At 43.3% G+C, this 288,358-nt stretch overlaps 7 protein-coding genes across 22 annotated transcripts in view; 2 read left to right on the top strand and 5 right to left on the bottom strand.

Annotated features, from left to right (window-relative positions):
- Positions 1–14,805: 14,805 nt before the first annotated feature.
- On the top strand, positions 14,806–37,818 carry LOC110491643. Of its 3 annotated transcripts, XM_021565241.2 has the most exons (7): positions 14,806–15,700; positions 35,445–35,471; positions 35,693–35,893; positions 36,055–36,254; positions 36,504–36,663; positions 36,841–36,909; positions 37,336–37,818. In XM_021565241.2, the coding sequence occupies exons 2-7, from the start codon at positions 35,450–35,452 to the stop codon at positions 37,428–37,430; spliced, it is 747 nt and encodes a 248-aa protein (XP_021420916.2). In that variant the 5' UTR covers positions 14,806–15,700; positions 35,445–35,449; the 3' UTR covers positions 37,431–37,818. The 3 variants fall into 3 exon arrangements, with proteins under 3 accessions (XP_021420916.2, XP_036802407.1, XP_036802408.1); XM_036946512.1 differs by lacking the exon at positions 35,445–35,471; XM_036946513.1 differs by lacking the exon at positions 36,504–36,663 and having other exon boundaries at positions 36,849–36,909.
- A 4,386-nt stretch (positions 37,819–42,204) lies between these two features.
- Positions 42,205–88,694, top strand: LOC110491642 (heparan sulfate glucosamine 3-O-sulfotransferase 2-like). 2 transcript variants are annotated; one of them, XM_036946511.1, is made up of 2 exons: positions 42,205–42,650; positions 86,493–88,694. In XM_036946511.1, the coding sequence occupies exon 2, from the start codon at positions 86,500–86,502 to the stop codon at positions 87,109–87,111; it is 612 nt and encodes a 203-aa protein (XP_036802406.1). In that variant the 5' UTR covers positions 42,205–42,650; positions 86,493–86,499; the 3' UTR covers positions 87,112–88,694. The 2 variants fall into 2 exon arrangements, with proteins under 2 accessions (XP_036802406.1, XP_021420915.2); XM_021565240.2 differs by lacking the exon at positions 42,205–42,650 and adding an exon at positions 81,298–82,291.
- On the bottom strand, positions 65,623–70,822 carry LOC110492853. 6 transcript variants are annotated; one of them, XM_036946505.1, is made up of 13 exons: positions 70,660–70,822; positions 70,414–70,440; positions 69,905–70,114; positions 69,616–69,815; positions 69,046–69,061; positions 68,748–68,957; positions 68,456–68,658; positions 67,886–67,901; positions 67,588–67,797; positions 67,299–67,498; positions 66,729–66,744; positions 66,431–66,640; positions 65,623–66,341 (listed from the first exon to the last, which is right to left on the bottom strand). In XM_036946505.1, the coding sequence occupies exons 2-13, from the start codon at positions 70,433–70,435 to the stop codon at positions 66,133–66,135; spliced, it is 1,722 nt and encodes a 573-aa protein (XP_036802400.1). In that variant the 5' UTR covers positions 70,436–70,440; positions 70,660–70,822; the 3' UTR covers positions 65,623–66,132. The 6 variants fall into 6 exon arrangements, 5 of the variants coding, with proteins under 5 accessions (XP_036802400.1, XP_036802402.1, XP_036802403.1 ...); XM_036946507.1 differs by having other exon boundaries at positions 66,729–66,741; XM_036946508.1 differs by having other exon boundaries at positions 67,886–67,898.
- Positions 88,695–123,812: 35,118 nt separating the features above from the next.
- On the bottom strand, positions 123,813–150,787 carry LOC110491640 (ubiquitin carboxyl-terminal hydrolase 31). Its single transcript, XM_021565236.2, has 16 exons — positions 149,305–150,787; positions 139,957–140,094; positions 139,399–139,487; positions 139,037–139,129; positions 138,652–138,787; positions 135,145–135,292; positions 134,518–134,701; positions 134,221–134,332; positions 134,040–134,134; positions 133,707–133,784; positions 133,281–133,410; positions 133,066–133,185; positions 132,534–132,759; positions 130,706–130,864; positions 127,534–127,686; positions 123,813–127,209 (listed from the first exon to the last, which is right to left on the bottom strand). Exons 1-16 carry the CDS (start codon positions 149,851–149,853, stop codon positions 125,627–125,629), a joined length of 3,993 nt encoding a protein of 1,330 aa, XP_021420911.1. The 5' UTR covers positions 149,854–150,787; the 3' UTR covers positions 123,813–125,626.
- A 689-nt stretch (positions 150,788–151,476) lies between these two features.
- Positions 151,477–168,685, bottom strand: LOC110491641 (conserved oligomeric Golgi complex subunit 7). The gene is made up of 19 exons (XM_021565237.2): positions 168,396–168,685; positions 168,084–168,306; positions 166,875–167,023; positions 164,801–164,917; positions 164,192–164,360; positions 163,985–164,067; positions 163,733–163,855; positions 162,479–162,677; positions 161,846–161,973; positions 161,347–161,501; positions 160,740–160,856; positions 158,428–158,493; positions 158,051–158,237; positions 157,603–157,743; positions 157,421–157,504; positions 157,061–157,175; positions 156,535–156,678; positions 152,122–152,309; positions 151,477–151,775 (listed from the first exon to the last, which is right to left on the bottom strand). The coding sequence occupies exons 2-18, from the start codon at positions 168,244–168,246 to the stop codon at positions 152,143–152,145; spliced, it is 2,307 nt and encodes a 768-aa protein (XP_021420912.1). The 5' UTR covers positions 168,247–168,306; positions 168,396–168,685; the 3' UTR covers positions 151,477–151,775; positions 152,122–152,142.
- Positions 168,686–171,540: 2,855 nt separating this feature from the next.
- Positions 171,541–277,964, bottom strand: si:ch73-103b11.2 (putative leucine-rich repeat-containing protein DDB_G0290503). 5 transcript variants are annotated; one of them, XM_021565233.2, is made up of 26 exons: positions 276,934–277,964; positions 268,462–268,539; positions 265,258–265,323; positions 217,389–217,540; positions 212,123–212,207; positions 208,242–208,458; positions 206,276–206,801; positions 204,824–204,971; positions 202,970–203,080; positions 198,977–199,033; positions 198,773–198,841; positions 198,570–198,659; positions 194,716–194,828; positions 194,520–194,558; positions 192,249–193,056; positions 192,034–192,150; positions 187,050–190,931; positions 185,918–186,065; positions 185,701–185,806; positions 180,020–180,179; positions 176,236–176,343; positions 176,059–176,145; positions 175,636–175,798; positions 175,391–175,476; positions 175,090–175,162; positions 171,541–172,974 (listed from the first exon to the last, which is right to left on the bottom strand). In XM_021565233.2, the coding sequence occupies exons 1-25, from the start codon at positions 277,051–277,053 to the stop codon at positions 175,130–175,132; spliced, it is 7,569 nt and encodes a 2,522-aa protein (XP_021420908.2). In that variant the 5' UTR covers positions 277,054–277,964; the 3' UTR covers positions 171,541–172,974; positions 175,090–175,129. The 5 variants fall into 5 exon arrangements, with proteins under 5 accessions (XP_021420908.2, XP_021420906.2, XP_021420909.2 ...); XM_021565231.2 differs by lacking the exon at positions 175,090–175,162; XM_021565234.2 differs by lacking the exon at positions 175,090–175,162 and having other exon boundaries at positions 206,657–206,801; positions 276,934–277,963.
- A 2,621-nt stretch (positions 277,965–280,585) lies between these two features.
- mfsd1l (major facilitator superfamily domain containing 1-like) overlaps positions 280,586–288,358 on the bottom strand; it is an 8,682-nt gene continuing 909 nt past the window's right edge. Inside the window, exons 1-13 of one of the 4 annotated variants that reach the window (XM_021565224.2) lie at positions 286,641–286,957; positions 286,025–286,125; positions 285,688–285,797; positions 285,550–285,605; positions 285,223–285,366; positions 284,840–284,998; positions 284,317–284,432; positions 283,986–284,086; positions 283,580–283,691; positions 283,113–283,250; positions 282,247–282,386; positions 282,013–282,124; positions 280,586–281,670 (exon numbers count right to left, since the gene is read on the bottom strand). In XM_021565224.2, the coding sequence (XP_021420899.1) occupies positions 281,533–281,670; positions 282,013–282,124; positions 282,247–282,386; positions 283,113–283,250; positions 283,580–283,691; positions 283,986–284,086; positions 284,317–284,432; positions 284,840–284,998; positions 285,223–285,366; positions 285,550–285,605; positions 285,688–285,797; positions 286,025–286,125; positions 286,641–286,662 (1,449 nt within the window). In that variant the 5' untranslated portion in view covers positions 286,663–286,957 and the 3' untranslated portion in view covers positions 280,586–281,532. Of the gene's footprint in view, positions 281,671–282,012; positions 282,174–282,246; positions 282,387–283,112; positions 283,251–283,579; positions 283,692–283,985; positions 284,087–284,316; positions 284,433–284,839; positions 284,999–285,222; positions 285,367–285,549; positions 285,606–285,687; positions 285,798–286,024; positions 286,126–286,640; positions 286,960–288,358 lie in introns of those variants that run through there. The other 3 variants (XM_021565225.2, XR_002468858.2, XM_036946504.1) reach the window with 3 other exon arrangements.

Below are 288,358 nucleotides of genomic sequence, written 5' to 3'. Positions count from 1 at the left end.
TGGATATATTGAAGCAACATCTCAAGACATCAGTCAGGAAGTTAAAGCTTGGTCGCAAATGGCAAAATGACTTAAGGACAACAAAGTCAAGCTATTGGAGTGGCCATCACAAAGCCCTGACCTCAATCCCATAGAAATTTGTGGGCAGAGCTGAAAAAGAGTGTGCGAGCAAGGAGGCCTACTAACCTGACTCAGTTACACCAGCTCTGTCAGGAAGAATGGGCCAAAATTCACCCAACTTATTGTGGGAAGCTTGTGGAAGGCTACCCAAAACTTTTGACCCAAGTTAAACAATTTAAAGGCAATGCTACCAAATACTAATTTATGTAGGTAAACTTCTGACCTACTGGGAATGTGATGAAAAAAAAGCTTAAATAAATTATTCTCTCTACTGTTATTCTGACATTTCACATTCTTAAAATAAAGTGGGGATCCTAAATGACCTAAGACAGGGAATTTTTACTAGGATGAAATGTCAGGAATTGTGAAAAAGTGAGTTTAAATGTATTTGGCTAAGGTGTATGTAAACTTCCTACTTCAATTGTAAATATGAGATGAGTAATGCAGGATATGTAGACATTAAAGTGGCGCTATTTAATGTGACTAGTGATATCTTTATTAAATCCATTTATTCAATCTATTACGGTGGCCAGAGATTTGAGTCTGTATGTTGGCAGCAGCCACTATGTTAGTGATAGCTGTTTAACAATCTGATGGCCTTGTGATTGAAAAACAGCTTCTGTCTCTCGGTCCCAGCTTTGATGCATCTGTACTGACCTCGTCTTCTGGATGGTAACGGGGTAAACAGGCAGTGGCTCGGGTGGTTGTTGTCCTTGATGATCTTCTTGGCCTTCCTGTGACATCGGGTGCTGTAAGTGTCCTGGAGGGCAGGTAGTTTGCCCCCGGTGATGCGTTGTGCAGACCGCACTACCCTCTGGAGAGCCTTGCAGTTGTGGGTGGAGCAGGTTCCGTACCAGGCGGTGATACAGCCCGACAAGATGTCCTTGATTGTGCATCTGTAAAAGTTTGTGAGTGTTTTAGGTGACAAGCCAAATTTCTTCAGCCTCCTGAGGTTGAAGATGCGCTGTTACGCTTACTTCACCATGCTGTCTATGTGAGCGGACCATTTCAGTTTGTCCGTGATGTGTATGTCAAGGAACTTAAAACTTTCCACCTTTTCCACTACCGTCCCATCAATGTGAATGGGGGGTGCTCCCTCTGCTGTTTCCTGAAGTCCACAATCATCTCCTTTGTTTTGTTGACGTTGAGTGAGAGGTTATTTTCCTGACACCACACTGCGAGGGCCCTCACCTCCTCCCTGTAGGCCGTCTCGTCGTTGTTGGTAATCAAGCCTACCACTGTATTGTCGTCTGCAAACTTGATGATTGAGTTGGAGGTGTGCATGGCCACGCAGTCATGGGTGAACAGGGAGTGCAGGAGATGGCTGAGAACGCAACCTTGTGGGGCCCCTGTGTTGAGGATCAGCGGGGTGAAGATGTTGTTTCCTACCCTCACCACCTGGGGGCGGCCCGTCAGAAAGTCCAGGACCCAGTTGCACATTGCGGGGTCGAGACCAAGGGTCTCGAGCTTAATGACGAGTTTGGAGGGTACTATGGTGTTAAATGCTGAGCTGTAATCAATGAACAGCATTCTTACATAGGTATTCCTCTTGTCCAGATGGGACAGGGCAGTGTGCAGCGTGATGGCGATTGCAACGTCTGTGGACCTATTGGGGAGGTAAGCAAATTGGAGTGGGTCTAGGGTATCATGTAGGGTGGAGGTGATATGATCCTTGACTAGTTTCTCAAAGCACTTCATGATGACGAAAGTGAGTGCTACGGAGCGATAGTCATTTAGTTCCGTTACCTTAGCTTTCTTGGGAACAGGAACAATGGTGGCCGTCTTGAAGCATGTGGGCACAGCAGACTGGGATAGGGATTGATTGAATATGTCCGTAAACACACCAGCCTGCTGGTTAGGGGAGGTTTTTATAGTCAGAGTGGGTACAACATCACCGATGCACTTGCAAATAAACTCACTCACAGAGTCAGTGTATACATCAGTGTTGTTGTCTGAGGCTACCTGGAACATATCCCAGTCCATGTGATCGAAGCAATCTTGAAGCGTGGAATCCCATTGGTCAGACCAGCGTTGGATAGACCTGAGCACGGGCGTTTCCTGTTTGAGTTTCTGTCTATAGGCTGGGAGCAACAAAATGGAGTCATGGTCAGATTTGCTGAAGGGAGGGCAGGGGAGGGCTTTGTATGCATTGCGGAAGTTAGAGTAGCAATGGTCCAGAATGCTACCAGCTCATGTCGCGCATTCGATATGCTGATAGAATTTAGGAAGCCTTGTTCTCAGATTAGCTGATGCACCCATCCCCTTAGCGGGATAATTTGTCAACCACCGCTGAATTGCAGAGCACCAAATTCTAATTAATCACTAAAAATATTTAATTTTCATGAAATCACAAGTGCAATATAGCAAAACACAGCTTAGGTTGTTGTTAATCCACCTTGCGTGTCAGATTTCAATAAAGCTTTTCAGTGAAAGCATGCCAAGCGTTTATGTAAGCACATCTCTCTCATTAGAAAAAATATTACAAACAGCTAGCAGCCAAGTAGATTGTCACGAAAGTCAGAAAAGCAATTAATTAAATCGCATACCTTTGATGATCTTCGGATGTTTGCACTCACGAGACTCCCAGTTATACAATAAATGTTCCTTTTGTTCCATAAAGATGATTTTTATATCCAAAATACCTCCATTTGGTTGGCGCGTTATGTTCAGAAATCAACCAGCTCGAGCGGTCACGACATCGCAGACGAAAATTCCAAATAGTATCCGTAATGTTCGTAGAAACATTTCAAACGTTTTTTATAATCAATCCTCAGGTTGTTTTTACAATTTATAATCAATAATATATCAACCGGGAATGTAGCTTCTTCAATAGGAGAGAGAGAAAATGGCTGCTCCAACCTGTTGCGCATACAAAATGCTGCTGGCACCCAGCCATACAATGACGCGATGTGATCTTTCTCGCTCATTTTTCAAAATAAAAGCCTGAAACTATGTCTAAAGACTGTTCACACCATGGGGAATTTGGTTGATATCCCTTTAAATGGAGTGAAGGCAGTCTATGGAACAGAGAGCTTTCAATATAGAGGCCACTTCCTGGTTTCATTTTCCTCAGGTTTTCGCCTGCAGTATCAGTTCTGCTATACTCACAGACAATATTTTGACCGTTTTGGAAACTTTAGAGTGTTTTCTATCCTGACAATTCTATGCATTTTCTAGATTCTGAGCCTGAGAAATAGGCAGTTTAATTTGGGTCCGTTTTTCATCCAAACATCAAAATACTGCCCCCTACACTCAAGAGGTTAAAATCCCCAGCTACAATAATTGCAGCCTCAGTGTATATGGTTTCCAGTTTACATATAGTCCAGTGAAGTTCTTTCAGGGCTGTTGAGGTATCTGCTTGGGGATAGTTCTCTTGGTAGATGATGCAGTTGGCATTTGATTGTAAGGAATTCTAGGTCAGGTGAACAAAAGGACTTGAGTTCCTGTATGTTGTTATGATTACACCATGCGTCGTTAATCATAAGGCAATACACCCCTGCCCTTCTTCTTACCAGTTAGATGTTTGTTTTTGTCCGCGCGATGCATGAAGAAACCAGGTGGCTGTACCGAATCTGACAACATATCCAAAGTGATTCATGTTCCCGTGAAACAGAGAATGTAACAATCTCTGATGTCTCTCTGGAAGGAAACTTGTGCCCTAATTTCGTCCACCTTGTTGTCTAGAGATTGGACATTGGCGAGTGATATGCTCGGAAGCGGTGGATGGTGTGCTCGCCTTCTAAGTCTGACCAGTAGGCCGCTCCGTAGGCCACTCCACTCCATAGGCCTCTCCTGCGGTGACCGTGTTGTTTTGGGTCGGCCTCTGGTATAAGATCCCATGTCCAGGGTGGATATCCTAACAAAGGATCCACTTCGGGAAAGTCGTATTCCTGGTCATAATGTTGCTAAGTTGACATCGTTTTTACTTCCAGTAGTTCTTCCCGGCTGTATGTAATAACGCTTGAGATTTTCTGGGCTAACAATGTAAGAAATAATACATAAAAACGCATTACTGCATAGATTCCTAAGGCCCTGAAGTGAGGTGACCATCTGTCGGCGCCATCTTGTATGGTAATTAGCTAACTTACCACAGGCTAAACTGCTTGCAATCTTTCCGCAGCAGTAGGCCACAGAGGTTTTATGTGCATGCCCACTGGCATGTGGACACGCCCAACCACTGCCCCAGCTATGGGTGAACAGTCAGTTAAAGAGATCCACGCATCAGGGTGAAGTAGGACCCTCAGATAAAATGGACAACAGCAAATGGCAGGAGGACCTGTGCCCTCTCATTTGCTCAGATGATCCAGGACTTGAGGGGATTGGTTACTGATGGTTACTGCTGCCCACTAGTTTTCCGATTGTAGAAAATATCAAATGTATTCTTTATTCCTATCCCTATATCCATTAATATGCCTGCTTTCTATCAGTTATTCATATAAATACACCTGCGTCATGTAGGTAATTAGTTCATTAGTAGGGTTATTGTGAGTGCACATTATACAGTGCCTTGCGAAAGTATTCGGCCCCCTTGAACTTTGCGACCTTTTGCCACATTTCAGGCTTCAAACATAAAGATATAAAACTGTATTTTTTTGTGAAGAATCAACAACAAGTGGGACACAATCATGAAGTGGAACGACATTTATTGGATATTTCAAACTTTTTTAACAAATCAAAAACTGAAAAATTGGGCATGCAAAATTATTCAGCCCCTTTACTTTCAGTGCAGCAAACTCTCTCCAGAAGTTCAGTGAGGATCTCTGAATGATCCAATGTTGACCTAAATGACTAATGATGATAAATACAATCCACCTGTGTGTAATCAAGTCTCCGTGTAAATGCACCTGCACTGTGATAGTCTCAGAGGTCCGTTAAAAGCGCAGAGAGCATCATGAAGAACAAGGAACACACCAGGCAGGTCCGAGATACTGTTGTGAAGAAGTTTAAAGCCGGATTTGGATACAAAAAGATTTCCCAAGCTTTAAACATCACAAGGAGCACTGTGCAAGCGATAATATTGACATGGAAGGAGTATCAGACCACTGCAAATCTACCAAGACCTGGCCGTCCCTCTAAACTTTCAGCTCATACAAGGAGAAGACTGATCAGAGATGCAGCCAAGAGGCCCATGATCACTCTGGATGAACTCCAGAGATCTACAGCTGAGGTGGGAGACTCTGTCCATAGGACAACAATCAGTCGTATATTGCACAAATCTGGCCTTTATGGAAGAGTGGCAAGAAGAAAGCCATTTCTTAAAGATATCCATAAAAAGTGTCGTTTAAAGTTTGCCACAAGCCACCTGGGAGACACACCTCGGACTCAGTGACTGCCTGCAGGGAGAAACTTTGTGGCGGGGCAGGGGAAAAAGAGGGAGAAGCATCAGGGATAGTCGCATTAGAAGGGGTGGGAGATGAGGAAATGTTGGATGGGCAAGGAGGCATGGCTTTGTCAAATAGGAGTCCTGACTTAATGAAGTGGTGATTAAAGAGCTCAGCCATGTGCCTCTTGTCAGTAACAACCACATCATCAACATTAAAGGACATGGGCAGCTGTGAGGAGGAGGGTTTATTCTCCAGGTCTTTAACCGTTTTCCAGAACTTCTTTGGGTTTGACCCACAGAGAGAGAACTGCTCCTTAAAAAGTAACTAACTTTGGCCTTCCGGATAGCCTGAGGGCACTTATTTTTTATTTGCCTGAACGATAGCCAGTCAGCCTGAGTATGCCGAGCCTTTCGCCAAATGCAATTCTTTATGTGAAGTAACTCGAACCAGGGGCTGAACCTGTTTTTAATTCTCATTTTCTTTTTTGGGGCGTGTTTGTTAACAATACCACTGAAAATATCAAAAAAGGTCCAAGCGTCTTCGATGGAGTAATGTCGTCTCAGTAATGACCAACGTCCTGGATTGGAGCTGTCAACCCACACCTTCAATTGATCCATTTTAGGTAATAAGCTTCTAGTGTTAACATGCAGAAACCCAGGCTTTTACGAGTGCAGAAATCAGTGAAGCAGATATCAGAGCACAAGTCAGAATTGGGGCCAGGGTGTACATGAACATTTCCAGATCAACATTATTACAATCAAGGCACGTCATAGGACATGGAGAACTCTGCAGTGCTGATTTATGACATCTGAATGTGCATCAGATGGCAACAAGATCATATTGTACAGCAATTTAATCAGGTAACATGAATACAAAGCCGGCTTTGTATTCCATCCTTTGGCAGCAGCCAGAACATTTTGGATACTGAAGTTGAAAATAGGCCTAAAAATATGACTGAGTTTCCAGACCAGAGGTACAAATAAGCGAGATTTACTACAAATAATACCAGATATACCACACTGGTACACATTGTAGAAATTAGGACAGGGATTTGTGTTTTTTACTGAACCGAAACCAACTGGAAAATTTGCTTTATGATTAAAGTTACCCTTTGAAAAGTCGAACTCCACAAATGTGTCAACGTTCAGTAAAAAAGCAGACTTGAAGCGAATATAAACATTTAATTAAACCAATTTAATCAAAGAGCAGTTGAACAAGAGGTAGCAAAAAGTTTAGGATGACGGGGGTAAATTCATTGATGTGGTCCGACAGCCTGGCAGCGTGGGATTGGTACCAACAGCAAACAACTTCCCCTAATGTATCCTGGAGAGAAGGAGAGAGCATGTGGCAGTGGCGGGGGTCATTACAAGTATTTGAAAGGGACACAACATTGCTCAGGCAGTAGGAAGCTCTCTCATCCATTTATATGCAGATGATACAGTCTTAGACTCAGCTGGCCCCTCCCCGGATTTTGTGTTAAACGATCAACAACAAAGCTTTCTAAGTGTCCAACAAGCTTTCTCTGCCCTGAACCTTGTTCGGAACATCTCCGAAACAAAAGTAATGTGGTTTGGTAAGAAGAATGCCCCTCTCCCCACAGGTGTGATTCCTACCTTTGAGGGTTTAGAGCTTGAGGCAGTCACCTCATACAAGTACTTGGGAGAATGGCTAGACGGTGCACTGCCCTTCTCTCAGCACATATCAAAGCTGCAGGCTATGGTTAAATCTAGACTTGGTTTTCTCTATCGTAATCGCTCCTCTTTCACCCCAGCTGCCAAACTAACCCTGAATCAGATGACCATCCTACCCTTGCAAGATTACAGAGACATAATTTATAGATCGGCAGATAAGGGTGCTCTCGAGCGGCTAGATGTTCTTTACCATTTTGCCATCAGATTTGCCACCAACTCTCCTTCACCAAACCCACTGGCTCCAGGTCATCTATAAGTCTTTGCTAGGTAAAGCCCCGCCTTATCACATCTCACTGGTCACCATAGCAACACCCACCCGTAGCACGCGCTTCAGCAGGTATATTTCACTGGTCATCCCCAAAGCCAACACCTCCTTTGGCCGCCTTTCCTTCCAGTTCTCTGCTGCCAATGACTGGAATGAATTGCAAAAACCACTGAAGCTGGAGTATTATATCTCCCTCTCTAACTTTAAGCATCAGCTGTCAGAGAAGCTCACTGTACCGGTACACAGCCAATCTGTAACTAGCACACCCAACTGCTTCATACCCATATTATTACTTACCCTCTTGCTCTTTTGCACCCCAGTATCTCTACTTGCACATCATCATCCGCACATCTATCACTCCAGTGTTAATGCTAAATTGTCATTATTTCGCCTATGGCCTATTTATTGCCTAACACCCTACTCTTCTACATTTGCAGAAACTGTACATTGCTTTTTAATTTATTGTTCTATTATGTTACTGACTGTACGTTTGTTTATGTGTAACTCTGTGTTGTTGTTTTTGTCACACTGCTTTGCTTTATCTTGGCCAGGTCGCAGTTGTAAATGAGAACTTGTTCTTAACTGGCCTACCTGGTTAAATAAAGGTTAAATAAAAAAATATAGGACACATCACTGCACTCTATACTCTAAACTGGTCATCTCTGTATACCCCTCTCTGTATACCCCTGATGCTTACTTATAAAACCCTCTTAGGCCTTACTCTCCCCTATCTGAGAAACCTACTGCAGCCTCATCCTCCACATACAACACCCGTTCTGCCAGTCACATTCTGTTAAAGGTCCCCATAGCACACACATCCCTGGGTCGCTCCTCCTTTCAGTTCGCTGCAGCTAGCAACTGGAACGAGCTGTAACAAACACTCAAACTTGAGTTTTATCTCCATCTCTTCATTCAGAGACTCAATCATGGACACTCTTACTGACAGTTGTGGCTGCTTTGCGTGAGGTGTTGTTGTCTCTACCTTCTTGCCCTTTGTGCTGTTGTCTGTGCCCAACAATGTTTGTACCATGTTTTGTGTTGCTACCATGTTGCGCTGCTGCCATGCTGTATTGTTGTATTCGGTCTCTCTTTATGTAGTGTTGTGGTGTCTCGTCGTGACATGTGTTTGGTCCTATATTTGTAGTTTAGTTTAAACGTTTAATCCCAGCCCGTCCCCGCTCGAGGCCTTTTGCCTTTTGGTAAGCCGTCATTGTATTTATTCTTAACTGACTTGCCTAGTTAAATAAAAGGTACAAAATAAAAAATACAGTATTCTAACACATAGGTAACAAGTAAAGAGTAATCTATAGGTAATACCACACAACATGAGAAAGTGACATCCATTGAAAGCATCATTCCAAACACAAAGTGTAAAGAAGGGGCTTTCCTTGAAAGATGGGGAAGGAGAGGTTTCAGCTGAAGTCCAAGCAGTCTGATATGTTCTGTCCAATTGTCCCTCAAACAGGCCTGTAGGTGCCATCAATCAGCCTGCCTACCATCTGAGTGTGAACTGTGAGGATGGCAGAGCGAGCGAGACCAATAATCACTGTTGAGCATTCCACTTAAATTGTGTAATACTGTTCTAGAGTCAGATTGTCATAGCACGGTAGGGTACAGCAGGGTTAGAGAGATATGCAAACTTGCAGTTATGGTGCCAGGCTTTTTGCTTCTCATCAGGGTGTTGCAGGAGGAAGTAATTAAGGACCTTGAGAGCTTCTAGATAGGGCTGAGTGACTGGACTGTGCGAATGGTCCTGTGAAGGAGAGAGAGGGAGAGAAGTGTGGGGGAATCAGTAATGAAGTAATATCAGACTTTCTCTGCATCATTGATCATCAGCGACCCTGAAAGGTATTGTCGTAGCAATTCATGTAGTATCCTCACCAGTATGCCTTTACTACATCTGCCTTTCATTTAGCAGAAAAGGAGGTTTATGAATTATACCCACACCAATAAAAAGGCTGATTTTAAACTTAATGTATTGGCTGATGTAACTGGATGAAGTTCATGATGATCATCTCAGATACAGTACTGTGGCCCTTCTCCTGTGCGCACACACCAACTTTGTTAATTTGTTGTGGAATTTGTTCTATTGGCATGATAAGTTAGGCATCTTAGCTAACATTACTATTTTTATCTTCCTGTCACAGAAATGTCTAAGAAATTCTATGTGCTGTTTACACTGCATCTCAACTCAGACTGTACACACACTCGCTATGCATCGTGAATGTTATTGTAAAGAAACAGCAGGGAGCAGGTCCCGAACCCTCGACCTTCTAGCCCGAAGTCCAGCTCACTATCGACTGTGCCGCAAAAGCATGCTCGTGCGGCAGTCGATTTCCGCGCTTATAAACCCAGCGTCGTTACACGACTCTCTCCTTTCATTGAGCGCGTCCTGGCGCTAGCTTGGGACTCTACGTTTTACAGGAACGCGCTCACCGGACAAGCACGCGCACTGTCGTGGATGCAAGGTCTGATCACTTCTGACACCAATGTAATGAAACAGGCAGGGAGCAGGTTCGAGCTCGACCTTCTTATAAACCCAGGGTCGTTACATAATGTTAGGGTGTGTGTACTTCCAGGTATGAACAAAAATTAATTAAAAACATTTAATCAATTTTATCTTTATTTGTTATCTGTTACTAGATTTGGAAACCATAAACGAGAAAACGAGTTGATACCAAACTTTTGTTTTGGTTTTCAAAGAGAAATTATAAAATCAGTCATTTCCTCTTGTTTGGCCTTGCCGAGATGAAATATGGGTTGTTGTTCAAACCCATAAAAGACACACCCTCGTCCACTTACCCTCGCCTTATGCCCTTCGGGGAAACCCCGTCACCATCTTGGCGGGCGGTTCAAATGATTAGCCAAGCAAGGGAAGTTTGCAACGTAAGCCCCTCATCCCTCGTTTTTAGTAGACTTTGCGAGTTTACAATTATGTTCACTTCGGGGCCTGAAACTCCCCATAATTCAATTTGCGACGATTGTACATCCACTAAGAAAAATCAGTCAAAAATTAAAAACCTCAACGTCAATATGGAGTCAACATATATAAAGTAAAAACGAATGTAAATAAGTTAGAAATTGTGCTACTAATGCACAAACACGTCTCGTAAAAGTAATGATGTTTTTGTTTGGTTATCTTTTGGAAATTGTAGAAATAAAACATTTTCCTTCTTCAGAAGTTCCAGCGTTATTTAGCTAATTAATTTACTAGCTATCATACAGTATGCGTATATTAATAATTATATATTTAATGTAAGTAGATATGCAATCATAATTGACTGTAGCGCATATAAAGCACCCACAAGATACCGGTAGTTGAAATCAAAATCATTCTCGCCCCTTGACCTGCAGTCATCAGAATTGTCCACTTAATTTGATGGCTGAGGGGATATGGTGGGTCTTTTAAGTGTTTGGACTGCACCTAATTGTTATGTTCTGTTAATTACTGATGTCCCCTTTAAGGATGGAACACACTTGGTCATGCGCAGTGTTGTTCTATGTTATTCTGGTACTAACTCGTTTGAGTAAATGTGAAGCTCCAGTTCAATTGCTTGTATTCAGAGTCTTTCTTATTACATAAATAAGTACTAAGTGTTAAGGCACTACAATGGCGACGAGGATGATTACCTGCAGTGTGCATCACGAATACAGATGGAGTTCGTAGGAAGAGAGGAAGATTTTGACCCTGTAGCACAACAGCTAGCAAGCAGTGACGATGAGGGGAGAACTGACGAGAACGAGGCGGCAGATCAAAGACCCGTGGAGCCGGAGGTAAAGAGAATGGCTAGCATCGGGAAAATAGATGTGTTTGATGACACGCAAGAAAACTGGGCAACTTACATTGAACGACTGGAACAGTACTGCATTGCAAACGACATTGCTGATAACAAAAGAGTACCAGCGTTGTTGAGTTTAATTGGCCCAAAAACATACAGTTTGCTAAGAGATCTGACTGCCCCTCTGAAGCCCTCAAGTAAAACATTCACAGAGATTGTGGAGATATTGCAAAATCACCTATCACCTAAACCACTCCTCATTGCGGAACGTTTTCGTTTCCACAAGAGAGATCAGAATGAGGGGGAGGGTGTTAGTACATATGTAGCAGTGTTGAAGAAACTGTCTGAACATTGCCAGTTTGGAGAGAACCTAAATGACACATTAAGGGATAGATTTGTTTGTGGACTGAAACATGAACACATTCAAAAACGTTTGCTCACAGAATCAGAGCTCACGTTTGCAAAGGCTGTTGAAATTGCTGTGGCTATGGAAATCGCAACTAAAGATGCATTTGAGTTGCAAAGTAAAAGAAGTACTGAGCTGTCACAAATTTCCCTGCACAAGTTCACGCAGTCGTCAGCGCCCCCGTGTGGCCGAAAAATGCAACAGGTGTGACAGAGATGGTCACAGAGCAGAGGACTGCCGTTTCAAAGACGACATTTGTCACAAATGCAGTAGAACGGGGCACATTCAAAGAGCATGCAAAGCAAAATTCAGTCACAACAGGAAAACTGAGAAAATTAAAGGGTCTGTGAATGCACTAGCAGAGAACAGTGGCAGTGATTCAGATGAACGATTAATTGGTACAATGGAGTTAAACACAGTGACTTCTCCCAGCAGTAGCATAATATGGGTGACACCAGATATCGAAGGCAAACCCCTCAAAATGGAGCTGGACACAGGATCTGCAGTGTCTATAATTTCCACTACCGTCTACAATAAGCACTTTAAGGCTATCAAGCTGAAGAACACAAATGTGTTGCTGAAGACATACTCAGGAGAGAGATTGAGCCCAATGGGGGCGTTGCAGATCAGAGTGCATTATGGGGGGCAAACACAGCAGTTACAGCTGCATGTGGTGCCTGGAACTGCCCCCCATTATTTGGCAGGGAATGGCTTTCAAAAATAAAGCTGAATTGGTGTGACTTGAAAATGCTCCACACGTTCCAGTCCAAAGAGAAAGGCACAGACCAAACACTGGAACACTTGCGAAATAAATACAACACAGTTTTCAGTGATCAGATGGGAACAGTAAAAGGCTTCACAGCAAAACTTGTACTAAGAGATGACGCAACCCCGAAATTCTGCAAAGCCAAATCTGTTCCATACTCCCTGAGACCAAAGGTGGAAGCGGAAATCGATCGCTTACAGGATACAGGGATCCTGACGAAAGTGGACAGGAGCGAATGGGCCACACCCATAGTTCCTATTGTGAAGAAAGATGGGTCTGTTAGAATGTGTGGGGACTTCAAGGTAACAGTGAATTCAATGTTGCATGTGGACCAATACCCCCTACCACGTCTGGATGACATCTTCGCTGCACTAGCTGGTGGCAAACACTTCAGTAAAATCGATCTGAAACAGGCTTACCTGCAGCTACCGGTTGAAGAGAGTTCCAAACAGTACCTGACAATAAACACACACAAAGGTCTATACAGGTATAACCGCCTGGTTTTTGGCATTGCATCAGCCCCAGCCATTTGGCAGCGAACTATTGACCAGATTTTGCAAGGAATCCCAGGAACCCAGTGTATCCTGGATGACATGATCATAACAGGACGCACCGACAAAGAGCACCTGGCTAACCTGGAAGAGGTCCTGAAAACACTGAAAGAGTATGGTCTACAGGCAAACTTAAAGAAGTGTGAGTTCTTCAAAGACAAGATTGTCTTCTGTGGACATGAGATTGACTGCAATGGATTGCACAAAACACAGGACAAAATCGAGGCAGTGGTACAGGCACCACGACCACAAAATATCACAGAAGTGAGATCTTTCACGGGACTGATCAATTACTACAGAAGATTCCTCCCAAACCTTTCAGCAGTACTCCAGCCTCTAAATCAGCTCCTGGAAAAGAATAGGACATGGCGGTGGACAAAGCAGTGTGAAAATGCATTCCTGGAGGCAAAACGGCTCATAACATCTGAACAAGTCCTGATGCATTACGACCCTGAAATGCCAGTGAAGTTGGCTTGTGATGCGTCCCCTTATGGATTAGGGGCAGTCCTTTCACACACACTGAAAGATGGGTCAGAGAGGCCAGTTGCATTTGCATCACAAACATTGAATGATGCAGAGAAAAACTACTCACTAATCGACAAAGAAGCACTGGCACTAGTGTGGGGCGTCAAGAAATTCCACGCATACCTATATGGCAAGCGTTTCACACTGGTTACAGATCACCAGCCGTTGCTTTCCATTTTCAGTCCAAAGAAAGGCATTCCGGCAATGACAGCAGCCAGGTTACAGCGATATGCCCTGTTCCTTGCCAGTCATATGTATGACATTGAGTTTAAGCCGTCATCCCTCCACACAAATGCAGATGGATTATCCAGACTGCCGTGTACAAGAGAAAGACAAAGGAGGGTGGATGCAGTGGACATGTTCCATACCGCTCAGCTCGAGGCCCTACCAGTCACAAGCACAGTTATCAAACAGGAGACAAGGAAAGATGTGACCTTGTCAAAAGTGTACACCTACGCCATGTCAGCATGGCCAGCTACTGGCAGAAAGGACTCCGTATTTCCAGCGGAGAAACAAAATTACAACGTACCAAGGATGTTTTATGTGGGGAATGAGAGTCATGATACCCCAGAAATGCCAACATCTAGTCTTGCAGCAACTACATGAAGGTCATGTTGGATTTGTCAAAATGAAGCTGCTCGCAAGGAGCCACTTCTGGTGGCCAGGTCTGGACCAACAGATAGAAAATATGGCAAAGAACTGTAGCGGATGTTTGGAAACCATCCACATGCCTGCTCCTGTCCCAGTCCACCCATGGGAATGGCCCGCAGAGCCATGGCAGAGAATTCATGTGGACTACGCTGGTCCCTTTGAAAAGCACATGTTTCTGGTTATAGTTGATGCCCATTCGAAATGGCCAGAGGTGTTTTGCACTGATTCCTCCACCTCAGCTCAGACGATAGAGTGTCTCAGAACAACGTTTGCACGCTTCGGTTTGCCACTGCAGCTGGTAAGTGACAACGCGCAAGTTTTTGTAAGTGACGAGTTTACAAGATTCATGTCAGTAAATGGAATCAAACACTCAACCTCAGCTCCGTACCACCCTGCCACCAATGGGTTGGCAGAACGCTTTGTGCAAACCCTAAAGCAAGGACTCCGGGCAGCAAAACGAGACCAAGGGACTTCGCAAACAAAACTGGCCAAGTTCCTGGCCTCCTACCGAAACACCCCACATGCCACGACAAATGAAAGCCCAGCCGCACTGATGTTTGGGAGGCCTCTCCGCACACAGCTGGACATCATGAAGCCAAACAGGCGTAATGAAGTGCTGAACAAACAAGCCAAGATGCTCTCCGGTGGCCGGGAGCGCCATCTCCAAACAGGACAGGAAGTGATGGTGCGAGACTACAGAAGAAGAGGGAAATGGACAAGAGGGACCGTACATACACAAACAGGACCCAGAACTTACCAGGTTCAAGTGAGCCCAGACATAATGTGGCGGCGTCACATTAACCAAATGCATTCCACGGAAAACAGCACAACAATCGAGAGAGAACAGGCACAGAGAGATCCTGAGAGTGACACACAGGGAACTGTAGAGGACGGTGGGGCAGTAAAGAGACCCCAGGCTGAAAGAAGGGAATGTGTTGATGAAGGTGCTGCTATAGCAGAAGCTATAATGGAACAAGCACACACTGAGGATGTTCAGGAGCCTCCAGACAATCCGAGGCGCTACCCAGAACGAAGGCACCGTCCACCAGACAGACTAGACTTATAAAACAAACAAAAACTAACTGTTCAAGTTCAAATTAAAAGATGCAAAATAACTACAACAAGTTCTGGGAAATGTTTCAGTTGTGGTTTGGTAAAAGTAACTCTGATTGTATAAGAGAAGGAATGTTATGTTCTGTTAATTACTGATGTCCCCTTTAAGGCGGGAGCACCCTTGGTCATGGTCAGTGTTGTTCTATGTTATTCTGGTACTAACTCGTTTGAGTAAATGTGAAGCTCCAGTTCAATTGCTTGTATTCAGAGTCTTTCTTATTACATAAATAAGTACTAAGTGTTAAGACACTACACCCATGAACATTCCATAAGCACAGGAACCAGTTTTGCCTGAGGAAAAGCGAAAGTAAAAGTGTTTCGGTCACACTTCTTGTCCTCGGATGATGGTGGTTATGATATTGTTTTATGAAGGGATAGTTATTTTTTATGACTTTCATACATTGATGCCGATATAAATCAGCTATTTTTTTATCAGCTACGGACTTTCCTCGGTAAATATAAATACAAATTAAAAATAAATACAAATCTGAAGTGGAAGACCATTAAAGGTAAGGGACTCTATTTTATCATTTTAAAGACCCTTGCGCCCTTCGGTCTCAAGGTAGACATTGATCTGAAGCCATTCTTGTGATTATCGTGACTTCGCCATTGTAATTGTTTGTAAGGTTGTGTAGTCAAATTAATCTATGATCGTATGCTATCCATTTGTATGCTGTTCTTTGTATGACATTTTAATATTTGATTATTAACCAATGATATTAGGCCACTCTTGGCCATGATTACAGACACCTGTGTCTTTTGACACTATATAAACGAGTCATCCCGCAGTGTTTGTGATTATACCCTGATGAAGACAGCTTGGCTGTCGAAACGTTGGTAATTAAATTTTTGCATCTGAGTTCCTAGAGTGTGCGGCTCTTTTATTTTCAAGTTTTCTACCCCGCTAGCCAGCACCTCGTCTTAATAGGTGTGCGTTTATTTTTCTTCTAGATCGCTCTATTTTATCAAACCTAACGCAATGGTAAATCTTAGCGCAGCTGCTCTTGTCATTGTCACGAAGCCTATCGTCCCACTCGCGTTAGTAGTTCTGAACGAGTAAGTGTAGGCTATATAGAAATAATGACGCTCAAATTGAAAATCATTAACCGAAATAATGAGGATTTCCGTCTAATTGGGGTGTACATTACATCTCACATACCTGAACCGAAACCGGTGTTGTGCCGAAAACCCCCTTCGCGTGAACGCTCACCACACTCAAATCTTCATTGCTGCGACTTGCTTGCTAGTTGAGATTTCTGCTCTTCACTCCGTTGTCAGTTTAGCCTACATTTCACTGATCTTAGTAGCAGAAACCATTTTTTATTTGTCCTTCAAGGCAGCTGTCAATGTTCATGTTAGGCAAAGTAATTTATTTATAGACTAATAAATGGTCAGACGGAAGCCACTCCTGGGTGATTGGCAGTGATTACAGTTTAGCTTGGCACACTTGTATTTGGGGAGTTTCTCCCATTCTTCTCTGCAGATCCTCTCCAGCTCTGTCAGGTTGGTTGGGGAGCATCGCTGCACAGCTATTTTCGGTCTCTCCAGAGATGTATGATCGGGTTCAAGTCCGTGCTCTGGCTGGGCCACTCGAGGACATTCAGATACTTGTCCCAAAGCCACTCTTGGCTGTGTGCTTAAAGTTGTTGTCCTGTTGGAAGGTGAACCTCCAACCCAGTCTGAGGTCCTCATCGCTCTGGAGCAAGTTTTCATCAAGGATCTCTCTGTACTTTGCTCCGTTCATCTTTCCCTCAATCCTGACTAGTCTCCCAGTCCCTGCCGCTAAAAAAACATCCCCTCAGCATGACGCTGCCACCACCATGCTTCACAGTAGGGATGATGCTAGGTTTCCTCCAGACTTGACTCTTGGCATTCAGGCTAAAGAGTTCAATCTTGGTTTCACCAGATCAGAGAATCTTCAAGGGGGCTGTCATGTGTATTTTACTGAGTAGTGGCTTTTGGTACCCTTCCCCAGATCTGTGCCTCGACAATCGTGTCTTGGAGATCTATGGACAATTTCTTTGACCTCATGGCTTGGTTTTTGCTCTGACGTGCACGCTCAACTGTGTGACCTTATATAAGATGGGTGTAGGCCTTTACATATCATGTCCAATCAATTCAATTTACCACATGTGGATTCCAATTAGGGCTGGGTGATATAGCCAAAATCTCACATCCTGATATAGGCCATTTCATATCCCGATAATGATACATATAGCACATTTTCTGTCAATTCAATTAATAGATAGTTTATATAAAATGACCAGATGTAAAGGCCTATTTATTACATTTTGAATTATACTCAACAAATAAAAGATACTTACTCATATTTTCTTTATAACCTTAGTGCAAATTTTCAATTAAGCATGTAACAAAATATTAATGTATAAAATCTAAAAAGGTAAATAGAAAACACTTCAACTGTAGTTGCAAACAAAATAAATATAGGCCTAATATACAGTGCCTTGCGAAAGTATTCGTCCCCCTTGAACTTTGCGACCTTTTGCCACATTTCAGGCTTCAAACATAAAGATATAAAACTGTATTTTTTTGTGAAGAATCAACAACAAGTGGGACACAATCATGAAGTGGAACGACATTTATTGGATATTTCAAACTTTAACAAATCAAAAACTAAAAAATTGGGCGTGCAAAATTATTCAGCCCCCTTAAGTTAATACTTTGTAGCGCCACCTTTTGCTGCGATTACAGCTGTAAGTCGCTTCGGGTATGTCTATCAGTTTTGCACATCGAGAAACTGACATTTTTTTCCCATTCCTCCTTGCAAAACAGCTCAAGCTCAGTGAGGTTGGATGGAGAGCATTTGTGAACAGCAGTTTTCAGTTCTTTCCACAGATTCTCGATTGGATTCAGGTCTGGACTTTGACTGGGCCATTCTAACACCTGAATATGTTTATTTTTGAACCATTCCATTGTAGATTTTGCTTTATGTTTTGGATCATTGTCTTGTTGGAAGACAAATCTCCGTCCCAGTCTCAGGTCTTTTGCAGACTCCATCAGGTTTTCTTCCAGAATAGTCCTGTATTTGGCTCCATCCATCTTCCCATCAATTTTAACCATCTTCCCTGTCCCTGCTGAAGAAAAGCTGCCACCACCATGTTGCTGCCACCACCATGTTTGACAGTGGGGATGGTGTGTTCAGCTGTGTTGCTTTTACCCCAAACATAACGTTTTGCATTGTTGCCAAAAAGTTCAATTTTGGTTTCATCTGACCAGAGCACCTTCTTCCACATGTTTGGTGTGTCTCCCAGGTGGCTTGTGGCAAACTTTAAACAACACTTTTTATGGATATCTTTAAGAAATGGCTTTCTTCTTGCCACTCTTCCATAAAGGCCAGATTTGTGCAATATACGACTGATTGTTGTCCTATGGACAGAGTCTCCCACCTCAGCTGTAGATCTCTGGAGTTCATCCAGAGTGATCATGGGCCTCTTGGCTGCATCTCTGATCAGTCTTCTCCTTGTATGAGCTGAAAGTTTAGAGGGACGGCCAGGTCTTGGTAGATTTGCAGTGGTCTGATACTGCTTCCATTTCAATATTATCGCTTGCACAGTGCTCCTTGGGATGTTTAAAGCTTGGGAAATCTTTTTGTATCCAAATCCGGCTTTAAACTTCTTCACAACAGTATCTCGGACCTGCCTGGTGTGTTCCTTGTTCTTCATGATGCTCTCTGCGTTTTTGAACGGACCTCTGAGACTATCACAGTGCAGGTGCATTTATACGGAGACTTGATTACACACAGGTGGATTGTATTTATCATCATTAGTCATTTAGGTCAACATTGGATCATTCAGAGATCCTCACTGAACTTCTGGAGAGAGTTTGCTGCACTGATTGTAAAGGGGCTGAATAATTTTGCACGCCCAATTTTTCCATTTTTGATTTGTTAAAAAAGTTTGAAATATCCAATAAATGTCGTTCCACTTCATGATTGTGTCCCACTTGTTGTTGATTCTTCGCAAAAAAATACAGTTTTATATCTTTATGTTTGAAGCCTGAAATGTGGCAAAAGGTCGCAAAGTTCAAGGGGGCCGAATACTTTCGCAAGGCACTGTATATATTCCAAATGCAAATTGTTATGTGACGCATATTAAAGCCAAAATAACATGCAAAACAGGCATTTCTCGACCGTGTAAATTGGGGCCATGTTTTGTAAGTTGTAACGGCAGCTGTTATCTCCTTCCATCTTCATGATTCTTTACCATATGGTGTGCCGCAGGCAAAAGCCTCAACGTCTGAGTCGGGGGTTTGTTTCAAGCACTCGACTGTACTTTTTGGGATCTCATCCGTAGACTGTTTCACATGATTCTTGCGTAAGTGGTAAAATAGGTTAGTGGTGTTTGAGCATGTTGTCGGGACGGGCCTGCGGCTTATTTTGCGGAGGACGGTTTTCTGTTTCGTTTCAGACTTTTCATACCCAAACCACGTCCATGCCACCGAAGTAGTTCATTTTTTACGAGCCGTGTCTCCGTGCTTTGTGTCACATTCACTCTCCATGTTTGCTTGTGTTGCAAATTTCTTTCCACACGAAGCGTCTCAAGGATGATAAATGGAAACAGGATGCATCTGAGCTCAATTTCAATCTTATAGCAAAGGGTCTGAATTGTTATGTAAATAAGGTATTTCTGTTTGACATTTTTTTAATAAATTAGCAAACATTTAAAAACAATTTTTTCGCTTTGTCATTATGGGTTATTGTGTGTAGATTTGAGTGATTTTTTTTTTTTCATATGGAAAAGGGAAAGGGGTCTGAATACTTTCTGAACGCACTGTACATATGAATTGGGTAAAGCAGTCTGTTAACATTATTAAAGTGACTATGTACAGCACCAGTCAAAGGTTTGGACACCTACTCATTCATGGGTTTTTCTATTTTATTACTCTTCTCTACATTGTAGAATACTGGTGAAGACATCAACACTATGAAATAACACATATGGAATAATGTAGTAACCAAAAAAGTGTTAAACAAATCAAGATATATTTTATATGAGATTCTTCAAAGTAGAGCCACCCTTTGCCTTGATGACAGCTTTGCACACTCTTGGCATGATTGCTTATGGCCTTATACAGCTGGTTGAGTGCTGTCTTAGTGCCAGCATCGGTTTGTGGTGGTAAATAGAGGGCTACGAATAATATAGATGAGAACTCTCTTGGTAGATATTCTGGTCTACAACTTATCATAAGGTAATACCTCAGGGGAGCAATACCTCGAGACTTCTTTAATATCAGACATTGTGCGCCAGCTGTTGTTGTAACGGTTTTCCTCCTCTTCTGAGGAGTAGGAAGGATCGGAACAATATGCAGTGTGGTAAGTGTTCGTCATTTTATTAAACTGAACTGAACACTACAATACAAAGTAAACAAAAAGAACAACCGAAACAGTTCCGTCTGGTAACTAATGCAAAGACAGAAAACAACTACCCACAAATCATAGTGGGAAAACAGGCTGCCTAAGTAAGGTTCTCAATCAGAGACAACGATAAACAGCTGCCTCTGATTGGGAACCATACCAGGCCAAACACAGAAATACAAAAACATAGAATAACAAGATAGAATGCCCACCCCAACTCACGCCCTGACCAAACTAAAATAGAGACATACAAAAGGAACTAAGGTCAGGACGTGACAGTTGTTGACAAATAGACACACACTCCCGCCCCTTGTCTTACAAGACGTAACTTCTCTGTCTGCCGATGCATGGAAAATCCAGCCAGCTCTATATTTTCTGTGTTGTTGTTCAGCATTGACTCGGTGAAACATAAGATATTACAGTTTTTAATGTCCCGTTGGTATGATAATCTTGATCGTAGATCATCCATTTTATTTTCCAATGATTGCACGTTGGCCAATAGAACGGATGGCAGTGGGGGTTTACTCACTCACCTATGAATTCTCAGAAGGTAGCCCAAACTCCGCCCCTTTTTTCTCTATTTTCTTCATGCAAATGACGGGCCCGTTCCCGAAAAAGCAGAATATTCTTCATGTCGGACTCGTTAAAGAAATAATCTTCGTCCAGTTTGAGGTGAGTAATAGCTGTTCTGATGTCCAGAAGTTATTTTTGGTCATAAGAGACGGTAGCAGCAACATTATATACAAAAATAAGTTAAAAAAAAAAAATTACAGATAAAACGAAAAAGAAAATAGTAGTTGGTTAGGAGCACGTTATATTTAGATTTTATGTGTGAGGCATGTTCTCAATTAGCAAGACATAGCCTTGCCCAATAATGGATTAAAGGAGCCTAATGTTTCTCCTTATAGTCCAAGGATCTTACAGCCAAAACAATCCAATACTCCATCTAGACATGAATCGATTCTCAATTGCGGTAAGGGTCTAGAAACAAAGCCCTCTGTTTTCATATCACATCAAAAATAATTTCACAAATGCTAAATTTACACTTATTGTACACTGTTTTAACTCGTTTTAATGCAGTTGCAGCCGACCAGCATTTTTCAGTGACAACACATTTGTGATGTCAGTCTTCCGTTTACACACAGGTGTTCGGAGACGCAGATAGCTAGTTAGCACAGGTAATCCGTCTTTCGTTTGTTTTCCGTAAACAAGTGCTGTAACATGAAAATATGGCCGCGTGGGAACCCTGAACCTAACCTTATAAAGGTGGATAGTAATTTAACATTTTTATTTTTTGTCGCTGATATGACAGATACATTCCTTATGTTTCCAAAACTGTACTGAAAACAATGCACATTAACATTTAGAGCAAGTGTTGGGGATCTTAAAGGGAAGATTGCAGAATAATGTTGCTGCTAACATTCCGATTTGTTTCATCCTTCCAACTAAAACTCCCAATATGACATATCACTTTACATTGGTATTTTGGGAGAATTAGGGACAATTTGGGAAAAGTGAAGTAAAGAGGAGCACTACACAAACAGGAGTGAAGCCACTGTCCACATAAGATTGAAGACCCACATCATACGGAGGGAGTACCTATAGCTAGCCTGAAGAATAATTCTGGCAGCAGTAAATCCAGGTATAATGGCTAACTAACATCCTGCAAGCTATATCGGCCAATAAAGATCAGGCAGTTCGGGGAGCACGTGATTCCGCGGAGCTGAGCAGAGGCTGACAAACCGAGCTCTTCAAAGTTATTTCATTATTACCTAAATAACAAGGTTGAAACAATATTCTAAGATCGGCTGATAAATTGTCAAGTACTTACCTTCTCAAAGAGCCAAACCTCCGACCGAGAGGCAAGAAGGACAACCAAAACGTTGTTGATTCCCAAGATAACGCTACAGCTAGCAAGATTAGCATTAGCCTCTTGCGAGCCTGCCGACATGCTGGCTACTCTCCTCCAGGGAATTCAGGATGGTAACAAAGCGCGGATCTCACCAGACGTCGCAAGCAGTTCAGACCTGCCGCCAAAGCACTGAAGGAGAAGAACATCACCGGCTACCTCATCCACCCTGCGCGGATGAAAGTTCAGACAAAGGCCAAAGCCATCTCTTCAACACACCGGAAGAAGTGTTCACTTTTCTCAAAGAACTGAACCGCGTCTGAACCAGGATAGTCTCACTGGGGGATAAGATGCAGTTTTGTTTGTTTTCTCATATTCGGGCTGTCCTGGGACTGAACTGCTGATGTCTTCTTGGAATTTGGATCCGTTTACCCCGCTATCCGGTCGCTATACGTTTTCAACTAACTGTTTTTTCCCCCAGGGTGAGTTCTATTTCATTTACAGGAGAGTATATATATTGGTTTAGTCAATATCCACTGAGCGAAGCAAATTAGTGGGCTTAGGCCCACTGCTTTCCCCCCCATTTATGTTTCTCCTCTCCTGAAAAGAGACTCAAGCATCCCTTACTGTGGGCAGTAAATATTCAGCCATAAATGTCTATTCACAACGTTTGTTTTCAACTTAGAGAGCTCGCAGGTTTTAGTTTACGGCAAGGTTTAGCTAGTAAGAGCAAGATGGAAAGCGAGCAACAACGTATCTCTACAAGTGTATTCATGTTTGATTGTTGGGATTGTTGTTTTAGTCTGACAATCGAGGTGGGTGGGGTTTCTTTTTTTTTCTATGTTTATTGTTGTTTTCTTCCTAAAGAGACACAAGTCACTTCTGTGTTATCATCTAAAGTTGAAACCTTTCCTGACTATTTACATATGAGAGATTTCCATTCAGTTACATATTTGAAACCCAACCTATGCTTAATCCACTAAAATATATGTCACATTCAACGTAAAAGGTCTTAACAGCCTGATTAAAAGGAAAATAGTCTGGGCCTCCCGGGTGGTGCAGTGGTCTAAGGCACTGCATCGCAGTGCTAGCTGTGCCACCAGAAACTCTGGGTTTGAGCTCAGGCTCTGTCGCAGCCGGCCGCGACCGGGAGGTCCATGGGGCGACGCACAATTGGCCTAGCGTCGTCCGGGTTAGGGAGGGTTTGGCTGGTAGGGATATCCTTGTCTCATCGCGCACTAGCGACTCCTGTGGCGGGCTGGGCGCAGTGCCCGCTGACCAGGTCGCTAGGTGTACTGTGTTTCCTCCGACACATTGGTGCGGCTGGCTTCCGGGTTGGATGCGCGCTGTGTTAAGAAGCAGTGCGGCTTGGTTGGGTTGTGTTTCGGAGGACATATGGCTCTTCACCTTCGTCTCTCCCGAGCCCGTACGGGAGTTGTAGCAATGAGACAAGATAGTAACTACTAACAATTGGATACCACGAAATTGGGGAGAGAAAGGGGGAGAAAAAAAGGGGGGGAAAGGAAAATAGTCTATACATACCTTAAGAAATTAAAGGCTGACATTGTGTTTTTACAAGAAACACATCTTACAGCCAGTGAACACAATAAATTGAAGAGGGAATGGGTAGGACAAGTTTTTGCGTCCTCTTTTAACTCCAAAGCAAGAGGAACTGCAATTTTGATAAGTAGACACATCCCCTTCTGCGTTAACAACACCATCTCTGATCCCTCGGGCAGGTTTGTTTTTGGTGCAGGGGCATATGTTTTCAGAGTCTTGGACCCTATTGAATATTTATGCTCCTAACTTTGATGAACATACAGTGCCTTGCGAAAGTATTGGGCCCCCTTGAACTTTGCGACTTTTTGCCACATTTCAGGCTTCAAACAAAGATATAAAACTGTATTTTTTTGTGAAGAATCAACAACAAGTGGGACACAATCATGAAGTGGAACGACATTTATTGAATATTTCAAACTTTTTTAACAAATCAAAAACTGAAAAATAGGGCGTGCAAAATTATTCAGCCCCTTTACTTTCAGTGCAACTCTCTCCAGAAGTTCAGTGAGGATCTCTGAATGATCCAATGTTGACCTAAATGACTAATGATGATAAATACAATCCACCTGTGTGTAATCAAGTCTCCGTATAAATGCACCTGCACTGTGATAGTCTCAGAGGTCCGTCAAAAGCGCAGAGAGCATCATGAAGAACAAGGAACACACCAGGCAGGTCCGAGATACTGTTGTGAAGAAGTTTAAAGCCGGATTTGGATACAAAAAGATTTCCCAAGCTTTAAACATCCCAAGGAGCACTGTGCAAGCAATAATATTGAAATGGAAGGAGTATCAGACCACTGCAAATCTACCAAGACCTGGCCGTCCCTTTAAACTTTCAGCTCATACAAGGAGAAGACTGATCAGAGATGCAGCCAAGAGGCCCATGATCACTCTGGATGAACTGCAGAGATCTACAGCTGGGGTGGGAGACTCTGTCCATAGGACAACAATCAGTCGTATATTGCACAAATCTGGCCTTCATGGAAGAGTGGCAAGAAGAAAGCCATTTCTTAAAGATATCCATAAAAAGTGTTGTTTAAAGTTTGCCACAAGCCACCTGGGAGACACACCAAACATGTGGAAGAAGGTGCTCTGGTCAGATGAAACCAAAATTGAACTTTTTGGCAACAATGCAAAACGTTATGTTTGGCGTAAAAGCAACACAGCTGAACACACCATCCCCACTGTCAAACATGGTGGTGGCAGCATCATGGTTTGGGCCTACTTTTCTTCAGCAGGGAGAGGGAAGATGGTTAAAATTGATGGGAAGATGGATGGAGCCAAATACAGGACCATTCTGGAAGAAAACCTGATGGAGTCTGCAAAAGACCTGAGACTGGGACGGAGATTTGTCTTCCAACAAGACAATGATCCAAAACATAAAGCAAAATCTACAATGGAATGGTTCAAAAATAAACATATCCAGGTGTTAGAATGGCCAAGTCAAAGTCCAGACCTGAATCCAATCGAGAATCTGTGGAAAGAACTGAAAACTGCTGTTCACAAATGCTCTCCATCCAACCTCACTGAGCTCGAGCTGTTTTGCAAGGAGGAATGGGAAAAAATGTCAGTCTCTCGATGTGCAAAACTGATAGAGACATACCCCAAGCGACTTACAGCTGTAATCGCAGCAAAAGGTGGCGCTACAAAGTATTAACTTAAGGGGGCTGAATAATTTTGCACGCCCAATTTTTCAGTTTTTGATTTGTTAAAAAAGTTTGAAATATCCAATAAATGTCGTTCCACTTCATGATTGTGTCCCACTTGTTGTTGATTCTTCACAAAAAAAATACAGTTTTATATCTTTATGTTTGAAGCCTGAAATGTGGCAAAAGGTCGCAAAGTTCAAGGGGGCCGAATACTTTCGCAAGGCACTGTATGTTTATTCAGAATGTCTTCCTTCAGGTTGCTCAAACACCACCAGGATGGCTACTGGTTGTAGGAGATTATTTTTTTTGTTTAGATACAGTTCTTGATAGGTCCTCTGATAAACCCTCACTTCTTACCAAAGCCGGCAAGCTCACCATGTAATTCGTGAAATATCTGAATTTACTAGACATCTGGAGACAGTTGCACCCACAGGATAGGGACTACTCTTTTTATTCACACAACACACACGCATAGATAACTTTTTACTTTCGACACAACTGTTTCATAGAGTGTTAGATATCGAGTATCTCCCCAGATTGCTTATTGACCATTCTCCTCTGGTATTATCAATCTCCATTCCTACCAAGGTAAATGGAGCATATAGATGGAGACTAAATTCTACACTCCTAAAGCAACCTGAATTTTGTGCATTCATCAAAGAGCAGATCAATATTTTTACTTTGACAAACAAACCCTCCGCTCCCGACAGTTTCATTCTTTGGGACACATTGAAAGCCTATCTGAGGGGACAGATCATTTTCTATACTAAAGGGTTGAAGAGAAAACACGGTGCGGAACTGAATGCCCTTGAATCTGAAATCTCTGAGCTAGAGAGAACCTACCAAAGAGGCCCGACTAAAGATCTATACAGGTTTTTGGTAAATAAAAAACTGAAATATAATATTCTGAACACATATCAAGCTGAGAGGGCCATCACTAAATCAAACCAGCGTTATTACGAGCTTGGAGAGAAAGCTCACAAAGTATTGGCATGGCAACTGAAAGCGGACAATTAATGCTATAGAAACTCTTACTAATGAGATATCTTTCGACCTTACTGAAATGAATGATACTTTTAAGAAATACTACGAAGACCTCTACACTTCCCAATCAAGTGATGATCTATCAGAGATCAACTCCTTTCTCTCCTCTCTCAACCTCCCATGCCTGTCAGAGGAAGACAGAGAGCACCCGAGTGAACACTTCTCATTTCCTGAATTGCTGGAGGCCATTAAATCCTTACCTTCTAATAAATCTCCTGGGGAAGATGGCTTCCCTCCAGAGTTAGCTACCTACAACTACAACACTTTATTAGGGTGACTCTCAAGGGACAATGGAACCTACCTAAGATGTCACCTATTGAACAACTCTGCCACGCAGACCAATCACTGTTCAAGACCGTTTCCCATGTTTATGATGCTCTTATATCAGGACTAACACTGCCTGAGCTAGATAAACACCGACTTAGATGGGAAAAAGATCTGGGTATTGATCTTGATGAGGGTCTATGGAGTGACCTATGCAGGGATGGTGTTACATCCACATTGAACTCCAGATACAGACTGATCCAGTTTAATTCCCTCCATCAGCTCTATATCACCCCATCTAGACTGCACAAGTTCAACCCTGATATCTCCTCCCTATGTTTTAGATGTGGCTCAGATGAAGGAACATTCCTCCATTCCACTTGGCAGTGGTCAAACTACACGGTTTCTGGCAGGGGGTATGCGATACCATATCCTCAATTCACGGGGTTGCATTCCCTTTAGACCTGGAGCTCTGTCTACTGGGTACATTTACTAACTCCAATCTTAGGCAAAGCCATACTTTTAAGCTAACAGAAATATTGCTAGCGGTTGCCAAGAAATGTATTGCCTTGAAATGGAAATCCGATTCCTCCCTGCCAATTGCAATGTGGCTAAGTTAATAGTTGTATCCCACTGGAGAAAATCACTTACTGCTTGAGGAATAAGTTAGAGACATTTTACAGAATTTGGCAACCTTTTATTGACTATTTGGAGAATCTTCCCTCACATCACATTGATTGAATCTCTATAAATCCTTATAATGTTTCACACATAATGTATGGTATGTAGCTTATGGCAGGTGACTGACTATATGATCCAATGTCTCGTTATGATTATTTTTTATTTTACTCTTTATTATGACTTATTTATTGTATGTTTGTATATATAATTATACTTTATTTTTTATTTTCCCATGATGTCAAGCAAAGAGGCACTGAGTTTGAAGGTAGGCCTTGAAATACATCCACAGGTACACCTCCAATTGACTCAAATGATGTCAATTAGCCTATCAGAAGCTTCTAAAGCCATGACATCATTTTCTGGAATTTTCCAAGCTTTTTATTAAAGGCACAGTCAACTTAGTGTATATAAACTTCTGACTCACTGGAATTGTGATACAGTGAATTGTAAGTGAAATAATCTGTAAACAATTGTTGGAAAAATGTATTGTGTCATGCACAAAGTAGATGTCCTAACCAACTTGCCAAGAAATTTGTGGAGTGGTCGAAAAACGAGTTTTGATGACTCCAACCTAAGTGTATGTTAACTTCCGACTTCAACTGTATGTATGGCAGGACCAAATTGGAGAGCTAGGTAAGAGTAAGCCCATGTAATGCTTTGTAGGTTAGCAGTAAAACATTGAAATCAGCCCTAGCCTTAACAGGAAGCCAGTGTAGGGAGTCATGCACTGGAGTAATATGATCACATTTTGGGGTTCTAGTCAAGAATCTAGCAGCCGTGTTTAGCACTAACTGAAGTGTTTTTAGTGCTTTATCCAGTTAGCCAGATAGTAGAGCATTGCAGTAGTCTAATCTAAAAGTGACAAAGCATGAAATAGCTTTTCTGCATAATTTTTGGACAAAACGTTTCTGATCTTTGCAATGTTACGGAAATGGAAAAAAGCTGTCCTTGAAATATTTTATTTTGATATGCTCATCAAAAGAGGTCCTTCACATTTTTATTTGAGATGACCGATCAATCATCAAGATTAATTGTAAGAACCAACAGTAGATCTCTCTCTCTCTGTTTTGTCTGAGTTTAAAAGTAAAACATTTGCCACCATCCACTTCCTTATGTATGAAACACAGGCTTCCAGGCAAGGCAATTTTGGGGCTTCTCCATGTTTTATTGAAATGTACAGCTGTGTGTCGTCCAACATTTCAGTGAAAATTGACATTGTGTTTCTGAATGACATCACCAAGAGGTACTATATATAGTGAAAACAATAGTGGTCCTAAAATGGAACCTTGAGGAACGCCGAAACTTACAATTGATTTGTCAGATGATTAAGCATCCATGATATGTTTCTGACAGATAAGATCAAACCAGGCTAGAACTTGTCTGTGTAATCTCTCCAAAAGAATGTGGTGATCGATGGTGTCAAAGGCAGCACTAAGGTCTAGGAGCACGAGGACAGATGCAGAGTCTTGGTCTGACGCCATTAAAAGGTAATTTATCGTCTTCACAAGTGCAGTCCCAGTGCTATAATGGTGTCTAAAACCAGACTGAAGCATTTCGTATACATTATTTGTCTTCAGGAATGCAGTGAGTTGCTGCGCAACAGCTTTTTCAAACATTTGAGAGGAATGGGAGATTTGATATAGGCCAATAGTTTAAAAAAAACATTTTCCAGGTCAAGGTTTGTCTTTTTCAAGAGAGGCTTTATGACTGCCACTTTTAGTGACTTTGGTACATCCATGTGACTGGGCCAGTTCGTTTTGCATGGACTGGTCCACTTAGATTGCTTTCCATCTTAATTTTTTATAATCTTCTAGCAGTATAACATGACTGAAGTGCCAGGTGTTCCCCTGACCTAGTCTGCTTTGGGCAGACTCTCTTCCCAATATTCTTGCATTTTGACCAAACATGCCTGCTGGTAAACAGTGCACTGCCACCATCAGGCAAAGATTGTTGGTACAAAACATTAGGAACACCTTTGTAATATTGAGTTCCAACCCCTTTTCCCTCAGAACAGCCTCAATCTGTCAGGGCATGGACTACAATGTGTCAAAAGCGTTCCACAGGGATGCTGGCCCTTGTTGACTCCAATGCTTCCCACAGTGTCAAGTTGGCTGGATGTCCTTTGGGTGGTGGACCATTGTTGATACACACGGGAAACTGTTGAGCGTGACAAACCCAGCAGCTTTGCAGTTCTTAACACACTCAAACCGGTGCACCTGGCAACAACTACCATACCCTGTTCAAAGGGATATAGATATTTTGTCTTGGCCATTCAATCTCTGAATGATTCTTCTTCTTCGGTGGATCTTATACAACTTAAAGGTGCCTACACTGCCACCTACTGTACTAAAGTGTTAGGCCAGTCACAGCCTACCTACATAAAATTCTCTTCATTATTCCTGTTCCTAAAAGGAATTTTTTTTGCCATCAACTAACCCTACACCTATGTACCACAAATCTCATACTCCCAGGTACAGCTCTGCCGCTGCCACCTACACTCATTAAAACCCCACTACCCCATTCCACTACTTTGACCTTATCTACTCCTGTACCATGCCAATGGCCTGGAAAGACAGGACACCACCCCTCAACACACCCTATAACTCTTCTGAAGTCAAATCTCGTATATCCAAATACTTTGATTTGGATATACGATGTGATTTTGCTTGATTTACGTTCCATTTCTGCAGTACAGTTAATAGCGATTGCTATGAATGCTAAGAAGCCATTCTTACTGAAGCATTTCTCACTCATCACCCTATCCCTCTGTGCTGGCACAAATCTACTGCTCACTGGGATCCTCTCAGGATCCATCATCCTTGACCCATCCTCCTCCACTTTCTTCACTGCATCAGCATACGACACGCTCTGCACTATTCTGACTCTGACCACTTCAACCTGCCCATCTCACACTGGACACTTCCGATCCCCAGCAACATGAGCACCCCTATAGTTGACACACACAACTTTATCCACCGAAACTATACAATCCTCTGTCCCATGCCATTCTACACACTTCCCACATCTTGGAATCTCCCTCCCACACTGCTGCAACAAGACCATAAAGGTTGCACCTGAAACAGTGCAGTGTATTCTGCACAAAAGCAGGATGACTTCTTATGGATAGGGGGCAGTATTCGGAAGTTTGGATGAATGAGGTTCCCAATGTAAACTACCTGTTACTCAGGCCCAGAAGCTAGGATATGCATATAATTGGTAGTATTGGATAGACAAAGAATGTATGTGAGTATAACAGAACTGATATGGCAGGTGAAAACCCGAGGACAATCCATCCAGAATTGTTTTTTTCAGCTCACCACTGATTACTATTGCTGTCAATGGGAATATAAAAGGAATACCTCCCAGAATGCAGTTCCTAGGGCTTCCACTAGATGTCAACAGTCTTTAGAAAGATTTTCAGGCTTGTTTTTTGATAAATGAGCTAGAATTTGTAGTTTTTGTAGGTGGCTCCTATTTTGGCTGTAGTGTTTGTAACGTGTTCCTGTGAGTGCGCGCACTTCGTTATTTATCCCTGGTAATGACAATACTATTCTCCGTCTTAAATTGTATTGTTTATTTACATATTAGGGTACCTGAGGTTTGATTAGAAATGTTGTTTAACTTGTTTGGACGAAGTATATTGGTAACGTTTGGGATTCTTTTTGTATGCATATTGAACGAGGGAAACCGGTGGATTATTGAATGAAGAGCGGCAACTAAACTAACTTTTTTGGGATATAAAGAAGGACTTTATCGGACAAAACGACAATTTGTGATGCAGCTGGGACCTTTTGAATTGCTAACAGAGGAAGATCTTCAAAGGTAAGTTATTTATTTTATCGCTATTTCTGACTTTAGTTATGCCTCTGCTTGGTTGGAAAATGTTTGTGGCGTGCTCCGGTGAGGGTGCGCACTTGGTTATTTATCTGCAGGAATGAACATACTATTTTCCGTCTTAAATTGAACCATTTATTTACATATTAGGGTACCTGAGGATTGATTAGAAACGTTGTTTGACTTGTTTGGACAAAGTATATTGGTAACATTTGCGATTAATTTTGTATGCATTTTGAACAAGGGGAAACCGGGGGATTATTGAATGAAGCGCGCCAACTAAACTGACTTTTGGGATATAAAGAAGGACTTTATCGAAATAAACAAACATTTGTGATGTAGCTGGTACCTTTTTGAGATTTCCGTACCCAACTACAACATTTTCCATCAAGATAGAACTGCCAAAGGGGGAGGAGTTGCAATCTACTGCAGAGATAGTCAGCAAAGTTCTGTCATACTTTCCAGGTCTATACCCAAACAGTTCGAACTTCTAATTTTAAAAATTATAATCTCTCGAGAAATAAGTCTCTCACTGTTGCCGCCTGCTATCGATGTCCCTCCGGTCCAAGCTGTGCCATGGACACCATTTGTGAATTGATCGCCCCCCATCTAGCTTCAGAGTTCGTTCTGTTAGTTGACCTAAACTGGGATATGCTTAACAGCACGGCAGTCCTACATTCTAAGCTAGATGCCCTCAATCTCACACAAATCATCAAGGAACCCACCAGGTACAACCCTAAATCCGTAAACATGACCAACTTGCACTCCAAATGCACCTCTGTTTTCAATCAGGATCTCAGCGATCACTGCCTCATTGCCTGTATCCGCTATGGGTCCGCGGTCAAACGACCACCCCTCATCACTGTCAAACGCTCCCTAAAAGACTTCTGCGAGCCTTTCTAATTAACCTGGCCCCGGTATCCGGGAAGGATATTGACCTCATCCCGTCAAGAGAGGATGCCTGGTCGTTCTTTAAAAGTAATTTCCTCACCATCTTAAATAAGCATGCCCCTTTCAAAGAATGTAGAACTAAGAACAGATATAGCCCTTGGTTCACTCCAGACCTGACTGCCCTTGACCAGCACAAAAACATCCTGTGGTGGACTGCAATAGCATCAAATAGTCCCCGCGATATGCAACTGTTCAGGGAAGTCAGGAACCAATACACCCAGTCAGTCAGGAAAGCAAAGGCTAGCTTTTTCAAGCAGAAATTTGCATCCTGTAGTTCTAACTCCAAAAAGTTTTGGGGCACTGTAAAGTCCATGGAGAACAAGAGCACCTCCTCCCAGGTGCCCACTGCACTGAGGCTAGGTAACACGGTCACCACCGATAAATTCATGATAATCAAAAATTTCAATAAGCATTACTCAACGGCTGGCCATGCCTTCCTCCTGGCTACTCCAATCCCGGCCAACAGCTCCGCCCCCCCGCAGCTACATGCCCAAGCCTCCCCAGCTTCTCCTTCACCCAAATTCAGATAGCTGATGTTCTGAAAGAGCTGCAAAACCTGGACCCGTACAAATCAGTTGGGCTAGACAATCTGGACCCTCTCTTTCCGCCACCATTGTTGCAACCCCTATTACTAGCCTGTTCAACCTCTCTTTCGTATTGTCCGAGATCCCTAAAGATTGAAAAGCTGCCGCGGTAATCCTCTTCTTCAAAGGGGGTGACACCCTGGACCCAAACTGTTACAGATCTATATCCATCCTGCCCTGCCTTTCTAAAGTATTCGAAAGCCAAGTTAATAAACAGATCACTGACCATTTCAAATCCCACCGTACCTTCTCTGCTGTCTTATCCGGTTTCCGAGCCTGTCACGGGTGCACCTCAGCCACGTTCGAGGTGCTAAACGATATCATAACCACCATCGATAAAAGACAGTACTGTGCAGCCGTCTTCATCGACCTGGCCAAGACTCAATAGCCTTTGTTTTTCTAATGACTGCCTCGCCTGGTTCACCAACTACTCTGCAGACAGAGTTCAGTGTGTCAAATTGGAGGGCCTGTTGTCCGGACCTCTGGCAGTCTCTATTCTCGGGCCGACTCTTTTCTCTGTATATATCAATGATGCCACTCTTGCTACGGGCGATTCCCTGATCCACCTCTACGCAGACGACACCATTCTGTATACTTATGGCCCTTCCTTGGACACTGTGCTAACTAACCTCCAAACGAGCTTCAATGACATAAAACACTCCTTCCGTGGCCTTCAACTGCTCTTAAACGCTAGTAAAACTAAATGCATGCTTTTCAACCGTTCGCTGCCCGTACCCGCCCGCCCGAATAGCATCACCACCCTGGACGATTCCGACCTAGAGTATGTGTACAACTATAAATACCTAGGTGTCTGGTTAGACTGTAAACTCTCCTTCCAGACTCATATTAAACATTTATAATCCAAAATCAAATCTAGAATGATGGCGTTTCTCCAAAACCCAACCTTCTGTTCCTTAGTTCAATTTACAAGTCTGGCTATCTCTGACCTCTCATTGTTTCCTTCACGACCATACCTGCTCAACTGTACACTTACGACCTTGCTCCAGCCACCGCAATCATGTTAGTAAAACCCTAGTTCACGATCCATGTCTCAAGGCTTAACAATCCTGATTTTAACCTGTCTCCACCGCTTAATCTACACTGACTAAAGTGGATATAACAGGTGGGATCAGTAAGGGATCACAGCTTTCTCCTGGATTCACTTGATCAGTCTGTTTTGTACACTCCTTTAAATGGAATATCAGCAATCTACATTAGATTTGCATATCATGCAACCAGTCCTTTAACAAAATTCACCTGACCCAGAAGATTCGATCATCAATAGGCGCTAAAGGTAGTTAGCATCTGAATGGGCTAGATATAGCCTAGGCCTACCAATGATATGGTGTTATAGGACAGAATAAATTGAATATATTTGGAGGAGTGTGTCTTTTGTAGCCGGACTAGAGGCGCTCCTTGGAAATGGGGATGGATACAAGGCAAATAGAGTGTCCTGCACTGAAGGACGAACTACAGTGTGTGAATTGTGAATAATACAAAGGCCTCATGAGTAGACCATTTTAGAAACCTTTTATGGATCGGCTTCTTGACAAACGAAACAGAATACAAGCAATTCTTACAGGAAAATACCATAATTGCTTCTAAATATGAGTGTCACCGGATCATCTCTTCTTCCATGATGAGCAAATAGCCTACATGGAGGGGTTTTCACACACATCCAAAATAATAACAGGAGCTGGCTAAAATAATGTACAATAACCTCCTAGATAGATAAAAGGGGATGCTCCCAAACTTGATCTTCTAATAAAACGTTGGTGATTTAAGATTTATTTTGAAGCCGTCTGATGAGCCAAACCCTTTGTGATAGTCGCGACTACTTGGCTAATGCATTGGGCAGGACAAAATAAATAGCTTTCATTGAGAGGAGGGGAGGCTATGCTTGGTTTTTAATAAATATTTTATTAAAAATAATATTTTTTTAATGTTTCTAAATACGAGGTTTACTGGTACAAAATGCACATCCCTCTTGTCCCATGGGCAAATGGTCACTGTACGTCACAGCTGGATAGGCTGCGTTTCCACTGTCAAAATCCATGCTATAATAGCAAACACGTTACTTCTAAAAGACCAGGTTTTGGTTGGTCTTAAATATCCCATCAGCGCTGCCTGAAATTGGCACTTTAGCAGACATTTTCAACACTACACCTCACACATTGCCACCACTCACACCTCAGCGCAAGCGAATTCGTATAAGACAGGTAAATTACCAATCCTGGCGCTAAGGTTTGAAAACAGAAGAGTGACAGCTTTAACAGGTCGAAATTGCAAATGAGTGTGGGTAGCATAGAGCCCAAGAAATCTTACTTTCAATTTCCAAAAATAAACTCAACATTCCAATTTCAATAGACGTGTTTTACTGGGAAGGGGAAAATATAACAAAAACAATACAACTAAGTAACCTAATGATGTCTGTAGTAATGGTTTCAAACCTTTTTTTATGCAGGCAAAATGGCAGAGTCCAGTGTTCATAGTAAGTCAACATGTTACTTTCTCAGATGGCATTGGTTGTTTTTCTTGCTTAGATGTACTGGTCTGATATTTCATCTAAATATGTCAGTTATAAAGTTGTAAGCTGTTACAAAAAGTAGCTGAGCTGATAGACCACCTTTTTTTTTTACATAAGGCAGCTGCAATAATGATTAAGGTCACGGAATTAACAATAAAGGTTCCCTCTTTAATATCCTCTTGCAGATAATCCAAGGATGAGAAAATTCTTCACTGTTGTCAGTGGCAATACCTTGGGGTCTCATAAGGACTTTTTGAAACAACTCACCATGCAACAAGACTTTACTGAAGTGATGACCCTGGAGAAGAGTGATGTCATCATAACTTTCTGTCCTATCGTCAGTCGTGCTGGGACTGATATTGAAGCAGCACTGCAGGAGATCCCAAGTAACGAAGCAAAGTTATTGACATATACTGTATATCTGAAATGTTTTATATGAAATCCATGTCCGTGTTGACCTATGTATCTAGCAAGGCGCTAATTATCTGAGTGTTTTATTTGTTAGCTTTTTGTTATGCTAAACATTTTTTTGTCACTCTCTATACAGCTGGTAAATGTGTTGTTTTGGTGGTGCTGCATCATACCTTCAACCCAGACTGCACAGTACCTGACAGTAGCAGACTGGTGACCAGAGGTGATATGCTAACAGTGGACTGTCTGTTCCATGAGAACCAGGGACTACTGGACTGTCCTCGCAATACAGAAGCAGTCCGGACGATTTGGAGCCATCTGAACATACAGCCAATGGTAATTCACCCCACCAACAACCTACATGTACCAGTAGTACATTTCTCTCATACTCCCCATGCATACTTTTGTCATGTTTTTTTATTGACCCATTCAAATGTGTCATGTCACCTATACAGTATACAAATATGGAGAAACACAGATTTCACAAATGTTTCATTAATCATTCTGATAGTCTTAGAATAATGATTGCTAGTTTAATGTTCGTTTTTGACTGTGTTTGATGCCACAAAACAACATAATAATAAGAACACCCGAAAAGGTTTGTTCAAAAACAAAAAGCCGAGTGAGCAGAAGAGTAAGAAGCAAGTGGATGCACCGAAAAAAGAACTACGGGAAGAAAAATGTCAGCAATGTGTACACAAGGACAATCTACTAAAGCAAATAGATGAACTGAACCAAATACTTGGTGAGACAGACTTTCAATAATCACAAAGTTATTATTTAATCATAACCACTATTACAGACTCATTTTGATAGTTACATCTCCTCATACTGTTCTATCATACATGTAGTATCACCACAGCTGCCTTGCATTTTTGCCTAATGTCCCAACACAGAATTTGCATGTCCTTTGTCATCTCAGATCAACAGGTACATGATCTGAAGAACGAGGTAGAGAGACTGAGAAGCCAGGTCACAGCCCAGATGACTGGTGAGTCTGATCTATAAATCTCAGTGATTTGTTTCCAAACAAGTGCAGAGACTTGATGTTTGTCAAGCTCGCGAATGCAAACTAATCATAAACAGATGTAGCCTACACACAACAGCTAGCCGGACGTCCCAGTTTCCCCTCTGGTAGATTTTTATTCCTTCATTACTACTGATATGTAATTGATGTAGAAATGTTACATGTCTGATTTGCAGGTAGAAATGTTACATGTATAAGCTTTAAACGCTTCGAGGGCTTCAACTTTTCAACCGCAGACTATTTTCACTCATGACTTTGTCTGGCACCACCTTTACTGGGCCTTTTGACAGTTGTAACTCTTTCATTTCAACGTAATAGGATTGTTCAGCGAAATTAGGACCTCAGATACCCTAAGCAGTCTATGGACTGATCTTAATCTCTCCTGGACAGATTCTGCGCCTCAACCTGAACAATCGGTTGTGACGGGATGGAATGCACAGGATAAGGAGCAGCAGTCGGCCCATTGTTTGGGTTTTCATCACTGATTATTTGGATGGGGGTGGAGGGGGGTTAACAAGTGACATCAATAAGGGATCATAGCTTTCATCTGGATTCACCTGGTCAGTCTATTCATGTTTAGTACACTGACCATTTTATTCCAAAACAGTCACATCGTTGTGATGTGAAACTTCAGACACTTTTTGCTGATCAAAATGCTAACATAAGCCCTTCTTGGTAGTGACTTTTGTACCAAAACCAAAGTGTGGATTGTAGTCACTCCTTAGAGCAGTCTGATCTCAGTTAACCCAGAACCTAAATATTTCTAATTTGATGAGCTGTGTGATTAAGGTCTGGGTCCTGTTAGAAATTGGGAGTTTCGGTTTGCGAAGTCTCCACCCTCGCAAAAGGAAACTCTCAGCCCCCCCCCCCCCCCCCCCCCCAAAAAAAATTATCTGCATAATTAATACACCCCTGGGCTCCATATCCAGCTCTCTGAAAGCCTTTTGCTTGGTGTCACACATTTTGTGGTGCATGTTTGTCTCTTAAGTATGAACAATTCAGTAGGCCTATACTCTATAACAAAACAATTGCACTGATATACAATATCAAATCAAACTTTATTTGTCACGTGCCGAATACAAGTGTAGACCTTACTGTGAAATGCTTACTTACAAGCCTTTAACCAACAGCGCAGTTCAAGAAGTGTTAAGAAAATATTTCCCAAATAAACTAAAGTAAAAAGTAACACAATAAAATAACAATAACGAGGCATGGACTCACAAGTTGTCGAAAGCGGTCTACAGGAATGCTGGCCCATGTTGACTCCAATGCTTCCCACAGTTGTGTCAAGTTGGCTGGATGTCCTTTGGGTGGTGGACCGTTCTTGATACTAACACGGGAAACTGTTGAGCATGAAAAACCCAGCAGCATAGCAGTTCTTGACACACTCAAACCGGCGTGCCTGACACCTAATACCATACCCCTTTCAAAGGCACTTCAATCTTTTGTCTTGCCCATTCACCATCTGAATGGCACACATACACAATCCATGTCTCAAGGCTTAAAAATCCTTCTTTAACCTGTCTCCTCCCCTTCATCAACACTGAATGAAGTGGATTTATCAAGTGACATCAATAAGGGATCATAGCTGTCACCTGGTCAGTCTATGTCATGGAAAGAGCAGGTGCTCCTAATGTTTTGTACACTCAGTGTATCTCAAACAGTATTTTGGTGAATGGTCTGTATAGTCATCGTTTCTTTATAACTTTTACAGAAACATATCATTAGCCTAAGACGAACACGAGATAATCAGCAAAAAGTTAGGAGAAGAATCCTGAGTGCAGGTGTAAATTCAACACTCATGTAGGGGCAGCAGGTAGCCTAGTAGTTAGAGCGTTGGGCCAGTAACTGAAAGGTTGCTAGATCGAATCCCCGAGCTGACAAGGTACAAATCTGTCGTTCTGCCCCTGAACAAATGAGGTTCCTAGGCCGTCATTGTAATTAAGCATTTGTTCTTAACTGACTTGCCTAGTTAAATAAAGGTTAAATAATGTCATACATGTATACCCATTTAATCATGTGTTACCCATAAAGAATACATTCTACAGGTACATATATCACATTGTGAATATGGTCATGGCCTTGTACCATTTTAAGAAGTAAAAAATAATCTGTACATTTTGTTTTGATAAGAGTTTTGATCAGAGTTGCACTAATGTGTCATACTCTCTTGATGTCTATGAGGAACAAACTTAAATCTAAAAAATGATGTTATCACGTGAGCCTCATCAGCCTTGTCTTTGGATAATAAAATGTATTATGAAATTAAATTGTCTGAGGTCTCATTTTGTTTCTGACGCATACAGGTCCAGCTGTGCAAAGATGATTTAGCTAGTACTGTCACTGATGTGGACATGATGCATACTTTTCTTAAGAAGAACTTGTACTCAATTTAGTAATAGACGCTGTAAGTGAATGGGCTTTAGCCCATAACAGCTTTCATGTACCTTAGCGCTAGTTCCAACATGCAGAGAAAAGGGAGGAGATAATTGATATCACCTGACTAAAGGTGAAAGTGTAAGGGCTCTATTCAATCCACATTGCGGAAGTTCAGCTTTACGGTGACCTTTTCATTTCTATCACGGAATCTGTAACTCTTCAACACATAAGTAGTCAACACCCAAGAAGATGCATTACAGTGTGCAAAATGCTGTTTAAATGTATTACAAGCAGTGTGATTTTCAAGGACACTTCCATATTGTAGAAATGTGAGGTAAGAGGGCATCTCTGTAAATGTAATTTCCCAAATAAGTGAGTTCCGAAAGTATTCGGGCAGTGGCGTTTGTTTGTTTTGGCTCTGTATTCCAGCAATTTATATTTGAAATTATACAATGACTATGAGGTTAAAGTGCAGACTGTCAACTTTCATTTGAGTGTATTTCCATCCATTTTAGGGGAGCAACAGTATTGGGACAAATTCACTTACTGTATATGTGTATTAAAGTACTAAAAAGTTAAGTATTTGATCCGCTTACGGTTTGTTGAATCAGTATCTGTACTCACAGAGACGGTGTGGACGTAGAGGGGCTGCAACAGGATACGGTCGCATGTGCTCCCTCTCCAGCCTCTAGGTCACCAGGCTGATTGTTATGGCGCACACCTGTCACCAGCGTTACGTGCATAATGACACTACATCACCTTGGGATGCATAGAAATAGTGCACATAGAACAGATTCACCACTTCTTAGATTTGATTCAGATTCAGAGTGATTCATAGTCACGTGTACAGGGTTGCAGGTGTGATTTCAGGGTACAGGCTTCGAGCACCGACATGCAGGACTAAGTGAAATAAAATAATGAAAATGGTCATTTAAAAAAACGATTTAAATATAAATAGCACTATGTACATAATAGCAACTGTGGCAATGATAAATAAATAAATGTCCATATGGGCGGAGGCAGAGTAAAGACTGTTGAGGGGGTGGGATGACCATAAGGGGAGCAGCAGCATGACCATTTGGGGGGAGGGGGGAGCAGTAGGAGAAAGAATGTCCATAGGGGGAGTAACAGGGGGAGGGGGAGCAGATAGCTGACTAGTGGTGGTTATTCAGGAGCCTGATGGTCTGAGGATAGACACTATTGGTCAGTTTTGTTGGTCAGGCAGTGTGCACCCAATGGTGCGTTCGGCTGCATGCATCACCCTCTGAAGAGCCTTGCGGTCCGCAGCGATGGAGTTGCCGTACCAGGCTGTGATGCAGCCCAGGAGTATGCTCTCGATGGTACTCCTGTAGAACACTGTGAGGGCCCTCGGTGACAGGGCAACATTTTTCAGCATCCTGAGGCTGAAGAGTCGCTGTCGTGCCTTCTTCACTATGGTGTCTGTGTGGTTAGACTATTTCAGCTTCTCTGAGATGTGTACACTAAGGAATTTGAAGTTATTGACCATCTCCACGGCGGCCCACGTTGATGAGGATGGGGGCATGTCCAGCCAGGTTCCTCCTGAAGTCCACAATCAGCTCCTTTGTTTGGCTAACTTTGAGGGAGAGGTTGTTTACCTGGCACCACACCGTCGGAGTGCCTACCTCCTCCCTGTAGGCAGTCTTGTCATTGTTGGTGATCAGGTCGTGTCGTCAGCAAACTTGGTGATGGAGGCCACGCAGTCGTGGGTATACAGTGGGGAGAACAAGTATTTGATACACTGCCGATTTTGCAGGTTTCCCTACTCACAAAGCATGTAGAGGTCTGTAATTTGTATCATATGTACACTTACACAAAAAATCCAGAAAATCACATTGTATGATTTTCAAGTAATTAATTAGCATTTTATTGCATGACATAAGTATTTGATCACCTACCAACCAGTAAGAATTCCGTCTCTCACAGACCTGTTAGTTTTTCTTTAAGAAGACCTCCTGTTCTCCACGCATTTCCTGTGTTAAATAAAGGAGGAATTCTGTGACGAGTTGCCCTGTTGGAGCAGGGTAGGGTTCTCTGTTGAAGCAGAGAAGCGGCCATGGGATGACATGACATGTTTACTAGTTATGTAGTCCCATGGCACAATCCTGAGATTGAAGTAAAAAAATACTCCTGCAGGTTAGAAAAATGTTGTAAAAGAAAATGAATTAATCAGTGGGCTGGTAAAACAGTTGATTATGATTGAGAAACCAGCTATACATATCAAACCTACATTTAAACAGAACATTTGCTTAGGAGGAACTACCATGTGGGAACAAAATATTTTGATTGAGAAGAACTGACTCCTTTTGAATTTGACGAAAGGAAGACGTTCCTAACTAAATACAGTTTGTTTTGTGTGTTTGTATTTGTTTCCTAAGTGTGTGTGTGTGTGTGTGTGTGGACGGGGTTTCACAATGGGAGCCAAGAGCAGTAAGGGAGAGCCTTGTCTGCCCGACCTGCTGACAGGACCGGTCAAGGTAATGGTGGATAAGTGGGGCAGGGACATTCTGGACCAGGTACCCCTAGCAGGTACCTCTCTGGCACAAGGTAGAAGATTTTCCCTTAAAAAGGCACATTGAGTGAAGCTTTATTGGCAGAATGTAGAAAGAAGTTAGAGGACTTGGAAGAAACCAAGAAAGCTAAGGCAAGTAGACTGGGATGATTTATGATAATGACTTTACGCCTCCCTACTATACCCCTGTACCCACCAGCACCCGCCCTGGTTGTCCAACAGCAGCCCGCTCAGGCACCTCCCCCGCCGCAGCTCCCCTAACAATACCTGATACAACTGCAGGACCAACAGACCCCTCAGAGCCAGCCCCAGTGCAGTAGGAACCCATTCTACACACGCCTACAATGACTACCGTTTCGATGGACGGAGGACAGACTTTATCAGACCCAGCTGGCCAGACTGTGTGATTGCATAAAATAACATTACCCACCCATAACTGATTGGACAGCCATCCATAGTTGCACGCATAAAGCTAAAGGGTCACTGGAAGACTACAGGCATAGATTGGATAACTTTTTCTGCAAGCACAGTGGCATCAGACCATCAACAGACGGTCATTGAACACTGTAAACACGCTGAGAGGCAGCAACTGTCTCAAGAAGATAAGACGAAACAGAGAATGAAAAAGGGAGGTTGTGAAACTACAAGCTGCACAGCTGGCCTTCTATCAAGGACAGGGCCAGCAGGCTCAGGGAGGACCTCAAAATGATGGACAGCGAGGAAAAGGAAGAGGTAGAGGGAGACAAGAAAAGGGGAGACAGTGCTGAAGGACGGGCTGGACAACAGACAGCACAAGGTAATAGCTTGACCTGCTATATCTGTGGACCGGAGGGACATTTCACTAGAACATGTCGAAGCAAACCTACCAAACGTGGTGGGTTTGAAAACTGGACCACCGCTGAGAACGACCCTTTACATCCCACCCCACTGACGCGAGGTAGTGACAGTTGACACTCTTGGAAAGCATTTAAAGATGTTTTCAAGCCCCTGTGAGGAGCCAATGGTGTGTCTCTTCGTCAGTGATGAGTCAATCAATTTTCTAGTAGATACTGGCGCTGCAATGTCTGTCATAAATTCTAAATCTATGTCCAAACCTCCCATGTGAAACGATTCAGTCAGCACTGTGGGAGCCTCGGGACTATGACTATGAAAGAGTTGTTCACGATGCCTCTACCTGTTAAAGTTGATGACATGCATAAAACATCAATTCATTTGTTCTGCATGTTGCCCTGTAAATTTAGTGGGAAGAGATCTCTGTACATTGGGAATTAACATTATTTTTTAAAGAAAAGGGCCTCACTGTTATACAGCCTCAGGGGACATGCCATCTCATGACGCTGCCTAACTGACCCAACGTGGGATTGGTACTATGCATGGGACATACAGCACAATGACGGATCACATTGTGACCCAATTGAAGAGATTTTCTCAACAGCCCGCAGCTGTTGGAAACAAACTGGTAGTTTTATGCCACAGACAGACTTACATTGTACCAGTGACGAGAGATTTATATTATGAACAGAACTGGCTGACAGGAACCACACCACAAGAGAGCTTACTATGCAGTGACATATAGTGGGCCCCAATTTTGCATGTCTAAAGAACAAGCTTTATTTTATATTTTTAGTGACAGGGTACCACATGTTTCAGCAGCTAAGGCTACTGTATATAGCCTCGCTACTGTACATAGCCTCAGTACTGTTGTTTTTATTTCTTTACTTACCTATTGTTCACCTAATACCTTTTTTGCACTGTTAGTTAGAGCCTGTAAGTAAGCTTTTCATTGTAAAGTCTACACCGGTTGTATTCGGCGCACGTGACAAATAAACTTTGATTTGATTTGACAGATGATGTTGCCTGGGAGGATACTGGTGTCTGGTTGAAATCTGTCTTGCAGGTTACTGACTGGGAAGGTAGAGCGGATGGGTCTAAAATTCTCCACGAGCACACATTATGTGTGCCTTGCTGTTGGGTTGCTGCTGTACAGCGAGGCGTGCATGGTTTAGATCATGCAAAGCCAAATAAACAGATGGTTTCCATGGAGACTGAGCCACCCTTGTTGGCTGTTCTCCCAGACTCTCTGTGGGATAAAGATAAGTATGACATTGGGCAAATGAGGGGGGTGAAACCGTTTACGTCACACCTGAGAGCACACAGACCCGGCCGAGCCCAGTATCCTCCGAGTCAGGAGGCAGTGTGGGATATTGACGCTGTTCATGCTTCATTGGTAGAAAGAGGAGCAATGGTGCCTTGTCCAGACTCTCCCTGCAACACCCCCATTCTTCCTGCCTGAAAAGCTTCAGGTGATTGGCGTTTTGTTCAAGATCTCAGACCTGTTAACGATGCAGTTCATGCAAGCGCTCGTTGTGCCAAACCCCGTTACAGTACTATCTGCAGTGCCAGCACCGGCTAAATGGTTTTCAGTTGTTGATTTGGCTAATGCTTTCTTTAGCATTCCCGTCGCTCCAGAATCACAGTTCTGGTTCGCCCTTACATTTTTAAACAAACGTTGGACTTGGACCGTTTGCCCCTAAGGTTATACGGGATCGCCTGCAGTGTTTTTTTCTGCTGCTTTGGCGAACAATTTAGAGGGTTTCATACCCCCTGCTGGGTGTACGTTAATACAGTATGTCGACAACATGTTACTGTGTCTTGAAAACCAACAAGCATGCAAAGTCGACACCAGAGCTCTGTTAGTGTTCCTTGCTGAAAATGGCCACCAAGTTTCTAAGAAAAAAACTGCAGCTTGTGTCTCAATCCATTAAGTATCTAGGACATGATATTATATTCAATGGGAGGAAACGGTAGAGTGTGAGGCTGCCATTCTCTGTACCACAGTCAGTTACAAAACAACATACAGTACCAGTCAATAGTTTGGAAACACTTACTCATTCAAAGTTTACTATTTTCTACATTGTAGAATATAGTGAAGATATCACAACTATGAAATAACACATATGGAATCATGTAGTCACCAAAAATATTTTAAACAAATCAAAATATATTTTATATTTGAGATTCTTCAAAGTATATACCCTTTGCCTTGATGACAGCTTTGCACACACTTGGCATGCTCTCAACCAGCTTACCCTGGAATGCTTTCCCCAACAGACTTGAAGGAGTTCCCACATATGCTGAGCACTTGTTGGCTGCTTTTCCTTCACTCTGCTGTCCAACTCATCCCAAACCATCTCAATTGGGTTGAGGTCGGGTGATTGTAGAGGCCAGGTCATCTGATACAGCACTCCATCACTCTCCTTCTTGGTCAAATAGCACTTACACAGCCTGGAGGTGTGTTGGGCCATTGTCCTGTTGAAAAACAAATGATAATCCCACTAAGCTCAAACCAGATGGGATGGCGTATCGCTGCAGAATGCTGTGGTTGCTATGCTGGTTAAGTGTGCCTTGAATTCTAAATAAATCACTGACAGTGTCACCAGCAAAGCACCCCCACACCATTACACCCCCTCCTCCTCCATGCTTCACGGTGGGAACCACACATGCGGAGATCATCCGTTCACCTACTCTGCATCTTACATACACACGGCAGTTGGAACCAGAAATCTCCAATTTGGACTCCAGACCAAAGGCCAGATTCCCACTGGTCTAATGACCATTGTTCGCGTTTCTTGGCCCAAGCAAGTCTCTTCTTCTTATTGGTGTCCTTTAGCAGTGGTTTATTCACAGCAATTCGACCAAGAAGGCCTAATTCACGCAGTCTCATCTCAACAGTTGATGTTGAGATGTGTCTGTTACTTGAACTCCGTGAAACATTTATTTGGGCTGCAGTTTCTGAGGCTGGTAAATCTAATGAACTTATCCTCTGCAGCAGAGGTAACTCTGGAGCTTCCTTTCCTCATGAGAGCCAGTTTCATCATAGCACTTGATGGTTTTTGTGACTGCACTTGAAGAAACTTTCAAATTTCTTGAAATGTTCCTAAGGATCTTCATGTCTTAAAGTACTGATGGACTTTCTTATTTTGCTTATTTTAGCTGTTCTTTACCAAATAGGGCTGTCTTCTGTATACCACCCCTATCTGTCACAACACAACTGATCGGCTCAAACACATTAAGAAGGAAAGAAATTCCACAAATAAACTTTTAACAAGGCACACTTGTTAATTGAAATGCATTCCAGGTGACTTCCTCTTGAAGCTGGTTGAGAAAACAGCCAAGAGTGTGCAAAGCTGTCAAGGCAAAGGGTGGCTATTTTGAAGAATCTCAAATATATAATATATTTACATTTGTTTAACACTTTTGTGGTTACTACATGATTCCATATGTGTTATTTCATAGTTTTGATGTCTTCACTATTATTCTACAATGTAGAAAATAGTAAAAATAAAGGAAAACTCTGGAATGAGTAGGTGTCCAAACTTTTGACTGGTACTATGTGTTGACACGCAGGAATGGCAGGCTATTGTAGAGCCTGGCTGCATGACTATGCTGAGGTTACAGACACTTGTACAGACACTCTCTGACCACAAGATGGTGATGAATGACAAGATACAGTGGACTCCAGGGGTACTGAAGGAGAACCACTAGTGTCTTATACATTAACTATGGCTGCCTTCCCTAGAGAGTGCTAAATATACCACCACATCTGTCATCCCAAGCTGCAGAATTGTTTGCTCTCACCTGTGCATGCATTTTGTTTAAGGATACTGTTACGATGTATACTGGCAGCAGGTATGCATTTCGGGTAGTGCATGACTTTGGCAACATGGGTTCTTCACATCATCTGGGAAGATAATTTCACATTCTAAATTGGTTGAAAACTTGTTGGGAGGCTATTTTATTGAACATCATGTCTCTGTTAAAAAACATGTTGTTTTCTCTACAGGATGTTTCTGATCTGCAATAAGGTGCAGGGCCTGGGGAAGTGAGCCAATGTGTCAAAAGGGAGAAGTAATGGTTGAAAGAGTACCTGTACTCTCGGGCGCTGAATTTAAGTAAGCAGAATTGAGTTGACTGATCTTTGGATTTGAATTTAAGTGAACCAAATTGAATTTAAAATAGGCCTGGAATTAGTTAACTGATTGAGCTAAGAGTTGACTGCTGTTAAGAAATGTAGATACTGTTAAAGAACTAAGCAAATGAGGGGGTACCCCATGAATTAATGTGTGGACGCACACAATGCCAGAATGATTGTGAATGAATGATTGCATAATGATGAACTGTTGATCACATTTTTCTTAAGGACAGGTCGAATACCTGTCAAGTACACTGCTGGAATCGCAAGTTACTATGCTCTGAACTGCACTTAACAATGCTCTGAAGTTGTCAGACTTCCACAGAAGTCGGTCCCTCTCCTTGTTCGGGCTGCGTTCGGTGGTAAACGTCACCGGTCTTCTAACCATCGCCGCTCCACCTTTCATTTTCCATTTGTTCTGTCTTGTTTTCCTGCACACCTGGTTCACATTCCCTCATCAGACTAAATGTATATTACCCTCTGTTTCCTAGGTTTGTTACCTAGGTTTGTTTGTTTTGTTGAATCCGGTTCATGTTACTGTGGTTGTGCTTTGTGCTGCCTCACCTGTGCCTTTGGGCCAGGGTGTATATTAAAGTTATCCTGTTATCACCCATCTCTGCTCTCCTGTGCCTGACTTCCCGGCAACCAGTCACTCACCCCGTCACAGAAGCAGCTTTGCCTGAACAAAAGAGGAGGACAGCTCCACAAATTGCAGCCAGAAGATTGGGTGGTCATCAAGGACCCTGCAGATAGACTTGGCACCAACAGCGCTGGACTGGTCCATTCCAGGGGCTCCTGACAACCCAGACAGCGGTCAAGGTTGCAGAGAGGTCTACGTGGGTTCACGCCAGCCATTGCCACGTGTTTTGGGGTCCTGGGAGGAACAGGACAGAGCGAGAAGTGACCACAATGCAACTGAAGTATGCAACACCAGGATAGTCCCACGGCGGGACTTAAATAACAGCAAGCTCCAGCTCAAGCCAACGGCAGGCTCAGGACGGGAGTCCAGTAGAGCTAGATTATGAATCAGAATGTCATTAGAATTTTCTACCACAATTAATTTGGCCAGGAAAACAGAGGACCTACTGCCTGATGCCTCTGGATCTGCAGATATATACAGAGAAGATATTGGCTCAACACTCACCTTCAAATCAAATTATAATTGTCACATGCGCTGAATACAACAGGTGTAGACCTTACAGTGAAATGCTTACTTACAAGCCCTTAACCAACAATGCAGTTAAGAAAAATAAGTGTTAAGAAAGTATTTACTAAAATAAACTGAAGTAAAAAGGTTTTATTAAAGAGCAACAATAAAATAACAGTGGCGAAGCTATATACAAGGGGTAGCAGTACAGAGTCAATGTGTGGGGGCACCGGTTAGTCTAGGTAATCGAGGTAATATGTACATGTAGGTAGAGGTAAAGTTATTATGCATCGATAATAAACAGAGTAGAGCAGTGTAAAAATGGGGGGGATATGCAAATAGTCCGGGTAGCCATTTGATTAGCTGTTCAGGAGACTTATGGCTTGGTCTAGAAGCTGTTAAGCCTTTTGGACCTAGACGTGGCGCTCCGGTACCGCTTGATGTGTGGTAGCAGAGAGAACTGTTTATGACTAGGGTGACTGGAGTCTTTGGCAATTTTTAGGGCCTTCCTGACACCGCCTGGTATAGAGGTCCTGGATGACAGGAAGCTTGGCCCCAGTGATTTACTGGGCCATACCCACTACCCTCTGTAGTGCCTTGAAGTCGGAGTCCGAGCAGATGCCTCCAGCCCCGTCAAAGAAAATGGGGTAGTGCTTGGTCCTCTTTTTCCTGTAGTCCACAATCATCTCCTTTGTCTTGATCATGTTGATGGAGAGGTTATTATCCTGGCACCACACTGCCAGCTCTCTAGCATTGGAAATGACAGAGCTATCTCTAAACCTACGTTGGAAACACTTATGACATACGGTACATTCGGAAAGTATTCGGACCCCTTGACTTTTTCCACATTGTTACGTTTCAGCCTTATTCTAAATATAAAAAATAAAAAGAATCCCCAATCTACACAAAATACCCCACAATGACAAAGCAAAAACAGGTTTTTAGAAATGTTAACAATTTAATAAATAAATAAAAAAAATGCAAATATCACATTTACATAAGTATTCAGACCCTTTACTCAGTACTTGGTTGAAGCACCTTTGGCAGCGATTATAGCCTCGAGTCTTCTTGGGTACAACTGTGTTTGGGGAGTTTCTCCCACTCTTCTCTGCAGATCCTCTCAAGCTCTGTCAGGTTGGATGGGGAGCGTCACTGCAGAGCTATTTTCAGGTCTCTCCAAAGATGTTTGATTGGGTTCAAGTCCGGGCTCTTTTTTTTTATTTATTTTTTATTTCACCTTTATTTAACCAGGTAGGCTAGTTGAGAACAAGTTCTCATTTGCAACTGCGACCTGGCCAAGATAAAGCATAGCAGTGTGAACAGACAACACAGAGTTACACATGGAGTAAACAATTAACAAGTCAGTAACACAGTAGAAAAAAAAGGGGAGTCTATATACATTGTGTGCAAAAGGCATGAGGAGGTAGGCGAATAATTACAATTTTGCAGATTAACAACACTGGAGTGATACATGATCAGATGGTCATGTACAGGTAGAGATATTGGTGTGCAAAAGAGCAGAAAAGTAAATAAATAAAAACAGTATGGGGATGAGGTAGGTAAAAATGGGTGGGCTGTTTACCGATAGACTATGTACAGCTGCAGCGTTCGGTTAGCTCCTCAGATAGCAGATGTTTGAAGTTGGTGAGGGAGATATAAGTCTCCAACTTCAGCGATTTTTGCAATTCGTTCCAGTCACAGGCAGCAGAGAACTGGAACGAAAGGCGGCCAAATGAGGTGTTGGCTTTAGGGATGATCAGTGAGATACACCTGCTGGAGAGTGTTGCCATCGTGACCAGTGAACTGAGATAAGGCGGAGCTTTACCTAGCATGGACTTGTAGATGACCTGGAGCCAGTGGGTCTGGCGACGAATATGTAGCGAGGGCCAGCCGACTAGAGCATACAAGTCACAGTGGTGGGTGGTATAAGGTGCTTTAGTGACAAAACGGATGGCACTGTGATAAACTGCATCCAGTTTGCTGAGTAGAGTGTTGGAAGCAATTTTGTAGATGACATCGCCGAAGTCGAGGATCGGTAGGATAGTCAGTTTTACTAGGGTAAGTTTGGCGGCGTGAGTGAAGGAGGCTTTGTTGCGGAATAGAAAGCAGACTCTTGATTTGATTTTCGATTGGAGATGTTTGATATGAGTCTGGAAGGAGAGTTTGCAGTCTAGCCAGACACCTAGGTACTTATAGATGTCCACATATTCAAGGTCGGAACCATCCAGGGTGGTGATGCTGGTCAGGCGTGCGGGTGCAGGCAGCGAACGGTTGAAAAGCATGCATTTGGTTTTACTAGCGTTTAAGAGCAGTTGGAGGCCACGAAAGGAGTGTTGTATGGCATTGAAGCTCGTTTGGAGGTTTGATAGCACAGTGTCCAAGGACGGGCCGGAAGTATATGGTGTCGTCTGCGTAGAGGTGGATCAGGGAATCGCCCGCAGCAAGAGCAACATCATTGATATATACAGAGAAAAGAGTCGGCCCGAGGATTGAACCCTGTGGCACCCCCATAGAGACTGCCAGAGGACCGGACAGCATGCCCTCCGATTTGACACACTGAACTCTGTCTGCAAAGTAATTGGTGAACCAGGCAAGGCAGTCATCCGAAAAACCGAGGCTACTGAGTCTGCCGATAAGAATATGGTGATTGACAGAGTCGAAAGCCTTGGCAAGGTCGATGAAGACGGCTGCACAGTACTGTCTTTTATCGATGGCGGTTATGATATCGTTTACTACCTTGAGCGTGGCTGAGGTGCACCCGTGACCGGCTCGGAAACCAGATTGCACAGCGGAAAAGGTACGGTGGGATTCGAGATGGTCAGTGACCTGTTTGTTGATTTGGCTTTCGAAGACCTTAGATAGGCAGGGCAGGATGGATATAGGTCTGTAACAGTTTGGGTCCAGGGTGTCTCCCCCTTTGAAGAGGGGGATGACTGCGGCAGCTTTCCAATCCTTGGGGATCTCGGACAATATGAAAGAGAGGTTGAACAGGCTGGTAATAGGGGTTGCAACAATGGCGGCGGATAGTTTCAGAAATAGAGGGTCCAGATTGTCAAGCCCAGCTGATTTGTACGGGTCCAGGTTTTGCAGCTCTTTCAGAACATCTGCTATCTGGATTTGGGTAAAGGAGAACCTGGAGAGGCTTGAGCGAGTAGCTGCGGGAGGGGCGGAGCTGTTGGCCGAGGTTGGAGTAGCCAGGCGGAAGGCATGGCCAGCCGTTGAGAAATGCTTGTTGAAGTTTTCGATAATCATGGATTTATCGGTGGTGACCGTGTTACCTAGCCTCAGTGCAGTGGGCAGCTGGGAGGAGGTGCTCTTGTTCTCCATGGACTTCACAGTGTCCCAGAACATTTTGGAGTTGGAGCTACAGGATGCAAACTTCTGCCTGAAGTAGCTGGCCTTAGCTTTCCTGACTGACTGCGTGTATTGGTTCCTGACTTCCCTGAACAGTTGCATATTGCGGGGACTATTCGATGCTATTGCAGTCCGCCACAGGATGTTTTTGTGCTGGTCGAGGGCAGTCAGGTCTGGAGTGAACCAAGGGCTATATCTGTTCTTAGTTCTGCATTTTTTGAACGGAGCATGCTTATCTAAAATGGTGAGGAAGTTACTTTTAAAGAATGACCAGGCATCCTCAACTGACGGGATGAGGTCAATGTCCTTCCAGGATACCCGGGCCAGGTCGATTAGAAAGGCTTGCTCACAGAAGTGTTTTAGGGAGCGTTTGACAGTGATGAGGGGTGGTCGTTTGACTGCGGCTCCGTAGCGGATACAGGCAATGAGGCAGTGATCGCTGAGATCCTGGTTGAAGACAGCGGAGGTGTATTTGGAGGGCCAGTTGGTCAGGATGACGTCTATGAGGGTGCCCTTGTTTACAGATTTAGGGTTGTACCTGGTGGGTTCCTTGATGATTTGTGTGAGATTGAGGGCATCTAGCTTGGATTGTAGGACTGCCGAGGTGTTAAGCATATCCCAGTTTAGGTCACCTAACAGAACAAACTCTGAAGCTAGATGGGGGGCGATCAATTCACAAATGGTGTCCAGGGCACAGCTGGGAGCTGAGGGGGGTCGGTAACAGGCGGCAACAGTGAGAGACTTATTTCTGGAGAGTGATTTTCAAAATTAGTAGTTCGAACTGTTTGGGTATGGACCTGGAAAGTATGACATTACTTTGCAGGCTATCTCTGCAGTAGACTGCAACTCCTCCCCCTTTGGCAGTTCTATCTTGACGGAAAATGTTATAGTTGGGTATGGAAATCTCAGAATTTTTGGTGGCCTTCCTGAGCCAGGATTCAGACATGGCTGAGTAAAACAAACTTAGGGAGGAGGCTTCTGATGTTGACATGCATGAAACCAAGGCTTTTTCGATCACAGAAGTCAACAAATGAGGGTGCCTGGGGACATGCAGGGCCTGGGTTTACCTCCACATCACCCGCGGAACAGAGGAGGAGTAGAATGAGGGTGCGGCTAAAGGCTATCAAAACTGGTCACCTAGAGCGTTGGGGACAGAGAATAAAAGGAGCAGATTTCTGGGCATGGTAGAATATATTCAGGGCATAATGCGCAGACAGGGGTATGGTGGGGTGCAGGTACATCGGAGGTAAGCCCAGGCACTGGGTGATGATGAGAGAGGTTGTATCACTGGACATGCTGGTTGTAATGGGTGAGGTCACTGCATGTGTGGGAGGTGGGACAAAGGAGGTATCAGGGGTATGAAGAGTGGAACTAGGGGCTCCATTGTAAACTAAAACAATGATAACTAACCTGAACAACAGTATACAAGGCATATTGACATTTGAGAGAGACATACAGCGAGGCATACAGTAATCACAGGTGTTGAATTGGGGGAGCTAGCTAAAACAGTAGCTAAAACAGTAGGTGAGACAACAACAGCTAATCAGCTAGCACAACAACAGCAGGTAAAATGGCGTTGACTAGGCAGGGAGGGTCGGATTAACTACACACAGAGCCTGAGTGCGGCTGGGGTCGACAGATAAAACATAAACAAGCAGAATGGAGTACCGTGATTAATGGACAGTCCAGCATGCATCAGCTATGTAGCCAAGTGATCAGTGTCCAGGGGGCAGCGGTGGATGGGGCAGGAAAGCTGGACTGGCAAGTATTATCCAGGTTAAAAAACTGGCTGGCTGTGCAGAAGGTAAACGGTAAAAGCCATTAGCAGTGGCTAACAATGACTGAATAGCTTGTAGCTAGTTAGCTGGTTAGCTTCTGGAGGTTCTTGAGTGTGTTCTAAAAATTCAAAATAATAGCGATTCCGTATCACATTGGGTGAGGCAGGTGAACGGAAGGTATAAACAAAATAAAAATTGAAAAGTAAATATGGGTCCAGTGAGTGTTTGGGACGCGGCGATTCAGACGGTTAGCAGGCCTGTGCTAACAAACTAACAGTTAGTAGGCCGGGGCTAAACAAGGTAGCAGTTAGCGGACCGGGGCTAAACAAGCTAGCAGTTAGCAGGCCGAATTAGCAAGCAAGGAGATAGCAAGGGCTAGAAAGTTAGCCTTTGGGGGGCGTCGCGATGGGGTGAGTCTGTTTATGCCTCTTCATGCGGTGACATCGATAGACCGGTCGTGGGTCAGGATATTGTAGCCCAGGAGTATGCTTCGGTGGTAGCACAGGAGCTCTGGCCGGGCTAGCTTCAAGCTAAGTGGGTGGAAACGCTAGCCAGGAGTAATCATCCGGGGTTGCGGTTAGCTAGTTAGTTAGTTGTGAAGATCCAGCTGAAAATGTTCCGTTAGCGGTGGGAATCCGGGGATAAAAAAATAAAAATAATAATAGGTCCGTTATGCTCTGGTTAGAGTCGCGTTGTTCGAACTGGCGAGAGCTTTCCAAGCTAAAGGTTAGCTGATGACCGGTTAGCTGAAGACCGCTAGCAATGGTTTGCTGACTGATAGCTGGTAGTTAGCTGGCTAGCTTCAGTTGAGGGGTTCCGGATCCGAAGTAAATATAAATACTTTAGGAAAAAAATAAAGTTGGGCCACTGGCTGGGCCACTCAAGGACATTCAGAGACTTGTCCCAGAGCTACTCCTGCATTGTTTTGGTTGCGTGCTTAGGGTTGTTGTCCTTTTGGAAGGTGAACCTTTGCCCCAGTCTAAGGTCCTGATCGCTCTGGAGCAGGTTTTTCATTAAGGATCTCTCTGTACTTTGCTCTGTTCATCCTTGCCTCAATCCTGACTAGTCTCCCAGTCCCTGCCCCTGAAAAACATCCCCACAGCATGATGCTGCCACCACCATGCTTCACCGTAGAGATGGTGCCAGGTTTCATCCAGATGTGACACTTGGCATTCAGGCCAAATAGTTCAATGTTGGCTTCATCAGAACAGAAAATCTTGTTTCTGATGGTCTGAGAGTCCTTTAGGTGCCTTTTGGCAAACTTCAAGTGGGTTGTCATGTGCCTTTTACTGACAGAGGAGTGGCTTCCATCTGGTCACTCTACCATAAAGGCCTGATTGGTGGAGTGCTGCAGAGATGGTTGTCCTTCTGGAAGGTTCTCCCATTTCCACAGAGGAATTCTGGAGCTCTGTCAGAGTGACCATTGGGTTGGCTTGGTCTTTGCTCTGACATGGCGTTCGCAACAGTTATGTGCGTACCACCACCTACTGTATAGGTGGATAATTACAAACTATTGTACAAACTATTAGTAACTAAATGTTAATTAAATCAGCCTGCTTTTCTGTTTTAATCAGTTCCTTACACAGGCTCAGAAGATCCTGTGATGGCGGGACATTTCCTGGAGACAGTAGTCCCTGCAGTGCTTCTGCCGTTAAGTCGGACTACCGGGCATGATGACTCCTTGCTGTCCCCAGTCCACCTGGCCGTGCTGCTGCTCCAGTTTTAACTGTTCTGCCTGTGATTATTATTATTTGACCATGCTGGTCATTTCTGAATATTTGAACATCTTGGCCATGTTCTGTTATAATCTCCACCCGGCACAGCCAGAAGAGGACTGGCCACCCCACATAGCCTGGTTCCTCTCTAGGTTTCTTCCTAGGTTTTGGCTTTTCTAGGGAGTTTGTCCTAGCCACCGTGCTTCTACACCTGCATTGCTTGCTGTTTGGGGTTTTAGGCTGGGTTTCTGTACAGCACTTTGAGATATCAGCTGATGTACGAAGGGCTATATAAATACATTTGATTTGATTTGAGGTCTTGGAGGCCCAAAAACATCTCGGCTGCAGATATAATGATGTCCAGCTTCTTGGACATTTGGGACTCTTCAAATCAAATGTATTTATTAAGCCCTTCTTACATCATCTGATATCTCAAAATGTTCATAGCTGCAGGCAGAACAGTTGAAACTGGAGCAGCAGCACGGCCAGGTAGTCCTGAGGCAAGGTCCTAGGGCTCAGGTCCTCAGAGAGAGAGAAAAAAAGAATTAGAGGGACCATACTTAAATTCACACAGGACACCGGATAAGACAGGAGAAATACTCCAGATATAACAGACTGACCCTAGCCCCCCGACACAAACTACTGCAGCATAAATACTGGAGGCTGAGACAGGAGGCGTCGGGAGACACTGTGGCCCCGTCTGACGATACCCCCGGACAGGGCCAAACAGGCAGGATATAACCCCACCCACTTTGCCAAAGCACAGCCCCCACACCACTAGGGGGATATCTTCAACCACCAACTTACCATCCTGAGACAAGGCTGAGTATAGGCCATAAAGATCTCCGCCACGGCACAACCCAAGGGGGGGCGCCAACCCAGACAGGAAGATCACGTCAGTGACTCAACCCACTCAAGTGATGCACCCCTCCTAGGGACGGCATGGAAGAGCACCAGTAAGCCAGTGACTCAGCCCCTGTAATAGGGTTAGAGGAAGAGAATCCCAGTGGAGAGAGGGGATCCGGCCAGGTAGAGACAGCAAGGGCGGTTCGTTGCTCCAGTGCCTTTCCGTTCACCTTCACACTCCTGGGCCAGACTACACGCAATCATAGGACCTACTGAAGAGATGAGTCTTCAATAAAGACTTAAAAGTTGAGACCGAGTCTGCGTCTCTCACACTTGTGCTGTACAATTAATAACTGTGGCTATAAATGCTACCAAATCCATCTTCTTCACAATAAGTGTATCCAGATCACTTGATTGACGTACAACATTTGCAACTGGTTGTGGTGCATCCACCACCATATCTTCTTCAGAACTGTGGCCTTTTGCCCCTTCAACACTCTTCACCACCTCCACATAGGATATTTGCTGTACAGCCTTGATCCTTGACACCTCAACCTCTTTCACCCTAATAGGGCACTCATGGAATTCAGAAATATGATCCCCACCACAGTTGCAATATTTTACATTCACAGACTATTCAATTAACATGTTCCTTCCGTCTGCAAACAGTTGACACATGGCCAAACTTTTTACACTTCTTGCATTGCAGCGGGTTTTGCACAAACGGTCTTACGTTTGTGATCTTATACATCCCAACTTTACATAGGGTAGTAAATACTCATGAAACATCAATAATACAGAAACTTTGCTCCTTTTCCCCATTCTCCATACGGGTCAAGCGACATGCATTAACTACTCCTGGAATTTTTCGCCTAAGATATTGCTTATCTATGTCCAATGGACGCCAGAGATAACACCTTTAACCGGTGCCCTGCTCCTAAAATCAAAGCTATTCACTTCATGCTTCGATCATTTCACGAGCCACAATGCACGCTCCTTTTCCTCTTTAGATACACATGATATCAACACCATACAACGTTTTCCAAGATGGCAGTCATTGTTTGTCATTCTCCCATGTAAATTTTGTATTTTTTGTCCTTTTTGTATGTATTTTCAATCTCTTTTTCCATTTTTAAATTAAATATACCTTCTGGCAACACGCCTCACCCAATGTGATACGGATCTGCTATTTTTTCGAACATATAGCCAGAACCTCCATCAGCAACTAGCCACCAGAAGCTAACCAGCTAATTAACTACTAGCTATTTAGTAACTGTTAGCCACTGCTAGAGGCCTTTACCTTTAGCACAGACACCAGCCATTTTTAGCCTGGATAATTCTTGCCAGCCTGCCAGTCTGAATAGCGCGTTATCAACCCTGAGCATATCAGACTGTTTTTCTCCACTACAACACCGGATTCCTGCCCTAAGCCCTGGACCATTACTCCTGATCATCGCAGCTAGCCTTGAGCCAGGCCCATCTCCCGGCCTGCTCAGTGTACTATGTACTACTATGATCACTCGGCTACACAGCTGATGCCTCCCGAACTCTTCACTAACACGACTAGAATCCACTACACCACCGGATTCTTGCTGTAAGCCCTGGACCTTTGCATTGGATCATCGCTGCTACCGAGTGGCTATAGTGGCTAACACCCTTGTCCAGAAGCTAGCAGCAGTTATCCGCGAGCCATGTGCATCTCCCCGGTAGCAAACAAAATTATTCTAGCTACAATACCTATTTTATCAACTGGCCTGGACCATTTGTCGACATGGAGCCCCGTCGTTCCATCACGACTGGTCTGCATCCTTTGTGCCCTCAACCGGCCTTTGCCGGACGTCAGAGCCGAAGCTTCTACTAGGCTGCTAACTTTTGTTTGAAAGCCGTGTCTCCCGCTTGCTAGCATAATAACGACTACCTAGCGGCTTCCCTGTTTCATCTATTGCCGTTCATTGGACCTCATGATCACTTGGCTACATAGCTGATGCCTGCTGGACTGTTCATTAATCACGGTACTCCATTTTGTTTATCTGTCGGCCCCAGCCTCGAACTCACACTCTGTGTGTAGTTAACGGACCCTCTCTGCCCATTCATCGACATTTTACCTGTTGTTGTTGTCTTAGCTGATTAGCTGTTGTTGTCTTACCCATTGTTGTCAATCAACACCTGTGATTGCTTTATGCCTCTCTCTAATGTCAATATGCCTTGTATACTGTTGTTTAGGATAGTTATCATTGTTTTAGTTCACTACGGAGCCCTTAGTCCCACTCAACATGCCTCAGATACCTCTTTTGTCCCAACTCCCACACATGCGGTGAACTCACCCAGCATAACTAGTGCTTCCAGAGATGCAATCTCTCTTATTGTCACTCAATGCCTAGGTTTACCGCCACTGTACCCGCACCCTACCATACCTTACCCATCTGTACATTATTCACTGAATCTATCCTACCACGCCCAGAAATCTGCTCCTTTTATTCTCTGTCCCCAACGCACTAGACAACCAGTTTTGATAGCCTTTAGCCATACCCTCATCCTACTCCTCCTCTGTTCCTCGGGTGATGTGGAGGTTAACCCAGGCCCTGCATGTCCCCAGGCACTCTCATTTGTTGACTTTTGTAACCGTAAAAGCCTTGGTTTCATGCATGTTAACATTCCTCCCTAGTTTGTTTTACTCACTGCTTTAGCACACTCTGCCAACCCTGATGGCCTTGCCGTGTCTGAATCCTGGCTTAGGAAGGCCTCCAAAAATTCTGAAGTTTCCATCCCCAACTACAACATTTTCCGTCAAGATAGAACTGCCAAAGGGTTGGAGTTGCAATCTACTGCAGAGATAGCCTGCAAAGTTCTGTCATACCTTCCAGGTCTATGCCCAAACAGCTTCTAATTTTAAAAATGAATCTCTCCAGAAATAAGTCTCTCACTGTTTCCACCTGTTATAGGTCTATCACTGTTTCTGCCTGTTAAAGACACCCCTCAGCTCCCAGCTGTGCCCTGGACACCATATGTGAATTGATAGCCCCCCCATCTATCTTTAGAGTTCCTTCTGTTAGGTGACCTAAACTGGGATATGCTTAACACCCCGGCAGTCCTACAATCGAAGATAGATGCCCTCAATCTCACACAAATTATCAAGGAACCCACCAGGGTAAACCCTAACCCTAAACCCTGACCAACTTGCCCTCCAAATACACCTTTGCTGTTTTCAATCAGGATCTCATCTATCACTGCCTCATTGCCTGCATCCGCTATGGGTCCGCGGTCAAATTACCACCCCTCATCACTGTCAAACGCTCCGTAAAACCCTTCTGCGAGCAGGCCTTTCTAATCGACCTAGCCCGGGTATCCTGGAAGGATATTGACCTCATCCCGTCAGTAGAGGATGCCTGGTCGTTCTTTGAAAGTAATTTCCTGAGCATCTTAAATAAGCATGCCCCTTTCAAAGAATGTAGAACTAAGAACAGATATAGCCCTTGGTTCACTCCAGACCTGACTGCCCTCGACCAGCACAAAAACATCCTGTGGTGGACTGCACTAGAATTGAATAGTCCCCGCGATATGCAACTTTCCAGGGAAGTCAGGAACCAATACACGCAGTCAGTTAGGAAAATGAAGGCTAGCCTTTTCAAACAGAAATTTGCATCCTGTAGCTCTAATTCCAAAATGTTTTGGGACATTGTAAAGTCCATGGAGAATAAGAGCACCTCCTCCCAGCTGCCCACTGCACTGAAGCTAGGGAACACTGTCACCACTGATAAATCCACGATAATTAAGAATTTTAATAAGCATTTCTCTACGGCTGGCCATGCTTTCCTCCTGGCTAACCCAAACCCGGCCAACAGCTCCACACCCCCCGCAGCAACTTTCCCAAGCATCCTCAGCTTCTCCTTCACCCAAATCCAGATACCAGATGTTCTGAAAGAGCTGCAAAACCTGGACATGTACAAATCAGCCGGGCTAGACAATCTTGACTCTCTCTTTCTAAACTTATCCGCCACCATTGTTGCAACACCTATTACCAGTCTGTACAACCTCTCTTTCGTATCATCCGAGATCCCTAAAGATTGGAAAGCTGCCGTGGTCATCCCCCTCTTCAAAGGGGGTGACACTCTAGACCCAAACTGTTACAGACCTATATCCATCCTGCCCTGCCTTTCTAAAGTATTTGAAAGCCAAGTTAACAGATCACTGACCATTTCGAATCCCACCGTACCTTTTCCAGTTTGGAAGCTGGATTGCACTGCGGTCACGGGTGCACCTCAGCCACGGTCAAGGTAGTAAACGATATCATAACCCATAAAATACAGTACTGTGCAGCCATCTTCATCGACCTGGCCAAGGCTTTCGACTCTGTCAATCACCGTATTCTTATCGGCAGACTCAACAGCCTTGGTGTCTGAAATGACTGCCTGGCATGGTTCACCAACTACTTCTCAGATAGAGTTCAGTGTGTCAGATCGGAGGGCCTGTTGTCCGGACCTCTGGCAGTCTCTATGGGGGTACCACAGGGTTCAATTCTCGGGCCAGCTCTTTTTTCTGTATATATCAACAATGTCGCTCTTGCTGCAGGTGATTCCCTGATCCACCTCTAAGCAGACGACACCATTCTGTATACTTATGGCCCTTCCTTGGACACTGTGCTAACTAACCTCCAAACGAGCTTCAATGCCATAAAACACTCCTTCCGTGGCCTTCAACTGCTCTTAAACGCTAGTAAAACTAAATGCATGCTTTTCAACCGTTCGCTGCCCGTACCCGCCCGCCCGAATAGCATCACCACCCTGGACGATTCCGACCTAGAGTATGTGTACAACTATAAATACCTAGGTGTCTGGTTAGACTGTAAACTCTCCTTCCAGACTCATATTAAACATTTATAATCCAAAATCAAATCTAGAATGATGGCGTTTCTCCAAAACCCAACCTTCTGTTCCTTAGTTCAATTTACAAGTCTGGCTATCTCTGACCTCTCATTGTTTCCTTCACGACCATACCTGCTCAACTGTACACTTACGACCTTGCTCCAGCCACCGCAATCATGTTAGTAAAACCCTAGTTCACGATCCATGTATCAAGGCTTAACAATCCTGATTTTAACCTGTCTCCACCGCTTAATCTACACTGACTAAAGTGGATATAACAGGTGGGATCAGTAAGGGATCACAGCTTTCTCCTGGATTCACTTGATCAGTCTGTTTTGTACACTCCTTTAAATGGAATATCAGCCATCTACATTAGATTTGCATATCATGCAACCAGTCCTTTAACAAAATTCACCTGACCCAGAAGATTCGATCATCAATAGGCGCTAAAGGTAGTTAGCATCTGAATGGGCTAGATATAGCCTAGGCCTACCAATGATATGGTGCTATAGGACAGAATAACTTGAATATATTTGGAGGAGTGTGTCTTTTGTAGTCGGACAAGAGGCGCTCCTTCTTTGGACACTGTGTTAACAAATCTCCAACGAGCTTCATTGCCATACAACACTCCTTCCGTGGCCTCCAACTGCTCTTAAACGCTAGTAAAACTAAATGCATGCTTTTCAACCGATCGCTGCCCTCACCTGCCCGCCTAGCATAATTACTCTGGATGGTTCTGATTTAGAATATGTGGACAACTACAAATACCTAGGTGTCTGGTTAGACTGTAAACTCTCCTTACAGACTCATATTAAACATCTCCAATCCAAAATTAAATCTAGAATAGGCTTCCTATTTTGCAACAAAGCCTCCTTCACTCACGCTGCCAAACTTAACCTAGTAAACCTGACTATCCTACCGATCCTCGACGATGTCATTTACAAAATAGCCTCCAACACTCTACTCAGCAAAATGGATGAAGTCTATCACAGTGCCATTCGTTTTGTCACCAAAGTCCCGTATACCATCCACCACTGCGACCTGTATGCTCTTGTCGCCTGGCCCTCGCTACATATTCATCGCCAGACCCACTGGCTCCAGGTCATCTGTAAGTATTTGCTAAGTAAAGCTCCGCCTTATCTCAGCTCACTGGTCACCATAACAACACCCACCCGTAGCACGCGCTCCAGCAGGTATATCTCACTGGTCATCCCCAAAGCCAACACCTGCTTTGGCTGCCTTTCCTTCCACTTCTCTGCTGCCAAAGACTGGAACGAATTGAAAAATCGCTGAAGCTGGAGACATATCTCCCTCACTAACTTTAAGCATCCGCTATCTGAGCAGCTTACCAATCGCTGCAGCTGTACACAGCCCATCTGTAAATAGCCCATCCAATCTACCTACCTCATCCCTAGATTTTTAATTACTTTTTTTGCACACTAGTATCTCTACTTGCACATCATAATCTGCATATCTATCACTCCAGTGTTAATTTGCTAAATTGTAATTACTTTGCTACTATGGCCTATTTATTGCCTTACCTCCTCACGCCATTTGCACACACTGTATATAGACTTTTTCTATTGTGCTATTGACTGTACGCCTGTTTACTCTATGTGTAACTGTGCTGTTGTTTGTGTCACACTGCTTTGCTTTATCTTGGCCAGGTCGCAGTTGTAAATGAGAACTTGTTCTCAACTGGCCTACCTGGTAAAATAAATTCTTAAAAAAAATAAAAAATACTACTCCTGGTTACTTTGACTGCATGGACTTTTCCCCCGGTGCCTTCTTCCCCATCATTTTGACTTCAAAAGGGTTTCCTAAAAATAACATCCTTATCCAAAAAACATACTCCAACAAGCAATAATTCATCAGACACATTTTCCACAGCAATTTTGACCCTTTTTGTTCCATTCTTGAACTTCACTGTTGTCCAATCACCTTTCTCGTTAACTGTACTCGACATGCTTTCAGCTTCAAACACAACACTTCTACTTCCGCCATCTCACGGTCCTCCCTCACGCTAGCATATGCCACGCCTGTGACATGCACAGTCAACTGTGGGACCTTATATAGACAGGTCTGTGCCTTTCCAAATCATGTCCAATCAGTTGGTTGGATGACCATGCAGCCATTCAATCAAGTTTGAGAAACATATCAAGGATGATCAATGGAAACAAGATGCGCCTGAGCTCAATTTCGAGTCTCATAGCGAAGGGTCTGAATACTTATGTAAATAAGGTATTTAAAAAATGCATAACAATAACAATAATTTCATTCACCTGTTTTTGCTTTGTTATTATGTGGTATTGTGCATAGATTGAGGAAAATAATCAATTTAATCAATTTTAGAATAAGGCTGTAATGTAACAAAATGTGGAAATAGTCAAGGGGTCCGAATACTTTCCGAATGCACTGTATTTATTAATAATAACAAATAATGGCAATGCACCATTCTACACTTATCTACAAGTGATATCAATGCTATGACAATACATCTTGATATGGCCTATAGTGGTGACAGAGTGAAATGTCAAACAAAGCTGAGAGTGAAAGACTAGCCAGTCAATTAGTCTAGGTTAGGTTTTGCTGCTATTTTTTCAAAGCTTTAATACTCTCTATTATCCTGAGTCCACTGTGATATGTAATATTATTAGACACATACATGTACATGAGCAAGTCTTTATCAGAGCTAACAAGCCACAACTGAATGACATGTCATTTTGTTTCTAAAAAAATAAGCAGGACACTGGTTGATCTACACACATCTGCGACAATGCATCTCGTTATGGCCTATAATGGTACATGTTGACTACTGTCAAACACATTTTGAATTCTACTGTAGCTGTAGAACTGTAGCATATTGTGTTGTAGCATAACTTTCAGAAACCTTAAACACTGGAAAAACAGTTTTTCGAAAAATGTCAAGGTAGGAGGTCCTTCATCACTGCCAGGTCTTCCCCCAGACCGACCACCGCAGGGCTTCTGGTGGACCCTCTGCTGGGCACTTTAGGCACTGATGAGTTCTGTATCCAAGTCATTGGACCAGGCTTTTTGCTTCTCATCAGGGTGTTGTAGGAGGAAATAGGATCTTGAGAGTTTGTGGATATGGCTGAGTGAGTGGACCCTGAATGGTCCTGTGAATGACAGAGAGGGTGAGAGTGTGAGGGAAATCAGTAATCAAGTAATATCAGAGTTTCTCTGTATCGTTCATATTTTTTTTATTGAACCAGGCAAGTCAGTTAAAAACTAATTCTTAATTGCAATGAGAGCCTACCCAGGCCAAACACGGACGACGCTGGGCCAATTGTGCGCCGCCCTATGGGCCTACCGATCACGGCCGGTTGTGATACAGTCTGGGATCGAACCAGGGTCTAGTAGAGACGCCTCTAGCACTGAGATGCAGTGCCTTAGACCGCTCTGCCACTCGGGAGCTTAAATTGACGACCTGCTCAGATGTCATACTGTGTCCTACTCAATCATTAAGGACCAACCAGACAAAAGATCTAGCTAGCTAAGTTAGAGTTGATATCCAATTTTAGTTTTGGTTTCCAGTTAGAAAAATTATCAAAGCGATTCATTTCCTCTTGTTATGCATTCCCGAGATTAGACGAAATAGGAACTACCCATAAACACACGGACCTGAACTCCTCTTCTTTCTCGTTGTATGTTGGAAGCAGAAGTTAACATGTAGACTAGAATGAACTTGCTTTTTTTTCATGATCAGTCCTCATATTTTATCCCTATCTGAAGTTGTTTTGTACTGTATGTATACTTTATGTTTTAAGCGATTACACTTAATGCAGTAAAAGCATGTATCCACCTGATGGCACTAAAACTCTTACTGTGTAGCAAAGAAAGGGCAACGTTCCATTGGTGATTTTGTCATTGACCGTCAGTAAACATTGTGACTAGTTGGTGCTGCAATCTTGGATTTCTTGAGTTTTCTCAAAAATTCCTCACGATAACCCAATCATTACTAGCCACAGTAGTGCATTTGACTATCCCTGGACTTTAAGAGAGGTACATAGAATGTGAGTGTAGCAAAGCTAAGAGCGGGTCACTTTAGCCTTACCTCTGTCAGATCAGCTCACCCAGAAACCGAACCCAAAGAGGAATCTGATCAACCCTCATCTTATTTCATAATAACCACCGTGTGTGTGGTGGTTTCCCTGTGATCAAACTCAAAGTGAAAATCCTGCTTGATATTTGGATGTTGGATATTATTCCAATATAGATTTGAATGAGTCATTGGCATATGTGTTAATAGCACATGTAGATAGACATGGTGCCTGCCCACCTAGCAAAAACACATTGAATGGACACTGTGTCAAAGTCATATTTCAACGTACCTCATGTTGAACATCAATTACATTTGTCTTGGTATCAGCAAACAGTGTTCAACGTACCCTGCTTCTAAGGGGTTTAAGGTTTTGGGCGAGATATAAAAAGCGGAGGGAAATGCGTCGATTTTGTACATTAGAAACCGATGCTCTCTTCAAGTGCCAATCATAAGAAAAAGTTAGACTGGGAAGTTGAGCAATCTACAGTGACCTTGTTGAAGATTTCTCATTGAAGATGCTAACCATAATTGACCCTGCTTACCATGAATCATTTTTGTTGTTGTTTTTACCAGGGTCCTACCATGGGGTTGGTGAAGGAATCTAAAAATAGATAGGTTATTAATACCTTTTCAGGAAATAATCTACATTAGTGCTCTTACTACTGTGTAAATACAGTGTAACAAGTAGCCTATTGTAATCAATCATTGTTACACTGAACTGACCCTGTACTTAGGGTAAAGGTCAGTGTTAGGGCTAGGTTTAGGGTTACTCCTGTAAGCGCTGTGTAAGTACAGTGTGACAATGAGTCATTACAATACTTGCTACACTGTACTTATAGCAGTAATTACACAGTATTGAGGGCACTGTAATGTGACATTTTGCCTTATCTTACAAAATGTCTAACACTGCAAATAGAGATAATTGACCATATGGCTGACCCAAGAGTTTAGTGTTTTGAAGCTCCTAGATTGTTTAACAAAATATTTGAGCTTTTCTGACCCATAGTAGATAATAATAATAATAATTCACATTTCATCAAAGCTGTTTGTTTTTATTGCATTTGCAAGGCGTCATCAGCATTTGAAGATTTTATTTCAGATGACTTCAGGTTTCAATCAATGCACATTCAATAGGGAAAACTGTTTAATTACTTTTACAATTGTTTTTAGTTGTTGTTAAATGTACAATATATTCAACTCGTGTCAGTTGAAAACTCAATTCAACATCAATATACAATTCATTGCATCCCTCCAATAGTCATTTAGGTGGTTTCCATAAGTTGATAGAAAGAAGTGCTTATACAATTCAATCATACATTGAGCTGAACATAATTTTCCTAGGACTGTCTGGGAGTGGTCTGAGTGGGGAAGGGAAAACTGAAAACTAGCTGTTATTGGCAGAGAAGTTTGGAACTCCCTTTCGTAATTGTCTTTTAACTAATTTATGTCGCCAGGCTGGCCAAAACTCAACCCACCTAAACAAGCGGTGTGCGGTGTGCAAGTGCTGTGCTAAATAACTTAAAGTGGGCTATAAGTTGTAACTATATCTTTGGTTGTACGTTTAGCCTCTTCAAAATCATATCGACTGCTTCTTTATTGCGAGGACAGTCCAGCAGTCCTCTGTGATTAAATAGACAGTCCACTGTGAGTATTACCTCACCCCTGGTCACTAGTCTGCTACTGTCAGGTATAGTGGAGTCTGGGCCGAAAGTGTCATGGTGCAGCACCACCAGAACAACAGGTCTACCAGCTGTCAAGAGAGTGAGGGATGAACAAGGTTAGTTTAAGAACTCTAACAAATAAAGCATGTATTCAGGTAATTAGCCTCTTGATACCTACCTAGGTATTCTGAGACCACCTCCAGTTGTATATCAAGGTCCAGAGTTCCAAAGTCACTGACCATAGGACAGATCATTATGATGACATCACTCTCCGCTAGTGACACTTCAGTACAGTCTCCTCGGCCAGTGAGTTGTCTTACCAAGTCCTTATCAGAATTGAACGTGTGACCTACGACACAGGTGCATACTTTTCCCATCCTTGGCTTACCTGCAAGAGGATACCTCAGTTTTGTTAAAAATGAAACCTTTGTTATTGTGAAATTCATAATATACATTTTATTTAGAGCAGTGTTTACCTTCTGTGAGTTCCTGCTACAACAGAGAGAAGTTAAGACATGAATCATTAGTATAGTATTCAATTCTACATTGTGCTGAACATAGATTTCTAAACCGATATTTAACTAGGCAAGTCAATTAAAAGGTCCAATGCAGCAGTTTAAAAAATAAATCTCAATATCAAATCATTTCTGGGTAACAATTAAGTACCTTACTGTGATTGTTTTCAATTCAAATGGTCAAACAGAAACAAAAATAGCTTCTTAGCGAAGAGCAATTTCTCAAGCAAGAATTTTGCTTGAACTGACTGGGAGTGGTCTGAGTGGGGAGGGAAAACTGAAAACTACCTGTTATAGGCAGAGAGGTCTGGTACTCTCATTCTTATTGATCAATTAACTATTTTACCACCTAGTGATGTCACCTGCCAAAGCAAAACGTCATCCCACCAAAACAGGCTGACATTTCAGGCGGTCTTTTCAAACAGCTCTTACACTAAAAGGGAATTATCATTAATTTCTGCATATTCTTAAGTGGCGAGGGGCAAGTGCGGTGCTAAATAACTTAAAGTGGGCTATAAGTTGTAACTATACCTTTGGTTGTACGTTTAGCCTCTTCAGAATCATATCGACTGCTTCTTTATTGCGAGGACAGTCCAGCAGTCCTCTGTGATTAAATAGACAGTCCACTGTGAGTATTACCTCACCCCTGGTCACTAGTCTGCTACTGTCAGGTATAGTGGAGTCTGGGTCGAAAGTGTCATGCAGCACCACCAGAACAACAGGTCTACCAGCTGTCAAGAGAGTGAGGGATGAACAAGGTTAGTTTAAGAACTCTAACAAATAAAGCATGTATTTAGGTAATTAGCCTCTTGATACCTACCTAGGTATTCTGAGACCACCTCCAGTTGTATATCAAGGTCCAGAGTTCCAAAGTCACTGACCATAGGACAGATCATTATGATGACATCACTCTCCGCTAGTGACACTTCAGTACAGTCTCCTCGGCCAGTGAGTTGTCTTACCAAGTCCTTATCAGAATTGAACGTGTGACCTACGACACAGGTGCATACTTTTCCCATCCTTGGCTTACCTGCAAGAGGATACCTCAGTTTTGTTAAAAATGAAACCTTTGTTATTGTGAAATTCATAATATACATTTTATTTAGAGCAGTGTTTACCTTCTGTGAGTTCCTGCTACAACAGAGAGAAGTTAAGACATGAATCATTAGTATAGTATTCAATTCTACATTGTGCTGAACATAGATTTCTAAACCGATATTTAACTAGGCAAGTCAATTAAAAGGTCCAATGCAGCAGTTTAAAAAATAAATCTCAATATCAAATCATTTCTGGGTAACAATTAAGTACCTTACTGTGATTGTTTTCAATTCAAATGGTCAAACAGAAACAAAAATAGCTTCTTAGCGAAGAGCAATTTCTCAAGCAAGAATTTTGCTTGAACTGACTGGGAGTGGTCTGAGTGGGGAGGGAAAACTGAAAACTACCTGTTATAGGCAGAGAGGTCTGGTACTCTCATTCTTATTGATCAATTAACTATTTTACCACCTAGTGATGTCACCTGCCAAAGCAAAACGTCATCCCACCAAAACAGGCTGACATTTCAGGCGGTCTTTTCAAACAGCTCTTACACTAAAAGGGAATTATCATTAATTTCTGCATATTCTTAAGTGGCGAGGGGCAAGTGCGGTGCTAAATAACTTAAAGTGGGCTATAAGTTGTAACTATACCTTTGGTTGTACGTTTAGCCTCTTCAGAATCATATCGACTGCTTCTTTATTGCGAGGACAGTCCAGCAGTCCTCTGTGATTAAATAGACAGTCCACTGTGAGTATTACCTCACCCCTGGTCACTAGTCTGCTACTGTCAGGTATAGTGGAGTCTGGGTCAAAAGTGTCATGGTGCAGCACCACCAGAACAACAGGTCTACCAGCTGTCAAGAGAGTGAGGGATGAACAAGGTTAGTTTAAGAACTCTAACAAATAAAGCATGTATTTAGGTAATTAGCCTCTTGATACCTACCTAGGTATTCTGAGACCACCTCCAGTTGTATATCAAGGTCCAGAGTTCCAAAGTCACCGACCATAGGACAGATCATTATGATGACATCACTCTCCGCTAGTGACACTTCAGTACAGTCTCCTCGGCCAGTGAGTTGTCTTACCAAGTCCTTATCAGAATTGAACGTGTGACCTACGACACAGGTGCATACTTTTCCCATCCTTGGCTTACCTGCAAGAGGATACCTCAGTTTTGTTAAAAATGAAACCTTTGTTATTGTGAAATTCATAATATACATTTTATTTAGAGCAGTGTTTACCTTCTGTGAGTTCCTGCTACAACAGAGAGAAGTTAAGACATGAATCATTAGTATAGTATTCAATTCTACATTGTGCTGAACATAGATTTCTAAACCGATATTTAACTAGGCAAGTCAATTAAAAGGTCCAATGCAGCAGTTTAAAAAATAAATCTCAATATCAAATCATTTCTGGGTAACAATTAAGTACCTTACTGTGATTGTTTTCAATTCAAATGGTCAAACAGAAACAAAAATAGCTTCTTAGCGAAGAGCAATTTCTCAAGCAAGAATTTTGCTTGAACTGACTGGGAGTGGTCTGAGTGGGGAGGGAAAACTGAAAACTACCTGTTATAGGCAGAGAGGTCTGGTACTCTCATTCTTATTGATCAATTAACTATTTTACCACCTAGTGATGTCACCTGCCAAAGCAAAACGTCATCCCACCAAAACAGGCTGACATTTTAGGCGGTCTTTTCAAACAGCTCTTACACTAAAAGGGAATTATCATTAATTTCTGCATATTCTTAAGTGGCGAGGGGCAAGTGCGGTGCTAAATAACTTAAAGTGGGCTATAAGTTGTAACTATACCTTTGGTTGTACGTTTAGCCTCTTCAGAATCATATCGACTGCTTCTTTATTGCGAGGACAGTCCAGCAGTCCTCTGTGATTAAATAGACAGTCCACTGTGAGTATTACCTCACCCCTGGTCACTAGTCTGCTGCTGTCAGGTATAGTGGAGTCTGGGTCGAAAGTGTCATGCAGCACCACCAGAACAACAGGTCTACCAGCTGTCAAGAGAGTGAGGGATGAACAAGGTTAGTTTATGAACTCTAACAAATAAAGCATGTATTCAGGTAATTAGCCTCTTGATACCTACCTAGGTATTCTGAGACCACCTCCAGTTGTATATCAAGGTCCAGAGTTCCAAAGTCACTGACCATAGGACAGATCATTATGATGACATCACTCTCCGCTAGTGACACTTCAGTACAGTCTCCTCGGCCAGTGAGTTGTCTTACCAAGTCCTTATCAGAATTGAAAGTATGACCTACGACACAGGTGCATACTTTTCCCATCCTTGGCTTACCTGCAAGAGGATATCTGTTTTATTAAAGATTAAACAGTCCTTTTTTACTTCATGGCCATGCTTTTTGGCGCTGACAGAGTTGACTTTATGTGAAGGTGTGTCCTGTTGAGCTCCATTATTGTGACAATGCTTACAGGAAACAATTTTTTTTAACAGTTAAAGACTCAACAACAATCCCATGTCTGCTCCAAATCTATAATCTATGACATAGAACTACTGACTAAACTGTGGTTTGTATATAGTACATTAATACGAGATAAGCAACCAATAACTCCTGAGAAAGTGACGTGTTGACTTACTAGGAAAACCAGCCTCTGCCATTTTGCCTGCACAAAAAAAAGTTTGAAACCATAACTATACACATCGTTAAGCTACTTTTCTATTCGTCCTGTTCTCTATTTCTCTCAAGCACAATAACACATACTGTGTATACTGTGTAACACATACTGTATATCCTGTGTCTCTCTCTCTTCAGCATGTTTTGTTTTATAATAGAAATGTTTGTTTATTTTTGGGAAGTTAAAATATCAGATATACCCCCTTACCTTACCGGTCACAACTACCACTTCTGATTTTAAAAAACAATATCAGATTATTATCAATAGCAATGCGAAATAGTCATTAAAAACAAACAAACAAACTTCTCTCTAGATGTGCCATATGACTAGACAGAAAATCTACTGTTGACTTTCATTTCACAAGAACTCAGGGCTTAACTCCTCCCCTTCTTTCTCTCTTAGAAGGGGACTGAACATGACGTGTGTGTACTCCCCAAAAATTAGCATGTCTTGTCTTCTCATATTTTGACCCTATATCTGAGTTTGTATTTTTTATGTCAATTGTGATTTTGTTCAATGCAGTACTAATGTTAATTTATTTGATGACACTAAAGGTTTTATAGAGTAATAGAGAAAGCACATTATTTAGTCTCAGTACTGTTGGTGCTTCTCGTTTTGACAGTAAACATGGTGACTTACTGTAAATACCAAGGGCCACACTCCTCTGAGATAGTGTTAGAGACCATGTGTTATAACTTCTAGTGTGTAGGCAAGGACAAGGGAGCAGCAACTTTAAAGAGATTCTCTGGTTCTTTTGTTTACTTTTTAGCCAGTAGAACTGAAAGTAGCACTCGCGAGCCATGTGAGGCCCCCGAAAATTGCGTACTACGTTACATGTGTGCAGATTTGTACAGCATGTCATTGCTCTCTCTCTCTACTGTGGGTGAATCATGTGCATCTTACTAGCTAACACTCAAATGGCAAGGGGCTGAAGCTCATTGGTTGAAACTCGAATTGCTTGGGGGCTGGCCCACGTGTGGTGAAATGTAGGGAAAATTGCACAGCACAGCTTCAAGAAATAGTCCCTTTCAATCTAGGAATTTTGTGGCTAATTGAGGTACAACAGTAGTTCTTCTCATAGATGATGTACAGTGGGGCAAAAAAGTATTTAGTCAGCCACCAATTGTGCAAGTTCCCCCACTTAAAAACATGAGAGAGGCCTGTAATTTACATCATAGGTACACTTCAACTATGACAGACAAAATGAGAAAAAAAATACCAGAAAATCACATTGTAGGATTTTTAATTAATTAATTTGCAAATGATGGTGGAAAATAAGTATTTGGTCACCTACAAACAAGCAAGATTTCTGGCTCTCACAGACCTGTAACTTCTTCTTTAAGAGGCTCCTCTATCTTCCACTCGTTACCTGTATTAATGGCACCTGTTTGAACTTGTTATCTGTATAAAAGACACCTGTCCACAACCTTAAACAGTCACACTCCAAACTCCACTATGGCCAAGACCGAAGAGCTGTCAAAGGACACCAGAAACAAAATTGTAGACCTGCACCAGGCTGGGAAGACTGAATCTGCAATAGGTAAGCAGCTTGGTTTGAAGAAATAAACTGTGGGAGCAATTATTAGGAAATGGAAGACATACAAGACCACTGATAATCTCCCTTGATCTGGGGCTCCACGCAAGATCTCACCCCGTGGGGTCAAAATGATCACAAGAACGGTGAGCAAAAATCCTAGAACCACACGGGGAGACCCAGTGAATGACCTGCAGAGAGCTGGGACCAAAGTAACAAAGCATACCATCAATAACACACTACGCCGCCAGGGACTCAAATCCTGCAGTGCCAGACGTGTCCCCCTGCTTAAGCCAGTACATGTCCAGGCCCGTCTGAAGTTTGCTAGAGAGCATTTGGATGATCCAAAAGAAGATTGGGAGAATGTCATATGGTCAGATGAAACCAAAATATAACTTTTTGGTAAAAACTCAACTCGTTGTGTTTGCAGGACAAAGAATGCTGAGTTGCATCCAAAGAACACCATACCTACTGTGAAGCATGGGGGTAGAAACATCATGCTTTGGGGCTGTTTTTCTGCAAAGGGACCAGGACGACTGATCCGTGTAAAGGAAAGAATGAATGGGACCATGTATCGTGAGATTTTGAGTGAAAACCTCCTTCCATCAGCAAGGGCATTGAAGATTAAACGTGGCTGGGTCTTTCAGCATGACAATGATCCCAAACACACCGCCCGGGCAACGAAGGAGTGGCTTCGTAAGAAGCATTTCAAGGTCCTGGAGTGGCCTAGCCAGTCTCCATATCTTAACCCCATAGAAAATCTTTGGAGGGAGTTGAAAGTCTGTGTTGCCCAGCAACAGCCCCAAAACATCACTGCTCTAGAGGAGATCTGCATGGAGGAATGGGCCAAAATACCAGCAACAGTGTGTGAAAACCTTGTGAAGACTTACAGAACATTTTGACCTCTATCATTGCCAACAAAGGGTATATAACAAAGTATTGAGATAAACTTTTGTTATTGACCAAATACTTATTTTCCACCATAATTTGCAAATAAATTCATAAAAATTCCTACAATGTGATTTTCTGGATTTTTTTTTCTCATTTTGTCTGTCATAGTTGAAGTGTACCTATGATGAAAATTACAGGCCTCTCTCATCTTTTTAAGTGGGAGAACTTGCACAATTGGTGGCTGACTAAATACTTTTTTGCCCCATGTATTAACTACACGTTGACACATCCAGTCCAAAACGGGAGGTTGAAAAAATACTCAAGTTACGTAGCATGTCTTTAACCAACTATGAGGAGGAATCTTTCACTACCCAAGTTTCATCTTTAGGGAACAGAATCCCACCTTGTGATTAGAGACTTTGTAAACATAATAGTTTAAAATTCATTCACAATCACAGGTTCTAGGCCCATTTATAGGAAACAATAGGGAAGCAGATATTTTAAAAAATAACAATGAAAGCTACATTTTAAAGGAATAAAGGTTTAGATTTGCTTGCTTGAAACAGGCTACAGTATAACAACGACACAACATACTTTTACTGGATGCTAAATGAAAGGAAGAGAAAACGGTTAGCCATTGCATTTACAAAAAAACAGTGATTATTAATAGAAATACAAATTAATTTACTTCAAGACAGTCTTCTTAAGGGAGGGCTTTCAAAGTCTAATCCCAAACACAAACCAACTGGAAACAATTGAAAACAAAAATGGCATTCCTGTAGTCGCATAATTTTACAAAAACATTTGAAATATTGTCAAACTTAAGCAAACAAGCACTGATACAAATCTACAAACATATCTTCAAGACATTATTGATCATGCCCCAAATATTTATTCTCAAATAAATTGCATGGTCCCCAAAAGGTTTCTCCTTACACAAACAATAAAATTGCACAGTAACAACTCATCACAGACTACACTGGACCTTCAGGAGATCATGGCTAGAAGGCATCCAGCTTTTGTCAAATCATAGTCAGATTTGATTTCTCGAGGCAGGTTAGGAGAACTTACAGTGCATTCGGAAAGTAGCCAGACCCTTTGACTTTCCAATTTTTTTTACGCTACAGCCTTATTCTAAAATGTTTTTGTTTTTTTAATTCCCCTCATCAATTTACACAATATACCCCATAATGACAAGGCAGAAACATATTTGGGTAAATTTTAGCACATTTATTTAAAAAAAAAAATAACACTGAAATCTTACATTTACATAAGCCTTCAGACCCTTTACTCAGTACTTTGTTGAAGCACATTTTCGCAGCGATTACAGCCTTGAGTCTTCTTAGGTATGATGCTACCAACTTGGCACACCTGTATTTAGGAAGATTCTCCCATTCTTCTCTGCAGATCCTCTCAAGCACAGCTATTTTCAGGTCTCTCCAGAGATGCTTGATCAGGTGCAAGTCCGGACTCTGGTTGGGCCACTCAAGGACACCCAGAGACTTGTCCTGAAGCCACTCCTACGTTGTCTTGGCTGTGTGCTTAGAGTCGTTGTCCTGTTGGAAGGTAAGCCTTCACCCGATACTGAGGTCCTGAGCACTCTGGAGCAAGTTTTCATCAAGGATCTCTCTGCACTTTGCTCCGTTCATCTTTCTCTCGTTCCTGATTAGTCTCCCAGTCCCTGCTGCTTAAAAACGTCCCAACAGCATGATGCTGCCAATACCATGCTTCACCATAGGCATTCAAGCCAAAGAGTTCAATCTTGGTTTAATCAGACCAGAGAATCTTGTTTCTCATGGTCAGAGCATCCTTTAGGTGCCTTTTGGCAAACTCCAAGCAGGCTGTCATGTGCCTTTTACTGAGGAATGGTTTCTGTCTGACCACTCTACCATAAAGGCCTTATTAGTTGAGTGCTATGGAGAAGGGAGAACATTCCAGAAGAACAACCATCTCCCCAGAGGAACTCTAGAGCCCTGTCAGAGTGACCATCGGGTTCTTGATCTCTTCCCTGACCAAGGCCTGCTCCCCTGATTGCTCAGTTTGGCCGGGCAGCCAGCTCTAGGAATAGTCTGTTTCCAAACTTTTTCCATTTAAGAATGATGGAGGCCACTGTGTTCTTCTGGGACTTCAGTGGTGCAGACATTTTTTAGTACTCTTCCCCAGATCTGTGCCTCGACACAATCCTGACTCAGAGCTCTACGGACAATACCTTCGATCTCATGACTTGGTTTTTGCTCTGACATACACTGTCAACTGTGGGACCTTCTATAGACAGGTGTGTGCCTTTCCAAATCATATGCAATCAATTTAATTTGCCACAGGTGGACTCCAATCAAGTTGTAGAAACATCTCAAGGATGATCAATGGAAACAGGATGCACCTGAGCTCAATTTCGAGTCTCACAGCAAAGGGTCTGAATACTTATGTAAATAAGGTATCTGTTACAATACATCAATAAATTTGCAAATATTTCTAAAAACCTGTTTTCACTTTGTCATTATGGGGTATTTTGTGTAGATTGATGAGGAAAACATTTTATTTAATATATTTTAGAATAAGGCTGTAACATTCTTTATTTTTTTTTTTAAAGTCAAGGGGTCTGAATACTTCCGAATGCACTGTTCGTAGCAGGTTAGGATAACTTACATAGCAGGTTAGGAGAATTAGGTTAATGTTATGAAAAGGGTAAGGGTTAACTAAAATGTCAAAACTTTCAACTTTTGACATTTATTTGACAAAAGCTGGATCCCTTCCAGCCATAACCACTTCAGGACAAAGCTCTCACAAAGGCCTAAAGGGTTATTTTTAATTCCTTTTACATATTCACCGCTAATTAGGGTCCCCTGGGAAACTAAGGATCTTACCCTGTCACACAAGACCTTATGAGTAGGCCTCATTCCACTTGCAAAGAGTGCATAACACTCCGAGGACTGGAGTAGCTCTGTGGCAGCTGTCGACTCTTCTACAATGACAAATAAAGCAGCAGCTTATAGGGACAATTATCAACAGATACCGTTCAGTCTGAACTAGGATCAGCCAGACACAACTAGACAAACTGCTCTACACCCCTGAGATTGCAATATTTGTAAAGTCAAATTGTGTGTTTTCTACTGAACTTAATTTAGTTATTCATCTTCAAAGACTTACTTCAATAGTTCATTTGATTGACTCATTATACGAAACCCCTTTAGATACAAATTCAAAGAATCAACATTTTTATAATACAATCATACTTTGTCAGGGTATTCAAGGGCTAAGTGTCTGATCAGATTTGGTGGAGTGATCAGATACTGCCTCCAGGCTGACGTTAGTATGACCCTAGTATGATAAATGTGCTAGATGATGTGAAATGAATCCTCAGACTATAAATATAAATAGATTGATAAAGTCTTAGTTCAGCATATCTATAATGTAAACATTGCGTCAGTGTATTTATAAGTGCTGAGTGTCTGATCAGATTTAGGAGTGGGTAATCAGACAGACGCTGCACCCCCAGGCTAACTGTTAGTCTGATAAATGGGCAGTTGTGACACAACACAGTGCACGCTCAACAGCGGTGATTATAACATTTAATCACCAGCCCGTATCGCCATGCTGACACTGTCCAGCCAGGCATCTCGCGCCAAGGGTATGATTTACCCGCCTTTGCCTGGGAGAAAAACTCATTCAGGAGACGGATTGCTGAGCGAGCCTCTCCGACCGGGCCTATAAATCATTCTTTAATCAAAGAGCACTGAGATTGGGCCGGCGTGGACACCTACGGGAGCACAGTCGACACCTCAACTCCTCCCGGCACTGGGGCAGCTCTCCCCTGATTGTTTCCTTTTCTCCTATGGTTTCTTATCCGGCTGTATGTATCAGTCATCTGGGGGTAAGACAGACCAGGATGTGGATGATGTGGATCTGGTGCCCCCCACTCACTAACCTCCAGAGGGATGTCTGGGAACAATGTGTGGGTGAGGTCACTTCACAGACTGACACACTGATCCATACCCATCACAAGGACAAACACACTTGTAACACATATACACACACACACACACACACACACACACTCAACTGCGTTTATTTTCAGCAAACTTTAGCAAACTTGTAAATATTTGTATGAACATAACAATATTCAACAACTGAGACATAAACTGAACACGTTACACAGACATGTGACTAACAGAAATGTAATAATGTGTTCCTGAACAAAGGGGGGGTCAAAATCAAAAGTAACAGTCAGTATCTGGTGTGGCCACCAGCTGCATTACGTACTGCAGTGCATCTCCTCCTCATGGACTGCACCAGATTTGCCAGTTCTTGCTGTGAGATGTTACCCCACTCTTCCACCAAGGCACCTGTAAGTTCCCGGACATTTCTGGGGGGGAATGTCCCTAGCCCTCACCCTCCGATCCAACAGGTCCCAGATGTGCTCAATGGGATTGAGATCCTGGCTCTTCGCTGGCCATGGCAGAACACTGACATTCCTGTCTTGCAGGAAATCACACATAGAATGAGCAGTATGGCCGGTGGCATTGTCATGCTGGAGGGTCATGTCAGGATGAGCCTGCAGGAAGGGTACCACATGAGGGAGGAGGATGTCTTCCCTGTAACGTACAGCGTTGAGATTGCCTGCAATGACAACAAGCTCAGTCCGATGATGCTGTGACACACCGCCCCAGACCCTCCACCTCCAAATCGATACCGCTCCAGAGTACAGGCCTCGGTGTAACGCTCATTCCTTCGACGATAAACGTGAATCCGACCACCACCCCTGGTGAGACAAAACCGCGACTCGTCAGTGAAGAGCTTTTTGCCAGTCCTGTATGTTCCAGCGACGGTGGGTTTGTGCCCATAGGCGACATTGTTGCCGGTGATGTCTAGTGAGGACCTGCCTTACAACAGGCCTACAAGACCTCAATCCAGCCTCTCTCAGCCTATGGTGGACAGTCTGAGCACTGATGGAGTGATTGTGCGCTCCTGGTGTAACTCGGGTAGTTGTTGTTGCTCTCCTGTACCTGTCCCGCAGGTGTGATGTTCGGAGGTACCGATCCTGTGCAGGTGTTGTTACACGTGGTCTGCCACTGCGAGGACGATCAGCTGTCTGCCCTGTCTCCCTGTAGCACCGTCTTAGGCGTCTCACAGTACGGACATTGCAATTTATTGCCCTGGCCACATCTGCAGTCCTCATGCTTTCTGGCAGCATGCCTAAGGCACGTTCACGCAGATGAGCAGGGACCCTGGGCATCTTTCTTTTGGTGTTTTTCTGAGTCAGTAGAAAGGCCTCTTTAGTGTCCTAAGTTTTCATAACTGTGACCTTAATTGCCTAAGCTGTTAGTGTCTTAACGACCGTTCCACAGGAGCATGTTCATGAATTGTTTATGGTTCATTGAACAAGCATGAGAAAAGTGTTTAAACACTTTACAATGAAGATCTGTGAAGTGATTTGCATTTTTACAAATTATCTTTGAAAGACAGGGTCCTGAAAAAGGGAAAGTTTCTTTTTTTGCTGAGTTTATGTATACACTAAACAACAATATAAAAGGCAACATACAACAATTGCAAAGATGTTACTGAGTTACAGTTCATGTAAGAAAATCAGTCAAAGGAAGTAAATTCATTAGGCCCTACTCTATGGATTTCACATGACTGGGAATACATCTGTTGGTCACAGATGCCTTTAAAAAATAAAGGTAGGGGCGTGGATCAGAAACCATTCAGTGACTGGTGTGACCACCCTTTGCGTCATGCAGTGCGACACATCTCTTTCACATAGAGTTGATCAGGCTGTTGATTGTGGCTTGTGGAATGTCCCAATCATCTTTACTGGCTGTGTGAAGTTGCTTGATATTGGCTGTTGTACACATCGATCCAGAGCATCCCAAACATGCTCAATCGGTGACATGTCTTGTGAGTATGCAGGCCATGGAAGAACTGGGACATTTTCAGCTTCCAGGAATTGCGTACATGATGTTGTGCATTATCATACTGAAACATGAGGTGATGGTGGTGGATGAAAGGCACGTCAATGGGCCTCAGGATCTCGTCAAGCTCTCTCTTTGCATTCAAATTGCCATCGAAAAAAATGTAATTGTGTTTGTTGTCCGTAACGTATGCCTGCCTATACCATAACCCCACCGCCACCGTGGGGCACTCTGTTCACAATGTTGACGTTGGGAAACCGCTCGCTTGCACGACACTATACATGTGGTCTGTGAGGCCTGTTGGACGTACTGTGACATTGTTTTCTGTGACATTGTGTTGTATGACAAAACTGCACATTTTAGAGTGGATGGATTACCTTGGCAAATAAGAAGTGCTCACTAACAGGGATGTAAACAAATTTGTGAACAAAATCTGAGAGACCAACAATTTACACTTTGCATGAACCAACAATTTACACGTTGTGTTTGTATTTTTGTTCATTGAATATATACACTACATGACCAAAAGTATGTGGACACCAGCTCGTCGAACATCTCATTCCAAAATCATGGTCATTAATATGGAGTCAGTCCCCCATTTGCTGTTACAACAGCCTTCACTCTTCTGGGAAGTCTTTCCACTAGATGTTGGAACATTGCTGCGGGGACTTGCTTCTATTCAGCCACAAGAGCATTAGTGAGGTCAGGCACTGATCTTTGGCGATGACGCCTAGCTTGCATTCGCCGTTCCAATTCATCCCGAAGGTGTTCGATGGGGTTGAGGTCAGTGTAGCTCTGTGCAGGCTAGTCAAGTGCTTCCACACCAATCTCGAGAAACCATTTCTGTATGGACCTCGCTTTGTGCACGGGAGTGTTGTCATGCTGAAACAGGAAAGGGCCTGCCTCGCTCCTATCACTATGAGGCAGGGACATGAAAAGGCGACAGGAAGAACACCTGTGTGTATGAGACGGAGATACACGTGCGGCCGCACGAGCATGCAGTTGAAACTTTACAGTTGACACTATGCATTGGGACAGGTTGGCCTTGCGCATGGTAATCTTAGGCTCGGGCCATGGAAACCCATTTCATGAAACTCCCGATGAGCAGTTATTGTGCTGACATTGCTTCCAGAGGCAGTTTGGATCTCGGTAGTGAGTGGACAGATGATTTCTACGTGCTACGCGCTTCAGTACTCGGTGGTCCCATTCTGTGAGCTTGTGTGGCCTACCACTTTACGGCTGAGCCGTTGTCACTCCTAGATGTTTCCACTTCACAATAACAGCACTTATAGATGTTTCCACTTCACAATAACAGCACTTACAGTTGACCAGGGCAGCTCTAGCAGGGTAGAAATTTTATGAACTGACATGTTGGAATGATAGTGCCACGTTGAAAGTCACTGAGCTCTTCAGTATGGGCCATTCTACTGCCAATGTTTGTCTATTGATATTGCATGGCTGAAATATCCACACCCAAATTTGAAGGGGTGTCCACATACTTTTAAGCCTTGAGACAATTGAGACATGGATTGTGAATGTGTGCCATTTAAGGGGTGAAAGGGCAAGACAAAATATTTAAGTGCCTTTGAAAGGGGTATGGTAGTAGGTGCCAGGCATGCCGGTTTGAGTGTGTCAAGAACTGCAATTCTGCTGGATTTTTCACTCTCAACAGTTTGCTGTGTGTATCAACAATGGTCCACCACCCAAAGCACATCCAGCCAACTTCAAACAACTGTGGGAAGCATTGGACTCAACATTTCGTTCTTTAATTACGCAAGTCAGTTAAGAACAAATTCTTATTTACAATGACAGTCTACCCCGGCCAAACCCTAACCCGGACAACGCTTGGCCAATTGTGCGCCGCCGTATGGGACTGCCAATCACGGCCGGTTGTGATACAGCCTGGAATCGAACCAGGGTCTGTAGTGATGCCTTTGGCACTGAGATGCAGTGCCTTAGACCGTCCCTGTGGAACGCTTTCGACACCTTGCAGTCCACAGCCCAACAAATTGAGGATGTTCTGAGGGCAAAAGGGGGTCAAACTCAACATTAGGAAGCTGTTCCTAATGTTTTATACTCTCAGTATTTATATACAGTATATAATATATGAATGACATGTAGGCTCGTAATTGTTTTCATAACATTTATATAATGATAGGCATGCTATAGTCAAAGATGAACCCTTCTAGACACTGATATACATGGCTGGCATAAGCATTGGTTCAGCAGGTCTGAAGACCAAATACAATACATATTCTAATACATTACAGTGGACAAGCAGCAATAAATCAATGAAAGCCTATGGCACAATTCAAATATTATGACAAACCAAGGTGTCGTGAAGAAAATGAAGGATGCACTTGCGTCAGTTTAAGATTTGGGTAGGCTAGAGGAATCTACAGATTTTTTTCTTCAAAAAAAGAAACGTTGATAACTGACGTCAGGCGCACCTTCAATAATGTATATTTTTCTCTTGTATTGGCAGTCTTGTGAAGTAGACGGAACGGAGAGAACTGCGCCGCACGCTCCCAGCTTTTCGGGCTAGTGCGCTAATAAGAAATACAAGGATTTTACAATAGGATGTGTTCAAGATTTCATAACGGAAAGGAGGAGTTTTTTTTAACTAAGTGAAGAAGTAAAACATACTACAGTAGGCTACTATTTCCTGACGCAAGCACACACCTGAGTGATTTTGGTGGTTCGATCCAGGATGAAGTGAAGTAATGTGCCGCAATATTGAAATAATTCGGATATCTGAAACAAGCTTGAATGTAATACCCTGATTGCTATTTGTGATGTGCGCTTTTAGCCACCACTTAAACTGTTCCCAGGGCAGTTCTGGGGGAATGAAGATATTAGTCAGAGCTGGGTTTATATACCCGTGGATATAGGCTACGTTTTGTCTTCACTCTTTTAACGACAACGCAGATAACAAGTAAATAATCAATAAATAAAAACCATGCACCATCTAAATCCGTGGAGATATGGCATGCATTCTCCTCTATAGCCGAGTTGCGCCGTCTTCATATAGGCATACCAGGACATGCGTCTGCATATTTTCCATATCTCTATCACTATCATATATATGCTACTGTCTCTTATTTTCTTCTGATGCTATCATGCAAAAACCAAGTGATCCAACGCAGAACTGCCTGCGCCTCAGGAGTGATGGAGGCAAAAAACTTCAGCAAAAATCTCCTTACTGCACTTTGCCATTGGACGCGAGAGCGACAAGGGAAATATCTCTCCATGAAGCGAACCAAAGCAACGCCTCGGTTAATCACAACACAGTTCGGAATTTCACATCAGACCGTCCAACCACTAACAACTTGGGCAGTGGGAAGTTCGGGAATAAGAAGTTGCCAAATGCCATCATTGTCGGTGTTAAAAAGGGCGGCACAAGAGCTGTCTTGGAGTTTATAAGAATCCACCCGGACGTACGGGCGGTCGGCACAGAAACGCATTTTTTCGACAGGAACTATGACCGTGGACTAGACTGGTACAGGTAAGACAATAAATAATTTTACACTTGTACAGGTGTCGACCTCGGGGGCTCATTAACGGAAGTCAACCGTCATGCCAACGGCTGTGTTGTGCGCGAATTCATCATGCATTGGATTTTGCTGTTTAGTCCTGATTTTTGTAAAGAGGCATTTTGTAAAAAAGGTACATTTAGTGAAAAGGAGCCTTGTGGAAGGCTCAATACCAAAACCTGTATTCATCTCGCTGTCATTTATTGTCATTCCCCTGAAACCCATTAACCTAATTATTTTCCCTCACGTCTCCCTCCTCTATCTTATCGTTCACATCCCTTTTCTCGCTTAGTTTCTTGCCATAATAATTTATTGTAGCCTACTAGTTTGTTTGTTGAACGAGACAATGCAATCGTCAGTGGAGAGGAGCGTGTCATGTAGCCTGGAGAATATAGCCTCCTCTGACCTGTCCATCTGTTCAAAGGCAATGTCAGAGAAACAAGTTCAAACAACAGTTCCATGTCATGTTGACAGTCATGTTGACAGTGGTCAGTGGAGGATGACAGTAATTGGAAGATATTTTGTGCCACATCAACTCAGGTGTTTTTGTCATCCATCAAAAAACCGACCTTGAGCATCAGTGGCTATTACTTTCCAAATAAAGATGCTTTCTTCTTCAGAATGTGTCTTCAGAAGATTGATCCATGATGTGTCTATTTGTCAACAGTAGGCTAGAAGCTGCTGATTCATTGCAACTGTATTTTTAGCCATTGTCTGCAACTGTTTTCTTCTTATCAATGAATAGGATACCATTTCATTAAATTCAATCAGACAGAGCTATGCATGCGTTTTGGGGGAGTTTTAGAACTTGAAGTGACCAAAAATAAATTGGTGTACCTGACAGAAAACAACCAAAAGTTTCGGTGGCCTACTTGTTTGACCCAGTTATGACCCAGAGTGTCATTTTCCTCTGTCCAATCTACATTACATCTCACAGGTGATTTATTACTGCTGAACATGGGACTGAGCTAGTTACAGTATATGAGAAAGACAGAGAGAGAGATCTTTCCCACACAAGTCTCTTGTGGAAACTACCTTCTGTGACATTGGTAAAGAGTGCTTATTGTTTTTATGTTTCACTGGAAACAGGCCCATAGCCAGACTGGACCTCCCTTGATGTCTATGGCCATAATGTACTGATACTCTTTGCATACTAAATTAGTATACAATTACTAAATATACTATAGGTATACTGTAGGTATAGAATCAACAATACATTTCACTGCACCTATCCAATGGATGTGACAATAATATATATATATATATATATATATATATATATATATATAAAAACTCAAACACAATCCCTCCATCAGTGCTCAGACTGTCCGCAATAGGCTGAGAGAAGCTGGACTGAGGGCTTGTAGGCCTGTTGTAAGGCAGGTCCTCACCAGACATCACCGGCAACAACGTTGCCTGTGGGCACAAACTCACCGTTGCTAAACCACTCAGGACTGGCAAAAAGTGCTCTTCACTGACAAGCCACGGTTTTATCTCACCAGGGGTGGTGGTCGGATTCACGTTTATCGTCGAAGGAATGAGCGTTACACCGAGGCCTGTACTCTGGAGTGAGATCGATTTGGAGGTGGAGGGTCCGTCATGGTCTGGGGCGGTGTGTTACAGCATCATCGGACTGAGCTTGTTGTCATTGCAGGCAATCGCAACGCTGTGCATTACAGGGAAGACATCCTCCTCCCTCATGTGGTACCCTTCCTGCAGGCTCATCCTGACATGACCCTCCAGCATGACAATGCCACCAGCCATACTGCTCGTTCTGTGCGTGATTTCCTGCAAGACAGGAATGCCAGTGCTCTGCCATGGCCAGCGAAGAGCCCGGATGTTTCTTTTTTGCTGAGTTTACACACACACACACACACACACACACACACACACACACACACACACACACACACACACACACACTACCGTTCAAAGGTTTGGGGTCACTTAGAAATGTCTTTGTTTTTAATTAAAAGCACATTTTTTGTCTAAAATAACATCAAATTGATCATAAATACAGTGTAGACATTGTTAATATTGTAAATTGCTATTGGAGCTGGATTGATGATTTTTAATGGAATATCTACATAGGCATACAGAGGCCCATTATCAGCAAGCATTACTCCTGTGTTCCAATGGCACGTTGTGTTAGCTAATCTAAGTTTATAATTTTAAGGCTAATTGATCATTAGAAAATCCTTTTGAAATTATGTTAGCACAGCTGAAAACTGTTGTTCTGCTTAAAGAAGCAATAAAACTGGCCTTCTTTAGACTAGTTGAGTATCTGGAGCATCAGCATTTCTGGGTTCGATTACAGGCTCAAAATGGCCAGAAACAAATAACTTTCTTCTGAAACTCATCAGTATATTCTTGTTCTGAGAAATTAAGGCTATTCCATGCAATGAATTGCCAAGAAACCGAAGGCCTCGTGAAACGCTGTGTACTACTCCCTTCACAGAACAGCGCAAACTGGCTCTAACCAGAATAGAAATAGGAGTGAGAGGCCCCGGTGCACAACTGAGGAAGAGGACTAATACTAGTTTGAGAAACAGACACCTTACAAGTGCTCAACTGGCAGCTTCATTAAATAGTAACTGCAAAACATCAGTCTCAACGTCAACAGTGAAGGGGCGACTCCAGGATGCTGGCCTTCTAGGCAAATTTATGAAAACAAAAACAGAAATACCTTATTTACATAAGTATTAAGACCATTTGTTATGAGACTCGAAATTGAGCTCAGGTGCATCCTTTTCTTATTGATCATCCTTGAGGTGTTTCTACAACTTGATTGGAGTCCACCTGTAGTAAATTCAATTGATTGAACATGATTTGGAAAGGCACACACCTGTCTATATAAGCACCAACAGTTGACAGTAACATGTCAGAGCAAAAACCAAGCCTTGAGGTCTAAGGAATTATCCGTAGAGCCTTGAGACATGATTGTGTCGAGGCACAGATCTGGGGAAGGGTACCAAAACATTTCTGCAGCATTGATGGTCCCCAAGAACACAGTGGCCTCCATAATTCTTAAATGGAAGAAGTTTGGAACCACCAAGACTCTTCCTAGAGCTGGCCTCCCAGGAAACTTAGGAATCTGGGGAGAAGGGCCTTGGTTAGGGAAATGACCAAGAACCTGATGGTCACTGACAGAGCTCCAGAGTTTCTCTGTGGAGATGTGAGAACCTTCCAGAAGGACAACCATTTCTGCAGCACTCCACCAATCAGGCCAGGCAGAAGCCACTCCACAGTAAAATACACATGACAGCTTGCTTGGAGTTTGCCAAAAGGCACCTAAAGAACTCTCAGACCATGAGAAACAAGATTCTCTGGTCTGATAAAACCAGGATGAACTCTTTGACCTGAATGCCAAGTGTCACGTCTGGAGGAAACCTGGCACCATCCCTACGGTGAAGCATGGTGGTAGCAGCATCATGTTGTGGGGATGTTTTTCAGCAGCGAAGACTAGTCAGGATTGAGGGGGGAAGATGAACGGAGCAAAGTACAGAGAGATCCTTGATGAAAACATGCTCGGAGCACTCAGGACCTCAGACTGGGGCGAAGGTTCAACTTCCAACAGGATAACGACCCTAAGCACACAGCCAAGACAATGCAGGAGTGGCTTCGGGACAAGTCTCTGAATGTCGTAGAGTTGCCTAGCTATAGCCCGAATGTGAACCCAAACGAACATCTCTGGAGAGACCTGAAAGTAGCTGTGCAGTGACACTCCCCATTCAACCAGACAGAGCTTGAGAGGATCTGCAGAGAAGAATGTGAGAAACTACCCAAAAACAGGTGTGCCAAGCTTGTAGCGTGATACCGAAGACGACTCATGGCTGTAATTGCTGCCAAATGTGCTTCAACAAAGCGCTGAGTAAAGGTTCTGAATACTTATGTAAATATGATATTTCAGTTTGTTTATTATTTTGTATAAATTAGCAACAATTTCCGAAAAATTGATTTTGCTTTGTCATTACGGGGTATTGTGTGTAGATTGATGAGAAAAAAAACTATTTACAATTTTAGTATAAGGCTGTAACGTAATAATATGTGGAAAAAGTCAAGGGGTCTGACTACTTTCCGAATGCACTGTGTATATACATATATTTTTAATGACATTGCTGAACCATTCTTCTTAATCATGTATTAATTGTCTGTCTCTTCCTCTTTATTCAGATGCCTTATGCCACGGACTATGGAGAGCCAGATCACCATGGAGAAGACGCCCAGCTACTTTGTAACGAGGGAGACACCTCGCCGGATCTCCGCCATGTCCCGGGACACCAAGCTGATCGTGGTGGTGCGCGACCCTGTCACCCGGGTCATCTCTGACTACACGCAGACCCTGTCCAAGACACCTGACATTCCCAGCTTCCAGGATCTGGCCTTCCAGAACCAGAGTTTAGGATTGGTTGACACGTCTTGGAATGCCATCCGCATCGGCATGTACGCTCTGCACCTGGAAAACTGGCTCCGCTACTTCCCCCTGTCCCAGATCCACTTCGTCAACGGGGAGCGGCTCATCACGGACCCGGCTGGAGAACTGGCGCGGGTTCAGGACTTCCTGGGTCTGAAACGCATCGTCACGGACAAACATTTCTACTTCAACAGGACCAAAGGATTCCCCTGCCTGAAGAAACCAGAGAGCAGCAGCTCACCCCGCTGCCTGGGCAAGTCTAAAGGTAGAACCCACATTCAGATAGATCACGACACTATCGAGCAGCTACGGGACTTCTACAGGCCATACAATGTCAAGTTTTACGAAATGGTGGGTCAAGATTTTAGATGGGAATAGAGATTTGTGGGGAGGTCCGCAGTTTACAAGTGGCACAAGGAGAGACAAGATGTCATCCATGAATGTACGCACAGTTTAAATGTTTTTTTGGTGTGGTTCTATGGACCTCCTGTTTGGCTGTTGGTAATAGTGTGGCTCTAGCTAAAGTCGTGGGTCCAAGTCTCGAAGGGATCACATACACATATTTAAAAAATATGTACAGTGCATTCGGAAAGTATTCAGACCCCTTCCAACAGGACAACGACCCTAAGTACTGAGTAAAGGATCTGAATACTAATGTAAATGTGATATTTCAATTTAAATGTTTTTACAAATTGGCAAAATTGGCAAAAATTCGGTTTTTGCTTTGTCATTATGGGATACAGTGTGTAGATTGATGAGGGGGAAAAGACATTTCATCCATTTTAGAATAAGGCTGTAACGTAACAAAATGTGGATAAAGTGAAGGGGGTCCAAATACTTTGAATGTACTGTACTTACTGTCCTGTTAGTCGCTTTAGATAAGTGTCCGCTAAAGTTTTGAAAATCTCTTGGCCTTTTCCTGCTGACTAGCTTTCCTCTGTTGCCGACTAATATATAAAATAAGCCAATGTAATGGGATAGATGCAACTCCCCTCACTAATCTCAACTGAGATTAGGGGCAAGACCATGGAAAATGTGAGCATCATCTTCAGAGAGGGATATTATTGTAAAAGATAAATGGCACTCTGGGCTTGAACTAAAACGTAAGTGGGAGCTGGGAAGCCTCTGTCGATTAATGTACTGTATTACACTGAAAAACATTCTTGCTGTTTTGACAGTATTATACAACAGTAAATTGCCATGAATGGCAGTGCACGCTGGGTGATTTTAGGCGTAAACAGTAAATGATACTGTAAATTAAAAATAAACTTTGCTTTAACAGTACGTTACTGTTATTTTGAAGCGTGCCTTGTAAGAAGCTGCATTTGGCCACCCATTAGTGAGATAGTAGTGCCCCAACAATTAAATGTGTATAGGGGACCTATTGGAATGGCAACTAGTCTCAAACCTTTAATGGTTGAGTATTTACCATGTCCTATGATCTGTTTTGCCCTGTAGTCACTGACAGTTTGGAAGCCTTTGTTAAGGGCTCTAAAAGTGCAGGTGATATAAAATACAAAAATTGTGAATTTTATATCACTTACACTTCTAGAGGCCTTAACAAACATTTCAGAACTGCCATTCATTGATATGCTGTAATATGCAAACACATTACCTAGCAGCCAACCTGCTTGCACCAAGCACATGCAATTATGGTAAAATACTGTAAAATACAAACCCCATCTCCCCTCAATTAATTTAAATAATTCAACTATTCATTAATTGATTCATTGTGATTACCGTAAAACATATTACAGTAATGCACTGTACTGTTGTTTTACAGTAACTTACAGGCAGCCAGTTGTCTGTAAGTTACCATAAAACAATGGTAAAAGATTACAGTAACAGTATTGGATACCGTGACATACAGCATAGTTACATACTGTAAGTAAGTAACCTGTAAGTTACCGTAAAAACAACAGGAAAGATTTTACAGTGTACAGCAAAAGCTCACAATGGGACTGCAATAGCACAAAACCATCATATTTCCAAATCGTTTGTTTCTGATTTTAGCTGTGGACTAAATGAGCAATTAACCAGTATCATTTCATGGATACGAATGATGTAACATGTAACACTTTACTTCTGCTTTTGATGCTGCAAGGTCCCTTTTCATGTTTCAATAAAAAAAAAATAACTTAAGAAATATAATATATATAATCCCCCAATCCCCGCAAGATCAAATCAGATCAATACTTTATGAGCCCTTCTCTGTCAGTGAAGGTCACCTCTAATACAGTGGCCTCACTTCTGTTTGAATTTAGACATTTCGCCCTTTTCCCCAAGGTAACCCCTACACACTTTCTTCCTCTTGCCTTTTACAATCTTACTCACATCAATCTCCGCTAAATCAAAAGGTTGGTGTCACAATTGAAAACTGAAGTGTGTGGCCGTACCATCACAGCTACACGGTCTATTTGGACAAATCATTTCAGCTCATCAGACTATAGAAATTCGATTTTTGATTGTCCTTTTTTCGTGAATTCCGTGAATAAATAGCTTTCTTATTATTTACGACTCTTTGCCATCATAGAATTTGCACAAATTGTTGAGTTGTGTTTAGTAGTGATGGAATATCCTTGTTGGGTGCGGAATTCCAATAGCTTTTCAAAGACAAAGGAGGGAGCGCCTAGTTGTGGCAGGTTGTCAAATTGATTTGGGGACCACTTGGATCCCACTTGTCACATGATTGTATTGAAGAAGTTTGGTTTTGGATGCATGCTGGGAATGTTGAAACTAGGCTGCCTAGGCGTGTGCCTCAGGCTTACAAAACGAGTGTCAAAATTCTGCAGTGAAGAAATGAGTTGCCTGTATTTTTAATAGGAAACATTAACAGCACTTATCTAAATGGGGCAATACGTGTTTTACAATTATGATAGCTTATTCTAAATACAGCATGTACAGTACATATACTTTTGCTGTATCTGTTGGTCGTGAGTCGTGACTCATGAAACAGCATCAAGTGTGTTACGGATTGATGTTATGTTCAGATATTATACAACATCTGTATGCAATGAAAGCCTTTACCTACCGACGTTCTGTGCGTTTAAAAGTGAAACGTTGACCCTGCAAATGGAATCGAGAGGAAGCCTGAGCTCTAACCCAATGAAGCGGTTCTCATGTCTTTGTGTGGCAGAGCCACGGTAGCTCATCATTACTCAAAGAACTGTCGGAGTGGAATTTAGAGCTCATGTTCATTGTCCAGAGGGAAAGTAGGATACCGGAACCCTCGTGCCATTGAGTTACCTCAAAGCTCTGCTGTTATTTAAGTTAGCGGGCTTCAAACCAAGGATCCTATTGATTTACATGAATTCATTAACCATGACTCTCTCTCTCTCTCTCTTCCAGACATACTAGTGTGCCATGGGGAATTTCAAGAGTTGTAAATAACCACTCAGTAAAAACAGAGAAGGACCATCATAAATGTGTTAATGCTAGACTAGAGAGCACAGAGGAGAATGGTTGAAGAAAGACGACTTGTTCTTTTACATATCCCCTGTTCTCTCTCTCTCTATTTCTCTTTCTCGCTCTCCCAAACCCGAACAAGCTGTACTGTCTTGACAGAAGTGATTAAATGTTGCCAAAGCCACATTCTGTCTTTCTCGCTCTCTTTCCAACTGTCTCCCTTTCTCGCTCCCTCTCCAATTGTTCTCTCCGTCTGGCTTGCTCTGCTGGCATTCATTAAACTGAAAGGACCTCCTGGTTTGAGGGGACTTCCTCTACCTCCGCTGCCCCTGCTTGTCATCATGTTCTCCAGCAGCTCATTTCTGTGGCCTATTGAGCGCACACAGGTGAGCTGTTTCCAACAGGCAGTGTGAAAGGCAGCTCTATGTACAGTACACATGGGTCCTAATTAGGCCTGGGGACTGGAGAGGAGCGATCCGCAGGACACACGTCAGCTACACTCTGATTAGACTCTCACAGTAAAAAAAAGCCCCTCTGGAGACTGCCTGGAGGTCAAGGATCTCAATCTCTCGCTCTCTCTCTCTGGCTTTATGGGAGAGTATGTGTGGATATGGATCCTCTTAGATAAGAAACCGTGCAAATTATGCAAACTCATGACTGTAGGAACTGTGGGTGTAGGATGTTGGAATGTACTGTTCTTGTTTTTTATATGAAGGCAACGGTATGTGCAAGGCTCCCGACGTATAAAACACATTGCAATACTGTCTGGACGAATGAAAAGTGTTATGAGGCATGAAACTACAATTCACTGTTACCGTTTTAAACTAACTTTTTCTAAGGTCCTGATATCCTGATGATATCCGCACTATGAAATATGACTTTGAGCTCCATCTCTAGTGGATATATTTGATTTTGAACCTTTTAAAAACGTTCATTACTAAGCTATTTGAAGGCTTAACCATAATTATCTGGGCTTATTTGCAATAATGAAACCCAGAGCGATAACGTTAAACCTCGAAAGGACGTTTCAGTGCACTGTTCTCTTTGTGCATTCATGCCCCCCAATGGTATTTCATTCTTATCTCACGGTCTAGCCAGTTAATACTGCAGAAACAGCCCTGTGTACAAACTCGGATAAGACTTCCAAGGACAACCCTGAGAAGCATTGTTGTCTTTTCCCTGGGCAAAACAAAACGGTTTGAGTTTAAGTGAGTCTAGGAGACATGTACTGTGCTTTTGTTACATACAAGGACTTTAGACCAATTTACAAGTTATCTTGATTCAGGATGTTCAGACAATATTGAATAAGGTACTTTGGTATCAAGATGAGACATATACCAGCTGACATTGCGACTCTATGGAACCCTGTCTACCTCCATCCAAACACTTACTTTAGTTTAACTGCCACAGAGGACAGGAAATCCCTGTGGTCAAAGCCGCTAGTGGCTTTGGAGCCAAATTAAAATGAAGTGCTGACAACTGTAGCACACCCCCCAGCAGCTAATGATACAAGAGACATGTCCTGTACTTCTGCCTTCCAACATCAGCCAAACCTGAAAAACTCCCAGAGAGATCTGTTCACTGACTGTGTGAGCACACCGCAGTCAGATAAGTGGATAAAGGATCAGGATCAGCATTCGTACAAACTGATCCGGAAACAGCCCAAGAAGGTACTGTATACAGTGAACGAGAACAGCAGCTTTCAGATAGGATCACCTCAATGCATGTCACTCGATATATAAAGAAACTTACTGAAATCCTTATAGGCCCCTAGCCTCCAATATAATCCTTTATTGTCCATGTGTGAATTCCTGAGATGGAATGTTGAAAATAGAATAGAATCTTAAAATGCGTATGCTGTGTTGCACTTCTTTTTCTGATGGTCATCTGAAGGACGGTGAAACGCACACCCATTCACTTTCACCTCGTCCATTCCAATCATCACATCTAGTCCACAAATCAACCAGCGGTCAACATCCCCCTATTTCAACTCCAACAGAGGGAGAAACGAAGATGAAGCGAGATAGAATGCAAGTCCCCCATTGTCACACAGCTCTCTGAAATTCAGAAGAACCCCCCCCCCCTCCCATTTAGAAGCAGTTGTTCAATCCCATTGCCTTGTTGTTGTATCAATTTGTCAGATTGCTGAGAGTCTGTTCTATCCGCGTTTCTGTGGGGTAGATAAAGTGAGTTGAAGGACTGATTAAAACTGTGAATCTGACAGACCTCGACGGTCCTCACACCAGGAGATGAGTTCTAATTACACAGGATACACAGGATGGTTGATGGCTTACTGAGGAGAATAACAAAACGAGGCCCCATCCCGAGACCTCCTCCCCATGAACTTAGCTGTTATGTCTGACGCAAACCAAAACGTCAGCCGGATGTATAAACAGAACCCAGGCTGGATACGTGCACCTGTAGTGGTTAGCTAATAATAGATAGCAACACAGTATACTATACGTGAGTCCTGTGTTTATCTTCAGCGCACAACGAGTGTTGCTGTAAATTACATGCCATTTGACATAATTTGATTCAAGTAAATAATTATATCAAATGTGTTATCCTTAGCTATAACGTTAGTGTAATGATGTAAGCAACGTGAAAGCGACACAAATGTCTTTTGTGATATTTTTGCAGTTCCAAGGCATACGACACGTCAACTTACGTGGGTGCCAACAACAGAACCGAATGATCTACTGCAGGTTTCACCAAATGCAAGGAATCCTATCCTAGCTACAATCAATTAGGAAGCACAATTTAAGCCACGCCGGAGGGTTAAAACATGCATTCCCATGGTGATTATTCTTTGACAGTAGGGAAATTACTGCAAATCCTGTGTGCGCCAACTTCTTAGGAATGCTCTAGCACTTTTAAAGATATTGAGATAGAGCTCACTGTAAGCAGAAAACAAACAACTCTCATACACATGTGCACGCGCGCCCACACACACACACACAAACACACACACACTATAGAGAGTGCGCCACCTCCCGTGCGGCTTGTTTTCAGATTGGATGTCAGGTGCTTGTTGACAGCTGCGCTCATCATAGCTCTTATGAATACATTAGCTTTTATGTTCATCCAAACACTAATTTATCTTCCTCAAAAAACTGAACAGGACAGAGATGCATCCACCTTCAGTTCTGGAGCTTTCACTCGGAAACGGTGGTGTGCATATAGCACAACACCAATATATGTTTCACTTGATGAGACAAATGAGACAAATTCTCATCTGTGGGCATGCGTGTGGGTGTGCACGCATTCATGTGTGTGCGCGCATGTGTGTAGATAGCTTATGAAATATATGCTTGCATGATACACTGCAAGATCAAAGAGTTAGGCCACACTTCCCCAACAACGGAAGGTTTTTAATCCATCTCATTTCTTGCATCCCAGTGTTACTGCATCGTACCTAAAAGCAAAATCAAAAGCATCCCCTACCTTGAGAGAAAAAAATAACCTCTGAAGACACATGATACAATACACACTGAGAGTACAAAACATTAGGAACACCTGCTCTTTCCATGACACAGACTGAACCGGTGAATCCCTTATCAATGCCACCTGTTAACTCCACTTCAATCAGAGTAGATGAAGGGGAGGAGACAGGCTAAAGAAGGAGTTTTAAGCCTTGAGATAATTGAGACATGGATTGTGCACGGGGTTGGGTAAGTTACTTTCTAAATGTAATCCGTTAGTTATTAGTTACCTGTCCAAAATTGTTATAGGTAACGTAACTTTTGGATCACCCAAACTCAGTAACGTAATCTGATTCCATTCAGTTACTTTTAAATTACTTGCCCCTTAAAAGGCATTAGAACAAGACAACAATGTATGTTAGCAATTGAACGATGTCTATTCCAGGATAAATCCATGTTAAAGTTTACATAGCTGGCCATATATGGATGTTACATTTTACTTTATGGGTTGGTTACATAGGATTCTTCTTCTAATCCATCGCTTTCTCCTACAAAAAATGATATGATAAAATTATATTTTTACGTTAAAACCAAAGTCTATCAGAATTAGTCATTCCAATATACATTATACCCCTTGATCTTCAAGAATAGGACTTGGAAATATGGATGTATAGATTAGCCAAATAGTTTTACCTGAGCATAACCCCAAAACTAAGGACTTATTAGCCATCCCTACTCTGTTGTTTATGATTTTGTTGTCATGGAGGAATGATTGGGCTCATTTATTCAAGTTGAAAAATAAATGCTGTGCTCATGGAATGGCATGCTTTGAGTACTCCTGAAAAGTGCTATTTACATGGGAAAAATGTGCTGAATTTGCTATAGGCCTATTGTTGACCTTTTTGTTGGTGACACTTTGATATCTTGATAAAGCAGCTGTTTAAAGGGAAAATTCACAGATGAAACAATAACAAAATGGTCGCCCCGCCTCTGTTTTGGTAAAAAGCTGGGGGATGGGGCTGGAGAAATGTAACCACTCTCAGATTAATAGACTGAGCTATAGATGCAAGGACTGACCATCCATGATATCAAAATTATTGTTTTAACCATGTTATGGGGCTATACAGTGTTTGTTTACATTTACAATTTTGAATGAGTAGGTGTATCCAAACTAATGACTGGTACTGTATGTGGTATGTATGTATGTCTGTATGTATGTAGGTATGTATGTATTTATATATGCATGTATATGTATTTATATATATATATATATATATATATATATATATATATATATATATATATACATATACATGCATATATAAATACATACATACCTACATACATACAGACATACATACATACCACATACAGTACCAGTCATTAGTTTGGATACACCTACTCATTCAAGGGTTTTTATTTATTTGTACTATTTTGTACATTATAGAATAATAGGGAAGACATCAAAACTATGAAATAACACATATGGAATCACAGGTTAAAAAGTGTTAAACAAATCAAAATGTATTTTATATTTGAGATTCTTCAAAGTAGCCACCCTTTGCTTTGACGACAGCTTTGCACACTCGTGGCATTCTCTCAACCAGCTTCATGAGGTAGAATGCACCTGGAATGCATTTCAATTAACAGGTGTGCCTTGTTAAAAGTACATTTGTGGAATTTCTTTCCTTCTTAATGCGTTTGGACCAATCAGTTGTGTTGTGACAAAGTAGGGGTGGTATACAGAAGATAGCCCTATTTGGTAAAATACCAAGTCCATATTATGGCAAGAACAGCTCAAATAACCAAAGAGAAACAACAGTCCATCATTACTCTAAGACATGAAGATACTTCAATGCGGAAAATTTAAAGAACTTGAAAGTCTCTTCAAGTGCAGTTGCAAAAAACATCAAGCTCTATGATGAAACTGGCTCTCATGAGGACCGCCACAGGAACAGAAGACCCAGAGTTACCTCTGGTGCAGAGGATAAGCTCATTAGAGTTAACTGCACCTCAGATTGCAGCCCAAATAAATGATTCACGGAGTTCAAGAAACAGACACATCTCAACATCAACTGTTCAGAGGAGACTGTGTGAATCAGCCCTTCATGGTCGAATTGCTGCAAAGAAACCACTACTAAAGGACACCAATAAGAAGAAGAGACTTGGACATTAGACCGGTGGAAATCTGTCCTTTGGTCCAAATTAGAGATTTTTGGTTCCAACCTCTGTGTCTTTGTGAGACGCAGAGTAGGTGAACAGATGATCTCTGCATGTGTAGTTCCCACTGTGAACCATGGAAGAGGAAGTTTGATGGTGTGGGGGTGCTTTGTTGGTGACACAGTCTGTGATTTATTTAGAATTCAAGGCACACAACATAACACAGCATAACAACCACAGCATTCTGCAACGATACACCAACCAATCTGGTTTGTGCTTAGTGGGACTATCATTTGTTTTCAACAGAACAATGACCCAACACACCTCCAGGCTGTGCAAGGGCTATTTGACCAAGAAGAAGAGTGATGGAGTGCTGCATCAGATGACCTGGCCTCCACAATCACTCAACCTCAACCCAATTGAGATGGTTGGGAATGAGTTGGACAGTAGAGTGAAGGAAAAGCAGCCAACAAGTGTTCAGCATACGTGGGAACTCCTTCAAAGCATTTCAGGTGAAACTGGTTGAGAGAATGCCAAGAGTGCGCAAAGCTGTCATCAAGGTAAAGAGTGGCTACTTTGAAGAATCTAAAATATATTTTGATTTGTTTAACACTTTATTGGTGACTAAATTAATCCATATGTTATTTCATAGTTTTGATGTCTTCACTATTATTCTACAATGTAGAAAATAGTAGCAATAAAGAAAAACCCTTGAATGAGTAGTGTGTGTCCATACTTTTGACTAGTACTGTATAGTATATCAGTCCAAAAATGGATGTAGCAACTACAGATTGCCCCTTTAAGTCTATCAAAAGTGTGCGAGTCTGAGCATATGTCCATTAGGCCTATGGATTTTTTTTTTAGCAGCATAAATTAGATTCAGCAATAAAAGCCACATTTTATTTCATAGACTGGGATCCGCACTATGCAGCTGTTGCAAGAGCATATTTTTCACTGGCTGTCCACTGGTTTCAAAAACAATGATTGATAGGCAGCTTAAACTTATTGAACTCAACCGTTATTGGGTTCAAATACGCATTTAGATTTGTGAACAACAAACACAATTCGCAAGGCGCAAATAGCTAAATGAGAGATGTTATATAAATATTCATACACATAGCTCATATAAACAAAGACATTCCATCGCAAGAACACATAAACCCAGCCATAAGACTGACCCCCTCTGTTCTCTTCTTTCACGACCCCCTCTGCTCTCCTGTATCAGATTTCCAGACACACAAATATCTCCTTGTATAAACACACATCTCATCCCCCTCTACTGGTCAGGTGCCAAGAGCAAAGGATGGGGCCCGCTCTGGTTAGAGCAAGGCCCGCCTCCAACCCTTTGTGACCAGTCAGAAGAATAAAACGACAAGACTCCACCTACTTTATTCTATGTATAAAAATGAATGTAACCGTTGTATAAGGTCTCTTTTTCACCTGACTCCTTGCCGAGTTATATGAACTAGATCCGTGCACGTAAAACTGCGGGACAAGATATCTTTGACTCATTAAAACTGTCTTTTGTTGCAACTGAAATCCACTCTGTCCAGCGTCCGTGATTTGGTCTCAACTCTCCAGTATTTAAACACTAACAGAGAGCAGCTGTGCGATTCACATCAATTTGCTATGTAGATATCAATAATAAGTGATATCCGTATCTCCGTAGACTACACCACTGCTGTCATCCTTACCTCCAAGCGTTTATTCAAATTGGATAATCTTTGGATGCTGACAGCAGTCGCACCATTGGAAGACATAGCTTGGACTGTAGCTTACAAAAACCTATTCCTGCTCTTTTCCCGCGATCGATCAAACCCATTTGGTGTGTCACTATAGTGGTCTCTGACTTGTGGTCAGACTCGCTCAGGTGGAACAAACTTAACTTTAACCTTTTTTCAATGCTGATTTGAATGTCATTGAGAAAACAGAGAAGTGTGAAAGATTTTTTTTTTGCCAAACATCCTTTCTGAATTTAAAAGTAATCCTTGAAGTAATCATCTAGTTTTTCAAAAGTATCTGTAATCTGATTAGAATATTTTTGTTGGTAACATAACGGATTACAGTTACCGTTTTTTGTAATCCCTTACATAGGGGATGTAATCCCTTACATACCCTGATTGTGTACAGTATGTGTGCTATTCAGAGGGTGAAGACAAAAGATTTAAGTGCGTTTGTATGGGGTATGGTAGTAGGGGCCAGGCACACCGGTTTGAGTGTCAAGAACTACAACGCCGCTGGGTTTTTAATACTCAACAGTTTCCCGTGTGTATCAAGAACGGTCCACCACCCAAAGGACATCCAGCCAAATTGACACAACTGTGGGAAGTATTGGAGTCAACATGGGCCAGCATCCCTGTGGAACACTTTCTCGACACCTTGTAGTCCATGCCCGAGAAATTGAGGCTGTTCTGAGGGCAAAAGGCAGTGCAACTCAATATTAGGAAGGTGTTCCTAATGTTTTGTACACTCAGTGTAGAAAGGGGTGAGACAAAAATAATGAGAAAATACTGGAACAAAAAATACACATTTTTGGAAAGCAGTGGAGGATTAACAAGCAACAACAATTCACTTTGATTGACAGCTCCAGATCTCTTTAATATTCCTGTGATGTTTGTCAAGACACGCCAGTGCCAGAATCTGACGGCCTTACACTTTGGCTGATGCTGCAATCTGGTGCGCTGCGCTTCTTTGCTTGCCAGCCACCTGGCTCGAAGACGCATAATCAACATCTCTGTCAATCACTTCTCAAACAGCCTATAGACTAGAAGTGTCAGTGGGAGTAGGATAGACACGTGTTGGCTGTATCTTGGACTGAAACGCTTCACTGCCTTCTCACATCACACAGACTTGGTTATTGACAAGGGAATGTCAGACATTCAGTGAGTGGGTTGGGATTCGTTGGACACTGTACAACGTAGCCGAGATCTTATGCAGTATGTAGGTTAAGTTTGCCTACTCGTCTTGTGTATTTAGTAGTTGTCCATGGCTTTCCACATGCTCCACCTTTTGTGGTGGATTCTGGGGGTACTGTTGTAGTAGAAGAAGAAAAAAGACATAATTAGAGTAATCCATATGATAGTGTTCGAACAAGCTGATGACACAGTACACAACATCAATGAACTCAAGCTCTCGAAAGATGAGCACGTGGTGTACAGTAAATGGCCAATGAAGACTGACCTGGCTAGTTCTCTAAAGACCTAAATGACATGGCAAAGTTAACAATCCAAGATGGCTCCAGATATGTATAAGCAAACATAAGGAACATTTCGAAATGTACTGGGGTTGGGGGGGCTGGTCCAAAATAGGGTAGGGTTGTCTAATTTTTTGGGGCATTTTGAGGAGGGTTGAGTGCTTTTTCATTGAGAACAGGGGAGGATAGTGTATTTTTTCCGATTTACATTCACCATTTTGTAGGTTTTACTATATAATGCCCTCATCTGCTTGCTTGTACCTCCCCTATCAAGGTGTTCTTCACTTAAGGCGTCCCCATGCTTCCCCAACAGTTTTGAACAGCTATTGCATATATTATGAGGACATTTTGTGACGATTTTGTTTGTTTTGATCTTCTGCTGTTCGTGCACGCAACATTATTTCCTGATGTTTCAAGTTTTTAATGTCACGTGCACAAGTACAGTGAAATGCCTTTCTTGCATGTTCCAAACCCAACAATGCAGAAATCAATATCAATGTAGCACTAAAAATAACATAAGGTAGAATAAAAACACACAATAAATAAAAAATAAGAAGAACACACGAAAGTAAGAAGCCATATACACGGTCAGTTCCAACTCCATATTTACAATGTGAGGGGATACTGAAGCGATAGAGGTAAATATGTATAGGGGTAAGGTGACTAGGTGTAACCGATGTGAAATGGCTAGCTAGTTAGCGGTGGTGCGCGCTAATAGCATTTCAATCGGTGATGTCACTCGCTTTGAGACCTTGAAGTAGTGGTTCCCCTTGCTTTGCAAGGGCTGTGGCTTGGGTGGAGCGATGGTTAACGATGCTTCGAGGGTGACTGTTGATGTGTGCAGAGGGTCCCTGGTTTGGAGCCCAGGTAGGGGCGAGGAGAGGGACGGAAGCTATACTGTTACATTGATGCTGTTGACCCGGATCACTGGTTGGAGGTCAAAAGGGGGGTGTCTTGTTTTGCACACTTTGTACAAAATAATAAAATGCAGTACTACAAGATATTTCTTAACGTAGCTCTTTATTAGCTAGCTATAACTGGCATGTTCACGTATCGCCAACCAGGATCAAACTGACCATGACCTAACCATTTGGGTGGTCTTAACCAGTCAAAGCACAGTATGATATGGCGGTAAAATGCATCCAATTACAATTCAGTATGTTTACACATATGAATATTACACCCCCCCTTCTTTTAAAACAAAAGAAAAATGTTTACATATTCTAAGCATTTCTTTTGAATACATGCTCTGTAGTTTGAACTCAAGGTAGGTAACCATTTATATTGCATACTACACCAACTGAATCAACATAGACTCGAAACAATAATCCAACATACTGTTACTTTTCAAACAAGGGATTCTCAGCAACTCAGCTTTCACTGTAGCAATAGCATCTTAACATTTCAAACAAATACAATACCAAAGCATTTCAAGTGAACTTTCAATAACAAGTTTACAGTCTGGAACTCTTTTAGGGCAGTGATCCGCCTACATCCTTTGACATTTCACAGGTCTAGGACAGCTCTGGGCTTGACCTCTCTTCCTGACCTTGTGCGATATGATGCTGAGCATGCTTCTGTGTCAGTCAGCTCTTGTGGTGTTGCAGGTAAGTATGGTGTATGTTGTGCTGTGTGTGTGTTTAGTCCATCACGTTCTCTTTCAGGGGAACAGTTCATCTCATCAGTGTGTTGTTCTTTTGTGTTCAGTAGGTGACGACGATTGCGGCGGTACACCGCTCCTTCTGCGGTGCGGACATGATAACAACGTTCAGAGTCAGCTGGCTGGATGACGACTGCTGGCTTCCAGAGGCCATGCTCCTGGATTCTGACTGACTCTCCGTCGATCAGTGGTGGCAGTGGTCTAGCTGATCTGTCGTAGTATTGCTGTTGTTGTGTCCATGCACGTTTTTCTTGCATTTCCTTGTAGCTGACGACCTCAGGTTGCAGCTGCTGGTTGGTGCTGGGAAGGATTGAGCGAAGTCTGCGGCTCATCAACAGCTGGGCTGGGGGATTTGAAGTTGTCAACTGGAGTGTTGCGGTATTCAAGGAGACTGAGGTAGGGGTCTCTCTTGTCTGCTTTTGCTTTGTCCATGAGTGATTTAGCAATCTGCACAGATTTTCAGCAAGGCCATTACTTTGAGGGTAATGTGGGCTTGTGGTGACATGTGTGAACTCCCATGCTTTTGTGAAGGATTCAAACTCATTTGATTTGTAACAGCGCCCATTGTCAGATATTAAAGTCTCCACAATGCCATGCCTGGCAAAGGCTGCTTTCAGCTTGTGTATCACAGCTGCAGATGTGGTGCTGTGAAGCTTGTCGAGTTTGAAGTATTTGCTGTAGTAGTCCACTGTTACGACGTAGTCCTCGTTGTTCCAGGTGAACAGATCGGTTGCCACAACCTGCCAGGGTCGGTCTGGGATACAGTGAGGTAACTTTGGCTCTTTGGTGTTTGAGGGGCGTAGTTCAAGACATATGGCGCATTTACCAACAATGTCCTCTATTAGTTTGCACATTCCGGGCCAAAACAAAATGTCCCATGCTCTCTGTTTGCACTTTTCCATGCCCATGTGTCCAGCATGGATCTTTGTCAAAATCTCTTCTCTGAGACTGGTAGGAATAATGCTTTTCTCTCCTTTGAAAATTATTCCGTTGATCTGTGATAGTTCATCACGATGGTTCCAGAATTCTGAGACGCTGTGAGGGCATTTTCTCCTCTCCTCAGGCCATCCATCCTGTATGACTTTCCTCAGCTGAGTCCTTTTCTGTTTCTGCTTGGATCTCCTTCAGTTTTGTGTCACTAACTGGTAAGTTACTGTACACAGTGTGCACTTGCATGTCCATGCTTTCACTGAGGCTGCTGTCCCTATAGGTAAGAAACTTCCTGGAGAGTGTGTCTGCGACAGGGATGTCTTTGCCTGGACGGTAAGTGATTGTGAAGTCGTATTTTTGTAGTTGAAGGATCATTCTCTGTAGCCTTGGCAGGGCTGCGGCTAGTGGTTTCCTCATAATTGACTCAAGGGGCTTGTGGTCAGATTCCACAATGACTTGTCGTCCATATATGTACTGATGGAAACGTTTACATCCGAACAGAATGGCGTAGAGCTCCTTTTCGATTTGAGCGTAATTGATTTCACAGTCTGTGAGAGATTTGGAAACGTAGCCGGTGGGCTTTCCTTCTTGCAGTAGCACTGCACCTAGTCCATACTTTGACACGTACACTTGGAGCCTGAGCTCTTTGTCAGGGTCGTAGTAGGCAAGGATTGGTCCTGGTTCTCTCGTGATCAAGTCTTTCACATTCTGGAAAGCAATGTCGCGTTGCTTGTCCCAGAAAAACTCACTGGACTGCTTTAGCAGTTGACGCAGAGGTGCATTAGCGTTGGAGAGGCTGGGTGCGAACTTGGCTAAGTAGTTGACCATGCCAAGCACTGTTTCCAGCTCTGCACGGTTCTTTGGTGGCTGCATTTCTTTTATGGCTAAGATCTTCTGTGGATCTGGCTTGATTCCAGTCGCTGTGAGAAGATGTCCGAAGTAGCTGACCTCTGTAGCATCGACTGTGCTCTTCTCGGGGTTGAGCCGGACTCCTCTCTCGCAGGACCTTTGCAGCATCGCGAGGAGGTGTCGGTCGTGCTCCTCTTTGGTTCGACCATAGACAAGGATGCTTCCGAGCCGGCCTGTCAGAGTAGAGACTGGGCGTGGTTTAGACTCACCCAGCCTATCGTTGATTGTTGGCGCAGAGGCTGGCCCCAGCCCCCTAAGCGCTTCAGCGGTCAGTCGCTGTAGCTGTGTAGAATATACAGTTATCAGGCACCTGGCTCCTGTTATCTAACAAAAGACCGTTTGTTCTCACAACACTACGTTCTGAATGTGCCCCCCCAACTCATTGCACAGTTCCTGTCTTCATGTTATTCTGTATTTTTCCATCCTGAGAAAGGCCCATGGCCCTGAAACTGTTAACAATGTCTCAAGTAAGCTATGTTGCATAACACATACATCCACACAAGCCAACAGCAGATAATATTCAATCACATATATGAATCCTACAGACAAAGAACCATATATGTGACATTTACAAAAAAAATGAGATATACATGAACAATCATTATTGGACACCCTTTTTCTATAGGGAACCGGTTTCCAAGCTTTCCACGCGCTAATTAACAATAATTTTAAATTTAAAGATATGCTCTCGTGGAATAACCGTTTATGTGCACCACTCAGAATGGACGGACAAGCGCACAACCTTTCTGTTGCTGATGAAAATCGCAGAAATGTGGGAAAGAAACGTAAAACAAAACTAAAAGAATGGAAAGACAGGCAAAGGAAGATCTTACGGGATGCGGGAAAACCCTATACAAATCGTAAGGGTCAAGAAAAAACTGGGTAAAGCTGTCCAAAAGAGGTTTGTGGAAGAACCGTATATCAAACAATCAAGCTAGCTAGCTATAGAGTACAGTAACTAACATGTATGTTGTGGGTTGTCTAATTTGTAACTATAGAGAAAACATATTAGCTAAAGTTCGTTGGCTAATAACTCATACATTATCGTTACAAATGGTATTGCTAGATTATAGAAGAAACATAGGTAGCTACTTTTTCTCCATCCACCGGATGATTCGACATGGCTACAGTAGCTAGCTAGTTACCCTGTATCCTGCAGGGAAGAGCGTGTTCCACGACGTGCAGAAAGGATTGTGGAAAGTTGACTGATGAACGCAAGCTGCATCTGTTCAACAGTTTCTACACTGTCCCATACGAGAAACAACAAGTGTTGATTCTCTCCGGCTTAGAACAGGTTAGAAATAAGACAAAACGCCTATTATTATAATAGCTATATTGAACACTTGCATAGTTGAACTTTGACAGTAATGATACGTACATTAACGTTAACTCTAAAAGTGCTGTGTTACACAATGGTGCAATACAAACTCATTCTGTGTATAGATTGGGAGTGTTTTGTAGTTCTATGGTATGTTCACATTGAGGGCTTCATTTTAAATGAGACTAAGATTTCATGACTCAACTTTTAAGAAAAGTAATCAGTGCTAAAGTTGATAGACCACCTTTAAATGAACCTCCATTGCATTTAAGTTATTTACATGAAGGGCATCTGTACTTGAAAGTACTTAAAACATCATATCAGATGTTAAAAAAGGACATCTTACAAGAGTCATGCAAAATGTCACATATACTGTTCTTCCACAAACTGAAATCATCACTGGAGATATACTGTTCTTCCACATTCTTAAAATTAAAACGGCAATAAAAAAAGTATTTTTTGAAATAACCAAAAAATATAAATTGTTGTTGGAAGATGTGGGTATGGTAAATTATTTGTCAACCATAAAACACCTAATGTGGTACACACAATTAATAATATAAAAATAACTGATTATCTTAAAATGGAAAAATTGTCACATATATGGTTCTTCGTCTGTAGGATTCATATGGTAACGGGCTATATTGCATAACACAGAATCCTCATATTATTCAGAGGAATAATGTTTACTTGTGCACCAGTGTCTAGTTTGAACTTTAGCTTTGTGCCTTGTGTTCCTATCTCAATGTCAGTAAAGGCTTGCTCTGTCTCTGATATATGACTTTCTGTGTCACTGAATCAATAAACAGTTCATCAGCGTTTGACTCTTTGATTGACAGTTCATCTTCACTCACTGTGTGTACTGTTTTTCAACGGTAAGCTCTGCACACTTTTGCAAAGTGATTCCATTTTCCACATTTAGTACACTGTTTGCCTTTAGCTGGGCAATTTCCTTGTTCGCCATGCACTTTGTATCCACAATATCCACATGTTTTGAGGCGTTTTGAGTCTGTGTCGCTCTGTTTTGGAGTTATGTCTCTCTCCGTTCTAAATCGCGCTCTCTGTGCACCTGAGGTGTGCTTTGATGTCTGCCTGACTGAGTGCACTGCTTGTTCACGTGATGCGCTCGTGCTGCCGCGCGAAATGGTTTTCATCTGAGCCTGTGCTAGCTCGTGAGATCTGGCTATGTCGATAGCTTTGTCCAGCGTTACCTCAGACCCAACATTCAAAAGTTTCTCTCTCACTCGCGGTGAGTGTATTCCAAATACAATACGGTCCCTGCCCACTGCTCTGAGGCTAGGAAACACTGTCACCACTGATAAATCCACTATAATTGAGAATTTCAATAAGCATTTCTCTACGGCTGGCTATGCTTTCCACATGGCTACCTCTACCCCTGTCAACTGCCCGGCACCCTCCACAGCAACCCGCCAAAGCTCCCACCATTTCTCCTTTACCCAAATCCAGATAGCTGATGTTCTGAAAGAGCTGCAAAATCTGGACCCCTACAAATCAGCCGGGCTAGACAATCTGGACCCTCTCTAAAATTCAACCTCTCTTTCGTATCGTCTGAGATTCCAAAAGATTGGAAAGCCGCCGCGGTCATCCCCCTCTTCAAAGGGGATGACACTCTAGACCCAAACTGCTACAGACCTATATCTATCCTACCCTGTCTTTCTAAGGTCTTCGAAAGCCAAGTTAACAAACAGATTACTGACCATTTTGAATCCCACCATACCTTCTCCGCTATGCAATCTGGTTTCAGAGCTGGTCATGGGTGCACTTCAGCCACGCTCAAGGTTCTAAACGACATCATAACCGCCATCGATAAGAGACATTACTGTGCAGCCGTATTCATCGACCTGGCCAAGGCTTTCGACTCTGTCAATCACAACATTGTTATTGGCAGACTCGACAGCCTTGGTTTCTCAAATGATTGCCTCGCATGGTTTACCAACTACTTCTCTGATAGAGTTCAGTGTGTCAAATTGGAGGGCCTGTTGTCCAGACCTCTGACAGTCTCTATGGGTATGCCACAGGGTTCAATTCTCGGGCCGACTCTCTTTTCTGTATACATCAATGATGTTGCTCTTGCTGCTGGTGATTCTCTGATCCACCTCTACGCAGACGACACCATTCTGTATACTTCTGGCCCCTCCTTGGACACTGTGTTAACTAACCTCCAGACGAGCTTCAATGCCATACAACTCTCATTCCGTGGCCTCCAACTGCTCTTAAACGCAAGTAAAACTAAATGCATGCTATTCAATCGATCACTGCCCGCACCTGCTCGCCCGTGCAGCATCACTACTCTGGACGGCTCTGACTTAGAATACGTGGACAACTACAAATACCTGGGTGTCTGTTTAGACTGTAAACTCTCCTTCCAGACTCACATTAAGCATCTCCAATCCAAAATTAAATCTAGAATCGGCTTCCTATATCGCAACAAAGCATCCTTCACTCACGCTGCCAAACACATTCCCTCGTAAAACTGACCATCCTACCAATCCTTGACTTCAGTGATGTCATCTATAAAATAGCCTCTAACACTCTACTCAACAAACTGGATGCAGTCTATCACAGTGCCATCCATTTTGTCACCAAATCCCCATACACTACCCACCATTGCGACCTGTACGCTCTCGTTGGTTGGCCCTCGCTTCATACTCATCGCCAAACCCACTGGCTACAGGTTATCTACAAGTCTCTGCTAGGTAAAGCCCCGCCTTATCTCAGCTCACTGGTCACCATAGCAGCACCCACTCGTAGCACGCGCTCCAGCAGGTATATCTCACTGGTCAACCCCGAAGCCAATTCCTCCTTTGGTTGTCTTTCCTTCCAGTTCTCTGCTGCCCATGACTGGAACGAATTGCAAAAATCTCTGACATTGAAGACTCACATCTCCCTCACTAGCTTTAAGCACCAGCTGTCAGGCAGCTTACAGATCACTGCACCTGTGCATAGCCCATCTGTAAACAGCCCATCTATCTACCTACCTCATCCCCATACTGGTATTTATTTATGTATTTATTTTGCTCCTTTGCACCCCAGTATCTCTACCTGCACATTCATCTTCTGCCGATCTACCATTCCAGTGTTTAATTGCAATATTGTAATTACTTCGCCACCATGGCCTATTTATTTCCTTAACTTACCTAATTTGCACTCACTGTATATATACTTTTTGTTTTCTTTTGTTCTACTGTATTATTGACTGTATGTTTTGTTTATTCCATGTGTAACTCTGTGTTGTTGTATGTGTCGAATTGCTACGCTTTATCTTGGCCAGGTCGCAGTTGCAAATGAGAACTTGTTCTCAACTAGCCTACCTGGTTAAATAAAGGTGAAAATAAAATTGTAAAAAATAAAAATAGCGTTTCAATCGGTGACGTCACTCGCTCTGAGACCTGAAGTAGTGGTTCCCCTTGCTCTGCAAGGGCCGCGGCTTTTGTGGCGCGATGGGTAAGAGGGTCCCTGGTTCGAGCCCAGGTTGGTGCGAGGAGAGGAACGGAAGCTATACTGTTACATAGGCATCAGATAGTCTGCATAGCCATTCTGTTAGCTATTTAGCAGGCTTGGAGATAGAAGCTTTCCAAGAGCTTGTTGGTGTCAGACCTGATGCACCAGGACCTCTTGCAACTGGTGTGAAATGGCTACTGTAGCTATTTAGCGGTGTGCGCAAGTTGCTTTTCAATCGGTGATGTGACTCGCTGTCTACGCACTCAAAGTCTACGCAACTTCGTCGGTGATTGGTCAACCGTAGGAATTCTTCAATGAAGTGTTTGTTGTCATTCAACGAGAGATATATTTTCATGCAAATTTTTTCACTTGAGAAATACTGCACCAAACATCTTAGTTAGATGTAAAATTGCGTGACTAAGACCTCCTTGGCAAAAACGTCAAAATGAATTACACATTTCTTGAGTTATCTTAGATTCATTCTGACTATTTTGAGGAAGTGTATACTGGCTACGACGTCTCAAGAGGGACAATCAGTAATATTGATGCTTTTTTTCAGTTTTTTTGGAGAGTATGCGAGGCACAGACGTTCACTTTCGCCTAGCCGACTTTGCTAGGAGCAAACCGAACCTAGTATGCAGACGCCTTTATTCACTACTCTTTTCCGAATGCTTACTATACCACATGTCAATATAATCTACCAGTCAAATGTCTATCCTGCCCCTAGAGGTTAAAACTCAAGACATTTCAGCTTTACATTTTTTTAATTCATTTGTGACGAATTCTAAAAATAAATAAAAATCAACTTTGACATTATGGGGTATTGTGTGTAGGCCAGTGACACAAAATCAAAATTTGATCCATTTTAAATTCAGGCTTTATCATAACAAAATGGTGTGTGAATACTTTCTGAAGGCACTGTAGGTACATAGGTCTATGCTCCCCACAGGCCCAGTTATTCAGGAACACTTAACTTGGTTCTGCTTCCTTTCCGATCTGAGGGGTTATTACTCGACCTATAACCAAGGTGCAAATTATGGGGGAGCCAGAGGGGCTCAGCTCCCCTGAATGAGACTTTAGCTCCCCTAAATGCAACAAAAGTTCAACTTCGGGTGGGGTCTCTAAATAATGCTTATTGAACCATTCTTCTATTTGTTTAAAATGTAGTGGTTAATATGTTTTTTAAAAAGCTTCCAAATGAAATGAACCTCTCTGTCATGGTTTAAACCATGTATTTCTATGCGGAGGCGCTGTCCACTCAGTAGTGCTGAATTTCAGCCTCAGCTAAACTCCTTTATGCATAGTATTTCCTTTGTACTTCCTCATTTTCGCCATTTGTTTGACATGCGTCCTTGATAAAAAAATAGCCTATACCTTTATTCCAATGCATTAGATTCATCAGTTGATTTATCATTGTTTGCTTTTGTCAGTCAGCTGTATAGAACTCTCATTGTTCTCTGTGCCATCTGTGGGCAGAAGTAGTAGACTGTTTATTTAGCTTCACTGTTTTCTATCAATATACCCTGCTCAAAAAAATAAAGGGAACACTAAAATAACACATTCTAGATCTGAATGAATGAAATATTCTTATTAAATACTTTTTTCTTTACATAGTTGAATGTGCTGACAACAAAATCACACAAATTATCAATGGAAATCAAATGTATCAACCCATGGAGGTCTGGATTTGGAGTCACACTCAAAATTAAAGTGGAAAACCATACTACAGGCTGATCCAACTTTGATGTAATGTCCTTAAAACAAGCCAAAATGAGGCTCAGTAGTGTGTGGCCTCCACGTGCCTGTATGACCTCCCTACAACGCCTGGGCATGCTCCTGATGAGGTGGCAGATGGTCTCCTGAGGGATCTCCTCCCAGACCTGGACTAAAGCATCCGCCAACTCCTGGACAGTCTGTGGTGCAGCGTGGCGTTGGTGGATGGAGCGAGACATGATGTCCCAGATGTGCTCAATTGGATTCAGGTCTGGGGAATGGGTGGGCCAGTCCATAGCATCAATGCCTTCCTCTTGCAGGAACTGCTGACACACTCCAGCCACATGAGGTCTAGCATTGTCTTGCATTAGGAGGAACCCAGGGCCAACCGCACCAGCATATGGTCTCACAAGGGGTCTGAGGATCTTATCTCGGTACCTAATGGCAGTCAGGCTACCTCTGGCGAGCACATGGAGGGCTGTGCGGCTCCCCAAAGAAATGCCACCCCACACCATGACTGACCCACCGCCAAACCGGTCATGCTGGAGGATGTTGCAGGCAGCAGAACGTTCTCCACGGCGTCTCCAGACTGTAACGTCTGTCACATGTACTCAGTGTGAACCTGCTTTCATCTGGGAAGAGCACAGGGCGCCAGTGGCGAATTTGCCAATCTTGGTGTTCTCTGGCAAATGAAAAATGTCCTGCACGGTGTTGGGCTGTAAGCACAACCCCCACCTGTGGACGTCGGGCCCTCATACCACCCTCATGGAGTCTGTTTCTGACCGTTTGAGCAGACACATGCACATTTGTGGCCTGCTGGAGGTAATTTTGCAGGGCTCTGGCAGTGCTCCTCCTGCTCCTCCTTGCACAAAGGCGGAGGTAGCGGTCCTGCTGCTGGGTTGTTGCACTCCTACGGCCTCCTCCACGTCTCCTGATGTACTGGCCTATCTCCTGGTAGCGCCTCCATGCTCTGGACACTACGCTGACAGACACAGCAAACCTTCTTGCCACTGCTCGCATTGATGTGCCATCCTGGATGAGCTGCACTACCTGAGCCACTTGTGTGGGTTGTAGACTCCGTCTCATGCTACCACTAGAGTGAAAGCACCGCCAGCATTCAAAGTGACCAAAACGTCAGCCAGGAAGCATAGGAACTGAGAAGTGGTCTGTGGTCCCCACCTGCAGAACCACTCCTTTATTGTGGGTGTCTTGCTAATTGCCTATAATTCCCACCTGTTGTCTATTCCATTTGCACAACAGCATGTGAAATGTATTGTCAATCAGTGTTGCTTCCTAAGTGGACAGTTTGATTTCACAGAAGTGTGATTGACTTGGAGTTACATTGTGTAAAGTGTTCCCTTTATTTTTTTGAGCAGTGTATGTTTTCTTTCCTGGATCAGCTGATGATGGTCGACAATATCACTAGACAACTAGCCTACAGCTAGACACCAATGAGCATCCAATCCATCCAACAAGTACGCTATACGTTATTGATAGCAGGCCTATAAGGTGACTCTTTCAGTTAGAAGATGATCAAATATTAATGTTCGGTTGGAAGCATTCGATTTTGCAATGGCATAGACCAACATTATTTTGGATTTGTGCGGCCATGAGAACTGTTTTCACGGCGAAACATAATGACATGTTAAGTCGGGATAGTTACACTTACAGTGCATTTTCCCGAGATTTCCAAGATCCATGATTCGTACAGGGTTTAAGTTCAATGTTCTAATTCAATTGTTAAATGCTTAATAATTATAATAATATATTATAATAATTACAAATAACACTGTCATAAATGTCATTAATGTAAGGAACTAAAGGTAGTGTTTTATTTCACACAATCTGTGAAGACTCCAAGCATTAATGCATAAATTAGGATACCTGTTCTGCGTGTGTTCATGTGTGCAAAATTGCATCGGCTGAGAGGGTAGGCTACCGGCAATGGTGTAGGCCTAGTCGAGGGTAAACGCAAGTAAACGCCGTTTATCCACCCTTTTCAGAAAAATGCATTGAAAGTATAAGGAGCGTGACTTTTTGTTGTTATTGTTTACCGCAATGGCTATCAGAGTTTACCCACCTATTTTTTTTTTACCACTACATTACTGGCTACCGGTAAGGCTTATTTGAAGTTCATGGCAATACACATTGTAGCCTATTCTAGTAAATTGACCATGTGTGTTAGGGTGACCATCCCACTTTTCGTTTTAGCCCCATTTCAGGTGTCCCAACTTTTCAGCCTACAAAAAAAGGTTGATTTGTCAGCAAGTCACATCAATTAATGTAGACCTAATCAATGGCAATCGCTGAATGTCATTAGGTACACTTTTTGGTGTTTTGTAACAGACGTCTATTTCCATTCATCAAATGGCGTGAGTATACGTGCAGTTTGGATGCTGGAATTATTTTGGAGTGGACGAACATGCACAGGTATCCTACTTTTGACAATCAGATCAAAATATCATGCCTGGTTGTGTTCATGCCACGTTAAAAGGTTATATATATTTGTATGATGTCTTTACTATTAGGCCAATAAAAAAACATATATATAGATAGACTGCCTATAACCTAACACTTCAATATAGCCTAAATATTTTTTATTTAACTTTAAAATGCATTACCTTTTATGTGTGGCATAAACACAACTAGTCACCATGTTTGAATCTGATTTCTATTAACTATTGTCTATTGTCCTTTGAGAACTATGATAAAATCATTGTGTTGGGCGATTTTAATACTCATGTTGACATTGAATTTCTTAATCTTTTGAGCTCTATAGGCTTTATCCAACATATTACTGATGCCCACCCATTATCGTGGCCAGACTCTGGACCTGATTTTACCAAAGGGCTCTCTATTGTTGATGTTGCTTTATCTGATAACCACTGTATTTTGTACTACCTTGTTACCCATAGCACAGGGTATTACTGGATGCATTATTAAGAAATGCTATCTTACCTCTGAAACTGCTACAGATTTTATTGAGTGTATGAACAATACTCCATCACCCTTTCTGCCTTCCTCCTGTGATGATTTACTTGATCACTTTAACAGCAAATTAAGGGCAACCATTGATGCCATAGCTCCAGTAAAGTTGAAAAAGGACACATCCAAACAGAGAGCCCCTTGGATGAGTGAGGAAACAAATAAATGAAAGAGAAATTGCAGAAAGGCAGAGCAGAAGTGGAGGAAGTCAAAGTTGCAGGTCCATTATGATATTCTGAAAGAGCAACTTGGCAATTAGAAATGCCAAACTGGCTCATTTTTCTAACTTGATCACTATTAATCAGAATAATTCAAGAGTGCTCTTCCTGACCACTGATGGCCTGATAAATCCTATCCCTAGAAACCTATGTGAACATTCCTCCACATCTAAATGTGATGAGTTTGCGGCATATTTCAGATATAAGATAACAAACATTAGGCTGGGTATCAGTCAAGCAAGACCTGATGAGAAGTTTGACAATATGTGCCTTAGCCTACCACGCAAATGCACTATGGATTTATTTTCTCTGGTTGACACAGACATGCTCAGGAAAGTGATATAACAATTTAAGCCTTCTACCTGCGTTCTCGATCCTATCTCCACCACCTTTTCAAATCAGTTTTGAATTGCATATCTGAAGAATTGCAAGCTATTGTTAATCTCTCCCTGTTCACAGGCACTTTCCCCACTGCACTAAAAACTGCTATGGTGAAACCCCTTCTGAAGAAAAGTAATCTAGATTCTTCAGCTCTTAGCAATTTTCAGCCAATCTCCAACCTTCCATTCTTAAGCAAAATTCTGGAGAAATTGGTTTTCAAACAGCTAAATTATTTTTTAAGTGCCAACTGTATTTTTGAAAAATTCCAATCTGGTTTTCCGGCCCACCACAGCACAGAGACAGCCTTAGTTGAAGTGGTAAATGATCTTAGAGCTAACACAGATGCCAAACATCTCCCTGTCCTTGTACTCTTGGATTTAAGTGCTGTATTTGACACTTTTGACCATGATGTCCTTCTGGACAGACTGGAAAGGTGGGTTGGCCTCTCTGGTCCAGTTCTAAATTGGTTTAGGACCTATTTAACGAGTTGAGAGTTTTTTGTCACGCGTGGTGAACATAACTCAGAGAAAACACATATCACAAGGTTCAATTTTGGTCCAGTACTGTTCAGTTTATATGTTACATATGTTACTTAGCAGAGTTATCAGAAAGCACATTCATTTTCACTGCTACACAGACGATACACTGCTTTACATTTCTGTGTCACCAGAGGATTTTAGCTCCACGGATAAACAATTAGACTGTAATAGTGGTTTAAATACTTGGATGGCTCAAAACTTCCTCCAGCTAAATCAAGACAAGACTGAGGTACTTATTGTTGGAGCTGCACATTTTAATTCACGGGAAATAAAGATAAAACAATAGGTAAAAAACCTAGGTGTTATTTTAGATTCTGAAATCAATTTCAAATCACATTAGAAATTTAACCAAAATACTGTAGCTTTTTACCACCTGAAGAACATTGACAAGGTTTGTCCGTTTCTCACTTAGGCTGATACAGAGAGACTCATCCATTGACTACTGTAATGCTCTCCTGTCTGGTCTACCCAAGAAAGCCATTGGTCCACTGCAAAACATACTGAATGCTGCAGCATGGATACTGACCAAGCCAGACAGAGGGCTCACATTACACCGGTTTTAAGGTCTCTGCACTGGTTGCGTGTGAATTTTACAGGTTCTACAGGTCCTCTGTAGGTCTTTCAGGTCCTCTGGCACTGGCCTTTTAACTATCCCTAAGGCTAGGAGCAAGAGGCATGGAGATGCATCCTTTATTGACTATGCCCTCAGCCTCTGGAATAGCTTGTCAGAGAACCTATTATTTTGTTTTTGTAGTAAACATTTCCGTTTTATCTTCCTTGCTTTAAGTTTTTTTTCTTCCAGTGAAGCACATTGTGTTGCATTCAATGTCTGAAATGCGCTGTATAAATAAAGCTTGGTTTGATTTGATATGTTCATCCACTCCACTCTAATACAATTCCAGCATTCAAACTGCGCAAAGGCCATTCGATTAATGGAAAGAGACATCTGTTACAAAACACCGAAACGTTTAATGACATTTGGAGATTGTCAAACCAAGCCTTTGATGCTGAGTAGGGATGGATGTATTTTCTTTTTATTGACATTAACATACTCTACTTGACTGTGGTGTTGAAAATGCAAACCGTGATGATAAGCCCACAAAGTCAGGTAATCAGTATGAAGTTATGTGTTGCATTGAGGATGTGCAAATCTTTTTACAATACATGTGAAAACTATTATTAAAAGAGATATATATATATATGACACAAGTTGGACCAGCCCACCCCCCAGTAAATGTTGATTTGTCCCTAATAAGATGCCTCTAAGAAACTGTAATAACTTCCACATGCCACTGGTCAGTCAGAAATGTGAATAGATGGGCAATGCCAGGCCAGTTGTCACTTAGGCCTAAATGGTTAAAAGAACACAGAGATGCTGCGGTGGAGCTATCCATGGTCCTGATCCTGATACACCACTGCTGCGTCTTCAAGTGCTGAAGTTGTTTTCTGAGCAATGCTCACGGCCTCAGGTTATATAATTCAGCCGTGGTTATCCCATTTGGCATCACATCATTCATATTGCATTAGCTAAAAAGCCACTCTAGCAGGGCTACACTCAGACCTGCTAAAAAAAATGTTTTTATCTCCAATTAAAAAGGAATTAAAGTAGCGCATCTTTGGACTCAAGAGAAGGGGAATAATTGACGTACTCTCTCTTCATCTAAGTGAATTATTGACTGTGTTTTTTCATTCGCTGCAAAAAGGCACTCATAACGGAATTCATCTGATCTCTGGAGAAGCTGCAGATGAGTATGTTGGTAAAATCATGAGCACCAACAAAGGAGGGAAGAGGATGAAAGGAAGAGGGATAAAGAAAAGAGAAAGATATAATTTTCCGATAGCATTCCAACCATATATCCAAAAGCACCATATTTCTGACCGCAGATTTCAGCTTGCACAAACCATGTGATAAGTGTTAGCCAATTTAAAATGAACCACCTTATTGACACAATTCTGCAATATGGGGCTCTGGTATCTGATGCCCAGGCCCAATGACAAAAATGAATTCACAAACGGTTCACATAAAAAACAAATACTTTAAATTATTAAATCAATTAACGGTGCATTTGACAATGGGTCAATTACTTTAACCATCAATTCTTTTTTTTAGGCACATTTATAAACAGTTATGGTTAAAATAACCTTTGATATGTTTCCCTATATTGGATCACTCCGATATATTGGTATACCCGTACCAGATTTAGTCGGTGCTAGAGGGACCTGGCCGGCCAGCGACGAAGTCCCAGCGTGAGTCCGAGACGCAGGGGCCGTTAATATGGAAGGGGGGGTCCAGGTACAGTCCCCAGAAGAGGAGGCGACGCCCAGGACCGTTAAGCCAGCCGCAGAGGGAGGTGCCACATTTACCCGTTAGTACCTAGCAAAGGTGCAAGAGGAAGCCCAGCTGGCCGCAGCACAGATATCAGCGAGGGGCACTCCTCTCAGTAGAGCCCAGGATGCAGCCACACCTCGTGTTGAATGTGCCACCACAGATCCCATCACTGGCCTGCCAGCCAGGCGGTATGCTGTCGTAATTGTCTCCACGAGCCAGTGAGAGATCCTCTGCTTTGATAGCCCAGCTCCCAGGACTCTCTCACCATAGCAGACAAAGAGCTTGTCTGTTGTTCTCACTGACGTGTCCGCTCCACATAGGCAGGTAGTGCCCTCACAGGGCAGGCCCAGACTCCTTTGCCACTGCCGGGGGGTCGTAAGCAGACAGGATAAAAGGGATGTTCACATGCTTTTCTGACAGAACCTTTGGGAGGAATGAAGGGTTGGGGCGGAGAGATATACACCTCCCCTTGGGGTCCATCCGGTAGCACTCAGAACTTACTGAAAGAGTATAGAGGTCACCCACCCTCTTCATGGATGTAATCGCTACCAAGAAAGCAACCTTCATAGAGAGTTTTTTCCAAAGCTGCAAGACCACATCCAGATCCCAGCTCGCCATTGAGTGGGTCCTAGAAGGGCGCAGGCAACGAACACCCTTCATAAACCTGGAGACCAAGGGATGGCGCCCCACTGGCCTGTCCATCCACCCTACATGGCAGGCAGATATAGCAGCCAAATACCCTCTCAGTGTAGAGGCTGCTAAGCCCTCATCCAAGCGAGACTGCAGGTATTGGAGGACATATTGCACCCCGCATGACTCAGGCACATCCTCAACGCCAGTGCACCAAGAGCAGGACAACCGCCAGCGCAACTGGTATGCTGCGATTGTAGCCGGTCACCTTGCGCTCTGCATGGTGTTCCTTACGCCCTCCTGTAGTCCTAACATGGACCATTGATGCCGTTCAGCGGCCAAGCCCACAGACTGAGGCGGTGCGACAGTGTTCCCCCGGCCTGAAACAGCAGGTCGGGTCTCAGGGGCAGTTGCCAAGGTGTCCCAGACAACAGGGACAGGAGAAGGCTGAACCAGGGTCATCTGGGCTAGTATGGGGCCACCAGCAGCAGAAGATGCTTCGCCATCCTGGTCCTGTCCATCACAGCCTGGATCAGGGGAAAAGGGGGGGGGGGGGGGGGGGGGGGGGGTGCGTAAGCTCCAGCCCTGGCCAATCGTGAGCCAGAACATCCAAGCCCAGAGGCCCTGGTGGCTCCGACATGGAGAACCACACGGGGCAGTGTGCATTGCCCAGGGAGGCAAACAGGTTCATCTGCGCCCTCCCGAACTTGTCCCACAGGTGCTGCACCACCTAGGGATGTATGCTCCAGTCCCAAGATGGTGGGCCCTCCCTTGAGAGCATATCTGCTGCCACATTCAGGATGTCAGGTATGTGCGCTGCGCATAGTGACGCTAGACGTCCCTGAGCCCAGAGTGACACCAATATATTGGAGTGATCCAATATAGTGAAACATAACAAAATGTTGTAGACAAGACAAAAACGTCAACACAACACAAGTTTTCCATGCAATATGTTTTGTTTTTTTGTATACATGATTTCTGCTGGATGATTTAGCGTAGGTTATTTAGTTAGTTAGCTAGTTAACTGTAGCTAGCTAATGTTAGCTTCTCTTGCGGTTTTGTTAGCCTACCAACTAGTTAGTTTCCATCTGCAGAATAGACTTTCCATGCAATCTGTAGATTTTTTGGGAATTAGCTAGCATGCTGGCTAGCTAGTTTTTGACCTTGATTAGCTAGCTACCTAAAGCTGGCAAATAGCTATGCAATGGTTGCTACATGCTAGTTAACTAGCTAGCTAACATTAGGTGGGCTCAATGGTCTTATCTTTCCAGAACCTTGTTCTCAGGGTATCCGTATCCCAAGGATATTACGTAAGACATGCCCAGCATGCTAGCTACTTGTGTCAACACGCTGTGAGTAACGTTAGTTCCTTTTCAATGTAGCTAAACACTGGTAAATGTATCAGTGTTAGCAAGCACTATTATTGCTAGCTGGATAACACAACAACTAACTAGGTAGCAGGCCAAGACTATAGAAATCATCATGATGATGTAATGATGGGTAATGTAAATTGTCATAGGTACATTATTTTTCTCTACCCCAGATTCCAACAAGGTCTCAGACTCCAGGATGGGAAATTGCTTACAACAAAGAAACCGATGAAGACAGAAACAGAGGTGTCAATTTCCATTTTTACTTGTAATGTTAAAAAGGAAGAAAAAGACAATCCCATTTTTCTAAATTAGTTATCTACACTACTACTCACCACCACTAGAATAGCTATTTTTATGTGATTGAGTTGGCCTATATATTTGTTTAATCTAATTAATCAAATTATTAATCTAACAATACAAATTATTTTTACATGCTTTTTGCTTTTTAAAGTTTTGTTTGCAGGTATTTTCACTAGGTAATGAGTAGTAAGTAGTTATATAGAAATTGCTCATATGTAACTTTAAAGTTACACTTAAACTTACACTCCGAGACAGGATTGTGTCGAGGCACAGATCTGGGAAAGGTCCCCAAGAACACAGTGGTATCCATCATTCATAAATGGAAAAAGTTTAGAACCACTAAGACTCTTCCCAGAGCTGGCTGCCCGGGCTAAACTGACCAATCAGGGGAGAAGGTCCTTGATCAGGGAGTTGACCAAGAACCCAATGGTCACTCTAACAGAGCTCCAGAGTTCCTCTGTGGAGAAGGGAGAACCTTCCAGAAAGACAACCATCTCTGCAGCACTCCACCAGTCCTCGGTAAAGGGCACATGACAGCCCGCTTGGAGTTTGCCAAAAGGCACCTAAAGGACTGTTAGACAATTGAGAAACAACATTTTCTGGTTTGACGAAATCAAGATTGAACTCTTTGGCCTTTTTGGCCAAGCATCACGTCTGGAGGAAACCTGGCACCATCCCTATGGTGAATCATGGTGGTGGCAGCATCATGCTGTGGGTATGTTTTTCAGGGGCAGGGACTGGGAGACGAGTCAGGATTGAGGAAAAGATGAACGGAGCAAAGTACAGAGAGATCCTTGATGAAAACCTGTTCCAGAGCGCTCAGGAACTCAGACTGGAGCAAAGGTTCACCTTCCAACAGGACAACGACCCTAAGCACACAGTCAAGACAACACAGTAGTGGCTTTGGGTAAAGTCTCTGAATGTCCTTGAGTGGCCCAGCCAGAGCCCGGACATGAACCCGATCAAACATCTCTGAAGAGACCTGAAAATAGCTGTGCAGCGACGCTCCCCATCCAACCTGACAGAGCTTGAGAGGATCTGCAGAGAAGAATTGGAGAAACTCCCCAAATACAGGTGTTCCAAGCTTGTAGCGTCAAACCCAAGCAGACGCAAGGCTGTAATTGCTGCCAAAAGCCCTTCAACAAAGTACTGAGTAACTGGTCTGAATACTTATGCAAATGTCATATTTCAGTTGGTTTAAAAAATAAATAAATCTAAAAGTATTACAATTAACTACAATGCTTGTTACAGTATAATTACACTGTAATAAGGACCCAAAACCCTTCAATTTTTTCAGAACACATGTAGTTATGATGTCACAAAGTACATTGATCTTGGAGTTTCCGTCTCTCAAATCAAATTGTAGTTGTCACCTGCGCAGTATACAACAGGTGAAATGCTTACTTTACAAGCCCTTAACCAACAATGCAGTTAAAAAAATACCTAAAGAACTAAACAAATAAAAGTAACGAAGAATTAAAGAGCAGCAGTAAAATAACAATAGCGGGGCAATATACAGGGGGTACCGGTACAGAGTCAATGTGCAGAGGGCACCGGTTAGTCTAGGTAATTGAGGTAATATGTACATGTAGGTAAAGTTATTAAAGTGACTATACATAGATAATAACAGAGAGTAGCAGCAGCGTAGAAGACGGGGGTGGCAATGCAAATAGTCTGGGTAGCCATTTGATTAGAAGTTCAGGAGTCTTATGGCTTGGGGGTAGAAGCTGTTTAGAAGCCTCTTGGACCTAGACTTGGCGCTCCGGTACTGCTTGCCGTGCGGTAGCAGAGAGAACAGTCAGTGACTAGGGTGGCTGGAGTTTTTGACAATCTTTAGGGGCTTCCTCTGACACCGCCTGGTATAGAGGTCCTGGATGGTAGGATGCTTGGCCCCGGTGATGTACTGGGCCTTACGCACCACCCTCTGTAGTGCCTCGCGGTCGGAGGCCGAGCAGTTGCCATACCATGGCAGTGATGCAACCGGTATCGATTGTGCATCTGTGGAACCTTGTGAGGATACATGCCAAATCTTTTCAGTCTCTTGAGGGGGAATAGGTATTGTTGTGCACAACTGAATTGGTGTGTTTGGACCATGTTAGTTTGTTGGTGATGTGGAACTTGAAGCTCTCAACCTGCTCCACTGCAGCCCCGTCGATGAGAATGGGGGTGTGATCGGTTCTCCTTTTCCTGTAGTCCACAGTCATCTCCTTTGTCTTGATCACGTTGAGGGAGAGGTTGTTGTTCTTGACACCACACAGTCAGGTCTCTGATCTCCTCCCTATAGGCTGTCTTGTCATTGTCGGTGATCAGGTCTACCGCTGTTGTGTCACAGTTGATAATATAGTATGTGTGTGTGCTGTATTATATAGGTTAGGGATGGGCAACTTTGATGGGGGTGGGGGCCACAAAAAAATGGAACTCATCATGAGGGGCCACCGTAAAAAAAAAAGAAAAAAAAAGGGCCTCACAATGGGCCTTAGGATCTCGTCACGATATTTTTGTGCATTCAAATTGCCATCGATAAATGCAATTGTGTTCGTTGTCCGTAGCTTATGCCCGCCCATACCATAACCCCACCGCCACCATGGGGAACTCTGTTCACAACATTGACGTCAGAAAACCACTTGCCCCCATGACGACATTACACGTGGTCTGCGGAATTGAGGCCAGTTGGACATACTACCAAATTCTCTAAAATTATGTTAAGAGGCAGCTTATGGTAGAGAAATGAACATTACATCTTATGGCAAGAGCTCTAGTGGACATTCCTGCAGTCAGAAGGCCAAATGCATGTTCCCTCAACTTGAGACATCAGTGGTATTGTGTTGTGTGACAAAACTGCACATTTTAGAGTGGCCTTTTATTGTCCCCAGCACAGCGATCATGCTGTTTAATCAGCTTCTTGATATGCCACACCTGTCACGTGGATGGATTATCTCGGCAAAGGAGAAATGCTCACTAGTGATGTAAACAAATGTGTGCACAAAATGACAGAGAAATAAGCTTTTTGTGCGTCTGGAAAATGTCTGTGGTCTTTTATTTCTGCTCATGAAACATGGGTCCAACACTTTACATGTGTTATATTTTTGTTCCATGTACAAGTTTAGATAGCTGGCTCCTAGACTAATTGACCAATCTAAAACAAATTACCTGACATGGACTAATTGAGTGACTGCTGATGCACAATCACATTTTGAAATTGCACCTTGTGTATTCTATTATTCTAACTCTCAACAGTAAGTTGAGAACCCGAGTTGAACATCCCTGATATAGGCCTACTGTTACAACGGTATGCACAATATCCTGTTACCAGTAGATGTACGCTTGATCAATGACCTAGAGAGAGAGGCATAGGGATAAATGTAAAGAGAGATGGGTTCCTACATACATGCATACCTACCTACCTACATACCTACCTACCTACCTACATACATACATACATACATACAGGACCAAATAAACCTTATTTTACAAATTCACCAGCATCCAAGCAGCCTCCTTACAAACTCATGCCTTTCTCACAAGAGAGCGAAATGCATCTTGGTAGTGCGTAGGCGCTAATCAAGAGCCTGTTCCACCTCCAGCCGTCTTTATTCCCCACCCTAATAACGTTCCAGGAGTTATATCCATCGAGAGTGTCTTAAAATGGAGTCTCTCAACAGCAGTATCAAGGATTAAAGTCGGCCCCAGGAGACACCCGGAGAAGACTGATCAATAAAATGAGATTGCCTGTCAAGAATTTGCGGGCCAATAACCCAGGAAAAGCATTCCTAGACCTTAATCAACACACTAAACGCATTGTGTTCAGAAGACAAGCGAGATATTGTCATTGTTCAGGTGTTACATCAAGATAAAAAGTCGACAACTCTTCATCTTAGGTATCGCTAATAGGGTTCCCTTAGATCTCACACAATTGGCAACAGATGACTGATTCGGCATTAGAAGAACTTGGCTGCTGTGGCTCATATTTCTGATTTCAGAGAAAACATCTGGTTTGCTTCTTAAGCTGGCTGGTTTTACTGTCACCGCCCCACGAAATAATATTATCTGTGTACAGAGATAACAGAGATGTGGTTATATGTATACTACTCATTCATTATTTATTTATTAATCTTATTTATTTGCATATTTTTTCCATATATAGTATATATATATATTTTTTTCTTATTTAGTTATTTGTTTTGCTATTCCAATTTGGTAGATCAGCAATGATATTGATAGGGTATAATGGTATTTTGATATTTCCTAGGCAGCGAGATTGTGGGGGAAAAAATAGACCTAGTTGTAGCCCCAATAAGCAATTTCATCTGAAGGTTGGATTTCATCACTTTTCTCCCTCGGAGAGAGGAATAAGTGGAGACAGAGAGCACAAAAAGATTCCTGAAATAGATGAAAATTACAGGGGAAAAGAGACAAAGAGGGTGTATTAACTCTTAATAACCCCCCCAGCCTTGGGCAAAACTAATATATCCATAATTCAATCAGCTATAAATAAATGATGCCTCTGTAGTTTAATACACCAACTGTCATCCCCCTCAGTGACAACATTAGATTGGACAGAATGATATGTCTTGATAAAGGGAGATTCACTCAAAGTTAGATTTTAAGGGCAAATTCGGTTTTGCGGTTACTTTATTTCCAAGTCATCAACTGGCATGCAGTAGAATTTGGAGTAATGGAAAATGTTTGCTCCACCAAGTGGATGAAACCAGAACTGTAATGATAAACAAACAAACAAAACTAAAAACTCAATCCATTCAAAGCAATATAAAATGAACAATTATTTTTTATTATATGACATCTTCTTGTTGTTGCATTGCTAAACCAATGGCATATACAAACATTGCTTTCTCCCTTTGAAGTAATGAATCCTTAAAAAACATGAAGAAAACAAATATTTCAGAATTGAGTCATTAAAAGTGCATACTAATAAACTTTTTTTTTTTTTTTATTGACACTCATGCACTTGCCCAAAATAAATAATGACTTGCATTTTTACCTTTTACTCTATTGAAGTCCCATTCCACTTGAACATAATCATGATATGATTTGAAGCTTTTCTGTTGTTTTCTGTTGTACTGTATGTAGAGCACCAAGGCTAGTGCTCCAGAGCAAAACAGCCTCCCTACTTAAAATCACCATTACCATTCTACTCTTCATTTGAAATTGGTGCAAGGGTGGGAAGGGGAAGATATCAGAATTGCAAACAGCTAATTGCAGCTAATTGCGAGGTTAAAAAAAAAGATACGTCTTACAATAGTTGAAATCTGCAGATATTCAATTTAATATAATCTATCAAATACATAAAAACATTAGGAACACTTGCTCTTTCAGTGATATAGACTGATCAGGTGAATGCTATGTTCCCTTATTGATGTCACCTGTTAAATCCACTTCAATCAGTGTAGATGAAGGGGAGGCGACAGGTTAAAGAGGGATTTTTAAGTGTTGAGACAATTGAGACATGGATTGTGTATGTGTGCCATTCAGAGGGTGAGGGGGCAAGACAAAAGATTGAAGTGCCTTTGAACGGAGTATGGTAGTAGGTGCCAGGCACAACAGTTTGAGTGTGTCAAGAACTGCAACTCTGCTAGGGTTTTCACTTTCCTGTGTGTATCAAGAATGGTCCACCCCCCAATGGACATTCCACCAACTTGACACAACTGTTGGAAGCATTGGAGTCAACATGGGCCGGCATCTCTGTGGAACACTTTCGAAACCTTGTAGAGTCCATCCCCCGACGAATTGAGGCTGTTCTGAGGGCAAAGGGAGGTGCAACTCAATATTAGGAAGGTGTTCCTAATGTTTTGTACACTCGGTGTATATGTGATATTTTTAAGGGTACTCCTTGGAAAGGGCGATTTTGAACAAGGCAACAGAAGGCAGTGTGGTTGCAAAGGGAATGCTGATAAAGGTCACCCCTGTATCACCCTTTACTGTATCATCTCACTTTGAAAAACATCTGGGAGATTATAGCTACAGCCAGTATTTAGATAACAGGTTCATAAAGTATTCCACTGAAAATAATCTCGTATATTGTCTTTGGCTATTTGAATGAATGAATTATATAAACTAGTTGGGGATTCAGTCACTAAAACCATCTGAAAAGTACCTACTCTCAAACCATGACAAAGTGACATTTCACAATCATACCAGTTGTTTCCAAATGTATTTCTTATATTTAGTTATTCGATGTTTGGTTGCAGAGGTCTATGGGGTAGCGTGTCCCTTAAATGGTTTGGAATCAAACACGAGTCAAATTAATACAATACAGAAATCATTCATTCGCAAGTGAGTTGATTTACTTTAAGGAGCAATACCTACAATTCATTTAAAAAAAAGAAGTATTATACTCTGAAGAAAATGTGCAAATAAAGCATTGAATGATGCCTAAACATGCTCTCTGATGCAGGCATTTGGAAAAATATACAGTTAGAAATATATACACATCCAAAAGTAGCAGTATTACTTGTGTGGACATTAGCAAGTGTTGCTTGCATAGTTTAATGCATGCATAAGCAATTTCATGCAAAGATTGCTGTCATACATTTCATCACGGCGATCACTTTTCTGAATCTAAGTCAGTGCATTCTACGCGGGAAATCTGCTTGGTAGCGCATAAGCCAAAAAATGTGCACAGGCACAAGCTGTGATGACACAGAGAAAAACAGAAAAGGATAGGGCGGATCCAAACGCACCATATATGGTGATCTAATAAAGACGCCCCCATGTATTGTCTTTAGCAATGTCTTTGATGGCCTTGAGTGTATCTTTTTTTCCACGTCGACCCTGTGTTCGTCTTAAGGAATGTTTCGAGATGTCTGGCAGTCTGAATGTGGTCCCCTGTCAGGCCTTGACCACCCGCAAGTGACAGTGGTCACCAGTCGGGGGGAGAGGTGAGTGGAGTTGTTAGGGCACTCTGGGGGGGCTATTATGTCACACTATGATGTCACTACTATTCCAAAATCAGTACAACCAGAGGGAGAGTGAAGAACCACAGTCCCAACCTTCCAAAATCATTGATCGATGTCACCTTCCTTGTATATTTCTAATGGGTCCCTTTAATGCTATTGGCAGGTATACACACACCTCTAGTCCTGGATACTTATAATGTCCTACATAGGCTAGCAAAATGTTGTTGCACAATCACTATTGTTAAATTGGGATTATGTTAAATGAAAACCAAGAGTTGTTAAACTGGGATTATTCATTATGTAAATCTGGAATTGGAGTTGGTCAAACTGGGATTATCAGTACTGGACAACTAATACCAGTGAATTTGGGATTACAAATGTACCTGCATTGATAGCTCATAATATGAGATTTGACATAAATTACCACTGACCTATACTGTATCAAATTAGCTATTAACTGGGATTATGATAGGTATTCGTGTTTGTTTCATGGCTGCATATATTTAGATGCTCTGCCTGGTGTGGAATGTTTTGAACTATTTGAAAGTGGACCCAGAAGTTTTCAAAGTACAAAGAAGTCAGAGATGTAAAACACTGCTCGTTAACTGCATCTGGTGACTGAGTAGTATTCCATGTGTGATCTATTGTGTGATTTACAGGGATTCTCATCCTGACACTGCTTAACAAACGCACTTGCTCGCTACACAAGTTCCTTTCGACGTCGGCCCAAGACGAACCTTCTCAAAGTACGCTAAAGAACCAGGTAAAAATGTCATTACATGTGCAGTTCATATAATAATCCATTTGATTAAAATCATTTTTCAAAAAAAGAATTAACAATGCAATCCATACAAAGTGCTTTGTTTCAATCCATTACTATATAATAAAGTGGACAGGGACAGACTGTCATGTATGGCAGCTTGCAATCACCCGGGGCCAATGAAAAGCCAGAGGTGCTTTTCAAAAGTCGCTCCCAAAGAGGAGATGTAGTTCAATCTTTGAGACACCTTAGAGCTTCACTTCAGCGATTGTTTTGGTTCCCCAAAGATATCTCACTTTGACTTCTGGGTGGTTCGTGAAGAATTGATGGGGATCTTTCGGGATGGCGGCAACCTCTTTTCAGGAGGTTTTTTCCCGTTGGCAGAGGCTTTCTCCACTCCACCCGTCTCTGCTCCGGAAGACTTGGACTTGGCGGAGGACAGTATAGAGTGCTTGGCTGGGTTGGACGTCTTGGAGGATTCCTTGTCTTTGGCCGAGGGTGTGTTCATCTGGGCCTCTGGGTTCCCCTGCTGGGCCCTCTTGGCTGCTCCATTCCCCGCCCCTTCTCCAGTCTCCTCCCCAGCCCCCTCTTCTGAGTTGCCTTTAGCCTCGCCTGTCCCTGCTTTGGCCGTCGTGGTTGGCTTTCCCCCGTCCGTGGACCTGCGTGTCTCTTTCTGCCTCAGGGCACTCTTGAAGAAGTTGAGTCCCTTTTCCTCCGTCTTGCTGTTCCTACCAGGTCCCCTGGGTGGAGCTGCTGAGGCCGCTGCCCCGCTCACACTGGACGATCGCAGGCTGGTCATGGAGGAGCTGCTGCTGGTGCTCCTCCCCCCAGCCCTGCTCTCCGCCCCTCGCCCCGCCCTACCTTCGCCCCGGCCAGCGGCACACATTTCTCCTCCCCGGGACACACCACTGGCCCTGGAGGAGGGACCACCGTGGTTCACCCCCCTCTCTGACACTGAGGTGGTCCGCGACGTCTCCCGACTGGCGCTTCTCTCGGCTGCTCTAGTTCTCGCTGATGCGGAGCTCCTCTCCACCGTCCCTCTGGGCGACGTCTTCCTCGGCGGGTGTGCCGAGGAACTCTGGGACCTGGGGGAGCTTCCCTTCCTTTGCTTTGCTGTTTCAGGGTGAAGTGTTTCTGGGGTCTGCAACGGCTCCTTTTTCGTGGGGGTGGCTGTTTTGGCTGAGGAGGTCTTGCTGTTTTTTTTGACTGCACCCTCGCTTTTTTCTTTGGGGTTGGACACTGTGGCCGCCACGCTCTTGGCTTGGGTTCGAGAAGGTGACGATGCGTGGGTCGCAGAGGAGGTGTGGGAGGGGGAAGGGGAGGGGGTGGTCGGGTGCTTCTTGGGGCTCTTCTCGGTCTCAACAGTCTTTGCAGAGTTTCTCCTGGCCCCGGCATCCTCCTCTCCCCCTGCTCCTCGTTGTTTAGGCTCCTTAGCGATTGCTCCTTGACCCGGGCTGCCTGGCTCCATGACCGTGGCCCCGTTACTGTTACCCCCTGCCGGGCTGGAGCTCCTCAGCTCAGCCTGGGGAATGGCCTTGGAGTGCACCTGCTCCAAGAGCCTTTTAGCCCCTGCATTACCATCCAGGACCAGGGGTGTCTTACCTCCAGCCCTTACCTCGGGTTTCGCCAAGCCGCTAAAGCAGGAGGTGGAGACCTTGTCATCAACCGCCTCGCCTATCCTCTCAAGGGTGGGCGAGGAGGAGTGGGACTCCAGGGAGAAGCGCGAGGGAGAGTTGGAGCGCAGATGGAGCTTGGTGGAGAGGGACCAGGAGGGCTTCGAGCCGTTCTCGCTGAGGGCCAGAGGGCTGGCCATGTTGGATCGTGAGGAGAAGGTCTGTCTCTGGATACTCCGCACCGCCGGGCGGGTAGAGAAGCCTTCTCAACAGAAGGGGACAGAGATGTACAACTAAATCGTTGGTGTGGAGTGGAATAGACTGAGTGCATGTTCATCACCTCTTTTATCAGTGGGTTTCAAGCTAGTAAAGTCTGATATTATATAATTATATTACAGAATGATACAGATTGTTCAGCTTTGCAAAAACAACTGAAAGTAGGCTAATGTATAAATAAGGCCTGCAGTGTCATCGTAACAATATATTTTGTATACATTTTAGTTCCAAGTACTATCATTGTGCAAACATATTTGATATAGCAGAAAAACAACATCTTGACAAATATGCATGAGAGGCTGTTTCTCACCATCGTCTTCGCTGCGTTCCCCAGTGAACTCGGCCGACTCCGAGAGGGAGGCCAGCGAAGTGCGTCTGGAGGAGCCAGATGAGGCCTGGCTAGGAGGACGACTCCCTATCAACCTGCTGATCCAGTGTTCACACAGAGACGAGCTGGTCGAACCTGGGACGAGTAAACAAAGGACATATACTGTATGTATACAGTTGACGTCGCAAGTTTACATACACCTTAGTCAAATACATTTAAACTCAGTTTCACAATTCCTGACATTTAATCCTAATAACAATTCCCTGTCTTAGGTCATTTAGGATCACCACTTTATTTTAAGAATGTTAAATGTCAGAATAATAGTAGAGACAATGATTTATTTCAGCTTTTATTTCTTTCATTGCATTCCCAGTGGGTCAGAAATGTACATACCAAATACTAATTGAGTGTAACATTGCCTTTAAATTGTTAAACTTGGGTCGAACGTTTCGGGTAGCCTTCCACAAGCTTCCCACAATAAGTTGGGTGAATTTTGGCCCATTCCTCCTGACAGAGGTGGTGTAACTGAGTCAGGTTTGTAGGCCTCCTTGCTCGCACATGATTTTTCAGTTCTGCCCACAAATTTTCTATAGGTTTGAGGTCAGGGATTTGTGCTAGTGTTGATAATGGGATATGTAGGAGGGTGAGCCGGTCAAGGATCGATTCAGACATGGTGGTAAATTGTATGACAAGTGACAGTTTAATTATGAGTAAAGATATCTGGTACAACGTATACGGGCCCATTTCATTCGGTTCTTAAGGAACCAGCAGAAAAGAAGCCCCGATAACAGAGTGCATGTATGTTATATACAGTACAGAAAGTAGGTTGAGTCTAGAAGTTCTGGTCTTCTGGTTGGTCCTGTTGGGCCGTCCGTCATCCCTCTGAGTCTTGTCGTGCCGTTCCTTGTCACACAATGTTCAGCTAAGAAGGAGATTAGGTGTGTGCGCTGTCCTCAGTCACACAATGTTCGGCTAGAAAGGAGATTAGGTGTGTGCGCTGGTTTCTGCAAGTCAAGGCTGTCTCTTCCTCCCAATGTGTGGGTGTATGTCTTATCTGTGTGTCCTCGGCAGTTAGTGTGTGTAATGTGTGTGTGCTGTGTGTGTGGGTGTGGGAGCTATCCTGTATGGGACCTAACATGTTTTACTGTGAAAATACGTTGTCTCAGTTATAGCAATGTAATAGCAGTAGGCTGGTCACCTGCATAAGAAATAGCACTTCCTTACACTAGCCACTCCAATAGCTTAACTTTGTTGTCCTTAAGCCATTTTGCCACAACTTTGGAAGTATGCTTGGGGTCATTATCCATTTGGAAGACCCATTTGTGACCAAGCTTTAACTTCCTAACTGATGTCTTGAGATGTTGCTTCAATATATCCACATAATTCTCCTGCCTCATGATGCCATCTATTTTGTGAAGTGCACCAGTCCCTCCTGAAGCAAAGCACTCCCACAACATGATGCTGCCACCCCCGTGCTTCACGAATGGGATGGTGTTCTTCGGGTTGCAAGCCTCCCCCCTTTTTCCTCCGAACATAACGATGGTCATTATGGCCAAACAGTTCTACTTTTGTTTAATCAGACCAGAGGACATTTCTCCAAAAAGTACGATCTTTGTCCCCATGTGCAGTTGTAAACCGTAGTCTGGCTTTTTTTATGTCAGTTTTGGAGCAGTGGCTTCTTCCTTGCTGAGCGGCCTTTCAGGTTATGTCGATATAGGACTCATTTTACTGTGGATATAGATACTTTTGTGCCGGTTTCCTCCAGCATCTTTACAAGGTCCTTTGCTGTTGTTCTGGGATTGATTTCCACTTTTTGCAACAAAGTATGTTCATCTCTAGGAGACAGAACGCGTCTCTTTCCTGAGTGGTATGATGGCTGCGTGGTCCCATGGTGTTTATACTTGTGTACTATTGTTCGTACAGATAAACGTGGTACCTTCAGGCATTTGGAAATTGATCCCAAGGATGAACCAGACTTGTGGAGGTCTACAATTTTTTTTCTGAGGTCTTGGCTGATTTCTTTTGATTTTCCCATGATGTCAGCAAAGAGGCACTGAGTTTGAAGGTATGCATTGAAATACATCCATAGATACACCTCCAATTGACTCAAATAATGTCAATTAGCCTTTCAGAAGCTTCTAAAGCCATGACATAATTTTAAAGGCACAGTCAACTTAGTGTATGTAAACTTCTGACCCACTGGAATTGTGACACAGTGAATTATAAGTGAAATAATCTGTCTGTAAACAATTGTTGGAAAAATTACTTGTGTCATGCACAAAGTAGATGTCCTAACCGACTTGCCAAAACTATAGTGTGTCAACAAGAAATTTGTGGAGTGTTTGAAAAACAGGTTTTAATGACTCCAACCTAAGTGTATGTAAACTTCCGACTTCAACTGTATATATACATCATAAATGTATATATTAGACATACAGTATAAAAACATTTATATGTGTATATGATTCTAAATCACATGTCTCAGTCGGGGAGGACATGACATCTACAGGGAGATTGGATGTGAGGCATAAACCAAATGAGACCCAGGTTTTCTACTTCATGGCTCCAGACTACGGCCGTTTAGTCGCATTCAGCGTCCCTTTGACTTGGCTGTGGGAGTTAAATTTTTTTCAGTAGTTTAATACACTTCTTAATAATAAAGCACTATCAATGAACATGATGATTACTCATTTTTCTATTGCGTGACGCCATTCATTGTTTTTGATGCGACCAAATCAAGGGTGGTTGCCAACAAGTGAAAAAGTTAGTGGCACCAGTGACACCAGGGGAAACAGTTAGTACAGGGCTCCAGACTATCTATGACATTGTTGCATCTTGTTGTTTGAAAAACATTGCATCCCATAGAATTATGGAATGGTGCCCCCACACATTGACTCTGTACCGGTACCCCCTGTATATAGCCTCGCTATTGGTTATTTTACTGTTGCTCTTTAATTATTTGTTACTTTTATTTATTTTTTATTCTGTGATTCTTTGGTAATTTATTATGAAACTGCATTGTTGGTTAGGGCTTGTAAGTAAGCATTTCACTGTAAGGTCTACACTGGTTGTATTCGTGACAAATACAATTTAATTTTTATTTGAATCATGAATTAAATCGTTTTTTTTTAATAACAAATGCATATATTCTTACCTGCAACGGAGCTGTTAGCAGACCATGATGGGATGGTGGCCCGTCTTTGGTAAAACAGTATGTAGGCGTTCTGCTTGCAGACGTCATCGTCAGATATGGCTTGGACATCGCTGTCATCAAAGCAGTACCACATGCCATCGATGGAGTTTTTACAGTGAGCTGCAGAAAAGGACATAATAAGGATGGGATAAAGAGTCAATTATCATGTTACCTGGATAATTCAGTGGATTTGAATTATTTGAGTTTCTAAAAAAAGAGCAGGGATATCGATGCCAATCACATTTCGATAGACATACAGTGCCAGTCAAAAGTTTGGACACATCTACTCATTAAAGGGCTTTTCTTTATTTTTTACTATTTTATACATTGTAGATTAAAAATGATAAAATAACACATATGGAATCATGTAGTAATCAAAAAAGTGTTAAACAAATCAAGATACACAGCTTTGCACACTCTTGGCATTCTCTCAACCAGCTTCATGAGGTAGTCACCTGGAATGCATTTCAATTAACAGGTGTGCCTTGTTAAAAGTTAATTTGAGGATTTTTTCCCCTTCTTAATGATTTTTAGCCAATCAGATGTGTTGTGACAAGGTAGCTGTGGTATACAGAAGATAGCCCTATTTGGTAAAAGACCAAGTCCATATTTTGGCAAGAATAGCTCAAATAAGCAAAGAGAAACAACAGTCCATCAAGTCTTTAAGACCTGAAGATTAATCAATGCGTAAAATTTCAAGAACTTTGAAAGTCTCTTCAAGTGCAGTCGCAAAAACCATCAAGCACTATGATGAAACTGGCTCCCATGAGGACCACCACAGGAAAGGAAGACCCAGAGTTACCTCTGCTGCAGAGGATAAATTCATTAGAGTTAACTGGACCTCAGATTGCAGCCCAAATAAATGCTTCACGGAGTTCAAGTAACAGACATATCTCAACATCAACTGTTCAGAAGAGACTGCGTGAATCAGGCATTCGTGGTTGAATTGCTGCAAAGAAAACCACTTCTAAAGGACACCAATAATAAGAAGAGTCTTGCTTGGGCCAAGAAACACAAGCATTGGACATTAGACTGGTGGAAATCTGTCCTTTTGGTCTGATGAGTCCAAATTTGAGATTTTTGATTCCAACCGCAGTGTCTTTGTGAGACGCAGAGTAGGTGAACCGGTGATCTCCGCATATGTGGTTCCCACCGTGAATCATGGAGGAGGAGGTGTGATGGTATGGAGGTGCTTTGCTGGTGACACTGTGATTTATTTAGAATTCAAGGCACACTTAACCAGCATGGCTGCTGCGATATGCCATCCCATCTGGTTTGCGCTTAGTGGGACTATCTTCTTTGGCTATTTGACCAAGAAGGAGAGTGATCAACCCAATTGAGATGGTTTGGGATGAGTTGGACAGCAGAATGAAGGAAAAGCATCCAAACAAGTGCTCAGCAAATGTGGGAACTCCTTCAAGACTTTTGGAAAATCATTCCAGGTGAAGCTGGTTGAGAGAATGCCAAGTGTGTGCAAAGCTGTCATCAATGCAAAAGGTGGCTACTTTGAATAATCTAAAATCTAAAATGTATATTGATTTGTTTAACACTTTTTTGGTTACCACATGATTCCATATGTGTTATTTCATAGTTTTGATGTCTTCAATATTATTCTACAATGTAGAAACATAGAAAAACCCCTGAATGAGTAGGTGTGTCCAAACTTTTGACTGGTACTGTACATGGAGTAAGTGGCTTTCTCAAGGGCAGAACAGCAACCCTGTCAATTTATAGCCCTACTGTTGCAGGAACATATTAGTGTGTGTCCATACGTGTGTTGTTTGCTAACCTGTGTAATGACCTCCCGCCATTGTCCCGTGGTGGTTACACACAGCGTACAGGTCATACAGGTAATCCTCTGGGTCGCGGCCCATCCCGTAAGGTCGTCTCCATGGTGACCAGTGCGAGGGCAGGCTCCAGCTGCTCTGGCTCCGCTTGACCATATGGGGCGCCATGTCCATCCCGATCAGAGGAAACTTCACCATGTTCTGCATCTTCATCCTCCGGTCTCCGTCCTAAGAAGACACCATACACACACACGCACAACAGCAACAAATTTGATGATGTTGGTTGAGGGTGGAATGCTTACTATGCTAATGCAGATTGGTTGAGCTTACAATGCCGACTGAGCTTGTAAGAATTAACATAATATTAGTGTTGACATACACTAGTAATACGATCTATACGCGTGTACTTTGAATTAAATACTATTTTGAGTTTATTCCTGGGGTAATATAAGGCTAACTGAGCTTATCCACTTTGATTATGTAGTTGTATGAATGATGTTGATGTATAGTATGGTGGTCTGTAGTGTACTGTACCTGTCTGAAGCGTTTGAGGTGCAGTATGAGGATGTCAGGCAGGGTCCAGAGGCTCAACTTGATGCTGCCCTGCTGTAGCTGCTTGCAGTGTGGGCAGCGCCAGGCATCATCTGGAGCAAGCTGAAACATACAGAGCGGAGCTCTCAAACACACACACACACACACACACACACACACACACACACACACACACACAGGCACGGGTACACACGTACCTGTTCCTCTTTGGTGTAGAGCTGAAAGCACTGGGCGAGGGAGCACGTCTGAGGCTGCAGATGTCCGTCTTTCTGTTGACGTACACTCTCAGCATCTGGGATGTACTCGTCCTCGGTGCGTTTGAACAGACTGCAGTCAGACACAAAAAAATGCACAGTTCACACAGAGGTCGCACAACAAGCTTCAAAGGAAACCATGAAAGGTCTATCGAAGTGTGTTGACAAACAGAAACTAGGGAAACGTCTGACACCTCAGTCACAACTATTGCTTTGAATTCACATTCGCATTCTCTTCAAAGAGCAAAACTATTTTTCTCACCGTATGAGTGACTGCCAGTCAACGCTAAATGTGTGCACTGGGTCATGATGAAAGAGGTGAGTGTCTTTCCCTCTCAGCATAGTGTTTTTTTGTCTCATTACACTTACTAGTCTTTTGTCTCTTTGTCCCATTCCACCACAATCTTGACATGTGGGGGGCCTCCTGGCCCACAAGATTTGTACGCTCTGCAGACAAACATTGGATAAATAGGAAACCAATGCAACGTTATCATTGAGCCCTATGACAGCTCAATGTGGAAAACAGGGTACGCTACATGTGGAACAACAACCCAGACGGTTTAGCACGTGTGAAAAACCACGGAAGGGTTAAACAAAAGGCTAAACCCACTGAAAGGTTGAACACTTGCTAAACTTAACTCTTGCTACCTGTCCTCTATCAGTGAGAGACAAGCGCCCTCTGGTGGCGCTGGGTGACATTACCTCTCCACAGAGGGGTGGCACAGTGGTTGCTCCTCTTGAGGTAAGAGATACGTGATTCCAACCACCCCCACTACACGCAAACTGAAGGGCCCAACCTGAGGGACAGCAATACGTTTAGTTACACCGTGTACGTGTGTGCCTGTGTTGAATGAGTCTCTGTGTGTGGACAACCTGCACCTACCTGGACAAAGACCCCAGGACGCAAAAGGTGACGCATCTTCTCCAGGATCTCCTTCTGCAGAACGTCCCAGGTGACATTCCGCTCCAGATACAGCACAAACGGATGGCCAAACCTAGAATCGTCATAGACAAGGGTGAAGAACACGATTTTCCCACATCCACCATAACTATATCAAATTAGTTTGCCTCCACTGTATGGACATGTTCCTTGAGTTCCTTATTTTCCTGGTGCTACGTTGCTTCGCCACATTCAACTGGAATGTTTCCTGTTGAAATCTTGAGGGGTTGCTTTGTGTACCTGCGTCCCTGCTGTCCGGCGCAGGCTCTGTTACACACCAGCAGAATGATCTTGTCAGCCACGCTGGTCTTATTGGGGCTCGGAGGGGGAGTCACTGACTCTTCCATTTTTGTCGACACCTGTAGCCTGTTGTTGTCTGTCCCATACTTCAAGTTGTTCTGATTCAGATTAGCATGGGGACTTCCTGCAACACATTGCCGTATATACTGTAAATGTATACACAGCACGATATGAACAAACTTTTGAGTTCTAAATCGAAACTACCCAAGCTGCGGTTGCGGTCACATTATCCTAAGGGGTTAATGAAACAAAGATCACAGCCTGCTGCAGGTCAGTGAGATGCAAATTTGTTGAATAAGGCTGTTAACCTGTGCAATATGTTGGATTCTGGCATAGGAACGCACATCTGTATACCCAATTCTTATTGGGCTATCAATTTTTTGGGTCCAAAAGATACTGTACACGCATATGCAGTGAGGGTGAACATAGGTAATCACATCCAGATTTAACATGATTTCCTATTAAATCCAATTGCTAAATCCATTTGTAATCTAATCTAGACTCTTACCTCCCTAATCCGGCCCTGAGCTAAACTGATTTCCGGGGAATCATAACATGAAGTCAAACCTCGCTGAGACCGGATCTGCTCTGGTCTAAACAACTCCGGTGTTTCAAAGGCAAATATGGAGTCGCTCTCTTGAATGATCTCAAGGTCGTCATCGTCGTCACAGAAGGAGCGGTGAAAGCCATCGGAGTACATTTCAGTAAGGACAATCTGCCAACACACATGGATCATTAACAGAGATGGGGTTAATCTCATTCAATTAAGTTATATTAAGATTTGAGCCTCCAGTAACATTTTGTCCTCCATCGAGGAAGGTCCCACAAAGGTTTAAACCTTTACACTTGTGGGAACTGGCCTATATGGATAGGGCTAAATTGAAATGTTTCTTACAGAAGAAATATGAAAAGCATGTGCATCACCATGGTAGCAATTGAAAGGGAAGATGTAGGTGATCATGGGACAATTATTAGACCAAAAGGTGAGGACACAACAGTTCACCTGACACAAGACGGAATCCAAACATTACACTGTTGATTTTATGTGCATTTTACATTTACTGTACTTTTTGCCGCATTTGCTCATAATGAAATCTGAAAATATTCTGGATATATTCAGTAACATGCTAAACATTTTGGGTCGGTGGAACATAAGAAAAAAAACGAAAAGGGTTTGAGTGAGAGGACTAACTGGTGTCTCCAATTACTACAGCGAACAAAAATATAAAACGCAACATGCAACAATTTCAAAGATTTTACTGAGTTCCAGTTCATAGAAGGAAATCAGTCAATTGAAATACATTCATTAGGCCCTAATCTGTGGATTTCACATGACTGGGAATACAGATGTGCATGCATCTGTTGGTCACAGATACCTTAAAAAAGGTAGGGGTGTGGACCACCATTTGCCTCATGCAGTGAGACGTCTCCTTCGCATAGTTGATCAGGCTGTTGACTGTGGCCTGTGGAATGTTGTCCCACTCCTCTTCAATGGCTGTACGAAGTTGCTGGATATTGGCAGGAACTGTTGATGTACACGTCGATCCAGAGCATTCCAAACATGCTCAACAGGTGAAATGTCTGGAGAGTATGCAGGCCATAAAAAAACTGGGACATTTTTAGCTTCCAGGAATTGTGTACAGATCCTTGCGACATGGGGCCGTGCATTATCATGCGGCAACATGAGGTGATGGCGGCGGATGAATGGCACGACAACGAGCCTCAGGACCTTGTCACTGTATCTCTGTGCATTCAATTTGCCATCGATAAAATGCAATTATGTTTGTTGTCCGTAGCTTATGCCTGCCCATACCATAACCCCACTGCCATCATGGGGCACTTTGTTCACAACGTTGACATCAGCAAATCGCTCACCCACACAATGCCATAAACGCTGTCTACCATCTGCCGGTACTGTTGAAACCGGGATTCATCCATGAAGATCACACTTCTCCAGCATGCCGGTGGCCATCGAAGGTGAGCATTTGCCCACTGACGTTGATTACGACACTGAACTAACTGCATTCAGGTCAAGACCATGGTGAGAACGATAAGCACGCAGATGAGCTTCCCTGAGACGGTTTCTGACAGTTTGTGGAGAAATTATTTGGTTGTGCAAACCCCCAGTTTCATCAGCTGTCCGGGTCTCTGGTCTCAGCCGATCCCGCAGGTGAAGAAGCCGGATGTGGAGGTCCTGGACTGGCGTGTTTACATGTCGTCTGCGGTTGTGAGGCCGCTCTGACGTATTGCCACATTTTCTAAAATGACGTTGGAGGCAGCTTATGGTAGAGAAATGAACATTACATTCTCTGGCATCAGCTCTGGTGCATATTCCTGCAGTCAGCATGCCAATTCCACACTCCCTCAGAACTTGAGATATCTGTGGCATTGTGCTGTGTGACAAAACTGCACATTTTTATTGTCCCCAGCACAAGCCTTTATATCAGCTTCTTGATATGCCGCACCTGTCAGGTGGATGGATTATCCTGGATAAGGAGAAATGCTCACTAACAGGGATGTAAAAATATATATTTTTGTGCATATGGAACATTTCTGGGATCTTCTATTTCAGCTCAAGAAACATGGGACCAACACTTTACATGTTGCGTTTATATTTTTGTTCAGTACATAAGGTGCTGTTTTGAGCTATCCTAGCTGTTCCGTTGAGGAACTAGAGCAAGCCCACTTGTAGCTGTTAAGTTTGGAACACAACCCTGCAATTACACAATTAACGATCCATTATAAATCGCTATCTGGGTCAGATGGGCATCATTTGAAAGCTTGTTCTATTGCGAACATGACTAGCTAAGTTTTGGTGAGCCTAGAAAGGCGTCGAGTGCATTCAGTTGCGTGTGCCGCGTCAAATTTTCTTCACAATAGACAAACAGACTCATTCTGTTCAGAACAACCCAGGGTATGACGCAATTTCATCTTGTAACTGTACATCAAACATAGTGATCATAAACGCTGACACTGTATATTGTGTATTTTATTCCTCTTGTGTTCATATTTTTTTTAATTACTCTGCATTGTTGGGAAGGGCTTGTAAGCAAGCATTTCATGGTTATGTCTACACCCGTTGTATTCGGAGCATGTGACAAAATAAAATTGGATTTGATCCGATTCTGACATGACTCTTATGATTTGAAAATGCGAAGTGCACATTTAGACTCACAGGTATTTTGCTTGCTTGTATGACATCAAAGCGGTATTTATTATAATCCTCAAGGTCTCATCTTTCAAAAAACACAGAGTCCTTTTCATTTACAGCATTTCCCTCACTTTGCCCAGACAACAAAACATTTACAAAAGTTGCCCAATTAGTGGGAGGGATGGGGGAAACGTTTTGACGTGAGAGGTGCTCAAGTTCAGAACGTCTGTCAGTCAAAACCCATGCGGCATTGTGAATCGCAGAGCCAGAGCTCTGATGTCATGCATAGTATGTTACTGCGTTTATCAGTGCCCAAATCTGCAATTTTTCAACTCGTATACGAGTGTAAAGGGCTACAAAATCTCAAAAGGGAAGCAATTTCATACTGAAAAGCCAACATAGCATGAGGTGTGTGGTTTATTCATATGAAAATCATATAAGATTCATAAGATTGATTAACACACCTTAATTATTACACAGTAACCCGGGATTTATACAGAGTAGTAGACCATACTAAATAGGATGAGCAAACAATATCACATGATCTGAGCCTCCCATCATGACTCTAGGGGACACATCAAACACAAACAGTGGATTGTTGAAGGCTGAGACAATAGATTTCTCTGTAATGAAGATGCTCACAAGGGCCTTGAGTCCCTATCATTGGCTGAACCTTAAAAAACAAACATCTACTTTGATAATGAATGAGCATGACTACCACTTAAGTACCTACTCAGTGCCTTGAGTTTTGAATTTAATAGTGTTGACATTTTATGTTTCAGTTTGAATAGTGCTGAAGATTGCTTTTTAGTAGGGTGGGCATTTTCAATCATTGCTGACAGTTTCACTTGTCTCTTATCCGTTCATCTGTATACATGTTTACACATTGACGCTCGATTTCAAAGGCACCAAAGACTCGGTACCTGTTCTGGGGGTATTTTGGTCTCCTGGGCCACAGCGCTTCTCAGTCTGGACACAGTGCTGGAGAGAGGCACAGCCACACCCACTCTCATACAGTGGGAACACTTTCCCTGGTACACCACCGTCACATACAGGGGCCTGGGAGGGACACACAGGACAATTGAGTTATCTTACCCACGCGTCAAGGAACACCATCATCTCATCATGCTTCTACACTGTTTGTGGTTTGTCTCTGGCATCCTTCCGTGTATCACTGCCAAGTTAGGCACTCAGTTGTAAGTGGAGATCAAATACAGCAGAACAAGACCCGGGTCTTTGTGTAATTTGTAGTGGGGTATACTTTGTGTGTCAGATATTGCCTTATTAAGATATTCGATATCGCCTTACCGAGTGTGCGGTACCGGGATGGGCAGTGAGATGCAGAGGAAAGGGTCAAAGGTGTTGCTCTGTTTCTGGCAGTGAGGGCAAGTCAGGGAGGACCTATTTGTGTGGAGACAAAAAAAAAAGAAGAACATATTCACTTCAAACCGCTGTAACGTTTGACGGTGCACACTGCCTGTGTCAATGTGAAAGCTACAATCACAGCGAGCCAAACGTTAGTCGTCAAATTAGCATTCGAAAACTGGCTAGCTCCCTTGTGTTAGGATCTGCCCTATCAACAGTGCCCTATCAACGTGTCGAATCTATCGTAACTATATTCTGCGTGCAGTGGGGTGTCAATCAGGGGATTACTTTGAGGAGTGACTCACCTGTATTGAGCCTGAAATAGCTCTTGTACGAAAGAGCCAGCTGCTGGTAATGAGGATCCTTCGGGGACATTTTCTTCCTCCAACGGAGGCTACAGAGACAGCGAGCAGACAGACGACAGTCAGGAGAGACGACATATAGTAACACAGCAGTTAGTCAGCCCACATTAACGTCCGAATTGAGTAACACGAGATAAAAAATAAAAAAATAAAATAAAGTAAACACAATCAGGTAATTGACAGTTAATTAAGGGAGATACAACAATGGAAATGCAGTAAAGGGGATACAGCCTAGACGATACAGTTGGAGGAGATACAACAATGGAAATGCAGTAAAGGGGATACAGCCTAGACGATACAGTTGGAGGAGATACAATGCTGTCTGTTCAGTACAGAAAGGTACCAATCCACAGTCTCGAAGCTTCAGAACCAGTACAGTTGGCAGCGATGCTACCAGACATGGCTTTAGGCTATATCTAATATCATTCAACGGTCTGAGGTATAATCCCCAACTTGCAACTGATGTAACGGACGTACGCATGCCCAAGTAAAGTTGGTTACCTTCCTGGGGGGTCTGCTGCTGGGCAGGACGATGTTGTTGAGGTCCTCGTGAACTCTGTCCAAGAGCCACAGGAGGAACTCCTGAGCATCGTGCTGGGCGTTGCCCCTGAACTGCAGGGCACTCTTCGACACAACGTTCTGGGGAGAAAAAAAAACACAAGTTCAAAGATGAATGGTAAAAATAAGGTCACAAGTTAATGTGAGGCATTAAACAGATCATTGTTGTTTGTGTTTGTGTTTTGATTGGTCCGTCTTCAAATTGAGACATGGCTGTGGAGCAGGAGTCGAAGCAAACCGACGTGTTGGTTGGAAAAGGCATTGACAGGGTAGCCGAGTGGTTAGAGTGTTGTGCTAGTAGCTGCAAGTTCAAATCCCCGAGCTGACAAGGTACAACTCTGTCGTTCTGCCCCTGAACAAGGCAGTTAACCCACTGTTCCTAGGCTGTCATTGAAAAATAAGTAGTTGTTCTTAACTGACTTGCCTAGTTAAATAAATGTTTTTTTTTTTTTTTTTTTAAATGTAACAACATGCTCCTTTCTCTATGTTGGACAGTACAGTTTCTATTGTAACATCGTGACGAGAAAAACTGGAGAAATAACACTATAATAACCTGGTGAGTGACAGACTTAGTTAAATGAGGACACCTCCGTGCGTGGCGACAGAGCCATCCCTCCAGGCCAAGGTGTAGTCACCTCTGGTCACTGGCTATCAAATGTCACACGAGGGCAACGATGCAACCAGAACGCCGAGCGCTGTTCCTCCCAGTAAACCCCAAAGGGAAACCCTCCGTTTGAAACCATTAGCACTGCAGCCCCAGCACTTTATGCAAAGCATGATGCCATGAAAGACCAAGCACTCAACCCAAAGCCTCTGTGTGCATACTAAAAGAGAACCGTAGAGTAGGTGTAGGATGTTTACTGTACGCATACTGTAGCATTGTGTGCCACAGTAAAATATCTAACCAGAAAAACGGCAAGGTAAAATGGAGGTTGAGTGCTGTTGAGTCCTGGAAAGGCATCTGCATAATCTGCCTATGGGACTTGCAGTATAATGCAGCCAGGTAAACTACTGATGATATGTAATTAAACAATTACATTTGTATAATGGCCTAATTAGTCAATGACAGTGGAGATAGACAATTTATCGCTCGATCGGGCAGTCGATGTACAGGAAAAGGGGATAGGGCTATCCCCTTGTGTATCTATCGTTCATGTCTCGTTAATGAGTTGTAAGTGCTCTCAAGTTTTGTTCTCAATGTGGCCTCAGACAGGAGCTATTCTGTCTGCTCAGCCTCATATTCTATTCAACATGGTCGTGATTTGAAAAGGGTCTATACCTTCTACTGTCAATGGTGGAAACTCAAGTTAGCTCCAGTAAAATACGGCTATTTGGTTACCAAGAAACTTGATGACGCAAACTGGGAAAATCATGAAGAAATTAGGTGTAAGAGGAGCTCGGTATACTGTACTTTTTAGCGCTTTACTCAACAACCCAGCTCAGAGATATTGTGACAATGCCGGCCATCGCCTTGTCCACTTAATGGCTTGAAAAAGTACACGGATTATAAAACTGTGTAAAATACTTAATTTATTGTGCAAAATAAGCAAAACAAAACAGCTTGGCAGTTCAAAGGTGCTAAAACCAACCTTTCAGACATTCTGAACACAACTGTTTTATACTGAGGCTTACGCAATGAACTAACCAGGTAGACCTGTGAAGTGACCTGCTGTGAAAAACTGAGCCGATACCATTTAAAGCACAATTACCCAAACATTTAACTGATGAAGGTTGGGACTGATAGTAAGTGCTGAGTTATGGAGATCAAATGTAGTTGAATCAATCAATACAAAACATATAAACACACTTTCTCTCCATAAATAACGGGCATATTTTAAAAGAGTCCAATGTATCTAGTGAAGGAGCCTCTGAAAAAATCTAATCTGATGTGAAAAGATCTGATCTGAATGGCTGCATTTGTAGACGCAGCCATTCAGATCAGATCTTTTCACATCAGATCTTTTTCAGAGCTGATCTGATGAGTCAAAAGACAAATTAGTGGAAAATATATCAGAATTGGGCTGCCTGTGTAAACACAGCCAACTTCATAAATATGACCGTGGCTCTACACTCCAGAGTGAATAATCTATATAGAATAAGACAGTTTGTTCTCTGGCTGACAACCAAGGGAGAAAAATGGACCGAAATAGAAACATTGTCAGGAATAAGCAGTGTGTTGCTGGATGGACCTGTTCAATTCAATTCCCCTCCAATATTTACTTTGAACCGGTAAAGCAGGACATGTAGTTATAAGACCCGAAATAGACAAAAAGAAAATCCCTGGTGCAAAGAAATGGAGGTTCACAGAGAAATCTTTAGTGAGTGACTTTGAAAGGAATTCTGGTGCTGATGATGGGAGGGTAACCTGAGCTTCCTAAGGGGAAACAACATTAAGACAGCTGACCAGGCTAATCTGCTGGGACACAAGCTGGTAGATTCAGATGCTGCTACACATTTCAATGTCCATCGAAAACTCTACAGGAACACAACATCTCTGCTCTTCAGAAAGTCTGGAATCTGTGGAACCCTGACTTGATTTCACCGGGTGTGTTGCCTTGGCGTGCTCCTTTGTTTCCGAATTTGCTGTTCTCACAGACGCTGGTTCCTCTCTAGGTTTCTTCCTAGACTCCTGCCTTTCTAGGGAGTTTTTCCTAGCTACTGTGCTTCTGCATCTGCATTGCTTGCTGTTTGGGGTTTTAGACTGGCTTTCTGTCCAGCACTTTGTGACAACAGCTGATGTGAAAAGGGCTTTATAAAAGAAATGTGATTGATTTGAGTGGCAAAAGCGTTTTTGCCATCCTCAACTAAACCCCGTAAATCTGTCTGATTAGGGAGCTCCGACGGATGGGTGAGATTCACTGCTCCTGAGTCCATCCATTCATAATATCTGCCACTGCTAGTCTACTTGGAGGTTGTTGCTAATTGATTTGATGAATCAAGAGAATGGTACAGTAGGCTCTAATTGAAATTGACACGTTAATACACGAGTGATCAATAGTTAAATGTAAGCCTATATCAAAATAATGAATCTGTTCGCAGATATCTATGTAACAAATCAATTTGTGAAAAGCCAATCATACAAAAAAAGTGGACGCTTTGGTTCCTGGTGATATAATATAAAACGTGTTGTGTGTCAATTTGAACTATAGCCTACTGTACCATTCATCACCAGGAAACATAAGAGTACACTTTTTGTTATGATTGGCTTATCCTTCATGGATTTATATAGATATCTGCAAACATATTCATACTTTTGATATAGGTTTACATGTAAGGGCGGCAGGTAGCCTAATGTTTAGAGTGTTGGACTAGTAACCGAAAGGTTTCAGGATCGAATCCCCGAGCTGACGAGGTAAAAATCTGTCATTCTGCCCCTGAACAAGGCAGTTAACCCACTGTTCCTAGACCAGTTAACCCACTGTTCCTAGACCAGTTAACCCACTGTTCCTAGGCCAGTTAACCCACTGTTCCTAGGCCAGTTAACCCACTGTTCCTAGGCCAGTTAACCCACTGTTCCTAGGCCAGTTAACTCACTGTTCCTAGACCAGTTAACCCACTGTTCCTAGACCAGTTAACCCACTGTTCCTAGACCAGTTAACCCACTGTTCCTAGACCAGTTAACCCACTGTTCCTAGACCAGTTAACCCACTGTTCCTAGGCCAGTTAACCCACTGTTCCTAGGCCAGTTAACCCACTGTTCCTAGGCCAGTTAACCCACTGTTCCTAGGCCAGTTAACTCACTGTTCCTAGACCAGTTAACCCACTGTTCCTAGACCAGTTAACCCACTGTTCCTAGACCAGTTAACCCACTGTTCCTAGGCCAGTTAACCCACTGTTCCTAGGCCAGTTAACCCACTGTTCCTAGACCAGTTAACCCACTGTCTCTAGGCCGTCGTTGAAAATAAGAATTTCTTCTTAACTGACTTGCCTAGTTAAATAAATAAAGCATGTAACTATTGATCATTCATGTATTAACAATGCATGTTTAGGGGTGGTTCTTCCTCTTTCATCCGTCTTGTTTGTTAGACCCTGTGGCTCTGACGGACGTGTACAGGGCCTTCAGAAGGTATTCATACCCCTTATTCCACATTTTGTTCTGTTACAGCCTGAATTCATATATATTCCCCCCCCCCTCACACATCTACACACAATACCCCATAATGACACAGTTTTAGCAAATGTGTTGAAAATGAAATACAGAAATACCTCATTTACATACAATGCCTTGCGAAAGTATTCGGCCCCCTTGAACTTTGCGACCTTTTGCCACATTTCAGGCTTCAAACATAAAGATATAAAACTGTATTTTTTTGTGAAGAATCAACAACAAGTGGGACACAATCATGAAGTGGAACGACATTTATTGGATATTTCAAACTTTTTTAACAAATCAAAAACTGAAAAATTGGGCGTGCAAAATTATTCAGCCCCTTTACTTTCAGTGCAGCAAACTCTCTCCAGAAGTTCAGTGAGGATCTCTGAATGATCCAATGTTGACCTAAATGACTAATGATGATAAATACAATCCACCTGTGTGTAATCAAGTCTCCGTATAAATGCACCTGCACTGTGATAGTCTCAGAGGTCCGTTAAAAGCGCAGAGAGCATCATGAAGAACAAGGAACACACCAGGCAGGTCCGAGATACTGTTGTGAAGAAGTTTAAAGCCGGATTTGGATACAAAAAGATTTCCCAAGCTTTAAACATCCCAAGGAGCACTGTGCAAGCGATAATATTGAAATGGAAGGAGTATCAGACCACTGCAAATCTACCAAGACCTGGCCGTCCCTCTAAACTTTCAGCTCATACAAGGAGAAGACTGATCAGAGATGCAGCCAAGAGGCCCATGATCACTCTGGATGAACTGCAGAGATCTACAGCTGAGGTGTGAGACTCTGTCCATAGGACAACAATCAGTCGTATATTGCACAAATCTGGCCTTTATGGAAGAGTGGCAAGAAGAAAGCCATTTCTTAAAGATATCCATAAAAAGTGCCGTTTAAAGTTTGCCACAAGCCACCTGGGAGACACACCAAACATGTGGAAGAAGGTGCTCTGGTCAGATGAAACCAAAATTGAACTTTTTGGCAACAATGTAAAACGTTATGTTTGGCGTAAAAGCAACACAGCTGAACACACCATCCCCACTGTCAAACATGGTGGTGGCAGCATCATGGTTTGGGCCTGCTTTTCTTCAGCAGGGACAGGGAAGATGGTTAAAATTGATGGGAAGATGGATGGAGCCAAATACAGGACCATTCTGGAAGAAAACCTGATGGAGTCTGCAAAAGACCTGAGACTGGGACGGAGATTTGTCTTCCAACAAGACAATGATCCAAAACATAAAGCAAAATCTACAATGGAATGGTTCAAAAATAAACATATCCAGGTGTTAGAATGGCCAAGTCAAAGTCCAGACCTGAATCCAATCGAGAATCTGTGGAAAGAACTGAAAACTGCTGTTCACAAATGCTCTCCATCCAACCTCACTGAGCTCGAGCTGTTTTGCAAGGAGGAATGGGAAAAAAAATTCAGTCTCTCGATGTGCAAAACTGATAGAGACATACCCCAAGCGACTTACAGCTGTAATCGCAGCAAAAGGTGGCGCTACAAAGTATTAACTTAAGAGGGCTGAATAATTTTGCACGCCCAATTTTTCAGTTTTTGATTTGTTAAAAAAGTTTGAAATATCCAATAAATGTCGTTCCACTTCATGATTGTGTCCCACTTGTTGTTGATTCTTCACAAAAAAATACAGTTTTATATCTTTATGTTTGAAGCCTGAAATGTGGCAAAAGGTCGCAAAGTTCAAGGGGGCCGAATACTTTCGCAAGGCACTGTAATTATTCACACCTCTTTGCTTTGAGTAAATACTTTGTAGAAGCACCTTTGAGTCGTCTTGGGTATGCCTGTATTATTAGCTTTGCACATCTGGATTTGGGGATTTTGTCCCATTCTTCCTTGCAGATTTTCCCAAGCTCTATTACAAGTATTTCCACAGATTTTCAATGGGATTTGAGCCTGCGTTTTGACTGGGCCATTCAAAGGCTTTTACGTTCTTGTTCTGAAGCCATTCCAGCGTTGCTTTGGCTGTATGCTTGGGGTCATTGTCCTGTTGGAATGTAAATCTTCTCCTCGGTCTGAGGTCACTTGCACTCCAAAGCAGGTTCTCATCAAGGATCTGCCTGTGTTTGGCTCCATTCATTGTTCCTTCTATCCTTACCAGTCTCCCAGTCCCTGCCGCTGTAAAGCAGCCCCATAGCATGAGGCTATCACCACCACGTGTCATGGTAGGTAGGGATGGTGTTAGGTGGGTGATGAGCTGTGCCTGGTTTTCTCCAGACATAGCACTTTGCATTTGAGCCAAAGAGTTCCATTCTTGTCTCATCAGACCAGAGAATCTTTTGCCTTATGATCTCAGAGTCGTTCACCTGTAATTTTGCCAACCCCAGGAGTGCACCTTTTTCTCAGGAAGTGGCTTCCGTCTGGCCACTCTCCCATAAAGCCCAGATTGGTGAAGTTCTGTAGAGACTGTCGTCCTTCTAGCAGGTTCTCCCATCTCATCCAAGGAACTCTACAGTTCTGTCAGAGTGGTCATTGGGTTCTTGGTCAACCAAGGTTCTTCTTGCCCGGTTGCTCAGTTTGGTCAGACGGCCAGGTCTAGGCAGAGTCTGGGTAGTTCCATATTTTTCCATTTACCAATGATGGAGATCATTGTGCCCTTGAAAACTTTCAACACTCTAGAAATTGTTTTATACCCTACCCCAGATATATGCCTCATCACAATTCTATCTTGTGGATCTATGGACAGTTCCTTGGACTTCATGGTATAGTTTCTGCTCTGACATACACTGTCAACTGTGTGACCTTACAGTGCTTTCGGAAAGTGTTCCCTTGACTTTTTCCACATTTGGTTACATTACAGCCTTATTCTAAAATGGATTAAATAAAAAACATGTCCTCATCAATCTACACACAACACCCCATAATGACTAAGCGAAAACATGTTTTTAGAAATGTTTGCAAATGTATTAAAAATAAAAAGCAGATAGCTTACTTCCATAACTATTCACACCCTTTGCTATGACACTCAAAATTGAAATTCCTGTTTCCATTGGTCATCCTGGAGATTGGAGTCCACCTGTGGTAAATTCAATTGATTGGACATGATTTGTAAAGGCACACACCTGCTTATATAAGGTTCCACAGTTGACAGTGCATGTCTGAGAAAAACCAAGCCATGAGGTCGAAAGAATTGTCCGTAGAGCTCCGAGACAGGATTGTGTTGAGGCACAGATCTGGGGAAGGGTACCAAAAACGTTCTGCACATTGAAGGTCCCCAGGAACACAGTGGCCTCTATCATTCTTAAATGGAAGGACTTTGGAACCACCATGACTCTTTCTAGAGCTGGCCGCCCGGCCAAACTGATGGTCACTCTGACAGAGATCCAGAGTTCCCCTGTGGAGGTGGGAGAAACTTCCAGAAGAACAACCATCTCTGCAGCCCTCCACCAATCTGGCCTTTATGGTAGTGGCCAGACGGAATCCACTCATGAGTAAAAGGCACATGACAGCAGGAGTTTACCAATGCAGGAGTTTGTCAAATGGCACCTAAAGGACTCTTAGACCATAAGAAACAAGATTTTCTGGTCTGATGAAATCAAGTTTTAACTCTTTGGCCTGAATGCCAAGCGTCACATCTGGAGGAAACCTGGCACCATCCCTATAGTGAAGCATGGTGGTGGCAGAGTCATGCTGTGGGGATGTTTTACAGCGGCAGGGACTGGGCGACTAGTCAGGATTGAAGGAAAGATTAACCGAGCAAAGTACAGAGAGATCCTCGATGAAAACCTGTTCCAGAGTGCTCAGGACCTCAGACTGGGAAGAAGGTTCACTTTCCAACAGAACAACGACCCTAAACACACAGCCAAAACAATGCAAGAGTGGCTTTGGGATAGGTCTCTGAATGTACTTGAGTGTCCCAGCCAGAGCCCGGACTTGGAACCCAATCAAACATCTCTAGATAGACCTGAAAATAGCTGTACAGCGAAGCCTCCCATCCAACCTGGTAGAGCTTGAGAGGATCTACAGAGAAGGATGGGAGAAATTCCCCAAATACAGGTGTGCCAAGCTTGTAGTGTCATACCCAAGAAGATTTGAGGCTGTAATCGCTGCCAAAGGTGCTTCAACAAAGTACTGAGTAAAGGGTCTGAATACTTATGTAAATGTGATATTTCCGTATATACAGTACCAGTCAAAAGTTTGGACACACCTACTCATTCAGGGGTTTTTCTTTATTTTTACTATTTTCTGCATTGTAGAATAATAGTGAAGACATCAAAACGATGAAATGACACATGGAATCATGTAGTAACCAAAAGTGTTAAACAAATCAAAATATATTTTAGATTTTTCAAAGTAGCAACCCTTTGCCTTGATGACAGCTTTGCACACTCTTGGCATTCTCTTTGCAACGCAAAGGGGCGTAAATACTTATGTAAATGTCATATTTCTGTATCTCATTTTCAATAAATGTTGTTTTTTTTTAAATAAAAAAACATATTTTGACTGTCATTATAGGGTCCTGTGTGTCGATGGGTGAGACATTAGGCTGTAACACAACAAAATGTGGAATAAGTCAAGAGGTACGAATACTTTCTGAGTGTGCTCTCAACATTAGGATATCCATCAGAATTAAATCTGAACTGCAAAGCACCCGAGGCCTATGCACTAATACAGGATTGGCCAACCATTCTACTAGTCTGGTTGACACCAGCTCTGGATGTATTCCTCACTGAGTAGTCACGTGGGTCACAGGCTGCCATTCTGCTGGACTGAGTGTGCAGCTTTTCTTATCAAACACACCTAGCCTACCTGCTCTAACACACGCATACTCATCAACTGCACATTATATGTTTCTGCTAATGACAGTCACTTTGAATGAATAAATAGTAGGCATACAGTAGTTTGGCTTGACACGTTCAATCCCCACAGACAACCAGTAGATTGGGTTTACTGTATTTATGAAACTGGCTCGAGATTTTGCAACAAAGTAACACCATGACAGAACGAACTAATGAAACAATCAGTTGCATTTGTGCGGTTACATTGTAACGGTTGGCAGGTGCCTGTTAGTCACGTACTGCATTGCAACAACCCCATGCCAACTATTCGAATGGCTTTCAAGTGTGCGCCCGTCGCAGTTTATAATCCATAGGATTAATCCCATTTCCATCAAACAATAGACAGCGATCAAAAACAATTCAGTTGCCAGGGCGTGCATCGACATACCTTGAATTCGCGGCTGTGTTGTGGGGTGTACTCAAACGTCCACAGAGCGCGGACGAGACCAGAAAGTTGCTCGGTGACTTCACCTGACTCCTGCTGGTGTCCCTTTCTTTGGATACAGACACCGTTGGTTGACTTCGGTTTATTCGATTCAGTCGATTTGTCATTAGTACCGTGACTGTTGTCCTCTCCACGGTATTGTTCCAATGCTAGATATTCAGCAAATAGCTCCGTGTTGCTCAGACATTGCAAGATAGCGTTCATGAAACAGGTGTTGCCATGGTTCTTGAGTCCGGCAACTCCGGGGACCTTGTCCCCAAACAGGAACCCGCCACAGTCACTGTCGTCGGAGGGGACAGAGCCGCCAGTGGTGGCCGGGATGGAACTTGCATCGTCCTTGTCTTCATCTTGATGCTCCTCGTTGCCGAAATGGGACAAAGTCGACAGAGTCCTGAGAACTCTGTTCATAAAGCTCCCCACGGAGCGCACTGAGCCCCTTCGGAAGAGCTTCTTGCTGAATGATTTTTTCTCTTTAGTGGCAGCTTTCGACATGGTCACAGTCGGGCTGGGGTTTCTCAATATTTAAATCTTACTAGAGAGAGAGAGCACCTCTGGACAATAACTGGATCAGTCTGTCCAATGACAAAAGCTAACCACAGTGATAATAATTATTGATGTTATTTATGTTCCTCACTGATGATGACAGTAGTAGGCTATAAAACACTATTTTGGAGGAAAGGTGGAGCATTTGAGGGTCTTATCACCAGCAGCCTATAGCCTGAACAAAAGACCCATGACATGTCTCTTATCTCATTTAAAACACTGCGTCGGGTTGCATAAATATTCTCCATGGGGAGATGCTATCATGCCACTCTAAATTAGGTAGCCTAGAGGGTCTCCATGCACGAGCAAATGTTAATAGTCTCGTAGTCTATCAATTTAGGGTCATGCCATGCAGGTGTAACATTTAGGATGCCCAAAATGATCCGCGTTCATTAGAAAATCAGCGACTCACAATACTCGAACATCAACAGCAATAAATCAACCCATATATTGGGACCACAGTGTACCGAGCGGGGCTCATGTTTTATTAAATAAACCGCAGCTCCACCTATATAATCCTATTCTAGAATCTTTAAGAACATAAATATTCCACAAAACGATTGTATTGCTGATGTTTATAGACTCGTGGATGTCTTCACTAAATCGCCCATACCGTGGAAGCGCTTGCAGAAGCGCTCTTAAACTGAAAAGCCCCTAGAAAGAAGCCCGGAGGGAAGCATAGTCCACCGCTCCCTCCATTCGGTATAATACTATCCATCGTATAAACGCCGTAAAATGAACATCGTTCGATACCTCCGTCGCCAAGTTTAAAGCAGTATCTCATCCTGTGATGGCTTATTTCCCTGTTAATTCTGATTCATCGCAAGGCCGCGTCTCCTGTCTTCATCATCTGGAGTCACCGATACTGCAGGCAGGCAGGGCGGTGACGGCTGACGTCACGGCCAAACACTGATCCATGTTGGAGGAGAGCAGGTAGCGGCATGTGATGCTGACTGGGGTCTGTCTCATTCTACTTTCCTGTTGTAGGCCAGAATGCTCCACTAGAAATCAGACAGTGACACATACACAGCTAGGCCTAAAATATATATAAAAATAACTTCTTTTTTTTTACATTGGGAAAGATACTCCGATAATTTGGTGCCCAGAAAATTCAGATCCTCACTACAGTTAGTCTATCCTGCAACGGTTTTACGGCAGGCCAGGGGTAGGCAACTAGATTCAGGACGATTTTTGTCCGACGGATGGTCAGGGCGGAAACATAATTCTAATCATTTGTACACTGCAAATTGACCACAACTAAGCTCCAAAACAGATTGTATTTCAAAATAACAATTTCAGACATGATCACATCTTTTTTTTGCCTGTGGGAATACTTGGGAACATATTTCCTAAATTAAACAAATCAGTTGAATTCCTGGAGATTTTAGTCTAGATTTTAGCTTTGGCCTGTTGCCAACCTTAGCATTACAGTATGTTCATGAATTATTTTCTGAGATGAACCTTCATACTGTTAAACATAGCCTATGTGAACAATACTACCCTTGCTGTGGCAACAGCATCCTCAGTTAATCAGACATTGAACTTGAATCTTCAATTAATTTCATTATCAAAGACTTGAAGACAACAAGGCCACATGTTTATTAAATTAGTGGATAGATTCCAGTACATTACAAATAAGCAAAACCAATTCTACCTGGATTTACCCCAATATAAGTGTAAATGAACAAACATGTAACATAATAGAAAACCATTTTTTTTTTTTTTACACTAACAGAATTGCCAATAGTATGATGCCAAAGCAGTTACAATGTTTGATTTGAAGATGTTGCATGATGGGAATATCCCCAAATGGATACTTCTCAGTTCTCCGTCATACCAGGGGCCCAGACTCCAGATTGTAGTGATCAAATCTATAGAGAAGAAAAACAGTGAGGAACAAGCGATTTGAGTAGGATCATCATTTTTTACATGACATACTTCCATATTTACAACGCGTATAAAAAAATGTGTAATTTGATATTTATTTCTCTACATTTTAAGACTGGATTTGTTTTTGGGTCAAGTGTAAACACATTTGAAATCAGGCTGATCAACACAGGAGGTGAAAGACAATGTATTTGTGTTGGGACGAGAAAAAAAAAAACTGGGCCCTATACTTTTAACGTTGTGACAGAGACAGTGTACATTCATCAACATTTAAGTGGCAATGTGCCAGAGTTAGCAAAAGAGCTTCTTTTTTTGTCCATAGTCCGTTACCGGTTTAGAGTGTGACCGTGGTCAGTGGTCCAGCCCTCTCAGGGCAGCGATGGTGGACACCAGTCTGCGGGGCAGCAGTTTGGCCGTCTGTCTGTACTCCTCTGGCTTGGCCCTCAGCAGGGTCACTATCTGCTGAAGTGTCCTGGAGGGCTGCAGGCCCAAAGCGTCCATAACGTTGCTCAGATAGTCTGTGGGGAGTTAGGAGACAGATGTTGAAGATCAACAAACACTGTGTGGCACTAACTGAAAACATAGTAACTGAAAACATAGTATGGACATAATATAGTATGTGGCAGGGTCTACAGACAAACACGGATTACAAAAGGGAAAAACCAGCCACATCGCAGACACAGATGTTTTGCTCCCGGACAAGCTAAAAACACCTTCTTCGCCCGCTTTGAGGATAACACAGTGCCACCGACACGGCCCGCTCCCAAGGACTGTATTGTTGTCCCTGGCCGGCGTGTTAACCCTCGCAAGGCTGCAGGTGGCATCCCTAGCCATGTCCTCAGAGCATCCGCAGACCAGCTGGCTGGAGTGTTTACGGACATATTCAATATCCCCCTATCCCAGTCTGCTGTCCCCACTTGCTTCAAGATGTCCACCATTGTTCCTGTACCCACTGCTTCTTGACACAATGCCCACTTAACCCGGAAGCCAGCCACACCAATGTGTCGGAGGAAACACCGTACACCTGGCGACCGTGTCAGCGTGCACTGCGCCCAGACCGCCTCAGAAGTTGCTAGTGCCCGATGGGACAAGGACATTCCTGCCGGCCAAACCCTCCCCTAACCCAGACGATGCTGGCCCAATTGTGCGCCGCCCGATGGGTCTCCCGGTCGCGGCCGTCTGCGACAGAGCCTGGACTCGAACCCAGGATCTCTAGTGGCACAGCTAGCACTGCCTTAGGCCACTGCGCCACTAGGGAGGCCACCGTAGCACTCACTTCTGTCATCATGAAGTGATTTGAGAGGCTACAGTCGTTAAGGATCATATCACATCCACCTTACCTAACACCCTAGACCCACTTCAATTTGCATACCACCGCAATAGATCCACAGATGATGAAATCGCCATCACACTGCTCTATCCCATCTGGACAAGAGGAATATCTATGTAAGACTGCTGTTCATTGACTATAGCTCAGTATTCAACAGCATAGTACCCTCCAAGCTCATCATTAAAGTTGGGGCCCTGGGTCTGAACTCTGCATTGTGCAAATGGTTCCTGAACTTCCTGACAGGCAGCCCCCAGGTGGTGAAGGTAGGAAACAACACTTCCACTTCACTGATCTTCAACACGGGCCCCACAAGTGTGGGTACTCAGCCCCCCTCCTGTACTCCCTGGTCACCCATGACTGCGTGGCAACGCAGGCCTCCAACTCAATCATGAAGTTTGCAGACAACACAACAGTAGTAGGCCTGATTACCAACAATGACGAGACAGCCTAGAGGGAGGAGGTGAGGGCCCTGGAGGAGTGGTGCCAGGAAAATAACCTCTCTCTCAACGTCAACAAAACGAAGGAGCTGATCGTGGACTCCAGGAAACAGCAGAGGGAGCACACCCCTATCCACATTGACGGGACCGCAGTGGAGAAGGTGAAAAGCTTCAAGTTCCTCGGCGTACACATCACTGTCGATCTGAAATGGTCCACCCACAGACAGTGTGCGGAGGAAGGCGCAACAGCACCTCTTCAACCTCAGGATGCAGTTTTTCAGTTTTTGATTTGTTAAAAAAGTTTGAAATATCCAATAAATGTCGTTCCACTTCATGATTGTGTCCCACTTGTTGTTGATTCTTCACAAAAAAATACAGTTTTATATCTTCATGTTTGAAGCCTGAAATGTGGCAAAAGGTCGCAAAGTTCAAGGGGGCCGAATACTTTCGCAAGGCACTGTACATAGAATCACTTATCACTTTAATAATGTTTACATACTGCTTTACTAATTTCATATATATATATATATATATATATATATATATACTGTATTTTAGTCATTGTCAGTCCGACATTGCGTGTCCTAATATTTATATATTTCTTAATTCCATTATTTTACTTTAGATTCATGTGAATTGTTAGATACTACTGCACTGTTGGAGCTAGGAACACAAGCGTTTCGCTACACCCCCAATAACATCTGCTAAATATGTGTATGTGACCGATACAATTAGATTATTACTATATTATTACCAATTCATCTCTTGTGGATAGACGCACTTAACATAAATTGTATCGTTGCGTCTGTCAACAGTCTTTGGGATGCAACGACTAACGAGGAACTCTGTTCGGATACGCTGATTTTTCACCACTGAACATTTGGACAAATTACAATTTTGCAGGTGCTCACAGATTTCAAATTTCAGAAATGGACATTTGGCCAATAGACTTGCCTGAAACTTGTAGAGTTTCCAATTAAGGGAGGGAGGGGGGATACTTTGCAAGTCAAGTTCACATCAACCCCTGAAGTTAATCGAGCGTCAACATTTTAGTTCTGGGTTTCCGATATTAATTACAAATAGATGTAGAGTACCTGCCAAGCTTAATGATACACTATTGATGCTTTGGCAAGTAGGCATTTGACAACACATACTTGATGATGCTCTATTACTATCAACATCAATGCAGTTACATATAACTTTTTAATTACAACGTGTGTGTAAGTACGCATTGCTTCTTGGTTTTTTTAATTTTTTTATCTGAAAATGTAAAACGAGTCTGTAGTTTGATTTTTATTTTTTTTACTAAACAACCAACTCCAGACGATCATACAGCATCCAGGAAGCAATGACATTCAGTACTCATAACCACGTTGGCTCTATGTACAAAATTCATCTAGAGCTATCTAACAAATATTTCATGAACGATTCAATATGACTCTAAATACATGGGCCCCAATACCATACACAATGCAGATAGTCAGAGTAGCCATTTGATTACCTGTTCAGGAGTCTTATGGCCTGGAGGTAAAAACTGTTGAGAATCCTTTTTGTCCTAGACTTGGCACTCCGGTACCACTTGCCATGTGGTAGTAGAGAGAACAGTCTATGACTGGGGTGGTTGGGGTCTTTGACAGCTTTTAGGGCCTTCCTCTGACACCGCCTGGTGTAGAGGTCCTGGATGGCAGGCAGCTTTGCCCCAGTGATGTACTGGGCCGTGCGCACTACCCTCTGTAGTGCCTTGCGGTCGGAAGCCGAGCAATTGCCGTATCGGGTAGTGATGCAACATGTCAGGATGCTCTCGATGTTGCAGCTGTAGAATCTTTTGAGGATCTCAGGACCCATGCCAAATCTTTTTTGTTTCCTGAGGGGGAATAGGCTTTGTCGTGACCTCTTCACGACTGTCTTGGTGTGTTTGGACCATTCTAGTTTGTTGTTGCTGTGGACGCCAAGGAACTTAAAGCTCTCAACCTGCTCCACTACAGCCCCGTCAATGAGAATGGGGGCGTGCTCGGTCCTCCTTTTTCTGCTGTCCAAAATCATCTCCTTAGTCTTGATTACGTTGAGCGATAGGTTGTTATTCTGGCATCACCCGGCCAGGTCTCTGACCTCCTCCCTATAGGCTGTCTCGTCATTGTCGGTGATCAGGCCTACCACTGTTGTGTCGTCTGCAAACTTAATGATGGTGTTGGAGTCGTGCCTGGCCATGCAGTCGTGGGTGAACAGGGAGTACAGGAGGGGACCATTGAATGCAACCTTGCATTCTCGCAAAAATGATTGCTGCCCTTACAAAATAACCCTGTTTATGTAAAAAATTACCAAAAACATTGACTGTTTAAAGCAAAACTACCAAAACTATTTCTTATGGTGAACCTGAACAATCTAAATAAAATCTGAATGATTGAAAACCTTAAATCAGCAGTTGGATGTGAGTTGCATCCACTCTGGTAGGCTACACAACTCCGGTAAAACACCATTTTCTACAGCACATTTGGTAACAATGAGCCAGCAAATTACATTGGTTGTCACTCAACTAATAAAGCCTATAATTTGACATTGCGAGAGCCATTTTACAGGCCTCTGAATGCTGAAAGTGCCGCACAGATGTACAAATATCCTATTAGAACAGGGATAGGCCGACCTCTCGTTGGCACCAGCAGCTGTATCTCCCAGCTGGGCGCACAGTTGTTATTTGACAGTCATATGCAGTTAGTCACAAAAGTTCGACAGGCTACTGAACTGAAGGAGAGGACACATCAAGTCAGTCACAACAGATGAGGTATTTTCGGAAATAAAACAATACGATTAAAAAAAAACATTAGTGAACCGGCAATTTGTAACATTTGAACGTCGGAGCGGTTTGGGCTCGCGCAGAGCGACGCACTCGTATCTTCAACATTTGAACCGGGGACCGATGCTTATCGCTGAATCGTTACATCCCTAATATTTTGGGGGTCATTGACAGAGGTACAGTACCGATGTCGGTGGCCAGCTGTTTGGTGGAGTGGGCCGTGAGCTCTGGGATGAGCAGGATGGCGTCACAGTACGTTTGCATGGTCGCCCTGGCGATGGAGCCCAGCCAGTAGTCTGCTGTGTTGTCCAGCTCCGGAAGGTCATCACCTGAGGTTGAAACAACATCAGACAAACATGAGGCATGGTCAGTCACACACAGAAAATGGCAAGGGCAGCTATTGAAATTACGACGAACGAGAGGGAGACTGGAGGAGAGATGGAGTGTGCAAGGAGAAAAAGAAAGAAAGAAGAGACCGGAAGTTTAGGGCAATAGGTAAAGTGGGGGGGAAGACTGAGAAGAGAGGGGAGAGGTATGGGGAGATAGAAGAGGACTGGGGAAGAGAGGAAAAAGGTGGAAAACCTGAAGAGAGATGAGGAGCAAAAGAACAAGGGAGACGGGTACCAGACAAGAGAGGCAAACATCTAAAAGGAGGGAAGAGAAGAGAGACAGATGGAGGGATAGACCGAATGAAAGAGAGGGGGGGGTCACCTTGCTCAGGAGGGAAAGGCAGTTTTCCTGCGTGCAGGGCCAACTCCAGCGCCGGGTCTTCTTGCGTCACAAAGGGCTCCAAGTGGAGCGGCAGAGACATGATGTACTGTCCTATCTTTCAAGGAGAAACCACAGGCAGTAAGCCACCTCAACACAACCTGACGGAACCGGAACATTCATAGTACTATAGTAACACTAACGGTGAACATTTACAGCAGAAAAACCAGCACTAAAACATTTTTCCAAAAGACAGCTTGCAAGGACAGGTTATATTACATAATACACATACAATAACACTAGAATCTACGACTTGAATTATATAACCTGTAGATGTTGTGCCCATAGTTAGGCCAGACATACATTGGTGATGTACTCCTGTGGGGACAAGCTGAAGGTAGGCAGGTCTTCAGCATAGCTCTCTCCAAAACCTCCTGCGTCTCGGCTCTGATAACAGCCGTGGTACAAGACGGAACATATGTAAGCATTACATTTACATACAGAAACTAGAGTCACTGACTGCACACACACACACACACACAGACCTCCATTTTGGAGACCAAGCAGAGTTGATGTTTGATCTGCAGGAAGACCGAGTCGAAGGCCAGCTGGTTGGCCTGCTGGTTGAGACGGGTCAGAGCCACTCGGGGCTCAGCCAGAAGACTGGAGTTACCTGTCCCCTTCTCCTACAAAACAACGGCAACTTGAACATGTCAGACCTCACAACATACCTAACTCCCTGAAAACATAGTGACACTTACTTAATTGCTTTTACAAGCCTTTATTGAAGCAAAAATGACATAGGTCGTAGATCACAAGACTCTCTGTATTTTCACTCTGAAAATAGTTCAAAATGGGACATTTGACCATTTATAGGCTACATTACCATCCTAGCCAACAACTACTGTAACATCACACCCAAGCTAAAAACCTTAAACCCAAATGAAAGTTAACAGTGCCAAGTCACCCCCCCCCCCGTATGAACATCCATACCTTGAGGGAGTAGAGCAGCCCCATCAGGCTGTTGTACTCTGACATGTTGCCCCTCTGCAGGTAGTTATACTCCTGCCAGGGGTTCCTGCCGCTTGCCTTCCTCTCTGTGGAGCTGGCTTCCTGGATGCCCGCCAGGCTCCTAGGGCTGTACGACTCAGACAGGTACTTCCCCGCCGTGGCAAGGATCCTATAGGATCATAAAGTGTGTTGAGGCCCATGCACTTTGAAATAAAACATACTTAAATAAAATGTATCTATAGGTCATGGCAAGAGAACGGGGGAAGTATGAAGGGATATAAGTAGGGGAGTCAGGTAGCTAGGGAGTAGGGTCTGGGGGTTGATTTGGAACTCGGCTAGAGCGATGACATTGGTCTTACTTGTTTGACAGCTGCAGCTCATAGGCTCCACACTGTCTCAGCAACTCCCCACAGGTGGCAATGATCCTGCAATGCAGAGGATACACGGGGTAGCAAAAATAACAGACAGTTCATGCACAATTACTCTTTTCATACTACCGGGCCATGACTGGCCGAGCTGTGCTGCATTGGCCTGGTTAAACGTTATGGGGGAAATAAAAAAAATGAAGATTTCTGCCTAAATAGACCCAAAAGTTATTATTTTTCATGATATTACCATAAACAATATCTAGTAATGCTGCATAGTTCTCGAAAGGTCTGGAACTGACCTTTCTGGTAAAAAAAAAAAATGTATACAATTGCTGAGGTGTACTGACTTTTGAGGACACAGGCTCAAGTATATAGTACAAATATTACAATAAAAACAATATCAGACTTTTGTCCTATTCAATAAAAGTGGGGGAAATAGGGCTTGTAATTACTGAAACGCTTTCTAAATATAGTAACAATCAAATCATAAACAATTTACTAAAATATTCAACCTTATAACGAACTGTAAAATAAATATGATCATATTTAGTGACAGTACAAGTTTGGATCCATTTCATATAACTGACGGCACAGCATGTTCTACCAAGCGTCCTCTTAGCGAAGCAGAAACACCATTCGAATGTGTACAGACTCGTTACAACTTCAGCTTTGCGCATTAAGTCATTTCGTCCCTCTGTGACCAAGAGAAAGTGGTCGTGTTTCAATTCTACAAAATTATTTCGCATTTATTCATTTTGAGAGCTCCCAATCTGGCTCAGAATATCACAGCGAGACGAAACCACAATTGATGGAGTCCCTAGATTGTCCCCTTTAATATGGCATTTATTGTCATGAACCTTGCCCTGGAGGCAGCTCTGCAGAGTGGTCACTAGCTGGCACAGCCAAAAAGTCATAAAATCTGATTTTAGACCTAAACCTTAACCACACTGCTAACCCTAATGCCTCACCCTCACCTTAAATGAAGACCAAAAATGGTGACTTTGCATCTGGCCCATATAGCAGAAATAGCTCAATTCTGCCTCCAGAGCAAGATTCACGACAATAAACGTCAATCTGCCTTTAACATGCCATCTGGCAGGCTGGGCACCGTTGCTCAGAGGCAAATTCAATCGATTCTTTGTCTAGATAGGGCACAAAATGTGATACGTCACTCCCTACGCAAATCGGGGTGTAAAACCTGACACTTAAAGTCAGCTCTGCTGACAGAGTGGTAGCAGAAATATGGGGCTTTCTAACACACTATATATACAAAAGCATGTAGACACTCCTAATTAGTGGATTTGGCCATTTCAGTCACAGCCGTTGTTGACAAATGTATAAAATCGAGCACACAGCCATGCAATCTCCATAGACAAACATTGGCAGTAGAATGGCCACACAAGCTCACAGAAAACAGAAAGGGACCGCCAAGTGCTGAAGCACGCAGCTCGCAAAAATAGTCTGTTCTTGGTTGCAACACTCCCTACAGAGTTCCCAACTGCCTCTAGAAGCAACGTCAGCACCAGAACTGTTCGTCGGGAGCTTCATGAAATGGGTTTCCATGGACGAGCAGCCGTACACAAGCCTAAGATCACCATGTGCAATGCCAAGTCGACGGATGAAGTGGTGTAAAGCTCGCCGCCATTGGACTCTGGAGCAGTGGAAACGCGTTCTCTGGAGTGATGAATCTGGGTTTGGAGGATGCCAGGAGAACCATGTTTGCCCGAATGCATAGTGCCAACTGTTAAGTTTGGTGGAGGAGGAATAATGGTATGGGCCTGTTTTTCATGGTTTGGGCTAGGCCCTTTAGCTCCAGTGAAGTTAAATCTTAACACTACAACATACAATGACAATCTAGACTTTGTGGCAACAGTTTGGGGAAGGCCCTTTCCTGTTTCAGCATGACAATGCCCCCCGTGCACAAAGCGAAGTCCATACAGAAATGGTTTGTCGAGATAGGGGAGGAAGAACTTGACTAGCCTGCACAGAGCACTGACCTCAACCCCATCGAACACTTTTGGGATGAATTAAATGGAATGGGAACGCCAACTGCGAGCCAGGCATCAGTGCCCAACCTCACTAATGCTCTTGTGGCTGAATGGAAAGTACCCGCAGCAATGTTCCAACATCTAGTGGAAAGCCTTCCCAGAAGAATGGAGGCTGTTATAGCAGCAAAGAGGGCACCAAATCCATATTAATTCCCATGATTTTGGAATGAGATGTTGGACGAGCAGGTGTTCACTTACTTTTGGTAATGTAGTGTACAATAAGACACTGGGCCCTGTGACATTAACAAAACCCACCTGACCGAGTTCTGGAAGGCAGTCCAATCCTCTTGGAACACCGCAGCACTGGGCATGTCCTCCAACCTGCACTTCTTCCTGACTGACTGCAGAGTAGTGGAGAAGTCTGACACATACCTGTAGAAAAATTGGCCAAGACACATATATGTGAGAGCAATGGACAAAAGTCAACCAGAATATTCAAACAAATATTGAAATGTGCATGTACTGTGTAGTATGTGTATGAACTGTCAGGATTTTTTTTCAGCAGTGGTGTCATAATTAGGGTTGGGGGAGTAGTGGGTGTCCTCTTGGCCGCAGAGACAAAACTGTTGTGTTTTAAAGCTAATTTAATACAATTCTACACATTTTACCATGGCTTATGCCATGTTCTTATGCAATCTGAGTGACTCAAACATAACAAAATCAATTGAGGCCCCATGCAATGACATTTTTGGAATGCTGATTGTTAGTTCTCAAAGATGATCTTATTTAAAAGAAAATATACTGTATAGCTCTATTATCTTTTCTACATGCTGTTTAAGTTTACACTGAAAAGCTTTAACATTCCACCTCCCAAAAAATGATAAAAAAATTAAATAAAAAGTGTATAGTCGTGTATAATTACTTAGCGAAGAGGGCTTTGAGGGCCTTGAGGAGGCCACACAAGGCCAGGCCGTCAGTCAGTTTGACACAGCGGTCAACAGCAGCACCGGCCAGGCCAAACAGCTTCCCCACTGAGTGACTCAGCTCCTCTACACAGTCTATCACCTCACCACGCTCCTGACAGAAGGAGGGGAATAAGGAGAGAGAGAAAGAGGGAGGGACAGAGAAAGAGGAGCGGGAGAGAGAAGAAAACGTACAATGAAGAGAGAAGGCAAGAGGTACACGGTCAATGGTCACAAGGTCCTTTCCACTCGCCTCCCCCCCAAAAAAATAAATTACTATTGAATAAGGTTTGGTTTGTGTGTTTGTGTGTGTGCGGTGGTATCCTAGCAGATAGGAGCATTGGGCCAGTAATCAAAAGGTCGCCGATTCGAATCCCCGAGCCGACTAGTTGAGCAAGGCACTTTACCCTAATTGCTCCTGTAAGTCTCTTAGATGACTAAAATGTAAATGTGCCTCACCAGGGGCACGGCGCTGATCTGAATGAGGAGGTGGGACTCCTCCAGGTCTCCATACTGCAGCTGGTAGGGTTTGTAGGGGTCGTACAGGGCACTGACCAGCTCATTCACCTTCAGCAGGTTGTTCTCGCCTGAGAGGTACAACCATAACATAAGTCTACCTTGTGAGCGCTGAACTCTCCACCCCACAAAAAAAACACTCAGATGTCAACCCTAAGGAAAAGTTTGAATTACCTGAGTGGAGCTCAAGTTAGGATTCAGCGTTATATATATATATCAAAACAATTAATTAGCATCACTATCAAGATTACCATAAACATGTCATGAGCAGATCTTTCAAATACTTCAGTTTACCTACTATAATTATGTTCCTATGGAATAGTCCCAAAAGTGCAAACTCCAAGCAAAATCAAGGCCACCTTTCAAGTATTTTGACGCAGGGCTGATATCATTACAATCTTATAATCTATATTATCAATCTCACTGCTGACTAACAAGGGACTGCGGATGAAAATAAACTGTTTAGCAAAATCAACAACTATTTTACACCTCAGCACTGACAGACTTGTCGAATAACGTGCAAATGATAGGCCTATAAATAAATAAATACATAGACGCAGTAGCAGGCGAACAGACCCAGGTGAGGCAACATGGCCTGCGCCAGGCTCCTGCCGAAGGTGGCAGCGGTGTGGTGGAGCTCCAGCAGGGTGTCCAGCCGCTGCTCCTGGGGGGCGCGCTCCATGGCCGTGCTCAGACACACAGGGATGGAGGGCACCATGGCCCCCAGGGTCTGGATCAGCAGCACTGTCACCACCTCGTATGGGTTCTTAAACACCTGGTGGTGGAAGGTAGATCGATTCATATACAGTCATATGGGGACATGGGGTTAGGTTGGAGATGACAAGTTGTAGATGGAAGATTGTGGACCCTCTGCGGACATGTTTTTTTTACAGCAAGAATATATATATTTTTTTATTGTACAGTCTATTAGTGTAAGTCATGGTGTGTAAATGTATGGTAGTGTGAGTAAGGATGCCTAGAGCAGGGCTGCATGATATGGGTGAAAAAAATATAATAGCTTTTTTTTTTTATCAAACATTGTGATATAAATCAAAACACTTGGGTGAACGGTTGGAATCATATAGATACTTATATTAAGAAGCAAAGTGGAAAGCAGCATCGTTTGTGTTTGGAACAATCTGTGGACTGCATGACGGGAACTGCATGCAAACTTATAGTGGATCGAACAGTGAGGAGGCGGAGCCGCGCTGCTTTGAGTGACATGGGGCAAGGCTTGTGGAAAGCAGACGCAAGAGAAGAGAGATGACAAACAAAGTACATTTTAAAAACTGACGCGGCCGAGTGGCGTTTTAAAATATTGCATACGGTATGGATCTCTTGAGATATGGACACTGCAAATGTCAATATTGCAATTTCGATGTGAATTGAATTACTTGGGCAGCCCAAACCGAGAGTATGCGTTGCTGTCTGATACAGTGTGGGAAGGATACTTAGTTGTGTGTGTTATGTTACGATGGAGCGTGTGTTTTATGGTATGATACAGAGCAGTGGTACTCAAAGTCGGGGTCGAGTGGGAATTGCAGTGTTTAGACAGTTTTTCACATAATGAAATACATAATTGGGGTGAATTACAGATCATTGTACGGGACAATATACAAACTTCTTTGAAAGATAATGAGAAAGATACACATTTTATTGAGTAAAACTAAGTATTTATTGGTTATTTTAATTGTGATGAGAAAAGTATAAATCTAAATTTATTTGAAGAATTTTGCCAGAAATTCTGCTGAAAGAAATGGGATCCCACTGAAAAAGTTTAAAAAGCACTAGACTGTGTGTGTGTGTGTGTGTGTGTGTGTGTATATATACCTGGCTGCTCCACTGTAGCTGGGAGTGCCAGGTGGAGAGCAAGGTGTCGTAGAACTCAGCCAGCTGCTGATTTAGACTCAGCTCACTCTGAGACAGGTCCTGCCACACACTCACCAGCTGACCCTGGAAACACACACACAGACACACACAGGAGAATTCAAGTCAACAATTGGAAAACACCTACCTACAAAACCACGTAAGCAATTACTCTAAATTACGCTAAATTAAAATCAGTGAAAATGTAACACATACCTTATGACACTTGTAGTAGTAGGCAAGAAGCTGTGGCATTCGGTCGATCTCTGTGAAGACTTTCACAAAGAGCTTGGCTTGGTCTGCAGAAGAAAAGAAAACCATAAGCCTAGTCAGAATCAGGTTTCAGAAAGACCGGACTAAACTAATACGGATTGAGCATTCCATCTCAACCCAATCAGAAGTTATTTGCAGACCATCTCTTACCTACAGACATGGAGTTGAAGGTGGCTACTATCTGGGGGCTGGCCAAGGCCTCCAGCCTGTTCTTCAGAGCCTCCAGGTGCACACATTTCTCAGAGTAGTCTGGTGTGTCCACCAGCATAGCCAGGCTGTTCTGCATGGCGGTCAGTTTAGAAGAGATTACAGCCATGTCCTGGGGGAACGAGGTAGTGGCAGAAAGTTCCGGTTAAATGGAAATCGATGTTTGGTCAAGTCAAAAATGAAAATGACTAGAGCTTGTGTGTTCCCGTTAACGTGGGATGTCTTCTGCCTTTGAGGGGTTGGTCACTTGTTACAAGTCGACTCAGCAGAATGACACTGTCGCGATGCAGCATCGCAGATATTGAGATGAGCGAGATGCAAGACTCTCTCTCTCACAGTATCTGCGCATGTGCACAGGTTCACTTCACACTATTCACAGCGTGGTAGCCAGGGCACCAAAACAGCAGAGAAGTTGAGCCTCATGCTTCAACGCTCTTATACTTGGTCACCCGTGCCACCTAAAATATCAAGTCACTGAATCCTTAAATCAGTGCAGAGAGATATTACATATCTCTGGAGTGGAGCAGGGTTTTAGAGGTAGTTTGACGCCACCTGTGTCTTGAAGGTCTCCTCGATGTCTGCACTGAGCGTGCTCCATTTGTCTGCCTCCTGTAGTGCATCGGAGGCTAGGTGCATCCGAGACTTGACCTGATCGAGCTCCACCAAGACCTGCAACACAGAATCCACACGCCAAAGACTTAGTGCTGTATAACTGACAACACATACAGTTGGAAGTCGGAAGTTTACACACACTTAGGTTAGAGTCATTGAAACTCGTTTTTCAACCACTCCACAAATCTATTGTTAACAAACTATAGTTTTGGCAAGTCGGTTAGGACATCTACTTTGTGCGTGACAAGTAATTCTTCCAACAATTGTTTACAGACAGGTTATTTCACTGTATCACAATTTCAGTGTCAGAAGTTTACATACACTAAGCTGATTGTGCCTTTAAACAGCTTGGAAAATTCCAGAAAATTATGTAATGGCTTTAGAAGCTTCTGATCGGCTAATTGACATAATTTGAGTCAATTGGAGGTGTACCTGTAGATGTATTTCAAGGCCTACCTTCAAACTCAGTGCCTCTTTGCTTGACATCATGGGAAAATCTAAAGAAATCAGCCAAGACCTCAGAAAATGAAAAGTCTGGTTCATCCTTGGGAGCAATTTCCAAACGCCTGAAGGTTTTATTTTTTTATTTTTTTTTATTTTACCTTTATTTAACCAGGCAAGTCAGTTAAGAACAAATTCTTATTTTCAATGACGGCCTGGGAACAGTGGGTTAACTGCCTGTTCAGGGGCAGAACGACAGATTTGTACCTTGTCAGCTCGGGGGTTTGAACTCGCAACCTTCCGGTTACTAGTCCAACGCTCTAACCACTAGGCTACCCTGCCGCCACGTTCATCTGTACAAACAATAGTACGCAAGTATAATCACCATGGGACCACGCAGCCATCATACCGCTTAGGAAGGAGATGCGTTCTGTGTCCTAGAGATGAATGTACTTTGGTGCGTAAAGTGCAAATCAATCCCAGAACAACAGCAAAGGACCTTGTGAGGATGCTGGAGGAAACAGGTACAAAATTATCTATATCCACAGTAAAACAAGTCCTATATCGACATAGAAATGTCCTCTGGTCTGATGATACAAAAATAGAACTGTTTGGCATTAATGACCATCGTTATGTTTGGAGGAAAAAGGGGGAGGCTTGCAAGCCAAAGAACACCATCCCAACTGTGAAGCAGGGGGGTGGCAGCATCATGTTGTTGGGGTGCTTTTCTGCAGGGGGGACTGTTGCACTTCACAAAATAGATGGCATCACGAAGCAGGAAAATGATGTGGATATATTGAAGCAACATCTCAAGACATCAGTCAGGAAGTTAAAGCTTCGTCGCAAATGGGTCTTCCAAACGGACAATGACCCCAAGCATACTTCCAAAGTTGTGGCAAAAAGGACAACAAAGTCAAGGTATTGGAGTGGCCATCAAAAAACCCTGACCTCAATCCTATAAAAAAAGTGTGGGCAGAACTGAAAAAGTGTGTGCGAGCAAGGAGGCCTACAAACCTGACTCAGTTACACCAGCTCTGTCAGGAGAAATGGGCCAAAATTCACCCAACTTATTGTGGGAAGCTTGTGGAAGGCTACCCGAAATGTTTGACTCAATTTAAACAATTTAAAAGGCAATGCTACCAAATGCTAATTGAGTGTATGTAAACTTCTGACCCACTGAAAATGTGATGAAAGAAATAAAAGATGAAATAAATCATTTGTCTCTACTATTATTCTGACATTTCACATTCTTCAAATAAAGTGTTGATCCAAACTGACCTAAGACAGTAATTGTGAAAAACTGAGTTTAAATGTATTTGGCTAAGGTGTATGTAAACTTCCGACTTCAACTGCATTTGCCACACTGGGAGCTTGTTATCCTATTTGAATAGGACAATATCCTGACCATAGTACTATATTGTATTATGTGACTGTGTGTATGTCGACGTATCTACATGTACTGACTGTGCTGCATATTTGAATGGTGTGTGTGTGTGTGTTTTTGCTTAGTCGCAAGTCAATTTCGATGAGGTATCCGTCTGATGTGCGTTTATAACGCAAATGGCTCCCATACCTGCATGGACTGAACAGTGTCCTGCTCAAATTTCCTGATGTCCTCTTTGACAAGGACCATCTGCTCCTTCAGGAATGACGCTTCCTGCTTCAGGGCCTCCACGTCCCGCAGCACTCGGGGCATGTTCTGCAGGGCCTGGTTACTGCTCTCTGAACAAGGAGAAATACAATTCAAATGTTTCCCTTCGTGTACGTCAATGGTCAGAGAAGCAGGAGACATCAAATCATGCTTCGTAAACAACAGGTGTAGGCTAACAGTGAAATGCTTACTTACGGGCCCTTCCCAACAATGCAGAGACAGAAAATAGAGAAATAATAGAAAATAATAATCAATACACAAGGAGTAAAAATAGCTTGGCTTGATACACGGGGTACCAGTACCGAGTCAATGTGCAGGGGTACGAGGTCATCGAGGCAGATATGTACATAACTATGAATAAAGTAACTAGGCAACAGGTTAGACAAACAGTAGCAGCAGCGTATGGCATGAGTCAAAAACGTTTGTGCATATCTCCAGATTACGGCACGTGTTTACGGAAGACAGAGTTCTGTTCTAATTAGCGATCTAGCATGCGCCGAACACCTGTGTGTAATGGAAGAAAGCCACCAGAACGTGTTGCAAATGATCAGCTGCAATGAAGTCTGTTAAAACCGTGTACAGTAAAAACAGTGTACAGTAAGTGTAGAATTATTTTGATGTGACATGAAATTAAAGGGCTTTACGTTTCTAAACCTGTATCACAATTAAGAATTGACTCTTGTTTAAATTGAATATTTGGCTGTTTTGGCTGCCAGAGCCAGTCTTCCTCTGAAAATAACAAGGTCCTTGGACAATTATTGGGTTACTGTAGCCTATGACTCTTGGTTCTTCCAGTTCAGTTAACTGAACCTGGAACACTTATGTTTCTTGGTAGTTTCGGGGAACAGGCAGCAATAAAATAGCATGACTTGAGACACAAAATTGACAGTATGTCACAGTTACCCTAGCTTTGGGACAACATCGGGATATGGTGCGGTTCAGACAAAAGTTGGAATCAGACGTCTATTTGATAGCGAGGGACACGTTTCACTTTGTTGGGGGGGGGGGGGGGGGGGGGGGGGGGTGAATCGGCTACATTGTGGTATGGTTATTCGTCGCCACCCACCAGATCGTTCACAACTCAGGGAGTCCAACCAATAGATTCCCGATGTTGTCCCAAAGCTTAGTTACCCTCTATTGCATTGTTGACTTCCTGGATGAACAACTGCAGTTTCATGACCAGCGTTGCCGCGTGTGCATCTGCCTTCCCAGGCACATCCTTCTGCATCTTGAAGGCCCCATTCACCCAGTCCTTCACGTCGAAATCATCGTCCAGAAATTTGGAAAAGTCCATTTCGCCGTGCGACAAACTTCAGGTAGCTAGCGATGAATGATGTCAAGAAAACCCACAATTCTGGGTGGGGATTAAAACAAGTTGGACAACATTGAAGACAGCTTTGTTTAGCTACCAATAATATTCACTATATTAAAAGTAATACTTACCATTTCACTTCTGAATGTGACATGAACATAGACTGGCTAGAAAGGCTAGCTAGCTGCTTCTCTTAATTTGAAACAATCTTAAGTTTGCCCAATTACAGGTTTAGAAACGAACAGAAAATATACAGCCCATGAGCATGAAATGACCATAATAACTAAATAGAGTTCGAGCAAAATAATTGCCTCCTCCAGAGTTGATTTGAATAGACTAAAACATCTAAAGATAAGTTTCTGCTTTGTTGACAGATGACAGCAATATCCTGTTTGCGCTCACTCAATAATCTTCCCAAAGAAACAAATTACTATAAATGGTTCCGTCCCCATTACAATGATCTATGCTCGAAAATGGATCAAGATGAGAACATTAAAAATACAATTATTTTAAAGCATCCATGAGGTTAATTTTCAAGATGGATGATTGTATTTGTATATTAAATTAGGAAAACGAGTTGTGTTACACTTGAAGTCTCTCGTTGAAACCAAATCCTGCCTCCTGATGGTCAATTTGCAAAACAACTAGTGACAAGTTATATAAAACATGTGAATACAAACCTATACAGTGGATGTTAACGTCTGAAAATGTCAGGTTACTGGATTGGCTATATTATTTTACATACATTGTTTTAGCTGGATATGGAGCCCAGGGTGAATTAATTACACCGATTGTGTTGCAAAACGTTTGCAACAGAAACCATTTTGCAACGAAAACAAGTTCCTATTGGACAAATTAAGGTATGTCCATTCCCGTTTCGTTCAGTTTGAAGTTTAATTCCGTTTGGTTCTTAAATGGCAAACGGTTTCCGTTGCAAGATGCAATGAATACACCCCAGATAGATACTACAATGACTCATTTTAAAAAAAAAGTGTTTTTATTATGAGCATAACAATTACAAAAAAACAGAAATATTCAAACCCGAGTACATAAACCTAACAGACAGGGGTATCACATATCAACATTCATTTTCAATTTGTTAAATACTTTTATGGTGTGAATTGCTTTTTTGTTTTTACATTTACTGATCATTTCAAAATAATATTTAAATCCTCTCTTAAATAATGTGAAAATGGGTTTGTTCTCTGCCCACTTCATTTTATGAACAAAGAATCTTCCATGAAAAAGATAAACAAATTAACAATGATAGTTTAAGTCAGGGTCCATGTTAGTTGGATCAAAATAAAGCATAATATCAGAATCTCTCATATCTTTCCAATTTTCTCTACAATAGGAGATACATTTAAGTTGGCCCTTTCTTTCTGATCTTTGCTAACTGTAATACCAAGATATGTGATCAAGTCACATCTTTTCAATGCAAATAATTCACATTTCCTAATATTCAGAGATAAACCTGATACATGTAAGAAGGCATTAACACACTCAATAGCTTTCCTGACTTCATTATGATCTTTTTTAAAAAAAATGGTGGTGTCATCAGCCAATTGTAAACATTTTATCTCGTTGTCTTGTATCTGAATACCCCTAAACTATCCTTATTTATATGAAATGACATAACTTGTGTGACCAATAAAAATAAGAAAGGAGAAATTGGGCATCCTTGTTTAATTCCACGTCGAATCTCTGTGAAGTTCCATGGGATAATTTAACAGAGATGTTACTAATGTGATTGGTCTCCAATTTTCTAACATCATAGAATCTTTGTTTGGTTTGGGTATTACAGAAATGAGGCCTTGTGTCATAGAAACAGGCAGGACCCCTAAATCAATTGCCTCCTTAAAAACATGAAATATAAATTCAATAATATCATCCTGAGAATATTTATAGAATTCACTGATAATGCCATCATTCCCTGGAGATTTGTTCTCTTTTAACTTGCTGATACATTTTGTTATTTATTTCATTGATAGAAATAATTTCATCACAAGACTTTTGGAAGTCTTCATCTATGAATTTTGTATAGTCTTTGACAGAGTCTAGAAAGGCAGATATGTCACTAGTAGGACAGGCATTACTGGTATAAAGGTTACCATAGAATTCTGAAACATATTTTGAAATATCTTTGGGGCTTTCATTTTCTTTGCCATCTATATTAAGCTTATGAAGATGTAAATTCAGAATTTGTTCTAAATTGTAAAAGTATTTTGTATTTTTTTCACCTTCCTCCAACCATCTTCTTGATCTTACAAATGCCCCTTTTGCTCTCTCTTCCAACAGTCGGTCCATTTCTAGTTGTAAAGAGAATAACAGACCCTTTCCTTCTTCATCAAGGTCCTCCATAGAGATTAGAGAAAGGATTTCCCAAGTTTATCTTCCCTATTATTTTTTAAATTCCAGCCCCCCGTCCCCACAGGAGGCCTTTTGCCTTTTGGTAGGCTGTCATTGTAAATAAGAATTTGTTCTTAACTGGTTTACCTAGTTAAAGGTTCAATAAAATAAATGATGTTCTTTACCATTTGGCCATCAGATTTCCCACCAATGCTCCTTATAGGACACATCACTGATACATACTGCAGCCCTCATGCTCCGCATACAACACCCGTTCTGCCAGTCACATTCTGTTAAAGGTCCCCAGAGCAAACACATCCCTGGGTCGCTCCTCTTCAGTTCTCTGCAGCTAGCTACTGGAACGATCTTCAAAAACACTCAAAACTGGACAGTTTTGTCTCAATCTCTTCATTCAAAGACTCAATCATGGACACTCTTACTGACAGTTGTGGCTGCTTTGCGTGATGTATTGTTGTCACTACCTTCTTGCCTTTGGGCTGTCCTCTGTGCCCAATAAGTTTTTTACCATGTTTTGTGCTGCTACCATGTTGTTGTCGTCATGTGGTGTTGCTGCCATGCTGTGTTGTCTTAGGTCTCTATGTAGTGTTGTCTCTTGTTGTGATGCGTTTTGTCCCCTATTTTTAATCTCAGCCACCGTCCCTGCAGGAGGCCTTTTGCCTTTCGGTAGGCCATCATTGTAAATACGAATTTGTTCTTAACCGACTTGCCTAGTTAAATAAAAGTACATAAAAAATATAAAAAAAATGGATGTACCTCACCAGATGAGGAACCCCTTGGTTATGCAGTTATACTTCAAAGACATCTGTGGAGAACCTTCACCCTGCAACAGTAAAAAGCATCCAACAAAATGGCAGACATTTGGTGTCAATGGAGTCTAAATGTCATTCAAGAACAAATCACACAAGGTTCAGAAACGGTTAATTTATTTGACGTTTTACATTCAAACGAAAATAAAAAATATTCATATATATATTTTCATATGTAAGTATATGTTGCTAGTAAGCAAGGTACAGATTTAAAACGTAACACAAACAACTTCTGTGTGGCATAACAGTATATTTACAAGGCGTGCTTTGAATACTATACAGTGTTTCCATAGCTGCACAGGTTTTGTGAATGTGTTTATCTTTTAACTCAAAACGAGCCAGAAAGATAAAAAGGGGTTTTAAAGAGAGGTCAGGGCATTGGACCAAGTGAAAGGCATGTTCAGTTAAACATTTCCCCTCCCAGCATCAAAAATAACAAAGACAAGAGCGGTGAAGCAAAGCAAAGCTTACGGAGGAGAGGTCTGCTCAAACTGAACAATCACTAAAACACAAAAGGAAAAATTATAGGAATTGATCAATTCACTAATTCAAATTAACAGTCATGCAAAGCTCTACATTAGGTCAACTTTCTGGGCTGAAAACCTCACACGACAAAAAGGCGTATGTTATCAGTAGCGAGTTAGGTTGTTTGCCATAATATTTGACAGTAGCCTAGCCGTGAAGTTTGGTTGCACGGTATATAGTTGGCTTGAAGCCACTACACCAACATTTTAGACAAAAAAAAAATCTGTTTCCTCAAGTAAATCAAGTAGTCACCAGATGCCACCACAATCCCTGGTCAACCCTACTCTTACATATCTCTTCCAGTAGTTATTTACAACAAGTGGAACAGCCACTTATTTAAAACACGTACAACATCATAATTAGAAATAGCAATTGTTGTTTGTGGTAACAAAACACTACAGCAGATATTCCAACGGATTCCTATTGGGACAGATTATTATACTGAACCAAACCCCTCTGTTTTGGCATTTCAGTGGATTAAGAAACTGAGAAGCCAAAAACATAAATGGAAGATAAATGCTAGCCTTAATAAGCCCTCTCGTAACTGCAATGCAGCCCAAAACATATTTAAATTCCCAGGAGAGTGGATATACTTATCACCGTATTACATCTCTAAACACGTCAAGGCCATGATTGACAGCTGCAAGAATCGTGAAGCATATTCACAGAATTAAACAGTGTAAATGAGAAACCGTAGCATATTAAAAAGCTTTCAATGAATCAAAAAACGGGCAACAACAAAAAAAAACTTGAATTAAGTCAGAGCACTTTCTATTCCCGAACGGGGTGCAGTTAGTCCAGGATCACGGTAGAGTTGTAATGTGTATGTTTATCTTCCTGGCGGGGGGGGGGGGGGGGGGGGGGGGGCGTGCTCTCTGCAGTCTGATCGCCATTTTCATTTGAGTGAAGTGTGGAAAAGAAACAGAGTCCACAATATTCAGATCTTTCTGGAATCTTTCGCTTCGAACAGCTTCATGCGCTCCTGCACGGTCAGTCCCTCTTTGAGGCTCTGAGAGAAAGAAAATGTGTCAATTAAATTTAAACCAATATATTGTCTGGCTTCAAGGCCAGAACACTATTCATGTTAAGCATTATTCATATAAATAACCACAAGTGTAACTTTTCGGCCTGGCAAGAGCCCACGATTCACCGTTAGAGAATATGTTATTTAGGGGTGTTATGTTGGTGAATCACAGTAAAGAAACCGGTAGTAGGGTTTAAAGTTGACATGTCAGCCAAGTTGATGTTATCTAAATGTTGACATTCTGACAGACATTTTAAAAATGGGGACTCGATTACGACCACCCAATGTGTGTTGGTGAAGTTTGGGATGCTAAATGACACACAGTCATGCAAGTCAGACAAAACACACATACCAGACAAAACACAACAAACATACACACAAGACAACACAAAACCATACAACACAAAAACAACCATTGTGACATGTTTATGTGCCGTACAGACAAAATAAAAACAGAAATGTTCACAGACAAAAGTTATTCAACAGAACACCACAATTAATGTACGTTCCCTTGACTGACCAGGTAAGGGAGAGAAGTTTCCTGGGCTCATTGTGGTACAAACGTGAGTTCTCTCATGGATACCTTTGTACTGTACTACAAAGACATCCAAAAACCACTGCCCCCATCTCCAGCCCAAACTGCACACCCAAGCAGTGGTTTGACCAAGGGGGATCACCAAGTTGATAGCGTTTAAGGAGTTCAAAGAAAAATGGCATTCCAGCTTATACTGGGATCGTTACATATACTGGCCTACTCGTAGTATTCTCCACAGCTACTGCAGGTGACTAGTAATTCCTTGTCCACGCAACACACAAACGTACATCTGCTGTGCCCCAATAGGCTTACTGTAGTAAGCTTCCTTTCCTCGTTCCCTTTCCTTCATGACCACTGCTTACAGAACATGACAGGTGAGTCAAGATGGATGATCCTATCCAGCCCTTTCATAAACCAGTGGTGATGATGAGGGAGAGAAGATGCGGTCGGAAAGACATTTGAGAGGACTGGGAGCAAAGTGTAATACTAATTATTTGGTGGGTGCTTATTTGTCCTATTTCACATGTACACGTGTCTATCATACGCATGTGTGAATTGGAAATGTGTGTTCGGCATATCCCAAGTCCCCCCGAGACACCCTCGGAGAGTGGGGTCACGGCCAGGGTCAGCCATTATCAACAGAGCAATAAGGGTTAAGTGCCTGGCTCAAGGCTACAGACAGATTTTTCACCTTGGGAATAGAACTAGCGATCTTTCGGTTATTAGCCAAAGATTTAACCGCTAGAGCCATTGTCCACAGATATGCTCCAATCTGCCATTGCTACATCCATTTTTGTACTATTAAAATAATGACATAACGCCATTTAATTACTCTCGAATAATATAATTTACAACTGCTTCATTCAACTGTCTTACCGTACCACGTCAGAACCCAAATTATACTATTTTATTAATCCAATGTTTGTAAATTCTGTTATTGTAAACAAACACTGTATAGTTAACATGGGGCAGCAGGTAGCCTAGTGGTTAGAGCGTTGGGCCAGTAACCGAAAAGTTGCTGGATCGAATCCCCGAGCTGACAAGGTAAAAATCTGTTCTTCCCCCGAACAAGGCAGTTAACCCCAGTATGCCGTCATTGTAAATAAGCCGACTCATTGTAAAATAAGCCGACTCATTGTAAATAAGCCGACTGGTCTAGTTAAATAAAGGTACAATATATATTTTTTTTAAAGCCTCAAGGTTAAAACTATAATGTTGATCTCATGGATGGTCAGTCCTTGCATCCATAGCCCTATCTATGAATTTGAAAGTGGTTACATTTCTCCTGCCCCATTCCTCAGCTTTTTACCAAAACAGAGATGGGGTAGTTGCTGTGTTTTCTGTTTGAACTCATTCTAGGCACTGAAGAACCCATGCTCCTGCAAGGCAGACCTCACTACTCTGAAAGACCTGCATGTCTTACCTTCTGCTGTACTACATCAAGTGAAAGTTCATTTCACCAGTTTTATTGGGGGGGGGGCATAGAGGAGAGGCAAAGGTAATAGAGCGCAACATGCTGTGTGGTTGGGGTGGGACATGCTCACTCAAGGACATGCTATACCTACATCTTGGGGTAAGGGGGAGAATCACCCCTCAAGGGGGGTGTCAGCTATCCCAGATGACCTGTTCAGTGACGGACTGATGTGGGAAGACAGGAGGACAAGCTTACCACATATAAAACACGATTGATTGACGGACTGACCCGTAAGCAAACACACACTAACAGCAGTAATCTATATGTGCACACCTACACTCGTTCACTTGTGCACACGCTCGCACGATTCTAAAATGGTGAACAAATATTTTTGAATTTACAACTAAACCCCGGGGGGGATTTCTGCATCAGGAATGTCCACATTAGCGTACCTTTGATCTAACACCTCTTATTTGCTTGGAGAGAGTCGATCGTTCCTTTTTCAAAAAATCTGGATTACTTTTCGATTTCATGATATCTGCAGAAACAAAATTAGGTGAAAAAAAGGCGTGTGGACATTAATTAATCATCGTCATAGCGTCCCCCCCCCACCCCACATCAACCTGATCCATTTTTAGACATTGCAAGTAACTCTAAAATGCATAGGGGTCCAAGAGGGTTATGGTTTCCCACTAACCATATCCAGGGGTAGCCGACCCATCAACGTTCCTCTCCCCCAGTGCTTCCGTGGCAACCAGTAGCTTCTCCGTCAGCTTGGTGATGTCACAGTCAGCCTTGGCCTTCACGATGCTGAGCTCTGTGTAGATGTCTTTGTACTTGTCTGTGGCATATTTCTTATCCTGTTCACACAAAAAAAAGAGTGGGGAAAAAAACATTTATTTAGCCATTGACTTCAAACTTGGTGTTTTTTTTGGTAGCCTGGGACCCAAACTGATTTTCTACGGCTCAGTGAAACACTGAGGAAGCGGAGCAAAATATTTTGGATTCCAGGTTATATTGTTGGTGGACATCGAAAGGTTAGTCCTCAAAGAACAGTGTTTAGAATAACTAACATGATCTTGATAGAAAAGATCGAGGATAAGAGTGTGTTTTTCCATACCCTTAACGCAGACTGAAGTTCATCCTTCAGCGAATGGATTTCCTGTTTGAGATACTGGATTTCGGACTCCTTGATACGCAACAAGACCTACAATTGAGATGTACAGTAAATAAAGTTAGACATCAAATATAGAACACCAGTGTGGCCAATGTGTGTGTGAGACGGAGAGTACAGTACCTCCAGTTCATAGAGGTCCTTGCCCTGGGTGAAGGGTGACAGGGCCGTTTCTCCGCTGTAGCAGGAGCGCATGCGTGTGATCTCCACAGTCAGACGGTTATTCAGCTCCTATGGGTCGGTCACACAGAGGTCAGAGTTCACATTATTCAACTGGGGCATCCGGACAGGTTTCAAGGCCAACAGGATCACACAGTGTATGGGTCAGGGCTTCTGTTAGGCGCCGGACAACCTGACTGGGAAGATTGGAATTTCCCGGACCCATCTGCATTTGGGTGCATAACCTATTAGGGCGTCTACCCACGGTGCTCAGAATGACAGAAATCAGTTGCGGCTGTCAGTGAAAAGCATCTAAAATATGTGCGAGTATAATGTAAAATGTTGAGACAAGAAGGGGAGGGGTGTGTGGCAAAGATATAGGTCAGTTTCTCTCCAGCATGGCTTAGCTGTCTCCCGCCAATTCTCGCACATTCATTGTTTAGCCTTTCGATGAAACATTATTATTTTTTTTACATTCTCCATTACAAAGGTACCATTAATCCCCATCATTTGGTTACATTCATTTCTGTTAATCCTTAAATCTATTGACGAACCCATGCATAACAAGTAACAAGCACACAATCCCCATCAAAACCCGTCAGTTTAAACTAGAGATCTGATATTTGCATGCACATCTGCGGCGGAAGGTGACCGAGCCACAGCAGTGTTTGAAAGAAAACGTCTGCAGCGTCCTAACGATTTTGGACTACAAAAACAATGTTCCCTCAAACAAAAATGTTTGTGTCACTGAGCAAATTTCAGGTCTGCTAAGCGCAAACTCGAACATTGTGAAAATTCCGCGCAACTCGTCTGTGAACACTGAGGCTGTACCCGCTTTAAATGACAGTTACAGCAGCCAAGTAGGCTACTGTGGCTATTTGATCATAATGTAGGCCATCCAGAGTGGCCTACCATCAAAAACAAATGGAGAAAATGCATCCCATAACATTTTAGCATGGAAAAAGCTGTTCTATCAATCAGCCTACTGAAGCAGCAAATGTGTGGTGTTTAATGTAGGCCTACATTCCATTAAACCTGTTGATCCACTTGTCCTTCAGATAAGGTGGTGACTGAACATGTTGCATTGTTTGATGCAAGAAATCGCATTACAAAATACAATGCATTATTATGTCATTATTACAGCGAATCAGACAAATCATGCTACCCTCTATTGGCTACTTAGCGTAATCAAGAGTCTCAAAATATCCACACCACCTTTTTCAGACATAAAAAAACCTCACTAACTAGCACTGAATATGAACAAATGTGCACAGGTGGCTACATGCAGCTCTCGCTTTGACCTCAAAACAAGCACATTTACTCGTGACCGCTCATACTGTAAACACAGTCCAGTTCAAGGTGAATGGCACAAATCCATATATGGCAATGGCTATTTGCATTTAGGCCTACTGCAGCTCTGATTGGTTATGGCTCACCTGTCTGTGCAGAGTACGGGCCTGAGTAGTGCATATCAATGCAACAGAATCCTACTCCAATGCGCTCTGCCTTCAAAGAAGGTCTTGCATAGTTCATTTTCTTTCGGTATGTTACATTGAAAGTGGCTTATATTGCATTGATTCGAGCACAATTCCCACAGTACACGAAACGTGGATGGCGTTGTAAACTGAAAGGTAAACTCTAGAAAGCTGAGTGAAGTTCAATCTCAACGTTGTCTACATACCAATGAAAAGATGACTCACAAACACGAATGTGTTCTCCGTTTTGCTCTACAACCCCCACGGGACTCGTCTGAAGTCGGTACTGTTGATGTGCCAATTTCTGTCTGTAGCGTCCGAACTGTTTAGGCTAAAATCTAACACCATGGTGTTCTCCGTTTTGCTCTACAACCCCCACAAGTGTCACGGGACTCGTCTGAATGTAAATGGTACCGTTTTTAAAAAAAATAATGGAAGTATGGATGTAGTTTTTGTGGCAAAATAAGATTTCTTCTAGATACAGGAAAGACACTTCAAAACCTTATTCCTTATGATTTAGTTTTTGACTCTGTTTTGCCACTTATTAACGTTTTATTCAATGTATTCCATGGGCTACAGTATAATAGTAAAGGCCAAATTCCTTATTTTATCAAGCAACAATAAAAATTAAATAAAAAGTGATACCTACAGGGGTCCCAAACCCCCCAACAAAACGATACCAACAAGGGTGCTAAAATTCTAAATCAAATAGCTAAATTATATTTTTTACAGTTATACTAAACAAAATATAAACGCAACACGTAAAGCGTGTCATGAGTTGAAATAAGAGCCCAGAAATGTTCCATACACACAAAATGCTTATTTCTCTCAAATCTTGGGCACAAATTTGTTTGCATTCCTGTTAGTGACCATTTCTCTGCCAAGATAATCCAGCCACTTTACAGGTGGCCCATATCAAGAAGCTGATTAAACAGCAGGATCATTACACAGGTGCACCTTGTGCCTGGGATATTAAAAGGCCACTCTAAAATGTGCAGTTTTGCCACACAAGGCAATGCAGGAATGTCCACCAGAGCTGATGCCAGAGAATTTAATGTTCATTTCTCTACCATAAACCTCCAAAGTTGGCAGTACATCCAACTGGCCTCACAACTGCAGACCATGTGTAACGATGCCAGCCCAGGACCTCCACATCTGACTTCTTCTCCTGCGGGATCATCTGAGACCAGTCACCACCAGACAGCTGATGAAACTATAGGTTGGCACAACCAAATCATTTCTACACAAATTGTCAAAAAAAAGTATCAGGGAAGCTCATCTGCATGCTCGTCATCCTCACCAGGGTCTTGACCTGACTGCAGTTCGGCCTCACTGCAACCGACTCCAGTGGGCAAATGCTCACCTTCGATAGCCACTGGAACGCTGGAGAAGTGCGCTCTTCACATATGGATCCCGGTTTCAACCCTACCGGGCAGATGGCAGACAGCGTGTATGGAGTTGTGTAGGTGAGCGGTTTGCTGATGTCAACGTTGTGAACAGAGTGCCCAATGGTGGTGGTGGGGTTATGGTATGGGCAGGTATAAGCTACAGACAATTAACACAACTTCATTTTATCTATTGCAATTTGAAAGCACAGAGATACCGTGACGAGATCCTGAGGCCCATTGTCGTGTCATTCATCTACCACCATCACCTGTTTCAGCATGATAATGCAAGGCCCCATGTCGTAAGGATCTGTACACAATTCCTGGAAGCTGAAAATGTCCCAGTTCTTCCATGGCCAACATACTCACCAGACATGTCACCCATTGAGCAGATTTGGGATGCTCTGGATTGTGTACGACAGCATGTTCCAGTTCCCACAATTCCCGCAGCATGTTCCAGTTCCCGCAATTATCCAGCAACTTAGCACACAGCCATTGAAGAGGAGTGGGACAACATTCCAATGGCCACAATCAACAGCCTGATCAACTCTATGTGAATGAGATGTGTTGCATTGCATGAAGCAAATGGTGGTCACACTAGATACTGACTGGTTTTCTGATCCACGTCCCTACCTTTAAAAAAATATATATATCTGGGGACCAACTGATGCATATCTGTATTCCCAGTCATGTGAAATCCATAGATTAGGGCCTAATGAATTTAATTAAATTGATTGATTTCCTTATACTCAGTAAAATCTTTACATGACTCATATTTCCATCAATGAACAAAAAGCGTAATTTGGCAATGTTTTTTTTTTCTCTTCTCCCAGTCATTGTTGGCCGGTAAACAATTGCCGGCTAACGGAAACCGTGTTCTGTGTGTACCTGGTTGTGTGCGTTGAGCTCCTGGTTCTCCCTCTGACACTGTCTGAGGGCCTGTCTCTCAGCCTCCAGGGCCTGGGCCAGGTGGGCATTCTCCAGACACTTCTGAGAGTACTGCTCCGACAACACCTCCAGCTCCCTCTGGATCGACTGCAGCTCCTCCCTGAGACACAGTCACGTGTACATACAGTGCCTTCAGAAAGTATTCATACCCCTTTACTTATTCCACATTTTGCTATGTTACAACCTGAATTAAAAATGTATTAAGAAAATATATTTCTCACCCATCTACAAACAATACCCCATAATGACAAAGTGAAAACATGTTTAGATATTTTTTAGCAACATCTTTTTTAAATTAAATATTGAAAATGAAATACAGAAATCGAATGTACATAAGTATTCACACCACTGAGTCAATACATGTTAGAGTTAAATAAAAAAATAAATACAAAAAAACTGAGGCAGTGATTACAGCTGTGAGTCTTTCTGGGTAAGTCTCGAAGAGCTTTGCACACCTGTATTGTGCAATATTTGCCCATTATTCTTTTCGCTCCGTCAAGATTGTTGCTAGGCGACCATGTTCAAGTCTTGTCATCAATTTTCAAGCAGATTTAAGTCAAAACTGTAACTAGGCAACTCGGGAACATTAATTGTCTTCTTGGTAAGCAACTCCGGTGTAGATTTTGCCTTGTATTTCAGGATATTGTGCTGCTGAAAGGTGATTTAATCTCCCAGTGTCTGGTGGAAAGCAGACTGAACCAGGTTTTCCTCTAGGATTTTGCCTGTGCATAGCTCAATTCAGTTTTTTTTTTTTATCCTGAAAAACTCCACAGTCCCTAACAATTACAAGCATTCCCATAACATGATGCAGCCACCACTATGCTTATATGGAAAGTGGAATATGGAAAGTGGTGCTCCGTAATATTTTGTATTGGATTTTCCCCAAACAATTCAAATCAAATGTTATTGGTGACACAAACATATTTAGCAGATGTTATTGCGGATGTAGCGAATTGCTTGTGTTCCTAGCTTCAACAGTGCAGTAGTATCTAACAATTTACAACAGACACAAAAGTAAAATAATGGAATTAAGAAATATATAAATATTATGATGAGCTATGTTGGACTGACAATGACTAAAATACAGTAGAATAGAATACAGTATATAGATATGAAATGGGTAAAGTAGTTTGCAGACATTTAACAGACTAGTGTGCCATTATTAAAGTGACCAGTGACTCCATGTCTATGTACAGTACCAGTCAAAAGTTGACACCTACTCATTCAATGGATTTTCTTATTTAAAAAAAAACTATTTTCTACATTGTAGAACATTGGTGAAGACATCAACACTATGAAATAACACATATGGAATCATATATTTTATATTTGAGATTGTTCAAAGTAGCCACCCTATGCCTTGATAACAGCTTTGTACACTCTTAGGGGCCAACAACGAGTACTACAGTCAATGAACTTCGGTAGCGTTTTTCCTCAAATTTGCTTTGTTAAAATATCCAGCTACAATAAATGCATCTCCAGGATATGAGGTTTACAGTTTGCACAATGTCCAGTGTAGTTCCTTGAGGGCCGTAGTGGTATCGGCTTGAGGGGGATTATACACGGCTGTGACTATAACCAAAGAGAATTCTCTTGGGAGGTAATGCCGTCAGCATTTGATTGTGAGGTATTCTAGGTTGGGTTTCTGTACGTTATCACCATCACATCACCGCCATTCTTCTTCCCAGAAAGTTCTTTATTCCTGTCTGTGCGATGTACTGAGAACCCAGCTGGCTGTATGGACAGGGACAGTATATCCGGAGAGGGCCATGATTCCGTGAAACAGAGTATGTTACAGTCCCTGATGTCTCTCATGAAGGAGATCCTCGCCCTAAGCTCATCTACTTTATTGTCCGGATACTGAAGCGAATAACATACCCGGAAGCGGTAGATGGTGTGCACGCCATCTTGGAGCAGCCTCTGGAATCGGTTCAATTGCCCAGGGGGGTACGAACAAAGCATCCAATTCGGGAAAGTTGTATTCCTGGTCTTAATGCTGGTGAGTTACCGCCGCTCTGATATCTGAAAGTTCTTTCCGGCTGTATGTAGTAACACAAAAAACATTCTGGGCTAATAATGTAAGTAATAACACACACAAAAAAAAATACTGCAAAGTTGCTTAGGAGCTAGAAGCAGAGCTGCCATGTCTGTCGGCATCATCTTTTTGTTCTGAATACAAAGTGTTAATTGCTTTGCCACATTTTTTCCAGTATTCCTTGTTGTACAGGCTTCTTTCTTCTCACACTGTCAACTGGGTTAGTATTCCGGAGTAACTACAATGTTGTTGAGCCATCCTGAACCACCATGCTTGAAAATATGAAGAGTACTCTGATGTGTTGTTTTGGATTCGCCCCAAACATAACACTTTGTATTTTTTATTCTGTAGAGGCTTCTTTCTTTTCACTCTGTCATTTAGGTTAGTATTGTGGAGTAACTACAATGTTGATCCATCCTCAGTTTTCTCCCAGCGCAGCCATTAAACTCATTAAACTGTTTTAAAAGTCACCATTGGCCTCATGGTGAAATCCCTGAGCAGTTTCCTTCCTCTCTGTCAACTGAGTTAGGAAGGATGCCTGTATCTTTGTAGTGACTGGGTGTATTGATACACCATACAAAATGTTAATAACTTCCCCATGCTCAAAGGGATATTCAATGTCTGCTTTAAAAAAAAAATCTACCAACCAATAGGTGCCCTACTTTCTGAGGCTACTTTCTGAGGCCGTACTCCCTGGTCTTCGTGTTTGAAATTCACTGCTCGACTGAGGGACCTTACAGATAATTAATTGTACAGAGATGAGGTATCCATTCAAAAATCATGTTAAAACACTATTATTGCACAAAAAGTGAGTCCAAGCAACTTATGTGACTTGTTTAGCAAATGTTTTACTCCTGAATTTATTTAGGCTTGCCATAACAATGGGATTGATACGTATTGACTCCAGACATTTCAGATTTTAATTTTTAACACGTTTGTAAAAAATAAGAAAATAAAAAAACAGAAATCCAGTTTGACATTATTATTCTGTGTAGACCGGTGACAAACAATTTATATTTAATACATTTTAAATTGAGGCTGTAACACAACAAAATGTGGTAAAGGTCAAGGGGTGTGAATACTTTGAAGGCATACACAACCCCCTTCCCCGAGGAGACCTTTTACCAGTTGCCACTGTCACCTTGCGGCAAATGCATCAGTAAAAAGGTCTAGCTATACAAGTCAGCTTTGATTGATTAGTGTATATGGGCCCATAAGTAGACAAACACCCTATGTATTTGGAAAGTGAAGATAACATTTTTTAACTTGTCTCTATACTCCACGATTTTTGATTTGAGATCAAATGTTTCATGAGCTGACAGTACAGAATGTCACCTTTTATTTGAGGGTATTTTCAAACATCTGTTTTACCGTTTATAAAAGAAAGCACAATGTATCTATTCCTTCCATTTGAAGAAGTCATAAGTATTTGGACAAATCCACTTATAGTGTATTAAAGTGGTTAAAAGTGTAGTATTTGGTCCCATATTCCTAGCACGCAATGACGACATCAAGCTTGTGACTCTACAAACTCATGGAATGCATTTGCTGTTTGTTTTGGGTTATGTTTTGCCCAACAGGAACTGAATGGAGAAAGACGACTGGAGTAATTATAACAAACAATTCAATTCTAAAAAGCAATAACTAGAGCAAGGTAAAAAGGTAACTGCCAAAATAAAGGATGTAAATGAGGGATACAAAGTATATTGACAGCAGATGGTTCCCACACAGGTGCGGTTCCTGAATTAATTAAGCAATTAAATCATCCCATCACGCTTAGGGTCATGTATAAAAAATGCCTAGTTGCCCAGCATTTTGGCTACCATGCCTAGAAGAGTTCTTAGTGACTTTGAAAGAGGGGTCTCAAAGGGGCATAGGGGGTTTAAAGGGTTTGTTTGCGTGTGTGTGTCACCAGATCTCAACCCGACTGAACACTTACGGGAGATTCTGGAGCGGTGCCTGAGACGGCGTTTTCCACCATCATCAACAAAACAATTATGGAATTTCATGTGGAAGAATGGCGTCGCATCCCTCCAATAGAGTTCCGGACATTTGTAGAATCTATGGCAAGGTGTTTCACCATGAGGCCAATGAAGCTGTTCTTTTTAGCAGTTACCTGTATTTTGTTTAATTTGAAAACAGTATAACATTTTCCAATCTCTAAATGAGTAGATTAATATTTCGAAGAGCTAAGATGTTTTGGAACACTTCTAACGCAATGATTAAGAAAAAACATGAATAAACAATGAATAATGATGAGTGAGAAAAGTACAGAGGTTACAACAAAACATGCTAACCGCTCACCATTACCAACAGAGGTTACAACAAAACATGCTAACCGCTCACCATTACCAACAACAGAGGTTACAACAAAACATGCTAACCGCTCACCATTACCAACAACAGAGGTTACAACAAAACATGCTAACCGCTCACCATTACCAACAACAGAGGTTACAACAAAACATGCTAACCGCTCACCATTACCAACAACAGGGGGCGGGGTGGTCTGATCTGTGTGTGTCTAACTTTATCACTCATCATTATTCACGATTCATTCATTATTAATCATGCTAGCATCCACAATAATGTAGAAGTGTTCAGAAACATCTACTATTCTTAATTACAATAAAAGTGACTCAAATCACAGAACATTATTCACCCTTCAGTTCCTATTAGGCATAACATAATCAGAAACAACCAAAACATACTGCAAAGGCATCCAACACGTTTGTAAAGTCAGTCATTGTGTGCAACGATGTAGTCAATGTCTGTAAGGATATCTGTAGTGTCTGTAGGGACCAAATACTAAAACAATTTACTACTTTAATATACAATAAGAGATTTTTAAATTAAATTTTACCCCCTTTTTTCACCCCAATTTCATAGTATCCAATTGTTTTTAGTAGTTACTATCTTGTCTCATCGCTACAACTCCCGTAAGGGCTCGGGAGAGACGAAGGTCGAGAGTCATTCGTCCGCCGAAACACAACCCAACCAAGCCGCACTGCTTCTTAACACAGCGCGCATCCAACCCGGAAGCCAGCCGCACCAATGTGTCGGAGTAAACACAGTGCCCCTAGCGACCTGGTCAGCGTGCACTGCGCCCGGCCCGCCACAGGAGTCGCTAGTGCGCAATGAGACAAGGAAAAACCCTCGCCCGGCCAAACCCTCCCTAACCCGGACGACGCTAGGCCAATTGTGCGTCGCCCCATGGACCTCCCGTTCGCGGCCGGCTGTGACAGAGCCTGGGCTCGAACCCAGAGTCTCTGGTGGCACAGCTAGCACTGCGATGCAGTGTCTTGCGCCACCATTGATAAGTGAATTTGACCAAAAAGTATGACCTTCAAATGTAGGGACTAGATATATAAAGTACTTTCATTTCTAAAAGGCTAAAAAGATACAAAACTGTATGAAAATACCCTCAAATAAAAGGCAACATTCTGTACTGTTGCCTCATATGACACATTTGTTCAAATACATATGGTGTTGAGTGTCTCTCTATATAGAGCTCACTACAGTCATTCAAATCTCTGCCATTGTCTGCTACGTACCAGTTGTGTTCCCAACCAAAATAGGGACTTACTGATACTGCTCGTGCAGCTCGTCGATGTCGGTGCTCAGTCCGCTGATTTGGGAGCGCTGGTTCTTCTCCATTTCCTCTCGGTGTGCGTTCTTCATAGCCTCAATAGCTGGAACACAGAAAGCTAGCGGTCAGAGTCATTACAATTGTAGGCTGCAAAAATAAGCCAACCAAATCTGGCAAACACTAGGGATTGGCCAATGCAGGGGCTAATCTTTACCAGCGATGGTGGCGGCGGTCTCTTCAGCCAGTAGCCTCTCCTTCTCCTCCAGTAGTTTGGAGACCTCCCTCTGGTGCTGCCTCTGGAGGTCCTCGACGACCTTGTGGTGGGTCTCCTCCATGGCTGTGAAGCCTCGCTCACACGTAGCCTGTGGGAGAAGGGGATAATACTGTTGGCATTGTTTAAAGCTCCCCACGGCGTAGTAGTATGCTATTAAGGCCTTAAATCATTGAGTGAAGAACGCTTCCTTATCCTTACCAGATTTATGATGAGATTTAGTATGCTCAAGCGATCGGAGTAATCTAACTTGGGACGGTCTGTGAGACGTCAGTCCCATTTGTGTTATGTGCTCTGACGAGTCTTCATGGTGAATTATTTACCAGTGCAAGCAGAATTACATCTGAGAAAGTCATGCAAGCATTTTTTGGGATCAGAAGCCAAGCAATGTTAGTATGAGGGAGTGTGTTTAAGGCAGCCAATTTTATCAGGGCAAAGAAGAGGACATCGAATAAGATTTGAATCCGTCTTTCTAGAAACATGGGTATCAACATTTCTGCAATTGGTTTCAGATACTAAAAACAGCATATGTTCATAGTTCAGCGTTTAGTATCTTTCTAAACATAATGTTGCGTGTTACAGAGACTGGGCATTGTTGTCTGTGTGGGGGTTATATATTATGGTTATAGAGTAACCGGGAGAAAGGTATGGTTCTGAAGCATGAGTGACTACAATGCTGCATTTCAATAGAAGTCATTTGTATCGTATGCTACTTTGTGGATAACAATTATGTTGTAGATCAAACTAATATTTAATTGGATAGTTCCATATGAAATCATCAAATCATCCTTACCACATTCTACAAATGTATCCATGAATGTTTGGCCATGGGAGAAATGGATGTAGTGCCATTTCTGGATCAGAGTGCCCCCTCCCCCACTCAGGAGATTTTTTCAGTTGATTTCATATGTAATGACCCAAGAATATAACAAATTATTCTAATAATAATGTTTGCAATTCCCATAGTTTGACTGATTATAACAACCATCGCAACCAACTATTCAGTCATGCTCTACTACTGGTCTTACCACATGAAGACTACAATTTACGACGTTAAGAAAGGAGGAACAAAAACCTTTAGACTTTCAAAGTCTCTCTGGTATTTCTCTCTCAGGCTGGCCACATCTCCCTCCAGATGCTTGGTCTCCAGTTCGTCCCTCATGGTGTCCATCTGGGTCTCCAGCTCCTGGATCCTGTCCTTCAGGACTACCATGGGGTCCGTCGCCACCCTAGCCTGACCCTCCTCCCCCTTACCCTGCTCCTCTTCCTCCATGGGCCAAGCCTGCTCAGTGGATGGGGTGACCTCCTCGGGTAGTGGAGACTGAGAGTGGCCCGACTCAGGGCTACTATCGCCCTTGCTTCCGCTATCCTCTTGGTCTTGGATGGAGCGGATGGTCTCTGTGTAGTGGGCGTGCAGCCTCTGGATCTCCTCCTGGTGGACCTGCTGCAGCTCTCGGATCTGCCCCTGGAACTGCTCCTCCAGTCTCCTTAGGTGGCCTTCGTGGCGCTCCTCTATGGTGTCCATGTCCACCAGCAGGACTTCCAGCTTCCGCTGGCTGTCGGCCGTGGTCTCCATCAGGGCCAGCTCGGTGGAGGCCCGGCCCTGCTCCGCCTGACTCAGCTCCAGTTGGTGCCTCTGCCTCAGCTCCTCGGTCTCCCTGTGGAAGCGCTCCTCCAGGAGAGCCAGTCGCTCCTGCTGCTGGGAGAGCTGTTCCACTCGCTGGCCCATTTCCCCTCTCAAGGCCTGGTTCTCATCCTGAAGGGAGGCCATTGTACACGTGAAGCCCTGGCGCTCCTCCTGTAGGGAGGCCTCGTAGCGCTCCCGAATGGCACCAACAGTGCAGGCATGCTCCTGGACAAGTACGTCCATGCTATGGCCAGCTTGCCGATATCGGACCAGGTCCCGCTCGTGGTCGGCTCTTAGCCTACAGGCTACGTAGGCCACCTGGGCCTGGATAAGCGCCTCACGCATGCAAAGGGAGCCACCCGTGAGGTTGAGGGTGGATTGGTAACTTGAGTTTGCTTGGATAATATTGGCTAAGCCAGGATGGCTGCCGCTCTCAATCGCTTGGGAAAATCTGTGGAGGATAGCTGCCTGTCTCTCTAGCTCAGCGGCCAAGTTGTCTCGCCCAACTTGCAGAGATTCAACAGAGTCAACGCTACAAGATGGCACGCCTCCCACTAAGTGTCTATCCACTACTTCCTCAGCCAAATCCTGTGCCTCCTCCATTTCAATCTGCTCCATATAGGGAGTCAGTTCACTTACGTCAGCTAAACTCTGCTCCTCACTAAAGCCAAACTCACTACTGACGTCTTGAAGGACTTTTGTCAAATCAAGTCTTTTGGGAGCTTGGATAATCTCTTTCAAAGCAGATTCCCTTTGTTGTAAGCTCCCATGGGCTTGGGCCAATTCCCTTTTGAGCATTTTGAACTTCTCCTCATAAAAGCTCTTAAGACTCTGAAGAGAGTGTGATAATTCAGCTTTGACACAGGTGTTATAGATAACAGTAACATTAGCCTCAAGGGACATACTAGCCACTGTTGACTTAACATCGGAGCTTTCTCCCTGCATCAATTCACAATGGGATTCCATTTTCTCCACCTCGGCCCAGAAGGCACTCTCTAACATTAGCTTCCTGGTCAAGACGTCTGCATAAACAATTGCCACACAATCGCCATCACTTCTTTTGATGGTCTCAGTCTCTCTACATATCTCGATAAGACGTTGCAAAAGGTCCGAGTCTGGATTCTGTATCAAAAAAGCCATCTTATTCAAAACCATTGCCTCAAAAGACAGTGTTTTGGCAAAGAGTCGTATCGTTTCCTCATTCGATGCTTTGCTCTTGTGAATCTCTTGGGCTGGACTTTGTGTGACCTCTGATGGGCGCTCATTCCATGTCATCCCGCCCTCTCTAATGTACAATGTTGCACTAACTAACTCATTCTCGATCTCAGACAAAGTGTGGAGCTGCAGCCCTGTACTGCCCGGGCAATGACTACTTAGAATACCCCTGACTTTCTCCCTACTGGACTCTACACAGACTAGGGCCTTGGCGTATTGGTGCTTAGCAGCTGTAATCTGACTAACTGGACCAGGGAGGGCACTGCTGGGTCCCTCTTCCTGTTCGAGTCTGGCATTGAGCTCCTGGAGCTCTGAATCAGTCCCTGCCCAGGAGCCTTGTCCCTCCATCAGACCCTCTGGCTGGTCCACCCGCTGCTCCTCAAGCTTCTGGGTGAGGTCTCTAAGCTTCTCCTCTGTGGCCAGAAGCTTGATCTCCAGGGCAGTTATGATGGAAATAAACTTTTCTGGGTCGCTGCAGTACTGGAATGTAATATCGGAAGAGTTGGTCTCCATGGACAGTTGGAAGTCTTGGCTTATCTCTTGGCTAATCTCTTCGCTTATGTCTGAGGAAGTGTTGTCTGCATTACTGGTCTCCAGGTCCTCTGATTGGATGTATTTTTGGCACTGAATGCTGGAGAACCGTATCCTCTGCCTTTTCGCTTGAGACTCGTCACTGTCTGAGGAGCTCTTCACCTTGGAACCCAAGTCAAAGGTCAGCGAGGAGTCTGTGTTCGTTGGCAAGGAGTTGGAGGACGACTGGCCCCTTTCCTTGGTTGTTTCCCGAGCATGGAGAGCCCCCTCTTGGGCTCGTTGGCGTTCCATCCGAAGATCGGCATAGCCCAGCTGCAGGGCATTGAGGTGCTGCTCCAGCTCTGCAATGCGGTCCTCTGCCACCACCAGCTTGGCCTGCAGGTCCGTCTCCGCACTGCAGGCTTCGCTCTGGCCCATCAGGCCCTTGTCCATCTGGCAGAGCAGCACTTCCCTGGCCTGAAGCCTCTGCTCAGTCTCCTCCAGGCTGCTACCCAGGGCGGCCATCTTGATGAGGGCCTCGTTCAGGTCCTCCTCCTTGCGCTCCACTAGTCTCTCGTACATCTCCTTGGTCTGCCGTATCTCCTCCTCCTTCTCCTGGAGCACACGGCTGATCTTCTGGAACTCCTCCGATGCCCTCTCATAGGAGTGCTCCAGTGTATAGTAGTCGGCCTCCTCGGTTTCCAGCCGGCTACGGAGTTTGGTCACCTCCCGGTCTGCCTCAGAGATCTGGTTGAGGAGCTCCTGGCAGCGGCAGGTCAGCCGGCCCTTCTCCTCCTCCAGCCTGCGGACGCTCTCCCTCAGGGTCTCCACCACATCCGTTGTCTGGGCCAAATCCTCCTGCAGCCGCATCACTTCCTCCCTGACCTCGTCTCCATCCGAGGCGCGCATCCCCCTCAGAAGAGCCTCCACCTGCTGCTCCGCCTCCAGCAGCCTCTCCTCCAGCTCTGCCCGCCCAGACTCGGCCTCAGCCAGCCTCCGGGCTAGGCTCTGCCTCTCCCTCTCGTGGCTCTCCTGCAGGGAGCGCTGCTCCGTCCTCAGGCGCTCCTCCTTCAGGGCCTGGCCCTGCTCGGTGGCGCTCAGCCGGCCTGTCACCTCCGCCAGCCTCTCCTGAAGCCTGTGCACCTCCCTCAGGTGATCCCTCTGCAGGGCCTGCTGGCGCTCCAGATGCCTCAGGGCCTGGCTCCTTTCCAGAAGGCTGGCCTCCACCTCCCGGAGCCTGTCCTCGCTGTCCCTTAGCTGGACCCGCAAAGTGGCGTCGCTGCGCACCCACTCCTCCTCCTGCTCCCGGGAGCGCTCCTGCTCCAGCTTGAGTTCGTTTCTCATGCGGGCCACGGCCTGCTCGCTGGCCAGGATCTCAGCCATGGCAGAGCTGAGCTTGGCCTGCAGGGCCTGGATGTCAGCCTCGTGGCGTCCAATGGCGTCCTGGGCATCGGTGTAGCTCCTCCTCAGAGTCTGCACCTGGTGCTGGGCCAGGTCCTGTTTGCGTCGCTGGGCCTCCAGATCATTCTGCAGGTCTTGGTTGAGCTTATGCAGACGTTGCCATGGCGCTCTGTGTGGTGAGGAGGAGGGGGGCGAGGTGCCGCTCTTTAAAAGATTGATGAGACAGTTTGATTAGTGACATCATCTTTTATTTACCCCCACAGTTACGGTGAACCACATCTCTGGGGCTATGAGGAAAAACCTGGGAATTTCATTCCCATCTCAATATAGATTTGATATATTTTCATATCTTTTGAAAAGCTTTGTCCCAAGCTTCCCACTGTGCTTTTTCAGGGTGACCTCAAGGGTGAAAATGGAAAATAACTAAATATAATGAAACGGGGGAAAAAAATCAAAACTGGTGAATATAAAGTGACTGAACAAGATGCATATTCAACGGTGAATAGATGGTGAAACTAAAAGGAGTCAAATGGTCTCTATTCCCCCTGATATTTCAACTCACACATAATTATAATACACGTTGAAGGAAAGAAAGGGCGAATGGGACGAGGAAACGATCAAATATCCAGCGTGCCATCACTACATGTGCGAACGTGGGAACATGAACTGTAAATGAATGAAGAACTGAATGCAACCATGCATACTCCCAAACACCAAAAAGTCATGCACAAAAACAGGCTGAGAGGACAGGATGGCGAGAACGACAAGAAAGAAAAAGCACAGCGGCAAAGCTCCTCTAGGTTCTTACCTTCGGCATCAATCCAAACCAATCATTTCCCCCCCAGTAGATGTGAGACTCCGTAAAAACAGTTAGCGGAAAAACCATGCCGAGACCACCACAACCATGCACATCTGTTTTTAAGGACTAAGACCCCACACCTGTTAGTAGAATCACACACACACACCACAAAGTCAGAAACACCACACACGCGACATCCTCAACCTCACGCTATCAGTTTGTATTCCCATCAGTGCGAACATTGCCTTCGATTGTAAATACTGTGTCTCACCCTAAGATGTTCAGTAATGTAATACACAAACTGAATACGAAACCCTGCTGCGAAAACGAGCCAGAATATCAAACGATAAAAGCCCTCCAAACATGAACTCACAGTAAAAGGGTACATCATTTAAAATGATTTAAAGCGAAATGATTGGTACGCTCTCAAGTTGTAATAATAGAGCAACTAACTGAAACTAATATCCAACTAATCAGACATGATCAGCTACTGTTGGCGTGTGGTACCTGTAGCACGTAGCCCTCCCTGGCACTGTGCTCTCTGCCCCTGGCATCTTCGAGCTGCTCCTGCAGCATGTTGTTCTGCTCCTGCAGCCTGGCCAGCTCCTTCTGGGTCTGCCCCAGCTGCATCATTCACATGCATTAGAATATAGTACGGTTCCTCATTATAATGACACACAGTAGAATAATTGAAGCTTTGGCCGGTGTACATAAAAGCCTACCTCCTTGTCCAGCAGGGCAGCTAGCTCCTGTGGGGGCAGTCTCTCAGTGAGGCAGGCGTCAGTGGTGCTGATGGGCACCTGCTTCTCCTCTCGGAGCGGCGTGGTCTCCACCTGATGCCACCGTTGCTCGATCTCCACCTGCACGTCGGGGGCTCTGCCGTCGCTCTCCCCGCTCCCCTCCGCACCAGGCTCAGGGTGGTCGACCTCCATCCTCCCCTGGTCCTGGGACTCCCCGGGGTTCCTCGGTTCGGCCCCCACTGCATTTACAGTGGCCGTCATTGTGGTGGTGACCGTGCCGGGTGCGTGGGTGTTCTGCTTAAACCGCTGCTGTCTTTCATCCCGCCGCCGCCCCCGCTCCTGCTCTGCCTCCTCCCTGGTTGCCACGGCGGAACCCCGGCCGGGTGGAGGGGCCGAAATAGAGGAGGAAGTTGGCGGGGAAGAGGTGGTGGAGACGGGGGAGGACGCCAGGGAAGAAGTGGAGGAGGACGAAGAGGAGGTGGAAGAGGAAGAAGCAGAGCTGGGGTCAACAGTATCTGGTGCTTTGTCCCTCTTGGGGTCCTCCGTCTGTCCGGGCTGGAATTCGGACCAGTCGTAAGTTTTGGAGCGGCCTTCTCGCCTACGCTCTCGGACCCGGCTCTTGCGTGGCTCCGAGGCGGGGGCAGCGACTGTGGCAGGAGCGTGGTCTACAGACCTCTGTGTTTTGACCACCCGGACCTCCACCCGGGGGCTCTCGGGGCTGGGGTCAGGGCCTGGCTGGGGAGACGGATGCAGCGCCACCCGCCCTCTGGCCTTCTCCTCAAGGAGGGAGCTGAGGACATGGGAGGAGTGAGAGAGAAGGAAATGAATGGAGAGGAAGAGAGAGAAAGAGACTGGTCAGTGATGGCTTAAGACGCTCAGTACGGGTGTTAAGACAAATCAGCACGTTCGAGAGGATCGGCCTGAGCAAGGATGACCGTGCAGAATCCCTGACCTACAATCATCTTGCTCCCCCAGATAACGACTAATGATGTGACCAATGCCGATACCCTCAAAATGCGCTGAAGAAGCCCATGCAAACGCAGCTACACACACACTGCTACAGAACATCAACTATTCACTTACAACAAAACATCTCTGTGCTCACAAAGTAAGCTTAAACCACAACAGCAAATGAGAGGAATACATTGGGACATTTCAGCACTAAAGCAGTCTGGGAGAATTGGGCCAAACTGCAGTGAGTGCATGATGGGCCTCAGATCAGATTTGGCCTTTCTCTTTCGTAAGACATGTCTGTAGTAATCCGAGACTTGAGCCGAGCGCACTGCAGTTTCTCAACTTTAGCCGTTTGTACAGTAGACGAGCGGGGGAATGTGGTCACAGTCATCTGCACACTGCTTGGCATTCACTGAAACCGCGATGGGGAGTGCGCACCTAAAAAAAAAGTGGGCTGACGGTAAAGTCTATTTCCGGGGGGGTGGGTCAGAGGAATGGGAGAGGGGTACAATCCAAGAGAAGAGAAGTCCGCGAGTTGTCTACGCAGGAACGCCAAAAATATCCCACATTCCTGTTTCGAGGGAGCCGCCTTCGAGTCGGACAGCAGCACAGCCATACGTGAGTTCAGTAAACAGGGGTAAAACCCTATACACTAAACCCCCTATATTCATCAGCTGGAAGGTCTTTGGGAACAGCTAGGATGTCAATGCACCAACTCCCCCTCCCCCACTACCGTTGCCACCCCTGCAGAAGAAAATCCTAGGGAAAAAACACTGAACCCAATACAGAGTCCATAGGCATATGAAGAGCCCCAGTGAAAGACAAGACCTCTGGGCAGAAACACTAGCGCAGGGGGCTAAAATGATCCGACAACAAAATCGGTAATGCTTCTGTTGCCGCGATACACTTAGGGCAGTGTTTGCACCAAGGTGGCACTGACACGAGTCTCCTCGTGCTCCAGCTGCCTTTTCATGGTTCATCAAAGCAGAACACACATACTGTAAGTGTTACCATATACGTCTCATTTTGTCCCTTCTTCATTATCTCTATACATCACCTTTTATCAACCTACAATAGTTTTCTATGCTGATCGAGCCAGGTAAGATAGATTACTATTTCAATTGACTGATGGTGCGCATACTGCAGCGGGCTTCCTGAGCAGTACTACTTGGAGACATTACTCAATGTTCAGGACACAGGGCGGGACGACAAACACGCAGGCAGGCATTACTGAACCATTACATCACGGGGAGAGAGGGGGGAGGGGGGGGACGTGGATCAACACACAAGCGCTCCAACCTGGGCTTCAGAACCGACAGTTTCAGAGAGACGTTTTTCCTGGAAGCAGAGAGGGTGGAAATACCAGAGGAGGAGGAGGAAGAGGAGGATGAGGAGAGAGATTAGTGAGAGTAAATAAAAGTGAGGAAATTGTTATGTCCGTCAGTGGCGGGTTGTGTCGACACACTCCCTCCCACGCTCTGTGTGTTAGTCTTACCGGGTGACATCGGGAGGAGCGATGGTGGGCCGCGCGTTCTTCATGATGGCCTGAATCCAGTTGCGGCGGATTCCCGAGGTCATGGCCGACAGGGTGCACGCCCCCACCTTACTCTGGACAAAGGGAGGGCAGGGCAGGAGGGGCACAGTGTTAGAATGGCTAGCTGACGAACAGTACTATTTAAGATGCACTCCTATCGACCAGTAGTAGCTAACTAATAAATAAATGTCAGTAACCAAAATGTTAGGGAGCAACCAAAACGCACCCCCACTGAATCCTGTCCCAAATCTTGTGTTCATTCCCCATCTCTAATGCATTCACACCATAACAGGAAACTTATCCCAATGACCGCACAGTGAATACAATGAATTACTATAACGAGTGTACCTTGATGAATTAGGGATGGGCGATATGACGATACATATCGTGTGACAATAGATGTTTTTCTATCGTTTCATATTATGCTCTATCGTTTATTACGTTGTGTCGCAAATCACTCTTTACGGCAATATTTTTTGTCAATTGGACGACGCTTTACGTTCTTCCACAAAATTTCCATCTACGGATGAGACCCAAAAAAGTACAGTCGAGTGCTCAAAACAAACACCCGACTCAGACGTTGCGTTAGACTTTTGACCGCGCACCACCATATGGCAAAGAATGACCAAGATAGGAGATAACAGCTGCCGTTACAACTTACATCTGCAAAGACATGGCCCCAATTTACACGGTGGAGAAATTAGGGTTTCGTGAGTTGGTGCTAATACCAAGGTACCAAATTGGTATGTGACAGGAATTAATGCCAAAATAACATGCAAAACAGGCAAGCCACCAAAAATAAATAAATGTGTATATATATATATACACATACAGTGCCTTGCGAAAGTATTCGGCCCCCTTGAACTTTGCGACCTTTTGCCACATTTCAGGCTTCAAACATAAAGATATAAAACTGTATTTTTTTGTGAAGAATCAACAACAAGTGGGACACAATCATGAAGTGGAACGACATTTATTGGATATTTCAAACTTTTTTAACAAATCAAAAACTGATAAATTGGGCGTGCAAAATTATTCAGCCCCCTTAAGTTAATACTTTGTAGCGCCACCTTTTGCTGCGATTACAGCTGTAAGTCGCTTGGGGTATGTCTCTATCAGTTTTGCACATCGAGAGACTGAAATGTTTTCCCATTCCTCCTTGCAAAACAGCTCGAGCTCAGTGAGGTTGGATGGAGAGCATTTGTGAACAGCAGTTTTCAGTTCTTTCCACAGATTCTCGATTGGATTCAGGTCTGGACTTTGACTTGGCCATTCTAACACTTGGATATGTTTATTTTTGAACCATTCCATTGTAGATTTTGCTTTATGTTTTGGATCATTGTCTTGTTGGAAGACAAATCTCCGTCCCAGTCTTTTGCAGACTGCATCAGGTTCTCTTCCAGAATGGTCCTGTATTTGGCTCCATCCATCTTCCCATCAATTTTAACCATCTACCCTGTCCCTGCTGAAGAAAAGCAGGCCCAAACCATGATGCTGCCACCACCATGTTTGACAGTGGGTATGGTGTGTTCAGGGTGATGAGCTGTGTTGCTTTTACGCCAAACATAACGTTTTGCATCGTTGCCAAAAAGTTCAATTTTGGTTTCATCTGACCAGAGCACCTTCTTCCACATGTTTGGTGTGTCTCCCAGGCGTCTTGTGGCAAACTTTAAACAACACTTTTTATGGATATCTTTAAGAAATGGCTTTCTTCTTGCCACTCTTCCATAAAGGCCAGATTTGTGCAATATACGACTGATTGTTGTCCTATGGACAGAGTCTCACACCTCAGCTGTAGATCTCTGCAGTTCATCCAGAGTGATCATGGGCCTCTTGGCTGCATCTCTGATCAGTCTTCTCCTTGTATGAGCTGAAAGTTTAGAGGGACGGCCAGGTCTTGGTAGATTTGCAGTGGTCTGATACTCCTTCCATTTCAATATTATCGCTTGCACAGTGCTCCTTGGGATGTTTAAAGCTTGGGAAATATTTTTGTATCCAAATCCGGCTTTAAACTTCTTCACAACAGTATCTCGGAACAGCCTGGTGTGTTCCTTGTTCTTCATGATGCTCTCTGCGCTTTTAACGGACCTCTGAGACTATCACAGTGCAGGTGCATTTCTATGAAGACTTGATTACACACAGGTGGATTGCTGCTGGATTGCAGCTGAATAATTTTGCACGCCCAATTTTTCAGTTTTTGAAATGTTAAAAAAGTTTGAAATATCCAATAAATGTCGTTCCACTTCATGATTGTGTCCCACTTGTTGTTGATTCTTCACAAAAAAATACAGTTTTATATCTTTATGTTTGAAGCCTGAAACGTGGCAAAAGGTCGCAAAGTTCAAGGGGGCCGAATACTTTCGCAAGGCACTGTGTGTGTGTGTATATATATATATATATATATATATATATATATATATATATATATATATATATATATATATATATATATATATATATATATATATATATATATATATATTTTTTAGGCCCATATTTAAGTGTTTTCTATTTACCTTTTTATATTTTATACATATATACACACACACACATAAATATATATATATTGTGACATGCTTAATTGAAAATGTGCAAAGGTTCTAAATAAAAGGAGAAATAATCAAATATGAGTAAGTACCTTTTATTTGTTGAGTATAATTCAAAATGTAATAAGAAATAGGCCTTTACATCTGGTCATTGTATATAAACTTTATTCACTGAATTGACAGAAAATGTGCTATATCGTGATATGCATAATTAATAGGTGCTATGAAATGACCTATATTGGGATATGAGATTTTGGCCATATCACCCAGCCCTACGATGGAGTGCACTCTCCATCCAGGGCTTCTACTAGATGTTCCATTCATTTACATCATTCTGTTTCGGTGGTTCCCCCACTGGGTCAAGCCCCATTCCTGGCCTCCATCCGGTCTGCCCATGATGCAGAGCGCTAAAAGGTGTTATAAATACTGGAGTTATTCATGTCTTGTCACTAAACCGGTGTTGTTCTCAGCCAAAGAGAGAATGATCTCCACCCACTGCTCTATTTCTGAACCCCCGAAACAGAAAATAACCAGGGAAGCGCCAGGAGAGCGGGCTCCATCTCTAAGCCAATGTAAACACAACAACCATCCCACAGCAGAAGCGACATGGATGTCATGTGTCCATGGGGCCTCGTACTAACTTCAGATCTGGGCATGTCTCCCGCATTGACATCGGTGCTTAGAGAGAACGTTTCGGATGTGGCCCATCGCCAAGAGATCAAGTGTTTGGCCTATAGTCAAGGGAAATGTTGCATCGCGAGGTAATCATCCTCACCTTGCTCCTCCTATGGAAGGGTCGTCTCACATTCCATCCTGTGTGCCATTAAAGCTTATGGCGAAAGCCTTCAAAACTATTTTTAGAAAAATAGGTTTTCCAAAACACGCAGGCACCAACATTGAGTAAGCGCCGACGTAAGACCAGGTTGGTCTTTTGAATGAGCGAGGTTAGACAAACATGTTATTCAGGGCCTCCGGGTGTTGGTGGGTGTTGGGGGGGTGGCAACGTCTGTGGCAGACTTAGATCCAATGATGTCACTCTCTCACAGGGGGATGACAGGTCAAGTGACATCCCTCACGATGGGACAAATAAATGTTTCGGAAGAGAAATGACCAAACCCAATGCCGCCGGCAATACCACATGTTGTCAATGCTGTTTTTAGAGTGCAGGGTCACAGCTGAGCAACAATTTGTTAGAGATGGGAAAGGCACGGACCATTTTTGGTTTGATCGATGGTATAGATGAGCAAAGTACAACCACAAAACACTCACAAGGATTTGGAAGCCATAGTTCCTCTGTACTGGGAACTCTGTGACATCATAACAGGTGGACAGGTCAATCTCGCCGTCCATATCAGCAGCCTGGAATAAAACAACAAAAAGATCAAGAAAAATGTCAAGGGCAGTATTAACATTACACTGCATACATTGTTTGTTTGTTCTTTTTTTGGGGGGGGGGGGGGGGGGGGTCTTACCTCCTCAGCTATTGAGTCCCTGTAGTATCGTAGACTCTGGTCTGTGAGAACAAACCAGTGTTTCTTCCACTAGGAGGTAAATAAATATAACATTTACTAGTTTTGTTAAAGCATACTCTCCTACTTAAATCCATGAGAGATGTCATAAGGCACTGCTAATCATTTAGAAACACAACCATGATTCCTGCTCATAAAGTATATTACCATTCCATCCTCGTATAGCTTGGTCATCCATCCTTTCTTGAAATTCAACAGGTCTGGCTACATTGAAAACAAAAAACAACAACAGCTTCAATTCATGACACGCGATTTACAACTAGCTTATGCTCATGGCTCTCATTATCAGTGTTCGCTGCTTTATCGGTAGTCATTTACGCATAATATGTAATAGCTCTCGGCTAACAAAGTAGCTAACAGATTTTTGTCCAGAGCCAGACAGCTCACTGCAATGCTCCCAATAAACAGCCAACAGCTCAGCAGCTAACAGCTAACAGCTTTTCAGTCCACGTTGCCACCCAGATTCGACTAATGGGAAGAGTGGCCCACCCAACCCAATAGCGACCTTTCGTTGAACCCTGAAATACAGTAAACTTGCAAATGCATTACAAAAATATAATTATGTTGCCATTACGACAGAACTGCTACAGTCTTCAGATGTCCAAAATATCTATATTAGTGCTATATTTATATTAGACTTGGACTCGTTCAACTAATATAGCAATCACAGTGCAGAAAGAGAACCCCTTCTATGCTTTCATCCACAGAAAGACTCAATGAATGACCACTCGATCCACAACAAGTGAGCCCTTCTTCGCCAAACTCTCACTGCTCAATGAAGCAAACCAAGAACGTCTGCTGTTAGACCACCAGAACTAAACCGTCCATTTAGTCAACAAACAGGAACTGCGCTACGTTCGACCCCTACCTTGTTTCTGTTGATCCTCATCAGGTGTGGCACGGCCACGGTCTGGTGGAGACTCATTAACACACACTCTCTCTTCCACTTGACTCCCTCTCTCCCTCGCTCTCTGTGCGTCTTTGCACAAAGAGCTGGCGCTTTAACACCCTTCACTCCAGCTATTTATAACAGGGGGGGGTTTGTGTGTGGGGGGGGGGGCTATTTTGGCAGCTGCAGCTCGGCCATACCATCCACACGTTGACAGGAGGACCACTAACACCACCCCGGGACAGTTCCCAGATCATATCTAAGTAACACTGAGATCCATGCATGTAATCTGTTAGTAAAGTAACCTAGGGTAGGGTAAAGTAACATAACCTAGTACAGGCCTGGGCAAAGGCCGGCCCGGGGGCCATATGTGGCATGCGACCTGATTCAATACGGCCCGCAGAATAATGCTTAGATCACAAAGAATTTGCGATAGTAAAGTTTGGAGAAACGTATTTGTTATTCGGATTAAAAGCCCAATGAATACTCGCCTTTGTGTAATGATGTAACTCCCACTGCTTGTGGGACATTTATTTGAAGGCACATATAAATAACTGCATGAGGACAGACAGTGACTGACAGGCTGACACACACTTCACAGTTACAAATAGTAGCTAGCTAGAAATTGTGCAAAAAAAATTGTTTTTCAAAGAAAAGGAAAGCAGACAATGAGTGTAGGGTGTTCCAGCAAGAGTGGACATCGAAATATTTCTTTATTGAGGTATCAGGGAAAGCTGTGTGCTTAGTGTGCAAAGGGCATTGCTGTCTTGAAAGACTACAACTTGTCCTGACACCTCCAGACGAAGCATGCAGAGAAATATAGGAATATGTCTTCTGAGCAGAGGACAAGTACATCGAAAGAGTTGCTTTCTCAGTATCAAAAGCAGCAAGGACTTTTCACAAAACGGCATTCAGAAAACGACGGAATTGCGAGAGCTAGCTATGCACTGTCCCACAAAATTGCCAAACATAGCAAGCCATTCGCTGAGGGAAAATTCATTAGAGAATGTTTAATTGACTCTGCAGCAACTTTGCCCCGACAAGAAATAGCTGTTTGAAAATGTTTCCCTGTCAAGACGAACAGTGACACGGCGTGTTGAGGACAACGCAGAGAATATGAAACAACAGTTAAAAGTCAAGGTAAAGGATTTCAACTATTTCTCCTTGGCCCTGGATGAGATCAGTGATGCAGTTGTTGATATTCTTCCGAGGCATAACCTCAGACTTTGAACATATAGAAGAGCTTGCTTCAGTGCAGTCAATGAAGAGCACAACCACAGGGAAACATTTATTGGAGGAGGTTAATAAGTGTGGCAAAGCTAGGAACTGAGTTTTGACATTTTTTCCAGTGTAAACCACTGATGGGTGCCCAAACATGACAGGAAAAACCATTGGCCTTTTGAAAAGGATACAAGATCAAGTAGATGAGCTGAACCCAGATGAGAAAATCATTTTCCTACATTGCATTATTCATCAGGAGGTGCTCTGTAAATGTGTTCTGAAAATGAGCCATGTTGTGGATACAGTCACTAAAGTGGTACACTTCATAAGAGGAAAATCTTTAAACCACATGCAGTTTATCTCACGATAGGAAGAGACAGAGTCAGGTCATCCAGACCTCCCCTACCACACAAACGTGAGATGTCTGAGTTTGGGGGAAGGTGCTTAAAAAGGGTGTGGGACCAGAAGTCGGAGATTGCAGAGTTTTTGGAAATTAAAGGAAAGTATGTGGATTACCCTCAACTGCAAAAGGCAAGATAAAGAACGGTTGGCTGATTTTGCCTTCACCGTGGACATCATGGCCCTCATGAATGAACTGAATTCCAAACAAGGAAAAATTACTCCTCCTGACCCGGCAAGAAGAAGCAGACAATCTCACCCACCTTCCGACACAATTAGTCTGTTCCCTATCAGATGACAACAATCTCACCCACCTTCCGACACTACTAGTCTGTTCCCTATCAGATGACAACAATCTCGCCCACCTTCCGACACTACTAGTCTGTTCCCTATCAGATGACAACAATCTCACCCACCTTCCGACACTATTAGTCTGTTCCCTATCAGATGACAACAATCTCACCCACCTTCCGACACTACTAGTCTGTTCCCCATCAGATGACAACAATCTCACCCACCTTCCGACACTATTAGTCTGTTCCCTATCAGATGACAACAATCTCACCCACCTTCCGACACTACTAGTCTGTTCCCCATCAGATGACAACAATCTCACCCACCTTCCGACACTATTAGTCTGTTCCCTATCAGATGACAACAATCTCGCCCACCTTCCGACACTACTAGTCTGTTCCCTATCAGATGACAACAATCTCACCCACCTTCCGACACTACTAGTCTGTTCCCTATCAGTTGACCAGCGGGAGAAGTATACATTGCTGCTGCGTGCTTTGAACGGTGAGTTTTCTCATCGTTTGGAGGATTTCAAAGTGTTGGAGAATGACCTGCTGTTGGTTTCCTCTCCTTTCGCCTTCAATGTGGATAACGCTCCCACTGATCTGTAACTTGAGCTTATCGAACGATTGCAAAAATGCATTCTAATGTGGCCTTCCATGGAAAATAATTGCCCAGACCTGACCTAGTATAAACTAAAGTGACCTGAAGTAAAGTAACCCAGTGTTAAGTAAAGTGAAGTAACCCAGTGTTAAGTAAAGTGAAGTAACCCAGTGTTAAGTAAAGTGAAGTAACCCAGTGTTAAGTAAAGTGAAGTAACCCAGTGTTAAGTAAAGTGAAGTAACCCAGTGTTAAGTAAATTGAAGTAACCCAGTGTTAAGTAAAGTGAAGTAACCTAGTGTTAAGTAAAGTGAAGTAACCCAGTGTTAAGTAAAGTGAAGTAACCCAGTGTTAAGTAAAGTGAAGTAACCCAGTGTCAAGTAAAGTGAAGTAACCCAGTGTTAAGTAAAGTGAAGTAACCCAGTGTTAAGTAAAGTTAAGTAACCCAGTGTTAAGTAAAGTGAAGTAACCCAGCGCAAAGTAACAACCTATCACAAACTAAAGTGATCTAATATAAAGTAACCTAGCATAAAGTACAGTGGAGTGACCTAGCGCAAAGTAACAACCTATCACAAACTAAAGTGATCTAATATAAAGTAACCTAGCATAAAGTACAGTGGAGTGACCTAGCGCAAAGTAACAACCTATCACAAACTAAAGTGATCTAATATAAAGTAACCTAGCATAAAGTACAGTGGAGTGACCTAGCGCAAAGTAAAGTACTGCCCATCACTCACAGTCATAGAGGACTCGGTCACTCGGCGGTCCAGGGACTTTGCCCTCCGGAAGTTGAACGAGCAGGACACATCAGGAACGCGACGCTCCTTCTCAGCATCCAATGACATCTCCTGAAAATGCCCAACATATAGGGTCGACATGACATGAATCCATTGGCTATGAAATATTACTAAAAACACTCACTACAGCTCATATAAAGCATTCGCTTTATCTACATTTTTTGCTTTATAACCTCATTCCCTTCAATCTACACAAGATACCCCATAACAGGATTTTAGAAACCTTTGCAAATTTGTAAAAAATAAAAAACAAATACCTTATTTACATAAGTATTCAAACCCTTTGCTATGAGACTCAAAATTGAGCTCCGGTGGATCCTGCTTCCATTAAATCATCCTTGAGAGGTTTCTACAACTTGATTGGAGTCCACCTGTGGTCAATTCAATTGATTGGACATGATTTGGAAGGCACACGCCTCTCAATATAAGGTCCCACAGTTGACAGTGATAGTCAGAGCAAGAACCAAGCCATGAGGTCGAAGGGATTGTCCGTAGAGCTCCGAGACAGGGTTGTGTCGAGGCACAGATCTGGGGAAGGGTACCAAAAAATGTCTGCACCACTGAAGGTGCACAAGAACACAGCGGCCTCCATCATTCCTAAATGGAAGACGTTTGGAACCACCAAACTGAGCAATCAGGGGAGAAGGGCCTTAATCAGGGAGTTGACCAAGAACCCAATGGTCACTCTAACAGAGCTCCAGAGTTCCTCTGTGGAGAAGGGAGAACCTTCCAGAAGGACAACCATCTCTGCAGCACTCTACCACTCATCATTAAAAGGCACATGACAGCCTGCTTGGAGTTTGCCAAAAGGCACCTAAAGGACTGTCAAGACTATGAAAAACAAGATTCACTAGTCTGACGAAACCAAGATTGAACTCTTTGGCCTGAATGCCAAGCATCACGTCTGGAGGAAACCTTGCACCATCCCTACGGTGAATCATGGTGGTGGCAGCGTCATGCTGTGGGGATGTTTTTGTGGCAGGGACTGGGAGACTAGTCAGGATCGAGGCACAGATGAACGGAGAAAAGTACAAAGGGGTCCTTGATGAAAACCTGCTCCAGACCACTCAGGACCTCCGACTACGACGAAGGTTCACCTTCCAACAGGACAACGACCCTAAGCACACAGCCAAGACAACGCAGGAGTGGTTTCAGGACAAGTCTCTGAACGTTCTTGAGTGGCCCAGCCAGAGCCCAGACTTGAACCAGAACTAACATCTCTGGAGAGACCTGAAAATAGCTGTGCAGCGACACTCTCCATCCAACCTGCCGGAGCTTGAGAGGATCTGCAGAGAAGAATTGGAGAAACTCCCCAAATACAGGTGTGCCAAGCTTGTAGCATCATACCCAAGAAGACTTGAGGCTGTAATAGCTGCCAAAGGTGCTTCAACAAAGTACTGAGTAAAGGGTCTGAATACTTGTGTAAATGTGATAGTTTACATTTTTAATACATTTGCAAACATTTATGAAAACCTGTTTTTGCTTTGTCATTAAGGGGTATTGTGTGTAGATTGATGAGGGGGAAAACAATTGAATCCATTCTAGAATAAGGCTGTAACTTAACAAAATGTGGAAAAAGTCAAGGGGTCTGAGTACTTCCCGAATGCACCGTAAACTACTGTAGTGTATGTATTCACGTCAATTTTAACACGGTTATCTTCATATTGACGTCAACTGAAACATTTATGAAAGGTTTATGATGAATGAGAGTTCTCTGTAAATTGGAGCTAATGTTAGGTGCCATGTATGGTTTAACACAGCCTTGTGTTAGGGGGGAGGGAGGGGGGACATTACTTGTTTGCAAGCGAGGGAGCGTCTCTCGCTACGCCCCTGCCTCTGGACAGACACGGTATTAGAGGGGGGCTCCGAAGGAGAGGTGGTGTCCATGTGTTCCACGCCCTCCCCATCCCCCGACTCAAACTTCCCTATCACCTGAGAACGCCTGTGGAAAACATACACATACGCAGTCAGCCAGCATCACACACACACACACACACACACACAAAATCATGAACAGTATCACATAAACAGCATGACATAGGGTCTTTGAAAGCTCAGCTATGGATCATCTCTTGCTGTACATTTTGTTTCCAATAACTGAAGAGTAACATGTCTTTTATAAGGCGGCTGCCGACTGTTTTCCAGTAAAACACGAGGCTCTAACACACTCAAGCTGCTGCTACTAAAACCGTCTGCAGCCTTTCTTCTGATGAAGTCGTGTTACTCTTCCGTCGGCCATGCGTCAGGATATAACACACAATCAAATGAGCTGCAAAAAAAAAAAAAAAAAAGAGCAAATCCTCTCAAGGTCCTAAGCGTCAATGTGCGTTGACTAAAAGAGCAGAGCAGGACTATGGAGGCTGCTTTGTGCCAAAAATCTATAAGTCTATAGTATCAGTCTGGTTTGAATGTAAGAACATTTTGATCAATGACGACATTGGTTCATCATTTTGGCACAACACATATTCCATAGAGAGAATGTGTAAGTGCAACTAGAAAAGGAAAATGGTCCACAAGAGACTGATAGAGTATGATGAGTATAGAGTGTTATGTGAAGAGATCAAACTTCAGATGGAGAGGAAGGAGGATCATTGTAGGATTAAGGACCATATTCCCAGGAGCAGCAGCAATGGCAGCATCAGCAGCGTTAGCCAAGGAGACTGGACCAGTTGTGAGTGACTGACTGAGCGTGTGAGAGATTGTGAGTGAATGAGTGAGAGCGTGTGTGTGTGTGTGTGTGTGTGTGTGTGTGTGTGTGTGGTGGAATGAGAGAAAGCAGGAGTCAGCGGTAACCAGCAGGGCGCAGCAGGACGGAGGTGGAAGGTTTGGGAGGGCAAATTTTCAGAAGCTCCTGGAAGAGACAAAACAAAAAAAACAAAAAAAAATAGCAAAGTAGACAGAGCTGGACAGAGGGGGAAATATGCAAGCAATAAACATACGTTGGTTTTTACATTTGGCTCCAAGAGAGCCATTCAATTATGAAAGAGGCAGTAGAGGATCTCGAGGACTGCTGCCACTAGGTGGGGCCAGAAGACCAATACAGCTCATGAAGATCATAGTAATTGAATTTAGTGGAGGGTTGACAAAACCAAAACACTGAAGATCGCATGCGTGATAACATTCAATATAGTCGGTGGGCTTACAAAGCAATGCTGGGTGTAGTGTGGGTTTGACTGTTTCTAAGTGCCTTTGTGCATAAGTTAAATAAATGTGCGGGTATGTGGTGGGTCATCTCAATATCCTCACCTGCGCTCCAGCCCAAACAGCCTGGCCACCTCCTCCCGTCCGGGGCTGCGTGTGCGCGCCCTCAGCTCCACCCTCTTCTTGTCCGAGCGGAAGGCCTCGCGGTGGCTCAGCCGGCGAGCCCGCGGCACGTTCGACAGCACCACGTAGTCCTTGCCTGGTCGTCCCACTCTTCCCCCACCACCACCGCCAACATTCCCACCTGCCCCGCCTCGGCTGTCCCAGCTCAGGGCATTGCTGCTGGGCTCCGAGTCAAGGGAGCTCTGGGAGGAGCTGACAGTGGAGTAGCTAGGGGAGAGGAGGGCGCCTGGGGAGGGGAGGGGGTCTGAGGAGGGGTAGTTCAGGGAGGTGTTGGGGTACGAGGGGGAGTCACAGGGGCTGTACCTGTGGTGGAGGACGCCGAGGGAGGTAGAGGTGGTCAGGGGCTGGTGCTGGGGAGGCTGGGGGGGCTCCGGCGACTTTGTCTTCTCCAGGGAGAAGTAGCCACTCTCCACTCGTACCTTGCGTCCGCCGCTCAGGGAGCTACCGTCTTGCACCACACAAACAAAGCAGAGTAAGGGAAAGATTACAAAAAATGTTTGGCAGAAAATAAATACACAAGCACGTACACTACGTGGTCAAAAGGATGTGGACACCTTCTCGTCGAACATCTCATTTCAAAATCATGGGTATTAATATGGAGTTGGTCCCTCTTTGCTGCTATAACAGCCTCCACTCTTCTAGGAAGGCTTTCCACTAGGTGTTGGAAGATTGCTGTGGGGACTTGCTTCCATTCAGCCCCAAGAGCATTAGTGAGGTTGGGCACTGATGTTGGTCCATTAGGCCTGGCGTTCCAATTCATCTCAAAGGTGTTTGATTGGGTTGAGGTCAGGGCTCTGTGCAGGTCAGTCAAGATATTCCACACCGATCTCGACAAACCATTTCTGTATGGACCTCACTTTGTGCACAGGGGCATTTGCATGCTGAAACAGGAAAGGGCCTTCCCCAAACTGTTGCCACAAAGTCGGAAGCACAGAATCGTCTAGAATGTCATTGTATGCTGTAGCATTAAGATTTCCCTTCATTGGAACCAATGGGCCTAGCCCGAACCATGAAAAACAGTCCCAGACCATTATTCCTCTTCCACCAAACTTTACAGTTCGCTCTATGCATTCGGGCAGGTAGCGTTCTCCTGGCATCCGCCAAACCCAGATTCGACCATCGGACTGCCAGATGGTGAAGCGTGGTTCATCACTCCAGAAAACGCGTTTCCACTGCTCCAATGGTGGCGAGCTTTACACCACTCCAGCCGACGCTTGGCATTGCGCATGGTGATCTTAGGCTTGTGTGCGGCTGCTCGGCCATGGAAACCCATTTCATGAAGCTCCCGACGAACAGTTCTTGTGCTGACTTTGCTTCCAGAGGCAGTTTGGAACTCGATACAGAGTTTAGCATCTGAGGACAGACATTTATTTTTACGCGCTATGCGCTTCAGCACTCGCCATTCCCGTTCTATGATCATGTGTGGACTACCACTTTGCGGCTGAGCCGTTGTTGCTCCTAGACTTTTCCATTTCACAATAATAGCACTTACAGTTGACCAGGGCAGCTCTAGCAGGATAGAAATATGACGAGCTGACTTGTTGGAAAGGTGGCATCCTATGACAGTGCCACATTGAAAGTAACTGAGCTCTTCAGTACGGGCAATTCTACTGCCAATGTTTGTCAATGGAGATTGCATAGCGTTGTGTTTGATTTTATACACTTGTCAGCAACGAATGTGAAATAGCCGAATCCACTAATTTGAATGGTTGTCCACATACTTTTGGCCAGGTAGTGTATGTACATGAACACAGAGCGAGGATATCAACATTGGCGTCCAATAACTGCCTTGGCTGTTGATTACAAACTAAAATGACTGCTATGCTGACACCCAAAAATGTATTGGCTCAGGTGCTTTGGTGAAAGAGTGTCTCCAGTCTTTCCTCACCCTCTCTGGTGACGCTTGACCCCGGGTGGCTCTGGGTCAGCTGGCTGAGACAGGAGGCGCTGCGGCTGCAGGGGATGGTGGATGCCCTGCTCCATCTCTCCTCCTGCCACAGTGTGGAGCGGCTGGCCGGCACCCGCTCTGCACTGGCTATACTGCTGGGCAGGCAGGGGATACTGCCCCCGCTACTGGTCACTGTCACCTTGGCTGGGCCAGGCTCCTGGGGGTAGAGGTGGGTGGGGGGGGACGAGAACAGTAAAAGGAAGAGAGAGGGAAAGACAAGAGTGCAAGAGGGTTCAGTGGAGGAGGAAAGAGACAAATGCAATCGTTACACATGTCAACAATGAAGATGAATCGTGACCATCTATTGAGTCCATGTGTCCATCTCTTTCTTTGGGGGAGCTTTTTCATGTATTCCGATGACTAAGAGTTCCTTTAGCATTTTCAATAAAAGTTTAGCGAAGAGACCGTATGTACAAAGAGTATTGTTTCATTACAGAACAGCACAGATTGACAGATTTAAGAGGGATGGAGGGAGGGGCAAAGTGAAAGAGAGGCAGACAGACAGCTCAACAAAGAACAAAGAGCTCCTTCATGGCAGTCACACCTGTTGTTGTTGTAGAGGACCGAACAGACAAGGGAAACATTCTGTGGGATAGAGATGTGACGACTTATGCCTGACTTCATACTTAATGTCTTCAAATGCTTGTTAATAACAAGGCAGTATATTTACTGTAAAGTCCCTGCTCATTTATGGTTTTTACCAATACCTGCATTCAGTACATATAGTACACATACACACAAAACAAATCCGTTTTGGCATGTAATCAGGGATAATAAAAAGGTAGACTCTTGACTCTTAGTATTTTGCGATACTGATAATTCTTACTTCCGTCAGCACCGCTCTTCCCTCCTTTCCCTGCGACTATATTTTTCGGATATGTTCTTTTTTTTCTGAGGGTACTTTTGACGCCCTTTCATGATTTCCAATTGGTAGTTACAGTCTTGTCCGTACAGGAGTTGCAGCGATGGGGCTCGGGAGAGGCGAAGGTCGAGAGCCATGCATCCTCCGAAACGTGACCCCGCCAAGCCGCACTGCTTCTTGACACACTGCTCGCTTAACCCGGAAGCCAGCCGCACCAATGTGTCGGAGGAAACGCTGTACAGGCAGCGTGCATGCGCCCAGCCCGCCACAAGAGCGCGATGGGACAAGGACATCCTGGCCAGCCAAAACCTCCCGTAACCCGGACAACGCTGGGCCAATTGTGCGCCGCCTCATGGGTCTCCCGGTCGCGGCAGGCTGCGACACAGCCTAGAGTCGAACCAGGGTCTGTAGTGAGGCCTCTAGCACTGCGATACAGTGCCTTAGACCGCTGCAACACTCGGTAGGCCCTGGGATATGTTTACGTGTGGCCGGAGATAATGAAATCTGAATAGACCCTTGCTATCTCCGGCCAATCCCCTCTCAAACAGCACATATGGAGGCATGCCACTGAACCCTGAATTACTGCCTTTGAAACAAGAAAGATGTATAAGAGTGTCCACTTCGATCCCCCTCCACCTGGATTGATTGGAATTGGGATTAAGGTTTGAGATTGGGATTGTGTAGCCATTCAGGATTGAAGTTCATCCAGTTTGGCTCAACTCAAAGCATGTCCGTTCATGTCTCTGGTGATAAAATGATAGCTCGGACTTCGTACACCCTGCAAATCGCACAGAGCCTTTGCAGTTAGGGGGTGGATCTATTGGGCGGCAGGTAGCCTAGTGGTTAGAGGGTTGGGGTCAGCAACCGAAAGGTCGCTGGTTCTAATACCCGAGCCGACAAAGTGAACAATGTGTTGGTGTGCCCTTGAGCAAGGCCCTTAACCCTACTTTGTTCCAGGACCCTGTAAAACAACACATTTCACTGCAGTGGTTAGAAGGTGTGTATGTGACAATAACACGAGTCTTCACAGTCAGGTGGGCCTGACAACGGAACCTTATGGGGGTCCATTCCAGAGGTTGGTCTTCTCAACAGGGTTGAAGATTCTTGAAGCCTGGAACAGGACATGGAGTCACTAATGCCCTGCCGGTGGCCCCTTGCCATGGCGGAGCAGATTTTCTTCCCTCTAGCCTCAAAGTCCCTGCTACTCAAGACCATATAGCCAGGAGCAAGGATTTGGAGGAGCAAACATTGCATTTCTGTCCCAAGGTTTTTTTTTTTCCAACTAGAGAGGATCATAGAAAGACAGTTTATGGCCACTCTCACGAAAAGCCAGCAACACCAGAATGGCCTGTCAAGATACAATGGACTTAACCTCTCCTTGTCAGGTGCTGTTTGCCTTGGAACCACTTCCCAGAAAGCAAACAGATGTTTCTCTGTGCCTACGTATTTACAGAGCAAACAGGAATCTCTGGTGAGAAACGTGTAAGCGGGTGGAGAGGTTTCAGGTGGAAATAGCTTCTTAGCACCGTTTTTAGTAATGGGGAAGTGGAGAAACATTCAGTCTTACATTGAATATGCACCTATGTGACAAGCTCTTTCCTATACGCTCTGGTACAGAGATCAGTCAAACGGCGCTGGTCAGACCTGGATGCGACGAGGACGGAAAGCGATCTGGAACCTGCAATGAAAGCGTCATCACTCGCTCAAGTAAACAACCTTAATTACATGGCTTGGCCTTGACTCATTGTACCGTATGTCTGCAAGTGGATGCCGCCAGAATGTCATTGACTCAACACATACCATACTTGTACCTACATATAAAAGAGAAGTACAGAAAGTCAGGCAGACAGTGTTTTGTAGGAACAAGCAATAACTCCTGGCCCCCCACTGGTCGGGTTTTCCTGATCCAGAGCACTGTTAACCCAGTTTTGTCCCCTGCATTTGTTCTGTGGTTTCTGTGCAGAATGCTGCCAGCCAGCACCAGTAATTACTGCTACCGAGTGGGTAAAGGGAGGGCACAGGGAGAGGGGGCAGACAGACAAGCCAATTAGACAAAGCAAGACAGACAGACAGACAGAAAGAAAGCAGCTACGCTCACTGCTGTGCGGAGCAGACTTCAGGAACACAGGACTTAGGAGGCCAACATGGCATAAAAGTGAGGGTCACCCCTCTGTCTGTGTTTTCTCTTAAGCAAATGAGGCTGTTAGTGTCTACTAGACTCAGTGTGTGTGTGTGTGTGTGGGGGGGGGGTCTGTTTCGGTCCACTGCCATTAGAAGACCCAGACAATGAGCTTCGGAGCCAGTCTCTGCGCCCGCCACAAATCTGGCATCACATCAAAATGAAAGGAAGAAAGGAAAATAACAAACCGCACCGCAAAGTGTGTGGTCTGTAGAGGAGGATATTCAATACCATTACTTCATCTAGTCATTAAAACCTCTTACCTTTACGTTACCCTCTTTTTTTCATGTATCTAACTCTCTAACAGAGAGAACCTCTGTAGTGTAAGCATGTACTGACATGGACATTTCGTTTAAATTCCCCTCAGGGCAAAAGTGTCTGTCATGTTATCATACAAGCCTCTTAAATTCAATACAATAACACGACTTCATACCAAACCAGTCCATTATACCTAATCGTTATGATTCATCTTAAGCTAGTGTGTACTGGTCCGATATCCACCATACACCCTGTTACAATAAGACCATTCAGTTTGTTGGAGTACATTATACAATAGGGCAGCGGTTCCCAAACTCGGTCCTGATTCAAACGATCAAAGCTCGATGATTAGTTGATCATTTGAATCAGCTGTGTAGCGCTAGGGCAATAAACGCAAATGTGTACCCTTTGGGGTCCCGAGGACCGAGTTTGGGAAGCCCTGCAATAGGGAGACCACATATCCAATACATTGTACAGTATATACAGTACTTAATTAGAATCTCAGAGTGGAGGGCATGGTACCTGAGGAGTGGGTGGCTCCACTTTGCGCTTCTTCTTCTGGTTCTGCTTGTTGGTCCTGGGATAGACCGTCAGGGCCTCCTGCCATCTGCAGAGACGATCAAAGGGGCAAAAATCTGTCATTAGTGACAAACATAAAAACAAGACAAAAACTCCAGACTGATGGTTCCCAAACTTTTTTTTTGTGTGAATTAAGACCCATCAATAGGTTTTTGGAGATTTCCCATGAGCCACTGAAGAAACAAAAGCACTGTTCCTAGACGTGACCCAGTCACAACCCGAAAACAAACAGGCTGTGACCTGCCAGCTGGTCCTACCACTTGGAAAACACTGGTTCTGGTCTGTGAAATACAGTACGTGTGTCTCAGAACACTCATCACCAATTGTATTTTTGATTTGACCTTTCATTTAACCAGGTAGGCCAGTTGAGAACAAGTTCAAGCCAAGGTAGACTACTCTTTGTGACCAGGGCCCGGTATCCCAAAAGCATTTGAAGGTTAAGTTCATCGTTAGAACCTTCGTAAAAGCATTGTTAAGTCCCCGTGCGGTTGAAAGCCCTCATTTACCAATTGCCTCAGACCACTCGTAGAACAGCTAAGTCCATCGTTAGATGCTTTTTTTGACCCCCCCCCGTGTCACTTTATTAAAATAATCTTTATATGTTTATCTGTCACCTCTGTGACCACCGCTACAAACAAAAGTTGTTAATGTCTATGCAAAAACAAAGAAAAAGGTTAAGGATAAAAAGATGCTTCAAATGAAAACCGAGATGACCGCTTTAAAAAACAAATACAGTAGGACCCGGTCTCTCAAAGATCATTCTTAAAAATACAACGATCTTCATTGTAGAGGGTTTAAAACACTGTTTCCCATGCTCGTTCAATGAACCATAAACAGTTCATGAACATGCACCTGTGGAACGGTCGTTAAGACACTAACAGCTTACAGACGGTAGGCAATTAAGGTCACAGTTATGAAAACTTAGGACACTAAAGAGGCCTTTCTATTGACTCTGAAAAACACCAAAAGAAAGATGCCCAGGGTCCCTGCTCATCTGCGTGAACATGCCTTAGGCATGCTGCAAGGAGGTTTGAGGACTGCAGATGTGGCCAGGGCAATAAATTGCAATGTCCGCACTGTGAGACACCCAAGACAGCGCTACAGGGAGACAGGACGGACATCTGATCGCCCTCGCAGTGGCAGACCACGTGTAACAAACACCTGCACATGATCGGTACATCCGAACATCGCACCTGCGGGACAGGTACAGGATGGCAACAACTACCCGAGTTACACCAGGAACACACAATCCCTCCATCAGTGCTCAGACTGTCTGCAATAGGCTGAGAGAGGCTGGACTGAGGGCTTGCAGGCCTGTTGTAAGGCAGGTCCTCACCAGACATCACCGGCAGCAACGTCACCTATGGGCACAAACCCACCATCACTGGACCAGACAGGACTGGCAAAAAGTGCTCTTCACTGACGAGTCACGGTTGTCTCACCAGGGGTGATGGTCGGATTTGTGTTTATCTTCAAAGGAATGAGCGTTACACGGAGGCCTGTTATCTGGAGCGGTATCGATTTGGAGCTGGAGGGTTCGTCATGGTCTGGGGCGGTGTGTCACAGCATCATCGGACTGAGCTTGTTGTCATTGCAGACAATCTCAACGCTGTGCGTTACAGGGAAGACATCCTCCTCCTTCATGTGGTACCCTTCCAGCAGGCTCATCCTGACATGACTCTCCAGCATGACAATGCCACTACCAATACTGCTCGTTCTGTGGGTGAGTTCCTGCAAGACAGGAATGTCAGTGTTCTGCCATGGCCAGTGAAGAGCCCGGATCTCAATCCCATTGAGCACATCTGGGACCTGTTGGATTGGAGAGTGAGGACTAGGGCCATTCCCCTCAGAAATGTACGGGAACTTGCAGGTGCCTTGGTAGAAGTGGGGTAACATCTCACAGCAAGAACCGGCAAATCTGGTGCAGTCCACTCGGAGGAGATGCACTGCAGTACTTAATGCAGCTGGTGGCCACACCAGATACTGACTGTTACTTTTGATTTTGACCCCCCCTTTGTTCAGGGACACATTATTCTATTTCTGTTAGTCACATGTCTGTGGAACTTGTTCAGTTTATGTCTCAGTTGTTGAATCTTGTTATGTTCATACAAATATTTACACATGTTAAGTTTGCTGAAAATAAACGTAGTTGACATTGAGGACGTTTCTTTGTTTGCCGAGTTTATTTCAATCATATTGAAATACATTTCATGTTCTATTAAATCAGTTCAATTTTGCTAATTATAGGTCGTCTAACTTTTGCCTCAATACATTTCATAATGTGTGACAATATGTGCACAATGATGTGCCAAATCATTGTAATATTATAGGGTAAGCATTAGAATAAGCCCCCTCAATATTTACAGCCATATAGGTCTCTAGGAGCTGATCCGTCGTCAGTATTGTGGAACAATTATAATGTTAGCTCAGATTTGAAGGGAGAAAGCGAATCCGAAAGTAGAGCTGCCTTTCCTTCGGTCCCATCTGCACTTGGTGAACGTTCTCGCTGGGTGGTATTTTGGGAAACACGTGTGTGACATCTTCGTCAGTTATAGGAACGATGTATGGTTAAACGCCTGTGAATTTAAGTTCCGTCGCTAATCGGGAAACCGTGCCCATGTAAGTACTGTACTTGGGAGACTCTTGACACCTAGTCAGTCCTACACCTTTAACTAGGCTTAAGAACAAATTCGTATTAACAATGACGGCCTAGGAAACAGTGGGTTAACTGCCTTGTTCGGGGGCAGAAGATCTTACCGACAGACTTTCAACTCGTCAGCTCATGGATTCGATCTAGCAACCTTTCGGTTACTGGCCCGACGGTCTAACCACTAGGCCACCAGCCACACCTACTGTACTTCTTCTGTCATGGCATTCTCTGATATCCTCAGATATACTGAATTACACATCCACTAACTGGCGGTGAGAATCCCTGCAGTTCCCACAACAACCACATAGAATAGTCAGTCTGGATACGGAAGGTGGTGTTTGTCAACATTTGTTCCCCATAAGTCACACACCAATCCAGCTAATGTGCGTCAAGTCATGACCCGTCCAGTCTGTATGAGTGGGAGTTCACAATACGTCAGCGGGGAAGTATCAATGAATTAATTCATATCTTCATAGGAGTTCAGGTTCAACTTGTGAGGTGGCAAACCTATTTTGTAGAAATGTGATAACTAGTTAACCGTTAAAAATCACATGAACTATTCCATGAATGAATGAATAACGCTGATAAAAACGGTAGTGGTTGCGATGGCCTAAACAATGGTTGTGTTGTGACTAATTGAAGAGCTAAGTGCATCACCACGGCACAGAACACAAAGCCATATCAATTCCCCCATTGTCCGGCCCTCTTGTGAGTGTGAAAGCCTATTCAACGTTTCTGCTCTGTGATATTAAAACACTGTGGCCTAATGAAAGTACTACAGGAACGTGGCTGGCTTTTGTCAAGGCAACCTTGGCGGGGTGGCATTTCAACACCAATCCAACAACAAATTGAATAGCAGAGATCTCATTTCAGTGTACTACTGGCATTCGTCTTTGCCCACTAGTAAAGCACCTCCTAAAAGTCCACTATCATGGCGCCTACAAGCATAGTAATGTCAGCAGCATAGATCTTAGTTTGTGGGACAAGAGAATGTTTTTAGCATGTTACCGCAAGTTAGCGTACAGATTAAGATTGAGAAAATTGTTGAGGAAGTATTGTGCCAAGATTGAAATTGTAAAATGTTTTCGATTTGATTCATTTTATTATTATTATTATTTTTTACAGCTGTTGTACAGTACAGTATACAATCTGGTAGTTTGAGATTGAAAGTGAGTTTTCATGCTGTCCCCCCTCATTCTGTATGTGTCAGGCCTAATCCCCCTCTATGGAAGACTGGGTAGCGGGGTGGGGGGAAAGCCAGAGGCTTATTCAGACCATGAGAAAAACAGAGATCCTCTTAATCTGGGTGTTTGTCATTGGCCCAGCCCCCCCCCCCAATCAGATGGCAATAACACTGCCCGGGCCAATATGTTTCCAGGATGGCAGAGAGCCAGGTACAGCGGGAGGGAGGGGTCACTGTGAAGTGTGTCAAGAGGTGGGTCGTGAAGGACTTTGCAGGGGAGGGCAGTAAGGTTAGTGTATTATAAATTGGGGGGGTTGACAGAGAAAGAGGCATGGGGACTAGGGTGATTTGTTAACATGCAATGACAGTGTGTTAGTTGGTACGGGGACATAAAATGGTAGCTAGAACAGGAGTGTGTTCAGGAGGAAGGGAGATGCTAGCAGAGCAGTGCTATCACGTCTGTGGATGGACAGGAGGTACGAAGTTGGGCAGTGTATTATTATTTGGGTTTTTATTTAACTAGGCAAGTATTAAGGGTTGGGGTTGGTGAGAGGGCTTAATAAAAGAGGAGGTAGTGAGTGAATGCGGTGGTGAGTGAACGAGGGAGATGGGAGGCAGTGAAAGAGGCAGGGGGCAGTGAAAGAATGTGCACTGTCATTGCAGTGCGAATTAGGGAGAGAGCACCGACTGCACTGCCTGATAGAGACAGCAGGGGGCAGAGCTGTTCACACAGCAATGGAACAGCACCCACAAGGCTGTGCAACAACACTTTCTCTAGCCATCTTTTCCTTTCCCTCTGACTGGCTTTCTCCCCACAGGTCCAATGACCTCTAGGACAGAACTCCAGTATTTGAAATCATTGGACACCAGGGCTTCCTCTCTTATTCTTCCCTTTATAGGTGAAAGCAATATGATGGATGCCTGCTTGTGGCTCAGGTTGATGTTTATTGTCCTGGAGGCAGAACGAAGCAACTTCCTCTTAGATAGGCCAGCTGCAAAGTTAAAACTGCTTATTGTAAAAATGCATAAACTTTTTCGTCTTCATTTAAGGTTGGGATTAGGCATTACGGTTAGCAGTGTGGTTGAGGTTTGGGTTAAGGTTGTGTTTAAAATCCGACTGTGGCTGTGCCAACTACATAATACTCTGCAGAGCTGCCTCCAGAACAAGATTCGTGATGAAAAACACTAACCTGTGCATCCACTTGTCAAAAGACATCCACTGAGAACAGCACGAATGTAAATGGGAGTTGGAGAGGCCGCCACAACAAATGAAGGAGGTAGAGGGGTTGTTGTTGTGATCTCCCTACTACCTGAACTTTTCCAATAAGAAGAATATAGCTTTCTTACACTGTGCCCTAGCCAGATGCATGTCTTACCCGTTGATAATCTCGCGGCACTCGGCCCGGATGAAGTGCTCTCTGTCGGGGGTGAGAACGCACAAGGAGTTCTTCTGGCCCGTCCTGGACTCCCCGTCGATGACGTCAGAGCACTGGTTCATGTTGATGGTGCCCTGGGGCAGCGTGCTGGGCTAGAGAACACAGAGATGGAGACAGGGCAGGGTCAGATAGTGCTAGTGACCTACTACTGCTCTGTTACACCCCCCCCAAAAAAAAAAATATTTTGAACTTTGGGACGCACCAAATAAACAGTTCCTAGTCACAGCCCAATTTAAAACCATAGGCCTTCAAACCACCATTTGAGTATCACTGAGTGAGTATAGTAAGTATTACAAAGATGAACACACACACACACACCAATGCAGATGTAAACACAGACAACCCGACACACACCTGGGGAACCAAACTCGTATACAAACTCAAAACATGTTGTGTTTGATGCCATTGATCTCCAGAATTTCCCCGCACAGTACTGATCTCTGTTCTGCCCTCTTGTAAACATTGCAGGGCCACAGGATCACACAGGGAGAGTGAGAGCGTTTAATTTAATCCACTCATCCAACGATGGCTAGCTGGGCTGTATAAACAGCTATGCATGGAGTACATGGCTCCTCCATCCTTTAATCTGCACAAGCAATGGGACCGCCGAACTAGCCGAGCAACAAAACTGGTTAAGTGTCTGCTCACCCAAGCAGTCCACCTTCTATGCAGTTAAACACAAATACACTATGGGTTTGTGTGTGTGTGGTTACAGCTCGTTGACAGTGAATAGTGGAGCGCCGACACGACCCTGAACGGAGAAGGAGCTTCGTCTGTAAATATCTTTCACAAAGTCACTGTGTATAAACACACGGGTTACAGAGAGATGCATCGTCGTCATGCAACTCTTCCCAATCATGCCCCAAACCCCAAGCCCTTCTCTACTCAAAACAAACAGGCAGAATTACAGGCACCCAAAATGCCACTGAGGTCCTAAGCATCAGTGCAGAAGAGCCACAGAAGAAGATTTACAACCACCATCGATCCTGAATTACGCCGAGAGAAAAAGCGGGAGGCCAAATTAAAAAAAGGTCAAGTCAAGCTAGTGATGGAATAAGTGACAGAAGCCCAGATGGGCGGGATAACCATGCCCTGTCAATCATTGAGCAATTTAGCCCTAGAGGCTCTTTGATGTGGTGAAGAAATTCGATGACTGACAGTTTATGGTTATCCCGCCCAAAAAGCGGTCGAGAGGCCCAGTTTGCCCTACCCTTACAGTCCCTCTCAATTCATAGAGAACTGTGCTAGAAGGGCATGTGTGTTCCAGCTGACTGACTGACTGACTGACGGACACCTGAGTTTTCACCACAGAAGAGTTAAGCCTAAACTTGCAGAGACCTAGAATGAGCCATTATGATAATCCTATAACTTTCTCTGCACGTCTCGCCTGGGCCTCTGGCCCTATAAAACGCCTGTAGTGTGTGGAAGGGCTCTTAAGTCTAGGGTGAGGGGCCAGCGCAACAGCCGAATCTGACAGGCAGGCGGACAGACAGCTGGGAGAGAGGGCCTGTTCCTGCTTCAGAGAGAGACGGCGCCAGCTTGACCTGAGAGTCCTGTCACTCTCAGACATTAGAGAAAAAAGGGGGGAGGGGGGTTGAAAGAGGAGAAGAGAAACATGGGCTGTTTACAGTATGTCATAGGATACATTGTCAAATCAATTTTTTACAAGGTGCCTCTGTGTACAGTTTCAGCTCCAGCAACATAGTAAGAGAAGAAGAGGAATCGAGAGGAGGTAAGGTCCATCTGTCCATGTAAACAAACGTGTGTGTGTGTGTGTGTCCTTGGGAGAGGTCAGGAGAGTATAGGCCAAAACAACAATATTACAAATTCTGTGGACAGTTTTCCAAGCCGCTTAAGATCTCAGCTTTAAACTCAGAGTACATTTTTTTTTCATGTAACAAGAATCCACAACATTGAGTTTGTGATGAAAAACCCCTTTCATAATACTATTACAGCACAGCGGGAGATCTGGAGGACTATTGGAGGCACGGCGTTGACACCGAGCAGTCGAGCACGGGACTCCTCTCACATGTGCAGTCTCCCAGCCCCGTCAGCTGAGTACAGTACGGTCTGGCCTTTCCACCGGACAAAACCCCTCCCAGCCTCCAGCCCCAAAACGCCCCCCAGTCCCTTAGCCGAGTCCTGGACCCCTCTCCTGGGCCGTCACTCTCCACAATGAGCCCTTTGTGGAGTAGCACTAGCATAAACACAATGTGGGATTGTCAACAAGCACCACCACAGCCGCCCCACTTACCTCCTAACGAGGAAGTGACCAAGATTTGACCAAAGAGACAGAGAGACCAAAAACAACCCTGCTTTCATAAGTTAAATAAAGGTCAAATAAGAAAACAAAAAATTCCATTCCTTTTAGGTTGTGTGTATTGTTGTGAATTGTTAGATACTACTGCAGTGCTGGAGCTAGAAACACAAGCATTTCACTACACCCACAATAACATCTGCTAAACATGTGTATGTGGCAAATAACATTTGATTTGATAAACCGGGTAAACAGTTTCCTGTCTCTCAAGATGTTCAGACAATGGTGTGATCAGTGGCTCCACTTCAGGCGTGACTCAAGTGCACACAAAGAGTTGTTTTGTGTGTGTGATTTCATTTAGGCCCTCGGCACAATTACTTTGCACAGAAGCTACGCTACATTAAGAGTGGGTGCCGGTGTGGTCTTGTTATACTCTGTGCCAGCAGCGTCTGTTTGTTGCCCATCGCTATGCACGGCTAATGTCTACTTGGATTATCCCAACAGTGCTGCCATGCGAACTCTCCCGGGAAGTTAGGCTAACCCAGGGTGTCAGTCTCTTCTCTGGTCTGAGAACAGTGACCCGCCACGCTAAACACACACTTTAAAATCAACTTGTCTTTTTCCTCTCTCTCTTTCACACAGTCTGCCTCCCCTCTGTAGCCTCCCCTCTGTCTCATCGTCAGTCTATTCCCCCGTTCTCGCATTCTGTCTCGCCCGCTTTGTAATCAATCTCAAGATGTTGTCCTGAGTAGAAACTGAACAGTGGTCAATTAGTGGACGGATCATTCTCCGATTATGGGACACCCAACACAAATTGGAGGCCATGGCCTGTAGTCTATACCCTAAGACCCGGGAGAGTAAAGCTAAACAGCCTTGTTCTTCCCCTATTGGCATTTTGGAAGAGAGGATGCGTTTACTCTGGCAGCTCGCTGTGTCCTTTACATTTTTTGTTGGGTTGGAGGCTAATTGATGTTCTTCTGTCAATGCTAGAGTCTGTTTAGCCTGGTTTAACCAGACTGAAAGTTGCGGTCAAGTCAAACAACGTTGAAATGTAGCAAAGTCCATTTGGATTACAGGCAGGAGATGGTCTACTTCTGAAAACAGAAATGAGAGTCGGGGGAAACTCACTCAATTAGAAGAACATGGGAGGGGTCGACACAGTATGTTGCATATCATAGTGTTATTGATCGCTTTGGTCCGTTACAAGAGCACTTGCATTAATGCTGTTGTTCACACGTATGATAAAAGGGTTTCATTTTCAGTAGCTGAATTGGCAACAATAACACGGGCATGTCATTTCCCCCCGATTTCCAATTGGATTACAGTATTTGAATGGATTTCCAGTATACTGTCGATTACACTATAGATTACTACGATGTATATCGTTTGATTATTCAGCAAGTATTTTGTTGAACAGCTCCCACATTCAACTCCTGCACAGATTTCAGATTTAGCCTTCCCCTTCCAACATATCCCATTTTTCAAGAGGTGAGTTAAAAGCAATGGGTGTGCTGACAACCTGGCACTACTAGAGAAGTCCTGACTGACTCACGAACACTGAGTTGTATCGGGTCCATTTGGGGTTGTAACTGATAATGCCAATTACGCAATCAATTGTTCCTTGGAGACTTACAACAACAAGGGTAAACACACTCTGTAGACATGGTTGAGCAAGCCAACACCAGCAGCTCCTGGGTGCCAAAGAGATGGAGTCATATACTTCTTCATTCCAGAAGAATATGAACACCCAAACATGAAGGAAACAGACCAGGTGACGCAGAGTTGACAGATTGATATATCATCAACCCCCAGAGATTACCATCACAATATCTCCCTGTCCTGTAGTTTCCATGTCCTATAATTTCACTCCTGCAAAAACAGCGAACCAATACGCCAACATACTTCCTTCCTATGTATAAATCAACGTCATTCCCTGACCTTGATGCTGACCCTAAACCCACCCTTAATATTAAGCCCAGCCAGACAGAAGCCTCCGTAAATCATGCTATGCCATATGGTGGATATCAGGCGGTGCTGTCAGGGCAAGTATACCCATCCAGACGTTTGCTCACCTCGCCCTACTGGAATGTGTTCAGGAGGTTCAACTGAACTTTATGATTACAGTATAGGACTAACGGTGCTTTCAAGACACCTGGGAACTCGGGCGGGGGGGGGGGGGGGGGGGGGGGGGGGGGGATCTGAGGTCAAATCATGACGGAGTGCCAGGAGTTTCCGACTTGGAGTTCAGAGTTGGATGACTCTTCAAAACGATGTGTCCCCGTCGGAGCTAGAGAAATAATAGAAAAGTAAAAAAGAAATACACAATGCGTGACGACAACTTGCCTATATACTTACCTATATCATTCCTAAAACCAGCAAGCATGGATTACACTTGAGGCCCATGCGATTTCCACAGAGATGGGTATGGCTGCCTTTTCCTGTTACACTCCTTGCCTATGGAATAGCCTGGGAGACTAAACTTCAACTTCAGACTTGATTTTTATTTTTGTATTGCTTGTAACTGTTTCGGGTAATGCAGGTTCTTGTGTTGTTAGGGGGAATAAATGTGTGTAAATGTAATCATCAGCTGCTGTATTTTTTGTTGTTGTGTTTTTTGTGTCATCTGTGATCATTTTGTTTGTGTCTTGTGTAGTTTCTTAATCATTGTACCTAAACTGTATGTGTAAACATGTATACGCAGGGCCCAGCTGTAAAAGAGACCTTGGTCTCAGTCTGTGTTCCGTTCCTTGTTGAAATAAAAGATAGGTACCAGTAACGGGTCGATGTGCAGGGAGGGGTACGATGTAATTGAGGTAGTTATATACATATAACTAGGAATAAGTGACAGATAAAACAGTAGCAGCAGCGTATGTGACGAGTCAAAAAAAAAGTTAGTGTAAAAAGGGTCAATGCAGATAACCAAATAGCTACCCGGAATAACTACTTGGCAGTCTTATGGCTAAGGTGGCTGGAGTCTGACCATTTTTAGGGCCTTCCTCTGACACCTCCTGGTATAGAGGTCCTGGATGGCAGGGAGCTTGGCCCCTGTTATGTACTGGGCCGTACCCACTACCCTCTGCAGCGCCTTGCGGTCGGATGCCAAGGAGTTGCCATACCAAGCAGTGATGCAGCCAGTCAATAGGATCTCGATGGTGCAGCTGTAGAACTTTTTGAGGCTCTGAGGGCCCATGCTAAAACTTTTCCACATCCAAAGGCGTTGTCGTGTCCTCTTCACAACTGTGTCGGTGTGTGCGGACCATGATAGATCCTTAGTGATGTGGACACGGAGGAACTTTAAGCTCTCAGTGATCAGGCCTACCACCGTCGTGTCGCCGGCAAACTTAATGATTGTGTTGGAGTTGTGCCCGGCCACGCAGTCGTGGGTGAACAGAGAGTACGGGGACTCACTCCAGAGGGGACCCCGTGTTGAGGGTCAGCGTTGCCTACGCTTACCACCTGGGGGCGTCATGTCAGGAAGTCCAGTTGCAGAGGGAGGTGTTCAGTCCCAGGGTCCTAAGCTTATTGATGAGCGTGGAGGGCACTATGGTTGATTTTTACTAGGATCTCTATTACTCCTCATTTGGACTAACCTTCCGGGATTCCTTGAACATTAAATTACAATTTATAATACAAGCACATTTTCACATATAAACACAAATACAGTCATAAGACACTGACATACTGTAGATTAGTTATTTGAGACGACCAGGATAAGCAGTTGCCTAGCTGCACTCCTCGTCGTTTGGTTTCTGACACTTTCTCAATTCGTACTCTCCCCATGCTTAAATCGCATCTCATGTTGTGTTGACCTTTCCTGGCAGAACAAACCAACAACCTTGTTTTTAAAAATATTTTTTATAACGTTCGAAACCAATTTGTTCTGCCAAACCCACTCCCTGATTTTTCCCAGATCTACTTGTGGAGCTTGCTGTACCTGTTGAACAAATTCATCTTGCTGTATATATATATATATATATATATATATATATATATATATATATATATATATATATATATATATATATATATATATTGTAGTATCGTCTACAACTATAGTAGCGTGAGTTTCAGATAAGGCATAAGGAAGGTTGTCAGTATATAAAAAGGAAAAAAAGATGTCGCCCAAGGTAGCTGCCCTGCGATATTCCACAGTCTAATGAGGGGAAGAAAACGACCCATTGACGTACAGTACCAGTCAAAAGTTTGGATACTTACTATTTCAAGGGTTTTTCTTTATTTTACTATTCCACATTGTAGAATTATAGTGAAGATATCACAACTATGAAATAACATATGGAATCATGTAGTAACCAAAAGTGTTCAACAAATAAAAATATATTTTAGATTCTTCAAAGTAGCCACCCTTTGCCTTGATGACAGCTTTGCACACTCTTGGCATTCTCTCAACCAGCTTCACCTGGAATCCTTTTCCAACAGTCTTGAAGGAGTTCCCACATATGCTGAGCACTTGTTGGCTGTTTTTCCTTCACTCTGCGGTCCATCTCATCCCAAACCATCTCAATTGGGTTGAGGTCAGGTGATTGTGCAGGCCAGGTCATCTGATGCAGCACCCCTCCACTCTCCTTGTTCAAATAGCCCTGACACAGCCTGGAGGTGTGTTGGGCAGTTTTCCTATTGAAAAATAGGAAAACAAATTATAGTCCCACTAAGCGCAAACCAGATGAGATGGCATATCGCTGCAGAATGCTGTGGTATCCATGCTGGTTAAGTGTGCCTAGTGTGCCTTGAATTCTAAATAAATCACAATAGCGTCACCAGCAAAGCACCCACACACCATCACACCTCCTCCTCCATGCATCGTGGTGGGAATCACACATGCAGAGATCATCCGTTCACTCTGCATCTCACAAAGATACAAGAGGTTGAAACCACAAATCTCAAATGTGGACTCAAAGGACAGATTTCCACTTGTCTAATGTCCATTACTCACGTTTCATGGCCCAAGCAAGTCTCTTCACATTATTAGTGTCCTTAAGTAGTGGTTTCTTTGCAGCAATTCAACCATGAAGGCCTGTTTTATGCAGTCTCCTCTGAACAGTTGATGCTGAGATGTGTTGGTTACTTGAACTCTGTGAAGCATTTATTTGGGCTGCAATCTGAGGTGTAGTTAACTCTAATGAACGTATCCTCTGCGGCAGAGGTAACTCTGGATCCTCATGAGAGCCAGTTTCATCATAGCGCTTGAAGAAACTTTCATAGTTCTTGACATTTTCCGGATTGACTGACCTTCATGTCTTACAGTAATGATAGACTGTTGTTTCTCTTTGCTTATTTGAGCTGTTCTTGCCATAATATGGACTAGGTCTTTTACCAAATAGGGCTTTCTTCTGTATACCATCCCCACCTTGTCCCAACACAACTGATTGGCTCAAATGCATTAAGAAATCCCACAAATTAACTTAACAAGGCACACCTGTTAATTGAAATGCATTCCAGGTGACTTCCTTATGAAGCTGGTTGAGAGAATGCCAAGAGTGTGCAAAGCTGTCATCAAGGCAAAGGGTGGCTACTTTGAGGAATCTCAAATACAGTTGAAGTCGGAGGTTTACATATACTTATGTTAAAACTCATTTTTCAACCACTCCACAAATTTCTTGTTAATAAACTATAGTTTGGCAAGTCGGTATGTAAACACCGTGGGACCAAGCAGCAGTCATGCCGCTCAGGAAGGAGATGCGTTCGGTCTCCTAGAGATGAACGTACAGGGGTGGCAGCATCATGGTGTGGGGGTGTTTTGCTGCAGGATGGACTGGTGCACTTCACAAAATAAAATGGCATCATGAAGGAAACATAAGTGGATATATTGAAGCAACATCTCAAGACATCAGTCAGGAAGTTAAAACTTGGTCGCAAATGGGTCATGACCCGAAGCATACTTCCAAAGTTGTTGAAAAATAAAATGGTGATCCTAACTGACCTAAGACAGTGAATTTTTACTAGGATTAAAATGTCAGGAATTGTGAAAAACTGAGTTTAAATGTAATTGGCTAAAGGTGTATGTAAATTTACGACTTCAACTGTACATATTTAATTGGTCACTGGAAAAGGGGCAATTTCCAAATGTATGAACGTAGGCTAAACAGTGTCCAAATCCCAAAAGATAGCAAAGAACCCGTTACTCCTGCCAATAGTCGACCAATCAGTCTACTCCCTTCACTCTAAGATATTGGAGGGTATTGTGAGGAAACAAATATGGGAATACATGGAAAAAAATTATCTGATCACAGCCAATCAGAAGCATGCTTATTGCAAAAACCATTCCACTACCACTGCATTGGTTGACATGACTGACCAGTGGCTCAGTGCTATGGATAATGGCAAGTTTGTGGGTTGTGGGATCATTAACTCATTTTAACAAAATGACTGCATTATGGGTTTAAGGAGGCAGCATTGAATTTGGTACAGTTGTATCTAACTAACAGGAAACATTCCACCAACACCAGTCAAAAGTTTGGACACACCTACTCATTCAAAGGTTTTTCTTTGTTTGGACTCTTTTCTACATTGTAGAAGAATAGTGAAGACACCAAAACTATGAATTAACACATATGGAATCATGTAGTAACCAAAACAAGTGTTCAACTGTATGTATATGTTGATTTGTTTAAGTAGGAAATTTACATACACCTTAGCCAACTACATTTCAACTCCGTTTTTCACAATTCCTGACATTTAATCCTAGTAAATATTCCCCGTCTTAGGTCAGTTATTCCTCCTGACAGAGCTCCCCCTGAACAGGCAGTTAACCCCCTGTTCCTAGGCCGTCATTGAAAACAAGAATTTGTTCTTAACTGACTTGCCTAGTTAAATAAAAAGGTTTAAAAAAAAAAATTATAAAAAAAGTGCACCCGTCCCTCCTGCAACAAAGTACCCCCTCAACATGATGCTGCCACCCCCATGCTTCACGGTTGGGATGGTGTTCTTCTTCTGCCTCCGAACATAACGATGGTCATTATGGCCAAACAGTTCTATTTGTATTTCATCAGACCAGAGGACATTTCTCCAAAAAGTACGATCTTTGTCCCCACGTGCAGTTGCAAACCGTAGTCTGGCTTCTTTATGGTGGTTTTGGAGCAGTGGCCTCTTCTTTGCTGAGCGGCCTTTCAGGTTATGTTGATATAGGACTTGTTTTACTGTAGATATAGATACTTTTGTACCAGTTTCCTCCAGCATCTTCACAAGTCCTTCACTGTCGTTCAGGGATTGATTTGCACTTTTTGCACCAAAGTACGTTCATCTCTAGGAAACAGAACGCATCTCCTTCCTGAGCGGTATGATGGCTGCATGATCTCGTGGTGTTTATACTTGCGTACTATTGTTTGTACAGATGAACGTGGTCCCTTCAGGCATTTGGAAATTGCTCCCATGGATGAACCAGATTTGTGGAGGTCTACAAAAAAAATGATGAGGTCTTGGCTGATTTCTTTTGATTTTCCCACGATGTCAAGCAAAGAGGCACTGAGTTTGAAGGTAGGCCTTGAAATATATCCACAGGTAAACCTCCAATTGACTCAATTTGGTGTATTTAAACGTCTGACCCACTGGAATTGTGATACAGTGAATTATAAGAGAAATAATCTGTCTTAACAATTGTTGGAAAAAGTACTTGTTTCATGCACAAAGTAGATGTCCTAACCGACTTGTCAAAACTATAGTTTGTTTGTTAACAAGAAATTTGTGGCGTGGTTGAAAAATGAGTTTTAATGACTCCAACCTAAGTGTATGTAAACGTCCGACTTCAACTCTATTTTAGTGGAGCAGCATGGCAAAGTAATAAATTGATGTACCATTGGGGAATGACTTCAATAGGTTTAACAACCGCTCTACTGACACCAGTGGTAGACTAAAAGAGCATGTTTTTTGCTCATAATATGATAATCAATCCACTGGACAATAGCTTGCTTGGAAGAATGGGTGTTTACATTATCTCTCAGTAAATGAGTTCTTTGTAAACACAAATCTGCAAAATGATTGTCAATGTCAGCTGGTTTTGTTGTTCTCTCGTCAACCTCCACACTCGATGGGCATGATGAGATAGATGTACCAAGTAAGCCCTTAACTATATTCCATACATTTTCAGAATCCTTTTTACAATCAATGAAAGGTTTTTTGTAAAATAGTCATTTTCTTCCGATTTAATTTAACTGCATATTTCCGTAGTGTTCTATAATTCTGTTCATCAATTTCTAGTTTAGATTTGGCTGTGAAGACTTTTTCCCTACTTCTTCAAGAAAACGCCTCACCCAGTTCAGCATCAATCCATGGAGAAGGACGTGCCCCAACTGTTTCTTACTGGGGCATGATGGTCCATTACCCGCCAGCAACTCAATAAAACATTCTGTAGTGTGGTTTAAATCATTGTCTAGTTAAATCAGTGGTTCTTTGGAACTTTGGTGTTCATGGTTATGGTCACAATATTATGGTCTGTCCAGCCGACTGGCATTGATCTGGCCTTTGAGAATTGCAAATGGTGCATTACAGAAAATCTGATCAATGCACGTGTCTGAACGGTGACCCAACTTGGTTGATGATCTAGTAGTGTCATTAAGCATTTGTTTCAAACCACAGTGCTCAGCATCTCAATAAATGTAGTTATATTTGAATTATCCTGATCCTTCCAATTTATATTAAAATCACCCAAATGTAAAAAAAATATTGTTTACTAATGTGTGGCTTTGCCAAACCCAGTGCATAAATCATTCAGATTAAAACACAGAGCTAGGAGCTCTGTACACACATCCTACCAATATGGGTGCCTGGTAAGGCAGATTACTTGACATACATTATGGGCTCAAGTACGAGGCAGAACATTCATCCCTCCTGAAAGTATATGATTCGGAATGTACAATGCTACACCGCCATTCCTATCCCTTCTAAGTAGGCTATATCAATGCATGTTCATTTGTCTGTCATTAACTTCAGTTAAAGCTAAAATATGAATATTGTTTGTTAAAAACCTAATGTATTTTATTAGGAAAGCTATTTACTATACTAGGAAAGCTACCTGGGCTATATGCAGCCCTTTCCTTGTCAAGTGAAACCAACAGAGTATGTATGTATTTGTCACAGTTGAAGTCCTCATGATACATTGCAAAACACAAGCTCAGATTGGTGTTGAACGCTGAGCTGTAGAAAACTCTCACTCAACGTCAACAAAACAAAGGAGATGATTGTGGACTTCAGGAAACAGCAGAGGGACAGTAGTGGAGAAGGTGGAAAGTTAAGTTCCTCAGGGTACACATCACGGACAAACTGAAATGTAAATAATGTAATAATAATAACGGGTGGCAGGTAACCGAGTGGTTAGAGCGTTGGGCCAGTAACCGAAAGGTTCCCAGATCGAATCCCCGAGCTGACAAGGTAAAAATCTGTCCCTGAACAAGGCAGTTAACCCACTGTTCCTAGGCAATCATCGTAAATAAGAATTTGTTCTGAACTGACTTGCCTAGTTAAATAAAGGTTAAATAACAAAAAAATTATGCTACATATCTTGTATTGCTTATTTCTTATGTATATACTGTTGTTTTGTATCTACTGCATATTGCCTATGCCGCTCTGTCATTGCTCATCCATATATTTATATATACACATTACAGTTCAAAAGTTTGGGGTCACTTAGAAATGTACTCGTTTTGAAAGAAAAAATGTGCTTTTGGCCATTAAAATAACATAGAATTGATCAGAAATTCAGTATAGACATTGTTAATGTTGTAAATGACTATTGTAGCTGGAAACGGCTGATTTTTTTATGGAATATCTATATAGGTGTAGAGGCCCATTATCATCAACTCCTGTGTTCCAATGGCACGTTGTGTTAAGAATGGAATATGGAATAGCCTTCATTTCTCAGAATAAGAATAGACTGACGAGTTTCAGAAGAAAGTCTTTGTTTCTGGCCATTTTGAGCCTGTAATCGAACCCACAAATGCTGATGCTCCAGATACTCAACTAGTCTAAAGAAGGCCAGTTCTATTGCTTCTTTAATCAGGACAACAGTTTCCAGCTGTGCTAAAGTAATTGCAAAAAGGTTTTCTAATGGTCAGCCTTTAAAAATGATAATGGTCCTATGTAGATATTCAATTATTATTTTTGATAAATCAGCCGTTTCCAGCTACAATAGTCATTTACAACATTAACAATGTCTACACTGTACTTCTGATCAATTTAATGTCATTTTAATGGACAAGAACATTTATTTTCTTTCAATAACAAGGACATTTCTAAGTGACCCCAAACTTTTGAACGGTAGTGTATATATTCTTATTCCATTCCTTTACTTAGACGTGTTAATTGGGTAGTTGTGGAATTGTTAGATATTGCTGCACTGTCTGAACTAGAAGCACAAGCATTTCGCACATGCACACAAAAACATCTGCTAACCATGTGTATGTGACCAATAAAATTTGATTTGATTAGTACCGCATTCTCACATAGGTGTTCCTCTTGTCCAGGTGGGAAAGGGCAGTGTGGAGTGAAATAGAGATTGCATCATCTGTGGATCTGCTGGGGCGGAATGCAAATTGGATTGGGTCCAGGGTGTCTGGGAAGATGTTGTTGATGTGAGCCATGACCAGCCTTTCAACGCATTTCATGGCTACAGCTGTGAGTGCTAATGGGTGATACTCATTTAGACATGTTACCTTAGCGTTCTTTGGCACATGGTGGTCTGCTTGAAACGTAGGTATTACAGACTTGGTCAGGGAGAGGCTGAAAATGTCAGTAAAGACACTTTACAACTGGTTAGCGCATGCTCAGAGTACGCGTCCTGGTAATCCATCTGGACCTGCGGCCTTGTGAATGTTAACCTGTTTAAAAAGGTCTTGCTCACATCGACTACGGAGAGCGTGATCACACAGTTGTCCGAAACAGCTAAGGCATGGTTCAATGTTGCTTGCCTCGAAGCGAGCATAGAAGGCATTTAGCTCGTCTGGTAGGCTTGCGTCACTGGGCAGCTTGCGGCTGTATTTCCCTTTGTAATCCGTGAAAGTTTGCAAGCCCTGCCACACTTTTCAGGGAAGCTAGAAACCAATATACACAGGCAGTTAGAAAAGCCAAGGCTAGCTTTTTCAAGCAGAAATTTGCTTCCTGCAACACAAACTCAAAAAAGTTCTGTGACACTGTAAAGTCCATGAAGAATAAGAACACCTCCTCCCAGCTGCCCACTGCACTGAAGATTCCTGTCACCAATGATAAAAAAAAGTGTTCTTATTATTAAAAGTGTTTCCTGTCACCAATGATAAATTCACTATAATTGAGAATTTCAATAAGCATTTTTCTACGGCTGGCCATGCTTTCCACCTGGCTACCCCTACCCTGGTCAACAGTACTGCACCCCCCACAGCAACTCGCCCAAGCCTTCCCCATTTCTCCTTCTCCCAAATCCAGTCAGCTGATGTCCTGAAAGAGCTGCAAAATCTGGACCCCTACAAATCAGCCGGGCTAGACAATCTGGAACCTTTCTTTCTAAAATTATCTGCCGAAATTGTTGCCACCCCTATTACTAGCCTTTTCAACCTCTTTTGTGTCGTTTGAGATTCCCAAAGATTGGAAAGCAGTTGCGGTCATCCCCCTCTTCAAATGGACACTCTTGACCCAAACTGCTACACACCTATATCTATCCTACCCTGCCTTTCTAAGTTCTTCGAAAGCCAAGTCAACAAACAGATTACCGACCATTTCGAATCACACCATACCTTCTCCGCTATGCAATCTGGTTTCAAAGCTGTTCATGGGTGCACCTCAGCCACGCTCAAGGTCCTAAACGATATCTTAACCGCCATCGATAAGAAACAACACTGTGCAGCCGTATTCATTGACCTGGACAAGGCTTTCGACTCTGTCAATCACCACATCCTCATCGGTAGACTCGACAGCCTTGGTTTCTCAAATGATTGCCTCGCCTGGTTCACCAACTACTTCTCTGATAGAGTTCAGTGTGTCAAATCAAAGGGTCTGTTGTCCGGGCCTCTGGCAGTCTCAATGGTGGTGCCACAGGGTTCAATTGTTGGACCGACTCTCTTCTCTGTATACATCAATGATGTCGTCCTCGCTGCTGGTGAGTCTCTGATCCACCTCTACGCAGACTACACCATTCTGTATACATCTGGCCCTTCTTTGGACACTGTTAACAACCCTCCAGGCGAGCTTCAATGCCATACAACTCTCCTTCCATGGCCTCCAATTGCTCTTAAATACAAGTAAAACTAAATGCATCTTCAATCGATCGCTGCCTGCACCTGCCCAACATCACTACTCTGGACGGCTCTGACTTAGAATATGTGGACAACTACAAATACCTAGGTGTCTGGTTAGACTAAACTCTCCTTCCAGACTCACATCAAACATCTCCAATCCAAAATTAAATCTAGAATCGGCTTCCTATTTCGCAACAAAGCATCCTTCACTCATGCTGCCAAACATGCCCTTGTAAAACTACCCATCCTGCCAATCCTCGACTTCGGCGATGTCGTTTACAAAATAGCCTCCAATACCCTACTCAATAAATTGGATGCAGTCTATCACAGTGCCATCCGTTTTGTCACCAAAGCCCCATATACTACCCACCACTGCGACCTGTACGCTCTCGATGGCTGGCCCTCGCTTCATACTCGTCGCCAAACCCACTGGCTCCAGGTCATCTATAAGTCTTTGCTAGGTAAAGTCCCCCCTTATCTCAGCTCGCTGGTCACCATAGCAGCACCCACCTGTAGTACGCGCTCCAGCAGGTATATCTCTCTGGTCACCCCCAAAACCAATTCTTTCTTTGGTCGCTTCTCCTTCCAGTTCTCTGCTGCCAATGACTGGAACGAACTACAAAAATCTCTGAAACTGGAAACACTTATATCCCTCACTAGCTTTAAGCACCAGCTGTCAGAGCAGCTCACAGATTACTGCACCTGTACATAGCCCATCTATAATTTAGCCCAAACAACTGCCCCTTTCCCTACTGTATTTATTTAGCTCCTTTGCACCCCATTATTTCTCTACTTTGCACATTCTTCCACTGCAAATCAACCATTCCAGTGTTTTACTTGCTATATTGTATTTACTTCGCCACCATGGCCTTTTTTTTGCATTTACCTCCCTTATCTCACCTCACTTGTTCACATTTTATATAGACTTATTTTTATACTGTATTATTGACTGTATGTTTGTTTTACTCCATGTGTAACTCTGTGTTGTTGTATGGGTCAAACTGCTTTGCTTTATCTTGGCCAGGTCGCAATTGTAAATGAGAACTTGTTCTCAACTTGCCTTCCTGGTTAAATAAAGGTGAAATAAATAAAATAAAAAACATCCACATGCATCAGAGCCGGTGTAGTAGGATTTGCCTGTTTGCCTGTTTGATGGTTCGTCAGAGGATGTAGCGGAATTTCTTATAAGCGTCCGGAATAGTGTCCCGCTCCTTGAAAGTGGTAGCTCTAGCTTTTAGCGCAGTGCGGATTTTGCCTGTAACCCATGGCTTCTGGTTGGGATATGTACAGTGCATTCAGAAAGTATTCACTATTTTCAAGCTTGGCAAAAGCTTGGCACACCTGTATATTTGGGGAGTTTCTCCAATTCTACTCTGCAGATCCTCACAAGCTCGGTCACGTTGGATGGGGAGCGTCGCTAAACAGCTATTTTCAGGTCTCTCCAGGACATGTTTGATCGGGTTCAAGTCCGGGCTCTGGCTGGGCCACTCAAGGACATTCAGAAACTTGTCCCGAAGCCACTCCTGCGTCGTCTTGGCTGTGTGCTTAGGGTTGTTGTCCTGTTGGAACGTGAGTCTTCGCGCCAGTCCCAGGTCCTGAGCAGGTTTTCATCAAGGATCTCTGTACTTTGCTCCGTTCATCGTTACCTTGATCCTGACTAGTCTCCCAGTCCCTGTCGTTGAAAAACATCCCGACAGCATGGATGCTGCCACCACACTTCACCGTAGGGATGGTGCCAGGTTTCTTCCAGACATGACACTTGGCATTCAGACCAAAGAGTTCAATCTTGGTTTCCTCAGATGGCCTCCCGAGTGGTGCTGTGGTCTAAAGGCACTGCATCGCAGTGCTAGCTGTGCCACCAGAGACTCTGGGGTTCGAGCCCAGGCTCTGTCGCAGCCGGCCGCGACCGGGAGGCCCATGGGGCTGCGTACAATTGGCCTAGCGTCGTCCGGGTTAGGGAGGGTTTGGCCGGCAGGGATATCCTTGTCTCATTGCGCACTTGCGACTCCTGTGACGGGCCGGGCGCAGTGCACGCTGACCAGGTCGCTAGGTGTACGGTGTTTCCTCCGACACATTGGTGCAGCTGGCTTCCGGATTGGATACGCGCTGTGTTAAGAAGCAGTGTGGCTTGTTTCGGAGTGACCATCGGGTTCTTGCTCACCTTGCAGACCAAGGCCCTTCTCCCCTGATTGCTCAGTTTGGCCTGGCGGCCAGCTCTAGGAACAGTCTTGGTGGTTCCAAACTTCTTCCATTGTTCTTGGGGACCTTCAATGCTACAGAACATTTTTAATACCCTACCCCAGATCGGTGCCTCGACACAATCCTGTCTCTGTTTGTGGTTATAAATAGATGGTAAATAGTATGGTCTACAGGCTCATCATGAGGTATTTTAACTCAGGCGAGCAGAACCTCCAGACTTTGCTAATATTAGAAATTGCGCACCAGCTGTTTCCTCACGCATACAGGCTGCTGATGCTCACTTTTGGAACAACTACTAAAAGTCTAATAAATCTACTGCATGTTAGTTATCTGGCTATGCTCCATGCCATAGGCTTGTTCAAGCTCACAAGATACACGTGCGTATAAGTCTCGTACCATTCTTTTACAGTAAGAATATAATTGAACTGAATAAAAGAGAAAGGATATTTTTCCCCCATTATGGAAGGAGTGTGCATATGAAGTAGCTATGTTAAGGTAACAGTGATCATTTGAAAACAGGTCCTTTATGCTAGATTTAGTTATTTGGCAGCTTTAGTTGTGAATGATATAAACCTTCGAATGTCTTAGAAATCCAAAATATATAATGGGCTGCATGGTACGGCTACAGGCTATTGATGATTTGAGAGTAGCAAAACAATCTTGTGCTCTGTTCCTTGCCTCAGGCTACACAGCTGTCGTCACAACGAGTGATCATATTTTCACCCATCAGACTATTCTCAATTGAATCTAGTCTTTACTCATATGTAAAATTATACTGAACAAAAATATAAAATGCAACATGTAACAATGTCAAAGATTTTACTGAGTTACAGTTCATATAAGGAAATCAGTCAATTGAAATATATTCATGAGACCCAGTATATGGATTTCACATGACTGGGTAAGAGCGTAGCCATGGTTGGGCCTGGCTCCCAAGTGGGTGGGCCTTTGCCCTCCCAGGCCCAACCATGGCTACGAGACAACAGCCAATCAGAATGAGTTTTTCCCCACTAAAGGGCTTTATTACTGAGAGAACATAGTATAAAAGGTAACAATTTCATCCAGTATGTATAATACAGTCCACACTCAGACTTTTCCTCAAATTTGTCATATTTATATTTTGTACTTTTTATACCTTTTCTCCACAATTTCATGATAGCCTATTCATGACAGTCTAGTCCATTCAGGAGTTGCAGCGATGGGACTCGGGAGAGGCAAAGATTGAGAGTCATGCGTCCTTCAAAATACAACCCTGCCAAGCCTCACTGATTCTTGGCCCACTGCTCGCTTAACCCGGAAGCCAGCCGTACCAACGTGTCGGAGGAAACACCGTCCAGCTGGCGACCGAAGTCAGGATTCAGGCACCCGGCCCACCACAAGGAGTCGCTAGAGCGCGATGGGACAAGGAAATCCCCGCAGGCCAAACCCTCCCCTAACCTGGACGACCGCTGGGCCAATTGTGCGACACCTCAATGGGTCTCCAGGTCACAGTTGGCTGTGACACAGCCTGGGATTGAACCCGGGTCTGTAGTGACGCCTCAAGCACTGCAATGCAGAGCCTTAGACCGCTGCACCACTCGGGATGCCCTAAATTGTCCATTTTTATTCAGGTTTGTTATTTATTTTTATTCGGGCTAGGGCTCATAAGCCTATGCATATGCGCTAATGTGCGTATGGGCGTTTTGAATTCCCCTTTGAAAACGCTGTCCATTTTGTGGTGTTATGCTTTTGAAACATCTACATTTGAACACTGCTTCAACTTGCTGTTGAATTTCTTTCTTCAAATTGACCATCACAGTGAGGTGAGTTTTAAAAAGTACAATAGGCCTACTTGTTTTTCATGAAAAGTGTTTGATGTGATTTCCAATTGCATTTCCATCGATGTCTGTGGTTAGAGGGACAATACAGCCCGGAGTACCAGGCCATTAGGACCTGATGGTCGTTAGCAAGTTGGGTACTACCAACGCGTGTCCAGAGTGTATGAAAGGAGATTACCGTGACTCAGCGGTCACATGGAATTTTACTGCGGTCATAGCGGCCAGTGTGGCGGTAACACGGTCACAGCAACAGCTCTAGTCATAGGAAACGATGGCGGAAAAAGTGTGTCCAAAAAAAATGTTAAGAACAGGGAAAAAAAACATACAAAATAGCAGAATTGGTGAGGAGCATATAAAACGTCTGCTTTCCATTGCAGCGCCATTCCTCTCCATTGAGAGTGGTGTGGGCGGTTTAATGTTACATTTGCAGGACTGGAGAGTGCCAGAGCTCAGAATGCAGAGGAGGAGGAAGAGGAGGAGAGTGAGTTGGAGGATGAAGATTATTTGAGCTAGTAGAACAGCTAGATATGAAATACCTGTGTTGTCATGCCATCTTTTTCCATACGTTCACATAACTGCTACAGCTCTGGTGTGTACGTGTGCGTGCGTGACAGAGCAAGAGAGAAAAGAGATTGACAGAGTAAGAGTGTATGGGTGAATCTTTAGAACTGTCAAATTGTACCCATTTATCTGATTCTGTGTTGCTGAGCATAAATAGTCATGCCTGTCAGTGTGTGTGTGTGTGTATATCTCTCAGAATTCTCTGTGTGTATATATATATATATATATATATATATATATATATATATATATATATATATATATATATATATATATATATATATATATATATATATATATATATATATACACACACACACACACATCTATCTATACACACAGAGAATTCTGAGAGATATACACACACACACACACTGACAGGCATGACTACATGACTATTGCCATCAGCAGTTGAGGAAATGCTTCCTTTGAAACCAGTGAAAGCTGCTTCACTCGCGTTGCGTCACATCCAATGGTCAGTGTCCAAGCTCAAGAATCAGAGGTTCAATTCTCGATGGCTGACGTGCAGTCATGCCATCTTCGGAATTGAAATAATGAAAAATAAGTGAATTTGGGTTGCATATGGCCTCGACTACACACCACGCGGTATACCGTAGTTTACTATATAACGGTATTGACACAGACCAGTTTGAGTTTTTACTTGACCTTTAACGGTATTTCAATGTTTGGTTTGTTAAATGTGATATGCAACTCCAGCACGTGGAATGTCCATTTTCATAGTTTACTCTAGTTTGCTTCTCAAGTCACAAAGCCCTACCCACCTGTCACTCAAGGAGAGAGCAGTTGCTTGACTGCGGAGTCACGAGCACTTTCTTCGACCCGCATGGTCAGGCGGATGCAACAATGTTGGGGACATGCTACTTTCCACAAGCGTTCTATAATCACACTATTCGTTTGCGTATCTTACTGTCTTGCAAACGACTGTTTGCTAGTTTGTCTTTTCTTAGCAAGGTGCTGCTGAAATCATTTGTATTAGTACTAACTAGCGATTAGCATTAGCGGCTAAGTGTCGCAACGTTAGATAGCTAGCTAGCTAATTCTGCCTGGTACCAGTGCTGGTGTAAGCCTAGATAAGCATGTTTGTGAAACGGTATCGCATCAGAGAGGAATAGGCGAAGCATGAATATATGTTGGCTGGCTGGATACATTTCACGTTTTCATTCTTCATGAAATATCTAATTAGGGTCATCTTGAAACGGACAAAAATTTGTTCCTATCCTGTCAATAATTCCTCACTGGATTAATCATTTGTCGTCAAGTCAAACAATGTATTCAAGATGCCGGCCACTATATTCCAACTATAGACTTAGAATAATTGTTATATTTCCATGATTTCGGCAGTTCAATTAACTAGGCCTAGATTTTTTGCCCTTTTCACGCTGCGTGGCACAGTGTTATAAGAAAAGTGCAGGAAATGCAGAAATTGAAAATCCTGAAAATAATTTGTTTGGATTTGGACTACAGTATAAATGGAGAAAGCCCCATTGAAATCACTTATAATTGATGTGTTGCCACCCCTTGGGTCATGAACTACTCAGAAAGCATATTTAGAACTTGTATTATTCAAAAACATCAAATATCGTCAAAAATATTGTGATATATTTTGGCCATATAGCCCAGCCCTACTAGCTAGGTTCACAATTTAAACAAAAGCAACCTGTGAACGTAGAGGATAATTTAGTACAACTACTAGCAACATTTAATGGGTACTTGTCCAGGTTTTGGCCAAAGCTATTGTACTTACGCACAAGTCGATGAATATGGTACAGTACAGCAGGCAAAATAGAATAAAGACACTTCCCTCTAATACTCTCCACTCTCAAAACACCCTGTGTAGCAGGTAGAACATCACATTGACGCAACGCTAATGACAACGCATTGTGTATAGTGGAGCTGAAGAGTCAGTCTGGTGCTGTGTCGCAGTAAGAGATAGCACCTGTTTCTGCTTCCTGGCTATAGGGTGGATAGTGTATTTTTTTGCTAGACTACTGGGCATGAACTGTGTGTGTGTGTTTGTGTGTGGGGGGGGGGGGGCTTTCCCCATTTCACTCGCTCATCTCTTAACCTCTTATTTTACTTCCTCAGCATGTCTGGGATAAATCAGTGCATATAGAAATCTTTCCATTGAGTCAGTAAGTACTCAACCCATCTGTTATGACAAGCCTAAATAAGTTCAGGAGTAAAAATGTGCTTAACAAGTCACAATTTGCATAGACTGTGTGCAATAATAGTATTTAACATGATTTGAATGCCTACCTCAACTCTGTACCCCACAGAGGTCCCTCAGTCGTGCAGTGAATTTCAAACACAGATTCAACCACAAAGACCAGGGAGGTTTTCCAATCCCTCGGAAAGGTAGAGGGTTAAAAAAAAGCTGACACTAAATTTCCCTTTGAGCATCGAGAAGTTACTAATTACACTATGGATGGTGTATCAACACACCCAATCACTGCAAAGGTACAGGCGTCCTTCCTAACTCAGTTGCCAGAGAGGAGGGAAACCGCTCTGGGATTTCACCATGAGGCCAATGGTGGATTTAAAACAGTTAGTTTTCTCCTATCAGAGCCATTACACACTAAGTGGGATCAACATTGAAGTTACTCCACAATACTAACCTAAATGACAGAGTGAAAAGGAAGCATGTACAAAATATTCCATTACATGCATACTGTTTTTAATAATGCAATAAAGTACAACTGCAAAAAAATGTGGAAAATTATAAATATGTCCTGAACACAAAGCGTTATGTTTGGGGCAAAGCCAACACAACCTTGAATACCACTCTTCATATTTTCAAGCATGGTGATGGCTGCATCATGTTATGGGTATGCTCGTCATCGGCAAGGACTAGGGAGTTTTTTTTAGGCTAAAAAGAAACAGGATTGGAGCTAGGCTCAGGTAAAGTCCTAGAGAACCTGATTCAGTCTGCTTTCCAAGTGACAGAGTAATTCCCCTTTCAGCAGGACTATAACCTAAAACAAAGACAGCATTGAATGTTCCTGAGTGGCCTAGTTACAAGCTTCGACTTAAATCTGCTTGAAAATCTATGGCAAGAATTGAAAATGGCTGTCTAGCAATGATCAACAACCAACTTGACAGAGCTTGAATACTTTTTTAAATAAAATGTGCAAATGTTGTACAATCCAGGTGTGCAAAGCTTTGAGACTTACCCAGAAAGACTCACAGCTGCAAAGATTCCTAAAAACATATTTTGACTTTGTCAGTATGGGTGGGGGTATTGTCTTGCAGCTGGGTGAGAGTTCCAAAAAAATGTATAACATTTTTAATTCCGGCTGTTACACAACAAAATGTGGAATAAGTCAAGGGGTATGAATACTTTGAAGGCACTGCATCTCTGTCTGTATGGTTTCCCTCTGCCTCTCACCATCCTACTGTTCTGACGCCCACCTGCTTTGACGCATCTGCTGTGTCCGTCTGCTCTCATCATTCAGCCCCCACTTTTCACACTTTGCTGCTGATTTTATAGTCTGAGCAATTCATTCATTACAAGATGTGTACATTTGGTGTCCAATGGTCCATGTTCCTTTTTTTGTATTATGTAATATGGCAGATGGATGAAAAGGGAGTAGAGATCTGCAACAGCGAGAGAGACCGTTTTGATTTTATTGACTGCCTAGGTCAGGGCCGTTGATCCTGTTCCCATGGTAACAGGAAGGGATGGCTTATCTAAACCCCCTAGGTGGCTTGGCTTTAGTTTATGGAATATTCAGTGAGTAAACACATAACCAGCGTGAAGCCTTTGACACTTGACCACTCTCCACAACACGGGCCAATCAAAACGTATGACGCTACCTGCTGTGTCACCAGGGCAATCTATCCAAGAACAACTACGATCAAATAACAATGGTAGTGCCAGTTTGATGAACAACTGTTTTTTTGAAAAGTTCCCCAACAAAAATGTCCACATTTTCTAATCAAAAACAATTCTGTAAAGAGTGGATTCCTAAGTACATTGAGCAACAGATCCAGGATCAGATGGTAGGAGCCAAGCAGCAGTGTCTGGGTCTCTGCAGTGTCCTCTGACACAGCACTTGGGTTGACCGGCTTTATTGGGAATGTACTGCCTCGCTGGCAACAACTGGGCACTTCACCACCACCATAGTAATCATCATACAAATAACCAAGTCAACTGAAAAGACAAAGACCCTATATCTTGAATGATAAACATTGTCTGCTTTCTGACGCCACATGAATGCCAAGTGGGTGCTTAATTTCATGGACACCGCCTACTACAGAGTCCATGAACCGCAGTAGCTGAGCTCAAACCTGATCCGAGTCCTATTATGGAGAAGCCACACAGACGGCGAGCCACCTTGATAAAACCGTGCTGCCTACCTGCCCCTAGACTTGCTTCAAAAGACCATCTTTGCTTGCTATCCCCATTTGACCGCCTTCCTCTGATGACCACTCAAGCAATGAATGTTCCCGACCTTCTCATTAGGCCCCCCGTTAACATCAAAGTGGCTGTAGTTGATCCGGTTGAGAATTTCATGTTCCTTGGTGTCCACATCCCCAACAAACTATCATGGTCCAAACACACCAAGACAGTCGAAGAAGGCACAACAACACCTTTTCCCCCCTCAGGAGACTGAAAAGCTTTGGCATGGGTTCCCAGATCCTCAAAAAGTTCTGCAGCTGCACCATCAAGAGCATCCTGCTGACTGGTTGCATCACCGCCTGGTATGGCAACTGCTCGGCATCTGACTGTAAGGCATTTTAGAGGGCATGGTCGATTAATTAGGGCCGATTTCAAGTTAACAAATCGGTAATCGTCATTTTTGAACGCTGATTATGGCCAATTACTTTGCAATCCACAAGGAGACTATGGCAGGCTGACCACCTGTTTCGCGAGTGCAGCAAGGAGCCATGGTAAATTGCTAGCTAGCATTAAACTTATCTTATGAAAAACAAAATCAATCTTAACAAAATCATTATTTAACTACACATGGTTGATGATATTACTAGTTTAACTAGCTTGTCCTGCATAGCATATAATCAATGCGGTGCCTGTTAATTTGTCATTGAATCACAGCCTACTTTGCCAAACGGGTGATGATTTAACAAGAGCTCATTCGTGGAAAAAAAGCACAATCGTTGCACCAATGAACCTAACCATAAACATCAATGCCTTTCTTAAAAAACAATTTTTTTTAAACCTGCATATTTAGTTAAGAAATTCATGTTAGCAGGCAATATTAACTAGGGAAATGGTGCAACTTCTCGTGTTCAGTGCAAGCAGAGTCCGGGTATATGCAACAGTTTGGGACACCTGGCTCGTTGCGAACTGTGTGAAGACCATTTCTTCCTAACAAAGACCGTAATTAATTTGCCAGAATTTTACATTATGATGACATAACATTGAAGGTTGTGCAATGTAACAGCAATATTTAGACTTAGGGATGCCATCCGTTTGATAAAATACGTAACGGTTCCATATTTCACTGAAAGAATAAACGTTTTGTTTTCGAAATGATAGTTTCCGGATTTGACCCTATTTATGACCTAAGGCTAGTATTTGTGTGTTTATTATGTTATAATTAAGTTTATGATTTGATAGAGCAGTCTGACTGAGCGGTAGTAGGCAGCAGCAGGCTCGTAAGTATTCATTCAAAACAGCACTTTCCTACGTTTGCCAGCAGCTCTTCGCAATGCTTGAAGCACAGCGGCGTTTACGACTTCAAGCCTATCAAGTCCCGAGATTAGGCTGGCAATACTATAGTGCCTATAAGAACATCCAATAGTCAAAAGTTGAAGTACAAATGGTATGGAGAGAAAAAGTCCTATAATAACTACAATCTGAAACTTCTTAACTGGGAATATTGAAGACTCATGTTAAAAGGAACCACCAGCTTTCATATGTTCTCATGTTCTGAGCAAGGAACTCAAACGTTAGCTTTTTTACATGGCACATATTGCACTTTATATTCTTCTCCAACACATTTTTGCATAATTTAGTTCAAATTGATCATGTTTCGTTATTTATTTGAGACTAAATTGATTTTATGTATTAAGTTCAAATAAAGTGTTCATTAAGTATTGTTGTAATTGTCATTATTACAAATACAGTGGGGCAAAAAAGTATTTAGTCAGCCACCAATTGTGCAAGTTCTCCCACTTAAAAAGATGAGAGAGGCCTGTAATTTATCATCATATGTACACTTCAACTATGACAGACAAAATGAAAAAAAAAAAACAGAAAATCACATTGTAGGATTTTTAATGAATTTAATTTCAAATTATGGTGGAAAATAAGTATTATTTGGTCACCTACAAACAAGCAAGATTTCTGGCTCTCACAGACCTGTAACTTCTTCTTTAAGAGGCTCCTCTGTCCTCCACTCATTACCTGTATTAATGGCACCTGTTTGAACTTGTTATCAGTATAAAATACACCTGTCCACAACCTCAAACAGTCACACTCCAAACTCCACTATGGTCAAGACCAAAGAGCTGTCAAAGGACACCAGAAACAAAATTGTAGACCTGCACCAGGCTGGGAAGACTGAATCTGCAATAGGTAAGCAGCTTGGTTTGAAGAAATCAACTGTGGGAGCAATTATTAGGAAATGGAAGACATACAAGACCACTGATAATCTCCCTCGATCTGGGTCTCCACGCAAGATCTCACCCCGTGGGGTCAAAATGATCACACAAGAACAGTGAGCAAAAACCCCAGAACCACACGGGGGGACCTAGTGAATGACCTGCAGAGAGCTGGGACCAAAGTAACAAAGCCTACCATCAGCAAGGGCATTGAAGATGAGTGGCTTTGTAAGAAGCATTTCAAACCCCATAGAAAATCTTTGGAGGGAGTTGAAAGTCCGTGTTGCCCAGCAACAGCCCCAAAACATCACTGCTCTAGAGGAGATCTGCATGGAGGAATGGGCCAAAATACCAGCAACAGTGTGTGAAAACCTTGAGAGATCAAATGTTTTCTGTAAGTCTTCACATTGCCAACAAAGGGTATATAACAAAATATTGAGATAAATAAGTATTTGGTCAATAACAAAAGTTTTCCACCATATTTTGCTAATACATTCATTAAAAATCCTACAATGTGATTAACAGCCGATTAATCGGTATCTGCTTTTTTTTTATCCTCCAATATATCGGTATCGGCGTTGAAAAAAAATCATAAGCGCTTGACCTCTATTAGAGGGTAATGCATACGGGCCAATACATTACTGGGGCCAAGCTTCCTGCCATCCAGGACCAATTTATTTGTATTTATTTATTTTACCTTTATTTAACTAGGCAAGTCAGTTAAGAACAAATTCTACTCTTTCTTGAACTGCATTGTTGGTCAAGGGCTTGTAAGTAACTATTTCACGGTAAGGTCTACTACACCTGTTGTATTCGGCGCATGTGACAAATACAATTTGATTACCTTCCATCTCATGGATGATGTTTTTCAAAATTGGTTGGTCTTTTTTTGTTGCTTTGAGAGTCTTTAGGTAATGAATAGCACTTTAAAAGTTGATTATTATTATTATTATTATTATTATTTAAAGAGGGCCATACGTTGATTCCCATGCTCTCATTTCCACTGCTTAAAACAGAGGACACACTGCTACTACACGAGTTTCATGTTTGTACAACATCCCAACTGTCATAGTTCCCTGCTAGCTCATGTCTACCATTTTACACCCAGTCAAGCAATAACAGAACATAACAAGTGCAGTCAGGCCTCAAATAATGAGTCTTTAGTGGAAATCTCAGGGCACATGTCCAACTATTGACTCAAATCACCATCCGAGCTGATAAAGTAATTAAGACAAGTCAGGCTAGTGAACCCATTCACCCACATGTGCTCTCCTAGGAACTCTATGGTCTCTGTTTGAAACCCTGGTACTAGGGTGAAACATTCCTCAACAGTGCTGTAACAGTGTTCTGTAGGCCTGTGCCTGACATAGCAGTTAGCCTTCATTTTACGCAGCCCTGTACGTTGCAGTTAGCCATTAACCTGCTGTAACAGTTCTTTTTTTCAGGTCTGTGCCTAGCTGTTAGCCTGTTGTAACAGTGTTCTGCAGTGCCTAGCCATCAGCCTGCTGTTCCCAGTGCACTACCCTTGGGAAAGAGTGAGCTTTTTTGGGGGGGGGGGGGGGGGGGGGGGGGGGGGGTAATGAAGGAGTTTGAAAAACAAAATAACAGAGGAGGGAGTGGAGAGGGAGCGGAGCAGAGAGAGGGAGGGAGGTAGCGGTAAGCTGATTAGGTTGTGCCCTGGAGATGTGCCAAGCCGTGGCCGTCGGCAGTGGGAATGCTGGGCTAGGTCCTAAGGAAGCTGGAGTGGGTTATTAAAGAGCGAGTGGCTCACCCAACAACAATGAGACTGTCGGGTTGGCCAAGGAACTGGCGTATGGGGTCGTGTGGCTTTTTACTACTTGGCACTATGCATAAAAATGGGGTGAAAGAATATAAACAATGACTATAAAAATAAGTTGAATGTTTGAAAGCTGTGGTCGGGGAACTTGGTCTTAAAAAAATGACTCAATCGATGTCAAAAAGTAACATCGTTATCTAGGCTATCAATTCTAACGTAGGATAAAATATAGGCCTATGCCTCCTAAAGGTTATCAGCCAATTCAAACTACTGTACTCCAGCAGTCTGATTAATATCTATATGACCTGTCCTGGTCAAACCAAACTCATTTCAAAGCCTTCAGATTCCACCCTGGGCTCTGCAGTGACTTGACCTTAACAGCTGACCGGGTTAGCAGCCTGTTAAAGCCAAGGTGAGAGGTCAAACAACACACCTGCACCCGTCACTCTCGGAGACGCAACCCGTAAAATACCATGGGTAGTACGGCTGGGCTATATATCATCAATACCAGTCTACAATATTGTCTATAAAGATATGCTGATACAGTGCTAAAGAAAATGAAAAGTTCTACAAATTGGAATACTTCCCTCCCAGTTATGTTCGGTTGAATATAAAATAAATCAGCCCCTTAAAACCACTTAGAATTAATTTGTTGCCATCGAGGGTCATGCACTACTCATAAAACATATTTTGAATTTGTATTATTCAGTAGGGCTGGGAATTGCCAGGAACCTCACGAAATGATATCACGCGCTGATACAATATGTATTGCGATTCTCATGATTCTATAGGTACTACAATTCGATATTGCGAGCGTCAAAACATATTGCGCACAGAAAGATGAGAGAGAGATCATGAGTAATGAATATTGATCAGTCATGGTTATAAAAATAAAAAAAAGTGTTGAAAACATATTGGCTTACTATTTAAAAAGATGATTGAGAACAAGCTGAAGGATGAATCATGCCAGAGTTCTGGCGCAGGTACGGCTGAGCTGACTAGCATTTGCTAAGGCCATCTAGCAACAACAAAATGTTTTTATTTTTTATTTTTTAACAAATCAATAGTTGGAGTCAAAGTAACAATATAAAATTGTCCAAAATAAGATTACAATATGGAACTGTATAGATTTTTCCCCATCACTATTATATTCAGAAGCATAAAATACAGACAAATACAACCATACCGTCAATAAAGATGGTAGAACCCTCAATCACCAGGTTGCCATTTCTGTATACATGAACGTGCTACTGCCTTGTAGCTAAATCAACACACATGTTGATAGCTTCCTCGTATGGCGACTTAAGTTTTGAAGCAGTTTGTGGCCAAATAGATAGAGGCAGCGCTAGAAGCAGTCATTCACAGCAGGCCACTGGCAGCGCTGGGCTATGACCTCTAGACAAACAGACTCGGGACTGAGATACAGTATCGTGTCTGTGTGTGTGTGTGTGTGTCACTCATGAACGCCGCCACACAAGTCCTGAGGGGAAAATGTCCCGTCCCCTCTCATTCCAGCTAGCCCCTCCCTCAGTCTTTCGCTTTATTAGACGCTTGTCTCAGAGTTGGCTAAACTCTTCGCCCTGAGGCTTCAAATGAAACCTTTTGTCGGTGTCCTGGTCTAGTGTTTGGAGCAAACTGAGCGAGCAGTCAGTCAGACCATTTTTGTCTTTATAGGGGTCGGACGAGGGGGTTCAGGGGAGAAAGAAGTTAAACAATGCTGTTGGCTCCCATCTCAAACTCAAATGATTTATTGGCACAGAGGAGAGGGAGTGAATGACAGACAGACAGACACAGACAGACAAAGAGTGAAAGTCAGTGAGCAAGGGAGGGTAGGGGACAGAGAGAGAGAGTGAGCGTGTAATGGGAAAGTAAAAAATTAAGTGAGAGAGTATACGTGAGAGAGAGTATACACTCATCTAGCCAAAGCCTCCCAGAGACAGGCTTTCTCTGCACCATGAATGGTTGGAAATCGTTAAAAGAAAGAGTGAGAGAAAGGAAGAGGGTGGAGAAAAAAAGTGCTGTATAAAGGATTTGTTCCTCTTTTATGGTGTTATGACCAGGATGGCACTCATCAAATGAAATGTCATTTGTCACATGCTTCGTAAACAACAGCTGTAGACTAACAGGGAAATGCTTACTTAAGGGTCCCTTCCCAACAATGCAGAGAGACAAATTGAAAATAACACGATGAATATACACAATGAGTAACTTTAACTTGGCTATATACACGGGGTATCGGTACAGAGTCGATGCAGCAGTATGAGGAAATTGGGGTAGATATGTACATGCAGTGCATTCGGAAAGTATTCAGACCCCTTCCCTTTTTCCACATTTTGTTAGGTTACAGCATTATTCTAAAATTGATTCAATTGTTTTTGTTCTCATCAATCTACATACAACACCCCAAAATGGCAAAGCAAAAACAGGTTCAGATATGTGCAAAACATTTTTTTTTATTATTAAAAAAGTATGCAGACCCTTTACTTAGTACTTTGTTGAAGCACTTTTGGCAGCGATAACAGCCTAGATTCTGCTGGGGTATGATGCTACAAGGTTGGCACACCTGTATTTGGAGAGTTTCTCACATTCTTCTCTGCAGACCCTCTCAAGCTCTGTCAGATTGAATGGGGAGCGTCACTGCACAGCTATTTTCAGGTCTCTCAAGAGATGTTCGATTGGGTTCAAGTCTGGGCCACTCAAGGACGTTCAGACACATGTCCCAAAGCCACTCCTGCATTGTCTTGGCTGTGTGCTTAGGTTCATTCTCCTGTTGGAAGGTGAATCTTCGCCCTAATCCGAGGTCCTGAGCAGATTTTCATCAAGGATCTCTCTGTACTTCACTCTGTTCATCTTTCCCTTGATCCTGACTGGTCTCCCAGTCCCTGCCACTGAAAAACATCCCCACAGCATGATGCTGCCACCACCATGCTTCATCGTAGGGATGGTGTTGGCCAGGGGATGAGTGGTGCCTGGTTTCCTCCAAACATGACGCTTGGCATTCAGGCCAAAGAGTTCAATCTTGGTTTCATCAGACCAGAGTATCTTGTTTCTCATGGTCAGACTTCTTTTTACTTTTGGCAAACTCCAAGCAGGCTGTCATGTGCCTTTCACTGAGAAGTGGCTTCCTTCTGGCCAATCTACCATAAAGGCCTGATTGGTGGAGCTCTGTCACGGTGACCATCGGGTTCTTGGTCACCTCCCTGACCAAAGCCCTTCTCCCCAGATTGCACAGTCTGGCCGGGCTGCCAGCTCTAGGAAGAGTCTTGGTGGTTCTAAACTTCTTCCATTTAAGAATGGATGGAGGCCACTGTGTTCTTGGGGACCAATGCTGCAGAAATATTTTGGTACACTACCCCAGATCTGTGCCTCGACACAATACCGTCTTGGAGCTTCGACCTCATGGCTTGGTTTTTGCTATGACATGCACTGTCAACTGTGGGACCCTATATATAGACAGGTGTGTGCCTTTCCAAATCATGTTCAATCAATTGAATTTACCACAGGTGGACTCCAAATCAAGTTGTAGAAACATCTCAAGGATGATCAATGGAAACAGGATGTACTTGAGCTCAATTTCAAGTCTCATGGCAAAGGGGCTGAATACTTACAGTGAGCACCACAATTCATTGTACAGTGACCATTTTTTTTGTTATTTTGGTTCTGTACTCTAGCACTGAGTTTGAAAGGATACAATGACAATGAGGGTGAAGTGCAGACTATCAGCCTTCATTTGAGGGCATTTTCATACATATCGGATGAACAGTTTACAAATTATAGAAGCTTTTGTACATAGCCCCCCCCCATTTTCAGGCATCAAAAAACATTGGACAGTTTAACATAATGTAGAATAAAGTAATAATTGTTCATATTTGGTCGCATATCCTTTGCATGCAATGACTGCTTGAAGTCTGCGATGCATCGACATCAGACGTTGGGTATCTTCCCTGGTGATGCTCTGCCAGGCCTTTACTGCAGCCATCTTCAGCTCCTGCTTGTTTCGGGGACTTATTGCCTTCAGTCTCCTCTTCAGCATGTAAAATCCATGTTCAATTGGATTCAGATCTGGTGATTGACTCGGCCAGTCAAGGATTTTCCACTTTTTGGCCATCAAAAACCCCTTCGTTGCTCTAGAAGTATGTTACGGGTCATTGTCTTGTTGCATGATGAAGCGCCGTCCAATGAGTTGAGGCATTTGGTTTAATCTGAGCAGATAAAATATTTCTGTTGACTTCAGAATGTATTGTTCTACTTCTGTCTGCAGTCACATCATCAATGAAGACAAGTGAGCCTATTCCACTGTCAGCCATACAGGCTCAAGCCATAACACCCCCTCCACCATGTTTCACGGATGAGGTGGTATGCTTTGGATCATGGGCATGTTTTTTTTTTCTCTCCACACTTTCCTCTTTCCATCACTCTGGTACATGTTAATCTTTGTCTCACCTGTCCACAATACTTTTTTTCCAGAAATCTTGGGGCTCTTTTAGGTGCTTTTTAGCAAACTGTAATCTGGCCTTTCTGTTCTTCAGGCTCATCAGTGGTTTGCATCTTGTAGTGTACCCACTGTAGTCCTGCTGGTGTAGTCTTCTACGTATGGTAGACTGACACATCTACACCTGCATCCAGGAGAGTGTTTTTGATCTGTTGGGCTGTTGTCAGGGGGGTTTTCTTCACCATAGAGAGTATTCTCCAGCCATCCACTACAGTGGTCTTCCTCAGTCTACCGGGTCTTTTGACATTGAGTTTTTGTTTTTTTCTTGTTAATGATGAACCAAACTGTTGACTTGGGCATGCCCATGGTTTCTGCAATGTTCCTGATTGATTGATTTTAATTTCTGAGCCTTACGACGGCCAGCTTCATTTGCATTGACACTGCTGTCTTCCTCATGTTGTCACACCCAACAACAACCTCTAAAGGCAATAGCAAAGTCTAGAATCAATACTATTCATTAACAGCTCTGCTGCATTCACTAACGACACGAATGAATACACCTGCCTAATGACACACATCTGTGAAGCCAATTCAACAAATACTTGTAGTACCTTAAAATGGGGGGACCATGTATAAAAGGTGCTGTCATTTCTAAACGGTTCATCCGATATGTATGAAAATACCCTCAAATTAAAGCTGACAGTCTGCACTTCACCCTCATTGTCAAACTCAAAGTGCTAGAGTACAGAACCAAAATAACAACAAAAAATGGTCACTGTCCAATGAATTATGGTGCTCACTGTATGTAAATAAGGTATCCGTTTTTTAGTTTTAATACATTTGCAAACATTTCTAAAAACCTGTTTTCACTTTGTCGTTATGGGATATTGATGAGAAAAACATTTTATTTCATCCATTTTAGAATAAGGCTGTAATGTTACAACAACTATCAGACTATTCTCAATTTAATCGTGACTTCACTAATATGTCAAGTTTCAATTTAGAATGGCCCGTTATGAAATGGGCATGAACAGGGAGAGGTAAGACTAAAAATGACATGTCATCCGTATACACTGGAATAGCAAATGGAGGCCACTTTCCCGCCGGTAGTTTTTCACTCATGTCAGGTTGCTACTCCGGTAATTTCGCTGCGCGACAGACAGGTGATATTCCACCCAAAGTCTACCATGGTCTCTTCAAGGGCTGTTGCGGTGACTATTACCGGCGGTCACGAGTCATGAAGGCAGTCAAATTCCACATGACCGCTTTAGTCACGGTAATTAGGCTTCTCCAAGTTCTGATGCTGCTTCTGGTCATTAGTAGCCTACCAAACTTGCTAACTGCCTGGTATTCAGCACTCTATTGTCCCTCTAATCACTCTGACATCAATGCAAACGTATTTGAAAATCTAAATCAAACACTTCATGAGGGCCCATGATCTCATGTTGCGCAACATTTCTATAGGCTATTTAATTGCGGGAGAAAATAGAGTGATGGCTGCTAATAAAAAGAGGAGGATCCAATCAGCTTTTCTATAGGCTAGGCCTACTATATTTATTCTCAACGTTCCTAATATTAAGCACATTGCTTATATTTACAACAGAAGTATAGCCTACCTGGCTGGCATGAAAATAAACCATGGGGGGAAAAAGCGTCCTCCATTCGCTATTTAAAGTGCATAGATGACACGTACTGTATTTGTTCCTGCTGCCCCGGGTGATACAGGTGCATGATAATGGTCCATTCTAAATTAAAACAAATGTCACACATGTATATTATATGGAAAGACCAGATTAAATCAAGAATAGTCTGATGGGTGACAATATTAGCCTATCGCTTGTGTATGAGGACCAGCATAAGAAAACATGCTTTTTTTTTTTTTGCTACGTTTTCTAAATCATAGTCGCACACCTCATTTAGCCTAGCCCATAGGCCTATACGTTTTAATACGGTTTGTATCACAACTAAAGTGGCCAAATAACTCAAAATTAAAGCACATCAATCCACTTTACAAGGGGTGTAGAGCCTAACTTGCATATATATACGCAGTGCGTTAAGTTCAAGTTTGGGGAAGATCATTTTAACCATAAAAATGCACCTTTATAATAAAAGCCTTATATGCATAATCACATTTCCGGTCACTATTGATAATGGTGTTTTCCCGCTAACGGAACATTCTCGCTTATAGCCTACTGCCGTGTGCGCATTACTGCGCCTATAATGGGAAGAAATAAACTATTAGGCTATCAACATTTTAAGTTAAACATTCTGATCTGTTGCGTCAGCCACATTGCATAAAAAGGTTTTGATGCTAGCACGTGTATTACATTTGGCATCCATCGCATCCCACAACTGTTCGGAATATTTATTTCTTGCACAGAATAGGTCGACTTTTGTCCTATGGGGGAATAGTAGATTGATATAGGCTAGTGCGCTTGCTGTTCGTTAGGCCTACTCAACTTGTTGGCTGACGAAAAGTAAATGTGGGCAGTTCTTCCATTATCTTCAATATGCACCTCGGAATTGGATAAGGACGCACACAGTTAATAATTATTAGTCTCATGCAGCCTTACAATGTACACTGCTCAAAAGAATAAAGGGAACACTTAAACAACACAATGTAACTCCAAGTCAATCACACTTCTGTGAAATCAAACTGTCCAATTAGGAAGCAACACTGATTGACAATAAATTTCACATGCTGTTGTGCAAATGGTATAGACAACAGGTGCAAATTATAGGCAATTAGCAAGACACCCCCAATAAAGGAGTGGTTCTGCAGGTGGGGACCACAGACCACTTCTCAGTTCCTATGCTTCCTGGCTGATGTTTTGGTCACTTTTGAATGCTGGCGGTGCTTTCACTCTAGTGCTAGCATGAGACGGAGTCTACAACCCACACAAGTGGCTCAGTTAGTGCAGCTCATCCAGGATGGCACATCAATGTGAGCTGTGGCAAGAAGGTTTGCTGTGTCTGTCAGCGTAGTGTCCAGAGCATGGAGGCGCTACTAGGAGACAGGCCAGTACATCAGGAGACGTTGCCCTCCTACGGCCTCCTCCACAACCCAGCAGCAGGACCGCTACCTCCGCCTTTGTGCAAGGAGGAGCAGGAGGAGCACTGCCAGAGCCCTGCAAAATGACCTCCAGCAGGCCACAAATGTGCATGTGTCTGCTCAAACGGTCAGAAACAGACTCCGTGAGGGTGGTATGAGGGCCCGACGTCCACAGGTGGAGGTTGTGCTTACAGCCCAACACCGTGCAGGACGTTTGGCATTTGCCAGAGAACACCAAGATTGGTAAATTCGCAACTGGTGCCCTGTGCTCTTCACAGATGAAAGCAGGTTCACACTGAGCACGTGGCAGAGTCTGGAGACGCCGTGGAGAACGTTCTACTGCCTGCAACATACTCCAGCATGACCGGTTTGGCGGTGGGTCAGTCATGGTGTGGGGTGGCATTTCTTTGGGGGGCCTCCATGTGCTCGCCAGAGGTAGCCTGACTGTCATTAGGTACCGCTAGTGCGGTTGGCCCTGGGTTCCTCCTAATGCAAGACCTCATGTGGCTGGAGTGTGTCAGCAGTTCCTGCAAGAGGAAGGCATTGATACTATGGACTGACCCACCCGTTCCCCAGACCTGAATCAAATTGAGCACATCTGGGACATCGTGCCTCGCTCCATCCACCAAAGCCACGTTGCACCACAGACTGTCCAGGAGTTGGCGGATGCTTTAGTCCAGGTCTGGGAGGAGATACAAACATCCGCCACCTCATCAAGAGCATGCCCAGGCATTGTAGGGAGGTCATACAGGCACGTGGAGGCCACACACACTACTGAGCCTCATTTTGACTTGTTTTAAGGACATTACATCAAAGTTGGATCAGCCTGTAGTGTGGTTTTCTACTTTAAATTTGAGTGTGACTCCAAATCCAGACCTCCATGGGTTGATAAATTTGATTTCCATTGATAATTTTTGCGTGATTTTGTTGTCAGCACATTCAACTATGTAAAGAAAAAAGTATTTAAGAATATTTCATTCATTCAGATCTAGGATGTGTTATTTTAGCCGCATGTGCGCACTCCCTCAAATCGTTGAGAAAATATTGGTATTTTATTCAGCTTTTTGCTCAATTGTATTCTTCATTCTATAAAATAATGCCACAGAATGATAAGCAAATCTTGTCTGCTAAATTAACTAGTGTAGCCTACAGCCATTTGGCATAGCCATTTTCTTCATATCATGCTTCTTTAGACCTGTCTAAAATAATGGATTTATTGTGAAGTTGTAGGCTATATTACATGGATTTATTCAACTTTTTAAAATGGCTTGAAGGCTGTGTGTGGAAGCCAGGAGATGCTAAATGTGTTTATGTTAATTAACGGTGAATTACCATGAGACTGACAGCTATTTGCTTGACAATCACCGGCTGACTACATTTTGTGCCCACCACAGCCCTAGGCTCTCCAACCCTGTTCCTGCAGCTACCTAGTGCTTCATTTGGGAAAGCAAGTGAGATCTTTTCAGGAACGTCGATAGTAACATGTTTTCACAACAAAACAAATTTCATTAAACTGTTGACATCCCCTCAATGCGCGCTGGAGACAGGACTGAAAGAGAGAGGGGAGGGGATGGAAACTTGTACTGGTGAGATATTCTTTTTTTGATATAAAGGTAATGAGTCCGCTTATTAATTATGAAAATATAAAACATATCCTATTACAAGGCTATTCAAAATCAAATCCACCATAATGTTAGGCTAAATATGAATTTGTTAATTTAGGCTAGACCAATTATGTGCCAAAGATATCTTAAAATCAGTCTTTTTTATTCACATTTTTTTTACATGTTTTTCTGCCTTGTGTAATATAAAGTATGTATTGTATAGCTGCACAATCATTATTTTAGTTCAGGTTTTGAAGCATCCACAATGATCATGTTTTCGATTCAAACTGTTGAATTTATTTTATTCAAATTGATCAGAGTGAGATGAGTTTTAAAAGCACATACTATTTTGATAAGTGTTTGTGATTTTCAATTTAATTTGCATTGATGTCTGTGGTTAGAGGGACAATAGGGCCCTAAGAACCATGCCATTAGCGACCTGATGATCATTGGCGAGTTGGGTACTACTAATGCCTGTCCAGAGTGCATAAAAGGAGATTACCGTGACTCAACGGTCACTTAGAATTTTACTGCGGTCATGATTCATGACTGTTGGTGTGGCAGTGATATGGTCACTGCAACAGCCCTAGTCATGGTAATCAGTCTGTTAACCTGTCTTACATCGGCTACAGTGTGAAAGGTACGGAACAGCTGGTGCTCTTATGCATGGTTCAGTGTTGCTTACCTCAAAGCAAGCATTTAACTCCTCTGGTAGGCTTATGTAAGTGGGTAGCTCGCAGCTGGTGTTCCCTTTGTAGTCTGTGATAGTTTGCAAGACCTGACACATTCAATGATTGTCAGAGCCAGTTTAGTAGGATTCCATCTTAGTTCTGTATTGACGTTGGCCTCTTTGGGTATAGCAACCCCATCCCCCTCTCCCTGCCTCCCCATTGCCTCCTTCAACTAGGCTGCTGTGGTCAGATGTCATAAATTCCTGAGAGGATCTCCTCATGGACACATAGTAGAGAGAGAGTAAACTTTCATAGAGGACAAAGGAAATCCTTCCACCTCACAGAACTTGAGGTACGAACAAATTTCATGTTCCGGAGAAAGTATAAAAGATCGGTGAAGAATCCAGCTACGAACTGGTCCATTTGATACTGTTTGTATAATATGATTTTGGACTGTTTAATGAAGAAAAATACAATTCCCTTTTGATTTGAACTAAATCAGAGGACCGCCCCTGAGCCCAGTTAGGGTCAGACATCCTGGGACAGCTTTTTCTGCAATTCCCAATAAATCAGCAGACCGAGCTTACCTCAATTACGAGACGGCTAAAGGTTGTAGACCATTGCTGAATCTTTTAACCACACCACGTGGTTAAACTCTTAGACTATCGATACCGACAGAATGAGAACAAGTCTTTGATACTAATTACTAGTCTGCAGCTAGGAATTCGGTATCATTGAACGCGAAGAACGACAACCGCCGAAACATCCATTCTATAACGAATATCACTTTGAACTATCCCCTCTAACAAAGACCGAGAGAGGGAGAGAGACGGACAATTCTACAAAATAAACTTTTCACCAGCGATCAAGACGACACACTGAGCGTAAATATATATATTGATTGCAATTGTTCCCGAATTAGTGAGTGTTAATGTGTAAAGGATTAGCATTTAAATTGTTATAAATTATCACTCTGTAGTGACTTTTAGTCGACCCCCACTTCCCCTTTTGTCTAACAAGCCGCCATGCCGGTTTAGCCCACTAGGGCACATTCTCCTATCATTATTTACCTGGTTTGTTTGTTTGTTTATGCATTTCTGTGAATTACTTAGTAATAAATAAATGATTTAAGACAATTGATGTATGGATTTTTCATAGTGAAGACTGGGTTCGTGCAGATAACCAACAATTCACGATGTTTGGAATGAGACTAACATGAGGTAAAGTAAATAATTCATTAATTGGAAGACTAATTGATCAGATAAAATATCTGAAAAGTTATTTTAGAAAAAGATAACTTTGTAATCTGAATGTTTCCTTGGTGCCCCGACTTCCTAGTTAATTAGTTATGTGATTAATCAGTTGATCGCGTGGTAACTAATTACAGAGAATCTTTGATAAAAACTATCAGTCTTCAGTTAATGATAGTAAAGACACGACAACGCTATGCCTGTTTGATGGCTCGTCGGATGTCGTAGCGGGATTTCTTATGAGCGTCCGGATTAATGTCCCGCTCCTTGAAAGAAGCAGGCCTTTAGCTCAGTGCGGATGTTGCATGTAATCCGTGGCTTCTCGTTATGATATGTACGTCTTGTCACTGTGGGGAAGGGGGGAAAACGTAGCTCTTCTGATGTCCAGAAGCTGTATTCATTCATAGGAAATTATGGCAGAGACATTATGAACAAAGATCAGCGTAAAAAAAAACACAAAATAGTCAAAATTGGTCAGGAGCATGTAAAACGGCTGCTATCCACTTTAGCGCCATCTTACAACTCATACAAAAACACCAGAGGTGCTGAGAGATATACTGCCCCAACCTTGAGTGATTCTGTCCAGTGCCAGACAGCTTGCCTAACTGGAGGTAAAGACTGAGGAATCTTGCAAGAGAATACAATCATGTGAAAACAATGAACCACTTAACAAGACATCTACAACATTGCCTCCATAGGTTCTCTCACATGAAGTAGAAGGAAGAGATCACACACATCCCAACAGTTTGGGCACCACACAGTTTGTTTGGAGGAGGGAGTGACTAACGCTGAGGGTGGGTAACAGGCTGACCACAAAATAAATGTAGAAATCCATGTTATTCAATTATTGCATCCACACTGCTCACGTTTTACCAATGGCTAAAATAGAATTCATTCCTATTTCTGACGCAGATCGCGCTGCAAGTCCTGCCTCTCCCATCTTCTCATTGGTTTATAGAAGCAGGTACCCACGTGCCATCTCCTCATTGGTTATACCCACGTGGGTGATTGAAAGACAAACTGTTTTGCCGGTCGTTGTGGTAATACTATGAAAGTTTAGATGCCAATCACCATATAAGTTCAAAGATGAAAAAGCCTGGAAGGAGAAGAGATGACTAGAAACGAGTCGGTTGACCGTTTTATGTGTGGATTAATTGTCGGAGTAGAGGACCTTGTTATTTTACCTGAAATGCACAACTCAATGTTTATATCCCAGAACAAATTAGCTAGCATCAGCAAGCTAGCTAAATAGGACAAATTAGCTAGCAAGTGCAAGCTAACTAGCTAAATTGCCAGAAATGTTTAATGCTTTTCGACCCGTCCCCAAATTAATGTAATTGGTTCAGAGTTTGTTTTGAAATTTTAACCTGCATGTCGTGATCGCATTTGGTGTAGTGGAACATAATATATTTATGCACGCAGCCAGTCTGGGTTCCATGTAACTATGTTGGGCAAATCTGTAAACTGTGAGGACTGTGTGTGCGGATTTGAGCTTGGCCACTGGGAATGTTGTTTAGACATTGTAATTTGGGAAGTTTTTTTTTAGGAGGTAGGGTGTCAATTTATTTTAGTAACTACTCTCTTCAAAGCGTCTGGTAGAAATAGTCTCTGTATGAGCCACAGCATTAGCATAGCAACCTTCAGCATATTTGCATTGCGTTAGCATAACAATGTCACATTACAAGCTACTCTAAACCTCTGCTGGGGTCATTGAGATATAGATAGGGTGAACAGTAATTTCTCCATTAGTGGCTAAAAGACTGGCGGCAAGAACCTTAGCATTGTTATTTAGCAGACAGCCAGTGTTAGCCTAGCCGACGGACAGTAGGCCTACAGTGCAGTAAGTCTAGAAAGCACGGCTGGACCGAGCTGCTTTGACTAAAGTGATGAAAGTATCCAAACAGTGAACCACTGGGACAGATTAGATCTTTATCTGTGTCATATCCGGGATGTCTGTTGACTAAAGCCAGGCCAGAAAGACTGGAGAGCAGAGGTTTAAACAGATGGAAAAAGAGAGAGACAGGAAGAGGGTAGTGGAGTGACAAATAGTGTGAAAGCACCCACAGGAAGTAGGTCCGTGTGTGTGTGTGTGTGTGTGTGTCAGTATATAGGACTATACTGTAACGGGCACTAGAATTAGCAGCATACGTTATGACTCTCTTCAAGGCTGCTCAACCTTGGTCTCTTTACCCACCCATTTCCCAGTTTCCATCTGCAAACATGGCAGACAGGGCACAATAGGCCTCTTTAGCGCATTGGTTTGCTGAGTAGCCCTTGAATAACTCACTTTTTAAGTTATCAAAATAACTTCTGGATAATGTTCAAAACACACAACCTTTATCACAAGAAAACAGACGGCAAACTTCGTTTTGGTTTTATTTTTGCATATTATGTCACTGATTTGGCTTTCCACTAATGGCGGAGCTTAAACGCAAGGGAGCATTCAAACGAAAAATATGGCATGTTTACAAAACATAATTTGCCATTGTATGAGACAATAGCTTTCTGCCTTGGGATCTGTGGCAGGGCTGTGTGGTTGTTCGGGAGCAAACTGTATGGACCTAGGCGATTAGAAGCCCAGTGAATGGGTATTCCCATGGTTTTGCGGCTTTGTACGTCGGGAACAGTGACCCCACTGTAAGCCGCGGCTGTTTACATTCCAGAAGATCAGTTCCTACTGGAGCCAGGGGAAGGAAGGGCAGGGGTTAAAAAGCACTCTCACGCACCCAATCTTCCCAGTCCAAAACAAGCCTTGACGCGGTCTGTAAACAAACTAGCAGAGAACACCACTTGGGTTTAGACTTACAGTCTTATAGACGGTCTGACTTGTAATGCACTTCCCAACTCCTCTTTATCGGTCGCTTTCCCTCCCGTCTATTTCTAAATCCCTCCTTTCTCTTCCACACACCCACCCACCCCTCCTTCGATCCCTGTGAATTCTCTTTCCAACATCCCTAACTACCCAAATCCCTCTCAAATCTACTCCCATTCCTACACCATCACCACCTCTTTCACTCCATCCCGCGCTCTCTCCTATAAACCCAGTCCCCCTCCCTCCCTACGCCGCCTCTCCCCTCTTTTCCCATGGCTGGCTGCAGTGTTTCGAAAGCCTTCTGGGAGCGAGCAGCTCTAATTGAGGGGGGGGGGGGGGGGGGGGCTTCCAGTTATGTCCCGCCACAGATTGCCTGGAGGCAACAACACTGCAGCACTCCCTGTCCCCTGTATCCACATGACCAGGCAAAAGACAAAAGGCTTTTTGGAGCCAGTTAAAAATAGCTTGCAGTTTAATGTTGGGGAGGGGGGGGCCTTGCACGTTCCAGTGTGTCACAATCTCATCTCACGTGTGGCAAGCAGACAAATCTTTAGCCAAATCTTTGGCCAAGGCAAACTCAGACTGGGGTCTTACACAAAACCTGTAGCGGTGCGTTCAAGCAAACAAGCTGTAACAAGAGGGAAAGAAGGCCAAAAGGCCAGCAATTAAAAAGTAAGTACAGTTCGGTTTGTCCAAGTGAGACTGAACAGCATTTAGTGGTGCCTCTATGGCCTTCGTGTAGAATCAGATCCGCCTCGGATCTGACCAACCCCACAATCCCTTATCCTTCGACAACCACTTTTACATAATTCACACTAGAAGAATTAGATAAGACTACTAGCCTCGGGATGCTAAAGGCAACGCTTTTAAAAGAGCTGCCGTGATAGAACCAGTGAGAACAAGGGAACGGTGATCCAATCACTGATCAAAGTTACTTAGGCTAACACGCCAATATAACAACACGCCCAATAGACAGCATGTCATATTAACTTAAAAAGGCACTGCCAAAGCAGAAACAACGATTGCAAAAAAATCAACATAAATCAATCCTAGCTCTAATTCATGGTTTTCGATACAGCAGCAGAATCTGGCCTACCCTAAACAGGATACAAAAGCTGAAACACAGTCAGGAAACAAGTAACCTAATATGATAACATTCATAGATGTAATTCTACAGCGTCTGGAGAAAAAAAACAAACAGCAGCAGCAAGACAAAACGATATCCCACCCGAGTCGGATTCTCCACCTCATGCCAACGAGTTAGTGGGTGTGTTGAGCATGAATACTAGATTAAAAACATGAGCTGGCGCACAACCAGACAAATGTGTTTGTGTGGAGGTGCTGACTAACGGCGAATAAACTCTAAAAATAAAGAATGTCGCACACTTCATATATAAACTCCCAGCAATTTAATGGCTATTTACCAACGTTTCGGCATCACTGTGCCTTCCTCCGCACCCTGTGCCTACCTCCGCACCCTGAGGAAGGCACAGTGAGGCCGAAACGTTGGTAAATACCCAATAAATTGCTGGGAGTTTATAGGTGGAGTGTGCGACTTTCTTAAGCATGAATACTAACATGAACACCAAACCTATTTTAAGCCACGTCACACAGTGGCTGTTGGAGATTAGGTGTTGAGCTGTGTGTTTGAACCAAGCCAACGAAGTGGTCAATAGGAGGTGTGGCCGGGCCCATTTTAGACCGCGTCGCAGGAGGGTCATTAGAGAGTGGGTGTCGAGCGGTGTGCTGGTGATGTTGTCAAGAGTCTCCCGCTGAGACGAAAAATCTCCACGCCTCACCTGCTTCTGTCCGAGGTGTGATGAGGGATTGTGGAGCGTGTGTCTGTGATACGCGCTTCTCTCACGCAGTCTAAGCATAATACACATCACAACATGTTCCATGCAAAAGTGAAAGCCATATTTGTGGAAATAAGTTCAGCAATGACATTATGTTCCTCTAGAACTGCTTACTCAACTCCTTCAGGTGACCGTGACTCCTGTCTGAGGCCTTGAAACACTTCTGACCCAGCAACACTTGTTCCTGACACACACTCTGCAGTCAAGCACTCTTTGTCCTACACAAGCGCTCACACACACACACGGCTCGCACACCACATTCTTGAGCCGCTTTAGGATTGCAAAAACAGCTAGTTCTTTTAACAAAAGATAACACAAAAAAAAGTCACCTCTGGTAGCCTACAATTCACCCGTGCCATGGTCAAACATCCATTTAACACGCTGTTGAACAAAGAAACAGAAAGGCGTTGCCAAGGCAACGCGACAACTTCAGACAGCCCTTGCAAAACTTGTCAATACCGCATGTTCCACGATTGGTGCTTTCATTCATATGTCAATGGAATTCATATCTTTCAAAATCAGTGACAAGGATGACATCTTTAACATAAAGCTCCAAGTTTACAGATTCATTTTGGAAATGTACTTAGAAAATGTTAGTTGTTTTGGGGCCTATGCTACGACAAACCCAGCACTAAAGCACAAAGCCCATTGTACCATACACTAGGACGGATGCACATGTTTGATATAGGCAGACACGTTCCGCTCATTCTCTCTCTCCCTCCATCTATTTTTTCCCATCTACTGCTACTGGAAAGTAACTCTTCCTACTCTCCATCCACCCACCCACACTTTCTCTCTCTCTGCTATCCTCCTCCCACACACACACTCTCTCTCTGGTATATCTTCCCCCTCTCCTTCCACACACACAGTCTCCCTCTGATAACCTCTCTTCAAAGCCACTCTTGCCCTCCTGGTCTAAAATGGTGGTGGAGTCTCACTGGGTGTTCACTGTTCACCCCTGAAGGAGTGGAGGGTGACCCCAAAAACGCCCAGTGGGAACGTGTGATCTCCTCCTCCCCCCCCCCCCAGGGCAATGCCACATCCTGCGGGTTGGGACCACAGCCCATCTGGGCCTGTTTAGAGCCATGCAGGACACCAGAGCCATAAAAACTAAAGGCCCCGGAAAAAATACACACACACAGGGGCAACCTTCTCATCTCCTAAACCCAACCCTGTGCTCTCTGGTGGGCCTCTGATGTGGCTACAGGCCCTGGGTTTCATGGTTTTGAGGAGACGTCATGCTTTTTGTCGTTCCCATTTCTCAAAAGTCTAAAGGAGTGTGTGTGTGTGTGTGTGTGTGTGTGTGTGTGTGTGTGTGTGTATTTCCTTGTGTTAAAGTGCGTTACTGTACATGTCATTGTCCTATGTTTGGAGTGCGTTTATGCTGTATGATATTATTGCCCATGCCCTTGTGTTGTGGTTAGACGTGTATGCCTAGTGTTGTGTAGTCGTGCGCAGTGCTGCTTGTTTTTCTAACGTAGTGCATGTATGTTGTTAGGAGGCTGGGTGACGAAGGGTATATTTGATATGGAGAGGAAGAGAAGAGGAGGAGTGTGGTCTCAGCAGCCCCACCGAGGCCTTCATCCATTCCTGCCCTCTCATTATGTCCTGGGGATACAGCACTCTCCATCAGGGAGGGAAACACACATGCGAAACACACACCACACACCTTATTCACAGTGCAATAATTCTTAGGGACGGTACACAACTCGCCTCTCCCACATACGAGTACCACGGACGTACCCTCTCATGCATTTTACCAGTAGGCCTATGTTCTTATGAGTCTTCCCAAATACCCTGTGGATAAGCCAAGCACCCCTGAAGGTACACACACCCCAAGATCAGAAGCACTGCTAGGTAGCCTAGTGGTTAGAGCGTTGGGCCCGTAACCGAAAGGTTGCTGATCGAATCCCCAAGGAGCCAAGGTTAAAAAAAAAAATCTGTCGTTCTGCCCCTGAACAACCCACTGTTCCCTGGTAGGCCGTCATTGTAAATAAGAATTTATTCTTAACTTCTTATGGCTGGGGGGCAGTATTGAGTAGCTTTGATGAATAAATTGCCCAAACTAAAAAACGGCCTGCTCCTCAGTCTCAGTTGCTAATATATGCATAGAATTAGTAGTATTGGATAGAAACACTAAAGTTTCCAAAACTGTCAAAATATTGTCTGAGTATAACAGAACTGATATTGCAGGTGAAACCCTGAGGAAAATCAAACCAGGAAGTGGCTTCTATTCTGAAAACTCCATGTTCCATATCGCCTTTACACCATTTAAAGGGATATCAACCAGATTCCTTTTCCTATCGCTTCCTCAAGGTGTCAGTCTTTAGACATAGTTTCAGGCTTTTCTTTTGAAAAATGAGCGAGAAATATAACATCGCGTCATTATATGGCCGGGTGCCAGCAGCGTTTTGTATGCGTAACAGAGTTTGGGATGCCATTGCCTTTCCCTCCCCGACTGAAAAAGACAGTTGCGGTTGATATCTTATCGATTAAATATTTTAAAAACAACCTGAGGCTTGATTATAAAAACGTTTGACATGTTTCTGTGGACATTACGGATACTATTTGGAATTTGTTTGCGTTGTCGTGACTGCTTTTTCCTGTGGATTTCTGAACATAACGTGCCAAACAAACAGGTATTTTGGATATAAAAACCATCTTTATGGAACAAAAGGAACATTTGCTGTGTAACTGGGAGTCTCGTGAGTGAAAACATCCGAAGATCAAAAGGTAAACGATTCATTTGATTCCTTTTCTGATTTTCGTGACCAAGCTACTTGATGCTAGGTGTACATAATGTTTTGTCGAGCGATCATTAAACTTACAAACGCTTGGATTGCTTTCGCTGTAAAGCATATTTTCAAAATCTGACACGACAGGTGGATTAACAAAAGGCTAAGCTGTGTTTTGCTATATTGCACTTGTGATTTCATGACTATAAATATTTGTAGTAATATTATTTGAATGTGGCGCTATGCCATTCAGGGGTTGTTGATGACAATTATCCCGTTAACGGGATGGCAGGCATAAGAAGTTAACTGACTTGCCTAGTTAAATAAAGGTTACAATCAAACAAGAGAGTATAATAAAGGATATTTGAGCAACTCGCGCTCTGTTTCACCAAAGGCCTAGCTTCTGGTGCCAGATACAGGAGTTATTTAGCTCAATTTGCAGCCGCTAATTAAAAATGGCCCAACAATTATTCAAACATGATGTATTCATCATCGCTTGTTCTACACTTCACATATCTATATTTAGAGCACTCCAGCTCTCCACCTCCGTTGCTGACCCATTTTGATCCTCCTTTCAGACGGCAGATGAAAAGATGAAGTGACACTAACCGAGGAGGAAGGGAAAGGGAGGGCGAGTGGGAGACACTCTTTCTTTCACTTTCCTCCTCCTCTCCGCCGTACGTATTCTTTATTTGTCCCCTCGCTCAAATCCAAATCGCTGTCTTTAAGACCGTACGTTACGCTCCTTTGGACTCGCTGTCTCAGAAATATTTCATTTCACTGACTCTCAGGTATGCTTCACCCGGTGAGAGGATGATCAATGTGACATGTCCTGTTCCTTTCCTACACACTGATACATGCGTGCATTAGTATGTACGTAACAGGTCTCCACAGATCAACAGTTCTTTTCTGATGACCCCTTCGAGTTGAGAGATGCGTTTTCCACCCACATACCAATAGCTTCACCGCCAATGTGCACGCACACACACACACACACGAAAAGGCCTCTTCCCACTGCCTCGCTTACATAAGGACACTCAGCATCTCTCACCAACGAACACCGCAGAGAGAATGAGTCAACAGCATTGAGCAAAGTGCTCTTTCCTCCCGATGCGGTTTTCACCTCTCGTTTTTTAAAGAGCCTCTCTTTCCAAGCAGTTGGATAAGAGGAATAGGGGCCAATCAATACACTGCCTGCCCACTCTCTCCACTCCTCATATGAATTGCTAAACTGCTGGCACTAAGAGGGCAGTGTTGAATATGTGTACCTCAACTTTATTTACTTTAGAGAAACAATTACAACTTTGTGGCAACTTCGTCACAACACTGTCACGTGGTAATGTCATCACGACCAACCTTCTTAACAACATGTAACGTTGTCACAAGTTGTCAGAACATCATGTGTTGGTAGGGAAGGTAGTAGGATACAGAGTATCCAACAGTGACACTGATAAACAGAAAGGCGTCAAAGTTGATTAAAAATGGCCGTTTTTATGCCTCAGGTGGGAAGTTGCCATGGTCAGTTGCACAGGTTTGTTTGCACCTTAAAACAAAGCACACCTGTGTACCAGACTTATCTGTGACACCTGGTGTCCCCGCATTCCTTTCATGCTCACTGAGCTAGTTCTCTACGAATTAGCATGTTAGCGTGATGCTATGCTAGCCCCAGAGGGACGGTGTGCTCGGAGCGTTGGCAACCCAGCCCTGTGGCACCGGGCCCACCTCAGGCACACAGGTACGCCTCAGGAGAGTGTCAGAATCCCAACACTCCGGCTTACACATGCCGGAAAACATCAAAAAAGGCATGTGTCCAACTTGACTGACAACACACGCACAACATTTAGACTGTTTTCATGTCTAAACTGGGCGTAAACGTCTCCGGTTGTGAAAAAATTTTTAAAAACGGCCTTCGTGGAGAAGGAACTCGCTAATAAACTACGGAAATCATAAAACATAATTTAGTGCTTAACGGGGAAGTTGACTCACCATCTCGTCCAGGGCGTAACGGAGTAATCCATGTTCGTATAGAATGAAGAACCTCCTCTGCCATTTCTGTAGAGAGAGAGAGAGCGCGAGAGAGAGATGCTAGTTATAGTGACATCTGATAGGGCAACTTACGCTACAATAATATGTATGCTATTATAAGACTTAAACTGTTGATTTGGGTAAAAGCAATGTAGCTCAAATGCTAAGCGCAACGCAGCTTCTGAAAGTGGTGGATATACAGGCACGGTTGGATTTTCAATAAGCACAGAACACATACTGTATGTGTAGGGAGTTAGCCTATGAATCTATGAACCTATAGTGGCTACGTTATAAAGCAGGGATCACTCAGAAGAATCCCCAAGCCCAACAACACCGAAAAGTCCCCAGCATGCCTTGCGTTTTCATAGCTCTTTTTTTCGGGGACATGGCTGCAGATGATTTAGTGAGTCAGTGTGTCCTTGATCCCAAAGCCAGGACTGAGCCAACACTATTACCCCAACACGCAAACACGCGCCGCGCGCACACACAAACGGGTAAAGTTTACCATTCGGTATCCACTGTGTTGGCTTGGCAACATTTGAAAATGACAGACTGTTGTACTACATACTGGACATGTGTGTCACTTAAATACAGAGAGAGAGAGAGAGACAGAGAGAGAGAGAGAGAGAGAGAATGCCTCCAACTCTGTAACAGAGGGGAGGTTGACTTAAGCAAACCACCTAGATATGATCGCTGAGCGATCACTGTTCACCAGGATACATTCCTGGCGCTAACAGGAACCTCCGCTAGCATCTGATGAAAACATGCCACAGCCAAAACAGAAACATCCAGCATACACTCTATGTACTGTAGCTAAACCCTCCAACACCAAAGTGTCCTCCAAGTGTAAATTCTACAACCAGTTTAGTCCATATTTGTTTGAGGAGAAGATTGGATCACCACAAGACAAAAAACAACTAAATCATCCCTTAAACCCAATCTGTTCCATCTCATTCCCTCGTTTTCCCCTTGAAGGCACCAGTGGAGTTCCAGGTATTAGAACGTATGCAAAGAAACCTGAGGGCGAAACCAGCGCTCAGTGACTCTCTTTTTAGTGAATATGATAAATGGTAGGCTGTGTTTTCCACACTTTTATACCCTCTACACTAGCCCTCTATCACCAACCCCTTCTTTCTTAATGCCCAGTTTTGTCCGGGTGTTTAAGTTTCTGGCCTCGGTTTTCTGCCGAGATCCATCAATAAAAGACGGGGAAGTGCTTTGTGAGCTACGGGGCGTCGGGGGCCCCCCGAATAGGGCTGCCGATAGGCGGCCTCAGCGAAGCCTGACTTACAGGAACATCATACTAATTCAGAGGCCATTAAAACTGTAATATAAGGCTCAGAGGGGGACCACTGAATGCAGTGTTTGGCTTTCGCCGGACATAGCGGGACCCATGTCGCCCCAAAAGGTCGACTCAAGCCCTCCCCCCCAAAAAAACACATCTGGAAGATTGTGAAGCCTCTTGGAAGAATGTTCTATGAACAGACTAGTCAAAAGTGGAACTTTTTGGACAACGGGACTGGTGAAAACCAAACACCGCATTCCACAGTAAGAACCGCACGGTGGCGGTAGTGTGATGGTTTGGGGATGCTTTGCTGCCTCAGGACCTGGATGACTTGCCATCATTGAAGGAACCATGAATTCTGCTCTGTATCAGAGAATGTCAGGCACATCCATCTGTGAGCGGAAGCGCAGCTGGGTCATGCAAACAAGACAACGATCCAAAAATCACAAACAATGCTACATCAGAATGGCTCAAAAACAACACATTTAAAAGTTCTGGAATGGCCTAGTCAAAGTGCAGACCTAAACCCGATTGAGATGTTGTGGCAGGTCCTGAAACGATCAGTTCATAGTCGAAAACCCACAAATGTCACCGACATTAAACCAGTTCTGCATGGATGAGCAGGCCAAAATTCCTCCACCGGAACGCGAGACTGATCAACAACTACAGGAAGTGTTTGGTTGCAGTCATTGCAGTTAAAAAGGTGGCACAACCAGTTATTGAGTGTGTGGTGGCAATTACTTTTTCCACACAGGTACATAACTTTGTTTATTAAATACATTTAAAAAAAAGTTGCAATATTATGTTTTGGTTGAAGAGCTGACAACATTCAGTGTCCATACTATGCAAAAATAGAGAAAACGGCACTGTAATAGCGATCCCCCCCCCCCCATCCCTACCCAATACGGGACCGACCATACCTACAGTTGAGTCCTCTGCCAACTTCAAATCTAACAGGGATCCATACATCCATCGTCAACCTTTCATATGTGTGTTTATTTACACTCCTGAAGAAGAAAAAAGTGCCTGTGAATGATATCACGAGGTGGGAACTGTTGACAGGGCTGAGGCCGATGGCTCCAGAGATGCTCCCCCTCCATATGGAAGCCATCAGGGGCTGTGAGAACCGGGACTTTTCCCACTCCCCCTCAATCTTCCTCTTTTAGGATGCTCCAACATCATATCGGAGCGAACACGGAAAGTAAGTCTTACAAACTACCCCAGGGCACCGGCAGCAGAGAGACGGAGTCAATATTATGCTCATTAGCCCCTGAGAAAGAGCTGGTCGGGGGGGGGGGGGGATCTTTTTTTAGAAGGCGCACCATGCCACCCACAGGGAGCCGCCCACTCACTGTGTTCTTACTCGCACAGCCAAGTCAAAAGGGTTGCAAATTGTGACTAAACGGTCACACTCTGGCTCCAAACCTCAGTCGAGCGTAGCCTTAAAGAGGTAACTTGATCAGAGCTCATACAAGACTCGCAGGCGAGTCAAAACATCCTGATTCAAGACTACTGCAGTTATTTTTCCATCTGCTAAGCTAACAATTGTTAACTTTCTGCAAACCGCAACCCAAGTTTTATTCATTTCTGTTTGTTTGTGGCAGAACAGAGACAAGACTACAGAGACCGACGTCGCAAGAATAGCTTGCTGGGAACTCAGAACTTTAGAGGCGACATAAAAATCAATCGCTGTAGGCCTGTGCTTTGATAAAGTGTGACCTTTCTTCTTCTGCATAGCCGTACCAAATGATTGAGTGACCCGGAATCTAGAAGGACTTCTACAATACATTTTGACATCTCAATTGAATGCACTTGACAACAAGTTTACAACGTGGTTAGAATATATTTGTCAAAAACCAACCAGAGGTTAACTAACTTACCCGAGATCTGTGCAAGGGATTGCCAAAATTGGTTCCTTCTGGAGCCAGGAGCAACCATCCTCCATATATAGGTTTTGCCTAATGGGGAAGAAAAAAAAATGAAGATAGATTAAAGAAAGCGTTAACAAAATAATTAATTGGCGAAATAATGATTTAATAAGACTCACCAAGCATATGCTCTTATCTAGGGACTCTTGCGTAACCTCCAGTAAGAGTAATGTCAGACCGCATAGCATTGAAATAGCCTTGCGTTATAGCTGTTTATTACCAATGTACACTACACGACCAAGAGTATGTGGACACCTGCTCGTCAAACATCTCATTCCAAAATCATAGGCATTAATATGGAGTTGGTGCCCTCTTTGCTGCCATTACAGGCTCCACTCTTCTGCGAAGGCTTTCCACTAGATGTTGGAACATTGCTGCGGGGACTTGCTTCCATTCAGCCGCAAGAGCATTAGTGAGGTCGGGCACTGATGTTGGTCCTTTAGGCCTTGCTCATAGTCAGCGTTCCAAATCCTCCCAAAAGTGTTCGCTTGGGTTGAGGTCAGGGCTCTGTGCAGGCCAGTCAAGATCTCCCACACCGATCAACAAAACATTTCTGTATGGATCTCGCTTTGTGCACAGGGTCATTGTTATGCTGAAATAGGAAAGGGCCTTCCCCAAACAGTTGCCAAAAAATTGGAAGCACAGAATTATCTAGAATGTCATTGTATGCTGTAGTGTTTTTCCATTCACTGGAACTAAGGGGCCTAGCACAAACCATGAAAAACAGCAACAGACCATTATTCCTCCTGCACCAAACTTTACAGTTGGCACTATTGGGGCAGGTAGTGTTCCCCTGGCATCCGTTAAACCCAGATTCGTTCATCGGACTGCCAGACGGTGAAGCGTGATTCATCACTCCAGAGAACGCGTTTCCACTGCACCAGAGTCCAAAGGCGGCGAGCTTTACACCACTCCAATCAATGCTCGGCTGCTCGGCCATGGAAGCCCATTTCATGAAGCTCCCGATGAACAGTTATTGTGCTGACGTTGTTACCAGAGGCAGTTTGGAACTCGGTGGGGAGTGCTGCAACCCGAGGGCAAACTATTTTTAAGTGCTACGCGCTTCAGCACTCAGCGGTCCCGTTACCACTTCGCGGCTGAGCCATGTTGCTCCTAGATATTTTCACTTCTCAATAACACCACTTACAGTTGACCAGGGCAGCTCTGTCAGAGCAGACATTTTTTTTAAACTGACTTGTTGGAAAGGTGGCATCCCATGACGGTGCCACGTTGAAAGTCACTGAGCTCTTCAAGTAAGGCCATTCTACTGACAATGTTTGTCTATGGAGATTGCATGGCCAGATGCTCGATTTTATACGCCTGTCAGCAACACATGTGGCTAAACTAGCCGAACACACTAATTTGAAGGGGTGTCCACATACTTTTGTGTATATACACACACACACACAACACATTAGGGCTGGCGTAATTACTGGATGAACACCACCATAAAATAATAACGCTAAAATATATACATTTTGGTGGAACAAAACAGCTGACTGAAGACGGGACGGCCGGGCATTCGTGCGGTTGACTGCTGCTCCTTGCTGAAACAAGCAAGACGTTGTAGCAAATGAGAGTCTTCGGTTGCTTAGCCAACACCCCCATTCCCTGCAGCAGCACATGCAGTAAGGAGCAGAGGAGGGGAGAAAATGTGTATCTTTTTTGCTATTCGAAAGGTTATTATGGTGACCGGAATCACTTGGCTGACCAATAACCATCATCCAAAATTCCATGACCATCACAGCCAATGAGAGAGATATATATATATATATATATATATATATATATATATATATCACACACGCACTAAATGACTGACAGGGGGTTTTGAAGCACCTCCATCTTGGCACCTTTGTAAAAAAAAAAAAAAAAAAAAAAATGGACAAATTCTACACATTTTGTAATGACCTGTGCCATCATAATATGATACGAGTGAGAATGACTAACAAAATCAAATGTGGGCCCCCTGGAGGTCAGGGGCCTGGTTGGTATTTGGCCATGATTACGAGCCATGGATGATTACTCAAGTATGTCCCAGAATAATCTGACAACACGCTGGCTGTCTGTTTCAATAGATTGTGTACAAGTTGCACGCTTTGGCTGGCTGTTTGGACCAGCTGTGTGAGCGGTGTTCAGGCTGCACACACTAACCGGCTGCATTCCAGAGCACCAGTACTGCCTTTTTTCTGATTTTTTTTTAAAGGGGGAAATAGCCTCCAACACGTGATTTTCCCTGTGATCCCCCTAAGTGGGCGGGCAAGAAAGTGAGGAGCGAAGCAGAGAAGGAAGGGAGAAGAAGTGTGACAAAAAACTGTTCTCTTCACACACAAAAAAACAAAAAAAAAGACTCAGGACTCTCATTCACTGCGTTATATTTTTAAAATGCAGTTAACTCGTACACAGGCAGCAGTTAGCCTAGTGAAATCAGATTTTGGCTATGTACGCAACAACACTACTAAAGCCTGTTGAGCTCCAACTTGATCTGAAGGGATTGGATTGGTCTCGCTGTGTATATAGCCATTGCTGGAGTTTTGTTGAGCATGTTTAAAAAGGATTTATGCTTACCTACTCCCATTAAACCTAAACAATCAAATTGGCTTATGGAAAGTGCTCAGTTATAACTCCATAAATCCATCATGTCGCTATGGGAAAGTATAAAAAAGGGGACAATGTTGAGTGTGACAATGAGAGAGCTAAATGTCCCACTTTAATATACTCTGATCAAGGTCAAACGTTCCCCCCCGCTAAATGTTATTTCTAATCCAATGTAAAGCTCCTTTATCTTTGATTACAATGTTGGATGTTTCTCTGCTTGGCGCGATGAAAGGCAAGATAATGTCAAAACAGTGATAGCTACAGGTAACTGCCAACTTAAAGGAAACAGCAACATAAACTCTCTTAACATGGGGTTGGACCACCATGAGCCAGAACAGCTTCAATGCACCTTAGAATAGATTCTACACGTGTATGGACCTCTATTGGAGGGATACAACAACATTCTCCCATGAGAAATTCCATCATTTGGTGTTTTGTTGATGGTGGTATAAAACAATGTCGCAGGCGCCGCTCTATTCTCCCATACGTGCTCAATTGGGTTGAGATCTGGTGACTGAGATGCATGGCCATGGCATATGGTTTATAGTTTTCAATCTTCATGGTCAATCTGTGTAAAAAAAAAACATTGAAGAGAATCATGGCGCCAATAATTGCTTCTAATACACCAGATGTATGTCCTTGAACAGATTATACAAATAAAAAAAATAAGGACAGAAGAAGCTCATTGTTCAACACCATAGCGCCCACAAAGCTCATCACAGAGCTAAGGACCCTGGGACTAAACACCTCCCTCTGCAACTGGATCCTGGACTTCCTGTTAACAACCCCCCCCCCCCCAGTGGTAAGGGCAGGCAACTACATCCGCCACGCTGATCCTCAACACCGGGGCTCTTCAGAGGTGTGTGCTCAGTCCCCTTCTGTACTCCCTGTTCACCCACGACTGCGTGGCCAAGCACGACTCCAACTCCATCATTAAGTTTGCTGACGACACAGCAGTGGTAGGCCTGATCACTGAAAAGACAGCCTATAGGGAGGAGGTCAGAGACCTGGCAGTGTGGTGCCAGGACAACAACCTGTCCCTCAATGTGAGCAAGACAAAGGAGATGATCGTGGACTACAGGAAAAGGAGGGCCGAACAGGCCCCCATTAACATCGACGTGGCTGTAGTGGTGCAGTTCGAGAGTTAAGTTCCTTGGTGTCCACATCACCAACAAACTATCATGGTCCAAGCACACCAAGACAGTCGTGAAGAGGGCAAAACACCGTTTCCCACTCAGGAGACTGAAAAGTTTTGGCATTGGTCCCCAGATCCTCAAAATGTTTTACAGCTTGCATATCGAGAGCATCCTGAACGGTTGCATCACCACCTGGTATGGCAACTTCTCGGCATCCGACCGGAAGGCGCTACAGAGGGTAGTGTGTACGGCCTAAAACATCACTGAGGACAAGTTTCCTGCCATCCAGGACCTTTATGCTAGGCAGTGTCAGAGGAAGGCCCAAAAAATTGCCAAAGACTCCAGTCACACAAGTCATAGACTGTTCTCTCTGCTACCGCACAGCAAGTACTACCGGAGCGCCAAGTCTAGGTCAAAATGGCTCCTTAACAGCTTCTACCCCCAAACTATAAGACAGCTGAACAAATAATTGAATGGTCACGCGTACTTTCTACATTATCACAAAAAAGGGGTACAAATAATAGTGTGTGTCAAGAAGCAGTGCAACGTGGCAGGGTTGTGTTCCAGAGGACGCATGGCTCTCGACCGTCGCCTCTCCCGAGTCCATAGAGGAGTTGCAGCGATGGGACAAGACTGTAACTACCAATTGGATATCACGAAAAGGTGTTACATTTTTTTTTTTTATGAATGGTGTCACGTCCATTTATATACACAGTCATCGGTGTGGAAGTGCCAGCTTTCAATATACTTCGCATCCCTCACTTACTCAAGTGTTTCCATTATTTTGGCAGTTACCTGTATAGTACACGTCAAGCATACAAAAAGGAACTTATGAGTCTCTTTACACTAACAACATCTGAGTTCAGATAGCCACTTAAGTGTGTGGTCTATATGCTTAAAATATTGATAAGTCACCATCTTAGGGCTGAGCAGGGAATCCATTGTAGCATTTCTGGGATAATGGCTGTTCATTCCGATTAAGCCGATATCTGACTATATTACAGATGGAAGAAGACAATGTAGATATGTTATAGAATGTTACCCCCCTACCCCTAGAAAATGAGAAGAGGTAAAAAAAAACAAGAGAAAAAGAGAGCAGTGCTTTAGAGAGAGAAAAAGAGCAATCTCTCTTCACATGACCAGACAGGGGGCATATGCTGAATTCCCCTGAGAAGGGACGAGCAAGACGGATTTAGGTCAGCTTTTACCATTCAATGGTTAAACAGTCATTTGTGTGGTGCGTTCATCTCACAACCCCCCCCATCATAATGACTATGTAATACCGCACTGAGAGAATGTGGGCTAGATGGGATGAGTGGGAGGGAGGGTCAAATACTAAAGGAATGACCAAAGCGCTTGCTGAAAATATGTTTGGAATGAGATTTACGGAGAAAAACTCTCGTATGTAATGTGTGCTGAGCCTTTGGTGTTGATGATAATGAGACGCCTGGCTAACGAGACTAGAGTTTGCAAGTTAGTAGCACAATGAGGTCTTTTGATAGCCTTTTGGGTCAGGAATTCCACTAGGTAAGAGTCTGCCACAGAGCTATTTTCATCCGTGCAAGGAGGACAGTCGGTTGTGAATATCATGGAATAGATGTAATGTTGTGTCTAGCTAAAGGTGTCAGTCTCTAGTGTCAATGTCGTGGAATAGATGTGGCGCTGTGTACAGTTGAAGGTGTATGTCCAGTCAAGAGACAAACTACTCCTAAAGTCAAGCAGGCCCAGACAGAGTGAATGAGTGTGTGTGTGTGTGTGTGTGTCCGTGGATGCAACGTGTGTGAGTCAATCACATATTTAGTCATAATATGACGTGTTTCAGTGTTGAGTCAGGACCACCTGCTTCCAAGAGCTTTCCAAATGCCATGGATGTACATGCTGTAAGGCTAATATCTAGATTTGACCTAACAACCTCTCACATGTCTAGAACGAATGGTGTACAGCATTGAGAAAATCAGCACTGTCACTGCGTAGCTATTCCTGTAGTCTTCTGATCAAAATTATATGGCTTTTTGGGTGTCTCCCCTGTTAAAGAGCAGGCACTTCTCACCAATATAACAACTTAATTCTATACCAAGGCCATTCTTAGCCAGCTCTCTTATGTCAAGGTGATGGCAACAATGTAAAATGTGCAAGGTAAGCAATGATTCTATTCTCACCATAGGAAAAGTACTAAGTTGGGGTTTCTGAATCTGCATTGCTTGCTGATTGGGGTTTTAGGCTTGGTTTCTGTATAGCACTTTGTGACATCTGCTGATGTAAAAAGGGCATTATAAATGCATTTGATTTGATTCAATATACTTTTCATTCAACCACGATGTGTTTGACAAGCCTTACAAAATGTATCCTGCATGCATGCATGCATGCATCTCCTCGTTGACTTCTTTTAAAACGGTCAGTGCCATTTCATGCATTGGGCTCTTTCATGTCAGGGAGTTAATTCGTGCACAGATTAGTTTAAGGATGATAGCCTATACCCTGGGGCTAACAACTAATTACATCCAATTAAACTAAACCTTTGTACTATGCCTATTTGACAGATGGCTAACTCACAGGAAACTCTACTGCACAATGTACACTTTCTGTATTGGGAAACTGGAACTTTGCTGAAATTTCCAATTGCCAATCAAAATCATAAACACCTTATTTACGTAAGTATTCAGACCCTTTGGTCTGAGACTCGAAATTGAGCTCAAGTGCATCTGGTTTCCATTGATCATCCTTGAGATTTTTCTACAACATGATTGGAGTCCACCTGAGGTAAATTCAATTGATTAGACATGATTTGGAAAGGCACACACTTGTCAATATATAGGGTCCCACAGTACACAGTGCATGTCAGAGCAAAAACCAAGCCATGAGGTCGAAGGAATTGTCCATAGAACTCTTCGAGATAGGATTGAGTTGAGGCATAGATCTGGGGATGGGTACCAAAAAAAATTCTGCAGCATTGAAGGTCCACAAGAACACAGCGGCCTCCATCATTTTGAAATGGAAGATGTTTGAAAGCACCAAGACTCTTCCTAGAGTTGGCCGCCCAGCCAAACTGAGCAATCGGAGAAGGGCCTTGGTCAGGGAGGTGACCAAGAACCTGATGGTCACTGACAGCGCTCTAGAGTTCCACTGTACAGATGGGAGAACATTCCAGAAGGACCACCATATCTGCAGCACTCCACCAATCAGGCCTTTATAGTAGTGGCCAGTTGGAAGCCATTCCTCAGTAAAAGGCACATGACAGCCTGCTTGGAGTTTGCCAAAAGGCACCTAAAGACTCTCATACCATGAGAAACAAGATTCTCTGGTCTGATGAAACCAAAATTTTACTCTTTGGCCCGAATGCCAAGCGTCACATGGAGGAAACCTGGCACCATCTCAACAGTGAAGCATGGTGGCAGCAACATGCTGTGGGGATGTTTTTCAGTGGCAGGGACTGTGAGATTAGTCAGGATCAAGGCAAAGATGAATGGAGCAAAGTACAGAGACATCCTTGATGAAAACCTGCCCCAGAGCGCTCAGGCCCTCAGACTGGGGCATAAGTTCACCTTCCAACAGGACAACAACCCTAAGAACACGGCCAAGACAACGCAGGAGTGGCTTCAGGACAAGTTTCTGAATGTGGCCCAGCCAGAGCCCGGACTTGAACCTAATCAAACATCTCTGGAGACCTGAAAATAGCTGTGCAGCAACGCTCCCCATGCAACCTGACAGAGCTTGAGAAGAATGTGACAAACTCCCTAAAAACAGGTGTGCCAAGCTTGTAGCGTCATACCAAAGAAGACTCGAGGCTGTAATCGCTGCCAAAGGTGCTTCAACAAAGTACTGAGTAATAGGTCTGAATACTTATGTAAATGTGATTTCAGTTTATTACATTTGCAAAACTTTCTAAACCTCATTATGTGGTATTGTGTTTAGATTGAGGGGGGAAACAATTTCAATCAATTTTAGAATAAGGATGTAACAAAATGTGGAAAAGGTCAATCAGTCAATTCTTTACGAAGACACCGTATGTTACGAATTCAAGCTAGGCTAGAGTTTAGGGGGTAGGGTTAAGTTTAGGAGTTAGCTAACCCTAACCTCAACCCTTTAACCGAACGTGCTAAGTAGTTGCAAAGTAGCAAAAAAGTTTAGTTAAAGTTGCTAAAATGTTGTCAGTGATGAGGTTCGAACTTGCAACCCTACTTTCGTTTATTCCTTAAGAAATCATACCAAAAGTAACATATCATACAAATGTGTCCCGGATTTACATTTACTGTGGTTAGTCTAGTCTGAGATCAGGCTGTAATATTCAATAATATTTCAAGTACTTTCAAAATTCCTAAGTCAAATATATTCCCTTATAAAATTATACTAAAGGTAAATTAAGGCTGAATAAAACTTTTTTTTTGCTAGTATTAAAATAGTTTTCCTGCTGGACAAGGATCGTCCCGACTTTAAAGAATCCCTGAGCCAACTTCCTGTGATTCTACAGATTTTGCCATGAGAGAGAAAATGTTGCAGCTTTAAAGCCAATTTCCTGTCTGTCTAAATTGTTTGTTCATGGCTTATGACGTGTTCATATGCTATCTGGGGGGCTGGGGCCCGACCTCCGTGAGTACCCCCAACGCTTGTGGCCCCCCACGCCTAGCGGGAGCTGCGCTACGCCAATGAGCATGACCCCATGACTGTGAAACATATGGCAACACTTGCTTACCTGATTTAAATCTTCGTCGCTCAATAAATGAGATTCTCTTGGTTTAAAGCAATTCTGGCATTTACTTTTGTTGAAAATGTTGGCTTGGAATTTCCGACATGGATTGTCTTTCGAGGACATGGTTGAAATACCCAGCTGAGCTTAAATGGGTGCCAATTGAACCCGTAAAAAGACTACACAAACAAAAACCTGAAAACTGCGCAATTCTTCCTGTGTAGCCTACTATCCCGGGTGGGTTGCAGTCAATAGCGTTGGAGCTCTAGACGCTGGTCCAAGGTGTGTGCGGCAATGACATAAAGTCATTCCAAATTCCACAACACGATATGAGAGTTCATTCAAAATTCTGAAAACTACTTCATGAAAAAACTGTCTGAATGTCTTAGTAGCCTAGATAGATCAAGTAGCTAGTCCAGCACATAATGGAAGGTGCTTTGAAACCACAGCGACGTCCACCTTTTACTTTGATACCTACAAGCTCATTATAATCGACTAATGCTTACTAAACGGGATAAAGGAGTAGGTCATATCAATGATCTTATCATCTTGTTGCTCGCGAGGTACCTCCCACAGCGCAGCTGCTGTCGTGATAACTTTTTTTGCTCACATTTGAACAGGCCAATTTATAAATTGACGCAGAATATGGGGATCCAGGCTTTTGTACTCCGCACTCTCGTCTTGGTAAATACTTTACTACAAGGTGTACAACACTACACAGGTGACATTTCGCCGGTCCTCTAGCTCACTGAAATGGTCCTGTGAGCCTCCATGAACACCACAACAGGAGTTGCAGTTTTTCCTCTATCTCTCAAATAAGTAGCCAACGGAATGCATTGCAGCTATATCCAGGTGACTAACGCTTGTTGTTCCCCTCAAATTGATTCTCCATGATCAAAATGATCCAACTTTCGTCAGGAATTGTAGTTTGTAGCCATGTCCAACGCATTTTGGTCTGTGGTCGTGGTAGCAACATAGGAACGTAGCTTGCGCTGAAAACTGTAAACGCACTCTCTAGCAAAGTCACGGGGAGCCAGTCAGCGGAGAGAAGAGGAGGTGCTGAAAACGAATGAGCTGTTGACTGTCAGCAAAACGTACCAATGAGAAAAAGAAACACGCCCACTACTAAGACTTCAATTGATGTGTGTCCAATAGAAAATATTAGAAACACTTGCCAATTTTATGGAACAACACGGATCAAGTTAGGTGGGCTCTCAAGGTCTTTGGCTTCAGTTGGAGTATTCCAAGTTTGTAGTATTGTAAGTGTTTTTTAACAGTGTTCTGTAGCAGGGAATTGTCAATTGGATATTACACATTACCCTACATTTTCTGAGTTGGGAATGAAATGAAAGCAGGCTCTGTATTCCACTTTGAATCAATTAAGACTGAATTTACCTGGCATGTGCAATCATGTAGCTATGTAACGCCCTCCTGTGGTATTAAACTAGTTGAAAATGAAAGTGTAACACAATCAAAAGGAGCTTGAGAATACATGGTATTATTCATCATATAGGATGTAATTGTATTCTAATTCCTAATTCTATGGAATTCATCTTTATTGAGAAATATACAGTGCATTGTTTGACTACATTTTCATCGTTGACCGCTCTAGGTATGACCTCTGGAAATCACACTGTGTGTACCTGAGACCTCCTGCCTACACCTGCTTAAACAAATTCTCTTTAACATGGTCATATTTTCAAGTGACAATAGCTTAGAAAACATGAGTGACTTTACCAGCACTGAAAGGTTGCTGGATAGAATCCCCAAGCTGACAAGGTAAAAATCGAAAATTCTGCCCCTGAACAAGGCAGTAAACCCACTGTTCCATGATAGGTCGTCATTGTAAATAAGAATTTGCTCTTAACTGACCTGCCTAGTTAAAAAAAAAAAAAAAAAGTACCCCATTTTGAGGTTCTCCCTGTTTGGCTTTGCGGAGACGCTCCACTTTCCCAGACAGCGCCTCCATGTGTTTGGTCAGTACAGTCTATCGGGTCGCTAAAATTACCCAACTACAAAATAACAATTGAGAAAATACAATAGTGTCAAGTTATTGGTCATGGAACATGAAATCATTGATTGTGATTGGTCAAATGTAATTTGTCTGTCAACTATCTTTGCACCTGACCTCCTTTTGACTGCTGTGTGACTTCTGAGCATCCCTGGTTGGTGGAGAGACCCTCAACGAGAGCTTCAGCAAGCGCTCCATCCAGCTTCTTCTGCTGATGGTCGATGACAGTTATGATGGTTAATGACAGCGTCATGAGGAACTCGTCTGCCTGGACCTATAATATAAACGCACTTTAAACTCCACAGAACAACTGTGACTCTAACCTGATAGTGACAGTGAACCATTGAGTTTGTGTTCACACAACATAGAGAACCATTCCCAGCCAAACATAAGATCCCTGTTTTAAAATAGATGTTTATTTCAATGAGACAAACCAGTATAGATCTAGGTTAAATGACATAATTAACAATAATACACACTGGTGTCTGAATCTCGCTGCTGCAGGACATCGCTGTCTGCAGGTGCAGCATCTGTTTTCTGCCAACAGAGGGCGCTGTGGTCTTCAACCAGTCCCACAGAGTAGAGGTCTGCCCAGGGATTTTTCTCTGGCTCCCTGGCCAATGCCTGAGACTGCTCAATCATGGTAGGCTATACAGAGAATAACTACTGTACACCGTAAATGTATCATTTATTTTCTTAATTCATTTTAAATGTACACTACTACCGTTCAAAAGTTTGGGATCACTTAGAAATGTACTTGTTTTTTTAAAGAAAAGCAAAACATTTTGTCCATTAAAATAACATCAAATTGATCAGAAATACAGTGTAGACATTGTTAATGTTGTAAATGACTTGTAGCTGGAAATGGTTGATTTTGAATGGAATATCTACATAGGCGTACAGAGGCCCATTATCAGCAACCATATTCAGTTTGTCATTTTCTCACATGGCATAGCCTTCATGTCTCAGAACAAGAATAGACTGACGAGTTTCAGAAGAAAGTCTTTGTTTCTGGCCATTTTGAGCCTGTAATCAAACCCACCAATGCTGATGCTCCAGATACTCAACTAGTCTAAAGAAGGCCAGTTTTATTGCTTCTTTAATCAGGACAACAGTTTTCAGCTGTGCTAACATAATTGCAAAAGGGTTTTCTAATGCTCAATTAGCCTCTTAAAATTATAAACTTGGATTAGCTAACACAACGTGCCATTGGAACACAGGAGTGTTGGTTGCTGATAATGGGCCTCTGTACACCTATGCCATAAAATACATGCCATAAAAATCTGCCGTTTCCAGCTACGATACAACATTAACAATGTCTACACTGTAATTCCGATCAATTTGATGTTATTTTAAAATGGACAAAAAAACAAAGATTTTCTTTAAAAAAACAAGGACATTTAAGTGACCCCAAACTTTTGAACGGTCGCGTATATAATTTAAATGTGCCTGGTGTCAACATCTTCAATGACATCATATAACCCTCAGTTAATCTGCTGAAGGCCTACCAGAATGGTTTTATTGTTCTTCCACTAATCATTATGCGAGATGTGCTAAATTGGTGTACAGTAAATGACGGAAACCACCATGTAACAGCTGAATGTTTCTTTTCGTCAGCCAGTTGTACAAAAAGCCCTTGAAAAAGGGTGAAAATACAGCTATGACAACAACACCAGTCGTTACTGTAGCAACACCTTTTTATTTGTGCTAGCTTGTCAGTATAAAGCAAAAATCGGTCCCATTCCCTTATAGAAGGTTCACACTGGCGGACCTTGAACCGCTGCATGCATAGTCTCTATTGACTGAAACCTGTAGTAAAAGCAATGGTGTGTTTGATTGGAAAGGCAGTAATTGCCAGAACAAATTGCTGCATGTTACATCAACTTGAGCATTTTGGACCACTGCTAACACCAAACGTCACAACCACATAAAACATTTTAAAAATTAAAAAGAGAGCTCATGTAATCTGAAGCGATTGTTGTTGCTATCTGAAATTAAAGATGTCATTATTGGCGTCACAGAAACATGTGCAGAAATATCACTGAAAGAATTATATTAAACAGTTATGCAACAGGTTATTGTTGACTCCTTATTAATAGTGGTTAAATTAGTAACCAACGTACATGTTTAACCTTATAAAAGAAGGAGAACTTTTGGATCACTGAAATAAGGACCAAAACCAAAAACATGCATTAGTTAGCTTCCGATTGTTTTAGTGTGAAGACATGATTTTGCTGACTTCAATACTGTTCACTGTTTGTTGCCGTAGCACTCAATAACATGAGCCTTGTACTTGGGCAAAGGCTCCATTGACACAGACCATGATTTAAAAAGGCAATATTTAGTGTCTGTCTGATAAGTGAGTATAATCTACAAGATTAGTGAACCATGAGGGGAGGGGATCCGACCACCTCCATTTTCAGATTATAGGCAGAGTCCTGAAGTTTTTTCCCTTGACAAATCCTGTAAAAAAAATCCCTCTCCTTCCCCAAAAGGCTCAAGAGATATAGATAGAGAAAACAATTCAAGCCGATTGTGTACACATTTCAGTTCAACTATCTGAGGCAGACTCTTCTAAGAGAAGAGTGAGGTGATTAGGAACTGTTGGAGGGAGAGCGAACAGCCCCTTCGTCATTCTGCCCCTCCTCTCCCTCCACGAGAGGTTCTCTGTCTGAAGGTCCGCTGGGGGGCGGGGAGCCAGATCTCTTGGTCGTCTTATTCAGAATCCCACCCTGAGGATACAAGACAATAGAAGATTTACTGATGTAACAACACAATGTAACAAATGTGGAAAATGATACAACTTCATTGTTACATTGACTAAAGGATCTCCTCAGAGGTGACACAGACACACAAACAGTTGATGTTGCTCTAGGTATCTAATAAAAACAAGCCATTTGACATGAAAGCAAACCATTTCAGCTCAATGGGCTGATTTCAAGTGCTAGAATTACTTCGGACAATCGGAACACATTATTTTAGACGGGCGAGTTTCATTATAGAGCGGACACCTGTCGTGGCAGTGAAACAGGAAATGGAGGAGGGAGACAGAAAGAAAGTGAGCCTGGTCTGACCTGGCGGTGGTCCACGATGTTGAGCACCACAGAGGTGACGATGCAGGCGATGGTGTTGGCCAACATGAAGATCATCATCTGCTGCCAGCGCCACAGTGGGATCTTAGCGTCACTACCCGCACAGGAGACGCGCACAGTTTACATACAGACATGCCATAACACTACGCCGAGGAAAAGAAAAGAATAAGTCATTTTGTTAACACCACATCATCATTGTGCTGCAGTGAGCTCTACCTTGACTTGGTTCCCAAGATCTGGCCAACGACAAGGTTGGATATGCCAATTCCTACCATCTGTACTGAGGTGGCAAGGCCCATAGCTGTCCCCAGAGTTGCCTGAGGGACCACCAGGGGAATAGAGGGCCACATGCTTGCCTGAAAAACAACACACATACATCTAAGAAAGAGCACGTGTGTCATTGCAAGTGTATTTGTAATGTGCTTCAATGAAAATGCACAGTGAAGTACAAGACGATCCCTTTCCTACACTTCAATGGGGACTGCCGATAGACCAATTGAGTCACCTACTGTATGTGAATCCTCTCCAACCCGGATACAATATGCAACTTAACAGCAAATGTGCACTCGAAAGAGCAGTTTTATACACTACCAAACACAACAGGGGGAAGATCAATTGCATACTCCTCCCGCCCCCTCTCCTTCCCAAATCCCATTGAATGAGAAAGCCAGAGGTCCCTCCCCTCTGACCTTCTCCTCCAATGGGTTTTGAGACGGAGACGAGGAGAGAGGACGCGAGGAGTATGCAACAGATCTTCCCAGGGTGTTTATCCTAAATCAGAAGGATACTAGCTGAAGTGTACAAAAATAGGTGGAATGTGCAATGGATTACAGAGCTACTTGAGAGCAGGTTTAGTATAGTCAAAGTATAGGGCTCACACAATGTATACATTTACATCTTAGTCATTTAGCAGACACTCTTATCCAGAGAGACTTACAGTAGTGAGTTTAAACATGTTCATACCGGTCCCCCTGTGGGAATCGAACCCACAATCCTGCCCTCGCAAGCGCTATACTCAACCAGCAGCCACACCGGACAGTACATTACAATATTCAATTTAACTCTTCGATAGGGCTACTCACAGCAGCGAAGGAGTAGGTGACCCCCAGCCAGATGGTGGATACCAGAGGGGGGACAAAAGTGAAGGCCAGGAGGCCAAAGACAGGAAGCGTGAGGACAGCACAGGACACGGCAAAGACCCCACGCAAACCCACATTGTCCTGCAACACAAAACACACAAGTGTCAACAATTGCAACAATAGAGACACAGGCACACCAATGAGAGAGAGTCAGATATATACAGTACATCAGATCTGGTGGTCAAAGGCTAGTTTTTCCTGGCCACTGTGCTGCTTCTAACTTCTGCTTGCTGTTTGGGGTCTAAGCCAATTACTGAAAAGCACTTTGTCACAGTTTAGAATTTGACGGTTGTTGTGACTACCTCAGATACCAGAAAGCAGGATTTATGAATGAGGTTCTCACTGGTTCAGGTAAGGTTGCCATAACACAGCTGTTGTACGCAGCATAAGGTACAGTAACGGTGGCTTACGATGAGAATTCCGACAGTGGCAGAGAGGACAAGGGAGCTGTCATATACGGCACCAGCGATGTAGGCTGCCTCTTTCTGGCTGTAGTCACTGTACTTGTCTTGTATGAACTTACTGGAAAGGGAGACAAGAGGACTCACATACTGTTTAAATATTCAACTGTGCGAGTTATAGGGTTGCAAAATACTGCTAACTTTCCCCAAAAATCTCAGGTTGTCCAGATGTCCCCGGTTGAAAGATTCCTGGAGTCAGGAAGGAATAAGATCCAGAATCGTCCAACCAGGATTTCTGGAAAAACCGGGGAATTTTAGGAAAGTTACTGGAATTTTGCAACCCTAGTCTCCGAGGGTAAAGTGTGAAAATGTAGGCTGTGTGTGTGCGACTGTGCGTGCATATGTAAATCAATACCTGGCGTCAGCTATGAAGGGAAAGATGCCGTTGTAGAAGAACATGATGGTGAGAACCAACAGCCAGTATCTGAGAGAGAGCAGCTTCACATCCTGAAACCTCTACACAGACACATAGACATATCTGTCCTGTCAATAGGTACAAAGGCAAGTCAACAGGATTGTATTATTCATTAGAGCATACAATGGAAAATGCTTTTAAATGTTTTGCAACCCCGAAGGATATCTTTAGCATTTCTTATTGGACAAGTTCAGGTAGTCCCTCCTTGTTTCAGTCGGGTTTTCTTCCCGTTTGGCGTCTTATGAATACCACCCAAGCCCATCCAACTCACCACTTTGCGTGACTCTTCCTGAATGGCCCCATCCAGTCCCAGCTGCTTCATGCCCACCTTGTCCAGGGCACTGACCGTGATGGCAGACATGAAGCCCAGCACACACAGGAAGGCACCTGCGCACACACACACACACACACACCTTAGCTGTGAACAATGCAGGATTGATCAGCCTCTTCTGGCTTTACTGCTTTATTATACAGTTATATTTGAGCACTTTTCATTTACTGTACTTTTCCACCAGTATATTTACCTGGTATTCCAGTAGTACTACTGTTTCCACTAGTATTTACTAAAAAATTGTGGTATCAATGGGTACTCTCTCGCACCCATTTCAACACAATTTCCAAATACTTTATACCAAAAAGTGCCTTGTGTTGCCTGTTTGAATTGATCCTTAAAAGGTCAATAAAAAGGTCTCATAGGTTATTATTGTGCCACTACCGTCTTGCCATGTCACTTCGACATAAATACCAGTTCCTTTATGTGCCGTAAAATAAAGTGCAGGCGTTGTATGTCCTACCTCCCCATAGGGTCCACTGCATGCCGTACTGGGCCTGGAACCGCTGGGTGAGGAAGAAGTTGAGGACGGAGCCCAGGCGGGAGAAGGCCAGGGTCAGGCCAAACGCCAGGGCCAGCTCCTTCCCCCGGAACCAGAACGCTGTAATCCGGTTCTGGACAACTGAGGGGGAGGGATAGGGTGCTTAGTTCTCAAATGCAGGAAGGATGACTTTGAAAGTATTGGAACTCGGCCCGTAGCAGTATATTGCCTCACTCCGTACTGTGTTTGGCCTGGGTCGTGCATTTTCTTTTCACATTGTTCTTTCCAGCACGGTTCCAGAACCTATGGTGGATGCGGAAACCAGGACAGCCTATCGTGTGAATCAGATAATAAGGTGGCCTTACTGGTGAGGGATCCATTGCCAGAGCCAAACAGCAAACGGCCGGTGAGCATGAGAGGGAGCAGGTAGGCTGTTCCTTTGAAGTGAGAACCCAGAGCAAAGATGGCTGACCCCAGCACACACAGGAAGGAGAAGAGGAACACACCAACTACACACACACAGAGACAGAGAGAGAGAACATTAGGAGAACCAACAGAACATTCAGCGCCATACACCAGAGAATAGAAACATGGGTTGTTCCAGCATATCAATCAATGTGAGTTCAATGATTAAAAATGTCAAGAGTTTTGAATCTCAGTTTAGTGCTGTGGAGTAGACAATATCAACTTACAGCGGTTGCCTAGTTTGTCAATAAGGAACCCAGCCATTATAACCACCACTGCATTACTGTTGACAGAGGGAAAAGAGTGAGACATCGGGCCTATAGTTAATCATTTCATGAATATATATAGGGGTTGTTTACACTTACGTCCAGGCATAGATGGCATAGAGCAGATTATACTCCTGAGGGGTCATCCCCAGTCCCTCCACACAGTCCACTGTCCCATTGATCACGGTTGTATTGGCACACGTCAAATTCTTTGTGCAGGGGGGAAATGAACAGTGTTTTGTTATCAACCCGATTCTGCCTGGTGCGTTAGACACGGTGTAATTCACGATTCCATCACAACGTGTGTCATTAATGAAGGTCAATGTGTAGAACTATTGGTTAATCTCTGTGGTGAAATGAGTGCATTCAGTGTGAGTGACGAGGCTACTTTACTCTCGTTGTGCAAAGGCCTATATAGGCTGCTCCTGCGACTCACCCCTTGGAACTGGTCCTGGAGGACACTAGGGATGTCGAAGCAGAAGTAGGAGCCAAACGTGAGCAGACAGTTGAAGAACAATACCAGAAAGCGGTAGTATGCTGTGAGAAGACAGTGTGATGCATGACACGTGACGAACATCCAGGTCACAAAACGTTGCTGCTAAATGCCAGTGGTCAGCAACCCTGGTCCTGGAAACCTACAGGATGTGTATAGGCTTTTTGTTCCAGCCCGACACTATCACACTCCAGTCAGTTAATAAGGGTTTTGATGAGCAGTTCATTTGTTGAATCATTTGAGTTAATGCTGGGCTGGAAACAAGAGCTTGCACAACATGTGAGCTACAGGACCAACAACACGAGCACTGCACTTTATAGATTTGACCAACATAATGAATATTCAATAACAATTTAAATGTTATAAATAACCATAATAAATATAAACACTAGACATTTGTGGAGTTTGCAGTGAGCCAAGTTTGCCAACTAAGCAATTACGAGAAGAATTTGTGATCCTGCACAATTAAAGAGAAGTTTCTTGGCAATGGATCTCTGAATTTGATGATCTCTCTTTATCCACATAAAAAAAACTTAACAGAATATCCTGGGCCCCATACCTTTCTCTGCCGGCTGCGCCATAATAAGCTAAAACGAGGTCCACAAAACTAAAGTAGCCTAAACGTAAATACCCATTTGTTTTCTGTTTATGTCGGTCGGAAGAACCGAACGGTTATTCAATAAATCGCCGTATTCCAAGTTGCAACTACGCAGATTGCGCACACTTTAAAGTATATGGATAGATTATGAGACACTTTTCGAATACACTGATGCTTTACAAGTCGCTGAACGCGCGCAAGGGCTCGAGGTGTAATGGCAAGAACTTCCACTGCCCTCGTGCGCCGTCGTCACTTCCTTACTGACACAGTTCCTCGTTTGGATTGGTTCCCCAGCTCCTGTCAAATAAAGGGATTGTATCTTATGCCGCGTTCAAAACAACTGGGAACTCGGGAAAATGCGAGGTACAAACATGACGTCGATGAATTTCAGGTCGGGAAGTCGGAGCTATAGAAACAGGCCCAAGTTCCCAAGTTTTTTATAATTGTGTTATTCTAATGTTATATTTAAGCAATAATGCCCAATCAAGAGGTTATATCGTTTTGTGTTATTATAATGTTGTATTTAAACAATAAGGCCCGCGGAGGTGTGATATATAGCTAATATACCACGACCAAGGGCTGTTCTTAGCATGACGCAACGCAGAGTGCCTAGTGGACATCAGTTCTTGGTCCATTAAAGTTCTTGGTCATACAAGCCACTGTATTAAATCATGTTGTCCATCTGAGAGGACATTCTGGGCTTTTCAATGATATCACATGTGTGTGTGTAATTATTCATTAAAATGTTTGTAAGTTTGATATTCAAATTGTTTCTAGAAAGTGAATAGCTCAGGAATAGTTACGTGAGTTATCAGAACTGTGTAATAATTTGTTCAGATTAATAAATAGGCAAAAGTAGAGTTTATCAAGAAATGTCCTCTGTAGTGGACACCCGGATGCCACAACTATGTTTTTCACCTACTGTAATGTAAAAAAAAATCGTATTTACTTCCTAATGACCACTACAGAGGGCAATTTTGTACTTACAATAACAGGCAAATAACAATAATAAACCATCTTGGTAACATGTTTTCTTTCAACCCAAACACTTATGTCTGTAAAAAATAAAATAAAAATACACACTTTTCGGGAGGATACACCACAAACACCTGAAGTGCCTTATTGCTTTTAGAAACTGGTTACCAAAGTAATTAGAGAAGTACAAATAAATGTTTTGTCATACCTCATACCTGTGGTAGACGGTCTGATAGACCATGACTTTCAGCCAATCAGCATTCAGGGCTCGAACCACCCAGTTTATAATGCTATTTATACAGTGTGTGTGTGTGTGTGAGAAAGAGATGTGGTTTTGAGCCATCATTCATACAATCCAATCAGGAAATACCTGTGAGAGACAGTTGGTCTATGAACAACATGCCTCAAGTGTACTGTTCTGTACAAGCTAAGGCAAGGATCATGACAGCTGACGTGTCTCTGCCAGCCTGTCCACCATCTGCTGTTCCAGTTAAAGAATTCTAATCCAATGATGGTTTGTGTCTTGCACACGCACACCTACACACACAGCACGTGCAGTATAGCTGTAGGATTAACCATTAGAAATAGAATGTTAAATACTGACAGCAGAGGAGGCTGGTTGGAGGAGCCATAGGAGGACGGCTTCATTGTAATGGTTAGGATGGAATAAATAAATGGTATCAAATACATCAAACATATGGAAA

The sequence above is a fragment of the Oncorhynchus mykiss genome, chromosome 16 (assembly GCF_013265735.2).
Source record: "Oncorhynchus mykiss isolate Arlee chromosome 16, USDA_OmykA_1.1, whole genome shotgun sequence".
NCBI classification, from domain to species: domain Eukaryota; kingdom Metazoa; phylum Chordata; class Actinopteri; order Salmoniformes; family Salmonidae; genus Oncorhynchus; species Oncorhynchus mykiss.
This window is presented reverse-complemented; position numbering and strand designations above follow the sequence as displayed.

Bases quoted from the DNA above. Each gene is read 5' to 3' on its own strand.
- LOC110491643 (XM_021565241.2), top strand. From the start codon at position 35,450: ATGGCAGAGTCCAGTGTTCATA. The intron at 35,472-35,692 runs GTAAGTCAACAT...ATCCTCTTGCAG, and splicing joins GGCAGAGTCCAGTGTTCATA to ATAATCCAAGGATGAGAAAA. The intron at 36,255-36,503 runs GTAATTCACCCC...CATAATAATAAG, and splicing joins ATCTGAACATACAGCCAATG to AACACCCGAAAAGGTTTGTT.
- LOC110492853 (XM_036946505.1), bottom strand. From the start codon at position 70,435: ATGGCAGAGGCTGGTTTTCCTA. The intron at 70,115-70,413 runs GTAAGTCAACAC...ATCCTCTTGCAG, and splicing joins GGCAGAGGCTGGTTTTCCTA to GTAAGCCAAGGATGGGAAAA. The intron at 68,659-68,747 runs GTAGGTATCAAG...CTCTCTTGACAG, and splicing joins GGTGGTCTCAGAATACCTAG to CTGGTAGACCTGTTGTTCTG.
- LOC110491642 (XM_021565240.2), top strand. From the start codon at position 81,771: ATGGCATGCATTCTCCTCTATAGCCGAGTTGCGCCGTCTTCATATAGG. The intron at 82,292-86,492 runs GTAAGACAATAA...CTCTTTATTCAG, and splicing joins CGTGGACTAGACTGGTACAG to ATGCCTTATGCCACGGACTA.
- LOC110491640 (XM_021565236.2), bottom strand. From the start codon at position 149,853: ATGTCGAAAGCTGCCACTAAAGAGAAAAAATCATTCAGCAAGAAGCTC. The intron at 139,488-139,956 runs GTAACCAACTTT...CTGTCTCTGTAG, and splicing joins GCAGCAGACCCCCCAGGAAG to CCTCCGTTGGAGGAAGAAAA. The intron at 134,702-135,144 runs GTTTGACTTCAT...AATGTGTTGCAG, and splicing joins GCAGATCCGGTCTCAGCGAG to GAAGTCCCCATGCTAATCTG.
- LOC110491641 (XM_021565237.2), bottom strand. From the start codon at position 168,246: ATGGACTTTTCCAAATTTCTGGACGATGATTTCGACGTGAAGGACTGG. The intron at 164,068-164,191 runs GTAAGAGATGGT...TTTCTTCTGCAG, and splicing joins CTTCAACTCCATGTCTGTAG to ACCAAGCCAAGCTCTTTGTG. The intron at 161,502-161,845 runs GTGAGGCACATT...TCCTTCTGTCAG, and splicing joins AGATCAGCGCCGTGCCCCTG to GAGCGTGGTGAGGTGATAGA.
- si:ch73-103b11.2 (XM_021565231.2), bottom strand. From the start codon at position 277,053: ATGTCCTCGAAAGACAATCCATGTCGGAAATTCCAAGCCAACATTTTC. The intron at 217,541-265,257 runs GTGAGTCAACTT...TGTGTTCTCTAG, and splicing joins GTTACGCCCTGGACGAGATG to CCCAGCACGCTGCCCCAGGG. The intron at 185,807-185,917 runs GTAAAGATTAGC...TCTGTGTTCCAG, and splicing joins GACCGCCGCCACCATCGCTG to CTATTGAGGCTATGAAGAAC.